General features: G+C 43.6%; 8 protein-coding genes, 2 long non-coding RNA genes and 1 pseudogene across 14 annotated transcripts; 4 read left to right on the forward strand and 7 right to left on the reverse strand.

The window, feature by feature from the left end:
- Positions 1–19,304: 19,304 nt before the first annotated feature.
- Positions 19,305–28,233, forward strand: rogdi (rogdi atypical leucine zipper). Of its 2 annotated transcripts, none has more exons than XM_084927141.1 (11): positions 19,305–19,613; positions 21,037–21,108; positions 21,427–21,509; positions 21,689–21,746; positions 21,830–21,910; positions 23,275–23,370; positions 23,448–23,546; positions 24,370–24,483; positions 24,569–24,618; positions 24,991–25,117; positions 26,462–28,233. In XM_084927141.1, the coding sequence occupies exons 1-11, from the start codon at positions 19,539–19,541 to the stop codon at positions 26,501–26,503; spliced, it is 897 nt and encodes a 298-aa protein (XP_084783267.1). In that variant the 5' UTR covers positions 19,305–19,538; the 3' UTR covers positions 26,504–28,233. The 2 variants fall into 2 exon arrangements, with proteins under 2 accessions (XP_084783267.1, XP_084783268.1); XM_084927142.1 differs by having other exon boundaries at positions 19,311–19,613; positions 21,692–21,746.
- Positions 28,234–34,900: 6,667 nt separating this feature from the next.
- On the forward strand, positions 34,901–57,964 carry cog1 (component of oligomeric golgi complex 1). Of its 2 annotated transcripts, XM_084927143.1 has the most exons (15): positions 34,917–35,375; positions 36,594–36,841; positions 36,947–37,128; positions 37,228–37,404; positions 37,744–37,900; positions 39,786–39,996; positions 40,130–40,487; positions 40,962–41,410; positions 41,846–41,992; positions 42,081–42,239; positions 44,687–44,811; positions 51,091–51,199; positions 52,561–52,670; positions 55,546–55,630; positions 56,889–57,964. In XM_084927143.1, exons 1-15 carry the CDS (start codon positions 35,070–35,072, stop codon positions 57,024–57,026), a joined length of 2,961 nt encoding a protein of 986 aa, XP_084783269.1. In that variant the 5' UTR covers positions 34,917–35,069; the 3' UTR covers positions 57,027–57,964. The 2 variants fall into 2 exon arrangements, with proteins under 2 accessions (XP_084783270.1, XP_084783269.1); XM_084927144.1 differs by lacking the exons at positions 44,687–44,811; positions 51,091–51,199; positions 52,561–52,670; positions 55,546–55,630; positions 56,889–57,964 and adding an exon at positions 42,340–42,681 and having other exon boundaries at positions 34,901–35,375.
- Positions 57,965–60,878: 2,914 nt separating this feature from the next.
- On the reverse strand, positions 60,879–95,332 carry rgs9a (regulator of G protein signaling 9a). The gene is made up of 17 exons (XM_084927145.1): positions 95,124–95,332; positions 90,327–90,423; positions 85,428–85,478; positions 84,822–84,928; positions 79,903–79,954; positions 78,834–78,892; positions 78,243–78,319; positions 77,428–77,509; positions 77,252–77,314; positions 73,673–73,702; positions 73,474–73,535; positions 66,960–67,073; positions 63,951–64,066; positions 63,311–63,398; positions 62,650–62,788; positions 62,470–62,552; positions 60,879–61,494 (listed from the first exon to the last, which is right to left on the reverse strand). Exons 1-17 carry the CDS (start codon positions 95,190–95,192, stop codon positions 61,338–61,340), a joined length of 1,446 nt encoding a protein of 481 aa, XP_084783271.1. The 5' UTR covers positions 95,193–95,332; the 3' UTR covers positions 60,879–61,337.
- A 13,108-nt stretch (positions 95,333–108,440) lies between these two features.
- Positions 108,441–109,070, reverse strand: LOC146389316 (uncharacterized). The gene has a single exon (XM_084924736.1). It carries the CDS (start codon positions 109,068–109,070, stop codon positions 108,441–108,443), a length of 630 nt encoding a protein of 209 aa, XP_084780862.1.
- A 2,435-nt stretch (positions 109,071–111,505) lies between these two features.
- Positions 111,506–113,043, reverse strand: LOC146389317 (uncharacterized; annotated as a pseudogene).
- Positions 113,044–113,389: 346 nt separating this feature from the next.
- On the reverse strand, positions 113,390–115,449 carry LOC146389318 (uncharacterized). Its single transcript, XR_014800146.1, has 2 exons — positions 115,321–115,449; positions 113,390–113,817 (listed from the first exon to the last, which is right to left on the reverse strand). It is a non-coding gene; the product is annotated as an uncharacterized LOC146389318 (long non-coding RNA).
- A 1,339-nt stretch (positions 115,450–116,788) lies between these two features.
- On the forward strand, positions 116,789–134,788 carry gna13b (guanine nucleotide binding protein (G protein), alpha 13b). The gene is made up of 5 exons (XM_084927150.1): positions 116,789–117,107; positions 124,085–124,314; positions 129,748–129,798; positions 131,584–131,784; positions 132,593–134,788. Exons 1-5 carry the CDS (start codon positions 116,825–116,827, stop codon positions 132,980–132,982), a joined length of 1,155 nt encoding a protein of 384 aa, XP_084783276.1. The 5' UTR covers positions 116,789–116,824; the 3' UTR covers positions 132,983–134,788.
- A 5,612-nt stretch (positions 134,789–140,400) lies between these two features.
- Positions 140,401–150,041, reverse strand: slc16a6b (solute carrier family 16 member 6b). Of its 3 annotated transcripts, XM_084927146.1 has the most exons (6): positions 149,772–150,041; positions 147,266–147,513; positions 145,449–145,592; positions 144,568–144,696; positions 143,562–144,479; positions 140,401–143,482 (listed from the first exon to the last, which is right to left on the reverse strand). In XM_084927146.1, exons 2-6 carry the CDS (start codon positions 147,495–147,497, stop codon positions 143,223–143,225), a joined length of 1,683 nt encoding a protein of 560 aa, XP_084783272.1. In that variant the 5' UTR covers positions 147,498–147,513; positions 149,772–150,041; the 3' UTR covers positions 140,401–143,222. The 3 variants fall into 3 exon arrangements, with proteins under 3 accessions (XP_084783272.1, XP_084783274.1, XP_084783273.1); XM_084927148.1 differs by lacking the exons at positions 147,266–147,513; positions 149,772–150,041 and having other exon boundaries at positions 144,568–144,851; positions 145,449–145,557; XM_084927147.1 differs by lacking the exons at positions 147,266–147,513; positions 149,772–150,041 and having other exon boundaries at positions 144,568–144,854; positions 145,449–145,553.
- Positions 150,042–150,268: 227 nt separating this feature from the next.
- LOC146389321 (uncharacterized) lies at positions 150,269–155,788 on the forward strand. Its single transcript, XR_014800147.1, has 3 exons — positions 150,269–150,400; positions 153,878–153,996; positions 154,079–155,788. It is a non-coding gene; the product is annotated as an uncharacterized LOC146389321 (long non-coding RNA).
- Positions 155,789–160,698: 4,910 nt separating this feature from the next.
- Positions 160,699–164,099, reverse strand: LOC146389322 (uncharacterized). Its single transcript, XM_084924737.1, has 5 exons — positions 163,795–164,099; positions 162,730–163,715; positions 161,926–162,672; positions 161,680–161,874; positions 160,699–161,265 (listed from the first exon to the last, which is right to left on the reverse strand). Exons 2-5 carry the CDS (start codon positions 163,459–163,461, stop codon positions 160,699–160,701), a joined length of 2,241 nt encoding a protein of 746 aa, XP_084780863.1. The 5' UTR covers positions 163,462–163,715; positions 163,795–164,099.
- A 15,956-nt stretch (positions 164,100–180,055) lies between these two features.
- LOC146389323 (actin-related protein 2/3 complex subunit 1A-A) lies at positions 180,056–199,907 on the reverse strand. Its single transcript, XM_084927151.1, has 10 exons — positions 199,818–199,907; positions 199,258–199,388; positions 198,622–198,726; positions 186,292–186,514; positions 186,071–186,178; positions 182,176–182,382; positions 181,950–182,025; positions 181,474–181,664; positions 180,732–180,822; positions 180,056–180,215 (listed from the first exon to the last, which is right to left on the reverse strand). The coding sequence occupies exons 2-10, from the start codon at positions 199,319–199,321 to the stop codon at positions 180,210–180,212; spliced, it is 1,071 nt and encodes a 356-aa protein (XP_084783277.1). The 5' UTR covers positions 199,322–199,388; positions 199,818–199,907; the 3' UTR covers positions 180,056–180,209.
- Between the last annotated feature and the right edge of the window lie 12,304 nt (positions 199,908–212,211).

Here is a 212,211-nt window from a genome sequence, read left to right on the forward strand (position 1 = left end):
CAGGCCTTCAAGCTGGCTGTAGTTAAACCTTTACTCAAAAAGCATCTCTAGACCCAGCAGTCTTAGCTAATTATAGGCCAATCTCCAACCTTCCTTTCATATCAAAAATCCTTGAAAGAGTAGTTGTCAAACAGCTAACAGATCATCTGCAGAGGAATGGTTTATTTGAAGAGTTTCAGTCAGGTTTCAGAGCTCATCACAGCACAGAAACAGCTTTAGTGAAGGTTACAAATGATCTTCTTATGGCCTCTGACAGTGGACTCATCTCTGTGCTTGTCCTGCTAGACCTCAGTGCAGCGTTCGATACTGTCGACCATAATATCCTATTAGAGCGATTAGAACATGCTGTAGGTATTACAGGTACTGCACTGCAGTGGTTTGTATCATATCTATCTAACAGACTCCAGTTTGTGCATGTAAATGGAGAGTCCTCTTCACACACTGAGGTTAATTATGGCGTTCCACAGGGTTCAGTGCTAGGACCAATTCTGTTTACATTATACATGCTTCCCTTAGGCAGCATCATTAGAAGACATAGCATACATTTACACTGCTATGCAGATGACACCCAGCTCTATCTGTCCATGAAGCCAGATAACACACACTAATGAGTTAAACTGCAGGAATGTCTTAAAGACATAAAGACCTGGATGGCCGCTAACTTTCTGCTTCTTAATTCAGATAAAACTGAGGTTATTGTACTCGGCCCTGAAAATCTTAGAAATATGGTATCTAACCAGATTCATACTCTGGATGGCATTACCTTGGCCTCCAGTAACGCTGTGAGGAACCTTGGAGTCATTTTTGACCAGGACATGTCCTTCAACGCACATATTAAACAAATATGTAAGACTGCTTTCTTCCATTTGTGCAACATCTCTAAAGTTAGAAATATCCTGTCTCAGAGTGACGCTGAAAAACTAGTTCATGCATTTATTACTTCCAGGCTGGACGACTGTAATTCATTATTATCAGGATGTCCAAAAAACTCCCTGAAAAGCCTTCAGTTAATCCAAAATGCTGCAGCAAGAGTCCTGACAGGGACTAGAAAGAGAGAGCAGGTTTCTCCTGTTTTGGCTTCCCTTCATTGGCTTCCTGTTAAGTCCAGAATTCAAAATCCTGCTCCTCACATACAAGGTCTTAAATAATCAGGCCCCATCTTATCTTAATGACCTTGTAGTACCATATCACCCTATTAGAGCACTTCGCTCTCGCTCTGCAGGCCTACTTGTTGTTCCTAGAGTATTTAAAAGTAGAATGGGAGGCAGAGCCTTCAGTTTTCAGGCCCCTCTTCTGTGGAACCAGCTTCCAGTGTGGATTCGGCAAAATGTTGATTCTTTCCTTTTAAGATTAGGCTTAAATTTTTCTCTTGCAGCTGTATGGTCTTTGGCTCCACTGCAGGGGAGGGGTGGCACAGCAAGTTTGAGGGGCAGTGCCACAAGAAGGCTGCCAGGGCAGCTGCATTCAATCTAGTAATCACAATCTTTATCAGTAAAGCCAGGACCTTAGTGGGGATGTGGAGGCAACTGGAAAGCTGTCTGGCCAGAGTCAAAAACTTGAAAGCAAAACTGTTCACTGTAAATAAAAGTATTCACAAGCAGGCTGAACCTGTGACTGAGGTTTACATTGGTGCCGAAACCCAGGCTCGCCATATCAGACTTGCAACACACACAGCCGCTCCAACTGCTCCCCCAAATGCTTGCAGAGATGGCAGAGAGCAAGCACCAGCTTAGATGGGGACCCGACAAGCATCTACCACCCCAAACTGAAGGGTTGATGGAGCGGCTCAATAAGACTTTAAACTCCATGATTCATAATTTCATTCACGGGGATAAACGTAATTGGGATCACTGGTTAGACCCTCTGTTGTTTGCAGTGCGGGAGGCACTCCGCACTTACAACAGTTTTTCCCCTTTCACTTGCTGTTCGGCAGGAAGTCGCGGGGTTGTTGGACCTGATTAAAGAACACTGATAGGACCGTCCAGGCCCAGCTAAAAACAAGATTCGGTATGTCCTGGACCTGAGCCCAAAGCTGAGCCCAAAGCTGCACACAGATTGTCACAGGAAAACTAGCTCTAGGCCCGGGAACGTCAACAGTGCCTATACAACAGAGGGGCTAGACTCGGGCAATTTTCACCAGGGGCCAAAGTGCCTGTATTACTCCTTTCTTCAAGCTCAAAGTCACTCGCCAAGTGGCATGAACCCTTTGTGGTTCTTTCATGATGGATGGGAGTGACATGGCAGCCAGGATGTTGCAGTCTGCTGCCACACAGAAGGAAGCATGGTTGGTGAACATGGTGGTCCTGGAGGGGTTTTGTTGATCCTGGCAGAGGATCAGCTGGCAGTGGGGCCAGGAACTCCATGAGAACGCTTGCAGCTGGCGGTGGGGAGCCAACCAGTCATGGCCCAGAGGAGGAGACTCTGTGGCATGTCTCCATCCTGGTCAGTGGCAGAGGAGCAAGGCATATTGGCATTGATTTCATTTTCCACTGCGATCTCTCTGCAGGTCCCGGCGGCTACAGGTCCTGCATCCCACTCACCAGGAGCTGCATGAGTGCAGGGGCAGGAGTGCTGGAGGTGCAAGTGGCTAGGGCACCTTCGCCAAAAGTGGAACAGCTGTTGTGTGTGGTTGGCCCTATGATGCTCTCTCCTGTTCTTAGAGAGACATACAGCATATTGGTAAGGTTCCACAGGGGTATCTGCCAGGCTACCAATGCACACAGACCCTGGTCCACAACACTAACTCTGAGAGGAGTGGCTGGTGGGGACCTGAGGCCCTGCTGGCTCCAGTGATTGGGGGGAGATTTCCCACTAAAGTCGTCTTGAGATGATACTCTGCTTTACTACTACTCTACTAGGCTGCCTGCACATAAAAGCCAAATTGTTCAGAAGGAATTGGCTGAGGTACTGAAAATGGGAGTAATAAAAGAGTGACAGCACGTGAAGTAGCCTCATAGTTAAGGCTGGATCTAGTTCTGTGTAGATCACACAAGGAGAACGAGGTTTCACAGATGGATGGTTATTCCGTGTCCTGGGTTGAACCAATTCGTCACACTTCTGTTCGGCTTGTTCAGAGCCCCCACCACTTTCCAGTGCCTCATGGACCGGGTGCTGCAGCCACATGCTGCACATGCTGCCACTTACCTGGATGATGTCATCATCCACGGTGACACTTGGGCAAAGCAGGTGGCCACGGTCCGTGCAGTCCCTGAGGCTGTCAGGACTCACAGCCAACCCAAAAAAGTGTGCAGTTGAACAGAGGGAGGTAGAGTATCTGGATTACCTTGGCAGGTGCGCCCACAGGGAGAGAAAACGACAGCCATTGCATCCTGGCCGCAACCCAGGCCAATCTGTTCCTAAAATGAAGGGGTGTATCAGGCATAAGCTAATCAACGTGTTTTGCCCATTTACTTAATGTCTAATGGCACTACAGGATATTTATGAACATCCCCATGCACACATCTAACCTCCACCCACTCTGCCTGCACCACTGACCCTGGCTGAACCAGGGTTTTTGTTGCAGCCCAAGTCCACAAAAGCCTGGTGCATACCCCCTTGGCACCTTACTGGAACACCTTACATCCCTCCCAGGATAGTATTACGGGGCCGGCGAAATGAAATACCTCCCTGAAGTGCCCCGGTCACCTGCACCTTAAACACGAAAGTCACAGGAAAAGAAGACAGGAAAGAATGGGTTAGTAGGCCTTATCGGAGGGGGTCAGGGGGCCTCCTTGTAGCTGGGACGGGTTGATTTTCTTGGTTTGCTTGATGTGTTCTCTTTATTTACAGTGCAGTTTCTCCCACAGGGCATCTTTCCAGCCACTCTCTGTCGTCTCCACACATGTTACTGCAGCACAGCTTCACTGTCCGTTCTTCCCCTCCAGGTCTCAGCGTCCTAGTGAAATAGGAGGATTAGATGATTGCTGCCAGCTAGGAGAGAACATAGTGGGAGAAGCTGGTGGAGATGGCAGCAATTGCACAGGACAACATAAGGTCAGCCCAAGACCATCAGACGATTTGGTATGACAAGAAGGCAGAGTCTTTAACCTGGGCCAAAAGACACTGTTATTTTATCCCACCAGTGATAATTTGACAGAAAAGTTACAAGATTGTACGATGGGGATCTGTAGTTAGAGGATTACAGATCTTTATTTAAATGCTGTCGCCTAAGAGACAATATTAGATAAAAATGACACCGATTATTTGATTTAGGAAAGTGTGGCTAAGCGCAATTATTGTGTATATGGGTGCTGATTATAGCACAGTCTGGCTCATGAGCTACTTTTTCTTTAATATTACACATCTGTTACTTACCATTTAGTCCCAAAGAGTTTCAATTTAAATTGTAGTCCCAAAAGTTTGAAAAATAAGAGTAAAACATGACAGTTTTGCTTTTCACATTCTTCACAGTTGTGTGTGCAATTTGCCATTGCAAAGAACATGCTGCATTTTTTGGGCCATGTTGGCGCTCTCCATGGTCCTCACAGTACAGAATTCCAGCTTTCAGCACACTGGACAGTGACACTACTGCTAAGCTGTCTTGATGCATGCTCAATCATCCAGACAAGTCAATTCTGTTCATTTTCTCCCACTGAAAACAATATGTCCAGATGAATAGAATCAACTTCTTGGAATTTCCTTACCCGGTGGTTAGGCAAGACATTTCAGTCCATTTTGGCTAGCATGAATAGGAGCAAACGGCGCGTAAGAAGGCTGACTACAACCACCTGAGATTCAGCCTCAGATGCAGACACAACAGGATTACTCCTACAAGTCTGCAAATAAGCTCTTCAGCTAAGGGCCTCTGAGCAACTAAAATGCCCCAGAAGGCACAGCACCAGCTGCTCAATGAGTGGGTGAGACAAACAAATTTTACCACCAATGTGCTAAAATCAAAAGAGAAAAGGACCCAACACAGACTTATTATGGATTTAGTTGAGAATACTGAGAAGGCTCATCTAGCACAGCACGAAACGTCTAAGAACAGGCAACAAAGGAAGTTGGATCTACTTGTTGTGCATCGGAAACCACAGCAAAATACGGAGTGTGTCCTCAGTGGCCAGGAGAGAGAAGGATGCCATATCGAGGATGTGAACAAGTGGGTGAAAAATCTGTCTGAAACTCACCCAAAAACATCCTTGCAAACAGATTGAACTTTGCTGTGATGCAGAGACAAATCCCGCTAGTGAAACTGAATACAGCCACAGGAAGAGCAATTCAAAACAACAACATTGCAGATGTAGATGCGGAGCAACTTCCCCCAGCAAAGTCCCCAGCATCCAACATCAGGAGGAGAGGAAGGCACTCGCATCACTTAGTAATGACAACATCCTTCCGGCAGACAAGAGCAGGTGCACAGTTTTACTAAACCAGAAAGACTATCATAAGTATTTTTGTCACTGCTCAGTGACAAAAATAGTTATGAGCCCCTGAAACGAGACCCAGGAAGTGGTTACAGGAAGAGGGTGATAGACTGTCTGAAGCAGTTAGAACAAGACAAGGCTGTTGACCGGACCTCATACCACAGGCTGTACCCAGGGGAATCTACATAGTCTGTATGGTTTACCGAAGATACATAAACAGGGTGCACCTTCAAGACCGATTGTCTGTATGATCAACTCGGTCACCTATAACATCTCTAAGTTTCTGGCTTTGATCTTCAACCTGTTGGTGGGAGGTTCTGAACACCACATCCAGAACACCTTGGATTTTGGAGGGAGGCAGATGAAACCATGGTCTCGTACGATGTTACATCTCTCTTCACTTGTGTTCCAGTCACTGAGGTAGTTCATAAGAGATGACAGGATGACCCCAACCTCAGCAACAGGACCACTCTCAGCATCGACTAACTGTGTTTGCTTTTGGAACTGTGTCTTCATTCCACCTATTTCACATACAAGGGTCAGTTCTACAGGCAGAAACATGGGTTCCCCAGTTTTTAAAGTTGATGCATACCATAAATGAACGCATACAGATCAGTATTTAAGGTTTGATTCTCATCATCCACTGGAGCACAAACTGGGTGTCATCAGGACGCTACAACACAGAGCGAACACCATCAACACAGACACAGCAGCCAGGGAGGCAGAAGAACATCAAGAAGGCCCTGAGTAAATGTGGTTATCCCAGCTGGACTTTTGTCAAAGCTGGGGAGGCTCCTAAAGAAAGCTCCAGCCGATCCAGGAGAGAAGGACAACCGCTGCCCAAGAGAAAACCTGTAGTGATCCCGTACGTGTCAGGAGTATCGGAGCAGCTGAGACACATTTTTTCTAAACTTGAGTGTTGGAAACTAATCTCACCCACACAATGTTTTCTACCTCTGCTTTCAGTGCCCACACCAGCTTGAATTTTTTGACCAGTTAATTAATAATGAATTAATGTTTATGATTATAATCTTAGTTTTTGTTTAATGTTGTAATGGTTATATGTGCTATATAGTAAATACAGTTCAAAGAAGGACACCTACAGGCAGAAGATGGAAAACCAGCTTCATCAAAACAATGTCAGTGAAGTCTGGAGAGGCCTCTTGGTCCGAGAACCATCTCGGGCCAAGGGGATCAGCACCATTCTTCCCAGTGTCCGGAAGGACAAGCTGGAGAACACAGGAGTGGATCATCACCTCACTACATGGATTCTGGACTACCTCACCGACCGACCACCGTCCAGTATGTGAGAACTCGGGGCTGTGTGTCGGACAGGGTCTTCTGCAGAGCGGAGGCCCCACAGGGACGGTTCTGGCTCCGTTCCTCTTCACAGTAACAGTAGCACTCAGTCTTTTCTGAAGACCAAAACATGGTAGACAGGTGGCACAGAGGAGAGATCAGGCGGATCAGGCATCGAAGGAGACTTAGAAGTAGAAGCAGGGGGAGTTCATGTGGCACTCCTCCCCCCACCCAGACACCCAAATCTTATAAAGTTTATTTTCTTCAATAAAAGTTTCCAAAACTTTGCACGTCACAGTTGCTGGTTGTTATACGACACCGTCAGCTGTCAGCGCAGTGCTAACCTGCGGGGGGCTCTGGAGCCTATCCCAGCTGTCTTAGGACAGAAAAACTATTTTGAATTAATCTAATTATCACAAATGTTCCACATAAACACACAGCTGCTTCAGTGTTTACAAATGACAGTAAATGGTAAAATGTCTGTTGTGTTTTGTGCGCTTTTGCAGCGTTTTTCTTATTGCTGGTGTTTCTTAAGTCACAGTGCATTTGGCCTCACAGGGCCATAGTATTTGTATATGTTATTGCTCTTAACTGGTTCTGTGAAGCACTTTGGCGTACCTCTGGTTTTTAAATGTGCTGTATAAATAAAATTGTATTTTATTGTATTGTCTGTATGTGTTCTAAGTCACCCAGACTGTTTCACCTCTCATCTAATACCAAAGGGTGGAGAGTCCCAGATTTGAAGCCCCAGTGTGTGTCCTCCCGTCGTTGACCCACTATTCATCATGTGCCTCGTTACATGAGCCAAAGTGGGAAAAAAGGCGTGGTCATTGTCAGCAGAGGTTTTGGATGAAACCATTGTGACACCTTGCCTCACCCTATCATGTGACCTGCTGAGATCACCTGATGCAAGATGCAAGTGGGGTATGGGGGGGGATCTCAAAACTGCATTATAGCTTGATAGTTGGTGTCATAAGCCACCCATCTGTTTAAAGATGGCCGTTCACCTTTTTTTCACTGCAGTAGTCACACCCCTTTTGCACGTGCTGAGTCAAACGTCAGTCATATATATTCCACGTCTGTTATATATATATATATATTATAATTGAGTGATTTGTTCATATTAGTGCTATTCATTAAATTTGTAAACTCTGTAACATATTGTATTGTTTAAATAGCCAGCTTAAAATGGCGCCAAGTATGGCAGCCTCGTCGCGACAGGCAACAGCTGGTTTTTGTGTTTAATTTGACTTTTCCTTTATTTTTTCCCAAGTAGATTGTGTTAGGATGCCTGGGTCGTTGGCCCAGAGTTTTGAGTTTATTATATTATTTATTATTTCTAGTCTTTGGTTTCTTTGTTAGAGTTCTGTCTTATGGTTTACGTCTCTGTTCCCTCTGTTGCAGTGCCTGCCTGTGAGTCTGTCTTTAAGTTCAGTCTGTGTTATGTTTCCTGTTTTACTTTGGAGGTGCATGTCTTATATTAATGTATCTGGTTTTGCTTCCCCAGTTTCGTTAGGCCTGATTTGCCCCAGCTGTGTTTCCCTCCTGTTGCCCATCCCCTGATTGCTCCCTCTGTGTATTTAAGCCCTGTGTTTCAGTTTGTCGGTGTTGTGATCTACCCTTGTCTTGCTGTGTGTGCCGTCTGCTTAAGTTTACCTTGGAGGCTCAGTTTTGTTACTTTTTGGAGTTCAGCGTTAAAGCTGTATTCAAGTTCACCTTTTGTCTCCGAGTGTCTGCACTTTGGGTCTTTTTCCTGCCTGCACACAGCCGTCACATAACAGATTGTACATGTATTTATTCTTATAATTCTCAGAGATTCATACATTTTGCTTGTTCTTATGTTTCTTGTATTTTGCACAGCTCTGTTGCTTGTGAAGCTTGCAGACAAGAATTTCACTCGCATGTGCTGTACCAGTGTACCTGTGATGTGACAATAAAAGTGATTTGATTTGAAATAGTTTCATCTTTTACTGTTACTGTCTTGGAGCAACTGTAACCCACATCCTTAGGGATTAATAAAATATTCTGATTCTTATTTTTTTACTCCTTTCAAACCATCTGTCTTCTCTGTCCAAAATGTGTACACTGGCATTCTTGAAAGAGTGACTTTTATCCTCAAAATCCAAATATACAGCTGAGTTTTGTCCTGTCGGTGTTTTGTCCTTGGGATGAACCAGGTTTTGTGTTCAGTGTTGAGGTTTCCTTTCTCCTCATTGTGCACAGCACAGTCCACAAATGGCAAATTATTATTCTTTGTTCCTTCCCTGGTTCATATCAACTCAATGGTTCAAAGTTCTCTTTGAACTTTGAACTCCGTAACAATTTCAGAAACCCTTTTAAATTTTGTAAGATAATAAAATCTTTATTTGGTGATAACACTGGGATAGTTTCCCTATGCACTGACATGGACTCACATCAAATTGATTCCAATAAGGAGAGACCATTAGAAGGAGCTGAACATGATTTATTGGTATGCAGGACTTAATTAAGCTATCTGCCGATAACACGCCGATGGCTCATCACAATGTAATGGACTGGATCCCAGAGGTGAAAAGAATTAGGACAGGACCCCCAAAGAAAAGAAAAGCAATCTTGCGGTGGCAGAAAGTTCTGTCCTATAGAGTATGAAACACATGAGCGTTAGCAGCATTGCAAAGGCACACAGTAAGGCATAACATGAGTGAAAATGCATCCTGGTGAGGAAGAAAGCTGAGGGAAGTGTCCATGACAAACTGCCACCGTCAGGGCAGCGCTGTGTGGGAGGCACAGGTAGGACCCAAATGCAGACTCAAACAAAAAGACAGCCTGAAAGAGGCTGCTTTTATTGCTGTAGGAAACTCAAACACAACAAACAACAAAACAAAAAAATAAACTGGAAACTAGGAGCAGGAAGTACCAAGAAAAACAAGGTGCACATGGAAGAAAACAAGCAAGGTGGGACAATGCACGATACACAGTCCTCTGTCGGGATGAGAAACAGGAGGGAAACACAGCTGGAACAGATCTGTGATAATGAGACGGGGAGGAAGCAAAAAATACACTGAACACAGGACAAGCGACTTTCAAAATAAAACAGGAAACAGATTTGTACACAATGAAAAGGCTGGTAATGGACAGATGCAAGGTTATTGATGGTTACACTCTCATGTGTGTATGTTGTGATCAGTTTGTTTTATCAAGTAGAGGGTCTTCAAATAACTGCTATCTGCACATTTTGTCTTTTTTCTCAAAACAGAATTATGACTTTACTCTTGAAATTTCAACTCTAAGAAAAAGTGAATATTATATGTGGCCCTAATATGACTTTGTAATATAAATAATTTTAGAAAAAACACACAAAAGGAATATATACTAACTAGCTACAGATACAGTTATAGAACACCAGTAGCACTTTCCATTAAAGCTCGGTAATAAAGTGGTAATAGTAGGGTAACAAGGCAGAAACAAGAACATAATAATGTGATCATCTCTAAGTTATTACCACTTAAGTACCTTTGGTAGTTTCTGTGTAACAAGCAGGAAACAGAGCTGCAACTGCAAACTAGGTTAGTCTAGTTGTCTTGAAATAAACTGACCATTATGTTAGGAGCTGGGATGTTGGGTGTTCTGTTTCGTGTCTTGGAGCAGGTGGGCGTGGCCGTGATCCTCAGAGTTCCCCTAACACACCTGTGGTGTATCAGGCGCCATCAGCCCGGCTACTTAAGGAGCGGCGTGGCAGATTTCTGCTGTCAGATTATTGACTTAACCTCAAGTAGTAATGAGTCGGGCGTATTTCGTGTACGACTACGATAATTGAAGTTCGCTTTGCTCAGAAAAGGAAAAAATTAATTAATGATTATATCTTTTTCTGACAAAGTTGTATTTTTACTCAGTTGTATATAGCATTTGTATTCTATTTTATCCTATTGTATATTTTATTCTATTTCTTCTACTGTATACAGTATTTTATTTTATTCTATTCTGTACAGTTGTGTACAGTATTTTATTCTTATTGTATTCTAATTTTTGCTATATAACTTTTGCACTGTCCACTTCCTGCTGTGACAAAACAAATTTCCCACGTGTGGGACTAATAAAGGTTATCTTATCTTATCTTATCTTATCTTATCTTTGTACACAAATTATAATAGTGCATTTTTTAATAGGACAGCTTTGTTGCTCAACAAACTGCCAATCACATGCTTGTTGTTTGTGTTTTTTTTTTTTCAAAACTTTAAATCATTCAGTATGCAAGTGTTCAGCTTGGTGCTACTTGCTGCAGGAGAGGCTGGATCTTTGGATGGTTAGGGGTCAATCATTAAGGCGGCGCAGGGTGGTGGTGTTGTGCCCCCACCAACCCTGAACTGGACAAGCGAGAGAACATGGGTGGCATCTTATTTTTATGTGCTGGACTTTGGAAACATGTGTTCCACTTTCTTTCCTACCTGAAATATTTTTACCATATTATGTATCCAGATATAACTCATGCTGCTATAGAGGGTCCTTGTCAGGGTTTCCTGTGTTTTGCATTTGGGACTTCCACATGTGCAACTAAACAGTGACTGTTTCCTGCTTTATTGTATTAGTCGTGTGTCTGTATGCATTATGTTCAGTTTTACTTCCTGTGTCATTAGTCGGATTTAGTTCAGCCGTGCTCTCAGCTGTTTTCATCAATCATCATTGTCCAGTGTACTTAAAGTGATGAGGGTGGGAAGTCGCAATAATGCCCCCCAGTACCCAGAGGCACATGGAGATGGATCCAGGAGAAGGAGGTCCAGTGGGGAGCTGTATGGAGAGTGAACCCCTCCCTCCATGATCATGTCCCACAGGATCCAAGGCTCATCAAGACCCACACCCAGGCCCAGACACACACACACACCATAGGCTCACTCACACACACAAACCCACCCACCCACTAATGACACTAACCACATGCAAGCAGGGACCCAGCCAGAGAACAGGTGACCAGGGCCTGCACCTGGAGCCACCCAGAAAAGGCCAGCCACCAGGGGTCAGGATCTTCCACCACAAGCCCACCAGGCCTCACACCCCAAGACACCCACCCCAGTCCCCCATCATCACCAACTGAGGCAGAGACATGAGCACGCCAAAATGGCAACCGCAGATCTCAGCCCACAAGGAGCCATCAGATCCCGAGAGACTGCCTTGAAAGGCAGATAAAAGTGTTTATTATTAAAGCCAAACCTACATGACCCTGTGTGAAAAAGTGATTACCCCCCATTATAACATAAATTAACTGTGGTATATCACTCTTTCAAAAGCCGAGTCTCTAGCCACACCCAGGCCTGATAACTGCTACACCTGTTCTCAATCAAGAAATCACTTAAACAGGCCCTGCCAGCCGCAATCTAAGTCAGTGAGATCTCACAGTGTGGAAACAGTTATGAAGCCTTTTATAAAGCAGCAGCGAACCACAGTGAGAGCGTTATCCACAAATGATGGTGAAAACTTGGAACTGCGGTGAACATGGTTGTAACATGTGTCGATATGTTAGCACACAGTGCTGGAAGACAAGCCAGCTGACTTTTTTCTGGGAAAACAGGAACTAAAGCAGGCTATGGGTGTAGCACAAAGCTGAACTTGTGCTACACCCATAGCCAATGCACAAGAAGCCTCAGTGCCAGTCTCCTCATAGCAACAGCAGGTAAGCTACACACACTTGGTGAACAGCTGTGCCTGTTAGCCAAAGAGTTCACAGGCATCACGTGTGAGGAGAAGGCTGCCAAACAGCTTGGTGCCGCTTACCAACGACACAGGTTAGCGATGAACAGGATCCATGACAGATGATAAAAACGCACACTGAGACTACAGATGTTGCAGATATGGCCAATTTGCTTGTTTATATTGGATATGAACATCAAAGTGCAGCTCGAGGGGACTTTCTGCTCTGTAAGTCACTTCAGACAAGAACTACAGCTGAACACGTTTCCCAGCTCCTGAATGCATTCGTTCAAGAGAATTGGCTGGATTGGAAAAGGTGCACTAGAGTCTACATGGATGGTGCTAAAGCACACAGCGGAGTAAGCTGAATTTGGCACCAGAAATGCAGTGGACTCACTGCAGTATCCATCGTGAGGCCCTCGCAGTGAAAAAGACACCTGGAGAACTTAAGGCTGTATTAGACTCAGCTGTGGAAACTGTCAGCTTCATAAAGAGCAGGCCGATGCACTGTTTCACGTGCTCTGAGATGGGCATGTCCAGCTTCTGCTCCATGCAGAAGAGGGAAGGCCTTTTCTAGGCTTTTTTGAATTGCACAGAGATGTTCTTACAGCACACAAACTTCCCCTTATCAGATGTTTTTGAAGACACTGTGTGGCTCAGTCAGCTTACATACTTGTCGGACGTTTCTCTCGTTTAAACGAGCGGTCATAAGGGTGGTATTTGAAGAGCCATGTGTTTTCTGACGTGGACTCACTGTGAAAAGTTTGAGAAGCACTGCCTTAAGGAACTGGTCTCATTTAATGAGTTTACAGATAATTCAGGCTTGTGGAATTTCAAACAGGCGCTCCTAATACAGGAAGGTCTGGAATGGGCTCTCTGTTTAAAACATCTTGATCTCAGATTCTGTGAGTATTACCTGTACTCAGTGCAGAGCTTAGATGAAGCTGGGGAGGAGCTCTAACCGTCCACGCTGCTCCCTCTGAAGGCGTGCTTGCCAAGACGGCCCTGTGGCCAAACGCTCACCTGTTATCAGTAACTAAATGTGTGCACTTGTAACTGATTGGGTTAGAATTGACTGGCCTGGACAGGTAGGCCTCAAAGACTAGAGTAAAAACCTGTTTGAGTGATGTTATAAAAATATGCAGGTTTTTACTGTTTACAAAAGGTTTAAACGTCCACAATTTAGACTTTTTAATTGCAGGACTGAAGTGATGTAGCAGGAGCAAAAGCCAAATCCAATATTAATTATGACCAAATCAAATTACTGTAATTATTAGGTTACTTTATCACTGTATGTTCCTCTTTTGTGTTGTCCTCTTACATTGACTCCATCACATAAGAACATTCAGTCACGAGTTTACTTTCCTCGATGCTTCGTTCACTTTATGCTGTTTAACAGGATTTATCATTAGACTCTTTGTGGTTCCACCATCATCTCTTTTTAATTCAAAGAAATACTTCATAACTCTGTTTGTTCATCACAATATAACTACATGTTAAAGTCAGATTGTCTGAGGTTAGTCCAGCCTCAGTGTCTCCTGCTCTTCCCACACAGCACAAACACTGAGGCCTGTTACAATCATTTCATACGTTTTCTGATTTATGTTTGTTACATTTATTCCATTCAGCAGAATTAACTGTTAGCAAAAATCACATAAATTCTGATTCTCAGTTATGAATTACAACCTACTTAATCCATTCATCCATTTGCGTTTTTTTTGTTTTGTTTTGTTTTTTTTCAGGGTTGCGGGGGGGCGGAGCCTATCCCAGCTGTCTCCGGAGTACCCGGAGGGAACCCACACAAACATGGGGAGAACATGCCAACTCCACACACAGATCCCAGCCTGATGGTGGACTTGAACTCAGGACATTCTAGCTGTGAGGCGACAGTGCTAACCGCTGTGCAGCAAAAATACTACTATTATTTCTCTTATTTAAATCATCAGCACACTCTTGAAAAAGAGATTAATCTCAAGAGTTTTTCCTTAATAAAGGTTAAATTTGGAAAAAACGTTATGACAGATTGAGCTGTTTCATCTTTAAACCACAAAGTATTTGATTATATGTCATTATAGCGCAGTTAAACGTATTATCAGTGTGTCAGTGTAGTTGGATAGAGCTTTTTTCTTTTTTTTTTTTTTTTTTTTTTTAAATAACAATAGAAATAGTAATCTTATTATTTACAGTTACATATATAATTTGGCGTCTGTATGAAAATCAAACCCATCTTGCTCAGCGCCCCTCAGGTGACTGAAATATTAACTTTAATATTTTATGTTGTGTATTTTGACATTTTTCTTCATAGAGCTTAGTGTCCAATAAGGCAACTGTGTGCAAATATTTCTCAAACTGTATCAAGAGCCTGTAGATTCTTACAGGGTATTTTTCTGGAGCACTCAGTGCTTTATGAAACATGCCTAAAAGCTTTCTGCCTAACATCCACACTCAGAGCGTGGTGAACAGAGCATGAGCACATTTAAACACAGTCACTCAGTTAATTAGGTTAGCTCACTGAGTAGCACTTCTCATAGTATGGAAATTACAGAGGATGATATATGTGCACACTTACTCTACATGTACACATGCAAAGTATGTGTGTGGACAGGATCCTTGGATGAGGCATGCATGTGTGTATTAATCTGTTGTGAGGATGTGTAGATACATAAAACTGCCCCTCAGCAGCTGACAGTTGCTGGGAGTTCCTCCTCTACTGCTTTCCCCTGTAAACAGGCCTCTTTCATTCAATTACAGAGTGTCACCAGCAGATGGCGCTTTCTTCACAAAAATCTTCCTCGGTATTATTGTGTCTTGTAAAATAAAGACGACTGCTGATTTAGCACTATAGGAGTGAAACAGAATTTACTTGAATGTCACATTATTTTGACAGCTCTTGTTCTTAAACCTCTGTTAAAACATAAAAAAAAGATAAAGGTTTACAGTTTGACCATTTAGACATTTTGTACCACAAACCACCAAAACTGTTTCCAGTAAACAGTTCTTCATTCATTTCAATCTAATGTAATAAACACATTCAACGTTACTTGTTCTTTGTGAATTATGAGCACGTCCTTCATTTTTTCTGTTAGGTTACAATATTTGTATTTATCTGTGGAACTTCTTTAACCTCTGCTATTGTGCAGAGGTTAAAGTTTGAAGCCAGGAATCTCCCAGCAGTGTGATCTGGACCAGCAGCTTTCCATGTGTTAACTCTGCAAAGAGTTTTCCTCACATCAGCAGAGGTCAGACACAGAACCCGGACGTTGTGAGGGGGTTGGACTTCCTCATCACCACGTCATTCTGAGCTTCAAACCGTGCGTAGAAGTTGTTCAGTGCGTCTGGTAGGGAGGTGTCACCATGGCAGGCAGGTGTTGATGGCCTGGATGCCCTGCCACATGCACCACATGTCGCCGCTGCTCTGATGGCTCGAGACAGTTTGTATATAAACCAATAAATTTAGTCCCTGTCAGCGCGCACACACACACACACACACACACACACACCAGAAATTGGTTTGTTGCCTCAGGACAAAGTGTTTTAAGTGTAACAAAATGTCAGTAAATTTATGAGAAAACAACTAATTGGTTCAAAATTTTTATTTGAACAAACAAGCTGATTTTCATATAAGTGTTTAGTAACAATGAAATAATAGACTGCTTTTTATAGCACTTTCTACATTCACACTCCAGTGAAGCAAACTGGGTTCAGGAATACTTTGGCACACAGACCACCAACCACTAACTTTCCAATCAGCAGATGATTTGTTTATGAATGACTTGGCTGTGGCTCAGGTCTGTGCCTGGGCTAATGCATGGCCTCTGTGTGACACCACGCATGATGCATACATCTGTATCTGCAGTTGTAGAAGTTTCTGTGTGTCTGACTGTGTCTAACGGCTCTGCGTGGAACTACATCCTGGCTCCTTACATCACAAAGTGTCCTCTAAAGACACACACAGACACACACGATCTCCTAACTGTTCTTTAGACATCATTCTGGGATCTTCTCTTACTCGCTGTCACTCTCATCCATTTGACATTCCTCACCAAGGGAGTGACCCGAACTATACAATCAAACTCTTTCCTCCCTTAAACTGTTCTTGTGCCCATTTTCTGTTTCCACATGAAGTCAACAAACAGCATTCTTGCTTATGTATTCTTGTTGTCCAGGTGTGAGAGTACACTGAGAGTACGCTGTGGGTACAGCATCCTCTGCACTCCTATTGATTCGACAGGCAAATTGGTGAGGATCCAGTGTAGGGGAAGTATGTCTTGAGGCTTCTCGGATGAGAGGTGAAACGTCTTCAAGCAACTTAAAGAAGTCCAGACGCATTTTTCTTTCCAAGCTCCTTAGACTACGATGACCTGGATGACTGAGAACCTTCACAGACATATTAGTTCACTAAGCCACTAAGTTAAGCTTAGTGAACAGAAAGTTCAGCACAAAGGCAGAGAACAGGATTGGTCCCAGTAGAAACTAGAAACAACCACAGCCACAAACCACCTCAAAATTATTCTTCTGTAGGGGAAGCCAATCTAAAGTCAGCTTGGCCATTGTAGCTGTGAGAGAAAGATGGCAGATATGTCTTAACATACATGTTTGAAAAAGGATAACTAAGGATAAAAATGTATGCATATACAAAATGTATGCATCAGTTGATTTGAATACCTTTTAGTTTTATATAGATGATCATTTCTATGGGAATATTAACCCAGGAAGCACTCTCAGTCAGTCATCCTTTCAGCTCTGAAATGTCAGTTACAAATGACAAACACATTTGTTTGAAAAAACAAAAACACTAATCTTTCCCGATTAGTCCTGACGTCACCAGCCTGCTCACTGAGACAGGCTCCACACATGAGGAACTGCTTTACCTTTAAATCAAAGTATTATTATAATAATGTAAATGAGTAAAACTAATGTCTAACCTGTCAGAAATGTATCCTGGTTTTCTACATTTAAACTAAACTCAGATATGAAAGATTTGAATAAATGTGCAAGCTTCTGTTTCCACCACCACTCACTGTGCTTGGTGACTAAGTTCTGACTCCAGCTCTATACTTCCCCGATACAGAGCTCTGTATTTTTCTTCTTCCTGTTCTCCCAGAAACAAAACATGAAAGCCACCCTTTAACTACACAGGAGAAAGAAAGCAGGGAGGGAGGAAGTAGGAAGAGAAAGAGGAATATGCAGAGAAGAGGATGGATGCTCCTGATTACCTCTCCATCTGTCCCACACTTTCCCTGTGTGCAGCACAGCGGCTGTATCTGAGCTTTTACTGCAGTGTGGGGAAATCTGCCTGCAGGGGAGTAAAACATGGGAGCGTCCCTTCCCTCCACTTCTCCTTTAACACCTGTAAGTTGTCTCTGTGCCCCCACCAGTCTCCACTGTTAGAGGCTTCAAGTAATAAGAAAAATACAAACAGTGGTGAAACATCCAAAATGTTGTTTCCTTGCTGTTTCCAAAGTCGGTACATGGATATCTGTCATTTCTCCAGTTTACCAAAAGAATCCAGGTCTCAACCCCCCAGTCATAAGTTCACTGAACTCGAGAAGATGCACCTCTCGTTTGTACACGAGTGTAGACCGTTGTTATGGTGACACTTATGCAGACTTTGAAATTCATTACAGTTGTAACACACCTTACTCACTCTTTGTTTTACCATGATGGTCTTTATGTCTCTGTGTGTGATTATGGATTAAACACACCTTGTATTTTAGAGGTGGTCCGTCTCCTGCTCCCAGCTCTTGCAGATGATTAACTCACCTGTGAATAACTGTGTGATCAGCAGCTTCCTACTTAAGCTGGAGGACGACACCTAATAAATACCTAATTGGGTCTTCAACACATGCACCGTGGCAGTAATGTCTGTTCTGTGCAGGAAACTGGACCCTGTGAGTAAGACAATGGCTCAACGTTAAGTGCTCAGCATGAGTAGTAGTGCTAAAAGTGCCTGTCTGTTTACAGGTTTCTGTAGACAAACAGGTTTGCAGTTTATACGAGGATGTTGAAGCTAGTTGAAGACTAACATCTAACCGTTAGTAGAGCTTGACTGTTAGAAAAGCACTTTCTGCTAAACGATCGTTGTTCTCACTCGGATTCATTCATTCATTTGTCTTGAAAAGGTGTTTTATTTTTTTCCTGTTTCTCGGTCTCTAATTCGAGAATAAATGCTTTACTCGCCTTTGACTTAAACACTGTGAATGACCTTCACAAAGCCTGACTAACTATTGCTCACTTAAATGGCACAGTCTGGCATCTTTGGATCCTCGTTGGAGCGATTCACGACTGTATTTTCTATGGAAACTTGTTTGTCCTCAAGCTAGTTTATTAAATCCGCGACCATCAGTCGCTTAGTCTGCTCTCTCTGAAAATAACCTTGAAACAAATGTGCCATCAAGATCACAGCGAGGTGTATGAATGTGTATGCAAGACATGTGAAGGAGGCAGGTGATGCTAATCCTCCAAGAAGAGTGAATGCAAAGCAAACGTCCCCTCGCTCTTACAGAAAATCTCAGTGCACTCCACAGGAACTGTCCACTCATTCCAATCGCGCGGGTCACATGACCCACACAATTCATTGTGACCTCCTCCCGACTCAACTCTCAGGACTAGGAATGTCGCCGCATTGACGCTACGTCACGTCCAGTTTGACCAACTGTCAGGCGTGGGTTGCGTAACGGCGTGGAAAACGCCAAGCGGACGTTCTTAAGCCAGATATGGATTGGTGGGTGGCGCCACTACGCCAGAGCCGTTGGATGGGAGGGCTCCGCAGTAAGCACGTGACTAATTTGATGCTGCATTCAGGTGGTTGTCATAAAACAATACAAATGTAGCTTCATTTTCTCGTGGCGTAACTAATCAAACTAAATGCAGCAGGCGGAAACTAAAGAGAAGAAGCATCATCTGTGTGTAACGACAGCACACAGGTAGTTCGGTGGAATACAGACTCTATGAACTGCAGTAGTGAACGTGGAGAATATAACGTCTGACTCACATGATTACAGGCCGGATAATAAACTACTGCCGTGACGAACATCGTGCCGTGGTCGCTTTTGTTTGGTTTTTTATTTCAACTTGTCGCCGTTTCTTTGGGTGCTCAACTTAACTTGACTTGTATCCGACGTCAGTGAAGGCAACAGAGCTTCCAAAGGCCACCGTGAGACGGCTTCACCCCGAGCGAGAGAGGCCGGTGTTTGTTTTTGGTGCCTGGACAAAATGCTGAATCCGCAGAGGTCTCTGTCGGAGCTACCGAAGACGTCGACGGCCAGTCAGGTGGAGCGCGTTGTGCTGGTAAGCTGCTCAGCCGTCACGTATATCGCACCATTAGACTAGCAAACACAGCGCGGTGTGACTGAAAGGCTGGTGGTGCTTCGCACTGACTCGTCTGTTATTGCACAGAGCTGCCCACGGTAGCCGTTAGCCCCGAGCCTGCCCGCGCGCTGTCACGTTACTGTGACATTGTGGTTGACGGTCAGTGGGCCCATGGCAACGGCTCACTGACCGTCACCGTGACACCGTTACCGACAGGTGAGCCCGAGCCTTCTGTTTGCCGCTGACTACCGATGACAAACTGGACCTAAGCGTTTTCCCTGGTCTCCCTCACTGCAGGGCGGGGGTCATACTGTTAAACATGGCATCAACACGCGTGTAAATGTCACAGAGTGTGTCTCTACGACAGCAGGAGGGAATGATCTAATATGGCTGTGAACAGATTCAGCCATGTACTGGTAAAACCGTCGGCTTGCCAGTAACAACCAATCACAAGTAATCTCGCTGGAGCTCCCAGTGTCACAGCTGGCTGATGGTCCACAGCTGGCTGATGGTCCACAGCTGGTTTTGAGGCTCAGACCTGGCCTGTCCTTCAGTAATGAGACGCACACAGGAACAAAGTCTGAGCTGGACACACGGGGCAGTAACATCACAGCTCATAATGTCAACACTTTGCATTTTTGTGAAAGAACATTAGCAGTGTGGTTTTTATGCTTTCATACAAACCAGTATGGTGTAAGGTCTAAGTGTAGAGCCTCTGCACTGAGCCCCCACTGTGGACACGCGGCACATTACCACTGCTGCTTAGTTCCACGTCACAGCCTGTTGGTATCATTAGTGTCCAGGATCAGACCGTTTTAAGTGGCTGAATCTGGACCATGAAACAATGGTCTGTGTGGGGACGTTAAAGAAACAACGGCTCGTTGGCAGAACGGGTTGTCCCCTTGTAGACCGGTGCTCCCCCCAGTGTGGCACACCCCATAGTTTGTTCTAGGGTTCCCTGTGTTCATGTGGATGTTACACCGACATTAATGACACTGCTAGCCAGTTAGCTTTTTAAAACGGGCGTAAATATTCCATTCAAACCCTTGACGTGCTCAATTTCAGTCTCACATTAGTTGAATTATTTGAAAGAGGCGAGACTACCAAAAGGTCAAATAATAGACCTGACCTGACGACTGCCTGTGTTGCAGCAGAAATCTTCCATAGAGTCAATCAGTCTAATCATATGAAGTCAAAATACAAGTTTATGGATATTGGACACAATGTTGCAAATTATTGGGTAATCATGTAAATTACTGACATATGAGTAATTTGAAGTCTCGTATAGTTATCGATATGTATTATTGATCAATAATAGTAATTCTGTACGCGTGCAGGGCGAGCTGCTGGTCTGTTATCTTCGTCTCTCACTAACAGTAAACTGGTTTACTGTGTTTGGCAGGAGGAGGAGTTCAACTGGCTGCTTAAAGAAGAAGTGCACGCTGTCTTAAAGCAGCTCCAAGATGTTCTCAAGGTAAACGATGAGCTTTCATGTGTTAGAAATGCATAATTACGTGGCTGAAATGATACACGAGCTTTACCCATGGAGCTCTTTGCTGGTCACAGTAAGTCTTTGCCAGGCTGTTCGAGTGACAACATCTGGCAGGTCACTATGACAGAGCGCTGTTGTTTTAACTGAAAGGCTGGTCAAACACAAGTGTCCTCAGCACCATAAATACACACAGTCCTGTCAGTGAACATCTCTAACAGGAGAGCAGAGCAGGAAGAAGCTCTCAGGTCGTTTCAGCACATGTTCTGACTGAAGAAGTCTCTGCTGTGTTCTTGTCACCAGGAGGCATCCAGACGTTTCTCCATGCCGACACCAGGCTTTGAAAATCAGCTGAAGCAGGAGAACTTCATCCTTGGCAGCTCAACGTAAATGCAGCTCACACTGCCGTACTGTTACCGTGGTAATCATTTGTGACATGAGCGGGCTGCACGTTACATGTACCGCTGTCGCCATTATACGTGATAGGGTCACCTTTCACATCCACTTCCTTCTGTATTTGTTGTCCTGTGATGATTCCAAAGGTAAAAATGTGACTTTTTTTCAGCAGCATGGATCAGGTGAAGGGCGTGCTGACTCTGCAGGGGGAAGTGCTGACTCAGGCTGTGAGTTTATGACTTTCTCACAAAGGCTTTCAACGACACTGCTTTAGGCTGAGCATCTTTAATGTTTGACTCTGTCTCAACAGGATATCAACCTGAAGGTTGCAAAGAGCAGCCAAGTGTTGCACTTCCAGTTTAGAGAAGACAAACAGTGGAAACTGCAACAGGTATAGAAAACAGAGCTGCACTTAATACAACACGTAGCTGCTTCTCTGACTTTACAGCTACAGAAGTTTGAGGATGAAACCTTAGAAAACAATGAGAAAGAAGGCAACTCCTCAGCTCCCCGGTATAACGCTCACCATGAAGCAGCTAACGTGCAGGCTGCAGAGGCCGTGCACGACGTGGTTCACACAGAGCAAAGCAGCAATCTCTTACTGTTTGTCAGGGTCCTTGTCAGGAGTGCAGCCAGGCTGAGGCAGAGCGATGTTAAGTCAAATATTAACTACCAATGAAACCAGTCTCACGGTGTTAACACGGTCACTGTAACATTTGTGTGGGCCCTCTGCTAGCACACGTGTAGTGTGACATCACAGAAGTATTACCTGATGCATCCATGTAACTATAAGACTGTCAGCATGTGTCAGTGTTCAGAGTTTAATGACAAACATGTGAGCAGGACTGTGGTCAGAGGGGCGGGGCCTCTAACCAGGTAGGCCTGACCACATCACAACCAGCGAGCTTCTAACATGACTTTGAATTGAATCAACACTTTGCATTAATTATACCAAACACAGTTTGACATTCAGAGTATTATGAAAAATATTACTGAGCCCAAAGCAGCCGAGCACTGTTAATGCTGTGAGCCATCACTGCCAGGTGTGGGTGGAGGCAGACGCAGCAGCACTTGTTCACGCCTCTGTCTACTTCGGAAATGTGACACTGGTCACAGATATTTGTTGTTCTCATGTTAGGGACATGTGATGCCACGAGCTGAAAATAAAGCAGCAGATTCTTTCACATGTCTGATGTTTGGTAACATCCAGGAGTGGACAACAAACGGTGGATCCAGTTCTCTTCTCTACAGTGGAAGATGTTTGTCCCACAGCCAAAGCGTCCGTGAGCGGCTGTAAACACTGAGTTTGTCTTAATATCTGAGCTCTGCAGTGATGGAAGGACCACAAGCAGCAGCACATTTGTTTGTAGTTAGGAAAAATAGCTTTGTCATTGTGAGGCCGTGTTTATTTATTGAAGTTCTCTGTACACAGTTTACCAGTTATTCAAGTCCTGTTTTCATTTGCATGATGATGTTGTCAAACAGAAGATTGCTCCTCTCTGTAGTAGCTCATGGAAAAACCAAACTGTTAAACATGTTCACAGTGTAAAGCTTTACTTATTATCCGTATGAGTAGCTGCACCTGATGACTTGCAGGTGAAGATCTGTAAGTCATCAGCTAGTCTGGTCCAGACCACCTAGCTTTTAAAGTGAATGCAATGAACCCGAGAGGTGATACTGGACAGTTTTATTCATGAACTTGTGTTAACATATGACCCCCACCCTTCACTGGTCCTCGTTTCTGTGGCCCATCAGATCCAAGATGCCAGGAACCACGTGAACCAGGCTCTGCAGCTGCTGAGCAGCCGTGACGAGAGCTACCACTTCAAGTCTGGGGCTGAGGTCAACAAGGTGTGTCCCTGTTAGCACACAGCTGCCACTCTCCTGGTGCTGCTGATACTAACATCACATTTGTGTTCATGCTGCAGCTCATGGATGGAGTGATGCTGCAGCTTACACGAGCTCGAAACCGCCTCACTACCCCAGCCTCCATGACGCTGCCTGAGCTGGCTGCCAGCGGTTTGATGGTATACACGCTGCACTCAGTGATCTTGCTGAAGAATAACTGTCTTTGTAAAGATGCAGGTTTTAAAGAAAACATGACAGCAAGTTTAGTCAAATCAGGTTCCTGGTGAGAGCAGGGTTTCTCAGGAAGCTGTCCTCCTGTAGGTCAGTGCAGTGTAAACTGTTCCAGTGCAGGCCCTCTGACTCTGGTGGGAGGCTCCCGCTGACAGACGAGGGTGATCTATGGCATCAAAAGCAGTGCTGAAGTGGAACAGTCGCAGTCAGTAATAGTTAGGAGGTCCTGTTAAAAGCCCAGTCTCAGTGCTGGGCTCTGAATCCACAACTGTTCTGTGAAACCAGCGCCTGCAGTCTGGGTTGGCGTTGACTAACCTCAGCCGACACTCACAGGATCAGAGATTAACTTCAGGTAACCTGTAGGAGCTATTTATACCTTTGCTGTCCACACTTTAGACTTGTGTAATGCAGGATATGTTATTAAAGCCATTTGGCAGTAGCCACATCAAATATTACTCGTTAGATTGTTACCCAATGAACCTGCTCGGAGCCCATGCTGCTCTGATGTTAGAGCAGAAAGGTTGGAGAAGCACTCATCGAGGTGGTGTGGGTGGAAATAAACTCCACCAGGGCAGAAATACACCAAAGCAATCTGCAGGTTGTTCCTGGCTCTTGATGATGAATTTTAAAGCAGGACTTGATGAACTCTGAGTGTGCTAGCTCAGTCAAGTTACTGCAGAGAAACCCAGCAGAGTAATACTGATGAAGGTTAAACCTTCCTGTGATGTTTCAGCCTGACTGTCTCACACCAGCCTCTTGTTTGATCACCAGAAAATGTTCTCTCCTCCCATACCCGGGGACGTCATGGTCAACTTTTACATCAACTTAAGCAAACTGTGTCTGACTGTGTACCAGCTCCACGTGCTGCCTGCTAACACCACCAAGGTTAGACACTGCGACACCGTGCACCCGTCTGTGGAGCCACCCTCTGTCATGTGACCAGTGTTTGTGATCCTTCTCATATCTGCAGAATTTCAAGCCTGCTGGAAGCTCAGTGTTGCACAGCCCTGGAGCAATGTTGTAAGTCCTTCAGTCCTCTGATGAAGCTTAAACATGTTGTAGGAAGGTGAAACGTTTACACAAAGAGCCATCAGTGTCATTGGAACTATTCATATACATGCTTATTATTAGAAAACGACATATTTTCATTACCAGATGATGCAGCCTTATTCTGTTGTGTAATATTACTGAAACCTGGCTCTATGAGTAATACTTAAATATGACTGTGGCCAAATGGCCTCTTACTCAACAGCTGGGCTCCTGCCCCCATGATGCTGGCTTGGATGGTGGATGGAAATTGTGATTTACTATCTAGTTACTGGTAACACACAGTAGTGCTAAAGTGTACATGGTGGACAGTATTTAAGTTCTCTTTACATTTTGCTAACACAGTGAGCTCAACAACAACCGGTTTGAGGTGAGCCATGTTCACAAAGTGGAGTGTGTGGTGCCTTGGCTGAGTGACACGCTGGTGTTCTTCACCATATCCCTGCAGCTCTGTCAGCAGCTGAAGGACAAGGTCAGTCCCTCCAAACACTCACACATTATTAATCATGAGAGACGTGGAGGAGATTTTGCAGCATTCATTCTGGGAGTACATGCTGTCTGTTCGGCAGTGTTGGGAAGGTTACTTTTAAAATGTATTCCACGACAGCACTACATGAATGTACTCTGTGATTTATTACTGAAGGTTCCTCTCCACACCAACACCAGCTAGACGTTTAAATCTTCATATGAATGAGTAACAGTAGGTGGACATTAGGTAAGGCTGCACTTTTTGCAGTGATCTCGTATAGAAACTATTCCGCGCGTATATAAAACAGGTCCGCGGCTCCGAGCCGTAGTAAAGGGACCTCTGGCTAATACGTCGGGTTCGTGTCGGCCTCGTAGCTGAAAACTAGCTTTACTTTGTCTGGGTCGACTTTGCTAGCGAGAGACAGAGAGAGGCGTTGAAAGGCTGCTCCAACGGAGCTTATTGTTTCGGAGGAAAACAGGAACACAGCGTACAGTCGAGTCTTAACAGCTTACTTACAGCTGGGCTCGTCAGGCTCTCTGTTTGGCTGCAGTGGTTATTATTATATTTACATGCTTCCAGCTCCCGTTTCTGCTCCGTGACAGCTCGTTCTGTAACACCTGTACTGATTTTTCTGTGCCAACATGAGACAAATGTGACTAAAAATGTTCAAACATGAAAATGAAATATGAATATTTACTCTGAAAACTGAATTAAAAGCTAAAAGTGAAATAAAAAGAAACTAATTAGAAAATATGAACTTTTAATAACACCACCATTCAGTGTAACGAGGGTTACCCCAACCCCTGATGCTGATGGTTCTGGAGCTTTCATGGGGGGTGGGGGGTCTTTTTGTCACGCTTAAATGTTTCGGATCAAACATACAAAAAGTCAGTTATACAGAATCTAAAATGATGAAGGCACGAACACGTCTCCACACCACTGTAACTAACCTGGGGTGAACCGAGACGTTAGCCAGGGTCATGTGACAGCTGTATGATTGCAGTTAGGTTTGGCAACGTTGGATAACAAAGACTTTGGGTTTGTTTCATTTACTTTGTGTCTTTACTGTGGGAACAGATTAGGATCAAAGACCTCTGGGATGACTGCTCTGGGTTAAATGATCTCCCTCCTGAAGGCCGTAAACACAGCACAGTTTGCCTAAACGTGTTTCTACAGTGGCTTGAAGTATTTGGACCGTTTGGCAGTTTGTTTCATAAAGTGATCTTTCCTTTTGGTCTAGACAGTTCTTTGTTTTTCAACATTTAATCTGTTACAGTGAGTAGAAAGTGAAAGGAAGTGAAAACTGTTTCATCTTTGACTAAATCCCAGCTGCTTCCTTCCCTGCAGATATCGGTTTTCTCCAGTTTCTGGAACTACAGACCTTTTTAATCCTGCAGCCCGTCATCCTCCAGGCTCCGCTCGGACTCACACTTAGCACTCTGTTGTAAAGGAAGTGTTCATTATTTTAGGTATTTGAAATGCAGTGTGATGTCAGAGCGCTAAAGCTCCGCCCCCAGTGATGTTAGCCCAGATAGCTGACAGTCCCGTCAGTGCGTCTCAGTACTGACGTGTGGATTCATGTCATTTGGTTCACTTTAATAGAATTATTTATTACCCACACTCACATTCCTGATTGTATTTGAGTTGTTTTGTAGAACACTAATTTTGTACTAAAAGTACTTTTCTTGTACTTGTTCTTACATGGTGATCGCTTTGAAAGCTTCCTCATAGTAAAGTCCTGCCCTACTACTGTGGTACTGTAGTACTGGTACTGTGGTACTGTAGTACTGGTACACAGGTGGACACCACAAGCCTGTGACTGTGCTGTAAAATGCTCAGAGTAAAACAGTCTGCTGCCACTAACAGCATCATATATTCACTCTGCTGCATAACAGTAACCTCACATGCAGCAGTAATGCTGCGTGACATTGCCTGTGCGTTACTGTTATGATGCACATGGAAAAGGCAGTTTTAGTGGCTGCCAAGCGCATCATGTTGGAGTGGGAACATGAGGAGGAGGAATCTGTGATGAAGGTAACAACAGTTTTCTGTATTTTTGATGGAACTAAGAACGTAAACAAAGGAGGAAGGTCTTTGAAGAAGCTCCTGTTCTGTTTCTCCTGCCGTAGCACCTTTTTAATCTTCCCACAGGAAACAAACCACTCCACAGTTCATACCAACAAACCTGCTCCACAGTACGTCGAGGACAGGGCTCTGCTGGAGGCTGTCATCACTGTACCAGGACCAGGTCGTTTGGGGTGTAATGAGTGGCAGTTTGGACACAGATGTCCGCTGCTCAGCTCATTTTACCTGTCACTAGCTGATTGGCTGATCTGTGTATGTAGATACTGAAATGCTTCTTCACAGATCTGAGCTCTAATTTATCCTGTTTCCAGTCTTATAAGGTGCACAATCAATAGAGGAAGTGTTGCTCTAGCTCTAGTACAGCTTCTTCCTCCGAATTATTTCCCCCATTCAGTATGTGGGTGTGTGGGACACAGGAAGAATCAAACATTGTTGTAATGGGTAAAATATCTGTTGGAGTGATATCAAGAACATGCCACAGTCTCCCCCTGTGGTCTGCTTTACAGAGAACCATGCACGGCGTATATTTACACGTGTCATGGCTCCTCCAGTCTGCTTTTGTTCAGATAGTCGTGCACAGTCCTGAGCTGCTGTGTTTGTCTGCTTCTGCACACCGTCCTGAGCTCAGTACAGATGGCAGCACGGTTGTTTCAGAACAGCAGAAGCTGTAAGAAAAGAACCCGACGAGCAGGATAAGCAGAAACATTTGTTGTGCAAACTGATGAACACAAACATGGCTGGAGCAGGGCCCTTCATCCCCTCGATCTCACATTCCCTGTTTGTTACTACATGGATTTATTTAAATAAGCTACATGTGACATCATCTGTTGCTGTTTGTATTCGTTTCGTCTCGTGTTGATTTTCTTTCAACCAAATACTATTGTAGACCTGAACAAATGACTTCATTCCACTAAGTATTAATGTATTTAAAGATGCCTGTCATGTAAAATGTGGAATGTGTGCAATTAAACTTTCGTCCTGTTGAACTCTCTTTGGTGATCTGAAGATGCATGTAATAAAAAAGTCATCACTGAGCTTCACATTTGTGTTATTGGAAATGCAGTGCCACATTGTGTATTTGTCACATACATTTTAATATTAGACAAAGACTCACGCAAAATTCATTTTTGTAATGATGTCATACATTAGGGCGGAAAGAGATCCAAACCTACCCGACCCGGTCTTTGTTTGTGGTAACACCAGCTGCACCTGATTTGCAATCAGAATTCTGAAACACATCCATCAGTTTGTTCCATGAAGCTCACGTTCACGTACTTGGTTATACAGCAGCACAGTGAGATGAAACACCAGGACCTTTACTTCTGAAAGGCTCAAAACAGACGAAATGATATTAGAGTTGCGTAGTCAAAGTCCAGTTGTGATGCCTTGTCATTCCCAAGAGTAAATGCTGAGGGAAGCAACAATGGTTGCTGACTGAAGTAGTCACACTCGAACGTCAAGGAAGGTGGAAGGAAAGCAGACTACGCAGACATCTCAGGTTTCCAAAGGTGAGCAATTTATTTACAGTGAGCTTAATTTAATGTGTAACTTAACAAAACTTCCCCCCAAATCAACTCTATTAACAAAACTCAACAGACCATGGATCTGGTAACTCAGCTCACCTCTGCTCTCTGCTGCATCTGGTAGAGACTGGCTTTAAATAGGGCCATCAATTTCCCTCCAATTGCCCAGCCAGTACCACTCACTCAACTGAGGGATCTAAAACTCTACACAGATGATCTAAAAACACAAAACCTCTACACACTTCTAACATGCACATTTACACAACTAAATGGCAGTATTAACGAAAGGAAAAACATTCAACAAATCCCTTTAAACCTTAACACAAACAAAAGGAAGCATCTCTATGGAAAAAGAAACCCCTCCACTTGGTTTGACCTGCTGATGTCATGTGTGACATCATCAGCACTTTAAAATGAGCTTATGCCAGACGGGCGTTTCCCCACACCTGACCCTCATGAAGACTGAAAAGACAAAGTATGAACGAATTACTTAATGTGTAACATAATAAAATATAAAGAAACATGTAACTTAGTATTTGTCTTAATTTGCAGAATGTTTGATTTGCCGGCAACAGAACGCTTCCACAAACAAACCCGGGATAGTGAGTGAAGCAATGTTACTTGACAAATAGCAAATCATAGCAAATACATAGAAACAGAATAATGTGTACAAGGTGCAAAAAAAAAAAAAAAAAAAGGTAAACACATGTGGGACAAATGGAGAGCATTGCAACTGCTCCTCCACTTTGTCACACTGACCAGGAAAAAACAAAACAAACTGAGCAACTTGTGTAAATCAAGGTAAACAAAACAGTTTCCCCTCCTCGTCAACACTGACAAACAATCAAGGTTTGCAGAATGATTTGACCAATGGCTCAGACAGTTCAGAGTCTCTGAGGTCATAGTGCTGCCAGGACTGCCCTTGACCATCAGCACTGTCAGTGTCAGCACTGGAACACGACCATGAGGAAGACCTTGATATAGTTTGGGGCACCATCTTTCTCACTAGAAGAAACAAGACTTCTCATCACTAGGGATGGGTACCGGTATTCTGACATAAACGGTAGTAACCAGACCGAAAAGCAGCGCACATTTCGGTGCTTTATGTCGGTGCTTTATTTTCCTGAGCTGTGATACACTTTAGATTCTAGCCAATCATTTTACGTTTCCGAGGATAGTAGGCGGGTCCAGGTACGTACGTTCTTTTAGAGCAGAGCTACAGATTAAAAATGCCCAAGGAGGAGCGGTCAAAAGTCTGGCTGTACTTCACAGCAAAATATGCAAACTCAGCAGCCTGCAACAAGTGCTTTAAGCTGATACTGTGATACTGTCAAAGGAGGTAACACCTCAAATCCGATGAAACACCTGGCGACGCATAGCGTTTTTTTTAAAAGCCGAGAAATGCGCCGTATTTGATAGCTTGCTGCGAGACCTCACACCGAGCACATCTACTGCGGGTGGGTTGCCAGTTATCGGACCCGGAGTTAGCAACATCCCCCAAAAACCCGAAGAGGAGAGTCCTGGCCCCTAGCCCTGCCAGTGTAGCAGAAATGATGAGGATGATGATGCAGCAGCAGCCGTTCTTCTCTGCGTGAGTAGCTTAATGTTGTCCGTGTGTAATTTACGTTGAGTAGGCTAACCACGTTATTACATTAATGCATGTAAGGTGAACTAGCAAACACCGTCGTAGCTACATGCGGCTGTCTTCTTGTTTGATGGCAGATGCTCCCTTCACCCTGGCCAAAAAGGCTAAAATGACCAAAGAAAAAGTGGAAAACAGTTAAACATGAGAGGTTTTTGGATAAAGTTTGTGTTTTTTCCATTGATTAAGCACTGCTTCCAGCCAAGAGTGATGCCATATATGCCCCATAGCTGCAGAAAAGGCTAACATTGTTATCTTTTTACAAAAAAAACAGCTGAACATGAGAGGTTTTTGGACAAAGTTGGTGTTCTCCATTCTTTAAGCACCGGTTCGAGCACCGTTTAAGCACCGGCACCGTTTCAAAAGTACCGGTTTGGCACCGGTATCGGATAAAACCTAAACGATACCCATCCCTAGTCATCACTGTAGTCTCAATACTGAGAGATATTGAGATGAGATACTGCAAACACTGGCACTCCCATATTTCCATATTCTGAGACCGAACTCTATAGTGCTCGTTCCCATAGAGCAGGATTTATCAGAGCTTACCTCCAAAATATGGGAATGGACAGGATGGCCTGTCTGCAGTCCTCACACTTGCTTTAGATGTTATCAGTCCATTCATTGGACATTATTGGTTGTAATCAGCCCCACAGATAGGAGCCAGGAGAGGCCCTCTACCCCTGCTAATCGCTCAGGTTTGTTATCCATTCACACGACAGCAGTGATTTTAATAAATGAGTGAGTTAATGTGGTGTTGATATACCAGCTTTGACATGTAGACGTTATGTTTTCCACTGTCTTTGTGATGCTAGCTTAAAGTTACTGTGAAAGGTTAATGTATACTGTACTAAAGTGGTTCCCATTTAAACTATGTTATGACAGAAGTGTGGCCTTTCAATGCCCTGGTTGTCTTTCTAACTACAAATGCTTATTTCTTGAGTTGGTACGTCTTCCTCTTGGCTGTAACATTCTATTGTTTCTATTTCTGTTTTCTCTAACTGTTATTACTATAATGAGGGTCTAACAAACAATTGATCTAATTGATCTCATTATCATTTATTTATTTACAATTAAGTGCTTCCAACTTGTGTTACAGTTTATAGGTTGCTCATAGTTTTTTAGCTTCTACTCGTGCTTATTATGGCTTCATTTTGTGCTTATGTCATTGCCTAATTTACACAGTTAAATGGTTCTGTATAAGAAATATTCTTGACAAATCCAGAAAACAAACAAAAGGCTTGGTGATGTCAGACATGACATCATCAGCACTTTAAAGGTCAGGAAATGCTGGATGTTTCCTACACCTGACCTACGTGTAGTAGGACGAAGGACGCGCTCAGAGCAAAGTAATAATAGTAAGCTTAACCCTCATGTGTTCCTTAAACAAGAAGCAAACATTTAAACCTGAAACATAATAAAACACTAGATACAACAAGATATGACTGTGTACTGCTTTAATCTGCTGTTTTTTATTTAACTGCAACATAACACTAAAACATCCCATGTCCCAATTGCCAGTCTTGGTAGCCGGGGTTCGGTCCACGTGGGTGGCTGGCCTCTCCCTTAGAGATAGGGTGAGAAGTTCGGCCATTCGGGAGGGGCTCAGAGTAGAGCCGCTGCTCCTCCACATCGAAAGGAGCCAGTTGAGGTGGTTCGGGCATCGGCCCCGGGGCAGACCCAGGACACGCTGGAGAGATTATATATCTCGGTTGGCCTGGGAACGCCTTGGTGCGCCCCCCCCCCCCCCCCCCCCCCCCCCCGGACAAGCTGGGAGAGGGAGGTCTGGGCTCCTCTGCTTGGGCTGCTGCCCCCGCGACCCGGCACCAGATAAGCGGAAAAAAATGGATGGATGGATAACGCTAAAACAAACCCAGGATAGTAAGTGATGATAGAAAATAGACAAATGTAGAGAACGATGAGTGGCTTTAGCTCAGGAGGTAGAGCAGCTCACCCACTGATTGGAAGGTTGGTGGTTCGATCCCTGGCTCCTCCAATCTGCATGTCAAGTATCCTTGGGCAAGATACTGACCCCAAGTTGCTCTTCGATGCATCCATTGGAGTGTGAATGTAGTTAGAAAGCACTATGTATAGAGAAAGTGCTTGTGAGAATGGGTGTGATTGTTGTATGGAGAGTAGAAAAGCGCTATATAAGAATCAGAGTATATAACTGCTCACAGACTGGCTGTCAGGAAGCCGTTTGAGCGTAAGGAAAACAGAGACACAATGCAGAGCTATGCACAAGACGTAGACTGGAAATTTATTTATTGAGCACTGTTCATAGATTAAAATCACAAAGTGTTTCACAATAAAACCAAAATTATTAATAAAATATTGACATGAAACAATGAAAACATTAATTAAAGCTTGTTTGTATAGAAATGGTGCCTGAGAGACCAATCCCCACGGGGGCCCAACAGTAGCCTCGGACATGAAGACCTGAGTGCTCGGGATGAAGCATGAGGTTTCAGGGATAAACTGACCAGAGCTTCACCATGTAGAGCTCAACAAGTTCAAACTGAAATTTTAAAATGAAAATTTACTGGCAACCAATGAAGAGAAGCCAAAACTGGAGTAATATGTGGCCTCCTATTGGTGCTGCAGTGTTCTGTCTGAAGGCTCCAACGCTGATTTGCAGAAACCAGTAAAAAGACGACTGGAGTAATCCAAACGAGAAGAAATAACAGCATGAAGAATCATCTCCGGCTCAGCCTTTGACACCAGCAGTCTGACTTTAGAAATGTTCCTCATGTGATAAAAACACTTCTGAACCAGTTTGGAGACATTGAACTGTCGCTATGACGCCCAAATTTCTGAGACTCGATTGAACGGACGAATTTAAAACACTGATGCGCTGCTTGATAACTCCAAATGATCATCATCATGTATGGAGGTGATTATGACAGTGAGTATCTTCAACCATCTTTAAAAATGGTAGAGGGATGGTTTGGGCTGCGTGTCAGGCAGTGCTGTTGGGAATCTTGTCGAAACTGATGGAATTGTGAAAGAAAGATGCCATCTAAAAGCATGCAGTGGAAACTATGGAAGAAATTACAAGAAAGCTTGATTAGGAGAGTTCAGGCTGCACTGAACTCTGGTGATATCAGCTACTGACTTTCAAGCTTGTTAGAACTGTAAAAACTCAGCTTTCATACTGTATGTCTCTGTGTCAGAGATGTCAATAAATCACTGCACCTATTTCCATGTTTCCTGTCAAAACATAAAGAAAAGAAGACTTTTGCTCTGTACTCTGCTTTATTTGAAATGAACGGAAGAACAAAACAAAATGCTTCCAGTGGAAGGATGGCTTTGACACTGGGAAAATATTTATGGTCTGTATCTGGCTTGTCTGTCCATATGGAGCAAAAACAGCTCTGCATCATACACTCAAGGCTCCTGACATCTTTCTGCATTAGGAAACCTAATCACAGTTTATATACCAGACAAGTCAGTGTCATTTTAGTGACAGTAACAGGTTGTTTCACAGCAAACAGCAAAGCAGTTTCTACAGTGAAGTCAGCCATGTTTAGGGAAGGTCTCGTCCTTCAGACCTCCACATTTTTATTTTCAGTACATCCAAATAAATGCAGTAGGACAGTAGTTTATCACTGAAGTCAATCAAAAGCCAACAGATAGTTGGCCTGCTCAAGGAAACCTTACTTTCTGGATTACGTTTCATGCTGGTACTGTGGAGATCTGACTGTGGACCTATTTCACATATGCAGCCCTTGGACAGTGTCCAGGTACGTTTAAAAAGAGAGTAACAGTAAGACGAAACCAAAGAAAGTAAACATAACAACCCACAAATAGTGTTTAGGTTGTTATATCTTTACAGAACTATTTTTTACTGAAGAAGTACCCCGTCCCTACAAATTCCTAACCCCCACATACATTTATTCCACTATCGCTGGAAATCTAGTCAGCATGTAGAGGAACCTGTTTGTTTTCTATCAGACTAAATGTGTCTCTGTGTTTATGATACACTGGACGCTTTCTTATGATAAATAATGGATTTCTGTGTCCAACTAAAGAGAGACCCTTCACTGATGACGTATACAGACAACGTTGGAAGCTGTGTGCAGACAGACGTCCACAGCGCTATATACTGCCCGCTCATGGTCATCTTACAAGCAGCGTGTACTATGGTTTTATATCTTTACAAATATTTTATATTTTTTTATTAAGATTTGTATGTTGTGTTGTTTTTTGAAACTATGGACGTAAAGTCTGTCAATAAAGATTGATTGATTGATTGATTGCTGACAGCAGCATCTTCAAACATCACCACATCATACTGAAGTCATTCATGCAGTTTGTAGAAAACAGGCCGCTGTGTTCATTTCACAGGTGGAGGTCACGTGTTTACCTGGAGTCGCCGTTGTTGTTGTTTATTTGTTTGCTTTTTCTACGACGGTGTGCGCACGCTGCTGCACGCTGCCTGTCATGAGTGTGTTTTAAACGTCACACAGTGATATCTGATTATGTATAAATGGCTGGTTAGTGTGTGTTAAATTCATAATGCGCACACACACATAAGATGAGCGAACTCGGGAACGTTTCGCTTGGTTCACGGGACAACGACAGCGACGCCCACGGAAATGACAGCAGCGTGACCAGTTCCGTTGTTGTCGCTTACGTGGAGACAGGAAGTGTCTTCCCTTGGTTTCCGGATTGGAGTCTCGGTTGATGTTGTTGTGTGTCTACGATGGCCCAGGACTCCGCGCTTTCTCTCCGGGTGTCGGAGATCAGCGACCCGGCGCTTCTCTTTGAGTGCTATAATACTGAGGAGATCCGCGGAATCGAGCGCAAAGTCCGCGGGGAGATCGAGCAGAAGAGGGAGGAGCTGAGGCAGATGGTGGGCGAGCGGTACCGGGACCTGATCGACGCCGCCGACACGATCGGGGAGATGAAGCAGTGCTCGGAGAGCGTCGTGCAGTCCATCCAGGACATGCAGCAGTACTGCCACAGGCTGAAGCAGGGCAGAGCCAGCGTGGCCAGCTGCAGAGTGGAGGTGAGCCAAACACCGCGTGTCGACGCATGCGCCTTAGTACTACTTTACAACGTCATGAAGATCTACCGTAACCTCACCAAACGCGGCAGACGTTAGTCGGATGTTCCCAAATATGCGACGTTACAGACTCGTAGCTGCTCAGTGAGGCTCGGAGCTGCTGAGCCAGACCTGAACACAGCTTCGTCGCACAGAGCAGTGTGTGGTTCTTAGGTGTCACGTGGCTTTATTGTCATTCCAGCCTGTTCAGTGAGTCCACACAGCTCCAACACTGCTGCTACATGCAGCAGACAAGCAACATCAGGCAGAACAGAAGGATGCAGACACACAACAGTGCAGAAGTGACCTGCTGTGTGTGTGTGTGTGTGTGTGTGTCAGCCCAGTCACTGAGTGTTCAGGAGTCTGATGGCCTGGGGGAAGAAACTATTCTGTAGTCTGGCAGTGAGGGCAGCAGGGTGAAGAGTGTGTGTCTGTGGGGTGTGTGGGCTCCTCCACGATGCTGGTGGCTTTGCGGTGCGATAAGTGTCTGTGATGGAGGGAAGAGCGGCTGCAATGATCTTCCCAGCTGTTCTCACTGTCCACTGTACTGCGATGCGGTGCAGTTACCATACAGACAGTGACGCAGCTGCTCAGGAGAAAAGGCTTTAGAGACGTCGAGCTTTTTATTGTCATTGTGCAGTTTCTGGACCACAAAGGTGCTAAAGTAAGAAGAAGAGAAACCAATACACAACGAAGGTGGAAAAAATAAATATATAATTAAATAAATAGAATAAAATAAAAAGCAGTGTATATGTATACATATGTGAGTGGAACTATATACATGGTGTATGTGTAGGAAACAGTGAAACAGACTGGGACCAGAATAATTGCACAGAACATGGAGAGACTGAGATATTGCACATAGATGATCAACAGCAGTGTCAGGGTGGATGTGTTGGGGAAGTCCTTACACACTCTTAGTTTGCATTAAGAGTTCTGACAGCCCGGGAAGAAGCTGTTCTTTAGTCTGTCTTTACTACAACAGATTTTAAATATTTAACACTGGAAATCATCAGTCAAAGTTCAACACTTGGTTGAAATGACGTCTAAACTGCATCTGTTTCCTTCTAAAGCTTCTCCTTAAGAGAACGAACACGTTTACATGTGCACAAACTGCTTTTGCAGCAACTGTTTGAAGCTGATGACGTTGTGACGGAGACGCATCTGTGTGTCCTGTTGCAGAGCCAGACACCGTGGCAGCTAAAGTTCTACACCATGGCCTCCCAGATCAAGCTGCTTTTGGAGATCCCGGAGCGGATTTGGAGTGCCATGGAGGCATCTCACTACCTCCAAGCCACGCAGCTGTACCTGATGTGCTGCCACCTGCACCATCTGCTGCAGCTGGAGGCCACTACAGCAGGCCTCTACAGCTCCGTCCTTGTCCGATTTCCCATCCTAATCCGACAGGTTGCCACCACCGAACACTTCAGGTTTGTGTCACAATTCCTGCTTAACGGAAACTTGAAATCGAAACTCCGTGGCTCGAAACTAAAATAGTCCACTTGTAGTAGCTGAGAGTAAGCGTCTTCTTGCAGGGCAGCCATTCTGCTGGACAGCAGGGCTCTGCTGAGGGGCCGTGCAGTGTCGGACCAGGCCATCGCTGAAGCCTTGGTGTCCATCATGCTGCTTGAAGACAGCTCTCCTCGGCAGGCTCTGGCTGACTTCTTGTTGGCCCGGAAATCATCCATACATCAGCTGCTGAACCAGCCGCAGCATGGTATTGTCTATAGTTTCCTTCTGTTGTAAAGCGTGACAAATGTTTGATTTGATAAAGAAAAAGCCTTCTGTTAGTCCATAAACCGGTGCTTTTCTGCAGGTGCAGGGATCAAGTCCCAGGTGTGCAGCCTTGTGGAGCTGCTGGTCACCACTCTGTTTCAGGCCTATGCCATCTTCTACCTCCCCCCAGAGGGCAGCCCCAGGCCAGGGGATGAAGCTTTGAGCTGTGGCATGCTCTTCTCTGTCCTGGACAACGTCACATCTACGAGTCCTGCAGGTAAACAGCTGAGACAGGACACGTCAGGGTCTTTGTGTTTAGGTTAATAAGAATAAGCTTTGCTTCAGAGCAAGAACTTTGCTGGCTTTAATCTCCTGGTTGAGCATGGCCATTGTGTGGATGTCTCCCCGTGCCTCACAGGAACAGCTGACTCTAAACTGTCTGTGGATGTGATGCAGATGCTGAATGACTGTATGACTGTATTGTGCGTGTAGTCTGAGCTGCTGTAAGTGTGCAGTAAGAGCACCGCGCCTGTCCGCTCTGAAACACTCAGTCTGATGAGCTCACTGAGAAACTAACAGCCCCCCTTTTTCCAATGTTCCCCATCTTTGTCCTCAGCTAAGGACAGAAGGGTGTTGCAGGAAGATGTGAGTACAGGCAGCTGGTTAAAGTATCTGCCTGCGTCCATCTCAGAGTTTCAACCTGTCCTTCGCACCCTGGCTCAGCCAATCCAGAGGGAGCACCTGCAAGACACTCTTCAACAGTGGATCGATACGTAAGGCCACTGAATATCTTCTTCATACCTGCTGTTTCCTTTCTTTCAGTTTCAGTGTTGTTTGCATAGAAAAATGTGCTGATAGTAGCATTCCAGCTCTGCCTCTGTGCTGTCAGGAGTGACTTGGTGATCACTTTGAGCTGATTGAAGGGAGCGATCACCCCGAGGCGGAGTCCAGCTCACAGAAGTGGCGGCAGGAGTCCTCGGGGTAGCATACGTGATCCAGCACAGCCTTGCAGACTTCCTTAAAGCTGCCTCCCTGAGCAGCAGAGGGAGCCGACGCGCTGCATTTTATCCTCGGTCACTTACACACCGCTGCAGTGGCCTTAAACAAGTCCGGAGATGACTGTGGGTCCTCCACCTGGGGACCAGTGAGGGTGGAGCCATGAACACCGTCATGATCGTTGGCTCAAGGACAAAGGTTTAGGTTTAGACACGAGGAGCAGGAGGGTTAGTGTTTAACGTGGTTCATGATACAGGATCATTATCTGCTGATCTTCATTTTAGTTTCATTTAGTTTGTGGGACGACGAGTGGAAGACCAGATGAAGTTTACTGGTTTGGAGTCGTCGGCGTGAAAACTGGATGTATCTGTGACGGTGTGATGACTGGTGTCCAGGCAGCAGTGAAAGACCAGTGAGGGGTTGGGCAGGTGGTGCTCAGCAGCCGTGTAGGAGAGTTTAAGAACTGCTCACTTACATTCGATCCACTGCAGATGTGTGCACCTCGACTGCTGTGGGACACAATGAAGACCAGCGTCTGTGGTCCAATCATGTCGTATACTGCAGGACAACAAAGAGGAACGCATGAAGCTCGAGCTGGGAGTGCATGAAGTTCAGACCAGAGACGGAACAAACAACACAAAGAGGATTTAGAGGGAGCGCCTCATCCCACCACCTGTCACATGTGCTCACCACTCGCACATCTATTTATTCACTACTCCTTCTTATTGTTATCATTATTATTCACATGTCATGGTCCAGTGTAATTAAATTACTTTTCCACTGAAAAAGTAGAGTAACTGATTACTGTTCATTTTTAGGTATTTTAATTGCAGTTACTTACAATGTACTTGCGTTACATTGTAAAATAATTAAACTGGCTGAATATCATTATTTCATTTCAATCACTTATCTTCTAAACGTAGAAGTAAACTCTGCTCTTTAACGTCGCTGTAGCGCAGCTGCGCGTCATTTCACACCAGTTTGCTGCACGGTCGTTTTCTACAGCAGAAGCTGTCGGACTGAAGCGAGTGGCTGTTTCATGACGTGGACATACTCCCGTCTCTTCACCTTTCTGAAACAAGCAGACAAGAACATTACAGTGATATGTAAAAACTATGGGCTGCTGTTAATAGCAGCAGTAATCCACTGAAGCGCCTGACACGGAGCACAGACGAACACTTCTGAGTGATCCTTGTTCATCATCCATGGATAACACCGCAGCAACTCCTGCTGAGCAGCAAAACCTGGTTTTACTTCAGCAGCACAGACGGTGCTTAAAAACGACTGCAGGCGACACTGTGGAAGAGATGCTGCCGCTGCTGTAGAGTCTCCGTCTTTAAAAAATGTATTTATTATTTGAAGAGTTTAATTTCTATTGTTTGTCCACTCGAGGTTTTATTGGGATTTTAAGAAGTATTTAGTTAAATTACTTATTGAGTAATTAAGTTACTTTTCAGACACAGTAATTAGATAAGTATTTTAAATACACTGTTGATTAAGTAATTAGTAATTAATTGCTTAAAGTAACTTACCAACACTGGTTATTTCTAGCCTGTTTGCAAAGCTCACCTTGATGTTATCGAGTGCAGGGCCTGATGTGTGTTTCATAAAGGCTACAGGGCCATGATCATTTCCAGTCTCTCCAAATGTGTTGTTTCCTAGCTGTAAGGAGGACATCTGCCATGGTGTTGGAAGCCTTTTGGTCTACGTCAAGAGCCTGAAGGGGCTGGCAGCCATCAGAGATGCTGTTTGGGACCTTCTGTCAGCAGACTCCATCAGTCAGCACTGGAGCACCGTCTGTCAGCGTCTGCTGGAGCACCCCCTCACCGTCTGGGAGGACATCTTGCAGCAGCTTTTCCTCCAGCGGCTGCAGGTTGCTGTTCTTCTATCTTCAAGCAGCTTTATAGGTTCATTTTCAGGGCCCACTTAGTCTGTATACTTTCTAATGATGGGGGATAAACATGTAGTTATTGTAGCATTTTTATTGTTTCTTTCGACTCTTCAAGGTCATCACTAAAGAAGAAACTGAAGCCATCTCAGTGCTATCTATCCAGCTCCTTACATCGGCTGTCAGGGATCTGCAGACCCAGAGCGTCCATTCGTCTTCAGGTACCCACAGCAGCCATGGGGCCCAGTATGAGGTAGATGTCTCCTCCTTCTTGTGGTTGGAGTCTCCAGGGGACCTGCTGAATGACGCAGGCTGGTTCAGTGTGAGCCAGCGGGGCCAGCAGCAGCACAGGAGTGGCCTGGCCATGAAGACGCAGGCGCTCACACCTTGTGTTCAGAACTTCTGCTCTTCCATTGATGCAAAGCTGAAAGCCAGACTGGATGATCTCCAGCACTACCTCCCCTCCCAGGACGTGGGTAGGTCCACTGGGAGTGTTGTGGGGTTTTCGTGTTTCCTTGTATTTCAGCTGATAGATTGATGGTGGTGTATTTATTCCAAACTGCACATCCTGATTTAATGTAATATTGAGAAACACCAAAGTTCAGGCTTTTATCTTTGTTGAAGTTTTGTCTTTTGGAACCAACTCTAGATTCTTTCATTTCTCATGGAATAACAGGAAGTGACATCACCTGACCATGAAACTGGGTGATGTCAGCTATCCGATTCCTTTTGAATGTCTGAAACTGTACTTGGCAGGACTGATGGAGCACGTTTGTCTGCACTTCAGTCACATCTTCTTTGATCTGATGCAGTGCTGAAAATCACAGAAGCGTTTGGAGCTAAATCTGAGGGTTTTATACTCTTTGGATTGTATAAACATACGAATGGCCACTATTGGACCACTGAAATATTGAAAGTACTGACAGTTGTTAATGTGTCGTGCTTTGCAGGCTCTGACTCCACTTTGGCCACTGTCCCTTCCTCTGCTGATAAGCCATCATCATCCTCATTTAACCGCTTCATCGACTCCGCAGCAGTGGAGGAGGCGCTGCGTGACGGCTGTTTGGCCTGTGTTCACCACATTCTGTCCTTCATCCGATCACAGCTGGCTGCAGTCTCGCCAGACTCCAGGCCCATCTGCCTCAGTTCAGTTCTATTCATGGCCAGGCTGAGCCAGTCTATGGGCAAACTGTGCCCCAACCTGAAGCATTGCATCCTGGGAAAGCAGTGTGGTTTTGACAGCACAGCCAAAGGGACCCCCAGGCAAGGCAAGAAGCTGGGCAAAGCCACGGCCGCTGCAGAGGTCAGGCCTTCCCAGGACAAGTGGGAGGCGCTGAAGGAGGAGCTTCTTGGCTGCAGTATGGAGGCCTACCGCATCTGGAGCGCCGCTCTTTCTAAAGTCAGACACAGTCACAAGTGTACATGTAAACTTGACATGTGGGTTAGTGTCGGTTTATGGTGAGGTTAGTAAAAATCTGATAGAGAGCAGTAGAATCACAGCTTTGCTCTTTATGCAAACAGTAATGATCATCTCTGTAGCTTCTGCTTTGAGTCAGCAGGTCACATAGCGTCCAGCTGTGGACACATTCAGCTGTGGTTAAACTGGTTTATAAAGGTTGAGTGAAAGTGTATTATCTGACTGAACTGTTGAGAAGACGGGTGGAGGGAGACTGACTAAACCAGTGATCATGCTGCTGTTGGCTGTGGAAACCTGTCTGTTTGCTAATGTTTTAGCTTGAACAGACGTACGTGTGAGGGTCAAAAGTCTACAGCTATGACTTGTGTTTGGATTCCTCTGGTGTTGTCTGAAGACCTGCTCGGCTCTGTGTTGCAGGGGCTGTTGGAGAAGTTTGGCATGGTGCTTCATGCTGAGTCTGCAGGCACCATCTTAGCTACAGCAACTAACTGGGAGGATCTGGAAATCCAGGAGGAGGCTGAGTCTGGAAGCAGCGTCACATCCAAAATCCGTCTTCCAGTACAGGTCAGAAGGACATCTGATACAAACTGGAAGGACCCAGAAACCATCCTGAGGTCTGATGGCAACCTTTTGTTTCTGGTGTCTTCTGTAGCCAACGTGGTTTGTGCAGTCCCTGCTGTTCCAGCTGTGTGTGGAAATAAACAGGGTGGGAGGCCACGCCCTTCCTCGCTCCACCCTCCAGGAGTTTCTGCAGACCTGTTTGACTGAAGTCCTGCACCATTACCACAGCCTGACCCAGACCAGCAGCACGGTAACTGGGACCTGTCTGGTAGATAGTTGGATTATTCCTCGACCTGATGATTTCCTGTGTTCTGACAAAAGTCTGAGAATAATCTTCATGATGATCACAGACGAGCAGAGCGTCGCGGCTCTGTAGAAGGAAAAGAAGGGAATCATCCTAACAGGACCTGGTGTATGGCTACAGGCAGCCAGAAATATTCAATGAGAGACTAATGAAGAGCTAAGTACACACATGCTGTACTTAAGTAGAAGTACAGATACTAGTGTTCAGAAATACTCCAGTAAAAACTGAAGCACTGATTCTACTTCTTTACTCGATTAAAAGTGAAAAGTACAGGTTGTGAAATGTGCTCACAGTAAGAAAGTAAAAGGTTTTCTATTTTTGTACAAAGCTGACTGAGCCCTGTGCTGCATCAGTTCAACAACAGTGGAATAAAGTAGATTGGAAACAAGCTTTTAGTCAACAGTTCAAATGTAATAAATGTACTCAGCTTGGTTAAGTAGAGTCTGAGTGGGGAAAGGACAAACGCTGAGAGGGTGACTTTCCCCCACATCAGGGAAATGAGTAGGGAAGGCGTGGAGTGGGATCAGCACATGAACCCTGAGATTCGCTGTAAGGACTCAGCGTGGGGAAAGAGAGCTCACACAGGTTTCTGCTGTGGGCTCTATTTTCTTAGTGGTCAGGCTGTGGTCAGCTGGTCTGAAGTTTACGGCTCTTTGTGGATTTACAGAAGCAGCTGTTTCATCAGCTGGATGGACGTGTGCTGCTCATGCTGTCTTTATACTGGCTGGTGTCAAGTTGGAGTGAATCCAGTGAGTGGATCTCAGCATCATGAGCTTAACTCTGACCGTGATCATCAGTCACACACTGTTCTTTACTTTAAATCCATCACAGCAAACTAACCTGTTTATCCTGCTTTGAACTGCACCTTCCTTCATGCAGTACCACAGTCGGCCTACCTTAGTTTGTTTTGCAGCATGGACATGAATGAACCTACCATCACGTGTACAGAATGATGTCTGATTAACAACGTGAGGAGTTTCATGGCTCTGCTCGTGTTCAGGGCGTCAGTGCAAACTACCATTATAATGTCTTTAATGTTGTTAATACAAAAAAAGGAAGTAGGAAGTTTGACGACAGAAAGAAACTAGTGCCGTCAGCGTTACCGGGTTAACGCGTCATAACTGGCAAATCCCTGTTAACGAGTTAACACAGATTAGTCCGGGTTACTTGGTGTCAACGCCGCATTAACGCCGCAATAACGCCGCAATAACGCCGCATTAACGCGTTAATGCACTAAAAGAAACCTTATTTGAACTGAAGAGATCAGAGGTCCAATGTGATATTAGAATCATACCCTATAGGCCTGTTCACCAGTCAGGCATAACTCATGACCACTGACAGGTGAAGTGAATGTCACTGACCATCTCTTCAGCATGGCGTCTTTTACTGGGTGTGACATGTTAGGGAGCAAGTCGACGTTTGGGCCTCGAAGTTGGTGTTTTAGCAGGAAAATGGGCAGACATAGAGTCCAGATAGTGATGGCTAGATAACTGAGTCAGAGCATCCTGTGGGGGCTCCAGTCTGCAGTGGTCAGAACAATGGTGGACAGGCTCACTGACACACATGCAGAGCGTGGTCTGATCAAATAGACAAGCGCTGTAGGTCACATTGCCAAAGGTGTAATGCTTGCCCTGATAGGAACTGTGTTTTTAATGGGGCTGCAGATCTGTCAGGGTGCCCATGCTGGAGCACGGTGCAGTGGAGGAAGATCGCCTGGTCTGATCAGTCGTGTTTTCTCTTACATGACGTGGGTGGTCGGTGTTTGCGTGGCAAGCTTGCAGATGCAGTATAATCCTTTAGGTCAGTGGTTCCCAAACTTCTTTTGCTGGGCCCCCCTTTGTTTTACAAGCAAAATGACCCCCCCCCCCCCCCCGCACCCGCACCCATATTTTCCTCCATTGTGGTTTATTTCACACCTCAAACATTTAGTAAACAATTAAGCAAATACAAGTAATCTGCAATAAATTACAGGTAGTAAGAAAATAAACTACAAACTCTATACCATGATTGCTGTGGCCTCTTTCAGCAGGAAAATGCAACATCACACAAAGCAGGAATGGTTCAGGAATGGTTTGAGGAAAACAATATAACTTTGAGGTGTTGACTGGACCTCCAGATTCCTTAGATCTCAGTCCAGCCTCTGTGAGAGAGAATCTCTTGGTTCCAAAGCACACCTTCAGGGGTCTACTGGAGCACAATGCAGCAAAAAAAGGGAACTACACAATATTAGGCAGGTGGTCATAAGGTTATGACTGATTAGTGTATTTTGTCAATGCAACTGTCAAAACGATGGCAGTAAGAAACTGATCTGATGGCAAAGGATCACAGAAACATAAGGGCGTGGTTAGCACTTTAAATGTATTTTCTTTGGTTGTGCCTCCCTTCTCCTTCAGGATGCCGTATTCCCCATGACGCAGAACAGAGCCCTGCAGTTCCTGTTTGACCTTCGTTACCTGAGCGCTACACTGGGGAGCAGACTGGAAGAACTGAAGAACTCCCGACCACAGCAAGACCCAAGGTATCAATTCACATCCAAAATATGTGTCATGGGCTGTTTGTGCATAGTCTGCAAACACCCGAGGAAGCTTGGAAACTGTAATCCTGTAATACTGTAGTGCAGCACGTGTCAGAGGTGTTCACGGGTTCATATGGTTGTGTCCAGAATCAGGGACTGAATCCTGCGACGTGAGTGGCTGTTCAATTGGTAGGTCTAGCCCAGGGGTGTCAAACTCAAGGCACACTTTAGGTCGCGGGCCAAACAAGATAAACATTTATTGAACAAACTAAAACAATGTTTTTTTAAACATAAATATGAAGAAAAACAGACAGGAATATTATTCCAGATTAAATAAACTTAAAAAAATAAACTTTAACTTTAAATATTTTGCTCTTCATAAAAATATATCCTGTCAAAATTATGCAAGTTAGAAATATGAACATGCTGCCAAAACCCCGGAAAAAATAAATGAAAGCAAACACAAGGTTGGAGCCGCATGTAGACGGAGCTGGGCGTTGCTTCAGGGGTGGAGCTAATAAACTGTGCGGGACATTCAGTGTCGTACTTTGCCTGAGTGCATCATTACACTGCAGCTCCATCTGAATCTGCACAGGTGCAGCTCAGCAAAGTGCGCTGACTTGGTTCAACATTACTTGGCAACAGAGAAAGTGAGGCAGGTTGCACTGGTGCATTTGTGACAGCTTGAAATGCCTTCACCGCATCATACATGTCCATGAACTGACAGGTTTCCTTGCTGAGCTCAAAAACTCTGTTGAGAACTTTTATCCCAACTCAGCCAACAGACCTCTGTATGAAGGAATGTCTGCAAACTCTGAATCTATTTCCCACATAAAAGACTGAAACTGACAGTGATTTAAACTTTTAGCTCAGATAAAATTTACGGTCTGCATTACGGTGATCATTACATGCTCCATTTTTAGGACTTTACCACACAGCCTTTCCTGGTGTGTGATGCAGTGATATGCTGTTAACTCACCGGTACAGTTCTCCTGCATCTTTACTCGCATCCTGCTGACTAGTCCGCTTTTTTCACCGCACAGCACCGGCGCTCCATCTGTTGTAAGTCCAACAAGTTTGTCCCAGGACAGTTTCATGTCGGTTACACTTTGACATAAAAATTAAAAAATGTCTTTTCCTGTCGTCGTCCCGTGCATCGATTTAATGTTCAATATTTCCTCTCCACGGATGAAGATGGTCAGCTGTGCAATGTCCATCATGTCTGTACTTTCATCCACAGCCGAGTATGCAATAAAGTTTTTGCTTCTTTCACACAACTGTGTTCTTAAATCAGTGGCCATCTCACAAACCCGATCAGCAATCGTATTTCTGCTCAGGCTCACATTTGCCAAAATCTGTGTTTTGTCTGGACACAAGACGTCCACAGCTTCATCCTGCAGCTCTTCAGAGCGGTACCGGGCTGATTTGGCTCCTCTGCTACAATAAAACTTGCTTTCACAACAGCTTCACTTTGTGATTTACCAGTTTACCAGCAATGTAAACTGCTGGTAAACAGTTTACCAGCATGTCTGTAAACATATATTCAGCCTCCCACCGGTGCTGAAAGGCTCTGTTTTCAGAATCAACTTCTCTCTTCGCCATTGTGAGCGGCGAGCTTCGCAATAACAGAAGTTTGACTTGATTGACGCGGGAATGTTCCCAGGTAGCCTAGCGTTCAGCAAGGAGGCTGCAGCGCTGCATTATGGGATCTGTTGTCTGTGTGTTATTAGCGCCTCATATCGCTGGGCCAGTAATAAAAATAATAAAAAATAATACAAAATATATATAAAATGATCTCGCAGCCGGATATAAATGTACGCCGGGCCGGACGTGGCCCGCGGGCCTTGAGTTTGACACATGTGGTCTAGCCTATGACATACTACTGCTGTTGCCTAGTAACAATGACAGCTACAGACATGATGAACAGCGTGTTAAACTCTCTGTTTTAAAATAGAGAAAATTGTTCTTCTGTTTTACTTTTTCTGGAGAAAATTGAGATGTTTCATTGGTGTGTTATGTATCCTACGCTGAGCCATGGGCTGAGTCCCTTTAGACAACACGAATGTTAACTTTAGTTAGTAAACAAGTTTGCTAATGTAGCTCATCTGATGACCGGCTGGCCGTAAGTGTTGATTGCCCAGGACTTGTTTTTCCCATTCAGCTGACTTCTCAGCACTTGCCAGACCCCCTTCAGGTATTCTGTGGTAGTGCAATTCCCTCAGTTCTGTGTACCAATATGATCTGGCTGAGGGGGTTCAGGCCTGTGCAGAACAGCAGTGGGGACAGAGCATCTCCTTGGTAAATCCCACAGTTGATAGTGTCTTGTACTGTTGGCTTGAAGTTGGCCTCTAGTGTTGTTCGCCACATCCCCATCAACTTCCCGATGAAGGTTCTTGGGGACCTGTTGATCCGGGTACAGAGCTAGATATTCCAGGATATTCCAGAATCCATATGTGAGCCAATCTGGGTGTGGCTCATTTGTGCTGCTGGATGGTGTCACTACTTCTGTCGTGTATGGGACGGCATTTTCTCCTTTTGTTGTGTATCCTGTGTATGCTATGTGGAAGAAAGCAATGAAGAAGCACTGAAGCTCTATCCTTAGTATTTGCAGAACTGGAACAGTGTTGCTATGTCCACCACACTGATACCTCCGGATCACGCCTCTCTAAACCTTCCTAAGGAAAATAGACTATTGGAATGTACACATCCTTTTGCGCCTCACTGTGACGTAATCAGCCTTCAAATGCAGCCGCCTGACTTTGCACACAGCCCCCTGACTTTGGACACAGCCCCCTGACTTTGGACACAGCCCCCTGACTTTGGACACAGCCGCCTGACTTTGGACACAGCCGCCTGACTTTGGACACAGCCCCCTGATGTTGGACACAGCCCCCTGTATTTAGACACAGCCCCCTGACGAACACAACCCCCTGACTTTGGACACAGGCTCCTGCAGCCCCCTGACTTTAGACAAAGCCCCCTGACGGTGAACACAGCCCCCTGACTAGACACAGCCCCCTGACTTTAGACACAACCCCCTGACTTTGGACACAGCCCCCTGACTAGACACAGCCCCCTGACTTTAGACACAACCCCCTGACTTTGGACACAGCCCCCTGACTGGACACAGCCCCCTGACTTTGGACACAGCCCCCTGACTTTGGACACAGCCCCCTGACTGGACACAGCCCCCTGACTTTGGACACAGCCCCCTGACTTTGGACACAGCCCCCTGACTGGACACAGCCCCCTGACTGGACACAGCCCCCTGACTTTGGACACAACCCCCTGACTAGACACAGCCCCCTGACTTTGGACACAGCCCCCTGACTTTGGACACAGCCCCCTGACTTTGGACACAGCCCCCTGACTAGACACAACCCCCTGACGTTGGACACAACCCCCTGACTTTGGACACAGCCCCCTGACTTTGGACACAGCCCCCTGACTTTGGACACAACCCCCTGACTTTGGACACAGCCCCCTGACTTTGGACACAACCCCCTGACGTTGGACACAATCCCCTGACTTTGGACACAGCCCCCTGACTAGACACAGCCCCCTGACTTTGGACACAGCCCCCTGACTAGACACAGCCCCCTGACTTTGGACACAGCCCCCTGACGGTGAACACAGCCCCCTGACTAGACACAACCCCCTGACTTTAGACACAACCCCCTGACTAGACACAGCTCCCTGACTAGACACAGCTCCCTGACTAGACACAGCCCCCTGACTTTGGACACAGCCCCCTGAATTTGGACACAGCCCCCTGACGTTGGACACAGCCCCCTGACTGGACACAGCCCCCTGACTTTAGACACAACCCCCTGACTTTGGACACAGCCCCCTGACTGGACACAGCCCCCTGACTGGACACAGCCCCCTGACTTTGGACACAGCCCCCTGACTTTGGACACAGCCCCCTGACTGGACACAGCCCCCTGACTGGACACAGCCCCCTGACTTTGGACACAACCCCCTGACTTTGGACACAGCCCCCTGACTGGACACAGCCCCCTGACTGGACACAGCCCCCTGACTTTGGACACAGCCCCCTGACTTTGGACACAGCCCCCTGACTGGACACAGCCCCCTGACTTTGGACACAACCCCCTGACTTTGGACACAACCCCCTGACTAGACACAGCCCCCTGACTTTGGACACAACCCCCCTTACTAGACACAGCCCCATGACTTTGGACACAGCCCCCTGACTAGACACAGCCCCCTGACTAGACACAGCCCCCTGACTTTGGACACAGCCCCCTGACTAGACACAGCCCCCTGACTTTGACACAGCCCCCTGACTAGACACAGCCCCCTGACTAGACACAGCCCCCTGACTTTGGACACAGCCCCCTGACTTTGGACACAACCCCCTGACTTTGGACACAGCCCCCTGACTTTGGACACAACCCCCTGACGTTGGACACAATCCCCTGACTTTGGACACAGCCCCCTGACTAGACACAGCCCCCTGACTTTGGACACAGCCCCCTGACTAGACACAGCCCCCTGACTTTGGACACAGCCCCCTGACGGTGAACACAGCCCCCTGACTAGACACAACCCCCTGACTTTAGACACAACCCCCTGACTAGACACAGCTCCCTGACTAGACACAGCTCCCTGACTAGACACAGCCCCCTGACTTTGGACACAGCCCCCTGAATTTGGACACAGCCCCCTGACGTTGGACACAGCCCCCTGACTGGACACAGCCCCCTGACTTTAGACACAACCCCCTGACTTTGGACACAGCCCCCTGACTGGACACAGCCCCCTGACTGGACACAGCCCCCTGACTTTGGACACAGCCCCCTGACTTTGGACACAGCCCCCTGACTGGACACAGCCCCCTGACTGGACACAGCCCCCTGACTTTGGACACAACCCCCTGACTTTGGACACAGCCCCCTGACTGGACACAGCCCCCTGACTGGACACAGCCCCCTGACTTTGGACACAGCCCCCTGACTTTGGACACAGCCCCCTGACTGGACACAGCCCCCTGACTGGACACAGCCCCCTGACTTTGGACACAACCCCCTGACTTTGGACACAACCCCCTGACTAGACACAACCCCCTGACTAGACACAGCCCCCTGACTTTGGACACAACCCCCCTTACTAGACACAGCCCCATGACTTTGGACACAGCCCCCTGACTAGACACAGCCCCCTGACTTTGGACACAGCCCCCTGACTAGACACAGCCCCCTGACTTTGACACAGCCCCCTGACTAGACACAGCCCCCTGACTTTAGACACAGCCCCCTGACTAGACACAGCCCCCTGACTTTGGACACAGCCCCCTGACTTTGGACACAGCCCCCTGACGTTGGACACAGCCCCCTGACGTTGGACACAGCCCCCTGACGTTGGACACAGCCCCCTGACGGTGGACACAACCCCCTGACTTTGGACACAACCCCTTGACTTTGGACACTACCCCCTGACTTTGGACACACACCCCTGACGTTGGACACAATCCCCTGACTAGACATAGCCCCCTGACTTTGAACACAGCCCCCTGACTAGACACAACCCCCCTGACTAGACACAACCCCCCTGACTTTGGACACAGCCCCCTGACGTTGGACACAGCCCCCTGACTAGACACAACCCCCTGACTAAATGGCCTGTATTTGTATAGCGCCTTACTAGTCCCTAAGGACCCCAAAGCGCTTTACACATCCAGTCACCCACCCATTCACACACACATTCACACACTGGTGATGGCAAGCTACATTGTAGCCACAGCCTCCCTGGGGCGCACTGACAGAGGCGAGGCTGCCGGACACTGGCGCCACCAGGCCCTCTGGCCACCACCAGTAGGCAACGGGTCAAGTGTCTTGCCCAAGGACACAACGATCGAGACTGTCGGAGCCGGGGCTCGAACCAGCCCCCTGACTTTGGACACAGCCCCCTGACGTTGGACACAACCCCCTGACTTTGGACACAGCCCCTTGACTAGACATAACCCCCTGACTTTGAACACAACCCCCTGACTAGACACAACCACCTGACTTTGGCCACAGCCCCTGGAGCTGTAATTGCAACCTGCTATTGCAAATCTAGAAACACCATCTATCAATATATTGGCACAGCAGCAGACCCACAGATATGGTTTGAGCCTACAGTCATGTGCTATCTGAATCAGTAAAGCACTTTGTACTGTGAAGCCTTCGGTGGTCAGTAAGATTAGAAAGAGTCCATTTCCATTTATCGACAGTGGAGTGTGAAATAACTGCAAACACTGTGCTGTATGTCTTACAGATTCCATGAAACCTGTGATTGGCTGGAGAGCTTCATTGACCCCTTTGACCTGGACGTGTTTACACCTCACCTGAACGCCAGCCTCAACCGCCTGTCTCAAAGGACCTTGGTACTTCCAGCTATGCTTAAATGAGTCAAAGATAAACAATGCTATTTTTGTAACAGGCAGTTCATTTGGACAACACATTTATATGGGACACATACATTAAAAGACACACATTCTCATTTAATGGTTTTTCTACTATTTCCATTGTAGATTCTCACTGAAGCCATCAAAACTCTGAATAAACACAACATGAAATTATGTATTAAACAAAAAAGTGTGAAATAACTCAGATTCTTCCAAACAGCCCCTTTGCTTTGATTCCTGCTTTGCTCACTCCTGGCGTCTCAATGAGCTTCATGAGGTCGTCTCCTGAAATGGTTTCCAACAGTCTTGAAGGAGTTGACTGACCTTCAGTTCATAAAGTAATGATGGACTGTTGTTTCTCTTTACTTAGATGATTGCTTCTTTCCATAATATGAATTCTGACAGTTGTCTTCAAAGGCTGATTCTGTTCATCTGGACGTTTTCAGTGGGAGAAACGTTTCGTCATCATCCAGGTGACTTCTTCAGTTCAGCTGACTGCAGGTTGACTTCAGCTGACCTGCCAGCCCATTGTTCCTTCAGTGGGCTGGTTTTAGTCATTATATGTACTGTTTATAAGATTGGGGAAACCTGCAGTCAGCTGAGACTGAAGAAGTCACCTGGATGATGACGAAACGTTTCTCCCACTGAAAACGTCCAGATGAACAGAATCAGCCTTTGGAGATTTACTTACCTGGATTATTGAGCATCAAGAGGTTTAACAGTTGTCAAACAGAGCTGTCAGCTGTGCACCAACCTGACTTCTGAACAACACAACTGATGGTCCCAACCCCATCAAGAAGGCAACAAATTCCCCCAATGAACCCTGACAGGCACACCTGTGAGGTGAAACCATGTCACGTGACTACATCATGAAGCTCACTGAGAGCAGGCCGAGGGTTTGCAGAGCTGTCAACAAAGTAAAAATAAAGACAAACCATTAAATGAGAAGGTGTGTCCACACTTTCACTGGTAGCGTATACAAAGACAACACTTAGTCTGAGTCACTGCAAGTACACAAGTGCATGGAAGACTCTGCAAAGGAACCGAGTGACATGAACACATCCATCGTCACATCCAAACAGAAAAGCTTCACGCAAGTCAAGTTGCTTGAGATGATAAATGTCTTATATCGGGATATGAGAGTTTGGTCATATTGCACAGCCCTACTATACAGTGTCATGATATCTCCTGATGTACTTCTGAAGATTATTGTCCAAAGTCAGTGAACATGTCTTCTATGTTGTGTTTGCTGTCTGAATGGATCCTATGAGCCACTCATCTAATGCTGTCCTAATTATTTCCTTGTCAGTTTATAAGGAGTCTTTTTGTTTTTCCTCCAGGTCCTGCTGGGGCTCCTGACAGGCTCAGAGAAGCAGTTTGCTTTGCGAAGCAGCAGTTTGAACTCCCAGGATCCTTACAACATACTGCCGCTAGCCAGCAGCCAGATCAGGTCAGAATTTAGTTACTAATAGTTACTAATAGTTACTAAATGAAAAAGAAAGTAATGGGTAAGTAAAATCTGATGGTATAGTTTCACTTTCATCTCTTTAATGATCAATAAGATGGGATCGTCACGCGACATAGGCGTGAGAATAAACATGGCCGAAGGCTCTGTTGTAAGCTGTGTCAAGCAGAGGCCAGGGCAGCCTGATCCTCAGCTATTGATGCTGCATATCAGGACATGGAAGCTCTCTGGTGAGGAAAGAGCCTGAGCCAGTGCGTGAGGTTGAGCGATACCAGTTAGACTTCATTGTGCTCACCCTAATGCACAGCTTGGGCTCTGCAACCAGTCTCCTGCAGAGGAGCTGGAATCTGTTCCAGTTTGAATTGCCAGGACGGTATTCCTGTATCCGCCGGTTTGCTGCCTGTACATTTGGGTTTTTACCTTTGGACAGGAAGGCTGCTTCCCTGCCTCCAGGTTGGGGAGTGGGTCTTAAGTGTTGTTTGTGTTTGTGCGGTTAATAATTCAGTTCAGAACACTTAGCCTTCTTGAATGCACTGGATGGAGTGTTGGAGGGTACTACGTCTGGTGTCTCCATCGTCCCACTACAAGACCTCAGTGCACATGTGGGCAATGACAGTCAGGGGTGTGACTGGGAGGAGTGGCCGGCCTGATCTGAAGCCAAGTGGTCATCAATTGTTCCACACTGAACACCATGTTCAAGAATAAAGATGTCCATCAGCGCATGTGGCACCAACACACCCTAGGCTACAGTTCAGTGATCAGTTTTGTAGTTGTGTCATCATGTCTGTGGCTGTGAACATGTGAAGACAGGAGTTGATCCGTCAGCTTCTCACCAGCTGGCGGTGGACAGGCCTGGCACTAGGGATGGGTACCGGTATCCGGTGCCATGATGGCACCAGTTCTGACATAAACAGTAGTAACCAGACCGAAAAACAGCGCACATTTCGGTGCTTTATTTCGGTGCTTTTTTTCCTGAGCTGTGATACACTTTGAATTCTAGCCAATCATTTTACGTTTCCGAGGATAGTAGGCGGGTCCAGGTACGTACATTCTTTTAGAGCAGAGCTACAGATTAAAAACGCCCAAAGCGAAGTGGTCAAAAGTCTGGCTGTACTTCACAGCAAAATATGCAAACTCAGCAGCCTGCAACAAGTGCTTTAAGCTGATACTGTGATACTGTCAAAGGAGGTAACACCTCAAATCCGATGAAACACCTGGCGACGCTTAGCGTTTTTTTTAAAAGCCGAGAAATGCACCGTATTTGATAGCTTGCTGCGAGACCTCACACCGTGCACATCTACTGCGGGTGTGGTGCCTGTTATCGGACCCGGAGTTAGCAACATCCCCCAAGAACCCGAAGAGGAGAGTCCTGGCCCCTAGCCCTGCCAGTGTAGCAGAAATGATGAGGATGATGATGCAGCAGCAGCCGTTCTTCTCTGCGTGAGTAGCTAAATGTTGTTCGTGTGAAATTTACGTTGAGAAGGCTAACCACGTTATTACATTAATGCATGTAAGGTGAACTAGCAAACACAGTCGTAGTTACATGCGGCTGTCTTCTTGTTTGATGGCAGATACTCCCTTCACCCTGGCCAAAAAGGCTAAAATGACCAAAGAAAAAGTGGAAAACAGTTAAACATGAGAGGTTTTTGGACAAAGTTTGTGTTTTTTCCATTGATTAAGCACTGCTTCCAGCCAAGAGTGATGCCATATATGCCCCATAGCTGCAGAAAAGGCTAACATTGTTATCTTTTTACAAAAAAAACAGCTGAACATGAGAGGTTTTTGGATCAATTTTGTGTTCTCCATTCTTTAGGCACCGGTTTGAGCACCGTTTAAGCACCGGCACCGTTTCAAAAGTACCGGTTTGACACCGGTATCGGATAAAACCTAAACGATACCCATCCCTACCTGGCACACCTGAAAGTATAGTGAGGATGCAGTGGGAGCACCTGGCAGAGGCCCTGGTCCACAAAACCTTCAACTCCTGTGTGCAGAAGTACTTTGGCAGCTTTCCGAGGGAGGCTGGGGACACTGAATCTGAGTGGAGTATGTTCTGATGAAGCTGCTGGACGGTGCTGAGGCTACAACATCATCGGTGACTGTTGTGCTGGTAATCCCTGTGAAGGGAGCCAAAAAGAATGATTCCTATCAGGCTTGGTTAGCCTAGAGTTGGGTGGCAGCTGAGGGGTGCTAACAGGCCGAGCAGAACACAGCCTGAGTAGTAACTGAAGCAAAGACTCACTCGTAGGAGTTCAGTGAGTCCTTGGAAACAAAAATCAGTCTGCCTCAGAGTGATTCTGGGAAAGCTTCAGCTGACTCAGGGAAGCAGTGTTGACTCATACATGTAGTGAGTGTGGCCCTAGCTGCTGAATTTACCTAAGGGTATAGTTGGGGGATGGAAGGAATATTTTGAAGACCTCCTTAATCCCATGGTATCTGACCAGGAGCAGGTCAGTCTCTGTACAGCCGTTGGGAGTGTTTGGTGCAGTATGTGACTGATACTGTTGATAACCGTTATGGACAGAAGTTAGGTGTGGTGCAGGGGAGGCCTCAGAAGCTTATCTCTAATGTCTGTGGGTCTGTTGGCTTGGCAGGTGGTGCTGACATTCAGATAGTGGGCTGCAGAGAGCCAGCAACACCACCAGGATGATGAACACAGAGAGGAAAAGAAACAGATGTTGACAAAAGCAGCTTTTCAACTGGTCTGCTGGTTTTACACAATTATGACTTCAGCGGTTCAACTGTTAGTTTAGATTTCCGTGTTTTCCCCAATAGCAGAAAAATGTGGTGCTGGTGACCAATGTACCACTGCACTGTTCAACTGGCCAAACTGGAAATACTCTGTTTGTGTGTCTGACAGGTTCGGGCTGCTGCCTCTCAGCGTGTCAAATGTGCAGAAATCCAAGGCAGCTTCCAGAAGCTCTGAAGCTCCTCAGCAGCTGGTGGTGAGTTCAGAGTCTGTCAGAGTTCTTGTTTGGGACATTTCCCCTCTGTGATGTTATTTACTGGCAGCCACACGAGGACTTCACGTCTCAGTTTTACTGTGCTTATCTAAATGTCCTGTGTCACACCCTTTGCCTTCCCAGCATTTCTAAGTTCAAGCAAACCAGTGTCAAACCAGTGTGTTCATCACTGTGTGTTTGGATTCTGCTGGTGAACAGCCACGTTACAACAGAATACTGCCACCAACAACCTAAAGTAAAGTTAAAGTACAAGCGCTACATGTGAAATAACAGCCAGTTTGTTAAATAGAGTAAAACATCACCCAAAACGTCTGTGAAGGTTCTCAGTCATCCAGGTCATGGTAGTCAAAGGAGCTTGGAAAGAAAAGCGTCTGGACTTCTATAAGTTGCTTGAAGACGTTTCACCTCTCATCCGAGAAGCTTCTTCAGTTCTAGGGTCAAATGGTGGGGAGTCCCAGATTTAAACCCAGTGGGAGTTTCCCCCCAAAGAGGGACAAAGGACCCCCAATGATCCTCTGCCTAATCACATGAGCCGAGGTGTGAAACTGGGTGTGGGTCCCAATCAGCCAGGGTTTCGGGTGAGCTCATTGTGAAACCTGGCCCCACCCTATCATGCGAATTCCTGAGGTCAGATGGCCCAGGATGTGAGTGGGTGTTAAGGCCTCAGGAATTCGCATGATAAGGTGGGGCCAGGTTTCACAATGAGCTCACCTGAAACTCTGGCTGATTGTGAACCACACCCGTTTTCACACCTCGGCTCATGTGATTAGGTAGAGGTTCATCAGGGGGTCTTTTGTCCCTCTGTGGGGGGAAACTCCCACAGGGCTTAAATCTGGGACTCTCCACCATTTGACCCTAGAACTGAAGAAGCTTCTCGGATGAGAGGTGAAACGTCTTCAAGCAACTTAAAGAAGTCCAGACGCTTTTCTTTCCAAGCTCCTTAGACTACGATGACCTGGATGACTGAGAACCTTCACAGACGTTTCATATGACTGTATTATCTTTAACATTTCCAGTGTTGGAATCATTCATGGCCAGAAATAATTCCAGGTCTGGACTCTCTTTCATTCTCCTCATTCATAAAGTTGCTTCGTGGTAAAACGTTAGGAGCTTTCAGATGGCAGCCCTTCTCTGACTCTGCTGAAGGTCTGAGCAGAGTCGGGCTCCTGTTTCAGAGCAGCTCTTTTGCCAGGTGCTTGTCTTCAGATGTCCCGTGACCTGTTTCTCCTTCCTCCTCCAGGCTCCTCAGTCCTTCACAGCAGGCAGTGATGACAGCTTCCGGCCAGGCAGCCTTTTCAGGCAGCTCGCTGATCAGGATGAAGACACAGCAGCGACTTCTTTATTTAAGCTTAACTGGCTCTCTGGGATGGGCAAATAATTCTCAGCTGGCTGCTTTGTTACAGTGACATGTACAGTAAATGCTCCTTTTGTGTGTTGACAAAATGCCTCCTGTGTGATGTGTAAATGTTGTGTAAGCACTGACGTGTGTTGGCTGACTGGTGATCAGAGCAGCGATACTTTAGTTGAATGTGTGCATACACAAGCAGCATCGTTCAGGCACTCTGTGTTCCTGAAAGGAAACTGTATGTGACAGGGTGGATGCTTCCTCTGTAGTGCTTTTCTACTCTGAACTCGCCTCATTCACACTTTCTTTATGCTCCTTCTACCAAAGTGCTTTTCACATTCACACACACTCATACTCTGATGGATGCATCGGAGAGCAGCTTAGGCTGTGGCTGGTTGGTGGGGTAGGCTGTCCTTTTCACTCTGGACTGAAACATGTTTAACACACTGTGGTTTGTGACATACAGACTGATGCAGTCAGCTTCTATCACAGGATGTCTCCACAGCTACATTTGTATGAGTGAGTATGTGAACATGCTGACACGAACATTGTCCCTGCAAACACTCCAGCGATCAGCTGACACATTCTGTACTGGGTTCTACATTTTCTCTGGGTGTTAATATGTCAGGTTGTATTTTATGTATTTGTTAAGTTCAGATAGAGATGTATGGCTGGCTGCCATGATGGCAGAAAGCAGGTTGACTTTATCATTATTGCCTCAGAGTAATCACCAGTGTGTCACCAGTAATCACCAGTGTGAAACACATTCTGGTGTTTGTGCAGCACTGTGGTGATTAGTGCTGTCACCTCACATCAAACAGGTTGTGGGTTTGAATCCGTGCCTGCATGGACTCTTAACATATGTTAATCACAAGTTCTTATTGGTTGTTGGGTAAGTATTGTAATGCTAAATGTGTCTTGTGTTTAAATGTTGCTGGTCTCTCACCAAAATAAACTCAGCCAAACCTTCATCTCTGTGTCACTGACGGTGACGTTGTTGATTGGCTAGTTTCTAGTTTGCAAAGCTGCTGGATGACGTTGGGACCACACTGTAAAAGTAGCACATGTAGCAAAACCCTCAGACAGGTCCGTGTTGCAGGAACAGCGTGGTGCAGATACTTGGTGTCAAAGAAAGTGTCACCAACACCGGCCCCCACCGTTCAGTTAATAGTTTTTTCATCGATCCTTTTCACAGTTATAAGATGGATCTGTGCTGCTCACCTTTGGCTGGATAACAAGGAGGGGGCTGAACACACTGCAGGCTGTGATTCGGTGCATCTGCAGGGTATTCACAGCACCTCACTCATGTTTACAACCTTATTTCAAATACATTAACTCCACATTGTACACTCAGTACCTCGTAATGATGACTTGAAAAAAGTTGCATGAAATAAAAAGAACAGTGAGTAGTATTTGAGTATTCATAGCCTTTACCATGACACGAGCTCAGGTGTGTCGGTCAGGGCTGGTGCCAGGGGAGTGCTAGCTGCCACAGATGATACCTGTCTGATTGTTCTGCCCCTGTTTCAGTGGTGTGCTGGGACGTGGCAGCTAGCTGTGTGTTACACACACTCCTGTCTAAGATCTCAGACAGTGCATGTCAGAGCACAAACCACTCCAGGGAGTATAAGGATCTGTCTCCAGGCCGAAGAGGAAGGATTGTTTCGAGGGACATATCTGGGGAAGGGTCCAGAAAATGTTCTTGAAGGTCTCGGTGACCACAGTGTCCACTATCATTCCTAAATGGGAGCACCAGGACTCTTCCCAGAGCTGAACCAATCTGGACAACTGAAGGTCCTTAGTTAGTGAGCAGACCCAACTGAAGCTAGAAGGCAGCCAAAGTCTGGTCTGATGAAGCTAATGTTGAACCTTTGGCCCGAAAGCCAAAGTTCACGTCTGCAGTAAACGGGCAACACTCAGCACCTGACCAGTACCGTCACTGCAGTGAAGTGTGGTGGGGGCAGTATCAGCTGTGGGGATGTTTGACAGCAGGAACTGGGAGACTAGTCGGGGTTAAGGGAAAGATGAATGCAGTGTGCAGGACCTGCTCCAGAGGGCTCTGCTCAGACAAAGGTTCATGTTGGCATTTGAGTTTACCTTGATTCACAACAGGGAGGCTGCGACCTCCCTTCTCACTGTGATAGACCTCAGCGACCAGGCAGATGCACTGCTTCCAAAGGTTACAAGAGGGGATGCAAAACCCAAGGTGATGAAGCTGGGGGTGGGGGGTGACCTTTTACTAGTTCTGAAAAGCTAAAACTATTGCAGCAAGTACACTCTGGACACCAGGGAGGGCGGTGCTTGGCAAAAGTAGTTCATCCTGGCTTCTAACATGAGTTAGTTTCAGCATAGCTGCTTAAGTGTGCCCCGGTGGTGTTGACAGCGTGGCAGGTCGATAACTTCTAACTTATTCTTCTGGTCCTCCTGTTATTCAGTACATACCTGCTGTTTACTGTCACACTGTGGGTTCTGCTAACCAGGGATTTGATCACCTTTATTTATTTATTTAGTACATTTGGACCTTTGGTTTAAAAAGATGCTGAAAGTGTTGATTGATATGAAGTGTTTCTCAGGTTAGCGACTTATCATGAAAATACTTGTTGACTACAGCTGTGCACTTTTTAAGCATAAACAGAGCTGACACATATAGAGCCTTTTCTTACCTAAAACTCAAACATTAATACACGTTTAGCACACATCACTTCTTTGTACTTCATCTCGCTCACACTCATCCACCCACAGATGGCTCAGGATTATCACTGCAGCACACAGAGCACTGGAAGGTCGGTCTCCACAATTCTCATCCAATCTATTTGTATCTCATGTAAAACTGAAGACTAAGATGGACAGTCTTTCCGTCTTTGGCTCCAAGGCTTTAAAACAGTTCACACTTAAGCTCTGTGGAGTCTTTAAAAACCTTTTAAGAAAAAATCAGCAGATTAAACCATTCTCCTTTTGTTTGAACATGGTTCTCTTTGGTCTTTATTGTGCTTTAATTGTTGTAAATAAACTTATTTATAAACGTACCCAGTGTTACAACCTACTGTAGCCTCTGAGCGACAGATACCTACGGTGCTGAGAGACGACGAGGTTTAAGCTGCTGTAGCAGACACCATTAATAAATGATCACAAGCGTGTTTTTGCACAGCTCTGTTAAAATAAACTCTTTTTGATTTGAATGCAAACACAGTATATATGCCAATATTGATGTATCCTTGATATATCAGTAGGGACTGTTGGCTGTTTAAAAGAAACATCAGTGAAAGTTAAAAAAATCAGCCATGACATTCAAAGTCTTCTACATGTTGAGCTTATTTATTACATTTCATTTCTTTGTATTCTTGGGACATGGTCCACACTTGGATGCTACACAGATACTCTTTCATTGACATGCACTGAAATACTATTTTGCACGATTGTGACACATTTAATCTAATAAGACCAAAACAAAACCCTGTAATGACAGCAGTGCATATGTGCAACTGCAGTTCTACAGGGTGGGCCATTTCTATGGATACACCATAATAAAATGGGAATGGTTGGTGATATTAAAGTCCTGTTTGTGGCACATTAGTATATGTGAGGGGGCAAACTCCTCAAGATGGGTGGTGACCATGGTGGCCATTTAGAAGTCGGCCATCTTGGATACGACTTTTGTTTTTTCAATAGGAAGAGGGCCATGTGACACATCAAACTTATTGGTAATGTCACAAGAAAAACAATGGTGTGCTTGGTTTCAACATAACTTTACAGTAGCTTTTCAACAACAACTTCCTATTGAAAAAACAAAAGTTGTATCCAAGATGGCCGACTTCTAAATGGCCACCATGGTCACCACCCATCTTGAGGAGTTTGCCCCCTCACATATACTAATGTGCCACAAACAGGGCTTTAATATCACCAACCATTCCCATGTTATTACGGTATTTCCATATAAATGGCCCACCCTGTATATTCACAACAGTAAGAGTAACAAACTGTGCTAACACAATATACATGAAATATGATCTGCTGACTAGTAGAAACTGTAGAAACAGCTTTAAGTACATCAGAAAATGTGATATGTAAATGATCGTTTGTAACTTGTCTTTAGGATTATTTCAATCAAATAAGCAAATGAAATGTAATCTGTGCACAGACAGAAGAAAAGCTTTTGATGGCTCAGCCCATGTTTCTCCAGATCTTGGCCCTGAAAGCCAATAAAGTTTTTCCTTCCAATTTAAAATAACTCACAGTTACTAAAACAGGAGACCATTAATAAGTAAAGTGAGACCTTTTATGTATCCAGCTACAAAGAGGACTGCTTTGAACGAACCTGCGTGCATACACCTGCACTATATTTTTCTACTTCTTCCTGTCGATCTTGCTCATCATGGCTTTGACATCCACTGGAGCGGAGGCAGCGGCAGCCTTGGCTTTTTCCTCCTCTTCTTGCTGCCAGAGGATGATGGGGTGGATGCCCAGGCTCCGGTTCAGAGCATTCTGCTCCAGATTGGCAGGACTTGGATGAAATACAAACATTAATGACAAAAAAGCCTCTTTCACCAGAGTAAAGTTGTGAAACACACATTGCTTATCAATTGTAGAATCTTGTGCTCTTTACTTGTCCTGTCCCTGGTTTGGGTTCAAATGATTAGACGGTAAACCTGTTTGACCACTATAGGCACAGGAGGAGCAACTGGTGACACACAACGCAGAAAATAATATTTGAATTTGATGCCAATCCAAATGGTGCGAAGGGAGGGCTTCTAAAAATACATCAGATCTCAGTGGGTCTGTCGACCAGACTTAAACATGTAAACATCCCTCATGCTGTCTCATCTTAAATGTTCTTATCTTCAATTTGAAAATGACGCTATCATTACAGGAGCTTCTATCCCATGAATGCTGGAGAAGTTTTATTTACTTTGTTTTCCCATTGCAGTGACGCGGTGCTTCTCCTCTTTCTGTCTTCTTTTTCTTTTAGTCTTCGTCTTTTTCATATAAACTTAAATTCCAAGCATTTTTTACTTGAGCCACAGTGAAGGTCTCAGAGGAACTGATATCTCAGTCTGAGTATCGCTGGTTTTTAACGGTCATCACTCTTGTGGAAACAAGCTACACCTCTTCTGGCTTCCCCTGCGGACTTCAGACACTATTCAGTTTCATACAGTCATCCTTTCTTATTAACTGCAGGCCTCTCTCTTACAACACTGTCACCACTTCCTGTTTCAGCCTGGATTTAAACATGTCTCCTTATATAGAGATCTGTATGGAAAGATGGATGTGTCAATTCCAAAAGTTTGTGATGTAGTCGGATTACTATTATGAAGGATCCAGGCAAAAAGTACTGCCTGTGTGTACGTCAGTACTCGTGGTAATATATCCCAATATAGTAAGAGGTTCCTTCCCTGTTATTCCTGTTTGGATCATTTTAAATTGGAATAAGTGGTACCTGAAATTCAGGTTCTGTGTCTACATTATGTAGAATACTAACCTGAAGTTGTGCGGTTCAGGGTTCAGTGCCTTCTTCTGGATGTCCTTGTATGTAGGTGACTTGAGGTAACGGAAGAACGTGTCCTGTGCCAATCAAAAACACGAGCATGCTAGCAACCTCCACGTTTTGGTATGAACAGATCATTTTTGATCCTCACACCAATCTTGAATCTGGACACACCTTTTTCATGAGCAGGAAGACGTGCGTCTGTGCTGCTTCCAGCACATAGCGGTGAGGATGGTCCAGACCTTTCACTGTCAGACCCATTGTCCTGCCATCAATGTTGATCCAGCGGGGGGCGCCAGGGGCCAGGAAGGTCCTGCATGCACACAGATTCTACATCAATCTCCTCCATGGCTGAAAGTTATAGGAGTGAAGATTTAGAAAACCTGAAATCAATTTAAAATGACCCCGTCTTCCTCCCCTCACCGCAGCAGATGGCCCCGCCCCTCCCTGAGCCTGGTTCTGCCGGAGGTTTCTTCCTGTTAAAAGGGAGTTTTTCCTTCCCACTGTCGCCAAAGTGCTTGCTCACAGGGGGTCATATGATTGTTGGGTTTTCTCTGTAAGTATTAATGAACGACCTACTGTACAATATAAAGCGCCTTGAGGTGACTGTTGTTGTCATTTGGCGCTGTCTAAGTGAATTGAATCAAAAGCTACTGTAAAGTGTGAAAATGAATCTCATGTGAAACAAAGATGTATTGTGTAACCAGGATGGCTGGACGGGTCTCAAGAAAACACAAAATGTGGAATTTAAATGTAAAAATGTGGAATGTAAAAGAAAGTAAAATAATTAATAGAAATCAAAGAAAGAAGAATGAGGTTAGATTATTTGTCTTACTTGAAGATGGTCTCAGCTTTTGTTGACATAGACGATGAGGTTCCCCACTTCAGTTCTTCTGCTGCTTCCCAAAAAGCCAAGTTCTCACCTGATGTGCACACACCATATGCCACATTAGATCCTAATAAGTATGACAGTTTTCTGACTTATGGAGTTGTCATTGTACATGTACAACAAAATCATGTGGGGCTCCACGCCAAATGTGCAGGGATAAAATATAAATAGTAAGACACTATAAGACACTGGTGGTTCCTCTAACCCCACCAGTGGAGCCAAAGTGTAACATTTTTGTCAAATTATGGAAACCTCTCCACAATCGTTGGCACGAAGATCTGACAAAACTAAAATAAACTGTGAAGACTGAATAAATACAAATGAGCTCTATGTTGAATAATAAGGGTCCTGATGTTTATTGTGAAAGAAATATGGCTGACGTGGGTGTTTCACAGTTTAGTTGAAACATCCATGTTCCCTTTGTTTTATCTACCACCCATCACCATGATAAAGTATAAATGTGTCCTAAACTTCACTGCATTTAGCTAAACATGGATAAAACTCCATGCTTGTAGTTGTTTAGTCATGCAGAACTCTCAACTCTACCAAGAAGAGAAACTGTGATGAACGACATTTGTTGACGTACCACTGAACTCCTTCTTAAGGAAGATCTTGAAGTCATCTCGCCCTCGCAGGTCACTCAGCAGCTCGAATAAGCTGAAGGACCAGCGCTCCACACGCATTTTAGTAGGAACTTCAACCCTAAGGATAAACACAGGTTCAGTCACTATTGGGGCATCCATCATCATCCTGCCGTGGTCCCTGGGTTCACCCAGGGTTTGAAGTTTGGTTCTGAACTTTTTATTTGTTCCTTTATAAGATAATCGTCTTCTAGTTCCTGAAAATGTTGTTTTCTAGGGACTCTGTTGTTTTTGCATTTTGGTCATAGCAGTGTCTCTTTTGTGTCCAGCTTCTGTTATCCTTTCAGTCTTGTGCCTGTCTTGTCTCTCTGTGCCTGTCTCTTCTCTCTGTGCCTGTCTCGTCTCTCTGTGCCTGTCTCGTCTCTCTGTGCTGTCTCTTCTCTCTGTGCCTGTCTCATCTCTCTGTGCCTGTCTCGTCTCTCTGTGTCTGTCTCGTCTCTCTGTGCCTGTCTCGTCTCTCTGTGTCTGTCTCGTCTCTCTGTGCCTGTCTCGTCTCTCTGTGTCTGTCTCGTCTCTCTGTGCCTGTCTCGTCTCTCTGTGTCTGTCTCGTCTCTCTGTGCCTGTCTCGTCTCTCTGTGTCTGTCTCGTCTCTCTGTGCCTGTCTCGTCTCTCTGTGCCTGTCTCTTCTCTCTGTGCTGTCTCGTCTCTCTGTGCCTGTCTCGTCTCTCTGTGCTGTCTCTTCTCTCTGTGCCTGTCTCGTCTCTCTGTGCTGTCTCGTCTCTCTGTGCCTGTCTCGTCTCTCTGTGCTGTCTCTTCTCTCTGTGCCTGTCTCGTCTCTCTGTGCCTGTCTCGTCTCTCTGTGCTGTCTCGTCTCTCTGTGTCTGTCTCGTCTCTCTGTGCCTGTCTCGTCTCTCTGTGCCTGTCTCGTCTCTCTGTGCTGTCTCGTCTCTCTGTGCCTGTCTCGTCTCTCTGTGTCTGTCTCGTCTCTCTGTGCTGTCTCGTCTCTCTGTGCCTGTCTCGTCTCTCTGTGCTGTCTCTTCTCTCTGTGCCTGTCTCGTCTCTCTGTGCCTGTCTCGTCTCTCTGTGCTGTCTCTTCTCTCTGTGCTGTCTCGTCTCTCTGTGTCTGTCTCGTCTCTCTGTGCCTGTCTCGTCTCTCTGTGCTGTCTCGTCTCTCTGTGCCTGTCTCGTCTCTCTGTGCTGTCTCGTCTCTCTGTGCCTGTCTCGTCTCTCTGTGCCTGTCTCTTCTCTCTGTGCTGTCTCGTCTCTCTGTGCCTGTCTCGTCTCTCTGTGCTGTCTCGTCTCTCTGTGCCTGTCTCGTCTCTCTGTGCTGTCTCTTCTCTCTGTGCCTGTCTCGTCTCTCTGTGCCTGTCTCGTCTCTCTGTGCCTGTCTCTTCTCTCTGTGCTGTCTCGTCTCTCTGTGCCTGTCTCGTCTCTCTGTGCCTGTCTCGTCTCTCTGTGCTGTCTCTTCTCTCTGTGCCTGTCTCGTCTCTCTGTGCTGTCTCGTCTCTCTGTGCCTGTCTCGTCTCTCTGTGCTGTCTCTTCTCTTTGTGCCTGTCTCTTCTCTCTGTGCCTGTCTCGTCTCTCTGTGCCTGTCTCGTCTCTCTGTGCCTGTCTCTTCTCTCTGTGCTGTCTCTTCTCTCTGTGCCTGTCTCGTCTCTCTGTGCCTGTCTCGTCTCTCTGTGCTGTCTCTTCTCTCTGTGCCTGTCTCGTCTCTCTGTGCCTGTCTCTTCTCTCTGTGCCTGTCTCGTCTCTCTGTGCTGTCTCTTCTCTCTGTGCCTGTCTCGTCTCTCTGTGCTGTCTCTTCTCTCTGTGCCTGTCTCGTCTCTCTGTGCCTGTCTCTTCTCTCTGTGCTGTCTCGTCTCTCTGTGCCTGTCTCGTCTCTCTGTGCTGTCTCTTCTCTCTGTGCCTGTCTCGTCTCTCTGTGCCTGTCTCGTCTCTCTGTGCTGTCTCGTCTCTCTGTGCCTGTCTCGTCTCTCTGTGCTGTCTCTTCTCTTTGTGCCTGTCTCTTCTCTCTGTGCCTGTCTCGTCTCTCTGTGCCTGTCTCGTCTCTCTGTGCCTGTCTCTTCTCTCTGTGCCTGTCTCGTCTCTCTGTGCCTGTCTCGTCTCTCTGTGCTGTCTCTTCTCTCTGTGCCTGTCTCGTCTCTCTGTGCCTGTCTCGTCTCTCTGTGCCTGTCTCGTCTCTCTGTGCCTGTCTCGTCTCTCTGTGCTGTCTCGTCTCTCTGTGCCTGTCTCGTCTCTCTGTGTCTGTCTCGTCTCTCTGTGCCTGTCTCTTCTCTCTGTGCTGTCTCGTCTCTCTGTGCCTGTCTCGTCTCTCTGTGCCTGTCTCGTCTCTCTGTGTCTGTCTCGTCTCTCTGTGCCTGTCTCTTCTCTCTGTGCCTGTCTCGTCTCTCTGTGCCTGTCTCGTCTCTCTGTGCCTGTCTCGTCTCTCTGTGCCTGTCTCTTCTCTCTGTGCCTGTCTCGTCTCTCTGTGCCTGTCTCTTCTCTCTGTGCCTGTCTCGTCTCTCTGTGCCTGTCTCGTCTCTCTGTGCCTGTCTCTTCTCTCTGTGCCTGTCTCATTTGTTGTCCTGTGTTCATCGCTCTGTTTTTTGTCCCTGTGTCATGTCTGTCATGTCTCTGTGTCTGTTTGTCCCCACTGCTGCTTCAACACCAGCAGCATTAAAACACATGTTTACAGTGTGTGTAAAACAATAGTTTGGACATATCAGGATGTTTCACTCTTCACATCAGGGTCACAAAGGTGGAACATGTTTCATCACTCATGTTTGGGTAGCAAAGGCTCAGACCTTTATCCATCTTTCATGTACAGAAACTTTTAATAAACACGGGAAACAACACAAACTGAGTGCCCATCCCATTTTATTCCCCAGCTGACTGCATACTGGGGTATGAGGGACTTTTTATAATTCATTCATTTCTTTTAAACGACTTTCCAAATAAACACACTTAAAATGTTAGACTGCAAAGACTCATCGGTGCTGCTGCTGAAATTGGTACACTGTTGTTTTGTTTTTCACCTTCTCATGTTGAGAGTCCAGTATGCATCATGGTCTGTTTGCCAGGGGTTGCTGGGCACACAGGAAGCCAGGAATGGGTCATGATTTTTGTAGGTTGTGATGTATTTGACCAGCCTGCAGAGACAGAACTGTTATTAGCTTCATTTATTTTCTAGTTGAGGATGTCAAAACCAGGCAGCACAGCCGCGACAAAAGGGGATGCATATATATGTTCATTTAAATGTACTTTATTTTAACTAATGATGATAGTACTCTTAGTGCTGTGGGTGAGCACTCGAGTGAAGAGATTTCTCAGAGTTTTTAGTACTGAAAAAACAAAAAGGTGTTTAAAAAAGCGAGTGACAGAGTCACTGAGCTATGAGGGCTTTTTTAGAGCAGTGGCTCACTGGGACCAGCTGTTTTCCAGCTGTGCTGATTAGAAACAAGCCACACCCCCTCTCCAATATCCTGAGAAAAGCCACACAGACAGAATGGAAAGGAGCTGGTAAGGCTCACCACTGGGACCCTCCAAACTGTGACTGAAATGCTCTTTGTTTCTCCTCATTTCACTCAAAATATTACACAAAGTCACCTACAAGTATTGTTTTTATTAGGAGAAGTAATTTTATTGTTACAAGTGTTAGATGCAGTATGGCAAAGCTGCAGTTTTGACATTTGAACTCGTGTTTCTCTGCAAAGTGCGCAACGACCTGAATTTCCCAGTTGTATCTTGGACTTTTGCAACTGTTCCTTCTAATGATTTTTCAAATGTCTCATAGTGATGTCGAGTCATCCATGTAGTGTCCACAGCTTATCTTAGTGAGGGTCTAAGGGGCAGCAGTCCAGGCAGAAGAGCCCAGACCTCTCTCTCATGGGGGGTCATATGATGGTTGGGGTTTCTCTGTCGTATTATTGTAGGGTCTACATTACAACATAAAGCGCCCTGAGGAGACTGAACCTCCTCTGTTTCTGCAGGAGGGCACTCAGAGAAAGTTGGAAGTTGGAAACCCTTCACCTAGGAGGCACCTGGGTGGCGTTCCAAACAGATGCCTCAACTGACTCCTTTAACAACCCTGGACCCCTGCTGTACTGTATGACCAAGCTTGTCTCCACATCTCTGATGGAGAGCCCAGGAACTCTCTGCAGGAAGTGCATTTCCAGCACTTGTATGTAGTGCTGGGCAATAAAATGATGACATCATTTTTATTGAGGGGAAAAATACTGATGATGGCTTTAAAATTCAGACAGTACTCGTGGCCTTAGGGCTGATGTAACATCACCACAGACAGATACTGTATCAACTTCTCAAGAAGAGACAATATCAAAGACACACTGTCAGAAACTCTCTGCGGCATATGTTGCAAACTGGTTTTATCTGTGCTTGGTCTGACTGGAGAAACCTAAATCACTTCCACACTTCTGACAGCATCATGAGACGTCTCTTAACAACCTTCAAAAATACCACGACAGTGGAAAGTCCGCTCAACTGTCTTTCCTAAAGTGAACTATCTTGCTATGGGCTACCTCTGTAACACTGCCACCAGTCCGCTTCAGAAAGGGTTTCAGTACAGCAGGTGATTGGCTGTAGCTCAGGAGGTAGAGCAGGTCCTCTGGTGATTGAAAGGTTGCTGGTTCAATCTCTGGCTCTCACATTGGGCAAGATACGAACCCCAAGTTGCTCTCTGATGCATCCATCAGGGCATAAATGAGTTAGTTAAAAGCATAGACAAAAGTGAATGTGTCATGTTGTATAAAATGCTCTGTGAGCTATATAAGACTCAGTCCATTTACCATTGTTATCTGCAAAAGAGCATCTACTGAAGCTGTGAGCAGGGAAAGGTATTTGTCATTCATGCAATACTGGGGAAAAAACAAATAATTTCAGGTACTATTCTCTTTAAAAAGGATAAAGATTTATGGAGCATTCCTAGTTCTGCATTTCTTCTTAATTTTATGACTAACATATTTGCACTGTTGAGCTGTTTTACTGTTTTGTTGTTGATGATTTGGCAGGATGGTTCATTGGTAGAATTTTATCTATGAATCTATTTGTAGTTTACTTACCTTTTATTTATCAGATGTTCGATAAACAGTTTAGTCACAGACTTCAGTCTCAGGACTTCATACATTCACCGTTCCATTAGCTCGTGTAGAGCTTGGAAAGAAGGAAATCTCACTTCCTGCCCATCTTCATCACAGAAGGACTTTCAAACTTTAAAAGATGTACAAATGACTATTTGAAATCATTTCATCATATTTTATTGTTTCTTTCACTGTTGTAATGTTATTATTACAGTTCTGATTGTTCTGCAAACTGGAAACAAACCTGATTTTTAGGAAATTTCTATTTTATTACTTTTATTGTTAGTGGGGTTGTTGGATTACAGATTTTTAAGAGTTAGAGTAGTTAGAATTCAGGTAGCTAGTTATTGCAGGTATTAATGCACACCTACCTTATATCGTTTTATTTTTCCACCTTAACATTAAACTTGTTTTACACTTTTTTAAACATAAGTTCATTTCCTCGTTACTTTGAAATATCGATGCTTTTATTGAGGAAATGTGTTCGATTTAATTCTGCAGTGATGCGACACTGAAAACTAATTCTGTGGTTTTCAGCCAGTGCATTGTTTTATGTTTGTACTTAAACATATTTGTACTGTCAAACACACCATACACTGTTAATTTGAGTTTACTGTATTTTTAATACCTGTAAACCAGTAATGTGCCATAATTTTTAGGGGAAATTATGTATTTAATTTCTGTTAGTTGTTAATAATAAATCTTTGAACCTGTTCTTTCAATTAGTATCAAAGCAGATGCCTGCTTAGAATATTGATATGAAACTATATCTGATATAATCTCATTCTGTTACTGCCTAGAGCCTTAAACTAGGGTAAACTAGATAAACAAGGTCTCACTATGGTACAGGGACCCCAACACCCTTTAATAATGGGCCTAATAACCCATGCTCCCAACACACCTCTTACAGAAAAGGGGCCACAGTCAGTCACATCACAAAACAGTTGTAGACTGGTTGGACAAACCTCATACACCATATCCTAAATATCCTCAAAAGGACAAAGATCTGTTCCACTGGTCCACAACCAGGACATAAGCCATGTTGTTCCTCCTGATCCTGAGGTTAAACTAAAGGGTGAAATCTGCTCTCCAGTATCCTGGCCGCACACCTTCCAAACAAAGTATAAGCTGGAAGACACCTCCGGCACTCCTTAAAAAGCACCAACTACCACCACAGTTCCCAATCCAAAGGCCACGCCCCGTCTATGTGTGTGTGTGTGTGTGTGTGTGTGTGTGTGTGTGTGTGTGTGTGTGTGTGTATGAGAGAGAGAGAAAGGCCCAGGAGACCCAGGCCATCCATAGCAACCCAAGAGAAGTCCCAAGGCCACATATTCTAATGACAACTGCATGCCCACCTAAGCAGAAGGAGAAAGCCCCGGATGGAGCCCTCATGTCCAAAGGGCAAGAGCCCCAGAGAACCAGAGGCAGGGGGCAGCTGACACTACCAGCAAGCTAAGAACAGGGCCCTATGTTGCTAAAAACTGCTTGGTACCTGGAAGCCTTCTTGGCCACTGGGACAAAACCCAATGTGTATCCAGTGTTGGGAAGGTTACTTTTAAAATGTATTCCACTACAGATTCCGTTACGTTACTCAATGAGAGTAACGTATTCTGAATACTTTGGATTACTTAATATATTATCATGCTTTTTATAACTACATGAATGTACTATTGCTGTGTCATTTATTACTGAAGGTTACTCTCCATACCAACACCAACTAGATGTGTAGGTGGACATTAGGTAAGGCTGCACTTTTTGCAGCGATCTTGTATAGAAAACTATTCCTCGCGTATATGAAACAGGTCCGCGGCTCCGAACCGTAGTAAAGGGACCTCTGGCTAATACGTCGGGTTCGTGTCGGGCTCGTAGCTGAAAACTAGCTTTACTTTGTTGTCTGGGTCAACTTTGCTAGTGAGAGACAGAGAGAGGCGTTGAAAGGCTGCTGCAACAGAACTTATTGTTTCGGAGGAAAACACGAACACGGTGCACAGTCGAGTCTTAATAGTGTACTTACAACTGGGCTTGTCAGGCTCTCTGTTTGGCTGCAGTGGTTATTATTATATTTACATGCTTCCAGCTCCCGTTTCTGCTCGGTGACAGCTCGTACTTTTCCTTTCTCTACCTCCCTCGCTCACAGACACATCACGGGTAATCGCTTTATTTCAACAAAGAAACTGTATTCTGAATACCACCTTTTTTAAACAGTAACTGTAATTCAATACAGTTACTCATATTTTGTATTTTAAATACGTAATGCTGGCACATGTATTCTATTACTCCCCAACACTGTGTGTAGACAGTGAACTGACGGGTCACACCTATCACTGAGGGTGGAATATCTCCTGATACTCATTCCTCAAGCTGTGTGTTGAGGTCAGTCCAACTATATATGGCCAGTATTGCATGTTCCAAGTACAAATTTACTCAACTGAATATCACATAGCATAGCATCAGACCCCTGCAGCTCCCTTTGGTGGATCTACAGAAGTGCAACCACCAACTACAGCAATCAGCATAGAAGTGGCTACCATTTCACTTGTGTATGGACATGGACACAGCGTGAATGGACACAGCGTGTCCTGGGTCTGCCCCGGGGCCTCCTCCCGGTGGGACATGCCCGGAACACCTCACCCAGGAGGTGCCCAGGAGGCATCCTTGTCAGATGCCCGAACCACCTCAGCTGGGTCCTTTCGATGTGGAGGAGCAGCGGCTCTACTCTGAGCCCCTCCCAGATGGCTGAACTTCTCACCTTATCTCTAAGGGAGAGGCCAGCCACCCTTCAGAGGAAGCCCTTTCCTGCGCTTGTATCCACGATCTCGTTCTTTCGGTCACTACCCACAGCTCGTGATCATGGGTGAGGCTAGGGGCGTAGATTTGACCGGTCTGTCGATCTCCCGCTCCCTTCTCCCATCACTCGTGAACAAGACCCCGAGATACTTAAACTCCTCCACTTGGGGCAGAAACTCGTCCATGACCCAGGGTGGGCACTCCACCCTTTTCCGGCTGAGGACCATGGCCTCAGATTTGGAGGTGCTGATCCTCATTCCCACGGCTTCACACTCGGCTACGAACTGTTCCAGTGCAGACTGGGGCCTCTGCGCGGCGTTCCCAGCGCACCCTCATTGTGCGTTTAGGCATGCCACGTCTGTCCAGCGTCCTCCCCCGCCACCTTATCCAACTCACCACCAGGTGGTGATCAGTTGACAGCTCAGCCCCTCTCTTTACCCGAGTGTCCAGAACATATGGCCTTAGTTCTGGTGATCCGATTACAAAATCGATCATTGACCTGCGGCCTAGATCATCCTGGTGCCACGTGCACTTATGGAAACTCTTATGTTCGAACATGGTGTTCGTTATGGCTAAACTGTGGTTTGCACAGAAGTCCAATAACAAAGCACCACTCTGGTTCAGATCCGGGAGGCCGTCCCTCCCAATCACGCCCCTCCAGGTCTCGCTGTCATTGCCCATGTGAGCATTGACATCTCCCAGTGGGAAAACAGAGACCCCAGGAGGAGCTCCGGAACCCCACCCAGAAACAAGAAGGCTGGGTACTCTAAACCACCACTCGGCGCATAAGTGCAGATGGTGGTCAGGACCCGTTCCCCGACCCGAAGGCACAGGGAACAAACCCTCTCATCCACTGGGAGAAACCTCAACATACAGGCAGCAAGCCGAGGGGATACCAGGATACCCAGTCCATCCCGCCGCCTCTCGCCAGGGGCAACTCCAGACTCCAGCCCCTCTCCAGGAGACTGGGTTCAGAGCTCAAGCCGTGCGTTGAGGTTAGCCTGACTATATCTAGCTGATACCTCTCAACCTCATGCACTAACTCAGGTTCCTTCCCCACCAGACAGGTGACATTCCATGTCCCAATTGCCAGTCTTGGTAGCCGGGGATCGGTCCGCCAGGACCTCCACTCCTGGCTGCTGCCCTGCTCACAATGCAACCGACCCCTACGGTGCCTCCTTTTTAGGGCCGTGCCCGGCTGGGCCACATGGACTAAGGCCCAGCCACCAGACGCTCGCCCTTGGGCACCCTCCAGGGCCAGGCCTGGCTCCAGGGCGGGGCCCTGGTAACTCTATCCCGGGCAGAGTGAACTGTTCCCTCGATGGTCTTCTCATAGGGGTTTTCTGAATCACTCTTTGTCGATATATCCCAGTTTTTAAAACCCAACGAACAAGTAGAACCAAAGTTCAGTTCAATTCAGTTCATTTACACAGCGCCAAATCACAACAACAGTCGCCTCAAGGTGCTTTATATTGTAAGGTAAAGATCAGCTGATAGCACAAAGAAACCCCAACAATCAGATGACCCCTATGAGCAAGCACTTTGGTGACAGTGGGAAGGAAAAACTCCCTTTTAACAGGAAGAAACCTCCGGCAGAACCAGGCTCAGGGAGGGGCGGGGCCATCTGCAGGGTTAATCTGTGTCTTGGTACCAGAAAGAAACTTACGCTCCCAGGGAGACGCTAGATTTGACCTTGGACCTCATGATAGCTTGTTGATAGAACATGTTCTAGAAAAAACACACACAGAATTGTTATTTGGATTATTTCCATTTCTAAAGTACCTTTGTACCTATGTACAGCTAAAGCTGTGTATTTATGCATGCATACTTTTAATTTTTCAATAGCAACTCAAATTAAGACTTACCTTGCGTCTATAGATATCAAAAGTGATTTTCTGAAAGAAAAGAATTATAAAATCAAAAGTTTTCATGGAAGCATTTTTTTGGTGCAGTAGTACTCGTTATGTGATAAGCTTAACAAGTATGATTAAATACAGAAAGACGTTTTGATGCTACGGGTCTAGATCTACAGCTCAGGTCTGCTGAAGCAGAAATGGTTCCTCTGGGGTAAATGATTATTTAACTTTGCAAAGCTTTTTGACAATTGCAGCCAAATATCAATATCAGTGCTTTTCCCCAATGCTAGAATTGAATACGTTTTCTAAGACAGAGACAGACAACCACAAACTCTAACATTCACACCTATAAACAATTCAGACTCATTATTTCATCAAACATGCCTTTGGCCAAATTGATGCCCCAGCAAATTTGGAGGTTTGATACCAGAACCCGCATGGTGTGAGGTAACAGTGGAACCCTGTACCATCAAACCATCCTCAAGGTTCAGCAGATAGCCCATTTCCATCCATCCATTTTATTCCATGTATCTAATTCAGGTTCTCTGGAGTGCTGGAGCCCATCCCAGCTGCCATGGGATGAAAGGCAGAGTACAGCCTGGACAGGTCGCCAGTGTGCTGCAGGACAGCCAATTTGGTTTTGCTCATTAGTACAATGACCACTTACCACAACACTATAATGTCACACAGTGGGAATATAAAGTCTTGCTACTTAAGCAAAGTTATTTCTGGTTTGCACATGTCTTTTCTTCATCACCATGGAGTTTGATCCATCGGTTTATTGGTCTCTTTTTTGTAGTTGTCTCGTTACCCTCCTGCTTCTGTGCCCATTACAAGGTTTCACTACTATGAAGCCTTGTTTGGACTTCTGTGAAGTACTCTTGTGTTCTTCATTTACTAAATTCTGGATCTGTGTTTATTTTCTTTCTGAGAACAAAACTGCCCTTTGTGTTTGCTCGTGTTATCTTTGTTTAATATTCAGATTTGTTTGATGATCTGACACATTGAAATGTGACAAACATGCAAAAAAGACATAAAGATTATGTCTCCACAGGTGGAGAACTTTCTCGACAGTTACCAGCCTTTCTAGGAATGAGTGTGGCAGTAAATCCACCCCAGAAATGACCCTGTGAAAACTTTTTCACCCCACTGTGTAGACACACATAAACCTTTCTGCATTACTCTTTCATGTTCATGTGAGAAAAGAGATCTGTGTTAGAGGAAAACAGAAGAAAGGGAAATGCAATAAATAAGTTTTCTGAATATCTTCATCCTGTAAAATACAGTATTTCCTTTGATATTTAAAATAAATACAGATATAGAAGGTTGAGCATCCAATCAAAACTCCAACTGAAGCTCTACTGCCATCACAAAATTACCAATGTAAACATGTAAACAGAAAAATGTAGCTTTTTGTAAATTTGGAAATATAATTAAAATCTGAAAACTGATGTGGAAATGGGTATTTACAGTATTTAGAGTATTTACAGTATCATAGTATTTAAATGGTATTTACAGTATTTAGAGTATTTACAGTATCATGGTATTTAAATGGTATTTACAGTATTTAGAGTATTTACAGTATCATGGTATTTAAATGGGTATTTACAGTATTTAGAGTATTTACAGTATCATGGTATTTAAATGGTATTTACAGTATTTAGAGTATTTACAGTATCATGGTATTTAAATGGGTATTTACAGTATTTAGAGTATTTACAGTATCATGGTATTTAAATGGTATTTACAGTATTTAGAGTATTTACAGTATCATGGTATTTAAATGGGTATTTACAGTATTTAGAGTATTTACAGTATCATGGTATTTAAATGGTATTTACAGTATTTAGAGTATTTACAGTATCATGTATTTAAATGGTATTTACAGTATTTAGAGTATTTACAGTATCATGGTATTTAAATGGTATTTACAGTATTTAGAGTATTTACAGTATCATGGTATTTAAATGGTATTTACAGTATTTAGAGTATTTACAGTATCATGTATTTAAATGGTATTTACAGTATTTAGAATATTTACAGTATCATGGTATTGAAATGGGTATTTAGAGTATTTAGAGTATTTACAGTATCATGGTATTTAAATGGTATTTACAGTATTTAGAGTATTTACAGTATCATGGTATTTAAATGGGTATTTACAGTATTTAGAGTATTTACAGTATCATGGTATTTAAATGGTATTTACAGTATTTAGAGTATTTACAGTATCATGGTATTTAAATGGGTATTTACAGTATTTAGAGTATTTACAGTATCATGGTATTTAAATGGTATTTACAGTATTTAGAGTATTTACAGTATCATGGTATTTAAATGGTATTTACAGTATTTAGAGTATTTACAGTATCATGGTATTTAAATGGTATTTACAGTATTTAGAGTATTTACAGTATCATGTATTTAAATGGTATTTACAGTATTTAGAGTATTTACAGTATCATGGTATTTAAATGGTATTTACAGTATTTAGAGTATTTACAGTATCATGGTATTTAAATGGTATTTACAGTATTTAGAGTATTTACAGTATCATGGTATTTAAATGGTATTTACAGTATTTAGAGTATTTACAGTATCATGTATTTAAATGGTATTTACAGTATTTAGAGTATTTACAGTATCATGGTATTTAAATGGTATTTACAGTATTTAGAGTATTTACAGTATCATGGTATTTAAATGGTATTTACAGTATTTAGAGTATTTACAGTATCATGTATTTAAATGGTATTTACAGTATTTAGAATATTTACAGTATCATGGTATTGAAATGGGTATTTAGAGTATTTAGAGTATTTACAGTATCATGGTATTTAAATGGTATTTACAGTATTTAGAATATTTACAGTATCATGGTATTTAAATGGTATTTACAGCATTTAGAATATTTACAGTATCATGGTATTTAAATGGTATTTACAGTATTTAGAGTATTTACAGTATCATGGTATTTAAATGGTATTTACAGTATTTAGAGTATTTACAGTATCATGGTATTTAAATGGTATTTACAGTATTTAGAATATTTACAGTATCATGGTATTTAAATGGGTATTTACAGTATTTAGAGTATTTACAGTATCATGGTATTTAAATGGTATTTACAGTATTTAGAATATTTACAGTATCATGGTATTTAAATGGTATTTACAGTATTTAGAATATTTACAGTATCATGGTATTTAAATGGTATTTACAGTATTTAGAGTATTTACAGTATCATGGTATTTAAATGGTATTTACAGTATTTAGAATATTTACAGTATCATGGTATTTAAATGGTATTTACAGTATTTAGAGTATTTACAGTATCATGGTATTTAAATGGTATTTACAGTATTTAGAGTATTTACAGTATCATGGTATTTAAATGGTATTTACAGTATTTAGAGTATTTACAGTATCATGGTATTTAAATGGTATTTACAAACCATTTTTCACTCATACAGTGCTTTATAAGATTAGACTGAGTCTCCAGAAAAAGGATTTTAAGTTCATGTAATCATGTAACACCGTCGTGGCTCCACACCTGTTTGTGGGTTTCTATGTTTACTGACCTTTCACCTCATCTGTGTTTGGGTCAATGAGCCTCTCTGGACCACAGTCCATGGCACTGTGAGCACAACGCTGGACACACAGAACACACATTCAAGATAAATACAGTCTAAATAATACAATTACAGATCATGATTATAAATGAGATTAAAACATGTAGACAGCACAGAGTTTGAAAGACTGACCGGAGGCCTGTTTACCACCCAGTACGCCCTCTCCTGGCAGTCAAACACCACGCGATCTGGCTTCTTCCTCTCTTTGCCAGCCCTGACACATGTACAAGCAGGTAAGTGGGGTATTAAGAGGAAATCATCAGTGAAAACCTAAAACCAAACAACAGAAGTGCCTACAAGACCCGTCACAGCATCAGGACCAATCACTGTACATTAGTGACCACGCTGCAGCAAACTGCACTTTAAGAAATAGTCTCAAAAACCAATCTGTGGTGGCAGCTGGGATTATAGTGCACACGGCATGTGCAGCAATTCTAAGATCTATGCAGGAAGTTGGAAAATACGGTGCCATCAGATGACTGTGGCAAACCAAAGCCCATGTTACTTTGTACTTTGTATCATGGCTGTTGCTTAACCTGACCCCAAAATTGGTTTGTTACACAGAACCATCGATCCAGGTGTGTCCATCCTCCTCTCCCTCCCACTGTCTGTCTCTATCCAACAGTTTAACAGCCAGGTAAGCTGATTCCCTCGTCCCACTGCAGTTTAAGGTCTGGGATTGATTGTGTCAAACTTGCATTTAAAGGAAGAAAATTTAACTTCTTCAGAGATAAAAATCAAAATGATCAAAAATATTTTAAAGAGGAAACGGCTGAAAAGGTGAGATAATAAATACCAAAAGTGTCCAAGAATAAGGGCTTCTGTTTCAGTTTCCTAAATATAACTCACCAATCGTGTCCATTTAAAGCAGTTCCACTGCTTTAGTATAATCCAAAAATCAAACGTTTTTACTCCCATCTATTACAATCTGTGATAGTGTCACTTACTTAAACTGTTCAGTTGCTTGCATCACAATGAAATCCCATTTGTGGTTCAGCCATTCATGGAGGTGATTGTAATGTGCCTGTTTGAAACACAAACACACAGCATGGAGCAGCAAGGTGAGAGTTTAATCAGCACGTGCTGACTGCATTCTTGTTATAACCAGGAGATGAAGAGAGCCTCCGATCGGTGAGACGCCAAAGAAACAGAAAGGTGAAGAGGAGGTGAGCATCAAAAAGACAGAAAGAGGGCCCACAAAGTAAAAGGAGCCACTGTGGCACAATCGAGGCAGAAGCTATGAGGCTGGTGACGTTTGAAAAGTTAAATGTCTTATGAATGAATACTTCATCACCATTTCATTCCTGCTGCTTCAAATAGAAAAACAGTAAAACAAGAAGAACCAAAATTGCACTGTTGGTTTGTGTCAGTATCATTCTGTGACATCAGCCTTCAACTTAAATCTTCCAGCTTAAATCTGAGAAGCCTTATTGAGTTGAAGACCAGCATACATAGACTTAATGTATTCCAGTTAATAATGGAATAATGACTGTGCTACTCATGCACTTACACATCTAGAAGCAGAAACATTGTCATACCTGTTCATATGGTTCCAGCACGCCCTTCTTCCGGATGTTGCGCTTTGCCAGGTAAATGGCTAAAACCACAAACCACAAAACCAAATAAAAACACAGTCAAAACACAAAAAGTAACTTTTATTCATCAGATTATTAGCTACAATAAACAAAACCAGTCTTTTTATGAACAACATTATTTTCTTTATAATTTACTGGTTTAAATGTGTTTGTTTAATATAAATCCTGTTAATTTCATAGTTGTTTCTATGTCCTCCAGGTTACTGCTTTATACTGTTACTATATTAAAGGTTTGGAAGCAAAGTGGTTCATTAGCAGCTTTAACTCACATGAACGATTTCAAATGATTCGATCTGTCCTACGATGTCATAAAATTAGCCCAGTGTTTCCATGCTGCAGACAACAACTGTGCGACCGCTGCAGCACAGTTCTGATATGATGTTGGCACACTGACTCAACACAGGCTTGTTTCTCCTGGGCTGCCTTTGTGGACCAGCTTTCAGGTGTTCCACTTCTTATTTGAGGAAATGTTTAACATTGAAAATATTAACGCTGTTTGCCGAGTGCATCATGGGAGGCTTTTTCAAAGCAGCTCCGTTCCCTTTGAACAAGATCAGGATTTGTTTCTGAGAAGATCAGGCGAGAACGTTTTTACTTATCTTTGTGGCAGAAAAAATTAAAATACAAAACTTTTGTCAATTAATTCAACTTAAATATATTTACCTAAAAACAGACAGTCAAGTTTTATTGTTAGTTTAAGTGAGTTATATCCATGAATACTCCTACCAGTTGTTCTCTGTATTTATTTATTGTTGCACACTTTCTGCAAATCCAATAAACTTAATTTCACTTCTCAAATATCACTGTGTGTGTCTCCTATATGATATATTTAACTGACATTTTTTATTGTAACAACCAACGATTTATACAGGAAAATAATGACTATTAACAAGGCTGCCCAAACCTTTGCATCCCACTGTAAATGTTTAATATATGGTGACTGAGGTATGACACCGCCTGCAGGTTCCTGTAGAAACAAAGTGCAGGTAAGTTCATATCACAGGATACCCACCATAATCAGAGTCGTCTGGGACCCATTTCTGTGTTGGCCAGAAGTAAGGAGTCTGAAAACATTGAAAATGAAACCGGTTATATGTCTGCTGTCAATGTTTAGTTAAAATGTCTCTGGACATTACTGAAACAACTAAATTACAGCAAACAGTCTAAAGAAAGCTCATGTCCTTCCCTGACCTTTAACTGTACGCACATTCTTTGGTTTTGTTTAATGAATAGTTTGCCAACATAGAACAGCCCACACACATAGACATGGCCAGCACAGAATTATTTTATGTCAAAAAACATAGTGCAAGCAAATCATTTCATTTCACAGGAGTTTATTCCCAATCGCACAACAATGTGTGTGTAGAACTCAGCATGGATGAGCACATGAAGTCATCAAACACGTGTCTGCTTTCCACTAACTGTGGATTACTTTAATGCTGGAGGCAAGTCTCTGCACTGCTGTCCCATCAGTCTGTTGTAGAAAAGGATGAAACGTTTTAGGACTTAAAAACAAAAACTCATAACGAGAATCAGTCAACACCTTGACAGTCAGTCAAGGTGTCAGAGAGTCCAGTTTCCTTCACCATCAAAGGCTCAGAAACTGTGACAGGAAGAGGTCTGCAGACCCAAAGACACGAGTGAACCAGAGGACAAGTTTCTGAGAGTTAACAGCTTGTGTGATGGTGGCTCACAGGACATCAGCTTCAAGCAGCTTAATAGTGGTCGTAGTAAGCAAGTCTCAGTTTCAGCTGTGAAGAGAAAACTTCAAGCTGCAGGTTTGACAGACTTCAGAATAGGACAAAGAGGCCTAGCTGGGCCATGAAACACCACCATTGGACTGCTGAAGACTGGAAGAAGGTATTATGGACTCATGGATCAACATTTGAAATCATGCAGGATCTTTGTACGCCGTCGAGTAGGTGAAAGGACGGTTCCACAGTGTGTGGCATCAACTATCAAACATGGAGGGGGAAGTGTGATGGTCTGAGGCTGTTAGCTGAATCCAGGGTCGGTGACTTGTACAGAGCGAGAGGCTCCCTGAACCAAAACAGCTACCACAGCATCCTGCAGCACCATGCAGGACCCTCTGATATGTGTCTAGTTGGTCAAGGGTTCATCCAAAACATAAATCCAAGCTATGCCAGAACTACCTCAGGAAAAAAGAACAAGATGGTGAGCTTGAAAACCTGGAGTGTCCAACACAGTCTCTTTGCTACCTCAATTCTCAAACGTTCTTGAAAAACTGTTTAAAAACTGACTGGAAAAATTTATAGATAAACATAAACTACTCACCGAGAGTCAGTACGGGTTCAGATCAAGCAGATCAACATCATCGGCACTATTAGATTCAATAGAATACATCACATATACCACAGACAAAAAGCAACATGTGGCTGGGTTATTCAGAGACTTGACAAAGGCATTTGACTCTATAGATCCTGATATATTAATAAGAAAACTGGAACGTTATGGTGTCAGAGGGGTTGCTTTAGATTGGGAAATTAAATGGTGGTTGCTCCTTATGTATGGACAGTGCTTGTGGGTCAGTTTTGGGTCCAAAATTCTTCAACATTAACGACATCTGTAAAGTGTCCAAAGCATTAAAAATGTTTCTCTTTGCTGACGATACAAACATCTTCTGCTCTGGTGATGATCTGCAGAATTTATTGGAGGATATGAAATAAGTAAATGAAGTTCTGGCTTGATAAAAACAAATTATCATTAAATTTGAATAAATCTAAACTTATGTTATTTGGAAATAGCGGTTTAAATACAAATGCAAAGATTCAAATAAATGGTGTTGATATTGAAAGAGTCAGTGAAAATAAATTTCTGGGGGTAATAACAGATGAAAAACTTAACTGAGAGCTCACGTAAGATATATTCATTCCAAAGTATCACGAAGCATTGCAATACTAAACAAGGCAAAGCAGGTATTCGACAAACATCCCTTCATATTCTCTACTGTTCACTGGTTTCACCATACTTAAGCTATTGTGCAGAGGTCTGGGGCAATAACTATAAAACATTACATTCACTTTTTACTCTTCAAAAAAAAACAATTCGAATCATCCACAATGCAGGTTACAGGAACATACAAACTCACTATTTTTGCAGTCGGAAATATTGAAAATTGACAATCTAGTGAAATTCCAAACAGCACAAATTCTATTCAAAGCAAAAAATAAAGAACTGCCAGGTAATATTCAGAGTATGTTTTTTTGAAAGAAGGAAGTTATAATTTAAGGGGTTTTTGTAACTTCAAAACAGGGAAGGTCCGTACTACAAGAAAAAGCTTTTGTGTTTCTGTTCATGGACTGAAACTATGGAACAGTCTGAATATGGAATTAAAGCGACGTCCAAACACAAAACAGTTCAAAAAGAGTTATAAAAATATGATCTTCTCGAACTATAAAGAAAAGGAAAATATTGAAATTAAGTGAATGTCTCTATTTAAAAAAAAAAAAACTCATGATGTGATATTATAGTATATCAGAAATCTGTTCACTATTTTTATTACAAATGATATCAGTAAGGAAGCAACTAAATATTAACTGACAAATTATGGCAAAGGGGTGGGATTAAATAAGTGTTTACTTCTTCCTTATTTTCTTTTCTAAATGTACCTGTATATTGTTCACATGTTGAAATAAAAAATTACCAACCAACCAACCAACAGTCTCCAGACTTAAACCCATCGAGCTGGTTTGAACTGGACAGAAGAGTGAAAGCAAAGCAACTACAAAGTCCACATTTATGGGAACTTCTGCTCCAGATGTGGGAGAAGATTTCTATTGCAGAAAGAATGACACGGCTGTGTTCAGCTGTTATATCTGCCATATGAAGCGCCTTGAGGCGACTTTTGTTGTGATTTGGCGCTATATAAATAAAATTGAATTGAATTGAATTGAATTGAATTGAATTGAATTGAATTGAATTGAATTGAATTGAATTGAAAGGGGGCGACTTTGATGAATCAAAGTTTAAAATACATTTTGGTCTATAAACTGATTCCATGATTTCTTTTTTAACTCTTTATTTGTACTACACTTTCATTTAAGAATGCAAAGAGACATTAAACTGCATAACTTTCAATAACAAACTGGAAAATTGGGGTGTTCTAAAACTTTTGACTAGTAGTGTGTGTGTTTCTTTCCTTTTCCTTCAGGCTCAGAGGGAAAGTTTTCTGCCTGGTATCAGGCTGAAAAACAGTTTCCTTGGAGGAGCCAGAGGACAACCCCTGATCCAAGTACCCTCTCAGGTCTAAACAAGGGCAAAATCTGAAGGCATGAAGACACCAAGGAATTCCAGATGATTCAACATCTTGCTCATCATACAAATCTGTACTCTGATTGGAGGATCCAGTCCACAGGCCTAAAGGGTTTCTTAGCAGTCTATATGGGTATTTTCAGTTTCCCTTTGCTGAAGGACGTGTGGCACCATGAATCACGTTTTCATGCAGTAGCTGATATCAGGTCAAGGAAGTGGTTCCACCTGTTATGTTGTTTGTGTGTATGGTTATAATCATGCACAGCGCACATCTTTCAAAGTTTCCTGTCCAGTTCATATAGTCTGAGGCCTGTACTATGAAGCACGAGTTTACTTACCCAGGAAACGTCGAGGTTAACCCTGGGTTCTGTATCACCAACGTGAGAACCCTGAACCCTTCTTGCCAAAGTACATTGCCATGGTAACTTACGCTGCAAACCTAACCTACTCTGGAGCAGGTTACAGGATCCAGATTAGAGATTAACAGGCATGAAATCATTGCCTGCTGACCAATCAATTCTCCAGAAAATGGTTAAAATAGCAGCCTCGAAGTCTTTGTGTTGGCTTGATGAGCATCAGTAATATACTGTAGCCATGGACTTTATTCATGTTGACTGCAAACTATTTTACATACACTACCAATCAAAGGTTTGTTTTTTCTTTATTTTCACGACTCTTTGCATTGTAGATTCTCACTGAAGCCATCAAAACTATGAATGAACACGTGGAATTATGTGGTAAACAAAAACATGTGAAATAACTCCAAACATGTTTGATATTTCAGATTCTTCCAAACAGCCCCTTTGCTTTGATTCCTGCTTTGCTCTCTCTCAGCGTCTCCATGAGCTTCATGAGGTCGTCTCCTGAAATGGTTTCCAACAGTCTTGAAGGAGTTCCCCGAGATGCTCTGCACTTGTTGGTCCTTTGCCTTCACTCTGTGCTCCATCCACATATATTTGAAGATTAAGCCAGGACATTCTTGGCTAAAACATGTTGACAGTGTATGGGTGACAGACAAACAGGGTGTTTCAAAAGGTTAGGTATCGTTTGGGTCCACACATGTCCAAACGATTGTGGCTGTGTTGGTACCATTACAAGAACAGCAACCAGACCAAAGCAATGATTTTGACTCGATCAGCGTTAACACCACAACCTGACGGCTGACAGATAAAATACATTTATGAACACAGCTGCAGGGCCAGGAGTGCCAGCATGAATTAAATTAATACATCATTAAATGATTAATTAAATACTTAATTATGTAATTAAACCAAAAATTAAACAAATGGGCTTTTAATTAATTATTTTTATGTTTATTTAATTAATTTATAAAACATTTAATTCATTATTTAATGATGTATTTATTTAATTCATTTGTTGATTGACTGCTCCCCCTTTCCAACCTGTATGCGCACAGACACGTCAGCAGGACTGCGTCTGAGTTCTACGCTCACAGGTTGTTGAATTTATGCACAACGAATGTCATTGCTAATAAATACCTGCACCCAGAGAATGAAATGATTTGCTCAGATTATGTTTTTTTCTCACGTGTAACTTCTGACAAATTCCATATAAACTCCTTCACATGCTTTACGATGGGACAGTGTGACTCGGACTCTTATCACATGTAGCAAAGGTGAAGCGAACATTTAGCTTTACCTGGAAACGGTACAGGCTGCTGTCGTTGCACATGACCAGCTTCTTATGGTTCTGCAGCGGGTAGATGTAACCATAAGCTACCAACATGGTGCCAAAGGCCTGAGCGTCTGGAACAAAGGCAGGAAAGAAAGAAAATAAAATCAGTTCAAACAACATTTGGCTGGTGTTCTCTTAAATATAAATTCATAATATAGAGGTAATATCCCAGCTATTATAGGGCGAGAGGCAGGGTGACAGTCTATCGCAGGGCTAACACATAGAGACAGACACCGTTCACACTCACATTCACACCTATGGGTGAGTTACCAATTAACCAAACCCCACTAACTGCATGTCTGAACTGTGGGAGGAAGCCCAGCACCCAGAGGGAACCCACGCAAACACAGGAAGGAAATGCCAACTCCACTTTGTTTGTCAGCTGCTTTCAAAAAGTTCTTTAGTTTTGTTTGTTTTTTTTAAACAAACAAACAAAACTTGTACTGATTTTTCCAAATCCATACATTAATAATTATATAGTAATTCTATAGTAACTCTATAGTAACTCTGGTAAATGGTGTGTGCAGTGATTTAATGTGTCAAAGTGCAGAAAAAGAGCTTTGATCGTACCTTCTGTAGTGGTCTTCATTTTGTTGCTAATCCAAGCAATTGTGTCATTACCTGTGTGGAGACACAAATATACTGATCAGAATTAAGAACACTTAAATCACACGTCTTTGTGTTTATGTTGTGTCATTTGTTGGTCAGTGGAAACCAAAATTAAATCCTTTGAAAAAATGGGTTCAAAATCAAAGAGAGCAAAAAGAAAATAATTTCATCCCAAATAATTTTAATGAAAGCCAGAAACACGAGTACACTGGAGGTTAATTTGGAAATCCTGTTCAGAAAGAAGCAGATGCTGACATGATTCTTGCTTTATCAGCAAAAACCAGAAGATAAAAACAACTTAAGAATAGAAATTCACAAAGAAAGAACCAAATAGCTCAGCTGTTCCAAAGTGTAAAACAGTTAAATGTGGACTATAAACATTAGGTTAAATTCCTTTAATAATGTCTTACAGAGACATGGTTACGGCATGATTAGTATGTTAGTTTAAATGAATCATCACCCCGAGTCATACCAACCACCAGATACAGTTTTATTTTATTTGAGAACCTGGCACACAGCCTTATATAGGCTCAGATATAATAATCACAGTAGGTCATTTTAACATGCATGCAGGTGCTGGAAATGACAGCCTCAGCCGTGCATTTAATCTGGTATGAGACGAGTATCAGGCATTTCTCAAACTATCAGTGAGCCTGCTCAGCACATCATCACATAAAAACAGAACATGTAACAGTAAACTCTGAAACCCTTCTTTAGTCTGATCATTTCTTAATAACATTTACAGTAATAGATTACACAGCGGGGAGCACGGTGGTTAGCACTGCTGCCTCACAACAAGCAGCTTCTGCTTATCTTTACCAGGGTGACTTCAACTATTATTCATTGTTTCAAAGGGTTTGATTCTAATATCTATGGATCATTTAACCCTCGTGTAAGGTAGGTCTTCCTGCTAACTCACTGTGCTGCAGAGCACTGGGTTTGATTCTGGGATTATTTAATTCTGTTTACTGTTGCTGTGGTGGAGACCTTACTTATTGGTATGAGTTAACTTCAGTAATTACTTCCTCCAAACCATCAACGTGTCTTTTAGACCCCATTCCTACAAGACTGCTCAAAGAAGTCCTGCCATTAATTAATTCTTCAATCAGCTATTTACCACGGGCCAGGCTGGACGACTGTAATTCATTATTATCAGGAAGTCCTAAAAACTCCCTGAAAAGCCTTCAGTTAATCCAAAATGCTGCAGCAAGAGTCCTGACAGGGACTAGAAAGAGAGAGCAGATTTCTCCTGTTTTGGCTTCCTGTTAAATCCAGAATTCAAAATCCTGCTCCTCACATACAAGGTCTTAAATAATCAGGCCCCATCTTATCTTAATGACCTTGTAGTACCATATCACCCTATTAGAGCACTTCGCTCTCACACTGCAGGCCTACTTGTTGTTCCTAGAGTATTTAAAAGTAGAATGGGAGGCAGAGCCTTCAGTTTTCAGGCCCCTCTTCTGTGGAACCAGCTTCCAGTTTGGATTCAGGAGACAGACACTATCTCTACTTTCAAGATTAGGCTTCAAACTTTCCTTTTCGCTAAAGCATATAGTTAGGGCTGGACCAGGTGACCCTGAATCCTCCCTTAGTTATGCTGCAATACCCACATAGCAGACATGACATACCCTGCCATGACTAATGGCATGGCAGGGTATGTCAACCAGATGTGGGCCAGGTCTGGCAATACAGCTATGGTAACCAACGTTTCAAATGCAGGTTTGACAGGTTTGTGAGTGTACACTTTATCCAAAACCTAGTGAGGGTTTACTCATGTTTACCACTGGGTGGTTGTAGCTCAGGAGGTAGAGCAGGTCACCTACTGATTGGAAGGTTAGTGGTTTGATCCCTGGCTCCTCCAGTCTGCAAGTCAAGACTATGAATAAAGTTAGGAAGCACTCAGTTTAGATAAAGTGTGTGGTTGGGTGAATGTGGCATTTTGTATAGAGCACTTTGAGTAATCTGGGAGAGTAGAAAAGTGCTATAGAAGAATCAGTCCATTCACTGTCTGAGCAGAGTTTCGTCATGTTACTTTTGCTCTACATGTTGTTATTACATGGCTTGATTAAGGTTCACATCAGGCTGACATCTGGGGCCAGAGCTGAAACTGTTCTGGGCCAGCACAGGGCCAGCAGCTGGACTTGTGCTGGCCCACACATGGGCCAGCACAAGGCCGTCATTCTGTGCGGTATGTGGGCCATGTGTAAGCACAGTGTGTGGGCTGGATCCGGGCCCACACAGCGGGCTGCTGCTGCTGCTGCTATGTGGGCAGCAGCCAGCTACAGCTACCAACACCTACACCCTCCTGATGGAATACCTCTGGTTCTAACACATCATTTATATACTGTAAGTGCTGGCAGAATACTTGGGTCAAATGGATGGCTGCTCAAATTTCCCTTCCAGGCCTTAGTCCAGATTAAAAAGTCACTTTGGTTCTTAGAGCACTGCACAGATATCATCCAATCATGGCTGCTTTATTTAGCTACTAGCCGAGCAGCTTAGGCAGCAAGGCTTTAAATAATCGAGTGAGGCTGTACAGATTAAATACCTGAGAGGTAAACGCACTGTCACCTTGTGGTCTAGCACATCGGACAGGACAAAGTATGAAGGTTCAATAAACAGGAGCATTTAGCTTCAGAAATAACAGGTAGGCTTTAGTGAAAAAACCAAAACTATGAGAATTATTTGTTCTTTTTCTACTTAAAACTTTAATTGTTCTGTATCAGTTTGTGGTATTTTAAATCAATTTGAAACATTTATTTAATGCAATTTACAGAATTATATGTTTTTATTCACTTGGTTGTTTTTTATACATAGCACCAGTTCACAGTAACAGTCAGTTCAAGGTGCACTGTTAGGTGAAGACAACGAGCTCAGACCGACCACATAAAAACAACCCAATGAACAGGACAAAAGATAAACTATGGGCAAGAGTAGAAAGGTCAGTGACATGCAGTTACCTTAGTATAATGTATGTAACCTACCCCATCATCTCCTCAACGAATGGGAAAATCAGAACCAAACTTTGCATGGACATTATAACACATACAGTGATTATTAACATATGTTTGCAAAATATATAAATCTCAATCTTTACTCTGGTATTTTTGGATCAACAGAAGGCTTTCAGGAAGATTTTGGGGAATGCTGATCCAGTCCAGAAGTAAGAAAAGAAATAAATGCATGAATGCAGGTTTTCAACGAGGCAGGATGATTCAAAAAATATATGTCAAAAGTCATCCACGTTCTGTTCATGTTTTCATAGCGTGCACCTGACAAGTTCCCAACACAAATGGGAAGTAGAGCTGGTCCAAATTTTGTTTGTGTCAACTTCCACAAAGGCCTCATAATGATAGCAGTTGCTGTGTTATGTAAAATTAAAGCCTCTGAAAAAACCAGTCCATCACTTGGATTAGTCAGTGTGCATGTAAATGGAAGCATCTTTATCATGGATATCACTTATATTCATTACTGCAATTTCCAAGCGAACGTGCCAATTTCTATACGTGCCCATGTTACCAGGGCACAGCAGATGTCAGGTCATCTGGATTTTGCTAAGAAGGCTGCCAGAATCTTGGATTTGGTCTCAAACTCCAGTCCCTGCAGCAACAGATGACAGCACTCATGTTTTCCTCACATTTCCACTACCGTCTGGGATCATATTAAATTAGTCTGAACAGGAAATAGAAAATAAACAGAACATGCTCATGTATAGAGTTGAAAATACGGATTTCAATGGAAGGTTCTAGATCTCACCGTGGGTCAACACACCTTAATCACATGATTGGTTCATTACCAGGCCTCTGGAGAACTTCAAGACATGTTGAGGAGGTCATTTAGCCGTTTGAATCAGCTGTGTTGGATCAAGAACACATCTAAAACCTACAGGACCCTCAAGGCCTGGAGTTGGACACCCCTGCCTTGGACACCCTATTTTAGGGTCTTTACCTTCCAACATGAAGCACCTTGAACCACATGTTGTTGTGATTTGGCGCTATATAAACAAAATGAATTTTAAATTTAAAAACAAACAGCGTTTGCAGCAGTTGCAGCCGTACAGTCAAGCTGTTACCACAACAGCTCAGTAGGGTTCAGACCATGCTGGCCGTTCCATTACAGTGGGGATTCTGACTGATTATTCTTTCTTTTTGTTTACAGGCCCTTTGGGCCATGCCATAAGCATGCCGTGCTCCTTTCTGGCTTCCTTGTTAGTGCAATGGCTTTCAGCTGTGCAACAGAATTGCAAAAGGGGTTTCTACTAATCAATTAGCCTTATAAAATTATTCATTTGGATAAGCAGCCACACCAGGAAATTGATCCACAGGACTGACAGTTGTTGATAATAGGCCTCTCTGCACAAAGGTAGATCATTCTATAAAAATAATCTGATTAATTTTAATTGTTTGTGAAATGTATCAAATTCTTTGTGAATTGCATGAGAATGTGTTTTTCTTTGTAAAACAAAGATATTTGCAAGTGATCCCAAACTTTTGAGGGGTAGTGTAAGTGACTGGACAGAATGAGTGTCATTAGTAATGAGAGGCTAACAGTAAGAGACTCTCTTATTATTAGCCTCTCTGGGCAACATATCAGAGGGAAGGTATCAGCAGGCATCATACAACATAGTCTTGACTGGTTTTTATATAGTGCTGTACTCTACTCTACTCTACTCTACTCTAAGCACTCTGAGAGGCCAGGGTTTGATCCACCAACCTTCTGATTAGTTGATGACCTGCTCTTCCTCCTGCATCATGTACCAGTTAAAAATGCTAGAAATGTTTGAGTTATTTCTAGTGTGTGCGTGTGCGTGTGTGTGTGTGTGTGTGTGTGTGTGTGTGTGTGTGTGTGTGTCACACTCACCAGCAATGACATGTGGGATGGTAGTGATATTGAGCTTCTGCTCTGTACCTTTAACTCCACTTTTTGTGTCCTGCATTTCTAGCAAAATCGACTCCAGCTGAAAACAGAGGTGAATGAAAAAGATTAATATAAAGAGGACAAAAGAGACACAGCCTTTGGAAGCTGTCGCTGTCGTCGAGATACTTAAACTCTCCCACTTGGGGCAGGAACTCGTCCCTGACACAGAGTGGGCACTCCACCCTTTTCCAGCTGAGAACCATGGCCTCAGATTTGGAGGTGCTGATCCTCATTCCCACCGCTTCACACTCAGCTGCAAACTGTTCCAGTGCGAGCTGGGGGCCATCACCTGATGAAGCCAACAGAGCCACATCATCCAAAAAGCAGAGATGAGATTTTCTGACCACCAAGAGAAAACCTTCTGCTACTTGGCTGCATCTAGAAATTCTGTCCATAAAAATTACGAACAGAATCGGTGACAAAGGGAGAGCCTGGCAGAGCCCATCACCAACCGGAAACAGGTCTGACTTATTGCCGGCAACACCCCATACTTCTGAAGCACCTCACACAGGACACCCCGAAGGACACGGTCAAATGCCTTCTTCAAGTCCACAAAGCACATCTAGAGTGGCTGGGCAAACTCCTATGCACACTCAAGTATCCTCGAGAGGATAAAGAGCTGGTCCAGTGTTCCATGACCAGGACGGAAGGTACTGCCCCTGACCTCCATGCAACCTTGTAGAGGTGTGTCAACCAAGACAGCAATATAACATGCAGAGCCTTCAGGAACTCAGGGGGTGCACCTCACCCTCCACAGGAGCATCTGCCAGGGAGTTGTTTAGCAGCCTCAGAGACCTCACCCCCAAAGATGGACGAGTCGTCCCCCTCATCCCCAGACTCTGCTTCCTCCAGTGGGATTAAGGAGGTCCTCGAAGTATTCCTTCCACTGCCTGACAATGTTCAATGTTCAGCAGTGCTCCACCTGCAATATACATAATGCAGGTACAGCGCCGCTTTCCCCTCTTGAGTCGCCTGATGATTTGCCAGAATCTCTGCAAGGCAGTCCAAAAATCTTTTTCCATGGCCTCCCTGAACTCCTTCCACACCCGAGTTTTTGCTTTAGCCATTGCCGCATGCTGCTTGGCCAGTCGGTACCTATAACTAGGGATGGGTATCGAAAACCGGTTCTTGTTGAGAACCGGTTCCCACTGTTTCACTTCCTTGGAATTGTTTGCCATTTTTGCAAACGATTCCCTTATCGATTCCAGTCGCCCCGAATGACGTCACCACGATGCGGAGCGTCGCTTACCAGGCAGGAAACATGGCGGCTCAAACGCTCAAAAGTTTGGTTATACTTTACGAGAAAAGATGACAACAGGGCAACTTGCAATACTTGCAAAGTAGGTATTTCATTTAAGGGAGGAAACACTACGAATATGCAAAAGCATTTGCTCACAAAACACGCGATGACCTTAAATGAATGTCGTGTTTTTAATTCCGCTCCGGACTCGTGAATCTCAACCCAGCAGCAGCGGTAACGTTTGCACGTCCTCTCCCGTTAATGCGGCAGGTAAATAATCAACTAACAGTGCATATTATGTTAGCGCGATCTGCCTTATTACAAAACCTGCCATTACTGTGCATTTAGGTGACAATGATGAGAGACAGAGTCTGGCTGGCTCAGATGCTGGCAGTTCTCGCTGCAGTCTACCGGTAGCGTCTCCTTTCAGGCCAGGATAGACGAATGTCACCGAGCAGTGACTAAGTTTGTGGTCAAAGGCTGGCACCCATTTGCCACAGCAGAGGATTTTCGGTAAGTGAATGTGTTTAATTGTAGGCAGGGACATTACTGGATATTCTTGTGTAATTGCTACAGAATAATTTATGTTATACTTTGTTATTGCTACAGAAGAATATTTATTTTATTATTTTACATTTACAATTTTTTTTCCTGGGGACCCTGTGACACCCCATTGAAGAGCCGTAGGCTGGATCTCTTAAGATCTCACTGTTGGGTTTGTAAGGCCATGTTACTCCTAAATTTCTATCTTGTTCAAAGAGAAGATATAAAACAAAGTTCTAAGCTAATCGACCTTAGTGTTCTCCTTTTTTAAAAAGAATCGATAAGAGAATCGATAAAGAATCGAATCGTTAAACAGAATCGAAAATGGAATCGGAATTGTGAAAATCTTATCAATACCCATCCCTACCTATAAGCTTTCTCCGAAGTCCCACAAGCTAACCAAGCCCGATAGGCTTCCTTCTTCAGCCTGCTGGCTCCCTTCACCTCTGGTGTCCACCATTTGGTTCGGGGGTTACCACCACAACAGTTACCAACACTCCTGCAGCCGCAGCTCAGTGCAGCAGCTTCAGGCAATGGAGATGCTGAACATGGTCTATAGAGTTCGAAAATGTGACATCATTTCCAGGGTAAAACCACATAGGATTGTAGGTACTAGCTTGCTACAAGAAATCCCTTTCACTGGAAAGAACGGTCACTATCGCTGCCCCCTCTCTCTTCCAGTACTCCAAAGCGAAGAGACAGACACGACGGCCGGGGACGTCGCCAGGTTTTCTTTGTCCCGCTCCGATTTTGGTGGATTTTAATGCTGTGGCTGACGCCAGTGGACTTTTAGTGTTGTTTTGAGTGTGTGTTCTAAGTGGCCAGGGGTGTTTTTAACTGTTTAAAATCTTTTTGTGAAATAAATTATATTTTAGTAATCGAGTTTTATATTGTTCTTTTGGCTTGGCTACTCCACTGCTCTGTCCGTTTTTTGAAGGGTTGCCCTTCACTTAGAATAAAACCTGGTGTCCACCTACATATCTGGCTACTCAGAACATGTCAGTGTCCTGTACCCATCCGTCGGTAAACTGGAACTGGGCTTGTTGCAGGGATCTGAAGTTACCAAACACTTCATGAGTGTGTGCACTCACACTTAGGAACATATAATTATAAATATGAGCGTGATGAAGGTTGGGCAGCACGCTAATGTCTTCAGTCCACTCTGTATGCTCGTGTGGGTCTAACCCTTTCATTACTTTGTTGTTTTTCCTCGTACCTTTTTTTTGCCTTTTTGTCAAGTCTGTCTTTGTACGGACCTGCCGTGTTCTTCTTCATTTTGTACATAACTGTTTTTGGGGCAAATAAAATGCAAGTAGGGATTAAAACAGCAGAATGAATGGTTACCGGTGCTGGAAATGCTAGCGCTTGATGCAGTGTTTTGATTTTGCTGCCACTTGTACCCACAATGCAACGCTCGCAAGTCACGTAGTCTGTCGATCTCTATCCGGTTTTTAAAAAAGACACTAAAAACAGTCAGTGTTCACTGTCGGCTTCTCTCGGCTTTTATTACCACTAATCATTTTAAAGCTCAGTTTTTAAACCCTTCCTATGTAACTACAGCCCAGCCCATGCAGCAGTATATTACTGACTAACCTCGTATTGTGGATGGATTATCTCAGTTGTTCTCCTGACTGAAGTTTGGTCCGTTTACAGCATCCTGCCATGTGATTGCATTTGTCTCTAACCATCGGGAATCCTCACATTAACTTTTATCGAGTGGAAAAAAGTCCTCCGTTCATTAGCGTTCGTCCTCCAGCTTCACTGTTTATGTTATGCTAACATAGCTTTGTCGCGCTAGCGATCACGTAGCACATCATTATATACCAGCTAGCCCAACTTCAGTAACCCTGCAGACGTCACTGCTGTTTAGTTTCCTGTCTTCATTTATGTTGGAAGTGATAGCAGAGCTGTAACTTCCTGCTAACTTCTAACTCCGTTAAATTCATAAATTCTGTCTTCATGGATACCTGGATGTTAAACTTAATTGTGACACCTGGTAGAGCAGAACGCTGATCATTTTATGAAAGATGAAAGAATTTAAAGAGTTTTTCAATTCTCAGTAATGCTGCAATGATCGTTTGACTTTGGGACCTGCAGCGGAGTTTGGGCCCAGACATGGCTAATGACGTTAGACTTAAAGACCGGACTGGGACTCAATGTCCCCAGTCTCCCTCAGAATGCTGTTGAAGCTCTGCCGGAGGTGTGTGTTAAAGATCTCACGGACCACTGTCTCTGCCAGGCATTCCCAGCACACCCTCACTATACGTTTAGGTGTGGCAGGTCTGTCCAGCACCGCCCCCCCACCCCGCCACCTGATCCAACTCACCACCAAGTGTTGATCAGTTGACAGCTCAGCCCCTCTCTTTACGCGAGTTTTTTAAAATTGGAATAGTAGTAAACTGGGTAAGAATAGCTTTCATACTGTAAAACACCAGGCCTACTTCATAAAGAATCTGATTAGTTAGGTTAATACTGGAATACTTCTTTGTTTATCTTATTCCTGTGTCTTTGCCTCATTGTGCCAATGAATTGTTTGAAAGTTAATATCTTTATCTGAAGTGCATAACGATAAGGTTGTTCAGATGCTTTAGACTGCAGTGACACCATGCTGCCAAACAATAACACTAATTAGCTTTTAGGTGGACTAAAAGATTAGCTTCAGCAAGCTTCTTATGCTGGCAAACCAATCATGTTTAAATCTCATGCAAATGCATAGGTATCCATTAGATACTGCATGCAACAGAAAAATCTTTATATAATCTTAAGAACAGGGAGTAGGGAAACCAGGTTACTGCAGCTCGCGTGCTTTGTATTTTTCTTTTTTCACAAAAGCAGTTTATATAGAAATCTAGAACCTAACGTGAAAAAGTCTTTAATTATTGAAGAATGATGGATAATCAAAATATATTACAAAAGGAATACATAATAATGCTATAACAGAAATGCTACTGACCCACCTTTTTGAGGCAATACAAACGGGGCTGGAAATGTTGTGCCCGGTTTGGGCGCGCTGTTCTGATAGTCATTTTTGCAGATGAATGAAGAGCGAATCAGATGTAAAGCAATCAAATCAAATCCTGGTATGAAATGTCCCAGTTAGAACAGGTTTAGTTGCTGACAGGCAAATGCATGCCTGCAGTGAACAGAGGTAGCGTCTGTGAGGAGACTGTAAGACCGGAGGCTAAGGATGGATTAATCCTCCAGTCAGCTGTAAGCTTTTTCTCTCACCCAAGGCAATTACAGAGAAAGGCCTGGCTCTGACTGACAAGAGTCAAGATCGATGCTGTGTCTCAGTGTACAGTTGTAATGGCTGTAAGTAAGTAAAATGTATTTATATAGTGCTTTTCACAAAGTGCTTCACAAAGCAAAGAATGAAAATACAACATATACAATGTAAAACAGCAAAATACAACATAAAAACAACAAATTAGTTGAAAGCTTGTCTATATAAAATGTCTTCAGCTGTTTTTTAAAAGAATCAATGGAGTCAGTGTAAAAACAGTGGCAGAGAATCCACAGCCACGGTGCTGCTGTCTGAAAGGCCCGATCACCACGAGTTTAAATAGAGTGTGTGGGGCCACCAGCAGACTCTGACCTGATGACCTCAGAGCTCGGGAAGATGAATGCAGTTTCAGCAGGTCAGATATGTACTTGACCATGTAGGGCCATGAAGGTTAGAACTAGAAATTTAAAATGAAACCAAAAACTTACAGGCAACCAGTGAAGGGAGGCTAAAACTGGAGTGATATGAGATCTTGTGTTGGTGCCTGTTAAAAGTCGTGCTGCAGAGTCTGAAGACAATTTAAAGCTGATTTGTTAAAACAAATAAAAAGACCATTGCAATAATCCAGACGGGAAGAAATAAAAGCATGAATAATCATCTCCACTTCAGGCTTTGACACCATTAGTCCCAGTTTTGAAATATTCCTTAGATGATAAAAAAAAGTGTCGGACCAGCTGCTTAGAATCGAGCCACATCGAGCTGTCAAAGATGACACCGAGGTTTCTGAGGCTCGATTTAACAGAAGGCTCTAAGAAGCTGATATGCTGCCTGATTTCTGAGACCATGTGGTCTGGAGCAACAATTAGAGTTTCTGTTTTATCAGAGTTTAGCTGGAGGAAGCTCTCATTTAACAATTGCTTAATTTCTGTCAGGCAATTACTTAAACTAAACAATTTATGAAACTCAGAGACTTTAAAGAACAGTATAACTGAATGTCATCAGCATAGAGCTGGTAGGAGATATCATTGTAGCGCCTAATAATTTGGCCTAGGGGGAATATATAAAGCATAAAGAGAACTGGACCCAGGACAGATCCCTGAGGTACCTCACAAGGCAAAACTGTTGATCATCACTTGATTCATGTGAACAGTAAAAGATCGTTCAGATAAATATGGCATGAACCATTTAAAACAACACCAGTAATCCCAAACAGGTTCTTGAGTCTGGTTATCATGATCCTGTGACCCACAGTATCAACGGCAGATCCAACAGGACCAGATCTGTGTACTCTCCAGAGTCTGCTGCCATCAAGATGTCACTAAACTTAAAGCAAAGCCGCTTCTGTAGAGTGCAATTTACAAAAACCTGGAAAACGTCCATAACAGCATTTTCCTCCAGGAAATAGTTAAGTTGTTGTCCTCCAGTTTTTTTCCAAAACCTTTGGTACAAAAGACAATGTGGACATTGGCCTGTAACTGTTAGGGAGGGATGGATCTGGGTAAAGCTTCTTTAATATTGGCTCAACCACAGCTTTTTTAAGCTGGGAACTGAGCCAGTATGAAGAGAAATATTTATCATTTCCACAATACACAGGCCAACAGAGTCAAAGACACTAACGAAAATTGAGGCAGGAAGGACATCAAGGAGGCTTGAAGTCTGTTTCATATGACCAACAAAGCTCTGATGTCCTGTAAGGTAACAGGAGTAAAGGAGGACCAAGTGCACATTGTAAGCTAGATATTGAGAAGACGATGGAGAGATGTTTGCCCTGATGGCAGTGACCTTATTTGTGAAATAATTCAAAAAGTCATTACAATCTGTGCTGGTGTAGTTCTTCTTCCCACCAGCAGGAGTCACTACATTTCTTTCATGCCAAGATTTGTTTGTTATTAGCTGTAGAGTTAGTAATGCAGCACACTTTGAGAAAAGGCTGACTCAGCATGTTGTTCTGATAACATCTGCATCCATCCTCTTCGTTGTTTTACAGAAAGCATCGCTTGTGAGTATTTATGTTGAACAAGAGTTAAGGCAACTATATTTGTTATTATTTATACACATTTATAGTTAAAGGTGTACTGTATTCAGATTTAGTTTCTTTCCAATGTTAGCTAGTTTAGTCAACTGATTTCAATTATTGTGTGAATATATAAACTGAATATTATTTTCTTCTGTTTTTAGTTTCACTCTGTTGAAGGCAGCATCAATAAAAGGGACGATGCACCTGTCAGTGTTCGAGGAGTTTATCTATCTGCATAACTGTATCCAGTGTAGCAGTGAGGGCAAAATACAAACAGATGTTGAGTAAACTGGTGCACGAGGAGCATCAGGAGAAACAATAGTCTTAATCGTATTTAACAAGAATTTAGGATTTTTCTTTTTTGAAGCTATGAGGTGTGCAAAATACTCTGTTCTGACATTTTCCACATGTCATTTAGTAAGAAAATAAGTAAGAAAATAGATTCTTTAAAATGTAACCTGTGAACCGCGAGCTTGGAACCCTTCCACAAAAGTTCCAGCTTGTGACAGCATCTCCTAAAACTATGAATATTTCATATATCCAAGGAAGAGATTTCAAACATAGGACAGTACTTTTTTCAGAGGTGCCACTATGTCTAAAATAGAGTTAAACCGTGAGGAAAACAAGTGAGTCCACATCACTGCAAGTCCTGTCAGCATCAAACATGGCAGAGAACCTCCAGCCTGGTTTCTAACATCTTTGATCAAAGATGGGCAGTAACGCGTAATCCGATTACTTTTTTCAAGTAACGAGTAAAGTAAGGGATTACTATTGCAAAAACGGTAATTAGATTACCGTTACTTTCCCGTAGGAACGCTGCATTACTGCGTTACTAAAACCGTGATTTTTTTGCGAGAATGTCTCATGACAGTGACGTAAGCAAGTGCGACGTTTGTGACAACAGCTGTGTGCAGATCAACAATGGATCATATATCGAGTGCGGAGAGAGTATGAGCGTGCAGCGTTTAAAGCGTGGAAGTACTGACCTTACTTTGAGTTTGATTCCATAAAAAGTGACAAAAACATTAGCGTCCGTTGTGCGTGGGAAGAAAACTTCTTTTTACAGCGAAACCCCCCCCCCCCCCCCCCCAAACTTCCAAGCAAGCACCGAGTGCGCAACGACGTAATGGGAAACTCACAGAGAAACTCGCGGATTCTTCCACTGACCGCTGCGGCACACCTGCACCAGGGTAAACCTCCGCCTACCCCACTCCTGCTTTACAGGTGAAAATAGAGCAACAGGACCGCTAGTCTTTGATTTTATTTATTTTCTGCTGTGTTTTACTTGCATCTATTTGAAAGAGTGATTGTAAACACAAAAAAATAACAATTATGTGCTGGAATGTGCAGAAAATAGGTTTAAATATTAAACAAATTTCTTCCAGTCAGAGAATGGTGCATATAATTAAATTTTTGCTTGATGCATAAAGTTAAAAGATTAAAACTAATAAAACAAGTTTTAAAAAGGGACTTTTCCATTTGATTACATTTTGTTTTGTTTACATTTTGATGGATTATGTAGAAAAAGTAGAATTGGGCTGAAAGATCTATCGCTTTATCACCTATTCAGGTTGTAAATCGTGTTTTTAAAAAGTAACTAAGTAATTAATTACTTTTGAAAATAAGTAATCAGTAAAGTAACGGGATTACTTTTTTTGGGGAAGTAATCAGTAATTAGTTACTGATTACTTTTTTCAAGTAACTTGACCAACACTGCCTTTGATTCATCAGTTTCGGAGCATACAGAGAATACAGAATTCAGAGAATAGGAACTAAATCAGGAACATCATCTGGCACATGTTGATGAAGCATCACAGTGCTGCAGTTTCTTTTCCAGCTGTTTCACATGCTGGATAAGGAAAGCTGTCTCACCAGGCTGGTCTGTGTCAGTGATGGCGTGCTGCTGATGGAGGTGCTCGGCGACAGTTTTCCTGCTCCAGGATGGGATTCTCTCAGCTGCTCCAGTCTTCTTCTCTTTTAGGACTCCTTGAAATGTCATCTTCTTCAACACTGAGGGGAACAAAAAGAAACTAGTGTTAAGTCACGTTACCACATGGTTATGTTACTACGAGAGTATCTCAGCCTGTACTGTGGTACACCTGAGCAAACAGTCTGAAAGTTATATCATGCTTCAATTTTGAGGTCCATTTCCCTTTTATTCCATTTCTCCATACCTGCTCACAACATCAGGCAACACAATCACAGAAAATGCAAAGCACAAACTCTGACACAAACTGCACAACATGTGCCTGTATGAAGAACGTTAAGTTCTACAACTATTTCTTCTTTAGCTGGGATGGTTTACCTGCCTCTCACGAGAGATCAGGACAGATCACATCAGCACTGTAATTTTCTCTGCTTTGTTTAGCCTCTGCAGAGCCTCTGCCAAGAAACAGGCTCTGCAGCCCTTTGTGACTCTGGTAGTTCTTCAGAGAAAACCCCTCCGACTCTCCACGCCATCACCATCTTGGAGCACAAACTGCTGTTCTGCCAGCATGTGGACAACATAACAGGAAATCCCAACAAGTTCCTTCTGTTCATCTGGATGTTTTCAGTGGGAGAAATGTTTTATCTAAGTGACTTCTTTAGGCTCATCCACAGAGAGTTGGGGAATGCCTGCATAAAGTGAACCAACTCATTTAGTTAACGACAACAGGCCCACATAGCATGCAGGTATGGCCCGGATCTGGTATCAAGCCGGCACTGCTGGCTGACTTCTGGCATGTAAACACATATGTCATCCAGATATGGGCCAGGCCTGGCAATGATGGCACTGTCTATGTGATGGCATGCCACATCTGGCTTGATTGTGGTTTGGTTTATGTGGCCCAGGCTCATAGAGAACAGGTCTGGCCCGGATCCGGCATCAAGCTGGCACGTCTGACTGACTGGTGTCATGGCAGGGTGTATGTCAACCAGATGAGGGCCAGGTCTGGCAAAGATGGCGCTATTTATGTTCCTATTTTCCTATTTTAGTTAGAAGATCCAAATGCCATGTTGTAATACTATACTGCTATGGTAGCTAATGTTTCAAATGCAGGTTTGACAGGTTTGTGAGTGTACACTTTATCCAAAACCTAGTGAGGGTTTACTCAGGTTCACCACTAGGTGGCTGTAGCTCAGGAGGTAGAGCAGGTCACCTACTGATTGGAAGATTAGTGGTTCAATCCCCGACTTTTGCATGTCAAGAGTTTGAATGTAGTTAGGAAGCACTCAGTTTAAAGAAAGTGTGCCATTAGGTAAATGTGGCATTTTATATAGAGCACTGTGAGTAATCTGGGAGAGTAGAAAAGCGCTATGAAAGAATCAGTCCGTTCACTGTCTGAGCAGAGGCTTGTTATGTTATTTTTGCACTGTTTTGCATGTTATGGCACATGTTGTTATTACATGGCTTGATTAAGGTACACATTAGGCTGACATATGACATCCATTGGATCAGGCTGGTCTGCTTCTACCCGGCCAGTCACCAGGTTAATCTTGGCTTTGGCCTCTCAGTACTCTTCTATCCCCATCTATCTATTATTGTACGATCTACTGTACACTATAAAGTGCCGTGAGGCGACTGTTGTTGTAAATTTGGCGCTATATAAATAAAATTGAATTGAATTGAACTGTCCTTAGCTTTGAGACAGTTTCTTTGCTCTGCCTGCAGGAGTTGGTTTCTCACCTGAAGCCCTCAGCTTCCCCTCATGATGCTCTCCCTCCTCGATTTTTCAAAGAGGTTTTCCTCACTATAGCACCATTTGTACAATCCATTGTAAATAGTAGTCTGTCCTCTGGTGTTGTACCTGTGAATCTTAAACATGCAGTGATTCAGCCTCTACTCAAGAAACCTGCTCTTGATCCTGATATTATTGCAAATTACAGACCTATTTCCAAACTGCTTTTTATCTCAAAAATTCTTGAAAAGATAGTTTACAAGCAATTAATGTCCTTTTTAGAAGAACACGGTATTTTAGAAGTTTTCCGATCTGGTTTTAAAGCTTTACATAGTACCCAATCTGCCCTTTTAAGAGTTTTTAATGATGTGTTTTTAGCAACTGACTCAGGTGTGTTATTATCGTGCTGTTAGATTTAACTGCTGCCTTTGATACAGCGGATCATAACATTTTAATCTCCCGTTTAGAGCAGTTGGTGGGTGTTAGCAGTACCGCACTGCAGTGGTTTAGATCCTGTTTGGCAGAGCGAACTTTCTCTGTGAAACTTGGTGAGTTTGTATCCTCTGCTGCTTCTCTTCAATGTGGGGTCCCACAGGGTTCGGTTTTAGGCCCACTTCTTTTCTCCCTATATCTCCTACCCCTTGGCTCTATTTTTCAGGAAACATGGGATTTCTTTCCACTGTTATGCTGATGACTCCCAGATTTATTTCCCACTTAAAAACATAAATTGTGTCTCAGTAGACCCTATGCCTTGATGAAATAAGGGCCTGGATGGCTTTGAACTTTTTACATTTTATTGAGCAGAAAACAGAAGTGATGATTTTTGGTGGCACTTCTGAGGCCACTACTATAGATCTTGGTTCGCTGGCACAGTATGTTAAACCAGTCATCACTGATCTGGGAGTTAAAATGGAGGCAGATCTTAAACTTGAAAGCCAGGTCAGAGCTGTTGTAAGATCTCGCTTTTTTCATTTGAGGCAATTAACCACATTAAAGCCCATCTCATCGAAACAGCTTTTTGAGACAGTAATTGTTGGGTTTATATTTTATTACTGTCATTTGTATTAAGAAACATGTAATCATTTGTGTTTAGAAGTATATAGTTGATGGCATATTGAAAGAATGTCTCATCCTAGGAGGTCTGTAACAACTCTGTGTAGCATGAAGAGGGGAGTGCGTTCACTCTTCAGAGTGTTCTGGCATAGATCACACACCTCCTAGGAGAGGTCGTATCTTCTCTTGCTGATATATGGTATAGCAAACACACGTATATCTGTTTGAGTGTAAGGGCCTTTTGTTCAGATGTACCTCTAGACTACTGGCACCAGCTTTGGGGAGTCTTCACGAGGTCACATCTTGACCCCCCCACACACACACACACACACACTTAGAATTCTACGTATTCAGTAGAATAATGCAAACTAAAACTACATAATAATTTCACAATCTTTAATTAGGGGAATAACATGGCATAAGATAATATTATAATCCCACACACGACACACACAGACAAGGTATTCTTTGTCCACATGTGTACCTATATGAAACGTCATATATTAATGAACCTATGCATATTCATGTAACCACAATAAAATGAGTGCTATGGGGAACCTGGCTGAGAGTCTGACGGAGGTCAAGTGGGTGGAACGACACTTGGCTCCAGGCAGGTCTCCCTCATACATGAGTAACACAAAGAACTTTGCCTACTTGTGTCTTGCTTTTTGCTGTGTAGTAAATTGTCTTGAACGTTCCAGCGAATAGGTTTATGCTACAAACCTATCAGTAATCCATGCCTTTGTTACATCTAGGCTGGATTATTGTAATGCACTGTATTGTGGGGTTAGTGATGCGTCTATTAGGTGTCTGCAGGTTGTGCAAAATGCCGCAGCATGTCTTTTAACTGGAACAAAAAAGTTTGACCACATTACCCCATTTTAATTTCACTCCACTGGCTACCTGTTCATTTTAGGATTGTTTGTTAAATCTCTTAATGGCACCATAGAGGCTAAGATGAACAGGCACATGGTTCTCAATACATGAGCGGGGCATAGAAAGAGATAGGCAGAAACACCAGAGGGGCCAAACATGAGCTGCTGGTAGACCGAGCAGTCGTCCTAGACTACAATACCACACTGATGTGTTCTGTGTGTCGAAGCTTCGATGCCCGTGTCAGATAATCTCGGGGGAGTTTTTGTGAAGCGCGTATCGAGGCTTGCTTTGATTACGTATGCAGTGACGTTTGAGGCCTCGCAGGCAGTCCGTACCATGTGACTGATTCAGGAAGTGGCTCGCCGGTTCGCGCCAGATTTGAAATAAAATGGGCAGCAAAACACAGCTGATTCCCCCCATCACACTGTGTTGTGGAATTGGATTACGTACGTCCTACATAGTTTCTTGAGCATTTCTTCTTCGATGGAACCAACAAGGAAGAGATTTTTTTTAATCTCCTCTCTTCTAATAAAGTATGCACACAGTAATAAATATCACGAATGATAAGCACCGTAATATAAAAAAACAACACTACAGATCCTATAATCTGATTTCTGTCTTTTAGTTTATTAAAAAGTGAAGCGCCACACACTAGTTTGTGTCATTATCCAGATGTACATAAGCATGATTACACAGTTACTAGAGGCGGGTTTTCATTATCGATTAAAATCGATTCTAGCTTGGATAACATGATATCGATTCATTAAAATCCTGAATTCAATTCAATTCAATTCAATTTTATTTATATAGCGCCAAATCACAACAAAAGTCGCCTCAAGGCGCTTCATAGATACAGAGAAAAACCCAACAATCATATGACCCCCTATGAGCAAGCACTTTGGCGACAGTGGGAAGGAAAAACTCCCTTTTAACAGGAAGAAACCTCCGGCAGAACCAGGCTCAGGGAGGGGCGGGGCCATCTGCTGCGACCGGTTGGGGTGAGAGAAGGAAGACAGGATAAAGACATGCTGTGGAAGAGAGACAGAGGTTAATAACAGATATGATTCAATGCAGAGAGGTCTGTTAATACATAGTGAGTGAGAAAGGTGACTGGAAAGGAAAAACTCAATGCATCATGGGAATCCCCCGGCAGCCTACGTCTATTGCAGCATAACTAAGGGAGGATTCAGGGTCACCTGGTCCAGCCCTAACTATATGCTTTAGCAAAAAGGAAAGTTTGAAGCCTAATCTTGAAAGTAGAGATAGTGTCTGTCTCCCGAATCCAAACTGGAAGCTGGTTCAACAGAAGAGGGGCCTGAAAACTGAAGGCTCTGCCTCCCATTCTACTTTTAAATACTCTAGGAACAACAAGTAGGCCTGCAGAGCGAGAGCGAAGTGCTCTAATAGGGTGATATGGTACTACAAGGTCATTAAGATAAGATGGGGCCTGATTATTTAAGACCTTGTATGTGAGGAGCAGGATTTTGAATTCAATTCTGGATTTAACAGGAGGCCAATGAAGGGAAGCCAAAACAGGAGAAATATGCTCTCTCTTTCTAGTCCCTGTCAGGACTCTTGCTGCAGCATTTTGGATTAGCTGAAGGCTTTTCAGTGAGTTTTTTGGACATCCTGATAATAATGAATTACAGTAGTCCAGCCTGGAAGTAATAAATGCATGAACTAGTTTTTCAGCATCACTCTGAGACAGGATATTTCTAACTTTAGAGATGTTGCACAAATGGAAGAAAGCAGTCTTACATATTTGTTTAATATGTGCGTTGAAGGACATGTCCTGGTCAAAAATGACTCCAAGGTTCCTCACAGCGTTACTGGAGGCCAAGGTAATGCCATCCAGAGTAAGAATCTGGTTAGATACCATATTTCTAAGATTTTCAGGGCCGAGTACAATAACCTCAGTTTGATCTGAATTAAGAAGCAGAAAGTTAGCGGCCATCCAGGTCTTTATGTCTTTAAGACATTCCTGCAGTTTAACTAATTGGTGTGTGTTATCTGGCTTCATGGACAGATAGAGCTGGGTGTCATCTGCATAGCAGTGAAAATGTATGCTATGTCTTCTAATGATGCTGCCTAAGGGAAGCATGTATAATGTAAACAGAATTGGTCCTAGCACTGAACCCTGTGGAACTCCATAATTAACCTCAGTGTGTGAAGAGGACTCTCCATTTACATGCACAAACTGGAGTCTATTAGATAGATATGATACAAACCACTGCAGCACAGTACCTGTAATACCTACAGCATGTTCTAATCGCTCTAATAGGATATTATGGTCGACAGTATCGAACGCTGCACTGAGGTCTAGCAGGACAAGCACAGAGATGAGTCCACTGTCAGAGGCCATAAGAAGATCATTTGTAACCTTCACTAAAGCTGTTTCTGTGCTGTGATGAGCTCTGAAACCTGACTGAAACTCTTCAAATAAACCATTCCTCTGCAGATGATCTGTTAGCTGTTTGACAACTACTCTTTCAAGGATTTTTGATATGAAAGGAAGGTTGGAGATTGGCCTATAATTAGCTAAGACTGCTGGGTCTAGAGATGCTTTTTGAGTAAAGGTTTAACTACAGCCAGCTTGAAGGCCTGTGGTACATAGCCGATTATTAGAGATAGGTTGATCATATTTAAGATCGAAGCATTAATTAATGGCAGGACTTCTTTGAGCAGTTTTGTAGGAATGGGGTCTAAAAGACACGTTGATGGTTTGGAGGAAGTAATTATTGAAGTTAACTCAGAAAGATCAATTGGAGAAAAAGAGTCTAACTTAACATCAATGGTACTAAGAGTAGCTGTAGATAATATTACATCTGTGGGATGATTACTGGTAATTTTTTCTCTAATGATAAAAATTTTATTTGTGAAGAAGTTCATGAAGTCATTACTAGTTAACGTTAAAGGGATGGTTGGCTCAACAGAGCTCTGACTCTTTGTCAGCCTGGCTACAGTGCTGAAGAGAAACCTGGGGTTGTTCTTATTTTCTTCAATCAGTGATGAATAGTAAGATGTTCTGGCTTTGCGGAGGGCTTTCTTATAAAGCAGCAAACTATTTCTCCAGGCTAAATGATGATCCTCTAAATTTGTGACACGCCATTTCCTCTCCAGATTACGAGTCATGTGCTTTAGGGTACGTGTTTGAGAATTATACCACGGAGTCAGGTACTTCTGATTAGAGACCTTAGTTTTCACAGGAGCTACAGTATCCAGAGTCGTACGTAGTGAGGAGGTGAAATTATTAACAAGATAATCGACCTCTGTTGGGGTAGCGTTCAGATAGCTGCTCTGCTCTGTGTTGGTACAGGGCATTGAAGATGATAACAGTGGGTGGATTATATTCTTAAACTTAGTTACAGCGCTTTCAGAAAGACATCTACTTTGATAAAATCTACTCTCCACCGCTGTGTAATCAATTATTGTAAATGTAAATGTTATCAGGAAATGATCAGACAGGAGAGGGTTTTCAGGAAACACTGTTAAATGTTCAGTTTCTATGCCATATGTTAAAACAAGATCTAGAGTGTGATTAAAGTGGTGGGTGGGTTCTTTTACATTTTGAGAGAAGCCGATTGAGTCTAATAACAGACTAAATGCCATGTTGAGGCTGTCATTTTTAGCATCTACATGGATGTTAAAATCACCCACAATAATTATTTTATTTGAGCTCAGAACTAAATTAGATATAAAGTCTGAGAAATCAGACAGAAACTCTGTGTAAGGCCCAGGTGGACGATAGATGATAACAAGTAAGACTGGTTTCTGAGTTTCACAGCTGGGGTGGACAATGTTAAGCATCAGGCTTTCAAATGAATTAAAAGTCTGTCTTGGTCTTTCATTAATTAATAGGCTGGTGTGAATCGATTATAAATTTATTTTGCCCGAAATGCCAGAATCTCACGTTAAACCTCACTAAATTTCAACAACCACCAAACAGCTAGAACAGTAAATGAGAGCATGAACGTGGATTCTGCACAAAGACGTAAACACAAAGCACGGACCCGCCGACGGATCAGAATCAGTGAGATCAGGTTCCCCAGGGCGGCATCACGGGCATTGCCAAAAAAAAAAAATGCTCGTACTCATGCTGCCCCGACATCAGCCAGCGCATATTGGGAATGGTACAGGCACCGATCGGTTTTCTATCGCCCATTTGCTGGGAGTAAGGGCGCCCTCCGTTTGCGAGGTGCGCCTGCTGCTTGCGGCGCAGGGAGGAGAGGGCGGGGCGGCGGGGGATTCACTGGTGGCTGGAGCAGCGTCTAATAACCAACTCGCAAAATAAAACAAAATAAAAACAAATCAACAAACACGAAAACACCAGACATCATGATACAGACTTATAATTTGCACCGATGTTTCTTCGAAATTCTGTATGCAAAAAGTGAGCGCGAGAGCCCTCGTTGCGCGTGCTCGCTGCTGAAGTCAAAGTAAACTTTATTGTCATCTCCGCTACATACAGTCCAGTATATAGAGAGACGAGACGACGAGGCTCCAGTTACAGCAGTGCAAGTAAACAAACAATAAATATAAGAAGAGTAAGAAAATAAATACACACTTTAGGACTAGAGGTAAAGGGATCAATAACAATTTATAATTTATAGTTTGATGATTTAAAGTCTCACACACAACCTGTCAAAAGGGGAGGGGGGCCGGCTGCTTCCAAATAGAGCACATTTCATTCATATTGTTGTAAATCCAAGCCCATCATGTATTCTTGATTTCAAGTTCAAGTTCAAATTTTATTCGCCACATACAGTGGCAGGTTGCCCTGCAGTGGAATGAACCCACCCCCCGACCTTACACACACAACACAGACATCACATAGGGATACAAGTCAGAGAATGGTTGCATTACAGAAAAACCACTGAAATATACACTACAATGGGAAAGTACAAAAGAAAAAAAAGAGACCTCTGCTCATGCTGGGCTATAGAGGACAGCATGAGAACAGGAAACAAAAAACTCCTCTGCACAGAAAGCACATAAATGTCCACAGTATAACATTATGGAACACGTGACCAGCAACAGGGTTGGGTGGGGGATGAGGAGTAATCCCAGGCAACACAGCAGCCATCCTGCCACTGCGCCGTGTCTCCAGCAGGGGCCCAGACCCGCCTCGTGTTCCCAGGAGGCAACAAGCATCGAAGGCATTGGAAGGGGACGGGGGATGAGTGAGTGCTTATCAGTGTAAATGTATGTGTGTGCGTGTCCAGAGTTCAGCTGAGACAGTGTCCTTCGCCCTATCAGGCTAAGTAAACAGTCTACCAGCCAACCCAGGTGGCCTTGCATGGAATGGGAAGGAACAGACTCAACACAGTCGTTATCAGGGAGTTTTTGTTCGGCTCCAGCCTTGAGCCCACAGCTGGCGCCGAAGGGGTATCCGCATTATGATGGTGATTTTTCTTTTGCAAAGACTCATGAGAATTTCAAGCTGTTTTTAACACTCCGACACTGGTCTCTCAATCTCCCGTTGGATAGCTGCGAGTTTCTCCATGATGTTATTAACTTTCAATTCCGTGGTCTTTTCACTCTTTTGCTCACAGAGCAGATTCTGAGACCTCACGACCGCAGCCAACTGATCCGCGATGTAATCCAGCTTCCGCCCAGAGGTGTTGTTCCGAGTGGATTCTTCCCTGATGTAATCCAATATACGCTCAGAGGTGTTATTCTGAGTATTCACTGCAGCTGTAAGCTCATCCAAGCTCTTAACCATGCTGCACTCAGTGAGCCCTTTCTGAGAAGCCGCACCTCGTCCCATCATTTCAATCCCAGCGGGCAGCCTTGGGGGGGTTTGAACAGCCGGTTCCGCTCTCTCAATTCTCCGATAAGCCAGGGCCAAGCCAGCTCCGACCAGCAAGAACCCTGTTATCATGGTTCCGAATAGGTAGATATCTTCAGCGTCCTCGATCCACAGTCCCGCCAGGCACACGATCCTCGATTTCTGCCACCCGTCCATCGTGTATCCGGCAGGGAAAGTCCCTCCAGGACACTCGGGCTCTCCCGAGCCCAGACTTCTCGTTGAGAAAAGGGTGCCAATAACATTCAGAGACCAGTTGATCAAATCCATAATTCTCTTTTAGGTTTTAGAGAACAGACTGTGAGAGAGTGTTCCAGGCAAGTGAAATACACACAAGACAAGACAAGGACACAAGAGGCTAAGCAGGGAAGATAATGGGAAGGAGGAGAAAAGTGCGACTGCCTCGCCGAGAGCCAAACAACCCAGGATTTGAATCCTGGGTTGTGTGAAATCCCAGAAATACACCTTAGACAAAGTGAACTAAGGTGTAGGTGTGTTAGATCATGTTGTGGTGATCCTCGAGTTGGGGGATTTGTGTTCATACTGGAGTGCAAAATTAAAACCAATGGAAGATGGACAAGAAAAGTTCAAAGCCATCAGGTACTTTATTAATCCCTAAGGAAATTATGTGGGTTACAGTTGCTCCAAGAAGAAATGGTAAAAATAGTAACAGTAACAGACTAAACTCCAAATAATACATTATGTTACAGATTTTAATATTAATTAGTCATTGTCAGTTGTTGATTTGTCCTGTTCTCATTGTATGACGAATGGCTGTTTGGTAGCCGTTTACATACAATAGATACTCTCTCTCTCTCTTCATATGTGTGTGTGTGTTTCTCTGGCGAAATTCAGTGTGGTTCCGACAACAGTTTTATGTTAATGTATAATCCTTAATTAATATGTTTTGTGTGTGTGTGTGTGTGTGTGGGGGGGGGCGCAGAGGGAGTGTTTGCCCGGGGCACCAAACAGGCTAGGACCGCCACTGAGTGAGATGTCGCCTTTCTCACCCGACGGCACGGACACGGTCCGGGCTGAAAGCCGACAGCTCGCTGATGTTTCGGCGGGTCCGCGCTTTGTGTTCACGCCCTTTTTGCGCTGATTCTGAAGCTGTTAGTTTTATCTCTCTTCAAACAATACTGAGTAAACCAGCAGCAAAAGAAGATCCAAACTACGCTTCACAAAAACATCGTCATGAATTTTCTCTGACTTTTGCTGTTTTGCTTCCACCAGGATAAAATCACACTTCATGCACATCTCTCTCTTTCTCTCTTTCTCTCTCTCTCTCTCTCTGTACTTCAAGAACAGTTTCCCGTCTAAAAATCTGTTTTCTTCATTATTCGCTTGCTTGTTACGCACAAGTCTACCGTTGTTTACAGCGCTGTCGGCCGCTGTTTTTGTCCTTTTACTTACTTCTGAAAAGAAAGCCTCATTTCTGCTGTTCAATACTGAACAAATTTGAACTTTTTAAAATTATGCAAAATTGCAAAACGCTGTGTCTCTAATAAAAACCTCTGTAACTTTGCTCTGCTTCACTTCAGCAGCATCAGGTAATGTTCATCTGTTGATTAATGGTTTTCTTTTGTTTTTGATCTACTGCAGAATATTTTTATAAAATCCCAGGCCAGGAAAATCACCTTCATGTTTTTCTGTGTTTTATCCTCAGCTACTTTGACACAAAGGCATCTGCTGTGATGCTTACACCTCTGATAAAGTCTGGAAAGTGTCAGCTTTCTTTTTATAGATATAAAAATATAGAAATGTACTGATGCGTGATCTAATTATAATATTTCTGACTGTCTGAGGCAAAATTTCCCCGAATTGAATCGAATCGTGGATCAAATTGATTCTAGAAATCAGTGACGACACACAGCCCTAACAGTAACACAATCATACCAAAACTCTGTCCTGATAGTTTCCACTTTCTCTTTTGTATCAAACATACTGAGACAATATTCGGGATAAATAACCACGAAAACAATTTATTTATTCAGTTTAGAGGTTTACACATCACATCATTATAATCACAGAGCCTGTTTCACTTGAATCGTCCACTTGATGGCGCAGTAGAGCAAATGAATCATCACAGTCCTTCGAACCATGAGTCGAGCAGTTGGATGGAAGCTTCAGTTCATCACGAGGCTTCATCTCACCATCACTAACTCAGTCATTCCACGAGAATGGTTAAAATTGGACTTGGATGTTTTCACATTTTTTACCAAAATGTATTATTTATATGTATATCCCACATCATTAAGGATATATTTAACTATCAGAAAAATGCATTTTCCCATCTCAGGCATTAGTTTTCTTTTATTATTGATCATATTTTCAAGATGTAGTGACTGTAATTCTTCAACCCCGTTATGGACACTTTGCAGGCTCTCTGAATATTATCATAAAATGTATTTCTAAAGACATCAATATGTTTACATTAATTAGATGTCCCCCATACTAATTCAATAATTTTACATAGAAAAATTACATAAAATCACAAATTTTTACTCTCTTAAATCCTGAAATGTAACTAATGAGTGAAAGCAATCTTGTCATTTTTCATCAAAAATTTAGTTTAACTAAGAATTGTAATCAAAATCAATGATCATATGATAGCGCTCAATATTTTAGACTGAAATCCCCAAACATTAAATTATTTTTTCAACATTTTAAGAAAATTATATATGAAAATGTAGGTGTGACGGGGTTGAGACTAGCATAACAGGGTTGAAGAGACAAATACAGCTTTACATATAAACAGTTGTTTACTCCTAAATTCAATGTACAGGGTTTTCCATTAGCATTATATCTCACTTTGTAACCATAGGAAGGACACCACATACAAACTGCAGTAGAATTAGGTTTTATTAATCTCAAGTAAAAACAACCACAACAGCACATTAACAACTAACAAACATTGTAAAGTGAATTGCTCAAATGTAACATAATGTGTGTGTGTGTGTGTGTGTGTGTGTGTGTGTGTGCGTGTGTGTGTGTGCACGTCTAGGCATAAGTGCTGATGAGGTGCTAAAAGTCACCTCATCCTTGCTCCGATAACATACAATTAAACTTGATGAACTGGTTGAAGTAATAACAATAATAATCAGTTAACGATTTCAGTGTGTCTGTCTGTATCAGTGCCTGTGTCTGTGTCAGAGTGTTTTTGCATCTGTGTGCCTGCATCAGTGTGTGTGTCTGTATATATGCATGAATGTGCCGGTTGTGTCATGAATTCATCTTGTGAGTCGGTTCCACACCTCTTTCAAGACTTCCACATGGCGCCTTGTCACAGCCTGTGGGGGTGGAATGAGTTCAAGGACATCATCAAACAGGTACTAGAGGATATCATCCTGATGCAGCCAGAAGAATCGGTTTGAGCCAACACGATGCATGCATTTGACCTGGACTTGTGTTGTTTGTATGTTTAGAATGATGCCTGGATACAAATGATCGTCATATCTGAGAATACACCATTTACCAACCAGCTCTGGACTTTCCCACTGGATTTCTTTTTCTGGATTCTGTCTGTGATACAGCCGTTTCTATCTTCTGGCCAAAGGTGAAACACTGGGTGTTGAAGCACTTGCAGTTAAACTGCTTCCGTGTTGTGCACATGCAGCTTACATCACGAACCATCGGTTCTCCTGGAGCTACAGTAATGACCTGGTGAATTCTCATGGTTCCAGGAACAGCTGGTATCTGCTTCGGCATTTTCTCCATAGCTTCCTCAACATCTTCACTTTTCACAAAGAACAGTTTCACACTTGTGTTTGTTTCAGAAAAGGCCCTGAATAACTCTTCTGCATCTGGGATGTCATGCCCCTTTGCTACCATCATGTCAGCTGCTCTTTTTAAGGGTCCCCCGACACCATCTGGTGCTCCTTTTCCATGACTGGCCTCGAAAAATTCCAAGAACCAGCCTTGAATCCTCTTCTGTCCAGTTCTGTAGTGAAAAGGTAGAAGTTTCCTCGTTGTTTGTATCGCGTACAGGCTTAAAAAGTGCAGCACAGACACTTGTGGATGTTGGCCTTGAAGGTAATCTAGCACAGGATTTAGCTGCTGCCATATTGCTGGAGGGCCTTTATGTCTACTGGGGGAGATGGTGCTAAAGCACACAGGCTCTGGCTGTGTCCCAATTCAGGGTCCGCACGCTTGAAGTACGCGTACTACGTACGGTGCGTAGTACTATAAGTACGAGAAGTGCGGAAGTGAGAGGCGTGTGAAATGGGTCATAAATTTTTGTCATGACATCACTTTGAGTAGTTGAGTATCTGAGGCTGAGACCACAGGACTGTAATATATATATATATATATATATATATATATATATATATATATATATATATATATATATATATATATATATATATATATATATATATATATATATATATATATATATACACACACACATACATACATACATACATACATACATACATACACACACACACACACACACACATACATACATATATACACATATAGTCATCATATTGCTGTACAATACAGCAATATGATGACTATATGTGTATATATACATATAGCAACAAACACAGCAGTGCTACTGATCCAAAATACTCAAAGCTTCATAGAACTGAAACAAACATTTATTTTTAGCTCCATTCTGCTGCTGATACATACTTTAGGTTTCTGAACATTAAACTTGTTGCTGCCTTTCATAGTGTGTAACTTGAAGGCCCTGAGTACTTTCTCCCACACTGAAAACACTGGATGATCACATTATTTGAACATTACCTAATAAGACTGATTCAGGACAGACAGTTATGTTAAACTTTCCTAGCAGTCCTTCACAAACAGGGAACAGTCTGTCTATTCTCTCCATCTGTCAGCTGCTGCTGGCTCTTCCTCCTCCTCTCCCTCACACACTGCTGAGTTTGTCCTGGTGGATCATCAGGGGTGCAAAGCCTCACAGATGATGTGCAGCAGTGGGTCCCTCAGTCTGTCCTCACTCTGGACACTTGCAGTCGTCACACATGGACATCAAATGTGTGATAAGCTGCAGGATTCAAACACAAGTGTAACTTATAAACACATGTTCATACTTTTATTCCACAATCAGAGAGAAAGAAACAGAGAGAGAGTGCAGGACAGACAGACAGGTGACAGTCTCAGGTGTACACACTGCTACACAACAGCACCAGAGAAGGAGGATTTAGTGTTTGTGTTATTACGAGTGCTGAACAAGAAGAGTTCCCAGATGGTACAGTGGACACATGTGTGACTGCTGTGATTAAAGCATCTTTCTTTCAGCTTAACGAGTGAACCGTCAGCTCGTTCAAACACACGTTAAAGTCCGTTTGGCTCGACACCACCGAACAGAGGCAGCAATATAACATAGCTAACATTAACAGTGCAGTGAATCCTGCTTGTGCCGTGATATTCAGGACTGCAAACCGAGCAGCATCACTGACTTTCAGCTTGTTGTGTTTGTGGATATATGACTGACTTTAATTATCCACAAAATCATCACATTCTCTGTAAGGTTAAGGTCGACTATATATATAAGTAGAGGCTTTAAAACCAAGTTAACGCTGAGAGTGCAAAAATCACTAATGTCACATAACTTTGCCGACATGTGGCCAACAGTAATGTTTTAATGTTCTACATTATTAAACATTCGCACATAAATAAGTGACATAACATTCAGTACTTACTTTTGAGAGTTCACTCTTTGGCCGCTCCCTTCTGCCGTATTTTGCAGCAAAATTATCCACACCCACCGCCGCGCATGAATTGTGGGATATAATAATAATAATGGATTGGATTTATATAGTGCACCTAAAGCGCTTTACAATGCCACTATTCATTCACACACTGGTGGAAGCAGCTACAGTTGTAGCCACAGCTGCCCTGGGACAGACTGACAGACTGGGACAGGCTGCCGTATCGCGCCATCGGCCCCTCTGGCCAACACCAGTAGGCAGTAGGGTAAAGTGTCTTGCCCAAGGACACAACGACCAGGACAGAGAGCCCGGGGATCGAACCGGCAATCTTCCGGTTACAGATGCGCTTCCCAACCCCCTGAGCCACGGTCGCCATATATGGGACCACGAAGCGTGCACCGGACCACGCTTGATATTTGGGAAAATCGACGGCACATTTGGAGTATGCATTTGAAGTACACTTCGAATTGGGACAGCCGTCGTCGCGTGGCGGTGACGTAATCGCACTTAAAATGTGTACTTCAAGCGTGCAGACCCTGAATTGGGACACAGCCTGAGAGTCCACCAACATACAACACACCAGTATGAAGGGTGGCCTGCTGATGTGAAGCCCCAAAGTGGACCACCTGAACTTGACAACTTTATTTACAGCTGTAGTTTTCTGAGAAGTCAACATGTATCAAAGCCTCCTCCCCTGACATGTTGTTCTTCAGCTCACGGCAGAAGGCATACTGCTGCTTGATATTAAAGTGATGCATTTGAAATTTCTTTACAAAGCTCTGGAAGAGCTCAATGAGGTCCTCTTGTGTGCCCTCCACAGATTTCTTGACTGTCACCTTGACAGTTGCCTCCATCTCTCACGCTCACTCTGCAGGTTTCTCTCCCTTCTTTCAGGATCAGCTTTAAGGCGTTCCCGATACTTCCTTTGCCTTTCTGCTGCTGTTGTTGGTGCCATCTTACTCGCATCCTTAACATGGAACATAAATCACATTCAGCATGCATGCAGTATAAGAACGGTGATTGAATATAATAATAATTGATTTAAATAATTGGATAACTTAACAACCAAAGTATTAAACTCTCAACCCCATCACAATCTCACAACCCCGTTACAATCAAAAACATAACAGGGTTGAGATTTTTGCACAAACTGGCCGCTGCTCAATATAGTGACTACCAGACAGAGAACACATGGCATGCATGAAATTCAAAATCACCATATATTCATGAACTAACAAAAAGTTTTCATAAGTAATAGTTTTCTATCTTTTTTTCATGTTACGGTGTTGAGTCATTGAGGTTGACGACCACAATATCACAAGATAAATGACTAAAATAAAGGAAAAGAATGGAGCAACTTGCCTGTCTCTGTGGTCCTGTTGTCCAAAAGACTTCAGTGATGTCACTTCCTGATGTATACGAATTCTGGATCACACCATTGTATTTATGGGGGTGGGATCATTCATGTAACGGGGTTGAAGGGTTAGTCAGGTACAGGAATAATTGTGATTTTATTGAATAATTAACAATTAAATTGGAAAAAAAGAAATATTATCAGCAAAAGAGCACAAATAGATGTTTAGGTTGATACCAAAATTTATTGACTTTTTTAAAAAGTGTTATTTGGTATTTTCAAAGTAAACTTTCATCAAGGCCATGAGGGACATGACAAAATAAGTGGCGTCAAATGAAAAAACTGTATTATTTCCCATAAAAAGATAAAAATTAGTTCAGTTTTTTTACACTGTATTGAAGGGTACATTTCAATATATATGTAAAGCTGTTTAAATAGAAAGTTTGGTGACCCAATAGATGAAATACACCATAAGAGGTGAGAGGGACTCAAATTGTGCCATTTTCATGGAATGACTCAACTACAAGACAACCTGTGACTCAATGGCCCACACGTGAATCAACTTTATTTAGTTATTTATTTAATTTTGTACTTTTTTGATATTATTAGGATGATTTAAGTTTAACGAGTTAGTTCTGAGTTCATTCTTGCCACGTCTCTGCGTTTGCTTACAGCTGCAAGGCTCTTAAATACAGTAACAAAGTATTTGTATTTCTTTACCACCCACCTCTGGAAATTATATTACAATATTGTTCAAGATTTTTGCGCTGTGTTGTAAATTAGTCTCCATGAAAAATGTGCCAATAAGGGCATCATTTGCAGAAAACGTCCATTTTAAATCAAAACTGAGTGTCACGATATGGACTGTGTTGTGACAGCTGAAACACACAAGCGAAACGTCGTTCGGAGGATTCCTACGGACCGTGAACGCAGCACTGGACTCAGCCCTCCCATCCACCCTCTGTATCGATGTAGTTGTTTCAAAGATGGCGGATTTCCTGCCATCCCGCTCCGTTTTATCTGCATTTTTCCCCAACTGCCTCCTTACAAGCGGCGAGGCAGAGCAGCTGCGGAAATCCAAAGAGATAGATAAGTGTATTCATCGAGACAAGACTTATGTTAAAAGGCTAGTAAAGATCTTATTGCTCGGGGCGGGAGAAAGCGGCAAGTCCACTTTCCTCAAGCAAATGCGTATTATTCATGGGCAGGACTTCGATCAGAAGGCCAAAGAAGAATTCAGGGCTACGATTTTTAGTAATGTTATTAAAGGTAAGCCGACATTATACCGACTGCTTTTCACATATTGAAACAGGTTTGTTCCGACGTGTGTAGTGATGGGGCTGCAGGAGCAGCCAGTGGGAAGTTGCTAGCTTCTGTTCAGCCGATTTTCTGTGTTCGACCAAGCTAGTCTGGTTAGCTTGTTGAGTAACCAAGAAACGCCTCTGCTGTTTGTGTGTGCATGGTGGATCTGAATGCAGCACTTTATCGTCTGTGATTAGTAAAAGCTTCGCCGATATTTACGTATGATTTCTGCTCTCTTGTTCAGTCAAAAACATGCAGACTGGTTCGTCTTTATGGACAAAGTTGAGGAAAAGAGAACCAGTTTATGTAGAGTGCACTGGGTGTGTTGTTTATTACTTTTAAGCCCCTAAGTGTTACATAATCGCTCTGTAGCGATGTCTTTTTGCGAACCAGTCCAGTTTCTCATTGCTTTGCGATAAAAGAGCAGACGCGAGCTGTATTATGGGAAGTGTTGCCTTGTGTGGTTTGTCATGAAAGTTTTTGTAAGAAGTGCAGGACCACCCATGCGAGAGCTGCCGTTTTGTTCCAGCTTAACTGGTTTTCATGCTTTCTGGGGATGTTTGCCAACATTTCAACTGGTCTTAACAGATATTTCTAGTCGCAGAATAATTATATTTATGACATTTTATAAGTGAAAATGGACGTTTGTTTTTGTTGTTGAATTTGAATATAAATATTAAGTCATTTTTTGTAATCAAATATTGAAGTAAACCTATGTCCAGATTCTAATTGTTGGCCAAAATAGTCAGCAGTTTACAGATGCAAAAGTTATTCATTGGGACTTTCTATAGATAATTGATGAATAAATTAAAACATATTAGATTAGATAAAACTAATCTATGCTATAAAGGACCATTCATGTCTCTTTAAACATTGTTGAATAACTGAAATCTCACAACCTGCAACCTAACAGGAAAGGAAAAACCAGCTGTTTGTGGAGAAGCACAGCAAACTGTGACCGACAGTTACAGAGCAAACAATAGTCAAAGGCATCTGGTAGAGTGAGGCACATCTCTGCTGTGGCGCTATGCTCATCACAGCACCATACTTTAAATCATCTAATAGGTTACTGTTAGCTGAGCTGACATAATTACGCCCCGTACACGAGGAGGTTTTATTCAGTGACGTCTTTAAACTTGTCAAACTTCAGACACAGTTGCAGGCACTGGAGCTCCGAGTGCTCCAAACCTGTGGTTTCACACGTGTTTCACGTTGGTACAGATCATACGTTGATTTCAGGGTTTTTCCAGAAAAAAACAGCATTAACTAACTAACTAAGCCTACTTTAAAGAATGATACCGTCCTACTTCCTTAACGTTTCATCAAGATTGAGGGATTCTTATGACCTGCAGCACATTTCCTCTTTCTACCAGGCGTCACTCTAACAATTGCTGACAGATGGCATATAAATCTTTTCAGGGTGGGACTCTCACCATGAAGTTTGGGAGTGATTCCTTTAGCTTTCTTATAGCAACTTTCTTATAACAGAGATGAGCAATTTCATCCTGGATGGCGAAATATCGAAATTTGTCAATCCCACCATGATTACACGATTTCACGAAAACTCGCTTTGCAATTTAACGTCACCACTGTCTTTACACAGTACGAAGATAACTGATTGACCAAATCCCTCAGAGGAGTTCCTAAAAATACAAGATCTGAAAATATCACCAAAATTATACATCGAGTTAAAAATGGCTGACTTCATGTTGTTGGTTCTTTTTGTTGAGACTTTTTACGCCTTGTTGTCTTACAGGCTGCCAAATGTCAGACTCTTAGATGAAACGTAGTGCAGCGGCTGCTTTTTGAAATTTTGTAGGTGGTGCTTGGAGACAGTGTGCAATAGGGCTGCCACGATTAGTCGACTAGTCACGATTACGTCGACTATCAAAATCGTCGACGACTGATTTAATAGTCGACGCGTCGTTTGAAGCTTTGTAAGATCCCAAAAGACGCAGGAATAAGTAGTAGGATTTAAGAGTGTAATAACAGACTGAAACAGAAGATGGCAGCACTGCATGTACAAGGATGCCAGCTGCCGTTAAACCCCGAAGAAGAAGAAGCTGTGTCCCAGAATTCATAGCGCAGCTCAGTTTCCAACAATGGCGGCAGCTAGTTAGTTTTAATATTACTCTTATTATTCTTTCTGGGTCACAAAATAAACGTTTAACATATTTTCAGGCGAGAAAGCAGCCTTCTAAACTTCAAATATCGTTCGGTTTATCAAGACACCACATATTTTCAAAAGCGCCCCGACGTTTTCGGAGACGTCTGTTACCCACTAGCTCGATAGCTAGCCGGGGGCAAGGGTCACTAGAGCCGTGAGAACACCGGACTCCCAGCAAATCGTTCCTGAGTAAATCGGTTTGGCTGAGATTAAAGTTATAGTTTTTACACAGCTGAATAAACGTCAAGCAGACAGCTGATTATCAGAAGTGTGAGATTCTCCAGAATTTACTCCGGTGTCCTGTTATATTTTAGATAGCAAGGAGTTTATTAAACTTCAGCGAAACAATCTGCAAACTTCATTAAAGTTTAATAAACTATCATCTTGCCTTTATTTTTAGTTAGCACAGACCTTACACACTTAAAGCTGTAAGCTAATGATAGTTATATAAGAGCAGATGCTGCTGGTGCAATAAGCTGTACGTTTTACGTCCAATGGATGATGATCTGATTAGTCGACTAATCACAAAAATAATCGGTGACTAGTCGACTATCAAAATAATCGTTTGTGGCAGCGCTAGTGTGCAGTATTCCACGACAGCAACTATAAAACATAAATGGCTTCATCACATAGGTGTGTGCCAGGCATAATCAGGTTTTGTAAGCCCCTCAAATCCCCTTTTGATTCTATGCTGCCAGGGTCATGGCCTCGGATGAAAAGTCAGCTTTGAATGTGACCTAAGACCAGCTCTGAAGGCTTTCCTGGATAAAGTTGAGGTTGCTGACATCACCCGTCTTCAAACTGTAGCCCAAAGTGTAAAACATGACATTTCCTGTTCCCACTGGGTGGTGCTGTGACCACTGTCAAATATGGCAGTTGAAATGTGTTCAGGGGTGTCGACTCATCACACGTGAGAAGGTTGGTCAGGATTGGACAGTCTATGTGTGAATGATGGCAAATTAAAATTTCCTGGCGAATGACCAACGTTTGCTGTGGTGCTGCTCTAGAGCCCTTTTTAAATCACCAATGTTCAAAGCCAGTAAAATACTTACATTTTCAACGGGTCTCACCCATGTTAAAGTCCCAAAAACCTGAATAATAATAAACTGAGTAGATAGACTTGGGCTGCTTGGGTCCTACGTTGGCCTTTGTTAGTAATAGATGAGGAGAATTAAAAAGTTCAGTAACAATCCTTTTAAAAACAAACTGCATGCTTGATTTTGGTGTGCCCTCTGTCTGCAGTGCTACTGCTTTCAGATGGTTCCCGTTCTGACCACCACGTGTCAGATTTCATCTTTGTATGGACCGGAGCACCCAGAGCATTGTGCTAAATGGACTTTACTCACAGGGCTTCACACAGCCTGTTTCATTCACACAGCCTGTTTCATTCACACAGCCTGTTTCATTCACACAGTGCTTTCTGTCTGACATTGTCACATCTCCACTGTCCAGCTGATGCATCGGACAACAACTTGGTGTTAGTATCTCACCAAGGAAATCTGGCCCGCAGAGGGGAACAGGTAGCATTAGCACAACGTCACAATGACGCTCAGGTCAGTGTGCCATACAGTTCATTAGAGTGAGTTTATGGCACCCCTTAACTTAATGCACATGTGAGTGTTTACTGGTCCAGAGATGTTCAGTCTGCTAATAATGGTTCAGTATGCACATGTGACCTACATGCTTCTGAATGTGGCCTCTGTCACGTACATAAAGTGTAACATTCAAAGATTTTAGGTGCAGCAGCTCATTTTCTGTCTTTTCACAGTACCCGTGGTGGACTTGGACCACGGGCAGAGTTCAGGCAGCGTCAGCACACAAAGACAGGAAGCAAAATGACTGTTTATTGATTGATTGATTGTACTTTATTGATCCTTTTGGATCAATAAAGCGTTAAAGCTGCTGGCCTAACCAGCGCCAATTTAACCTTCCGATCATACATGACACAAATATCACATGGCTAAGACAGGTCGGAGAGGAGAGACGAGGAGGAAAGAGAACTCCACCCAGGTGCTGAAATGATCTCCAGCAGCCCACTGGTGTGACTGGAGCCCGACTGGTATTTGCCATAGAATAATGAAGGTGGCAGCTGCACCACTGGTGCCTGGTGCTTTTCACATAATAACAACAGCAGGTTCAGCCTGAGCGCATGTGACAGATGTGGAAATGTCTGAAACATCATTAAGCGTGACTGGTCTGGTGTTGGGTCAGTGATGTTGTAGGGAGGCACATCCATTGAAGCTCTGCAGCCCAGGCAACGACAGCCTGACTGGCATTAGGTATCGGGATGGCATCATGGGAGCCTTTGTCGGTTAGCTACGCTGGTACAGTGGGTCCTCCTTGTGTGCAGCAGTAGCCAGTTTCACGTGGCAGGAGTATCAGGCAGTTCCTGGAGAATGGTGCGGTTGATACCACTGACTACCCCCTCGCTCACCTAGATCTTATAGAAATATGTTTCAGGCCGTTTAACGGCACCAGGATGGACCTGAGTGATGCCCCGATCGTGTCATTTGTAGCACACGGAGGCCATGTTTGGGTGTCTTTGAATTTAGTCCTCTATAGGTCGATCATTTTCAAATCATTTCATTTGTAGCACATACCCAGTCCATAGAAGAATAGATATCCACCCTGATTGTTCATCCAGTTTAGTTTTCTACCATTGTTACCACATGAAGTGTTGGCCCTAGTCATCATATCCTACCTAGAAATGTTCCTGCCCTTGTGCTTATGCAGAATCACAGTCAGATATATGAAACGTGTGCACTTGCTGATCTTGTTGTTACCGCCTTACGTATTGTGAACCGCGGGCTCGTGCATGCTGCCTGCATGTGACTGTGGCTCGCTGTCACAAAAAGTCTGGACGTTAAAGTTCAAAATGTAAATGAGATCAGAAAAAGAGAAAGCAACAAAAAGCCTGATCTGTCAGCCTGAGATCAGAAACTCAGGGAAGTGAAAAACTCCTCATTATTGACATGAGGTAGTGACGCCTGTTACTATAAAACCGCCAGAATACAGAATAAGACAAAAATATTGCTGCATGTCAAAGTTGATCTGGAAACACACAGTTCATCGTGAAAGGGTTTCTGATCGGTGGCAGTTCGTAAACACCCCTCTGACACACACGTGCACCTCTGCTTCTATGCCAGGCGAGCAGTCTGAATCAGTGTCTCTCTTTCATACGCTCATTGGGCTGAAGGTGCTGAATTTGAATCGACCAATCAGCAGCAGCCTGTGTGTGATCCCTGGGCAGGAAATCCCTGCTGAGATACAAACAAACACACTGTGGGTCCCACTGAGAAACCTGTGACAGTGTGAGCACGACGACACGTGTCTGAGTCTGCAGCACTGAAACAATGGCCCGGGAGCAGAGAGCAGCTGACGTTGTTGTGGATGCAGATGTTGACAGTGTCCTCGTTTAAATCGTGTGGTTCACTGTGTTTGTGTAAAGGTCGTTTTCTTAGTGAGGGCAGCCACAGCTGCATGTATATTACACATGTATGTTTGGCTGTGAAAGAGAGAGAGGTGTTTTTGTCAGATTATCGTCCACCCTCAGTTTTTAGAGCAGGTGATGTCATCACGCAAAATTCTTCATTAAACTATCACTGTTTGAAAACATTAAAGATATTATATTAAGGTAACACCTTAATAGTTCGAGGAGCGGTTTTAAGTTCTCCTCTTGCTCCAAGTCTTTGGAGGCTTTGAAGAGGAGTTTCTCTCCTCGTTTGAAGAAAAACCATCCAAAGTTACAAAAATGAAAGTAAGAGCACAGTCCTGATTTGCAGAAGTAGTTAAGCACACAAAACGTACGGAAGAATAAAACAGAACAATGACAATAATAAAGACGTGGAGCTCAGTAATGCAGAAGCTTAAACGGTGTAACTTCCTCTAATCTTATTCATCTCTCTCCTATGTTGTTTTCCCAAATACAGAAATGTGCTTCATTGTCAGGGCAGCTTCTGAAACCACGGTTACCAAAGTATCACAGTTCATTAGTAATAATCAGCCTGGCTCAGCGATGGTCAGAGCGCTGATAGCTGCACCAATCAAGTTTATCATCATCATTGTCTGATTCCAAATAGACGGAGTCGGCCTCGCTGTACTTTCATGTTGCACACTGGCAGCACAGACATGTGTGGGCCTGCACAGGGAGTGGTGTTCCTGACTCATCATCATCAAATGAGGAAACACAGGAGGATATTTAGGACTGCTGCTGTGTTGTTGTTGTTGTTGTGTAACTTTGTAAGTGCAGACACACATGTTAGTAGCGTCTCAATTCCCCCCTCTGGTGTTTTGGTCTTGTTTTTCAAACAAAGGTCTAAGAGTTGATCTTATGTCAGTAATCTGGGGTTATTACACAGAGCTGCTGGTTTGGTTTCCTCCCCAGCACCTGTGTCATGGTTGGTTCCAGATGCTTTTCTCATACAATCACTGGCAGCTGTGAGCTCCCTGATTTTAGTGTAACTTTGCAGATGTTGCTCGTTGTAATCTCACAGACCATGAGATGTTATAAAGAGACAGTGACGTCCTGTCTTTATGACTCCCTGTGTTCCTGTGTCATGAAGTATACAAATACATTTACATGTTTGTCATACACGTATGTCTTTGTGATATAGGTGCGGTATTTTTCACTATTTGCACTGTTTAGTGATCTTATAAGTCAAATTGTAAAGTGATATGCAGATGAGTCAGTTATGAAGCTGTAACTTAGAGCCCCCAAAGAGATGTTTGATGTGGCCCAGCACACAGATCGCTCATGTGTTTTTGTCACTGTCTGCAGGCATTCGAGTGTTAGTGGATGCTAGAGAGAAACTGCACATCCCATGGGGTAACCCGTCCAACCAGCGGCATGGAAACACTATGATGGCATTTGACACTCGGTCGGCGATGGCTCACGGTCACGGCATGGTGGAGCCCAAAGTTTTTCAGCACTACCTGCCGTCAATCAAGGCCCTGTGGGCGGACCAGGGCATCCAGAATGCCTACGATCGGCGCAGGGAGTTCCAGCTGGTGAGTGAACCTGCTCAAGTCCAGTCGGCTGTCAGGTGACACCTAAAAATCCTTAACTGGTATTCTCACCAAACACTCAGATGAAATCATTATTTAACCCTGTCAAGCAGGAATTCTGACAACCTCAGTCTGGATTTTATTCTTTAGTATTTTTATCCATCTTCAGTCATGAAAAGATGAATAAAAATCCTGATTGAGGTCGTCATAACTCATGCATGAAAGGGTTAAATAACAATAATTACAATGATACAGGTCATACATCTGTAGTAACATTAAAGGACCAGTGGGTGGCAGAGTGTGGGGCGACACATCAGAGTATAATGGTTTATGTGCAGGTACACCATCAACACTGACACAAACACAACAAACAGCCTTTCAATAGCTGTCCACTGTAGTGACCACTATGGTGAAAGGGTGACAGCAGGGGGCCAAACGAGATAAACATTTATTGAACAAACTAAAACAATGTTTTTTAAACATAAATATGAAGAAAAACAGACAGGAATATTATTCCAGATTAAATAAACTTAAAAAAATAAACTTTAACTTTAAATATTTTGCTCTTCATAAAAATATATCCTGTCAAAATTATGCAAGTTAGAAATATGAACATGCTGCCAAAACCCCGGAAAAAATAAATGAAAGCAAACACAAGGTTGGAGCCGCATGTAGACGGAGCTGGGCGTTGCTTCAGGGGTGGAGCTAATAAACTGTGCGGGACATTCAGTGTCGTACTTTGCCTGAGTGCATCATTACACTGCAGCTCCATCTGAATCTGCACAGGTGCAGCTCAGCAAAGTCCACTGACTTGGTTCAACATTACTTGGCAACAGGGAAAGTGAGGCAGGTTGCACTGGTGCATTTGTGACAGCTTGAAATGCCTTCACCGCATCATACATGTCCATGAACTGACAGGTTTCCTTGCTGAGCTCAAAAACTCTGTTGAGAACTTTTATCCCAACTCAGCCAACAGACCTCTGTATGAAGGAATGTCTGCAAACTCTGAATCTATTTCCCACATAAAAGACTGAAACTGACAGTGATTTAAACTTTTAGCTCAGATAAAATTTACGGTCTGCATTACGGTGATCATTACATGCTCCATTTTTAGGACTTTACCACACAGCCTTTCCTGGTGTGTGATGCAGTGATCTGCTGTTAACTCACCGGTACAGTTCTCCTGCATCTTTACTCGCATCCTGCTGACTAGTCCGCTTTTTTCACCGCACAGCACCGGCGCTCCATCTGTTGTAAGTCCAACAAGTTTGTCCCAGGACAGTTTCATGTCGGTTACACTTTGACATAAAAATTAAAAAATGTCTTTTCCTGTCGTTGTGCATCGATTTAATGTTCAATATTTCCTCTCCACGGATGAAGATGGTCAGCTGTGCAATGTCCATCATGTCTGTACTTTCATCCACAGCCGAGTATGCAATAAAGTTTTTGCTTCTTTCACACAGCTGTGTTCTTAAATCAGTGGCCATCTCACAAACCCGATCAGCAATCGTATTTCTGCTCAGGCTCACATTTGCTAAAATCTGCGTTTTGTCTGGACACAAGACGTCGCACAGCTTCATCCTGCAGCTCTTCAGAGCGGTACCGGGCTGATTTGGCTCCTCTGCTACAATAAAACTTGCTTTCACAACAGCTTCACTTTGTGGTTTTGCTCTGGTGACAAACGTCTGCTGAAATGTCAGATTCTTCTTTAGCTCTTCTACTTTCTGTAGTTTCTGCATTTAGGTTTTTCAGCTTATCCTGACGTTTCGTCTCGTAGTGCCGTCTTAAATTAAATTCCTTCATTACAGCCACATTAGCTCCACTAATAAGACACACGGGTTTACCAGCATGTCTGTAAACATATATTCAGCCTCCCACTGGCGCTGAAAGGCTCTGCTTTCAGAATCAACTTTTCTCTCCACCATTGTGAGCGGCGAGCTTCACAATAACAGAAGTTCGACTAGATTGACGCGGGAATGTTCCCAGGTAGCCTAGCGTTCAGCAAGGAGGCTGCAGCGCTGCATTATGGGATCTGTTGTCTGTGTGTTATTAGCGCCTCATATCGCTGGGCCATGATTAACAATAATAATACATCTATATAAAATGATCTCGCAGGCCGGAAGTGGCCTTGACTTTGACACATGTGGGTTAGAAGATGTTTGCATTCACTGAATCAAACAACCCATTAGGGCTGCCACGATTAGTCGACTAGTCACGATTACGTCGACTATCAAAATCGTCGACGACTGATTTAATAGTCGACGCGTCGTTTGAAGCTTTGTAAGATCCCAAAAGACGCAGGAATAAGTAGTAGGATTTAAGAGTGTAATAACGGACTGAAACAGAAGATGGCAGCACTGCATGTACAAGGATGCCAGCTGCTGTTAAACCCCGAAGAAGAAGAAGAAGCTGTGTCCCAGAATTCATAGCGCAGCCCAGCTCAGTTTCCAACAATGGCGGCAGCTAGTTAGTTTTAATGTTACTCTTATTATTCTTTCTGGGTCACAAAATAAAGTTTAACATATGTTCAGGTGAGAATGTAGCTGTGTAAACCTCAAATATCTGCTCAGTTTATCAAGACACCACATACTTTCAAAAGCGCTCCGACGTTTTCGGAGACGTCTGTTACCCACTAGCTCGATAGTTAGCCGGGGGCAAGGCTCACTAGAGCCGTGAGAACACCGGACTCCCGGCAAATCGTTTTCAAACCCACCGCCGTCTTTCGCTACTCAGGTTAAACATATATAAGTCACTTAGATAACTTAAAAATGTTATTGTTTGGCTTTTTTCAGCATTGTATTTGTTCCTGAGTAAATTGGTTTGGCTGAGATTAAAGTTATAGTTTTTACACAGCTGAATAAACGTCAAGCAGACAGCTGATCATCAGAAGTGTGAGATGCTCGAGAATTTACTCCGGTGTCCTGTTATATTTTAGATAGCAAGGAGTTTATTAAACTTCAGCGAAACAATCTGCAAACTTCATTAAAATTTAATAAACTATCATCTTGTCTTTATTTTTAGTTAGCACAGACCTTACACACTTAAAGCTGTAAGCTAATGATAGTTATATAAGAGCAGATGCTGCTGGTGCAATAAGCTGTACGTTTTATGTCCAATGGATGATGATCTGATTAGTCGACTATCAAAATAATCGTTTGTGGCAGCCCTACAACCCACCAAACCCACGATACAGTTGGAAGAAACAGGTAGTTCCAGTTTTTCAGGTTTCCACATGCCACGGTCTCTGCAGAGAGGCTGACTGTTGCATATCTACCCTGGATGACACAAACACAGCTGAATCCTTATTCATGGGAGTTTCAATAGAAATCAAAAGCCACCATCTTCTTCTGATGCCACCCACAACCTCAGATGAAACCACTGCCTGCTGTCTGAATATGCTCTATGGTTCATCTTTGCTTTTAGATAAAGACGGGGAGAATAGATGAAGGAGACCTGAGTGTGCCCCCGCCCAGGGTCAGAGGGGATGGGCTCCAGTGTAGAGTAGGGCGATATGGCCAAAAATATTTATCACAATATATATTTGAAAATTTGTGATAACGATATAACTGACAATATAATTGATGCAAGACAAAATACAACTCCACATCTTTACTAGCGCAAAAAAACCCCATCCATTTATTTTTACTTAAACAAGCAGCTGTTTTTTATGTGCATTAAAGCTATATAAACATTTAACAGTGCAAATGCAAATTCCTTGCTGAAAGTTTAACCAAAAGGCATTTCCAGTAGAAATGTGCTGACATATCCTGAGCATAACCATGTGTAATATCCACTGAAGTTAAAAGAGGTGCTTTGCTACATTAAACTGCAGTGTGCCAAATAAAAAAGTCAAATATGTATTTCTCGGACCATAAGCTGCACGGGATTATAAGGCACATTAAGCGAAACAAAGCAGTCAGATAAATCAAACTTAACTCATTCTTCTTGCTTCCTCCACGTCTGTACCATTGATTCATTAGTGCTGTATTCTATCACAGCGGCTCTATTCCCACGTTGTTGCAGTATATTAATGACTAACCTCGTATTGTGGATGGATTATCTCAGTTGTTCTCCTGACTGAAGTTTGGTCCGTTTACAGCATCCTGCCATGCGATTGCATTTGTCTCTAACCATCAGGAACCTTCACGTTAACTTTTATCGAGGGGAAAAGTGTTAGCGTTCATCCTCCAGCTTCACTGTTTATGCTAACACAGCTGTGTCGCTAGCGATCACGTAGCACATCAATATCTACCAACTAGACCAACTTCAGTAACCCTACAAACGTCACTGCTGTTTAGTTTCCTGTCTTCATTTATGTTGGAAATGACAGCAGAGCTGTACGTTTGAATTTTTCAGAAATCTCTGTCAGAACATGCTATATCATGTTTAGGTGGAAACTAGCGAGCTAACTTCCGCTAACTTCCTGCTAACTTCTAACTCTGTTAAATGTAATGAATTCTGCTTTCATGGATGCCTGGATGTTAAACTTCATAGTTACACCTGGTAAAGCAGCAACGCTGATGATTTTATTAAAGATGAAAGAATTTAGACAGTTTTTAACTCTCAGTGATGCCGCAGTGTTTGTTTGACTTTGGGACCTGAAGCGGACGGAGTTTAGGACCCAGATTACTCCCAGATTTACGAGCACCTTAGTCCGACAAATACAGCAATAACGACGCCCGCTTGCATGGTCTACAAAAAAATGTGCTTTGTTGTGTATCTGACGGACAAACACCAAACCAGTTCCACACCACTGAAGTTGCAGCATTTTTACAAACCAATTCTGGTTCATCCGTTTCACTCAACGATCCGCTTTCTCCCCTTGTTATTCTCTGTCGCCACCATGCTTTTTCCGCCATGTGCGTATGAAAACAAAGCCACTGCGCATGCACGTTTTACCCATATTCTATCGTGATATTTTGTTTTCTTATTGTTGCCCAAAATTATACCGGTATTACCGTGAACGGTATAATATGGCCCAGCCCTACTCCAGTGCTTAGTAATATGGATCCATGGCTTGAGACAGTAATGAGAGAGGAAACCTACAAAGATGCAGTCTGAGTGCTGCGTACCTGCAGGTTACAACAGGGCTTGGTAGACACCAACAAAACTGTGATGGTTTGGGTGTAGCATCACTGGCTGAACTGGGTCATACAGGTACTGTTTTATTTTTTGGCTCTGACTCCCAGGCAGTCCCATTACATGGACAGTTTCTACTGTTCAGCTGCTCAAGCTAATCCATGAGCTTGGCTCTAAAAACCTTGTAGGATTGTGTTGTGGATGCATCAGAGTCTCAAAGCAGCTAAATGTATTTTTCTAAAAGAAAAAGGATGGGTGGTATCCCATTAAGTAAATGACATTAATGCGACTACCTCCCATGCAGAGGAGGGTCTCATGTGTCACGTCTGACATGGATCTCCACTCTTTCTCTTTCAGGGGGAGTCGGTCAAGTATTTCCTGGACAATTTGGAAAAGCTCGGACAGTCGGTAAGTCCCAAACACACACACTGACAGAATAAAAGTGTAGTAACACAACTTTAACTGAAAAAGCACTGTCACTGGTACAACAAGTGTGTTATTTTACACATTTAGGGACAAAGTCTCAGACATGTGGACGATTGTAGCCAAAAACTGAAAACTGCTGAGAGCTTAACTCAGCAGTTTCAAACTATCCAGCTGTGACGAAGAGACGAATGAGTTTGTTTTTCAGCTGTTTCACTGGACCGTGAGTTACTCTTTGAGATGTTTTAGCTCAGTTCATGAGGCCTGGCACTGAAACTGAACTGGGGTTCCCAGAAACTAGATCATCCATCCATCCATCCACCCAAACATCCACCCATCCCTCCATCCCTCCCTTCACCCATCCCTCCATCCCTCCCTTCACCCATCCATCCCTCATCCATCAATCCAGCCATCTAGCCACCCATCCCTCCACCCACCCATCCCTCCATCCCTCCACCCACCCATCCAGCCATCGATCTACCCATCCCTCCATCCCTCATCCATCCACCCATCCATCTAGCCATCCACCCATCTAGCCACCCATCCATCCATCCCTCCATCCATCCCTCCACCCACCCATGCATCCACTCATCCATCGATCCAGCCACCCATCCATCATTACAGTCTATTCATGATTTAATAAGGGAGTGGATTGTTTTTTGGATTTTGTTTCCCACACGTGGCGAGGTCGGTTTGATAGTTTTTCCCTGTAAAAAATGAAATCATTATTTAAAAACTGCGTTTTGTGTCATCTCTGTCCAAGAGCCGAACATGCACACATAAATCATAAGGAGGGGCCAAGAGTTTTTCATGCACTGTAATTCTGCATCGAATATGCTGATATCAGTAAACCTGTAAATGAAATGCAGAACATCAGATTATACTTCCAAAGTTTTGATGTGCCATAATTGGATTTTTATGTTCATGTTTTCAAATGTGGAAAAACAAACACTGACAACATCTAAGGACATCAGAAGGCAGTGGGATTTTTCCGCACTATGAAAACACGTCTGGTCTCATCTGGGAGGTTATTGGTGATATTTTCTTTGCGTTAGCTTTCAGAGATTAACTGTGAATCCCAGAACGTTGTGTTTTCCAGGTCTGGTTCGGTGTGTGGCATTAGTTAGTGTGTTTATTTAGCCACTTTCTTTGGATATTCCTGCAATTCAGAGCTGTGTAAAGATCAAAAGTACTTTTAGTTTTATTTATGCTCTTTATCTAAAAGACTACAAAGTTCTTTAAGGACCACAGAGCAGCCTTTTGTGTCTGACAGCGAAACGTCAGACGACTTTGAAGGGAGACGCTGAGTGCTGAGGGTGTGGACAGTGGTGCGAGTACTTTGAGGAGCTCCTCAGTCCTATTGGCATGTCACAGGGCAACAACAGTGGGGATGGGGGGTGATTTGTCCATCAGTAGGGATTGAGTTCACTATAATCAAACCTCACTGCTGGGCAGGCTCTGCATGGCTCTGCATGGCTCTGCATGGCTCTGCATGCTGTGGGTTGTCCTGGTTGATGCGCCTCTACAGCAATGCATGGAATTTAAAGCCAGTGCCTTAGGACTGTAGGATTGGCACATTGGGATGGAGGTCATCTTTTCTTTTGGTAGCTGATCTCTGTGAGTTTCTTTTAAAAACAGTTGTTTGTTTTGTTTGTTGTGTTTTTTTTAAGTAACTCTTAAGTAGATCAGTGCAACTTAACAGTGAATTTAAACGTTTTGGTGTAAATCTTGACAAAAGTGTATAACACTGCAACACTTATCTGCTTGCAGGACTACCTTCCCAGCCAGCAGGACATCCTTCTGGCCAGAAAACCCACCAAGGGCATCCACGAGTATGATTTTGAGATTAAGAATGTGCCTTTCAAAATGGTGGACGTGGGTGGGCAGCGCTCTGAGAGACGGCGCTGGTTTGAATGTTTTGAGTCGGTCACATCCATCCTCTTCCTTGTGTCCTCCTCTGAGTATGACCAGGTGAGTTATGTGGAAGCAGAGTGTTGCTCAGTATGCTAACCTGGCTAAAAACTCTGCATGTAAGAAGACAAAGATTCAGCTAACAGCAGTTAGTTGAATCTTTGTCTTCTTACTGAATTCAGATTGATTGGAAAGCCTGTCTTGAACCCTCTAATGTTCTGTCTACTGGTGTTTTTCATGGAAAACTTCACTAAGTATCCTGCTTTGTTTACTTTGGTTAATGTCATTTAGGGATGTTTTTGTTCAGTGGTGAAGCAGCTTTGAGTCTAACAGTGGTGTGCAGTGATGCTGATTACATAACGAGTATGTAATGGAGGCGTTTGGGAGAGGGGGGGTTGCAAAGCAGCTTGCAGGGCAGCAGCAGCTCCATGCAGGGTGATGCAGTTAAATAGCATGCCCCAGTAGGATATGCATGAAGGAACCGATTGAGCCAACAGCTGGACAAACGTAGAGACTGATTCATCTGTAGATCTCAGCTAGCCTGCAGCGCTCTGGCTGGACTCCACAGTCTGCCTTAACCTCACTCTGTGCTCAGATTTGGTGGGTGTGCTTACCATCATTAAATGTTTGAGAACAGGACATCATATTTTAGACTTCAACTTTCCAAAACCACATCAAAGTTGATTTTCCTAGAAGTTTTAGAGGCTTAGTGATCGATGCCCATGATACCATCATTCAGCATGGCTCCGTCACAGTGCACGCTGCTGCGATGGTGAAAGCTACTAGAAATCCTGCTATTTTACTTCTGCTCCACATGGTTGAGTCGAGCTGCTTTTCATACCACATGTCTGCATTCTAACACATCCAGGTGCTCATGGAAGACCGGCAGACTAACCGACTGAGCGAGTCACTAAACATCTTTGAGACCATAGTCAACAACCGGGTCTTCAGCAATGTCTCCATCATCCTGTTCCTCAACAAGACGGACCTGCTGGGGGAGAAGGTGAAGCAAGTGTCCATCAAAGACTACTTCCCCGTGTTCTCTGGTGACCCCATGAGTTTGGCGGATGTCCAGTGCTTCCTGGTGGAATGCTTTCGCAAAAAGCGTCGCGAGCAGCAACAGAAGCCTCCGCAGCAACTGAAGCCTCTGTACCACCACTTCACCACAGCCATCAACACTGAAAACATCCGGCTGGTGTTCCGTGATGTCAAGGACACCATCCTGCACGACAACCTCAAGCAGCTGATGCTGCAGTGAGGGAGCGCGGCAGGGAGGAGGCAAAGGGAACATGGCTTGCAGTGTCTCTTTCTAACAGCAGCCATAGGAGGAGCGGACAGCGTCACTGCTTTCTCCCACCCAGGATTTGGCTCTGCCCCTCACTGTTGAACTTGACTGTGTATTAAAGCAACCACTACTATGGCCACTCCCCCCTGTGCTTCTTTGCTTAACAAGCGTGTTCACTGTAACTTATAACAGCCCACTGTGGCTGAGTTCTTCCTGCCCTTAGACCCATGTAACTGACCTGTAGTCCTCACTCTCTCAGGCCACGCCCACACTCCTGAGCATCCTTTATAGTGTCCCTGTATCCTGCTCCCACACTGGAGAGGAGGGGGTGATGCAGCCCGCTATCAGTGACTGTTACCAAGGTGTTGTTGTAAATGTGCTCTTCACTGTGCCTTGGTGTGGATTTATACTTTTCTAATCATTTTGTTTTCTATTGTATGAACATACTGTTTTAACCTATGCATTTTTCTATCTCATAGGGGTTTACACTTTGACATTTGGACTGTTACAGTTATTCAAAGATGTCGGGGTGCTGCAGACACAAACACGCCGCTTGTTGAAAGCTGGTCGGGGTTTGGGGTGACCCACAGTACTGGTGCTGTTTCTCAGGGCACCATTTCTAAACCACTACTGTGATTTGATACAGTGCAGAGCATGTGTACCTTACCCTTGCACCAGTCAAACGGGTTTCCCCTTTATTTGCCACAAAACTGGCCGGAGTTGTACTTCAGAAGCAAAACTCTGGCCGTCGACCTCAGCCTTATTTTACTGCGGGTGATTTGACCCGTGTGCTTGCACATATGCTAACATGTGATTTGTGGATGCTGCCTCATTGACAGTGGTTAAAGATAACACTAAGGGAAAAATGTAAAGCGGCTTTTCTCAAACGGATGGCAGATGTTGCAGCGCGGGTTGAGCCCCTGGGTTTTCTTCAGTGGTACAGAGAGAGGAATTTTTCTCCTCGATAGAATTATCACCTTAAATGTTGCGTATTGTACTGCAGGCGATGAGGTGGCCATGTTGCCTTTTGTCTTAATCAGATCTTCATGTTGCAGGCCGCCCCTCACCACAGGGACATATTCCTACTGCAGTCTGTGCAGCTGGTTTATGCTGGCTGCTGTCGTTTTGTATAAAGTTCACGTGTCCATTCTAACCCATGTGTCCCTCACATCGACCTAAAGCTTGTTGCAACTGCTCTAACTTTCCACACAGTATAATGGTAAGTGTTATTTTGCTACGTGTTGTTTTTGGTTTGGGGTTTTTAAGCAGAAGCAGGCATCTATTGGACTGTCTTATGTTGTTTAAGGGGCTTCCTGTTTCCCAGCTTCCTGTGTCTTTACAACACGAATGCCACAATCCTGTACGTGTCCCTGCAAATAACTGGCTCCACTGGTCCATGCTAACCAGTTGTAAAAGTAGTCATGTTGTCTTTTTGGGGGTGAGCAGTTCCACACTGTAGACTTTTGAACAATGGGAACATTCTGTGTGCGTCAGCATGGGTATTTTTTTGTACTTTCTAATTGTGATAATTGCTAATGTTGAATAAGTAAAGAATACTTAATGTTAATCACTGTTAATAAGTGTTGTGCACAGACTTGTGTAACTGTGAGCTGCAAAGCTTCAAAGGGACACGAGGCAACTGAGAAACTGGCTGAAAAAGGTTTGGCTGATGTGATCACAGAACTGTGCATTTACAAATACTATCATTAACTGTCTTTGTCTTATCAGATCTGCACCTGCAGTGTTGACTCAACTCAAATAAAGTTTCCTCAAATACAACAGGTGACAAAAACCTGTGTGGGCTGCCAGAACGATTTCACACTGTGCAGGGGGCGGGGCTTGGAAGAGACCACTCCCATCAGGATGATAGATAATCACTGTCAATGACTGAGTGACCCATCACTAAACGAGGCGTTGTCAGAGTTTGATTTGTGGGCGTGTCATGTTCAGCTCACTGATGGTGCTCCATTGAAGTGATTGTCAGTAGTGCGCGGTGACTGCGCTGTTTGCAGCGTTACTCAGCGTCTGCTTCACACTGACAGGTGGAACCAACTGCCAGAACACTTGCTGCATATGTGGGACTCGTTCCTCTTAGGGGGAAACGAGTGAAACAGCTGGCATCTAAGTGTGTGTGACACAGTTACTCTTTGCATCAGTAACACAGGAGGCCACATGAGAGTGTATATCATGATACATGCAAGTCTTTTAAATCAGAGCTCATTACAGGTATGAAACTATTACTGTTTGACCTCAGCTCCTCTGTCACAGACACACAAACAGTGACTGGCAGCAGATTTCTTGTGTCAGTGTTGGCAAGGAGCAGTGAAGTCACATGACTTATTCTCTGTGTGTTTTCCAACACGGTTAAAAAAGACAAAGCTGAAAAACAGGACCGTGTGTGTGTGTGTGTGTGTGTGTGTGTGTGTGTGTGTCGTCTCTGAGCGTCTCATGTCACTGAAGCTTGTTGTTGAAGTGTTATCAGGACAGGCCTGCACCCTGACACCACCCTGATTGTGATTGTTGTCACACAGAAGCACGAGTGTGTTTGAGGTCACAGTCTGACGACACTTTTCATTAGACAGTTGTGCTCCATCAGAATACGTGCCATGTGTACAAAGACACATTAACATTAAGCCAAGCAAACTGAGCTCTCTCCATCATTTATCGCTTTGTGCCTGTTTGCATCCATTCTTTACTTCACTGCCATCTTGCTCTCTGCAGCTTCTCTCCTCCTGCTACCCCCCCAAAAACCCATCTCCATAGAGACTGTGTCAGCTCCCAAACAGACAAAAAACAAACTAAAAACCAGCAACAAACAACTTAAACATAAACAATCACAAAGAAAGAACAATACAGTATCCACATCTGAACCAAAGAGTAAAACAGTGAAATGTGGATTATTAAATATTAGGTCTCTCTCCTCCAAGTCTCTGTTAGTACATGACTTAATAACTGATCAACAAATCGATTTACTCTGCCTTACGTCTTGATGCATGCTCAATCATCCAGGTAAGGAAATCTCAAAAAGTTGAACGTTTTGTCGTCATCCAGGTGACTTCTTCAGTCTCAGCTGACTGCAGGTTTCCAATCTTATAAACAGGACATTGCATAATGACTGAAACCAGCCCAGTGAAGGAACAATGGGCTGGGAGGTGACAGAATGATGCACCAACAATGACCAACTGAGGCTACAAGATGGCAGCGTGAAGGCTGGATGCACACTGACAGGCCAGGAGCTTTGGCTGCTTTACTTTAGACATAATTGAAACGTACCATTGTTATATTTGACAAGGCAAGCAGTGCTCGTCCTGATCACTGTCTTTATGGCAAGATCTAAAGACACAAAATATGTTTACAACCAAACAGGTAAGTTACAGTAAAAAAGGAGAAAAGCAGGCTGACGAGCAGCCGCATGGTTTACAGCTGTCCCCTGATGTTCATTTGTTTAATTTGGCCTAAACGACAGAGACACGAGACGGAGTGCAGTGAAACTGTGGCTCAGTGTGTCACAGGTGGCAGCTCTAACCTGGAACTGGAAACACTTTCTAAGCACTGACCTGAGTTTGGGTCTGAGCTCCACCTGCTGCAGCCGCAACACAAGGAGCTGCTGTTGGTCGTACCAATCAGCATGGATGCTGGCCTACACATTCAAAACTGATCAAACACAAGGATTAGAAGTGAAGATTCAGATTTATTTGTATAGCGCCAAATCACACCAACAGTTGCCTCGAGGCCCCACAATGATTGGTTTCCAGGACATAGACCAAGCTTAGTCGATTTCACTTTGAGTTTACTGAAATTGAAGTCCTCGGCTAAAAAAGGAAGTTCAGTGAGGATCTGAATTTTCTAAAGGTTTCTAGACCAGGTTGATGTGTGGCAGATGGGGTCTCTGTAGAAGTCTGTAGGCTCCCATGTGTTTATCAGTGCTTTGGATTCATTCAGATACCACCTGCTGACTCCTGAGCAAAGAACATCTCACAAAGTGTTCACTCTAGGTTAACTCTGGCCTGAAAGAAATCCTCATTTTTAAACCATTTTTGAAATGTTTTTGTTTAGTTCTGGTTTATTTTTAATGAATTCATTTATTTTTGTTTCCGACTGTCTCCTGTTGTTGTCGCTGTTAACATGTTAAAGTCAGTGTGCTTTAAAGAAGAAGGATGTGGTGCTTGTGATGGTTTAAAAGAGGGTTCCAGCCACAACCTAAAATTTCTCTTTGTGCTCAGGGCCTCATAGTTTGTGACTGGTGAGTAGTGATGGGTGATAACTAGGGCTGCCACAAACGGTTATTTTGATAGTCGACTAGTCACCGATTATTTTTGCGATTAGTCGACTAATCAGATCATCATCCATTGGACGTAAAACGTACAGCTTATTGCACCAGCAGCATCTGCTCTTATATAACTATCATTAGCTTACAGCTTTAAGTGTTTAAGGTCTGTGCTAACTAAAAATAAAGACAAGATGATAGTTTATTACATTTTAATGAAATTTGCAGATTGTTTAGGTGAAGTTTAATAAACTCCTTGCTATCTAAAATATAACAGGACACCGGAGAGCATCTCACACTTCTGATAATCAGTTGTCTGCTTGATGTTTATTCAGCTGTGTAAAAACTATAACTTTGATCTCAGCCAAACCGATTTACTCAGGAACAAATAAAATACTAAAAAAAAGACAAACAATAACATTTTTAAGTTATCTAAGTGACTTATATATGCTTAACCTGAGTAGCGAAAGACGGTGGTGGGTTTGAAAACGATTTGCCGGGAGTCCGGTGTTCTCACGGGCTCTAGTGAGCCTTGCCCCCGGCTAGCTATCGAGCTAGTGGGTAACAGATGTCTCCGAAAACGTCGGCACGCTTTTGAAAATATGCGATGTCTTGATAAACTGAGCAGATATTTGAGGTTTACACAGCTACATTCTCGCCTGAAAATATGATAAACGTTTATTTTGTGACCCAGAAAGAATAATAAGAGTAATATTAAAACTAACTAGCTGCCGCCATTGTTGGAAACTGAGCTGGGCCGCGCTATGAATTCTGGGATAGGTTGGGCCACGAAGTATACACCCGACTCATCCTTCAAATCTGGTGAAATGAAGGGCGCATTTGTCGGAGTCTTTGAATTTGGACAGTCTTCGTCATGTCGCTGTAACGTAATTGGCCTACAAATGCGGGCACAGGAGGATGCAGTTCCTGAATTTGGACACAGCTACGATACCGGACACAGCTTCTTCTTCTTCGGGGTTTAACGGCAGCTGGCATCCTTGAACATGCAGTGCTGCCATCTTCTGTTTCAGTCCGTTATTACACTCTTAAATCCTACTACTTATTCCTGCGTCTTTTGGGATCTTACAAAGCTTCAAACGACGCGTCGACTATTAAATTAGTCGTCGACGTAATCGTGACTAGTCGACTAATCATGGCAGCCCTAGTGATAACATGATTAAAGCATTTTATTGAGGGGAAAAATGTCAACATTCACACGTATTCACACTCCAATCGATGCAACATGGGGTCAGTATCATGCCTCCACCTCCTGAGCTACAGCTACCCCGTAGCCCAGAAGGTAAAACTGTTACCTGCTAAAAAAAACCCTGAAGCCATGAACAAACTCAGCTTAGCCAAAAACACCTGCAGGCTGTAACAGTAAAGCTGAGCTTCATTCATGTAACAGAATAGAATAGAATTCAACTTTATTGTCATTGCACATGCACAGGTACAGGGCAACGAAATGCAGTTTGCATCCATCCAGAAGTGCTTTAGTGATATAGATATATTACAATATATATTAGCAATAATATAGATATGTAAGTATATTACAGAAATGGGTCTATTATGGTATGTTATAATGTACACGGTATGAGGTATATTGTGAATATTCTATAACTATAAGTATGTACAGGCTGTAGTGAGTACAAGCTATGTACAGGCTATGAACAGGATATAAATATGAAAAACTATACAGAATATGAAATAAATAACTTTACAGAAATCTGAGATATACAGTTATACAGAAATGATCCAGGAATCGTTGAGGAAATTTAGAGCATTAAATAAAAGAAGTCAACTGATGGTTATCTTTTGAGAGTTTTATTTTTGCAAGAAGGAATTCAGTCACACACGTGTGCACAACCAAACAGTTTGCCATGTTTTTTTTGTTAGTTTTTTTAAGCAATGTAGGGATGGACACAGGAGACAGGTCGAACCAAGCACACATAAGAATGATGTGTTTTGTTATTGTTGTCAGAGGACTGATGTCAGACAAGCCTGCCAGTCATGTCATCTCTGGTGTGGATGTGGCTCATGCACGTGTATTCTCAGGGACCTGTGGTTCACCAGTACCTGAGCAGCATACTCAAAGGTATCAGGTGCTGTTCTGTAGGGAACAGCTGGTGCTGATGGGATTCTCCTGCAGGAGCTGCCATGGATCCAGTTGGCCCTCTCACCAATTCTGACCGTGGTATTCATGATGAGTAGCCCTTAGGAGGGTCGCTGCCAGCGTTTGCCAGTGCTTCCTCCTGAGCTGTTTAGCCCCATCACACAGGTGGTGGGAGACGGCGGCATCTCTGACCATCAGGGAAACTCAGAAGCGTCGAGTTCAGTGAAGTCCATCATGACATGGCCAAAGGGTTTTCAGGTTGTGTTTCCTGGGTTAGTAACACAAATCATGCAAGAACAACAACACTTATCTTCATGGGTAGATGATCCTATAGCCAGCATTCCTCCTTCTGATGGATGGTGCAGTGCAACAGTAGAAGAACATTTCCAACAATGACACAAGTTGTTTGTTGGTAAGTGGTTTTGGTGTGCACTGTTTAGCTTCAGTGTGTTTGGGAGACAGAACTGTAGCCATAGCTGAAATCTGACGCCTCAGGAAATCTACTAAATGTAGAACAGAATTAAACTCACGGCTTATTGCTGAGCTTGTGTGTAAACTAAGGAGGAACTAGAGCATAAGGAACTGATCAAACACACAACACTGAGGGATCGCAACAAGTGATGGAATAAAACAGGCTTAAATACACACCAGGGTCCACAGGTGAGCAGAGCTAAGACGCAAATCTAAACATATCTCCAACTCACCATTAGAAACATTACTTCTGTTTAGAAGGGTGAGCAAACAAACTCTTAAATGTACATGGAGATATTTATGGACTTTATCAGGAGTATGGACTTCTCTGATGAGGACGTGGCCAAAAACGAGGCAGCTGATGAAGATGCTACTGGAGAAATGAGGAAGAAAATATTAACCTGGAAATGACGTGTAATTGATTTTGCTGTTTTTAGTGTGTGTTATGATCACAACTATCAGTTTCTGTTAATTGTTCTTTTTGATCAATGAAAAGATGATTAACATATAATTATTTAAAAAATGCAAACCCTACACACAGATGTTTCAGGCTTTATTTGGAAAATATATCATGAGAGCGATACAGCACTGAATAGGCAGGACCCTGCTTTGTACTCAGATTAAAAAAATGACCTAAACAGAAGAAAGGTAAAAAATAGATTCAATCAACATCCAAAACGCTTTAAATAAAAAGGATACAGTGATTAAAGGATTCAAGTCAGGCTGTGATGGGTGTAGAGACAATGTGAGCCTGCAGAAGGAAGGAAGAGGCGCTTCAACGAACGTCTCTCTCCAATCAAATCTGTCAGTCACAGCTTTGCATACATAGACGACCATTATACACTGTGCACTTTGCATTTCATCAACCGTGACACTGGCCAAAAACAAACAAACAAAAAACACTGTAAACCTTCACTTCTGCTGTGTCACCACTGGCCTCATGTGTACAAGGTAATTCTACAGTACATCAATAGGCTCATATCATGATAATATAAGGACAACACGTTTACACAAAGCACAATTAGGGATGTGAATTGGTGCTGATTCTCATCATAACTTAATCCCACAGTCTGCAGCTTTTCCATCATTCAAGGCTCCAGATGCACAGACCAGCTGGTGCTTCAGTTCAGCCAGCCTATCAGGGAACACTGCTGCTGTACTTGCAGTGTTGCTATGGATAACATCATGTGAGAAAGCAGTCGATTAAAAATAAGTTAAATGAATGTGCATAAAACCATCAGAGAGGAGCCGGGCGTTGTGCTGAGACTGCAGAACTGCATTTCTGGAAATCGTCCTTCATACAGACACATCAGTGATGTTTAAAGCCACGAGGAGCAAGTTCTAACTTTCTGAAGTGACCCTATCATGTGGGCATCAAGAATGGGTACAAAAACCTGCGCTCAGCAGGAATGATCATGAGAACAGTTTGTGTGAACATGGGAAAGTTAACAACGCAGCTCCTTTCCTGAGACAGGCACATCGAGCCAGCGTTAGCAGAAACGAATGCCCCCATTATCCTCGCTGTGTCACGCACCAATTATGACATCACGTGTCACGTGACAGAATCTTTGCAGCACTTTGGCCAGCCGTGCACCTCTTGCTTTTTGTAACTTTGTGCATTGCGCCTGCTGCAGCTGGGATCGGGTCGCTTTGTACCGCCATTTGAATCATATTCCAGTACAGAAGCTGAGATGTTGGAACAGGTAGAAAAAAAACAAGTGTGGAAAAAAACTTTGCAATAAAACACTCGATGAAGTCTTGGCTTCTGGTTTTGAAATGCAACTGACTGTGAGACAAGGCTGTGGCGGCGAGTGAAGCGACCACTGCGGCGGATGTACTGGGCCTTAATACAGAGCTCAAGTAAGAAGGAGAACGTTTGGTCTGGTTCCAAACACTTCTAAGCATGCTTTGGAACAACCACTGGTCACGTGGCTTGGAAAAAAAATTTAAGTAGTAATTATTAAATGTAAGCTAATCTAGTGAGGTTTCGAAACACAGACAAAACCAATGATATGAGCTGTGTCCCAATTCCTAGGCTGCATCCTTCAAAGGACCCGTCCTTTGCAGTCTACGTGGGCCGGGTCCTCCAAAGACCGAGAAGGCCGGAAGTGCGAGGCTGTGAAATTGGACGGTCTAGCCTTCAGTTTTGCGTCACCGCTGTCTCGGTGGAGTTTAATAAACTCGGCCGTCTGCTCCTTGCTATCTAAAATATAACAGGACACTGGCGTAAACTCTCGACTGTATCACACTTTGTCGTTTGACGTTTATTCAGCTGTGTGAAAACTATAACTTTAATCTCAGCCAAACCGATTTACTCAGGAACAAATAAAACACAAAGCCAAACAATAACATGTTTAAGTTATCTAAGTGACGTATATATCATGTTTAACCTGAGTAGCCAAAGACGGCGGGGTGTTTGTAAACGATGTGCCGGGACTCCGGTGTTCTCGCTGGCTCTAGTGACCCTTGACCTCCCGGTCAGCTATCGAGCTGGTGGGTAACAGACATCTCTGAAAACGTCGGAGCGCTTTTGCAAATATGTGGTGTCTTGATAAACCGAACTGATATTTGAAGTTTACAAGGCTGCTTTCTCGCCTGAAAATATGTTAAAAGTTTATTTTGTGACCCAGAAAGAGTAATAACAGTAATATTACTGTTATTACCCAGAAAGAGTACTAAGAGTAATATTAAAACTTAGTAGCGGCTGCCATTGTTGAAAACTGGAATTGGCTGGGCCACGCTATGAATTCTGGGATAGGTTGGGGCATGGAGGACACACCCTTCAAATCCGGGGAAATGAAGGACCCATTTCTCGGCTGCATTTGGACAGCCTTCGTCACGTCGCTGTGACATAATCAGCCTTCAAATGCAGCCTCCGAAGGATGCGACATGGGTTTTGGGACACAGCTATAAAGATGTACCCAGGCTGGTTTTACCAGATGGAACCTGTAGTTTTTACTATATTCACAAAGTGATCAACATGAAGGTTTCTTGAAGTGTTAAGAGTCGATGCGCTCTCTTTTCATGAAACGTTGCTGAATGGTTGCATTGAGTTGCTAAAGCTCACAGAACAGAGGCTAAACCCGGAGTTACACCATGATAGCAGTTCTCTATACAATTGACACATTGCGAAAGAAAGGTTTTACCCTGAACAGACAGAAAAATGTGGACATGTGCTCACGGATGTTTCATTGGTCTCATATAAGATTGTTTTCTTCAATGGAGGAAGTGAATTTCAAGTTTGCTGAAAAGTGGAAATGCGACACCTGAGATTTTCCAGCCATCACTGGTGTTTGTGGCAATGACGCCTCCTGCAGTACATCTGCACTTCTGTCCATTGTGATGCCACGCTGTGGTTGGGCTCAAATAACGCAGCTGTCCTGATCCTCACCCTGTCCAACTGGGCTGTCTTCTGGGGCCAAGTCCACCTCCAAAAAGTCGGATTGGTCACTATTCTGAGATATTTTCACCTCTTCTGCATTCTCTTGGACTCTGCTCACTGTTTGGCACGTTCTAGACTTGGCAGGGCCAACCAGAGCCAGACAGATGGCACTAAGACCTGTGCCTGCTGCACAGGAGTAGAAAGCAGCACCATAGTTGTCAGTGATGTCCACCAGCATACCTGGGGAAAAATGAGACAGCTGTTAAGACTTTATACCCAGAGATGTGTTAAATCAAACCGAAGAAGTAGGCACTCATACCTCCCAGCGGTGGTCCACCAAGTGCAGCAAAGCTCTGAATGAAAACATAAACTCCCACAGCTGACGGCATCTTCTCGATGCCCACGACATCTTCTTCAGCCAGCATGGGAATGTGCGTGGAGCCCACAGTGCCCATGATGAAGCCAAAGAAGCCGGAGCAGATTGCCAAACCCCAGAACTCCCACACGATAGTGAAGGCCACCAGAACCAAGCTCATCAGAACCACACACCCCAACAACACCAAGGTCTTTCTGAATCGGACTTTGTTTAGCACCACTCCGATGAACAAGCGGCCGAAGATATCAGCCACAGCCATCACAGACAGCATATAGGAGGCCATGGTGGATTCCACACCCCTGCTTTTGCTCAGTTCAATGATGTAGAGCTGTGGCGCAAAGAAGCCAAGAGTGGCGAATAGACCAAAAAGGGAGTAACAGATGAAGCCAGGGTCTTTAAGGACAGAGAAGTCCAGAAGTTTGGAACCTGTGGAACTTACAGGGCCCCCATCTAGCTCTGCCAGTTCCCCCTTGTCCTCACTGACTTGAGCAGAAGGCATGGACAGTGATATGTCCTCACCGTCTTTGTCCGGCACTTTGTCCTTCCACTCCATCAGAGCTTTGGTTTCTCCTTCTGCATTTCTCAGGTCTACATTTGAGGCAGACAGGGAGGTGACACCAGAGTCCTGTGAACCTTGGGAGATGTCCGAACTGATGGAGGTTCTGGTTTGTTCATTTTCCAGCTCATAAACAGCCTGCATCTCTTTCACGGAGAGCGTCTCGTCATCATTTTTCTTTAAAGGTTCTTCCTCGATGACGATTGGACGAAGGAGAACCCCACAGCCAATCACAGATGCTTGAATTATACCTAGAATAACTAGACAGAAGCGCCAGCCAATATGTTCCTTGAGTGTAGTGAAAGCTGTGGAAAAATGGGAGGTACGAGGAGAAGAACAATCAGATTATAGGTCACAAGCCATTTCTGATGTAAATGCTCTTTTATCACTTACCTGGGGCAAATACAAACATAGCAACAGATTCTCCTGAAGAAGCCATCGAGGTGACGAGCGCTCGCCGTCCAGAAAAGTACTGGGCTAGGATGGTGATAGTGGGGAGGAAGCTGAGGCAGTAGCCAAGGCCTGTAAAAACAGGAGAAGAGAAAAAGGGGACATGACAGCCACTGGTCCGCATGGTAGAACACTGCTAGGGGGGTGGGTCAAAAATTCAAGGTCTCAGGCCACTCCTTTGTCAAAGATGGTAGGCTGCTTGTGATGACTCGGGTTTGCTACAGCTGCTGCTGAAAGACAAAAGGCATGTAAAGACAAAAAAAGAGAGACGGGGGAGAGAGAAGGAGTTGCCAAGTTAGCTGTAGTCCACTTCACAGGCCGACATGGTCATTAGGGTGGGAGAGCTAGCAGTGCTTTCTGTCCAAGAAAAAAGCAAGTTAATGTGCCTTGATGACATTTCACTCCACCAACTGGTTCGTCATTCAATCTTTCACTTTGGTTAAGTCAATTTACTGCTCTGTCTTCAGCTGCTTCAGTTTTATTACACCTGATCCCAAAGTAAAATTTGTGTTTTGGGAACTATTTTACTTTCCTGTTCTGCTCTGTTCTGTCAGTCCTGGACAGCTAAGACATCAGAGTAGACCTGACTGGATGGTGTTTGGGAGAGGCCGTTCACCTCTCACTCATTGGACAGTTGTGGAAGAAATACATTGTAGCAGATTTTGTTGCTCACACTGCTAGGAGTCCCTTTAGATCAAGTCAAAGAATTCACAGGGTGTTAAATAAGACAAACACATCTGCAAAAGTAAAGCTCTGTAAACGGCACACTATGGTGACAAAAACAGACACACAGAGGTGTGGAAAAGCTTGTGTCTTTTTAGTACCTGCTACAATCCCAGTGGTAATGTACATCTCAGTGACGGAGCTGGTAAAGGCAGAGGTGATAGTTCCCAGGCTAATAAGGAAGCCTCCCGTCATGACCACAGGTCGATAGCCAAAGCGGTTGCTCAGCATTGTCGACAGAGGAGCTGAGGATGAAAATCACAACAGCAATGTATTGCTATGTATTGTGATACGCATCATAGGCAAAGTCTAATACCAGGAGGGGGCCAAGAATTGATCCTTCCTGATATGGAGTCCATACAGGGCTGGACTGGGACAAAAAATCAGCACGGGCATTTTGACTAATGACCGGCCCATAAAGCCTTTATAATAAACTTAAACCTACACCATCCTCCCTATTCTGGTATTCTAAACAGTACTTAGCAAAAATATGAAACAACCTAATTTATAATTACATATACCTCACTAATAGGGTTGCTAACTCCCAGCAAAAAAAGAAAAGAAAAAAAATAGGGAACCACTCCCCCACACTCTGCCTCAAGATGCTTAATTGACAAAACCGATTTTAATTTAATGCACTTATAAAGAAAATGCACAGAAACCTATCATTTTTCTCCAGTAATTAAATAGATTAAACTTTCTTCAACAGAATTGCAAACTGCACAGATGGTACCTTCCCAAAGGAAAGAATACTATAACTTACTAGGGTATATACTACTAAATATTTACTGAATACAATAATGGATTTCTAAACATTTTACATCAGATTAAAACTTTGGTTGTAAGATTCAGATAATTATTTATTAAAAGCGAGACATTTTGTATGAGAATAAGAAAGAAAAGTATTTCTTTGTGCCCCCCTCTCCCTGTTAATGCCCTACCTGCCCCCCTGGAAAAACTGTGCTAGACCCGCCCCTGCACAGTTACCAGCTGTCAGCTACTTAGAAAAGGATCCTGGTGTTATTTGTCTCTCAGAAACAGCTCATAACTTCCCTTCAACTCATTCATGTCACCTAAAAGGTAAACCTGTTTCTCCATCACCTGTTCAGCTCTGATGATTCAGTAAGGACATCTCCTGGTTTCATCTTCATGTTTCCCTCTCACCACATATCCAAACCGACATCACGACCAGCAGCTTTACAGCTGTGGCTCCAGCAAACATCAGCTGATACTAGAAATTAATATTAAATAAATTCTAACAACAGCTGATCAAGCTTAAACGTGCTGCTGTTGTTTAACGCGACCTCCGCTGGTTTCCTCTTTCTGGCGCAGAGAGAAAAGCCGATCAGCTGATCATTGATCAGTTTCATGATTGAATTAGCAACTTTCTAGCTGAAGTAGTACGGGACAAATCGCGTTCCTTTTCACCTCAACTTTAGTTCGACCTCCTCGGCTGTAATTGGTCCAGCCCAGAGTTGATCATGACCAACTGGCCAATACACCACCATTCATTTATACCATAAAAAAAGAGAAAAAGAAATAAAACCCCATCGGCCCATAAAAACGAAAAATCAAGCGCGGCCCACCGGGCAAATGCCCGGTATGCCCGATGGCCAGTCCAGCCCTGAGTCCATATCTCCTTCATCTACAATCTGAACAACACAAGGGCCATTTTTCCGATCTATCTAGATATTATTTGTATAATAGTATTAAAGCATTCGTTAGTTCTGCAACAGGCTGGCCAGGGTGTGCCCTGCCTCTTGCCCTGTGTTTGCTGGGACACGCTTTGTAAAGGTTTAAGAAATAGGAAGGTTAGGACATGGGCCCTGACATTACCTCCTGGCTTTGTCTTACATTCATTTTTTCTGCATGCACAAAGTCTCTTAAAAACTTAAAGAGTACAGGAGAAGAGACTGACCAGAGAAGGCGAAAACGAAGACACAGATGGAAATGACCCACGACACACGGCTGTTGCTCTCCCCAAACTCTTCCATCAGATCCTGGAGGAAGACACCCAGGCTCTTGATGACCCCATAGGTGGAGACCTCCACTAGGAAAAAAGCCAGAGCCACAACCCAGCCCCAACCACCATCGGGCACCTCTGGGTAAATGTTTGGACCCAGACAACTTTGGACATTGGGTATCTTCATTGCTAAACCAAGTCACCTGCAGGACGAGATGGAAAAAACAGTTATAATTGGAGGTCAAAGGTGAATTTGCTGATTTTGGGCCATTTGGCAGCAGCAGAACTGCAGCAGAAGCAGAGATGTTTTAAATAAAAACAGCCCTTTGCTGCTGCTGAGCACCAAGTCGGGCACATTTAACAGAAATAGCACTGGTTAATAAAGAAGAACCAATACTTTGACCGTAAAGTAAATATTAAAGCACTATATGACAACTAGTCCATTTAACATAAGCCCACTCCATATACCTCAGATGGCTCAAACCACTTCCTTTGTCAGATGCACTACACAAAGAGAATAAGAGATAACAAATTGAATTACTCACTACACACAAATCCAACCAATCTTACTGTACCCGCTTGATTTCACTGGAATAAAGAAATTTAAATATTAAACTACAATTTTGTAAAAATGCTGAATCTCTGCTTTTGCATTGTTTATGGCTAAGAAGACAAACTAAGGTGGTCACTTATTTTTAAATTGGCTCTTTACTGTAAAAGCCAGGGTAAGACTCGAGTGGGTTGAGTTTAGAACAGCCTGTGCGATGCATGTCTTTAATGTTCCATTCTTTGCACACTTAAAAATCAAACCAGGAGTGTTTTCAGGCAGTATTTTGTCTGCACAAGGTCTTTTACCTTGAAAGTTAACTCCCTCATCTGCTTTGCGCAACTCTGATGCACATCTAACAAACTCACACTGAAATCACAAGTTAAAAAGTTAAAATAAACATTTTTAACTAATAAGACAGATTTTTAATGTCACAAATTTAATACACCATTTTCTTATACAACTACAGATATTTTGGTTCACGGGTATTAAAAATATAGTTATCTCTAATTAACTGCCAATTTAACAATGTTTGGTCTGTTTAACAGTGTGAATATATTTAAGTCCTAGCATGAAAATTGCAACTCAAGTCTACACTACTCGATGCAGAAACTATCTGCATTTATTCTTTAACCTGAAAATCTTCAAGCAAAAAACTTTGATTTAAAGTAAAGTCAACTTTTCCTTAAAAACACGAAGCTTTCCAGGTTTGAGAACAACTACACTTGTAATACCATTAACAATGTAAAAAACAAACAAATGTGTCAGTCATGAAATTAATCCTTAGATGAGCCTGAAAATCCTAACTCTTAATACCTTTGCCAAAACTGATGTAAAGATATTATTTATTAATATTCTTTCCCACAGCCTGAAATATACATAGCTAAAATGAATTATGATTCTTTATATTTGAACCCTTTCCAGTATATCTATGTAACGCCACTGGTTTTTATGGAGAACAAAACTAAAAAGTTTTCTAAAAGTTCTAAAAACTACATTCAAACAAGTGGCTGATTATTATTTGTACTGGGCCCTCGGTCGATGATCGGTAGCAACATTGATTTTCAGGTATTATTATTTTTTCTGTAACGTCAGATTTAAAAAGAAAAAAGTCACACTTGATGTCCTAAAAACAAAAATGGCAGCTTAGAAAATCATTCTGGTTCAACACTACTATGCTTAAGTACAACACTGAGCTGCATACACATCACAGATCTGTTGGAAACTGACAACAATGTAACATATTGTTTGTTTAAATAGTTTAACCTGTTACTGTGTTGGAGCAACTGTAACCCACATCATTTCCTTAGGGATTAATAAAGTATTGTGATGATATGGTAGCACTGTGGGAGCATGTGATCAGAATTTCTCCCCATCTTTGAATCATTAATAAAATAATCAGAACACCGAGAATGACAGGATGGTTCCGACCTTAAACAAGTATTAGTGTACAGATTATTAGACACACACTAAATATGGACAGTAGAATAATGAAAGCTGCCTCTGCCAACTTTAAAAGTAAAATGTTACACAGTATGAAAAAGATACGGCCTAAATACTGACGCGGTATGCGTTAGGGCTGCCTGTGTTAGACACATCCGCAGTGCAGAGGAAGGATGATGTCAATATATCGCGTCCGTGGGCTTTCTTGCCCACTAAAACACAGCGCAGAAGTTATTTCTTGACTCCCTGCTGCTATTAACTGTGAAATGTTTCTAAAAATGTCGCTTCATTCGAGTCTTGAAGTGATTTCTGTGCGCCTTTGATAAAATCATAAATACGTCAGTAAAGTATAGTTCAGATAATAAACCTTGGAAAATGTTAACATTAGGCGCTACCGCTGTACCGCACCTCTCAGCACCCGAGGCTCGACAGCATCCTACCGCCGGACGGACAAACGTAGGTCGGACTTACCTCCAGAGCAGAGCAGTGAGGGAGGACAGCCGTGTGATGGAGCAAAGTTCTCCTATCTCATGGTCATTATAGTGGATCTGTGCGGTTCAGGGCTATCTGGACGAATACTGGACGGAACCTGTCTCAGACTGTAATATCTACGTATTGCAAACAATATGTGAAGAATGAAAGTGGTCCGGCTTAGACACAAAGGCGTCCAGTCTCCGGGAGCTGCATCTTTTGTCTTCAGCGGATGATTTCCTGCCTGCTTTGGCAGCTCTTTACCGGCTCAAGCCGGTATTCAAACGCGGGCGCGCAGGTCTGGACTTCGTGAACGCGCAAGGTTCCTCGTGCAACATAACTGACGACACAGAACGTCGCGTAGTGCCTGCAGACCGGCGCCGCGCCATAAATAAATCACCACGACGCACGAGCCCACGGTCAGTGTTTATCGGTTTAACACTCCAGATCCAGCAAGTCATCAACAGCGCTTCACATGAATGGCTTTTAAATGGTAGACCTTCGCGTACTCTCACATAAAGCTTCCCTCATGTGACACACACGCTTTTTATCACACATCGCTGCAAATCCTGGCGCGCGCTACAAGCCCACGAAGCTGCCACAAACAGGTTTATTCCAGTTGGGAGGAGGTTTGTACCAGTCGGGTTGGAGGTGTGTGTGTGTGTGTGTGTGTGTGTTGGTTTTCCGAATAAGACAGTCGTGTTATAATGTATATGGTCAACAAACAGAGGCAACTAGAAGAAATACGAGCATCAGAGGACCGAAAGGCTTCTTCCCACACGTGTTTGTTTCTTCACCATTAACTCAGCACCACAAGCTTAGAACATTTATAGATTACTATAATAACTACAAACCTGTTCGACTCTTAATCAGTAGAAGGGATGCAGCTTTCTAGTTCAGCAGATATTTGATAAATAGTCCTTATTTAGTTAGTAATGCATAAATGTTGCACGCCTCTGACCAACCCACAAACTGTGTGGTTGGTACTGGTGGAAGCATAAAAGACAAAGAGAACATCCTGATATTTTTTAATCATTCGGTTTTTTCCACTACTCAAGTAAAACTTGAATAATGAAAAAGTAAAACTGCTGTGAAAAAACTGCCAAGCAGTTCCAAGATACACTAGATATTTTAGTTATGATTTAACCACTCACATTTCAGGATGGTTGATGAGTATCAGCATTATTTTTGCCGGGTTTTTGTTATAAATAATGAACAACTCACCTTTCTTTTAGCTGTGACAAATCCTTTGACTTATTTGAAAGAGGTGCCCTGACCTGAAATACTTTTATGTGTGATACAGAGGTGTGGAAAGACAAGGTCCAGCCCTAAAATCTGATAGGACACCCCAGACAAAGCCAACCCTGCTCCAAGAAAAATAGATTCCCACAGAAGGATTTGAAGGAAACGTGTTGTCACCCAAAACTCTGTTACCACAAAGAGGACATTTGGAAAGATGCAGATAATATTTGTCTTCACTGATAATGTATGTTACAGTGATAATGTTACAAATAATCATCTTTACTGGGGGAAAAACTGGGAAAAAAATTAAAAAATGGGAAAATGACAGCTAAAGAAACCAACAACATGCGCTTACAAAACTAAATAGAACAAATATCATTAGGAAATGTTTTTGTCTATGTCCGTTTGGTTGAATTTGTCAAAACAGCCTACCTGATGAGGCCTTGGTTGAGTATCTAGATGTCTACATGAGCAGGAGTTAACTGCCTTTTATTTTACCTCATATTGTTGCGTTGTCCTTATTAAACATTTATCGAGGGCAACTACCGCTCACCATCAACAAAGCACCAAACAGAATGTTGGTGGCTTGATTGATCATTGATTTTCAGTAAATTCAGTTCTATTCAGCAACACAGTTGCTTAAAGGCGCTTTATACTGTAAGGTAAAGCCCTTACAATAATACAGAAATGTCCTAGGACAATATACTGAAACCCAAAATGCACCTACTGTAGTGTGATTGTGACAGAAAGTGCTCAAAGGCACAGTGTATTTAGTCTGTTTTTCTCCAAAACCCCATCGTTGCCTTATTTCCTCTCTTGATTTCCACATCACTTACTGGCTCCTGAGTTTCTTTGTCCCTCCACTGTAAAATTTGTCCCTCATAAATACCCCGCCACAATAAAAGGATCTTCATGGAAGCAGTTCATTGCAAGATGACAATGTTCCATACATGAAGCACAAGCACTCAATGGATATTTTGATCAGGAGCCATGTGAATGAAATGATATGGACTTCAGTCACTTACAGGTTAGACAACTACTATCATTAAAACAGCAAAAATGGGGATATCTTTTAGAAGAATGGTGGTCAAACTCAAGACCTGGGACACTGATGCCAGGACATACTGAAGCTGCTCTTATGGCATTTTTTCCCCACACTCCTTACACTGAACATTGATTTTACGGTCTATCACCTGTGGTGTGCAATGTGTAGTTTGTCACTACTGTAATTCTAATGTCACGTTGGAATTACTTTTCATGTCTATGCAGCAGTCCTGTGTGTGGTGTTCACTGTAGGTCTGTTAAAACGTCTAATTAGCTTAATAAACCAGTCAAATGTTAAATATCCTTCCAGGTATACAGGACTAGCTCTGCCTCCTTTGGTATTTTTCTACATTTATGTCTTTTTCTTTCTTCCACATGAACTGTCAAGACTAAACAGGGAATAATCTTTAATTCAAAGTTACGTTCTTTTTCCAAACTGAGGATCATCTATACTGAAAACAACTGAAAGCTCTTAGTGCCCTCTGTATTTGTGACTTTATATTCAAAAAGGATTGTGCTGGTGTGCGTTTCACTTCCAAACGGGGCAATCACGTAACATAAGCCTGAAGTCCAACGTGATTATGTTTCTGATTAGAGAAGTTGCATAACTGTTCATGCGTCACTGATGTCAGTGATTAGAGATCATTTTATATTAGTATATTTCAAAGTGTGACTTTGAGTATTTTCTAATATTTTTTTTTTTTAAGATTCAAGTCAACTTGATTCATCCTCAGAAAATGTAATTTGGGTTGTACAGTTTCTACACACTGGGTCTAAAATATCAGCTAAAACCAAAATGAAACAGTTTAGAAAGAAGGCAACTGGACTTTAAGTTCATGTCAACAAGCTTGAAGAAGTCCAGTCGCCTGGACATTACTTGGACTTGCCCACTGGTAACGGGTAGTTCGAATGGTTATCCTAAAGCTAGAGTTGCTTAAGGTGGAATAACTTCAAGGCTGTACTGAGAAAAATATGTAGACTTGCTGTAGAACAATCCACACGGATGGACTGGAAATCATCTGGCATAGCTGGCGAGGGCTGATGGGGCAATACAACTCTTTTTTTTTCAATATAATTGCACGGGCTGTGGGCCAGGTTGACTGGAAGCTGCAGCACTGGCAGCAGTCCTTATTTTCATTACTGACACTCAAACACAACCAGCCCTTCCCCTCCCTTCACTGTGTGCTCATGCAGTTTACTGTCGAAGAAGTGGTTGATAAAGATGGATAAACAACGAAAAGCTGACTAGAAGCTAGAAAGACATGCAGCAAAATGTGTCAAATTAACCAACACATTAGCTGTCGGCTGCTGCACCAGCACCAAGTAGTAAAATTAGGAGCATTATTCCTTCTACAGCATCTTTTCTAAAGAGAAAATAATGTGATTATCTGATTAACTATTTTACTTCCTGTTTTTTGAACTGGACCATCTGCACTGTGTTGACTGATCACAGTGTGCTGTACAAAAAATGCAGAGGCTGATTTATTTTTTTGTCCCAGTCCAGACCTTTGCGTACAGAAATGTGAACAGGACAGTACACCTCTAATGTTATCAGGACATGATAAAAAAATCCAGATATTAAAATTCAGACAAAACTAGAACATGGATAACCAAACTCACAAGTGCTAAGAAACAATACTATACTCAAAGGATGAAACACTATAGAACTAGAATGTAAATCACTTCATAAACCCAAAATAAATCATGAACCCACAAAACTCAGAACATTGGGTAATCAATCCAGAAACTATAACATTGTCACGGCCTGGAGGTTCAGCTGGTCGCTGATCAGCTGTTTCTCTCTCTCTCTCTCTCGCCAGGGCAGAACTCATTACGGGTTCGCGCCCTCGGAGGAGGAAACACCTGTGCCTCATCAGTGTGGATGGCATTTAAGCCAGGAAGCAACGGCTGTTCTTCGCAGGATCGTTGTGAGAATCGCGTCAGTGAAAGTCGAGCGTCCAGCAAGTGTTTTTCCATGTAGTTGTGTGTTTGGAATCTAACGAGCGTTTCTTTGTATGCAGACCCTCTGGACTGTTTTCCCTGAGTGACGAATGTTCGAGTGGATTCGTGTTTGGATTGTTTGGAGAGAGACGAGAGTGTTCACCTGGATTTCCCCCGGAGCCCTGCCCCTCTCACCTTTGTATATAGCACCGCCCCGCACCTTTTGTATATACACTCATTGGACATTGTTCATTAATAAATTCTCTTGTGTGCATCAATCCCCGGAGTGCAGCGCGTGAGTCCACCTTGTACACCGTGACAAACATGCTGCTATATGCTAAATAATTAAGCACAAATGTGTGTTAGGTTTTGTTTTATACATGCATGGATCACTGCATAGTTCATTTATCCCTGCAGTGTGGCAAAGAACTTGTGGCACTGTGGGAGTGTTATTGATATTGATTACAGCCTTTGAGTTGTCTGTATATTGGCATTTGTGCTTCCCATCTTCCTCTTCACAATACCTCATAGATCTTTGATGGGATTGAGGCCAGGTGAGTTGGCAGAACATTCATAAATACTTTTGGCACCATGGGCAGGTGCTAATCCTGCTGGCATCTCCATAAATCCTGTCAGCAGATGGAAGTGCTGACCAATCACTACCAACACAAGCAAATGACATAGGACTCCAAATCATCAGAAACGTCTCACTGGACTTCAAAGATCTTGGATTCCACTCTTTGTCCAGACTCTAAGGCCTTGATTTAAAAATGCACAGTAGCACAAAGTCTTGCTTATCTGCTTTTTCTGTTTCCTTTCATGTTCAGCTCTCTTCAAAACCCTGAGTCCCATCGTGGCACCAATTAATCCACATAATACCATGTGAATACACATGGTAGTTTTCTAAACAAGACCTGTCCACCTTCACTAAAAATGTGCTCCCAAAAAGCAAACAGGCATTGGTTAATTCTCCACAGAGTAGCTCCACTGAGCTAATGACTTTACCTTAGTGGGATAAGCCAGCTGTCAGATAAGCTTATCTGCTGATGCTTTATGAAGTGTGTTTTTAAATGTGTGTTTGATTTGACCCAGTCAGTTTTTGTGGTTTACTTTATACTGTATATTCTATATTTTCATTGTGTTCTTCATAAAAGGATAATTTATTGCATGATCTTTGGATTACACTGCTGCTGTTATCTAGAATAAAACTGACAAAGTGAGTTTTATTGCTATCATTCATCATCCTCAGATGACAGTTAAGGCAAGTCTGAAGTCCATGACTTGTCATCTAAAGAACATTTCAAGCTAATGGTGATTCTAGGGAAAGTGTCAGTCATTACATGCTCACACAGTCATTTTCAGAGGAGGCAACAACTCACAGGAGAAAACTTTTTCTAGTCGTCCAAACTAACAACAGGCCCTGTGGCAAACTCATGGTCTGGAATAACTGTCTTTCCTCGTTTGTTGACTGTGATCATAAAGGTACCTGTTTCTTTATAATCTCTCTCTGTTTGCTGTCTTCATACAGCTCTCTCCATTTCTCTCACTCTCTATTGTCCCCTCTCAGTCTTTGTGCTGTCGAATTAAGTATGTCAAGACTGTAATTTCAGACACAAATGTGTCCTCAATCTGCAAACACATTTTAAGATGAAATCTTTAGAGCACAGACTGTCTGCAGGCTGGATTTAAAACATTACTAATACATACATACATACATACATGCATACATACATACATACATACATACATACATACATACATACATACACACATGCATACATACACACATGCATACATACATGCATACATACATACATACATACATACATACATACATACATACATACATACATACATACATACGTGCATGCATGCATACATACATACATACATAAATACATAAATACATGCATGCATACATACATACATACATACATACATACATACATGCATACACACATGCATACATACATGCATACATACATACATGCATACATACATACATACATACATACATACATACATACGTGCATGCATGCATACATACATACATAAATACATAAATACATACATACATACATACATACATACATACATAAATACATGCATACATACATACATGCATGCATGCATACATACATACATACATACATGCATACTGCTCCTCACATACAAGGTCTTAAATAATCAGGCCCCATCTTATCTTAATGACCTTGTAGTACCATATCACCCTATTAGAGCACTTCGCTCTCGCTCTGCAGGCCTACTTGTTGTTCCTAGAGTATTTAAAAGTAGAATGGGAGGCAGAGCCTTCAGTTTTCAGGCCCCTCTTCTGTGGAACCAGCTTCCAGTTTGGATTCGGGAGACAGAAACTATCTCTACTTTTAAGATTAGGCTTAAAACTTTCCTTTTTGCTAAAGCATATAGTTAGGGCTGGACCAGGTGACCCTGAATCCTCCCTTAGTTATGCTGCAATAGACGTAGGCTGCCGTGGGATTCCCATGATGCATTGAGTTTTTCCTTTCCAGTCACCTTTCTCACTCACTATGTATTAACAGACCTCTCTGCATTGAATCATATCTGTTATTAATCTCTGTCTCTCTTCCACAGCATGTCTTTTATCCTGTCTTCCTTCTCTCACCCCAACCGGTCACAGCAGATAGCCCCGCCCCTCCCTGAGCCTGGTTCTGCCGGAGGTTTCTTCCTGTTAAAAGGGAGTTTTTCCTTCCCACTGTCGCCAAAGTGCTTGCTCACAGGGGGTCATATGATTGTTGGGTTTTTCTCTGTATCTATGAAGCGCCTTGAGGCGACTTTTGTTGTGATTTGGCGCTATATAAATAAAATTGAATTGAATTGAATTGAATGCATACATACATACATACATACATACATACATACATGCATACATACATACATGCATACATACATACATGCATGCATGCATACATACATACATGCATACATGCATACATGCATACATACATACATACATACATACATGCATACATACATACATACATACATACATACATGCATACATACATACATACATACATACATGCATGCATGCATGCATGCATACATACATACATACATACATACATGCATGCATGCATGCATGCATACATACATACATACATACATGCATACATACATACATACATACATACATACATACATACATACATACATACATACATGCATACATACATACATACATACATACATACATGCATGCATGCATGCATGCATGCATGCATGCATACATACATACATACATACATACATACATACATGCATGCATGCATGCATACATACATACATGCATACATACATACATACATACATACATACATGCATGCATGCATGCATACATACATACATACATGCATACATACATACATACATTTAATTCAGTGTTAGAATCTTCTAAAAATCATTTCTGTCTCATCTTCAATCACATGTTCATGTCATCTCCATTTTCGGTCAGTGTGACTTCATATAATAAGACAATTGATTGATCAGTGTGTAGCATACAGTAAGTCTGCAGTACTAGTTGACTGGTTCAGGTGCAGCAGGAGAAGAGGAGTTAGAGAGAAACTCAGTTTGTTGAAGAAAACCTGTCAGCAAGCAGATTCGTTCACAGCTCTGAGTCAAAGTTAACTCTCCCACATCTCAGGGTCAACAAATTTGGCGTTGTTAGCTAAACCTGCCTTCTGGATTACCCCCCAGTGTTCACAAGTCCTTCTTTATTTTGTTGATGTGTACTTTGCACTTTGCTCTTAGTTTTGCTTCACTCGTCTCATCTGCTGTGACTTGGTTCACCTGTGTCTTGTTCTCCACAGCTATCTCCACTTCGCCTAAATACCCTTTCTATCTATCTACCCTGTGTATAAATTGTGTCACTATCTCATCATGTCCTTTTTTCAGTTCATCTGTTTAAGTTCCTGTGCATGTTCCTCTAGTCCTCGTGTTATATTATTAGGAGCTGGGGTGTGTATGTGTGCTGTTTTGTGTTTGTTTTCCTTTTTCGGCACAGTCCGGTGGGGTGGTGATTCGCAGGATCCCGGCACACCTGCGGTGAATCAGGCGTCATCAGCAGGAGTGTTTAAGGAGCTGCGTGGCTGACGTCTGGCGTCGGAGTATTGTCACTTCCACGAGTGGTTAAGTGTTTGTAAACTCTCAAGCTTGGAGCCAATGACCTGCCCATTATTCATGATTCATTTCCTTGCCTGTTTTCCTTTCCATCAACCTGCCATGCTGCCCGCCCCCCTGTCTGAGCCCCTGGAGATTGTCTCCCTCCTCGGTCAGAACGGAGATCTGTCTCACCCACCTGTGCCGCACTCCGCCTTCGCGTTACGTGCCTCCACCTCCGGTTACGGGAAACCTCCACCCGTATTTCAGTTTATGCCAAGTAAGCTTTCCAACTCTCATTTATGCAAATGTTTTCACTCTCGGTTTTCGTATTCACTCCTTAACTGTTCTGTCCTCCTCAGATTGATCAAGTTCGCTGCCAGTCTTTCCAGCATGCCTCGGATCTGTAAATACACTTCACTGCAACTCCCGTGCAGTGGTGCGTCTGTGTGTTCTGCTATCTGAGTCCACCTTTTTTAGTTACCTAACATTTATTTGCTCAGTGTATTTCTTGAGGGGGGGTAGAGGCCCTGACATGCCGAGCCACAGTTTCCAAAACTGTCTGTCAACTAATCACCTTCTGGTGGTGACTTGGTTTAGATGGTAGGAGAAGATGTTGGGCAGACCTGGTGTACCCAAATGTATAATGTTTCCCTGTTGGTTTCAAGGGTGTGCTCCAACTATAGGGGGATCACACTTCCCAGCCTCCCCAGAAAAGTCTATGCCAGAATACTAGAGAGGAGAGAGAGTCCTTTAGTCGAACCTCAGATTTATGAGGAACATTGTGGTTTTCCAGCGTGGATTTGGAGAAGGCATTTAACTGTGTCCTGTGGGGAGGTGCTTAAGAAGTATGGGGTTCTTGCCCATTGTTATAGGCCATTCAGTCCCCACCCGTAGTACTGCCGGCAGTAACTCAGACTCGTTTTATTTTTGGTTTGTAGCTAAGTGTGAAGTGTCAGGAAGTCTCCACGTCAGAGACCACAGTTCTCAGCCAGAAAAGGGAGGGGTGCCCACTCCAGGTCAGAGATGAGTAACCACTCCAAGCCTGGGACTTCAAGTGTCTCTGGGTCTTGTTCATGAGTGGGGGTAGAGTGAAATGTGAGATTGACTGATGGTGTGAAAAATGTAAGAAACACCTAAATCCACAGTGATGTGGATCCTGTACCTAATTTTTGTGAGAGAGTGCTGAATATGGAAGTGGATTTACTCGTTCCTACGATCACCTACCATCACCTGTGGTTATGAGCTCTGGGTAGTTACTAGTAGAACAGGCTGCCTCCATTTCCTCCCAAAAGAGGAAGTGGAGATAGCAGGAAGTGCATTAGTGTTTCTAAGAAAATAAAAAGAAGAAGAATAAATTAAATATTCCTTTTATGAAGTGAGAAAATATTGTCAGAACTGTCTTAAGTCAGATGTAGCAGTAATTTTAATCCAAAACACACCATGTTTCTGCAGAAAACAAATACTGACATTTATTTCATTTATTTACATTCTGGATCTGACACGTACACACCGCCCTTCATACTTTTTACTATAAAGATCTGAGTACTTTCTCCAACATTGAAAATGTCCCACTTTGCTGATCAAGTTGTTTTAGATGGAAAGGGAGATCAGCCCATTCTCCCCCTGTTCTCCTCTCCATCTCTCAGCTGCTGCTTGCTGTCTCTTTTTAGTCCTGTTCCTGTCCCATCAGCCCTCCCACAGATTTACAGCAGTGGGTTTATCAGTCTGTCCTGGACACTTGCAGTTCTCAGACAAAGGAAATCAAATATGTGACGAGTTGCGGGCAAACACAATCAATTAACTTATAATTACATGTATGTACTTTGTATTAATTATTCATAAAATCGTAACAGGAAGGACTCATGCAGGCCGGAGAAACTAATCAGGAAGGCGGGCTCTGTGGTCGCCCTGAAGTTGGACACTCTGGTGACAGTGGCAGAGAAAAGGACATTAAAGAAACTGCTGGACATTATGGACAATGCTGTGCATCCTCTGCACACGGTCGTAAACAATCAGAGGAGCCTGTTCAGCGACAGGTTGCTTCTCCCAAAGTCAAAAACCAACAGACTTAAAACTCCTTTGTCCCACACGCCATCAGACTGTTTAACTCCTCACTGGAGGGGAGAGGGAGGAGAGACAGGGGGACAAGGGAGGGCGGGAACAACTGAGCTGTAGGTGCTTCTCTACACTGTGCAAGATTAGTTTTTTCTTATATTAGACTGCAATAATCACTGTGCAATATACTCACTCGAATGTGCAATCCTATTTATCCATATTATATATTCTGTTTTTATATGTGTGTATATGTGTATATATGGTGTATTTGTGCTCATATCCTTACTCTCATTCCCCTTATTGTATCTGTAACATGCAACTTCTGTCGGTGCTACTGGAAACTGAATTTCCTGGAGGAAATTCAGTTTCCTCCAGGAAATCCCACAATGTAGTGGGCCGGGTCCTCCGAAAGCCAGAAGTGAGCGACTGTGAAATTGGGCGGTCTAGCCTTAGGAATTACGTCACGAGCTGTCTTTGGAGTGAAACTCTGCCATCTGCTCCTGGCTATCTAAAATATGACCAGTTTATTCAGCTGTGTGAAAACCCCGGAGGAACCCTCCCTCTCCGCTAAACAGCCACCACAAAGCAACAAAAGAAAAACACAGTTCAACAGTCCAATCCCCCGGTCCGGTGGCAGCAAACACAGTTCTGCCGACCGACCCGCAGGACGGCAAAACAAGCGGGACCTGCTGTGGGTCAGGCAGTGGCGGCAAAACAGTTCAGGTGGCCTACCTCTACCCCCTTGATGGAAACGCAGCAGCTCCGGCGGGCGGCCACGGGTCCGGCAGCAGCGGCGGAACGGTTCTGGTGGCCTGCCACGGGTCCAGTGGCGGCGGCGGCGCTGCTCCTCCGGCGGCTTGCCCCGGGTCCGGTGGCGGCGGCGCTGCAGCTCCGACGGCCTGCCACGGGACCGGTGGCGGCGGCGCTGCACCTCCGGCGGCTTGCCACGGGTCCGACGGCAACGCCACTGCTTCGGTGAGCAACAGCGAGGAGTGGCACATGGCCTATGAAGCACTGGTCGCTGACGTGGACGCGCTAGACGTGGGCAGCGTGGAGGGCGCCCTGACTCACTGACCTCCAGTTCTGGCTGAGCGAGTCCCTCCAGACCTCCGAGCTCCTCCGGTGTCAGCGCGGGCTCCACAGGCTCGCTGAGCTCCTCCCGCTCGCCGATCTCCAGCTCCGGCTCGCTGAGCTCCTCCGGCAGCGGCGCTGGCTCCACCTGCTCCGGCTCGCTGAGCTCCTCCGGCAGCGGCGCTGGCTCCACCCGCTCCGGCTCGCTGAGCTCCTCCGGCAGCGGCGCTGGCTCCACCCGCTCCGGCTCGCTGAGCTCCTCCGGCAGCGGCGCTGGCTCCACCCGCTCCGGCTCGCTGAGCTCCTCCGGCAGCGGCGCTGGCTCCACCCGCTCCGGCTCGCTGAGCTCCTCCGGCAGCGGCGCTGGCTCCACCCGCTCCGGCTCGCTGAGCTCCTCCGGCAGCGGCGCTGGCTCCACCTGCTCCGGCTCGCTGAGCTGCTCCGGCTCGCCGGGCTCCTGCTCCTCGGCTGGCGCGAGCTCCTGCTCCTCGGCTGGCGCGAGCTCCTGCTCCTCGGCTGGCGCGAGCTCCTGCTCCTCGGCTGGCGCGAGCTCCTCCGGCTGGCCTGGCTCCACCTGCTCCGGCTCGCTGAGCTCCTCCGGCAGCGGCGCTGGCTCCACCTGCTCCGGCTCGCTGAGCTCCTTCGGCAGCGGCGCTGGCTCCACCTGCTCCGGCTCGCTGAGCTCCTCCGGCAGCGGCGCTGGCTCCACCGGCTCTCTGAGCTCCTCCGGCTTCTGCTCGCTGAGCTGCTCCTCAGCAGGCAGCGCGAGCTCCTCCGGCTCTCTGAGCTGCTCCTGCTCCGGCTCCGGCTCGCTGAGCTGCTCCTCGGCAGGCAGCGCGAGCTCCTCCGGCTCGCTGAGCTGCTCCGGCACGCTGAGCTCCTCCGGCACGCTGAGCTCCTCCGGCACGCTGAGCTCCTCCGGCAGCGGCGCTGGCTCCACCGGCTCTCTGAGCTCCTCCGGCTTCTGCTCGCTGAGCTGCTCCTCAGCAGGCAGCGCGAGCTCCTCCGGCTCTCTGAGCTGCTCCTGCTCCGGCTCCGGCTCGCTGAGCTGCTCCTCGGCAGGCAGCGCGAGCTCCTCCGGCTCGCTGAGCTGCTCCGGCTCGCTGAGCTCCTCCGGCAGCGGCGCTGGCTCCACCGGCTCTCTGAGCTCCTCCGGCTTCTGCTCGCTGAGCTGCTCCTCAGCAGGCAGCGCGAGCTCCTCCGGCTCTCTGAGCTGCTCCTGCTCCGGCTCCGGCTCGCTGAGCTGCTCCTCGGCTGGCGGCGCGAGCTCCTCCGGCTCCGGCTCGCTGAGCTCCTCCGGCTCGCTGAGCTCCTCCGGCACGCTGAGCTCCTCCGGCACGCTGAGCTCCTCCGGCACGCTGAGCTCCTCCGGCACACTGAGCTCCTCCGGCAGCGGCGCTGGCTCCACCAGCTCGCTGAGCTCCTCCGGCTCCTGCTCGCTGAGCTGCTCCTCGGCTGGCGCGAGCACCTCCGGCTCGCCGGGCTCCTGCTCGGGCAGCGCGAGCTCCTCTGGCTTGCTGGGCTCCTGCTCGGGCAGCGCGAGCTCCTCTGGCTTGCTGGGCTCCTGCTCGGGCAGCGCGAGCTCCTCCGGCTCGGGCTGGGCAGGTCCGGGTGGCGACATAGCAGCCGGTGAAAAAGATGGCAGAATGGCGGCTGCAGGCAGATGAGACGACGGCGGTGCTACAGCTGCCGATGGTGAAGCAGCGAGTGGTGTGGAGACCGCTGAATGAGGCGACGCTAGCAGTACTGTTGGCCGGCTTGCAGCAGCGTCAGCGGTGTCACCACCCACTGTAAACAAAAAAGCAGATGGGGTGAGAAATGAGAAAGTGTCCTTATTACTCACCACAGCCGTCTCTTGAGATGTCCGGGAGGTTGGCTGCGGTGAGGAATGCCGGCGGCGCGAACGCCGTTTCCGGGTAGACGACGGGGCCGGCGTGTCAGGCTGAAGAACTTCAGGCTGGCCGAGTGGGGGGGCAGCCTGGATCGGAGAGTGGAGGTGAAGGGTGTTGAGCAGGAATTCCGCCACAATCGGAAAAAGATTGTCCAACACCCAGGGAAAACAAGTCAGTGTTTCCTGCAACCGCTTCTCCACAGCGCAACGTAAAACCTCCGCGTGCGCTTCCAGCCACAGGTCACACAGACGATTTACTTTGTCTGTCACCTCCCTCCTGAACCTCTCCGAAAAGTCCGCTGGGTCCATCTGGCAGGATCGTTCTGTCACGGTTTGCCAGGGCAAGCCGTGGGGGATGTTGGAGAAAGGACCCAAACGCTGGACTTAGTGCAATGAACAGTGCATTTATTTACAGTGGGGGGTAAATGTACACCACGCAATAGGTCTCCAGAGTGCTCCCTCAACTCCTGTGTTGTGCCTTCTCTCAAGTGCTGGTATTCCGTGCTCTCTGCTCCCGTGCCTACGCACACCCTGTGCGTCCTGCAGTCCCGTGTTCCGCTCTCCTGAGGAAAAAACAACAGACACCGCCGTTATGGCACCAACTCAAGCAGGCATACCCTGACCAGTACTTTAAACACTGACATGGAGTCTAACTCAACGATCCTGCGCCGGAGGAAGCTCCATCGCTCTGTTAAGTAGCTCCCCCGACGAGCCTGATCAGAAGCAGGTGTGTGAGAACCTAGGCGTGACCGGCAGCCGGCAGGGCCACACCCCTCAGGCCTGCAGGTGGCTGTCCTCCATCCTTCAGCCACACCCGCAGACACCCACACGTACACACACACCAGCAAGGAACACAAGAGCACAGTGCAGCAAACATACATCCAATACAATAACAATAATAATGGTCCACACTGCTCACGGACCCCGAGTCCCCGGAACCGGGTCCGTGACACTCCCGAGGGATTAATAAAGTTTTATTTAATCTAATCTAATAACTTTAATCTGAGCCAAACCGATTTATTCACGAACAAATAAAACACTGAAAAAAGCTAAAAAAAACAAAACATTTTTATCTAAATGACTTATCATGTTTAACCTTGGGGGGTTTGAAAACGATGTGCCAGGAGTTGGCTGTTCTCGCCGGCTCAGATATTTGAAGTTTACACAGCTACATTCTCGCCTGAAAATATGTTAAAAGTTTATTTTGCGACCCAGAAAGAGAAATAAGACTAATGTTAAAACTAAGTAGCTGACGCCATTGTTGGAAACTGGAATTGGCTGAGCCGTGCTATGAATTCTGGGATATGGTGTTTCAATTTTGTTGTCCGGGTGGAAAATCGGGAGAAATTCAGGAGAATGGTGGCGCCGGGAGATTTTTGGGAGGGGCACTGAAATTGGGAGGGTTGGCATGTATGATCCTAACAGTCTCTGTTGGTGTACTCTTCCAGCCCTGTGCAGTCCCAGGTGTCAGAGCAGACCATACATGCCAACCCTCCCGATTTTTTCCGGGAGAATTCCGAATTTCAGTGCCCTGCCGAAAATCCCCTGTCTTGTTAATCCTGATTCGTCCCTGCTGTGTTCCCAGCTCTCTCATTATCTCAGTCTCCCTTTGTCACAGCGTTACGTCACTTCTCCTGGTCCAGTGTTTCATACCCCTAGTTTATACACTATTGTTCTGGTTTTCAGTAAGTTGTGTTTTTCCTTTGCTTAAGCTTTTGTATTCTGCTCTTCAGCCTAAATAAAAGACACTTTTCTTCCTGCTGTTTCCAAGCTTGGAATTATTTCTACAGAGACTGTTTATACCACGTTTAATGACATTATAGACTGTTTTCATCCTGCTCCTTCTTCTTTCTCTTTTCTTTTTCTTTTCCTGCCTGTCCCATTTGGTTCTTTTGCCATCAGAATTATTCTCTAAAGGCGAAGAGAGATGCCCAACGGATTTACTTTACCAAATGGACCATCCCAGCCTTACCGTATTGGTCCATTTGATTGACCTTTGCTTTTATTGTTAATTTGATTTTATTTCCACTTGCTACACACGGGACAGACATGACTGGGGGAAAGAAAAAGGAGAAAGAAAGAGGGAAAGAAAAACAGCGGGGAAGAGGAACGGTGATAAAGGGCACAAAACAAAAACCAACAACACAAACAGACAAAAAATACATCTATCAATCACCTGGATCACCTGTTGAGAAAGAAAAAAGAGAAAAAAGCAAAAAATGAGAGCAATACAATAAACAACATCATCGCGATGATCCATGTGAATATAACATTAAATACTAAATATTAAACATTATTGTGCAGCACATAAGATCGACAGCGCACAGTGTGCTTTGAGGTAGGAGCCAAAAAGGGTGTAGTTTGTGTGTGTGAGCACCCGTGTGTACACCTGTGAGCATGGACGCGCTTGTTTTTAAAAGGTTCCTTCATGTAATGATCTGCTAGAGGGTGTGGGGGGGCCACAGCCCCGTCCTCCAGGGTATGAAGCAGGTATGGAGGAGATCAAGGCTCCAGACATCCAGAGGCCCTCAGAGCACAAGAGACCAAGGAAGACCAACGGAGGGGCAATCATCCTGCTCCTTCTGAGCGAGTTATCACTACAGGGACTGATTAGTCCAGCTCGGACGGTGTAAACACTGTTTCAGAGAAGCAGCCTACCCAGAGGCTGAACCTGGGGCCTCAGCCACCTCTGGACCCCCGCAGGTTTTGCAGCCTATGCAGCCTGTCCAGTCATCATCTGCCACTGCTGAGAGCTCAGCAGAGCCGTCCCAGCCACCTGCCTCCACTGGGAGCTCAGGTGAGCCAACCTAGCCTCCTGCATCATCTGCTGGGAGCTCGGGCGAGCTTATCCAGCCAGCTACAGACTCCTCATTACTGTCAGTGCCTGAGAAGTATCCTGAGCCGGCTGTGTGTCCTGCACAGCTACAGCTAGCTCTGTCTGTGCCAGAGGTGTCCACATCATGTGGTCCAGCTCCATCTCCACCAGAAGTCAGCGCACCCTGCTAGGTTCTTAGTTTGCCAGTTTCTAGCTTTTTAGGTTTTCTTTTCTTTTCCCCTGTTTGTATTATTTGAGTTTTGATATAGCATTAAAGCTGCCTCCCTGAGTTCATCCCTTTGTTGCTCGTGAGTCCTGTATTTGGGTCCTACTCCTGCCTGCCACAGCGTTATACGACAGCGAGAGCTGCCAGAGGACTGTCAGGAGCTGGGATCACTGTTACAGACATTTGAAATGACACAATGAATATTCGATAAAAGTACTGAATCTACATATTGACAACAGAAGATCATCCATGTTTCAAAGACCCCTTAAAAATATCTGCACTTTTTTTGTACATGAAAATCGGAGTCATGAAATGCTGTTTAAATGAGTTTTGCTGGAACTGGCTGTACTGTAAGAAAATCCAGAGAAAGAGACGTTCTTTGTTTGAGTCCACATAATAGTGATCTCAGCTGACATAGTATAGTTTCAACGAAACCAGAGGCAGAGTTATAGCTACCAGAGGAAACCATAGAGTTCACTTCTGTGAGTGCACAGTGTACTCTGCAACAGTGGATTATTATCACAGTATCATGTGGCTTATCTTACAGTATCACAACTGCTTAGTCGTACTGTACCTAAGTTACAACACAATCTTTATTTTTATTAACAGTTCACCCTAGACCCATTAACAATGGCCTGTAATAGTATACTGTTATAATATATTTCAGGACACTCTGAGACCTCAGTCAGTATTATTTCTGAAAAGTGTCACAAAAACAAACACAGAAAGAAGAAGGAGCAAATTCTCAGAACTTAGAGATTATTATAGAAAACAATACTGATGCCTTTGCTCAAGTGGCCTTTGTTCTGGAAGCAAGTTCAGTTTAGGTGAATGTCCTACAATTTTAAAATGCAGACAAGGAACACAGTATCACAGCATCCCCATATGACTCATTCTCTTACACTTAAGGACGTTGCATGAACGACATGTAATCTTTTTAAATTTAGAAATGTCAGGATTGTTTTTTACAATGTATCCACATCAAAATAAAAACATATAATAGGACATTCTCTGTGAATTAAAAACAAACGTTCCACTTTATATTTATGGGACAGTCTGGGTAATGAGCTACCAGAATTATCAGTGATTTTATATATTCATTTCTTATATTTTAAGTCCAAAGAGCAAACAGATTTCTTTCATTAACCACAGCAGCATTTCTTTATCATGCAGAAAACTGAGACATATAGTGTTGTCATTGCATTTCTTATTCTCATATTGAGCTATCTAGGGATTAAATGTGCAGTTAAGCTACTTTACTGGTGCTGGCTCATCAATAGAGGGCGCTACAGCACCACTCCATTAAAAATGTGAGAGAAAAAAATCTGTTACAATCAATTAATTATGAAAATACAACATACATAACAAATAAGTACATTTTGCTTATACAGCATGTGTGGTTGCCTGATTTGTGTAGATTATTAATTTGCAAGAGTGTAAGAAATACTTAAGCATTTGTTTCAATGTGTGTGTTTTTTCCTGACCTTTGAGATGCTTTACATTGTTTGACCTGTCAGCCTGAAGAGTAGACATGGTCCCGCCCTTCTGTAGGCCCACATCCCGCAGCAGGTGCAGTAGGGGTTGGCTGCAGTGTCTGGTGGCCGCCAAGGGTGGAGTCCCTGGCAGACCGATCCCCACACTTCTCTACATTTCCGGACATATCCCACTGAAAGGAGGCCCTGGGGTAGACCCAGGACATACTGGAGAGGTTATATCTCTCAGCTCATCTGTAAACGCCTTGTGTTCTCCCAGATAAGCTGGAGGAGATATCTAGGATGGAAGTTGGTTCATAGACCTAGGTTCTCTGGTTGGAGTGCAGGGTTGCAAAAGTTCAGTAAAGTAAGGTGGAGCCTAAATTCAATTCAATTTAATTCAATTCAATTTTATTTATACAGCGCCAAATCACAACAACAGTCGCCTCAAGGCGCTTTATACTGTACAGTAGATCCTACAATAATAGATACAGAGCAAAACCCAACAGTCTTATGACCCCCTGTGAGCAAGCACTTTGGTGACAGTGGGAAGGAAAAACTCCCTTTTAACAGGAAGAAACCTCCGGCAGAACCAGGCTCAGGGAGGGGCGGGGCCATCTGCTGTGATTGGTTGGGGTGAGAGAAGGAAGACAGGATAAAGACATGCTGTGGAAGAGAGACAGAGATTAATAACAAGTATGATTCAATGCAGAGAGATCTGTTAAACCTCCTAAGCCTAAACCTCTCAGATTCTTAAAAACAAGGAATAAAATGTTAAACTGTATCTTATAATGAACTGGAAGCCAGTGTAAAAAGTCAAATTTACACGTGATGTGAACACAGTGTTTCTTTCCTGTGAAAAGTTGAGCTGCTTCTCTTTGTATGTCCTGCATTCAACAAAGTAATGACTGAACAGAGCCAACATATAAAGAATTACAATAGTCTCTGCGAGGGGTAACAAAAGAATGAATTACCCCAATTACAACAAAGTTTCCTTGCAACCGGGTGACAGTAAGTAACTGAAGACCAATGGTCACTGAAGAAAGAAAGAAGGAAAATAAATGTTTGAATTCAGTTCAGTTTTATTTATATACCACCAAATCACATCAAGAGGCTGTAAGGGAAAGGTGTAGAGTGGAGAGAAATAGGACCCAAGTGCAGACACTGACAACAAACTTAACTGTGAATGAGCTTTCATCTGCGGCGGCGACAGAAAACAAAAACAGAACATGGCAAAAACTAAACTAAACCTAAACTGGGAGCACCTACAAATAGACACAGAGGGATAATGGGGGAATGGGAAACAATAGGGAAACATAGCAGGGAGTAATCAAACATGACGAGACCAAGACTGAAACTCTTCAAATAAGCCATTCCTCTGCAGATGATCTGTTAGCTGTTTGACAACTAATACCGCGGAAGCACTAGAATAGAATAGAATAGAATAGAATAGAATAGAATAGAAAACTTTATTTGTCAATTCCTTCAAATGTACTTGCCATACAAAGGAATTGAAATTACGTTTCACACTGTCCCATGCGTATACATTGACAACAATAAAGTGCAGATGCACAACAAAAAACAGCCCTAACAATAAGGTAATATTGAATAGGGACCTAAAAATAAATAAAATAAAGTGTTCCAACAGTGTTCTCTGGAAAATAGTATACTAGTCTACTATATAATAATATAAATAATGCTAAAAGAAATACTAAAAATATGTAGCAGCAGGTGTGTGCACTAGCTGGTAGTCGGGCCGTACGCGTGTCTTAGCGCAGTTGAACATAATCCACCAAGTCCGCTTGTAGTCGAAAAACAAACAGGCAAACATTTATTTCCACAGTTTTGAAATACAGTGATCCGTTTGAATGTTCCTGTACACTGCAAACACGGTAAGAAACTGTTTTTCTCCACAGCTAGTTAAAGCCCCCGTTGCTCCACACTGCCCGTCGTGAACGCTCCCCCCGTGCACAGTACCGTGTGTTAAAGGAACAGTACGTAAAAATTAAATAAGGAAAGAAAATACAATTTAACTGTAAATCTTACGCTAAACAAATTATAAAGTAAAAACTGAAATTCCCCATTATCTTACACTTATCCTTATACAAAATGATTCAAATTATTAACAAATATACACTCTGTGCAATCTGAGTAAACTAAGAGATGATTAGACCTTTATCCTATAAACAACTACTCTTTCAAGGATGTTTGATATGAAAGGAAGGTTGGAGATTGGCCTATAATTAGCTAAGACTGCTGGGTCTAGAGATGGCTTTTTGAGTAAAGGTTTAACTACAGCCACCTTGAAGGCCTGTGGTACATAGCCGATTATTAGAGATAGGTTGATCATATTTAAGATCGAAGAATTAATTAATGGCAGGACTTCTTTGAGCAGTTTTGTAGGAATGGGGTCTAAAAGACACGTTGATGGTTTGGAGGAAGTAATTATTGAAGTTAACTCAGAAAGATCACTTGGAGAAAAAGAGTAACTTAACATCAATGGTACTAAGAGTAGCTGTAGATAATATTACATCTGTGGGATGATTATTGGTAATTTTTTCTCTAATGATTAAAATGTTATTTGTGAAGAAGTTCATGAAGTCATTACTAGTTAACGTTAAAGGGATGGTTGGCTCAACAGAGCTCTGACTGTTTGTCAGCCTGGCTACAGAGCTGAAGAGAAACCTGGGGTTGTTCTTATTTTCTTCAATCAGTGATGAATAGTAAGATGTTCTGGCTTTGTGGAGGGCTTTCTTATAAAGCTCTTCTGAGCCCAGACTTCTTGTTGAGAAAAGGGTGTCAATAGCACTCAGAGACCAGTTGATCAAATCCATAATTCTCTTTAGGTTTTAGAGAACAGACTGTGAGAGAGTGTTCCAGGGAAAGTAAAAACACAAGACAAGACAAGGACACAAGAGGCTAAGCAGGGAAGACAAGGGAGAGGAGAAAAGTGCGACCGCCTTCGCCGAGAGCCAAACGTGGTTCAGGGCTATTGCTGTTGCATCATCCACTGATCGATGGGGACAGTATGCAAACTGGAGGGGGTGTATAGTGTCTGGGACCATGTGATTGATGTGACGACTGGTGTGAGTGCCACTGGCCTGAAGTCATTCAGAGTGGAGGTGTCTGGTCTTTTGGGAACTGGTATGATAATAGAGGATTTAAAAATACCTGGGAAAGTGACAGGTTGAAGATGTCAGAGTACACACCAGCTAGTTGTTCCCCACAGGCCTTCAGTACTCTGGGAGGAACTCCCAGGGTCCCACAGCCTTGCAGGGATTCACCTTATTCAGAGCTTTCATGACCTGTGTGTGTGTCACCTGAAAGACGCCATCTGTGGGGTCACAGGAGGTCTTTGATGGAGTGTCTGTGTTCACTCTGTCAAACCTGGCATAGAAGGTGTTGAGGCTGTCTGGAAGAGTGGTGTCTCAGGGGTCTGTGGTTGTTGTGGTTCCCCTGTAGGTTGTGACAGCTTGAATTCCCTGCCACATGCTGTGTATGTTGTTGTTGAGGTATTAGCCTTTAAGCTTTTCTGAGTAGGCCTCTTTGCTGCTCTGATGGTTTTTGCAGTTAGTAGCAGGCTCTCTTTTACTCCACCTGATCTCCTGCCTTGAAGCCCTCCCTCCTCTCCCTGATTTTCAGTTTAATGTCTCCATTAAACCAGGGATTTGGTTGGGGAACCTACGCACAGTCCTGGGAGGGGCACAAACAGACGCTCACAGTCTCTGTGTACTCGTGGATGTCGTTAGCTGTTCCTTTGAAGATGCTCCAGTCTGTAGCCTCTAAGCAGCCCTGCAGGCTGGCTTTTGCACTGTCAGTCCAGTTGTTAATAGTCCTGACTGTGACGGGCTTTGTCTTGAGCTTTTCATTGTAGATGTGTTTTAGCTGGATTGCCAGGTGGTCAGACTTTCTGAAATGAGGTTTTGGTTCAGCTGAGAAGGCATTTCTGATGTTGCTGTAACAGTGATGCAGTGTTTTATTTCCCCTGGTGGGAAGGTTACAAACTGATGCAGTTTAGGCATATTTTTCTGGAAATGACATCGATAAAAGTCTCCCAGAACAATTCAGCCAGGGCCAAGTCAACATGTTAATTTTCATGCTCATTTATCATGTCGTGCAGCCCCCTCATCTCAGCCTCCTCCTTATATCCAACACTCACAATGATGCACTCCAGTTCTCCAGGCAAGTAAAAAGGCCTTAACCTCACAGTCAGAAATTCCACATTTTCAGAGCAGGATTTTGAAGTTATCTTACAGTCAGTACACCATGATTGCTTGACGAGGGCGGCAATTCCTCCGCTGCGGCTCTTGCCGGTGCCCGTACAGCTTTGGTCCGCTCTGAACACCATATAGCCATCTGGTGATATTGCCGTATCAGGTGTCCTCTCCCCCGGCCAGGTTTCACAGAAACACAGTATGGAGCACTCCTGAATGTCTTTTAGCGTGGAAATCCGAGCATGGAGTTTGTTCATTTTCAAGACTTAATTTTTGCAAGCAGCATGATTGATTGATTGATTAAACCCTTTATTTGTCACTTGCAGTTGCCTGCCACAGTGAGATGATCATGGTGGTCATGTTGTTTAGGACGAACAGAATATCCATCACTGGTCCGCAGGTGTATCAATTTCCTGTTGAAGAGCCGTGAGCTACGCCAGGATCTTTCCCACATTGCGTTCCATAAGAACAGTGTTAGTACTCACAGCTCGTCCCAGCCCTTCGATCATTGCAGCTAGCCTTGTGGGGTTTTGAACAGCTGTAACTGCTTTCTTCAATTTCCGATTAGCCAGGGCCAAGCCAGTTCCAATCAGCAAGAACCCAGTTATCATGGTTCAGAATAGGTAGATGTCTTTGATGTCCTCAATAGACAGTCCCGCTAGGGACACTTCTGCCACCATCCATCTGGTTAAGACATTTAATTTTTTGATCTACACTTATGCTTTTTGATTTCCTCACCATTTTCATAAATTCACACCTGTTGCATTTGATTTGATTTCAAGAACGGCTAACATGTATGATTCAATAGAAGAAAATGGATTCGGTATATTGTAAATGACAAAACACAGAGTGTTGAACAAAACTGTGAGATGAAGTATTTCACTGTTTTAAAAAGAGGTTATGCTGAAATGGTCATGTGAGCTAATAATAAATCTAATTGAAGTGAAGTTGCATAAACTGAATGAAACATACGATATACTCATATGTACTGGAATTATTGACATGTCATTGTAACAAACCACGGCAGACATTTTTATGCTCACACAGTTGCTGTTCACACCACAGCTGCAGCTAACCCCCTGCCAGCTCAACATACCAACAACAACCACGACAGACAAAAAGCAAAACTTTTTATGCCGGTGAGGCGTGACTGTAGATGCCATGCAGCAGTGCCGCAGACCACGCCCTGCCACAGTCATATTTAAGTACAGCATAGAAAAGATGGAAATGGAATGATATGTTTAAGAATATAATCCACCCACTGTTATCATCTTCAATGCCCTGTACCAACACAGAGCAGAGCAGCTATCTGAACGCTACCCCAACAGAGGTTGATTATCTTGTTAATAATTTCACCTCCTCACTACGTACGACTCTGGATACTGTAGCTCCAGTGAAAACTAAGGTCTCTAATCAGAAGTACCTGACTCCGTGGTATAATTCTCAAACACGTACCCTAAAGCAGATGACTCGTAATCTGGAGAGGAAATGGCGTGTCACAAATTTAGAGGATCATCATTTAGCCTGGAGAAATAGTTTGCTGCTTTATAAGAAAGCCCTCCGCAAAGCCAGAACATCTTACTATTCATCACTGATTGAAGAAAATAAGAACAACCCCAGGTTTCTCTTCAGCTCTGTAGCCAGGCTGACAAAGAGTCAGAGCTCTGTTGAGCCAACCATCCCTTTAACGTTAACTAGTAATGACTTCATGAACTTCTTCACAAATAAAATTTTTATCATTAGAGAAAAAATTACCAGTAATCATCCCACAGATGTAATATTATCTACAGCTACTCTTAGTACCATTGATGTTAAGTTAGACTCTTTTTCTCCAATTGATCTTTCTGAGTTAACTTCAATAATTACTTCCTCCAAACCATCAACGTGTCTTTTAGACCCCATTCCTACAAAACTGCTCAAAGAAGTCCTGCCATTGATTAATTCTTCGATCTTAAATATGATCAACCTATCTCTAATAATCGGCTATGTACCACAGGCCTTCAAGCTGGCTGTGGTTAAACCTTTACTCAAAAAGCCATCTCTAGACCCAGCAGTCTTAGCTAATTATAGGCCAATCTCCAACCTTCCTTTCATATCAAAAATCCTTGAAAGAGTAGTTGTCAAACAGCTAACAGATCATCTGCAGAGGAATGGTTTATTTGAAGAGTTTCAGTCAGGTTTCAGAGCTCATCACAGCACAGAAACAGCTTTAGTGAAGGTTACAAATGATCTTCTTATGGCCTCTGACAGTGGACTCATCTCTGTGCTTGTCCTGCTAGACCTCAGTGCAGCGTTCGATACTGTCGACCATAATATCCTATTAGAGCGATTAGAACATGCTGTAGGTATTACAGGTACTGTGCTGCAGTGGTTTGTATCATATCTATCTAATAGACTCCAGTTTGTGCTTGTAAATGGAGAGTCCTCTTCACACACTGAGGTTAATTATGGAGTTCCACAGGGTTCAGTGCTAGGACCAATTCTGTTTACATTATACATGCTTCCCTTAGGCAGCATCATTAGAAGACATAGCATACATTTTCACTGCTATGCAGATGACACCCAGCTCTATCTGTCCATGAAGCCAGATAACACACACCAATTAGTTAAACTGCAGGAATGTCTTAAAGACATAAAGACCTGGATGGCCGCTAACTTTCTGCTTCTTAATTCAGATCAAACTGAGGTTATTGTACTCGGCCCTGAAAATCTTAGAAATATGGTATCTAACCAGATTCATACTCTGGATGGCATTACCTTGGCCTCCAGTAACGCTGTGAGGAACCTTGGAGTCATTTTTGACCAGGACATGTCCTTCAACGCACATATTAAACAAATATGTAAGACTGCTTTCTTCCATTTGCGCAACATCTCTAAAATTAGAAATATCCTGTCTCAGAGTGACGCTGAAAAACTAGTTCATGCATTTATTACTTCCAGGCTGGACTACTGTAATTCATTATTATTAGGATGTCCAAAAAACTCACTGAAAAGCCTTCAGCTAATCCAAAATGCTGCAGCAAGAGTACTGACAGGGACTAGAAGGAGAGAGCATATTTCTCCTGTTTTGGCTTCCCTTCATTGGCTTCCTGTTAAATCCAGAATTGAATTCAAAATCCTGCTCCTCACATACAAGGTCTTAAATAATCAGGCCCCATCTTATCTTAATGACCTTGTAGTACCATATCACCCTATTAGAGCACTTCGCTCTCGCTCTGCAGGCCTACTTGTTGTTCCTAGAGTATTTAAAAGTAGAATGGGAGGCAGAGCCTTCAGTTTTCAGGCCCCTCTTCTGTGGAACCAGCTTCCAGTTTGGATTCGGGAGACAGAAACTATCTCTACTTTTAAGATTAGGCTTAAAACTTTCCTTTTTGCTAAAGCATATAGTTAGGGCTGGACCAGGTGACCCTGAATCCTCCCTTAGTTATGCTGCAATAGACGTAGGCTGCCGGGGGATTCCCAAGATGCATTGAGTTTTTCCTTTCCAGTCACCTTTCTCACTCACTATGTATTAATAGACCTCTCTGCATTGAATCATATCTGTTATTAACCTCTGTCTCTCTTCCACAGCATGTCTTTTATCCTGTCTTCCTTCTCTCACCCCAACCGGTCGCAGCAGATGGCCCCGCCCCTCCCTGAGCCTGGTTCTGCCGGAGGTTTCTTCCTGTTAAAAGGGAGTTTTTCCTTCCCACTGTCGCCAAAGTGCTTGCTCATAGGGGGTCATATGATTGTTGGGTTTTTCTCTGTATCTATGAAGCGCCTTGAGGCGACTTTTGTTGTGATTTGGCGCTATATAAATAAAATTGAATTGAATTGAATTGAATTGAATTAAAACTTTTCTTAAAGTGTTTATGTGAAAAAGTGGGAGAAGAAGAAGGTGACAAGGTGTGGCTGGACATCAAGTGATTCTATGTCCAGAGAGGAGGAGCGAGGGGGGAAAAAAAGAACATTCTTGTTTTTGCGATGAAGCAGAAGATTTGGCTCTGTGGTGACTGTAGCTCAGATGGTAGAGCAGGTGGTTCGATTTGCCTGCGTGCACCAGTCTCAGTGGGCAAGATACTAACCCCAACATGCTCTCTGATGCTTCTATCGGAGTATGCATGTGTGCGAATGGTACATAGAAGCACCTACATAGAAAGAGCATAGAAAAAAAGTGGGAATAGGCGACTGAGGCATTGTGTAAAATGTAAAGCTCAGAGTAGAAAAGAGTTCTATAAGAACCAGTCCATTTAGCATGGACACACTTTCCTGTAGCGTCCTCTCTTGCTGCAGTTATAGCATGTCACCTCATTACTTGGACACTGTGATTTCCAATAGTTGGGGAAGCTGGCACATCTGTAGCATGCCGTCATTCAGCAGGTGTTTGATGTAGGGTTTTGTGTGGTGATTGCTTTTACATCTTCTGCTTAATGGTCACTGGATCAGTGTCCCAGTTATTATCCACCGTGAGGTCAGTTTGCTGACTTTTAATGGCTTCAGACTGCCTTGCTGTGTTGACTGCTTTGGACTGCAGAGTTAAGTCTTTATCCAGCAGCTCAGATAGGCAGGTTTACTTCAGTCCTACCACTGTATGATGTCTGATAAATTTGTCATGGAAAGCACTATAGTTGCTGTTTTCAGCCAAGGCATACAGTCCAATAATAAAGGTGTCTAATGTCTCCATAGCTTGTTGAACTCTGTTGAATTTAGTTCTCTCATACATCACATTATTTCAAGATACAAATTACAACTCATATGTCTCTTTTACTGCGTTGTACTGTTGTTATTCTGCCTCTTAGAGAACTTGACCACCTAACATCATAAAATACAACAAGGTGACCTGTTTAACATTACATTACAATGACTCGGCAAGAATGTCTCATTTCTTTTAAATACCTGTTGCATTAACTCCTCTCACCTGGAGTGTCCTCATGCTTCTCCTCACACCACTGCAGGGAAGGACTAAGACTCTAAGACAGTGCATGGAAAAGACTTCTGTCTTTTTAATGCACTGTAAATGGTCCTCAAAGTGTGACTCAGTGGAACACAGCCTTATGACATGTTAAGAAGTGTTGGAAAAGCTGGTTTGTCCTTTGGTTATAAGAATTTGAAGAATTCCAGGGGAACAGTGGTCTCCATCCTGATGTCCAGAGGCCTCCTTCTCTTCCTTGGACTTGGACTGGAGGCCTGGTCATTTGTCACCAGATGTTGGTAGGGTAGAAGAATGCTCCAATTTGGAAGAAATATGGAGCTGTTAATGTGTGGATGAGTACCCAAATCAAAGGCGATGGCTTTCTCCATTAGAAATAAGTTTAATTTCAGTTTTATTGCAGGTATTTCAGAGGTCAGTCATCCAGACCATGGAGAAGAAAAAAACCCCACAAAGACGTAAAATAAGAACAGCTCGGGGCTAAGGTCAAAGGTTTATCTGCCTCTTACTATTGGCTGATAGTGAGACTAAGACCATTGTTTGTTTTTTGACCAAGTGGACATCTAAACCAATGAAATCAACCATATACAGGGAGTGCAGAATTATTAGGCAAATGAGTATTTTGTCCACATCATCCTCTTCATGCATGTTGTCTTACTCCAAGCTGTATAGGCTCAAAAGCCTACTACCAATTAAGCATATTAGGTGATGTGCATCTCTGTAATGAGAAGGGGTGTGGTCTAATGACATCAACACCGTATATCAGGTGTGCATAATTATTAGGCAACGTCCTTTCCTTTGGCAAAATGGGTCAAAAGAAGGACTTGACAGGCTCAGAAAAGTCAAAAATAGTGAGAAATCTTGCAGAGGGATGCAGCAGTCTCAAAGTTGCAAAGTTTCTGAAGCGTGATGATCGAACAATCAAGCGTTTCATTCAAAATAGTCAACAGGGTCGCAAGAAGCGTGTGGAAAAACCAAGGCGCAAAATAACTGCCCATGAACTGAGAAAAGTCAAGCGTGCAGCTGCCAAGATGCCACTTGCCACCAGTTTGGCCATATTTCAGAGCTGCAACATCACTGGAGTGCCCAAAAGCACAAGGTGTGCAATACTCAGAGACATGGCCAAGGTAAGAAAGGCTGAAAGACGACCACCACTGAACAAGACACACAAGCTGAAACGTCAAGACTGGGCCAAGAAATATCTCAAGACTGGTTTTTCTAAGGTTTTATGGACTGATGAAATGAGAGTGAGTCTTGATGGGCCAGATGGATGGGCCCGTGGCTGGATTGGTAAAGGGCAGAGAGCTCCAGTCCGACTCAGACGCCAGCAAGGTGGAGGTGGAGTACTGGTTTGGGCTGGTATCATCAAAGATGAGCTTGTGGGGCCTTTTCGGGTTGAGGATGGAGTCAAGCTCAACTCCCAGTCCTACTGCCAGTTTCTGGAAGACACCTTCTTCAAGCACTGGTACAGGAAGAAGTCTGCATCCTTCAAGAAAAACATGATTTTCATGCAGGACAATGCTCCATCACACGCGTCCAAGTACTCCACAGCGTGGCTGGCAAGAAAGGGTATAAAAGAAGAAAAACTAATGACATGGCCTCCTTGTTCACCTGATCTGAACCCCATTGAGAACCTGTGGTCCATCATCAAATGTGAGATTTACAAGGAGGGAAAACAGTACACCTCTCTGAACAGTGTCTGGGAGGCTGTGGTTGCTGCTGCACGCAATGTTGATGGTGAACAGATCAAAACACTGACAGAATCCATGGATGGCAGGCTTTTGAGTGTCCTTGCAAAGAAAGGTGGCTATATTGGGCGCTGATTTGTTTTTGTTTTGTTTTTGAATGTCAGAAATGTATATTTGTGAATGTGGAGATGTTATATTGGTTTCACTGGTAAAAATAAATAATTGAAATGGGTATATATTTGTTTTTTGTTAAGTTGCCTAATAATTATGCACAGTAATAGTCACCTGCACACACAGATATCCCCCTAAAATAGCTAAAACTAAAAACAAACTAAAAACTACTTCCAAAAACATTCAGCTTTGATATTAATGAGTTTTTTGGGTTCATTGAGAACATGGTTGTTGTTCAATAATAAAATTATTCCTCAAAAATACAACTTGCCTAATAATTCTGCACTCCCTGTATAGATAAGACCCGGAAGGGGCATGTTTGGAGGCGTGGTCCCACTCCTGAAATTAAGATAATTTATCTCCAATTAAACAGTTCTCAAATTTAACTTAATATCTGAGTGTCTCTTACTTATAGACCTGGGCGATCGTGGCTCAAGAGTTGGGAGTTCGCCTTGTAATCGGAAGATTGCCGGTTTGAGCCCCGGCTCGGACAGTCTCGGTCGTTGTGTCCTTGGGCAAGACACTTCACCCGTTGCCTACTGGTGGTGGTCAGAGGGCCCGGTGGCGCCAGTGTCCGGCAGCCTCGCCTCTGTCAATGCGCCCCAGGGTGGCTGTGGCTACAACGTAGCTGCCATCACCAGTGTGTGAATGTGTGAGTGAATGGGAATGACTGGATGTGTAAAGTGCTTTGGGGTCCTTAGGGACTAGTAAAGCGCTATACAAATACAGGCCATTTACCATAGACATTCATTTAGTCTCATTCTTTTCCATGGTTAGAAATTAGTCACCAGAACATCCCTACTTGAAGGTATCCAACTAGAGTGAAGGTAATTTTCTAATCACGCGACACATGATGTGATGTCAACATTGGTGTGAGACACCCGCAACACAGCAAGCTTGATGGTCCCATGCAACGAGAGTCCAGCCAGTATTATGGGGCCTTAATAACCGTATTACCTATAACTCAACAGCTTATTCACTCTCCCTGTCTGGAAACCTGTGTGCTCTCCTCAGATCCCTCCGAAGTTTCTGTTCTGGAACTCCCTCGAGTGAGATAACCAGATGTACCCAAAACAGTTTAGCAAGTCTTCCACACTTTTCCCAGTCCCAGCTACCATTGTTTCTCCTCACTCAAATGAGCTTCTGCTTTAGTTCCCACAGTCAGTTTTGCCATACCAGTCTCCTGTTTGTTCTCAGTAAGTTACACTTAGTCTATAAATAAAGCTTTTAAACTTGCTTCTGGTGTGCTGGGTCTGAATTTAAAGTCCAGTTTGCGCCAAATACATGACTGCAGGTCTAAAACCCCAAAGTCAAGTAAACCAGCCGTAACACAGGATTAGCTACACTGGCCTCCATATGTACTGGCAGAGTAAGTTATGTAAAGCACAGTGGATCCACAACAGGCAATACATTACCCATTTATTTTAGTAAACAATTAGTTTTTTGTCAAATATCACAAATCACATGTGCTAACAGCATTTCCCAGTTACTGGAAAACACAGATGAATGAATGAACCAAGGATGTGTTTGATCTCTGACTCAGCTCAAGGACAAATGTGGAGTCAGGGCTGCAAAGGAGAGCAAAAACAAAAGCATATTAGAACATATGAGCCTTTAAGATCTGAATGACACACAAGGATCATCAAATTATGTGTTTCTTGTTCCATTATAGCTGATGGCTAACACTGAGCACAGAGATCCAATACACCTGAGTGTATTATCAGTGTGGATCTCCATTAATACTCTCAGGCATGAAATTCATATTTCCCAGCCTTCTAAGGTTTATATAACTCAACAACAAATTTAACAATTCAAATTTACATTCAAGTGCAGTGACAAATCACTTTGAATGTTTTGGAGATCTGAAATCAGAAAATTGGTCTGAGCCTGTAATGTGAGATATTTAAGAAACATTGGTAAATTTGCACTAAATGTGTGCATCCTACTTTTACTTTATCGAGAAGCCCGACTTCAGTAAGCTGCGCTTGCTCAGTTTCTCATCATCAGAGCGATTCAAAAAAGATTGTTTCAAAAATAATTACTACATCCACTTCATCTTTTTGTATTTTTACTGAAGACAGTACCTTAAAATCCCAGATCACCATAGCTCCATCCAGACCCACGCTGCTGTACTGCACAACTTTGGCTTTGTCCAGTGATACAATACGCAGCTGCCTGCAGAGCACAAAGTACAAAGTAACAGCTAAGAAAGGAAATGACAACAAAGGTGAAAATATTTGGACAGACAAATTGTCTGACACGTACTAACAGATGCTCTTCTGTGAGCAAAGTGAGATGAACGGGTATTACATAAATGATGGTTTTAAAATCAGTTTACATTTTAATTTGTCAGTTCACTTGAATTGTATTTACATAGCACCAAATCACAACAACAGTCACCTCAGCACACTTTACTTTGTAAATAATAGAGAGAAACCACAACAATCATATGACCCCCTATGAGCAAGCCCTTTGGCGACAGTGGGAAGGAAAAACTCCCTTTTAACAGGAAGAAACCTGTTAAACCCTGTTAAACCCCTCCCTGAGCCTGAACCAGGCTCAGGGGCCATCTGCTGCGATTGGTTTGGGAGCCAGAGATTAATAATAAATAATGATTAAACGGAGAGAGGTCTATCAACACATAGTGAGCGAAGAAGAAACACTCAGCTTTGGAAATGTTGGCAGAAAATAAAGTGGGTGAGAGCTGTAGGATGACAAATAGTATAAAATATTTAAAACATGCTTCCTTCACTCAGTTGTTTAAGAACAGAACCTCCTCAGCAAAGGTTATTGTGCCTTTTCAAATTAAAAAGCAGTATTCCTCACGTGATGCTGTTTTGATGAAGTGCGTCCAGGTCACTGGTTTCCTCGTCAGTGGCCTTTTTGTCCAGGTTGCGAAAGTGTTGCATTGCTGACATATTCCCTTTGGAGGTCTGCTTTGGGACATCAAGCTTCTTCACAAACTCCAGAGAGCGTGGACCCTTATACGTGTACTGGTAGGGGCAACAGTCATGTCCCTGGGTGCAGAAAAAGCACAAAAGAATATCTGATCATTTTGGATATTCTGTTTTTCAGTGTGATATTGTGTGACCAATGGCCATGGAGCAGCAAAGGTCAGACACAATTTAGTATAATTTTTTTCTTTTATTTATCAAGGCTTCACTTTTGTCTTTCTGTCTTGAACATGCCTTTCACATGACTCAGAGTCATTTAATCTATTGATAATATGGAGATTTTACATCTTTACACAGTTGAATAGTTTTGATTTACACAGACAAACACATGGAGCGGGGCATAGTTACCGCAGCAATAATCTCAGTAGGGCTGATATAGAGGACGCTCAGCAGTGGCAGGCTGTCACTGGTCAGCTGGATTACCCTAACAGACGAACAGGTGAAATGATATAAGGTCATGCACCTGTGGCACTCCTATATACAAGGAAAGGTTTACAGTAATGGCTATATGTTTAAGTGAATAAAATAATACTCCTCATATTAATGAAGTAAGTGGTTCGGTAGCAATACTTACTCCTTCCCCTGTGTGGCATCAGCGACACTGATGCTGCTGTTGTGGGCCACCCAGGCCAACTGGTCTCCATTGGGAGAGAAAGAAACACTGTGTACCCACCCACCACAGTCTTTATGCTCCAGCATCATCTCCCCAAAAGGCATCTTGGCCCCCCAGGCAGTGGGCCCGGGCTTTTCCTCAATGTCCTTGATGTAGGTTGAGAAAATCCTGGGAAACACAAATATCTCTTTGTTAGTTCTTAAATAGTGAATCAGTGTGTTTTGTCTACTTTTTCATTACCCATAAAGCCTGTATGGCCCATAACCAAAATGAATAATTATTTAAACATTTTTACACCAAACAATATTAGGTTAAAGCAAATATAGTATAAAATTAAACTTAGCACAAAAAGCAGATTGATGCTTGATGGCAGTTGTTTATTTCTCCTTACATATCACCGCCTTTACCCAGGGGATGCCATACCCTGCATCTACGGACTTCCTAAAATCCACAAGGAAGCTGTCCCACTCAGACCCATAGTCAGTAGCATAAACTCAGCCACTTATAACATTGCTAAACACCTTGCTACCATCCTTGCTCCTCTTGTGGGGAACACCCCACACCACATCAAGAACTCCACCGACTTCACCGACAAGGTCCAGAAACTTACCCTGGATCCAGATGAAACCATGGTGTCCTTTGATGTAGTCTCTCTCTTCACTTGCATACCCACCACGGAGGCCGTGGAGACTGTCAGAAAACGACTACAAGAAGACAGCTCCTTGGAGGACAGGACCAACTTCACACCCGATCAGATTTGCACACTGTTAGACCTCTGCCTCACCACTACATATTTCAAATACAACGAAGGCTTTTACAGACAAAAACATGGCTGTGCCATGGGCTCCCCCGTGTCACCTATTGTAGCCAACCTTTACATGGAGGAAGTGGAAAGGAAGGCTCTTGGCTCTTTCAAAGGAAGAGTACCCAGCCACTGGTACAGATATGTGGACGACACCTGGGTCAAAATCAAGACACAAGAAGTGGATTCCTTCACTGCGCACATTAACGCTGTGGATAAAAACATCAAGTTCACCAGGGAAGACACAAAGGACAACTGTTTGCCTTTCCTGGACTGCGCTGTGCACATTGAAGAGAACGGCAAACTCAACATCGAAGTTTACCGGAAGCCCACACACACGGACCAGTACCTCCTCTTTGACTCCCATCACCCTTTGGAACACAAACTTGGAGTAATTAGGACCCTACACCACCGGGCAGAACATGTTCCCTCTAAGCCTGAAGGAAAAAAAAGGGAACACACACATGTAAAGGAAGCACTCAAAAAGTGCGGCTATCCTAAATGGGCGTTCTTAAAGTCAGCAAAGAGGCACAGAAAAGAAGACCAGACACCAACGAGGGAGGATAAGAAGGACAGACGCAACAACATTGTCATCCCCTATGTAGCCGGTGTATCAGAAAAACTTAGGAGAGTTTTCTCCAAGCATGACATCCCGGTGCATTTCAGACCCAGCAACACGCTCAGACAAAAACTGGTTCACCCGAAAGACAAAACGCCAAAACACAGACTTAACAATGTGGTGTATGCTGTACAGTGCAGCGAGGAATGCCCAGACCTCTACATTGGAGAGACCAAACAGCCACTTCACAAGCGCATGGCACAACACAGAAGAGCCACCTCCACAGGACAAGACTCAGCAGTCCATCTGCATCTTAAGGATAAAGGACACTCTTTCGAGGATGCCAATGTTCACATTTTGGACAGAGAGGACAGATGGTTTGAAAGAGGAGTGAAAGAAGCCATCTATGTCCACTGTGAGCGACCATCTTTGAACAGAGGCGGGGGTTTACGACACCAACTCTCTGCCATCTATAATCCAGTTTTGAGATCCCTTCCCAGACGCCTTAACGCCCACTCACATCCTGGGCCATCTGACCTCAGGAATTCGCATGATAAGGTGGGGCCAGGTTTCACAATGAACACACCCGAAACTCTGGCTGATTGGGACCCACACCCAGTTTCACACCTTGGCTCAGGCGATTAGAGGATCATCAGGGGGTCCTTTTGTCCCTCTGTGGGGGGATACTCCCACTAGGTTTATATCTGGGACTCTCCACCATTTGACCTTAGAACTGAAGAAGCTTCTCGGATGAGAGGTGAAACGTCTTCAAGTAAACTTAAAGAAGTCCAGACGCTTTTCTTTGCAAGCTCCTTTGACTTCTCCTTAAATGGTGCTACATCTTTAAGGAGAATGTGTGAATTATGCAGCAGAGTTGAGTATTTGGGCTGTGCCCTTGAAAACTTATTCTGCTACTGACTTTTGTTTTGAGCTTCTGGTGACAATAAGGTGATTAATCGACACCAGACTAGCAACACCGGCTACAACAGTCAGTTTGCTTCTCATCCAAGTATGCCATGTTTGACTGATCAGGCAAATTCAAGCTGGTGTTCTGCAAAACCGAGCTGCAACATTATTTCGCGTGAGCCCTAGTACCATCTATAAACTGATGGTCAAGCTCCATGTAATGCAGGATGTCGAAGATAGGCTGTGAAGTGGGCATGCCAAGAAGATGACACGACAAGAAGACCATTTCCTCACCCTGTCAGCCAGGCGAGCCAGGAGGTCTGCTATGGCTGCCCTTCACTGTCAGGACCAGTTGCGGTGGTGCTGGCGACACATGCACTGGACTTGAACATGTGGAGGAACATTAGCAATGAGTCCAGATTCTGCCTACAGCAGTTGGATTGTTGGGTAGTGTGAAGACGCAAAGAACACTGAGCTGATTTCTTCACCAGCCAGAGATTTTGGTTGAGGCAGTGCGATGGTGGTGGCGAGGCTTCTCCTCACTGGAGGCAGTTTCAATGCTGAGAGATATCGAGATGAGGTTGTGCAACCAGGCAATCCCATGTCTCCACAGTCCGGGACCAAACTCTATTCTCCAAGATGACAGTGCTCGTCCCCACAGAGCGCAGTTTACCAGAAACCTCCAGAACTTGGGAGGAGAGTGGGTCGATTGGCCTACCTGCAGTCCTGACCACAACCACATTGAACATTTGCGGGATCAGTTTGGATGCGATGTTTGCGCAAGAGTGACAAATGCTGGTTGAAGAATGGGACGCCGATCCACAGCAGTGTGTGACCAAGCCAGTGACCAGCATTAGGAGGAGGTAACAGGCTGTTGTGGCTATGTATGGTAATTCAGACTTCAATGATCCAGTCCAATGAATGACACCAAACAACAGTCAAACTGGCACTGCCAGAGATGATTTGGCACACTTTCCTATGAAAGCAATGTGTCTTCTTTATCCTGATCATGGCTTTAAACTGAAATTCCCAACACCTGCTAACTCTAGACTTAGTCAAACTTTGTGTAAATGGTAAATGGTATATAGCGCTTTTCTACTGTCCTGGAGTACTCAAAGCGCTCTATACAACACATCGCATTCACCCATACTCACCCATTCACACAAGTACTCTATGCCTCTCATACTCATGCACATTCATACTCCAACGGTTGCATGGGGGTTAGTATCTTGCCCAAGGATATTTGGCATGCAGACTGGGGGAGCCAGGAATTGACCCACCAACCTTCCGATTGGCAGATGACGTGCACTACCTCCTGAGCTACAGCCACCCCTTAGGATTTACACAAAGTAAATCCTAACCCTCATTGATGAGGGCAACAGAAGACTGTAAGTGTGATTAAGTCAAAATAAATTCCACTGTATTAGTTCGTGTTAATCAAGGAGCAAGATCCAGTGCAACAGTGTGGCTTGAAGATTTGTCTAAAACAAATTTATACTGAAATAAGAAGTGCAAATATGTGAGAAAGATGCAGTCATTGTGTGTCTTCATCATGCAAAGATCGACCACAGGTTTCGTTGTAGTTTCACCTGCAGTGAAGGTCTGCAGACCCTGCTGCCAGGAGAATGTTGTTGGGATGCCAGTCCAGACTCAGCACTGTAGAGCAAATTGACTTCTTGATGTGCTTACTCAGCCACCTAAAGTGGAGGAGGAATGTTAGAACCATTCCTATAATACTAACAAAAAATCAACATCATCACATCTTATGTACCAAACACAAGTCTTTTAAATGAGATCTTATATTGCTCACCAGTCATTTTCCTGCTCGAAGTAGCAGATAGAGATAAGACGGGCTCCACTGCCCAGGGCAAACTTGTTCTCCAGTGGGGACCACTTCACACATGTGGCTGCACGGTTGATGCGTACCAAGACTAAGGTAGGTTTCCAGACACCATCCTTCAGGGTCCACACATAGGCATTGCGGTCGGAGGCACATGTCACTATGCGATTAGACTGCGGGGCCCAGTCTATGCCTATGGACGACAGATATGGACACTATATATCTGAGAAACAGCTGCAAGAAGGTATAACACAGAACACCACACACCAAACAGTTTTATTGAATCGATTTATAGATAATGGTAGAAATAATTTCCTGAAGCATTCTTTATGGCAGAGGAGTTCAGTAAGTCTCTACTATGTCAGTAGTGTGGAATGGATCAGGTGAGATGGGCTGTACATGATAGGAAGCAGTTTGTCCATCACTGACTAAAATGATTCTGGCCAGTGATGGTTCCAGCATTGTGAATTGATCAGAAAAGTAAATGGCATTTGCAACAGACTGCTAAAAGATCTCCAAGATGTTGCTGCACGCATTAAAGGATCTGAGCTTCCTGAGAAAATAAAATGAGGTGTACTTCAGGTACCTGTAGCTGTACCTCAGGTACCTGTAGCTATCCACCTCCTCACCTATGATTCTAATGGGCCTAGTCACATTCTTTTCCCCTCTCTTTACCATCTCTTTTATGTTGTTGACATTCAGAAGGAGGTGATTTCTGACTGATCGCTTCACAGACCTCCTCACCAGCTCCCTTGGCTCCATCTCCTTACTCCTCGCTTAATACTCCACCTTCATTTTTTGCAACTCCCCTTTGTTCCCTGACCTAATGACCCTCTTCTTATCATTCAGTACGCCTTCAGGTCATTGCTTGATATGATGGTATACTTGCAGATATTTATATAGTCAGTGACTCATGTGTTGGAATTTATGGTCTAGCAGAGGTACCGGATACTTGAACTTAGCTACCCACTGACAGTCAGTTATACTTGGCCAAAATACAGACATTTAAACCTCCCAAAAGGTGCTACATCTGTTGCAAACACATGAAACTAACATACCATGACTGGATAAGAGCTTTAAAATGTGCATTAGAATTTATCCAATTACTTTCATAAGGATTTTTTGATTTATTTAAAAACACAAATTATACCTTTGCAGTCAACTCCATTTAAAGCTCTAATATAAAAAATAAATCATACATCTCATGAAGCACATACTTTTGGTGTAATTCATCTGCAGTCAATTAGATTTTGTTTCATTGGTCTATAAACCCTTCTTGTGGACTTATTAGAGGTCTTATAGGTCTTCTTTAGTCCATTGGCCTTGGTTCATGGCCCAAACAATCCCCCTTTCTGACATCTTAGCAATTCAATGTGTCAGACCTACATGTTGCAGTCTTCTCTGTATAACTGAAGCGAAGACTTGCACCCTTTAACTACTATTGAGCTGCAATCTCCAGCTATCACACCTGCTGTTGACTCTCACAAACCTGTATTCTGATTCTGTTGTGGCTTTGGGTCTGCCAGACAACTTCCTGTGTGAGTTTCCCCAGTTTCTGAGTGCGTATTGGTGGAGACTGTACTCACTGACACTTTGATTTTCAGTAAACACACTTAGAATTCTAACAAAATGTTTCAGCTTTAATTTGGTAAATAAATGTTGTCTTCAACTTTATGTCCTACACAAAGAAGTTCACTGCTGTTAAAGGGTCTATGTACTGAGAGAAGTATGTCATCTGGGGAAGAAGGATTTCTTTTCTAGTGTTGCATGCTTTGTTGTGTTTTAATGTTGAGTGTATTCTAGTGTTGCATGCTTTTATTGTATTAATTGGATCTTCTTTTGGAGAGACTCCGCCCCCTGCTTTCCCTAATTAGACACACCTGGAGGGCACAGGGGACAGAAATCAACCAGGCCTCCCTTGTTGGCAGCAGCCAATAAGAGGGCCTGGCAGGTCAGAGAAGAGAGGTGTGGCCGGACGCAGAGGAGAAGGAGAGAGCCACGGAGGAGCGTGGCGGCAGGCGCAGCCACAGGAGGTGACTGTGCGAAAGGACGCAGCCGTAGGCAGCACGAGCCGTGGAACAGTAACTGGCGGCAGGGCAGGGCCGCAGTCGCAGGAGAAGGAGAGAGGGCCTTCGGTTCATGGATGGCAGACTTTGTCCAGGTGGCAGCAAGACGCCAGCTAAAACGCTTTAGGCACCGAGCAGCGGCGGGCGGGGTTTAGAGCTCTTCCCTTGTGGGGTAAGTCCCGTTGTAAAAATGTATAGAGACATCCCTGGTACGTTAGGATGGGTGCTCCTGCTTCACTGTGTTTAGCGGAAGCGGAGCGGAGTGGCGGAGGACACTACTGGAGGACGCTGACGGCCTGGCCCCATTGGTGGAGTTCAGTGGACTGTTGCCAGCCTTAAGTGTGGCGGAGACTGATTGGGACCCTTAGGGGGGCTTCAGCTCCCAGACTGCAGATCTTTGTTGTCTTTAGTTTTATGTTCTTTTAATGATTCTTTCCAACTCCGCCATTGCCTGGTGTCAAGTCCAGGATGAGAAAGGAGGAGGGTTGGGCGTGGGTCTAGCAACCCCATCCTCTTAAAAAAAAAGTCATGCTACAGAAACTGCAACAACAAATACATCCCAACAGCTGCCTGGACAGGTAGACTCCTCTTCAGTGGGGCCCATGACGCGTGCCAGTGAAAGCCATCGGGAAGCCAGCTCGCTGGCAAGTCTCCAAGGGCAGTTGAACCCACTATCATCCAATGTTATGCATCCACTAATGCAGCGCGTTAGTGGGTGCATCATCATGGGGGACTTGAACGCCAAGGTGGGAGGCGACAACACAGACAGAGAACTCATCATGGGTAGACACGGCATAGGCACCTGCAACGAGAATGGAGAGCTGTTCACGGACTTCTGTTCCTTTAATGACCTAGTCATGGGTGGCACCATCTACCCACACAGGAAGATCCACAAGACCACTCCGACTTCACCAAATGGGAAGACTGACAACCAGATCGACCACTTCACCATCGACCGTAAGTGGAGACGAAGTATGCTGGACGTCAGAGCAAGGCGCGGTGCTGATGCAGCCTCAGACCATCAGTTGCTAGTGGCAACACTGAAGACCAAATTGAGATCCTTATGCAACTCTTCAGGAAGACCACCCCACAAATTATATATATAATATAAATAAAATTGAATTGAATTGAATTGAAATTCAACATACAGTTTTTGAAAGACGGCAAGCAAGAAAAAGAGTTCATCTGTGAAGTCAGGAACAGGTTTGAGGCCCTTGGGGATCTGGTCGAAGAGACAATAGAGAACTCCTGGACAGAAATACAGAAGACCTGGAAGGCCGTTTGCACCAAAGTCCTGGGGAAGAAGGAGAGGGAGCAGAAAGAGTGGATGACAAAAGAGACATGGGAGAAGGTAGGGAAGAGGAAGGAGGTGAGGCAGAAAATTAACAGATGTCAGGCTCAACATGAGAAAACAGACCTCAGAGCACAATATTGGGAGGTGAACCGAGAAGTGAAGAAGAGTGCCAGACGGGACAAAGGACAATTTGTGCACAGTATGACAGAAGAGGCAGAAACAGCAGCCAAGCAGAACAACATGAAGAGAGTGTGTGAGATCACCCGGACCTTGTCAGGAAAGATAGGTGGAACATTTTGAAGAGATCCTGAATCCACCACCACCGCAAACAGTTCCCGACACAGGGCCTGATGGCATCCCTCCAGAAGCTCTCGAGACAGACGCGGCAGCAGCAGGGGAGATGCTACATCCTCTCCTAGTGAAGATATGTGAACAGGAGCAAGTGCCTGCGAACTGGAAGCATGGGTACCTGATGAAGCTCCCCAAGAAAGGCGACCTATCCCAGTGCAGCAACTGGCGAGGAATTATGCTGCTGTCATTCCCCAGCAAGGTGTTGACCAGAATCATCTTGCAGAGACTGACAAAGGCACTGGACAAGAGACTGAGATCAGAGCAGGCAGGATTTAGACAAGACAGATCATGTACAGACCACATCATCAAGCAGTCTATCGAATGGCAGTCTCCCTTGTACACAATCTTCGTTGACTTTGAAAAAGCCTTCGACAGCGTTGACAGGGAGACCATGTGGAAACTGATGCAGCACTACGGAATCCCGCAGAAGCTCATCAACATCATCCAACAGCTATACGAAGACTCATCCTGCCAGATCATCCTGACTCTTGGTGGCGCTGTCACTTGGTGTTCACTCACTCTGTGGTAGAGTATCACTTCCTGTTCCTGCTCAAACACATTGGTGTTTCTGAGTAGCTTATCTGCTTAGCAATTTAATTAAAAACTTTAAATACATTCTTTTTTCATAGTATAATCTTCACATGCTTCATCCGAAGCACAATTTCTGTGTACTCACTACCTAATTTATAGCCAAAGTATTCACTCACTGTCTCTGTACTGTTTCGCTAGCTTAGCTTAGCTCGTAGCCGACTCGTTAGCACCATGGCTACTTCAGTTGTCCCTCCTGCACTTTCCTGCTCATTGTGTCAGATGTTTAGTTACTCCTCGGCCTCCTTTAGCAGTAATGATATCTGTAACAAATGTAGCATATTTGCAGCTCTGGAGGCCAGGATTACTGAATTGGAGACTCGGCTTCGCACCCTTCATTCACCCGTAGCTAGCCAGGCCACTGTAGCTGGTGCAGCCGAAGATAGCGTAGGCCCCGCTAGCTGTTCACCGGCAAACCCCAAGCAGCTGGGGAAAGAGGGCGGCTTGGTGACGGTGAGGAGGAAGCATAGTCCTAAACAGAAGCACCAGGTACACCACCAACCTGTTCATGTGTCTAAACGTTTTTCCCACTCGGTGACACACCCGCCGGGGGTCAAACTCTGGTAATTGGTGATTCTGTTCTCAGACATGTGAAGCTAGGGACACCGGCAACCATAGTCAATTGTCTTCCAGGGGCCAGAGCAGGCGACATTGAGGGAAATTTAAAACTGCTGGCTAAGGGTAAACGTAAATTCAGTAAAATCATAATTCACGTCGGCAGTAATGACACCCGGTTACGCCAATCGGAGGTCACTAAAATCAATATTGAATCGGTGTGTAACTTTGCCAAAACAATGTGGGACTCTGTAGTTTTCTCTGGTCCCCTCCCCAATCAGACCAGGAGTGACATGTTTAGCCACATGTTCTCCTTAAATTGCTGGCTGTCTGAGTGGTGTCCCAGAAACGATGTGGGCTTCATAGGTAATTGGCAAACCTTCTGGAGGAAACCTGGTCTTGTTAGGAGAGACGGCATCCATCCCACTTTGGATGGAGCAGCTCTCATTTCTAGAAATATGGACAAATTTATTAAACCCCCCCAAAATATGACTATCCAGAGTTGGGACCAGGAAGCAGAGTTGCAGTCTTACACGCCTCTCTGCAGCTTCTCTCCTCCTGCTACCCCCCAAAAAACCCATCTCCACAAAGACTGTGTCAGCTCCCAAACAGACAAAAAACAAACTAAAAACCAGCAACAAACAACTTAAACATAAACAATCACAAAGAAAGAACAATACAGTATCCACATCTGAACCAAAGAGTAAAACAGTGAAATGTGGATTATTAAATATTAGGTCTCTCTCCTCCAAGTCTCTGTTAGTACATGACATAATAATTGATCAACAAATCGATTTACTCTGCCTTACAGAAACCTGGTTGCAGCAGGATGATTATGTTAGTTTAAATGAATCAACACCCCTGAGTCATAAAACCTCAAAGCACAGGCCGAGGGGGAGGTGTGGCAGCAATTTTTCACACCAGCCTATTAATCAACCAACCAGCTCAGATAAAATAATTATTGTGGGTGATTTTAACATCCATGTAGATGCTAAAAATGACAGCCTCAACATGGCATTTAATCTGTTATTAGACTAAAATGGCTTCTTTCAAAATGTAAAAGAACCCACCCACCACTTTAATCACACTCTAGATCTTGTTTTAACATATGGCATAGAAACTGAACATTTAACAGTGTTTCCTGAAAACCCTCTCCTGTCTGATCATTTCCTGATAACATTTACATTTACAATAATTGATTACACAGCAGTGGAGAGTAGACTTTATCACAGTAGATGTCTTTCTGAAAGCGCTGTAACTCAGTTTAAGAATATAATCCACCCACTGTTATCATCTTCAATGCCCTGTACCAACACAGAGCAGAGCAGCTATCTGAACGCTACTCCAACAGAGGTCGATCATCTTGTTAATAATTTTATCTCCTCACTACGTACGACTCTGGATACTGTAGCTCCAGTGAAAACTAAGGTCTCTAATCAGAAGTACCTGACTCCGTGGTATAATTCTCAAACACGTAGCCTAAAGCAGATGACTCGTAATCTGGAGAGGAAATGGCGTGTCACAAATTTAGAGGATCATCATTTAGCCTGGAGAAATAGTTTGTTGCTTTATAAGAAAGCCCTCCGCAAAGCCAGAACATCTTACTATTCATCACTGATTGAAGAAAATAAGAACAACCCCAGGTTTCTCTTCAGCACTGTAGCCAGGCTGACAAACAGTCAGAGCTCTGTTGAGCCAACCATCCCTTTAAAGTTAACTAGTAATGACTTCATGAACTTCTTCACAAATAACATTTTAATCATTAGAGAAAAAATGACCAATAATCATTCCACAGATGTAATATTATCTACAGCTACTCTTAGTACCATTGATGTCCTGCTCCTCACATACGAGGTCTTAAATAATCAGGCCCCATCTTATCTTAATGACCTTGTAGTACCATATCACCCTATTAGAGCACTTCGCTCTCGCTCTGCAGGCCTACTTGTTGTTCCTAGAGTATTTAAAAGTAGAATGGGAGGCAGAGCCTTCAGTTTTCAGGCCCCTCTTCTGTGGAACCAGCTTCCAGTTTGGATTCGGGAGACAGACACAATCTCTACTTTTAAGATTAGGCTTAAAACTTTCCTTTTTGCTAAAGCATATAGTTAGGGCTGGACCAGGTGACCCTGAATCCTCCCTTAGTTATGCTGCAATAGACGTAGGCTGCCGTGGGATTCCCATGATGCATTGAGTTTTTCCTTTCCAGTCACCTTTCTCACTCACTATGTATTAATAGACCTCTCTGCATTGAATCATATCTGTTATTAACCTCTGTCTCTCTTCCACAGCATGTCTTTTATCCTGTCTTCCTTCTCTCGCCCCAACCGGTCGCAGCAGATGGCCGCCCCTCCCTGAGCCTGGTTCTGCCGGAGGTTTCTTCCTGTTAAAAGGGAGTTTTTCCTTCCCACTGTCGCCAAAGTGCTTGCTCATAGGGGGTCATATGATTGTTGGGTTTTTCTCTGTATCTATGAAGCGCCTTGAGGCGACTTTTGTTGTGATTTGGCGCTATATAAATAAAATTGAATTGAATTGAATTGAATTGAATTGAATGTTAAGTTAGACTCTTTTTCTCCGATTGATCTTTCTGAGTTAACTTCAATAATTACTTCCTCCAAACCATCAACGTGTCTTTTAGACCCCATTCCTACAAAACTGCTCAAAGAAGTCCTGCCATTAATTAATTCTTCGATCTTAAATATGATCAACCTATCTCTAATAATCAGCTATGTACCACAGGCCTTCAAGCTGGCTGTAGTTAAACCTTTACTCAAAAAGCATCTCTAGACCCAGCAGTCTTAGCTAATTACAGGCCAATCTCCAACCTTCCTTTCATATCAAACATCCTTGAAAGAGTAGTTGTCAAACAGCTAACAGATCATCTGCAGAGGAACGGCTTATTTGAAGAGTTTCCGTCAGGTTTCAGAGCTCATCACAGCACAGAAACAGCTTTAGTGAAGGTTACAAATGATCTTCTTATGGCCTCTGATAGTGGACTCATCTCTGTGCTTGTCCTGCTAGACCTCAGTGCAGCGTTCGATACTGTCGACCATAATATCCTATTAGAGCGATTAGAACATGCTGTAGGTATTACAGGTACTGTGCTGCAGTGGTTTGTATCATATCTATCTAATAGACTCCAATTTGTGCATGTAAATGGAGAGTCCTCTTCACACACTGAGGTTAATTATGGAGTTCCACAGGGTTCAGTGCTAGGACCAATTCTGTTTACATTATACATGCTTCCCTTAGGCAGCATCATTAGAAGACATAGCATACATTTACACTGCTATGCAGATGACACCCAGCTCTATCTGCCCATGAAGCCAGGTAACACACACCAATTAGTTAAACTGCAGGAATGTCTTAAAGACATAAAGACCTGGATGGCCGCTAACTTTCTGCTTCTTAATTCAGATCAAACTGAGGTTATTGTACTCGGCCCTGAAAATCTTAGAAATATGGTATCTAAGCAGATTCTTACTCTGGATGGCATTACCTTGGCCTCCAGTAACACTGTGAGGAACCTTGGAGTCATTTTTGACCAGGACATGTCCTTCAACGCACATATTAAACAAATATGTAAGACTGCTTTCTTCCATTTGTGCAACATCTCTAAAGTTAGAAATATCCTGTCTCAGAGTGACGCTGAAAAACTAGTTCATGCACTTATTACTTCCAGGCTGGACGACTGTAATTCATTATTATCAGGAAGTCCTAAAAACTCCCTGAAAAGCCTTCAGTTAATCCAAAATGCTGCAGCAAGAGTCCTGACAGGGACTAGAAAGAGAGAGCAGATTTCTCCTGTATTGGCTTCCCTTCATTGGCTTCCTGTTAAATCCAGAATTCAAAATCCTGCTCCTCACATACAAGGTCTTAAATAATCAGGCCCCATCTTATCTTAATGACCTTGTAGTACCATATCACCCTATTAGAGCACTTCGCTCTCACACTGCAGGCCTACTTGTTGTTCCTAGAGTATTTAAAAGTAGAATGGGAGGCAGAGCCTTCAGTTTTCAGGCCCCTCTTCTGTGGAACCAGCTTCCAGTTTGGATTCAGGAGACAGACACTATCTCTACTTTCAAGATTAGGCTTCAAACTTTCCTTTTTGCTAAAGCATATAGTTAGGGCTGGACCAGGTGACCCTGAATCCTCCCTTAGTTATGCTGTAATAGACGTAGGCTGCCGGGGGATTCCCATGATGCATTGAGTTTTTCCTTTCCAGTCACCTTTCTCACTCACTGTGTTAATAGACCTCTCTGCATTGAATCATATCTGTTATTAACCTCTGTCTCTCTTCCACAGCATGTCTTTATCCTGTCTTCCTTCTCTCACCCCAACTGGTCACAGCAGATGGCCCCGCCCCTCCCTGAGCCTGGTTCTGCTGGAGGTTTCTTCCTGTTAAAAGGGAGTTTTTCCTTCCCACTGTCGCCAAAGTGCTTGCTCATAGGGGGTCATATGATTGTTGGGTTTTTCTCTGTATCTATGAAGCGCCTTGAGGCGACTTTTGTTGTGATTTGGCGCTATATAAATAAAATTGAATTGAATAAAATTGAATTGAATTGATTTGAACAATGGATCTCGAACACAGACCTGTGGAAGACAACCAGCCAGAACCCGGTTGGTCAAGACATCAAGAGGAGAAAATCAGGCTGGATAGGCCACACACTCCGAAAACCATCCAACAATGTCACAAGGCAAGCACTGAACTGGAACCCACAAGGAAAAAGGAAAGTGGGGAGACCCAAACAGATATGGAGAAGATCTGTCGAGAGCGAAGTGAAGGCCGCCGGAATGACGTGGACCCAGCTGAAGAGAACAGACCAGAACAGAGTCCGTTGGCGTGGTGATGTTGCGGACCTATGCTCCACCGGGAGTCTACAGGAAAATTGATTGATCGAATGATTCTTTCCGGATACATTTTTATGCTGTAAATAAAGTATATATTTTACCAGATTTTACATTTCTTTCTGTTCCCGTGATCATCCCCTGCTGCTGTTGCCGTTTTAGAAGGGGTTCCCTTCTAACTTACACACGTGACAAGTACATGACCAGTGTTGGGAAGGTTACTTTTAAAATGTATTCCATTACAGATTACAGAATACATGCCCCAAAATGTATTCACTGCGCTAGAGCTGTTGGTGGCTGTAGCTCAGGTGGTAGAGCAGATCTACTGATTGGAAGGTTGGTGGTTCGATTCCTGGCTTCCCCTAGACTGCATGACAAATATCCTTGGGCACGATACTAACCCCAAATTGCTCTCCGATGCATCCATCGGAGTATGAATGTGTGTGAATGTTAGTTAGAAAGCACTTAGAATATGTGCTTAAAGAAAGAAGCGCAATCCTCCATTGTTTTGGCATGTGGGATATCGCAGTGGTAGTTTTGGTGAAGCCAAAGACGGACAACAAAATATTCCTCTGTTGCAACTGGAGGAGCTGGGGAGGAAGCTCTGGGTTGTTTCCCCTGTACATGTTTTCATCTGAGGAGTTCCTCTGCCAAGGTGACCGAAGGAAAGACGTTGTCCTCGGAGCTCCTCTGTCAGTTGGAGTCTGAACCCCTTTCCCTTTTTTACTTCCTGAGAACTTCCAGTGTTGTCATCCAACATGCTATGTATTGCTTTATTCTGGTTTAGGCTCACATTTCCACTTCATCTATAATCCTCCAATCCTCACACCTTCGCCTCCCGTGCAGGTTTGTAAGGGTGCACAGCAGCTAAAAGATCTCCTTTGTTATAAAGAAGTCAAAAGTAGATCTCAGGCTGCTAATGCAGGGAACTGCATACAGGCTGAGCCCTGGTTTGATACCAGTGGGTACTGGATTGTAGAGCAGTCTCTCTTCAGTGGTGGGACCCACATGGTTTTCCTTTCATGAGGGATCCACTCAGTCACCGGCTCCTCGGTCTCAGAAAATGGTCCTATGTTCTTTTCCATCAGCTGCTCGGCCTCCACCTCCATGCCCCCCAACCCCAATCCTCCCCCAAAGAAGAGGATTCAGGCACTGGCTAGTACTCTTCATCAGTGGTGATGCAGTCAGCCTCTTTGGAGATGGTCCCCTCATCTTCTGGAGAGGAAGTTTCTTCATCTTGGGCAGATGTCTTTTCTTCAAGGACAGAGGACTGCTGCTGTCCTTGCTCTCTGACCAGATCATATAGGCAGTGCTTGAAGCAGTGATGACCTTCTTGCCATATAGCCAGAATAAATGATCTGGAAGCTGTTAGGCTTACTTACAGCAGTAGCTCTGTCTGCACCTGCATAAACTCCAGGACACGTTTACAAACAGTGTTTGTTGTTGTTTGCGCTGCAGCTGCAGGTTTGAACTCTGCAAAATGTCCTGTGATTGGGTTTTTTTGTTTTTGTTTCTAGAGTTAATATTTTGGGTATGGTCTCTTTTTATGAAAAATACAAGAGTAAAAGTGCTTTTAACATGTGCTTCAAAGCTAAGTTTGACTGGGAAGCTCAAAGCTCAATAACCTGCATCCACAGAAATTCACTGCAGCCTATGTAATGTTTGATGCGTCATAATTTATTCCAGTCTATCTTGCAAATACATGTTTGTGCTGCAATGTCATGCACAAACACAAACTATTAGATCCTTAAGATCAAACCTATGTCAAAATTGTGTCATTATTTTGGTCCATTGGAGTGTGGTAAGCCATCAAAGGCCGCTACTAGAAACTAGGAACGTTACATGAAATTGCTTGTTTGGCCAAAAATGGATAAATGATGTAATTTGGTAAAAAACATTAAAAACTACAATTTTCATGTGTTGAGTTTAGAATGAAAGCAATTTTACCTAAATCGCACGATATAGTACTGTCAATAACAAGGAATCAAAAAAGGTGGTTATAATGGGTTTCAATTGGCCAAAAATGGCCATGATAGAGTCAAGAGGAACAATTTGGTGTATAGTGAATATTATTGACAGTATTAAGGAGCTGATGTTGAAAATTAAAAAAAATATAGACCTTTGGGAAGTTTCATTCCATTTGCATTAACAGAACGAAAATGGTTGAAAAAAGAAAAGTGAACAAATAGCCAGGATAGAGCCCAGAGGGTTAAAGCTAACACAATGAACATCTTTTTAATTGGGAAAAAAATAACAACATTATGGAATAAAAATAACAAAAATAAAACTCATTAACTAAGAACACAAAAAAGGGATAGAAATATTAGCACATATCAAATATTTATGAAAGGCTATCAAGGATGATCATTTTATAAGAAGATATTTTAAAAATGATCTAATTTCAATGGGCACTCTTTTCCACTTTTGTTTGCTAACCTTGAAATAAAGAGCAAAGCAAATGCTTAGGCACACGAGGGGTTAGGCATTAATAATTAACTGATGTACTTCTGAGCCAGCCTCTTTAATACTTTGAAAATGGGAACGTTTTGAAAGTCATAATGGATTTTAACAGATTAAATCTTTCCATTACAGATATGGTACCTGTGATTCGTCCGCTGTGCTCAGTCAGCTCATGGATCTTGACCCAGTCTTTGCCATTTTTTTCATAGATGTTCACCGCATTGTTGTTAGGACTCACAGCAATCTCTGGAAGCAAATATGTCATCACTTTGTTTCAGTAGTCAAACAATAATGAAGAAATATGAACCACAGAAAGGCATTTATGTAAGAAACATCTAAGAGAGATATAAATTATATATAAATTATATATAAATTCCTCTCTCTTGCTTCACATACATACATTGTCATATATATATATATATATATATATATATATATATATATATATATATATATATATATATATATATATATATAACATGCCTCATTCACCTGTTCACACCCATTCATACAAGCAATTTCTTCTACACCTAAGTGCTTTCTATATAACATTAAAAAAAGGTAGTGAAGTGCAATGTTATTCAAAGGCCCAGATCACCTCCAGGTGTATACATACATGTATGCATTAAAGCTCTCTGAGTCAATTTCCTGTACTGATAATAAGATTGCCAGTGTTTCTCTGAACCACATTAATGCAATCCATATATGTGCATTTATGTGTGAGCTACTCTATATATGGAAATGGAGCATGATTATTTTTTCTGGTATTTCACCTACGGGTCCTATCTTTGTTCCAGGTATGGCAGGACAGCGGCTCCAGTCCAAAACTGTACAGCGACATGTCTGAACAGAGGGAAGACAGACTGCTGGAATGCTGCTGCTGTCACAGTTGTTGTAAAGATGGGCTGCTGCATGTTCCAGGATGAAAGGAAGAGAAAAAAACAGGGTACACTTTGTTTGAGAGAACAGTTTTCTTAAATAAAGCAGAAATGGTTTGTTGTTTATACTTTTCTCTGTTTGAGGGTTTTATTAGAAATCAGGTTTCAAGAAGGGACTCTGGAATAGCTTTAGTGTAATTAATAGTTAGTTGAATGAATAACGACTGGGAGATAACAACTTTATCAGATCTAATGCAGACAAATCTTGAGGTGAACGACAGACTTGTCAGCGTTTGTTTGTTTCTGAAAACACAACAACAGACTACATTGAAAAGGTTTTAAGCCCAATAACATATCACCTAAATTCCAGGTTCTACTTTTGTTTTGTTTAAACAATCTGAAACTTAACAAGTTGCTTAGATTTGATACAAAATAATTAGGGCTGATATTATTACTTACCCTGTGTCTGTGTGGTCAGGTAGTAGAAGAGGGTTCAGAGTTGTACTCGTGAGACTGTCTGCACAACAGGAGCTGTGCACTGTGTCCTGGTGAAGAATATGACTGTGTTATTGTTGAAGGGAGTGAAAGAACAGTAGGTGTGTCTACTGATAGCTGTTGTGCAAGCTTGCCTGCTCAGAAGTTTGCTGGGAGCAAATGTCTCCAATTCGCTCTCAGCACAGGCTGGTGATCAGCAGTTTGACTAAATGCTTCATACAAAAACATCTACTTCATTCATTCTTTGGGACTTACTTTGATTTTTGGGGGATGAAACTGAATGAAAAACTTTCACTGTTATTTTTATATCCTGCCATTATTATAAATCTGACCACGAGTAAAGCTATTTTAAATCCATATGTCCAATTATGAATAAATAGGCATCATTTACGTACACATTCATCAATTTCAGCTTTAAAAGCTCCCCTCAGCTCTTAGACCATAACCTTGTGTTTTGGCTGCAGGTCCATATGGGACGGCTTGTGGGTCTGGATCCAGACCGCAGTCCGCCTGTTAGTGACCTCTGGTGTATCAAATAACTGTAACTTTTTATCCCCTGTTTTGTTTGGACTTTTGATTAAGGTAAATATGTTTAACAAATAAATGAGCTAAAGTGTAAACCTCTTTGTTAGGTCCTTTGTGGTCTTTACATGTAATGCTTTATTGAGCACTTCTAAATTTGTTTATATAGTACAGAATGAATGGATGAATTACAAATATGTGCATTGACCCTCTGGGGTCCAGGGTTTCATTGACTGTTTTTCACTACTTTATATTTCACCTTTATATTTAGATATATTTCACCCGATTTATCTGACTCCTGAATAAGATTCATCTTCAAAGTGAAAGAAAGAAAAGTGCTCCAGAGTCATACTTCAATGAACATACCTAAGTATACTTGGGCATGCAACCCGGACACTGGAGCAGCCAGGGATTGAATCTCCAACCTCCTGATTAGTAGATGACTTACTCTACCTCCTGAGTAAGGCATTGCAGGAATGCCAGGCAGTACAATAAGTGAGCTGCTAACAGCAGATACTCATCCAGACTGGCTAACACAGGTAAGAGCAATCCAGATGATGGAGGACGCCAAAATGGCTCTCCACAACAAGAGCAGCTGGCTGCAGCCAGACCCTTCTCCTCCACAGCATGGAGGTGTAACAGCTGAATGCAGGGTTGTATCCTCAAACGGAGACTTAAATAAGATGAGATAACAAAAAGAAGTTAGTTATATACATCACTATACACAAAGAAGCGATAAAACTGGAACACAAGATAAGCACAAAATAAAACAAAAAGTAACATAACAGGAACACTTAACATAGGGAGGTTAGAGTAGACACAAGGGACAAAGACTAAACTGAGAGAAAAACCAAGGAATCCATTATAAGAGAAATTAAAGCAGCAATGAAAGAGCCTGCTTACCCTGGAACATGTCTGGGCTGTGGGGGAGGCTGAGGGCGAGCTCAAGCATGCTGTGAGTAAGCAGTGACACAGTCGTTTTATCTTATTTATCAGGAACTCAAAGGGACTGTGGATTACAACAATGGAGGCCAACTCCAAGCCAATCACACAAGTCACCATCAAGTATGTACCAAGGTGATGCACTGTGTCCATTGCTGCTCTGTATAGGCCCCTAAGCCAGCTCATAACTAAGACTGGGACCACATCTTCATTTTAGGTTTGACGGCATTTCTAGTAAATAATGTCAGGTGGCTTGAGCATGAATTGAGACTGCGGTGTGGGGAAGGCTTCAGAGGGGACTGGTGGCAACAAAGAAGGCACCCCTTAGAAGCAGTAATAACTTAAAGATTGTTGTAAATATATAACCGGTAGGCAGGTGTGCAATGATGCGATCACTTTGAATTGTCTTTGTGCTGGTTTTCATCTTTGTTTTGTGCAGTTGGCTTCATGTTCATACTTAAATACTAAGAGAAAAATCATGTGTAATGTGAGTAATTAAGAAATACACTGCATTACTTTTAATAAAAGTGTTCTGTGTAATATGTAACAGTACTTTTTTGGCCCAACACTGATCACAACAAAGAGAGGAAATATTTCCAATTTACAGTGGCTTGCAAAAGTATTCGGCCCCCTTGAACTTTCCCACATTTTGTCACATTACAGCCACAAACATGAATCAATGTTATTGGAATTCCACGTGAAAGGCCAACACAAAGTGGTGCACACGTGAGAAGTGGAACGAAAATCATACAGGATTCCAAACATTTTTTACAAATAAATAACTGAACAGTGGACAACCACATTTTTGTCCAAATCCTTTACCACGCTAAACCCGTCACAGTAATTACCTCTGGTAATCATCAACGTCTTGTTTTTTACGCCCTTCACTCTCCAGATACACCATTAACTTTTGGTTATTCCTGGCTAAGACTCCATAATCCCCGGCTAGATTGGGAGGGCCAAAGTGTACTTAGCTGGAGTTTGTTTTGCCACTCTAACTGCCTCACTTCCGCCCCTGCTCCTGGCCCCGAAACATCAGAGAGCCAGGAGGAGTCTTCTCCAGACCTTACTGGGGTCCCGGCCGAGTATCATGACCTCTGGGAGGTGTTTAGAAAGGATAGAGCCTGTTCATTACCTCCCTATAGACCCTATGACTGTAGTGTTGATCTGCTTCCTTGAGCTCCCCTCCCTAAAAACCGTCTTCATAACCTCTCCAAACCTGAACGTGAATCCATGGAGAGGTACATACAAGAATCTCTCACAGCAGGCATAATACGTCCTTCGTCGTCACCTGTGGGGGCTGGGTTTTTCTTTGTGGGGAAAAAGGACGGGGGGCTCCGACCCTGCATTGTTTTTCATGGTTTAAATTAAATAACGGTCAAAAACAAATATCCCTTGCCCCTAATCAGCTCGGCTTTTGAATGTCTCCAGGGTGCCACAGTCTTTTCTAAATTAGACTTACGTAATGCCTATCACTTGGTGTGCATTAAGGAAGGGAATGAATGGAAGACCGCCTTTAACACGCCTTTAGGGCACTTTGAATATTTGGTAATGCCTTTTGGGTTGAAAAATGCACCCACGGTCTTCCAGGCTCTTGTAAATGATGACCTAAGAGACTGTAGGATGGTTTTGTTTTTGTTTATTTAGATGACATTTTGGTTTATTCTAAGGACATTCGTGAACATGTGCCACAAGTGCGAGCAGTGCTCCAGAGACTATTGGAAAACCAGTTATATGTCAAAGCTGAGAAATGTGAGCTTCACGTGTCCTCTATTTCCTTCTTGGGATATGTGCTGGCAGGGGGGCAGGTGAAGACGGACCCGGCAAAGGTAAAGGCAGTTACCAAGTGGTTTCTCGACAGCTTGAGATAGAGGAGGAATCATCCGCTAAACCCGCCATCCTGCCGGCTTCCTGCAAGGTTGGAGCAGTCACCTGGGAGGTACAAAACATCATCGAGCGGGCTCTTCGGACGGAGCCTGACTCGGGCACTGGGCCGGCAGGTTGTCGCTTTATGCCTAGCACAGAAACTGCTTTAGTGAAGGTTACAAATGATCTTCTTATGGCCTCTGACAGTGGACTCATCTCTGTGCTTGTCCTGCTAGACCTTAGTGCAGCATTCGATACTGTTGACCATAATATCCTGCTCTTCACATACAAGGTCTTCAATAATCAGGCCCCATCTTATCTTAATGACCTTGTAGCACCATATCACCTTATTAGAGCACTTCGCTCTCACACTGCAGGCCTACTTGTTGTTCCTAGAGTATTTAAAAGTAGAATGGGAGGCAGAGCCTTCAGGTTTCAGGCCCCTCTTCTGTGGAACCAGCTTCCAGTTTCGATTCGGGAGACAGACACTATCTCTACTTTCAAGATTAGGCTTCAAACTTTCCTTTTTGCTAAAGCATATAGTTAGGGCTGGACCAGGTGACCCTGAATCCTCCCTTAGTTATGCTGCAATAGACGTAAGCTGCCGGGGATTCCCATGATGCATTGAGTTTTTCCTTTCCAGTCACCTTTCTCACTCACTATGTGTTAACAGACCTCTCTGCATTGAATCATATCTGTTATTAATCTCTGTCTCTCTTCCACAGCATGTCTTTATCCTGTCTTCCTTCTCTCACCCCAACCAATCACAGCAGATGGCCCCGCCCCTCCCTGAGCCTGGTTCTGCCGGAGGTTTCTTCCTGTTAAAAGGGAGTTTTTCCTTCCCACTGTCGCCAAAGTGCTTGCTCATAGGGGGTCATATGATTGTTGGGTTTTTCTCTGTATCTATGAAGCGCCTTGAGGTGACTTTTGTTGTGATTAGGCGCTATATAAATAAAATTGAATTGAATTTAATTGAATCTGCCCGGGCGAAGGTTTTAGAGTGGGTCCATACAGCAAGATTCACTTGCCAACCGGGTCAAGGTAGGACAGCTGCTTTCCTTAAGAGACATTTTTGGTGGGACACTTTAGAAAGGAATGTGAGGGAGTATATGGCGGCCTGCATGGTTTGTGCACGAAAAAAACCCTGCAATCAGCGACCTTCAGGGTATCTACATCCTTTACCAACACCTCACAGTCCATAGTCCCACATCGCCTTGGACTTTGTCACTGGGCTCCCTGATTCCTCTGGGAACACGGTAATTCTCACTATTGTAGACAGATTCTCTAAGATAGCCCATTTTGTGGCACTGAAAAAGCTTCCCACAGTGTCAGAGACCTTTAAACTTTTGGTGGAACATGTTTTTAGACTTCACGGAATTCCCACGGATATAGTGTCAGACAGAGGTCCTCAGTTTACTTCACAAGTTTGGAGGGCTTTTTGTACTGCCCTAGGGGCTAAACCATCATTGAGTTCAGGCTACCACCCTCAATCTGATGGACAGACTGAGTGTTTAAACCAAGAGTTAGAATCCACACTTCGCTGCGTTACCTCCCACATTCCATCCACCTGGGCCTCCTACTTACCTTGGTTTGAGTACGCACATAACACCTTGACTTCCTCTGCCACTGGTTTGTCTCCATCTGAAGCCTCACTGGGATATCAGCCTCCGTTGTTCCCTGAGCAGGAGGCAGAGCTGGCGGTGCCTTCGGTGCAACACCATCTCCAACGTTGCCGGCGGACTTGGAGTAGGACTCGGGAGGCGTTGACGAGGACGTCTGTTCGCCAGCAGTACTACGCCAATCAGCGACGGACTCCGGCCCCGGTGTACACCGCAGGTCAGGAGGCCGTCGCCAGCAGTACTACGCCAATCAGCGACGGACTCTGGCCCCGGTGTACACCGCGGGTCAGGAGGCTTGGCTTACCGCCAAGGACATTCCCCTTCAGGCGGTTTCTCATAAGCTATCTCCTCGTTACATCGGGCCATTCAAGATCGCAGAGGTACTCAGTTCTACTGCTCTCAAACTTTCATTGCCGCCTGCCTTACGTGTCCATCCGGTGTCCCACGTGTCTCAGGTGAAGCCGGTTTGGCTCGGCTCTCTGGCAGGATTTGTTCTCTGAGGACCTTTTGGATTATTAGGCTGGATCGCTTCCCTCTCGGACCCCTTCCAGTACTCAGTAAAACTGGTTGTTTCACTTGTTTCAAACTGTTAAGTTTTAGTGTGTTTTGCTCGCAACGCGCAGGATCTTGTCCTCGTAGTGTGGTTCACCCTATTCGTGTTCATTACCCTCATCATAGTAACGTTTTCTTGTGTTTATTGTGCTCAGGGAGAGTTGTTATTTCAAATTGTGTTTGTGTTTTAAGGCTATGCCGGAGAGTTAACAGAAAACTTCTGAAGATGGAGGTCTCTGTGCGGTGGCTGAAGTCTGTGGTGTAGACAGTGAAGAGGAAGGGGGAGAGGACAGTCCCTTGTGGTGCCCCTGTGTTGCTGATTACCTTTTCAGACACACACTGTGGAAGATGCACATATTGTGGTCTTCCTGTCAGGTAATCAACAATCCAGGACACCAGAGACGCATCCACCTGCATCACTGTTAGCTTATCACCCAGGAAGGTCGGCCTGATGGTGTTTAATACAGTGGAAAAGTAAGAGAACATGACCCTCACAGTGCTCGCCGGCTGGTCCAGATGGGTGTAGACACTATTGAGCAGGTGGCATCCTCAGCTCCGAGGCAGAGCTGGTAAGCAAACTGAAGGAGAACCTGATGTGGTCTAACTATGGGTTGGAGCTAGTCCAGGATGAGTCTTTCCAGAGTCTTCATGACGTGGGATATCAGTCCCACAGGCCTGTAATCTAGGGGGCCGTGGGACGTGGCGTCTTTGGTACAGGAATGACGCATGACGTCTTCCACAGCACTGGGACCCTCTGCAGACTCAGACTAAACATCTGACCAAGTAGTGCAGCAACAAGTAGTGCAGCAACAACCACCTGTCCCTGAATGTAGAGAAGACTAAGGAGATCATCACAGACTTCAGGAGAACTCACACCCTGCAAACCCCACTAAGCATCAACAGTGCTGCTGTGGAGAGGGTAAGCAGCACCAAGTTCCTGGGTGTGCACATCTCAGAACATCTCTCCTGCTCAAAAAAACACAGCATCACTGGTCAGTAAAGCCCAACAGCGATTCTACCTCCTCTGCAAACTGAGAAAGAGCAAGAGCCTCAACCCCCATTATGAAAAAGTTACAACTGGTAGTGAGAGCAGCAGAGAGGATTGTGGGTACTTCTCTTCTCTGCCTCCAGGACAACTACTGCACCCCCCTCACCCAAAAAGCCCTCTGCATTACAGGTGACTCCACTCATCCGTCCAACAGCTTCTTCAGTTTGCTGCTATCAGGAAGGAGACTGACGAGCCCCCAGTCATACAAAACTCTGAACCGCCACCATTGCCTTTTCACTGACTGCCCCAACCCCACTAGCACATGAACTGTATTGTGTTGTACAACCAGTGGGGAGTAGCAGGGAGAAGAATCCCCCTTAATAACAATGTCCCAGAGGGATCAAGGCCCGGTAAGCCCCAGACCCAGGCCTAGCCACACACACACACACACACACACACACACACTCACTCACACACACACACACACACACACACACATACACACCTTCTGTGGGGTGAAGGCAGGTTTCTTATTATGTTGCCCTGAGTGAGGCTCTGCTACCTGGTGCTGGTGGGTGTGTGGACCTCCAAGGTAGGCAGTAGCTTTGCTGTTTCAGGTGCTATCTTTGCTTCTGCACGATGTTTGAATATGTGAGTTTTAAGAAGCTAAATACAGTTAGAATAGCTGTGAAATAAAATGACTCTCTTTTGCGTGCCCCTTTGTAGAAGGGCTACAGTCCAATCTGAATCCTTAACGGAAAAAATATTTAAAGAAGTCCTGACTGAACAGATGAGAACAAACAGACTATAGAGACGGGATGGACAGAGAACTTGAAGGGGTGTGTATGAAGGTGTGGTCTCCTTCCTGAAATTCAGATATTATCTCCAGTTTTGGACTGGAAAATGCAGCCAATTGGTTGCAAAGTGAGAGAAGGTGATCCAGGAGGTGATCTGGTGCCACTCAGAATAGCTACAATTACCTGGGTATTCTCATAGGCCATAAGCATTAGCCACAGCCACATAACCAGAAGGCAAGACAGGTGCTGAGAACTCAGCTCAACAGTAGGAATGAGCTATCAATACATCTGCCCTCCTGGTCATATACAGATACAGATAATAAAATGGCCACAGAAGGACATAAACTACCGGTCAAAAGTTTTAGAACACCCCAATTTTCCAGTTTTTTATTGAAAACTATGCAGTTTAATGTCTTATTGCACTCTGAAATGAAAGCATAGTACAAATAACAAACTCGAGTTAAAAAAGAATTAATGGAATCATGGACCAAAATGTATTCTAAACTTTGACCCATCAAAGTCGCCCCCTTTGGCAGATATAACAGCTGAACACAGCCGCGGCATTCTTTCTAAAATAGAAATCAAATATTCTCCCATATCTGTAGCAGAAGTTCCCATAAATGTGGACCTTGTAGGTTGCTTTTCTTTCACTCTTCTGTCTAGTTCATCCCAAACCAGCTCGATGGGGTTTAAGTCTGGAGACTGTGCTGGACACTCCATGTTTTCAAGCTCACCATTTGTTCTTTTTTCCCGAGGTAGTTCTGGCATAACTCTGACTTATGTTTGGGGTCATTATCTTGCTGTAGGATGAACCCCTGACCAAGCAGAGGGTACTGCATGGTGCTGCAGAATGCTGTCATAGTTGTTTTGGTTCAGGTTACCTCTCTGTGTACGAGTCATCGACCCTGGATCCAGCAAACAGCCCAAGACCATCACACTTCCTCCTCCATGTTTGACAGTTGATGCCAAACACTTTCGCAAAATTCAGAATTCTGAAATTTGTATAATTCTAAAATGTGCCTTATTTTTCCTTACTTTTGGACCATTTCCAGCTATTCATTGGACTTGACTGGGGTGTTCTAAACTTTTAAGTGGTAGTGTAGATGCCAGTGATGCAACAACGTGAAAACTGCTCACAGAGCACAGAGCCTTACATCCAAAGTTTCTGTGTGCGGACTCGTCATTATCCGTGGATCAGACCAATGACTGTGATGTCATCTGCAAACTTCAGGAGGTCTACAGATGGTTCCCCTGACGTGGGGAGGAAGTGTAGAGGAAAAAGAGCAGTGGGGAGAGAACACATCCCTGTGGTAGGCTGATGCTGATGGTCTGTGTGAGGGGGAGAGCGAAGTACCAAGGCAGCCATTTGGGGCCCCATCTAGGAGGAAACAAGTAGTACCCATGAAAACATCAGGAAGATGGCATCTCAGAGATGATCTCCTCCAAGAGGGCCTCAAGAAGTGGAAGACAGATGATGATGAGGAAGAGGAAACGTCATGGAAGGCCAAGCTGTTGCATGGGCTATTTAGTTTATGCCTAAGTTCAGTAAGGAAGATCTGTAATCACTCATCTGCCTGCTTTCTTTGGTGTTCATCTGCTTTTTTGTTTAACATGTCTACCACATGTCTACCCACGCTGTAAGTCTCAGTACTGACTTCATTACTCTTGTCCAGTCATCTTTTTGCTTGGCTTCTTCTAGCCAATCACCTCAGCTTTGCATGGTCTAAATCTGTGCTCTCCGTCCTTCATGTAACCTACCTCCTCCCCATCTCCACCTCAGGCACCTTAGCTAGAGCTCTGTTCAAGGTTCAGGCTTCATCTTCACCACCACCACCTGTCATGGGCTGGGTGAGTGGGTGACCTTAAATACCGCTGGTAATCAACCAGCAGTATTTAAGGCCAGGGTTGTCAACTATTCTTCACCAGTTCGTCCAATAACCTCTGTTAGTATAGGCCGCCTTAACTCTCCATGCTTTGTTTCTTTTTCCTCACCTTGTTTTCCTTGTGCTCCTAGTATCTCTTCGGATTCATCATACTCAACGTTTGCAGTTTGCCTTTTGCTCACCTGAATGCTGGCCGCACTGGAGATTACATTTGGGAGTCTCTCGTGGCAGGAATCATTTGGCTATCTTCTTCTCCAGTTGAGGCTGAATTCTTCTTCTTAGGGAAGAAGGATGTATTGATTATCTAGGCCTAAACGACATCACTGTAAAAACATATATATCCTTTGACACTAATAAACTCAGCTTTTGAACCCATCCATTACACCACCATGTTCACAAACTTGATCTTCACATTGCTTACCACCTCGTCCACATTCACGAAGAGGACGAGTGTTAAACTGCATACAACACGCCTCTTGGTCACTTCAAGTACTTGGTAGCACCTTTTGGGTTAACGAGCAGCCCTGCTGTTTTACAAGCCATAGTGAATGATGTGTTAAGGGATTTTTTAAGACTTGCACATTAAATAAAGATTTAGCATTAGGTCTACACTTAGCTAGCTAAGGAGAAACTTTTAAACATGTAGCACGTGACTGAAAATATTGCTTTCAGTATCAAAACACATTGAGTAATTTGAGATGAGACCCACTTTAAAACAAATACAACAATGAGGTGTTTATTTAATGAATTCTGAAGCATTTGAAGTAACATTCAATAAAAAGCACACGGCATATTCTCCGGCGAGAAAACGACATTGTGCCTCCAAGAATGAAAATGGAAATGTTTCTGTGCACAAATGCAAAACAGAAACCTCAACACGTTCTCAATCCCAAAGCGTAACATTTTTAGCTAGGTGACAAATCATCATTATATTACGCCTCGGGAGTGAGAACGGGCTGGAAACGTATGTAGTTTACACTGGGGTCGTCATCGTCTGCTTTGTGCTCTCTCTTTTCTCTCTGTGTAGATGTGTAACTTTAAACTACACATGGCTTAAACAAAGAATGAACTCAGCAAAACTAAACAAAATATCATGTCAGGGAGGAACCTGGCTTCACAGATTTGTCGTAGCAGGTGGTCTCATCTAAGACGTTTTTTACCTTTGAGAAGAAAATGTCTCAGCCAGTCTCTGAGGATAGCAGTCTATAAAAATCACATTTCTCCAGACGTATTCACTCCTTTAATCAATGCTCATTTTTTGACAGTTGCACAGTTGCAGGGAAGTGTCCTATGCTGGTCTTCAGATACACGCATTATATACCAGTTGCTTCAAAAATATCACTTTTTTCCTATTTTCCTTCTATTGGTCAAGAATTATAAAGATGATTGGCAAAAATGTAATCTATCAATGAATAAATGATGACACTGATACGTCATTTCAATGCGAGGATCCATAATTACTCCCTCTCCAAAACATTTTAATGTTCTGTCAATTAATTTCACAGTTCAGGCTTTAAAGTCTTAAGTTGAATATTTTAGCTTTCGCTCGTACACCCACATACACATGCACCACTCCCCTTAAGTAACTGTATCATGGAAACCGATTTCCTTCTTTAGACAGTCCTTACATGGAAAGAGCTTGGGATGAATTTGGCACTGGACTAAATTCATAGAGGAAAATCAATCCAGCTGGGGAATGTCATATCTAGGTGATTAATGAGCAGATGAAGTGTATTAACTGTCACCTCTCTAATTCACTGCTATTCCCTGCCCAATACCTCCAATAACACCTTTTTTTTTCTTTACCAAGACCTGTTGGATCGTTATGTGCTCCCTGCCTCATTCTGTGGAAGAAGTGTCCAACGCGTGTTTTCCAGTCTTATAACTGAAACGCATCGAGGCAGCTGTTGTTGTGATTCGGTGCAATATAAATAAAACTGAACTGAGTTGAGGGTTTTTTTCATTACAATACGGGAATAAGAAAATTAACAGTTGAGGTATAAATGGGTCACTGCGGGGACAACCACGGGCCAAACTAAGATAGAAGAAATGTCTCTGGTATGTCTGAGCTCATCTCCACTTTCAACCACTTTGCACTCCTCATTTCAGTTTGGTCTCTTCGCTCATTCTGTCCTTAACTCTTTGCAGCTCAGCTGTTTCTCACTGCCACAATCTAATCAGTATTCAGAACTTAATGGGAACTTGTTCTCAAACTTTGCTGATTACTGTACATTTGATTCTCTACAAGGCTTTAAGGTTAATTCTCCTTTTTATTGAGTGTGCAGGGCTGGGATTTGTTGCCAACATTTGTTTGCCAACATCATGCATGCTATGACTTCCATCTATAAATTACATGTTGATATTAAAAACACTGACACGCTGCAGAGACTGACCTTTGCTCATTCAGTCTTCAGTAATCTGCCCTGGTTTTCTAATTACACACACACGTATAAAGACCTTCCCAAAAATGCAACCAGCTTTTGTGTTGTCTGCGTCACCGGCATCACAACAGTGACCAAAAAGAGTATAATAATATTAAATAGTATAATAGTATAATAATATTTATAGTAGTATAATATTTATTCACTATAATCAAGTCTTTAAGCTTAGTTTAGGAGGTATATCAGAGGTTCCTGTCACCAACCTCTTTCTTGATGCATGTAGAGGTGAGAATTGACAGAGGATGTGGGAAACTGTTTTGGTACCACTAACAGAGCCAGGAAGGCTCACATTACACTGACTCTTACAGTGTGTGTTTTAAAATAGAACGGCTGTCAACTCCTCCCTGCAGAAATCCATCTATTCTGGGGACAGCATGTAGGGGGAGGGACAGGCAAATCGATGAGCTAAGAGTTTAGTGTCAGTTGTGTATATCTGGAGGTATAACACATAATTTTCAACAAACCACATGCTTTGATCCTGGCTCAATAACACACAATATTAATTAAAAACAATTAGTGTGAGTTTTTGTGTGCAGCACCTACACAATTAAATGTTTTGATGTGATGATTCAGCTATTCTCAGAGCTAAATATATTTCCTGAGGGCAGTGTAAGGGTATAGAGTCATTAAAAACCAATGGATTTATTTACACAAGATCAAACACACGATTATGGCAATCATCATGAAGCCGTTTGCTCTAAGAATGATATTTCTTCTATTTTACAGAACAACAATAGTGTTCTGTAGC

Source organism: Perissodus microlepis, chromosome 4, assembly GCF_051167445.1.
Source record: "Perissodus microlepis isolate ML-2025 ecotype Zambia chromosome 4, ASM5116744v1, whole genome shotgun sequence".
Taxonomy (NCBI): Eukaryota; Metazoa; Chordata; class Actinopteri; order Cichliformes; family Cichlidae; genus Perissodus; species Perissodus microlepis.

What these genes read in the sequence shown, in the direction of transcription:
- rogdi (XM_084927141.1), top strand. Translation starts at nt 19,539, where the DNA reads ATGCTGAATCCGCAGAGGTCTCTGTCGGAGCTACCGAAGACGTCGACG. An exon ending in AGGTGGAGCGCGTTGTGCTG is followed by an intron (nt 19,614 to 21,036) that starts GTAAGCTGCTCA and finishes TGTGTTTGGCAG; the next exon opens with GAGGAGGAGTTCAACTGGCT. An exon ending in AACAGTGGAAACTGCAACAG is followed by an intron (nt 21,911 to 23,274) that starts GTATAGAAAACA and finishes GTGGCCCATCAG; the next exon opens with ATCCAAGATGCCAGGAACCA.
- cog1 (XM_084927143.1), top strand. Translation starts at nt 35,070, where the DNA reads ATGGCCCAGGACTCCGCGCTTTCTCTCCGGGTGTCGGAGATCAGCGAC. An exon ending in CTTCAACAGTGGATCGATAC is followed by an intron (nt 37,901 to 39,785) that starts GTAAGGCCACTG and finishes GTTGTTTCCTAG; the next exon opens with CTGTAAGGAGGACATCTGCC. An exon ending in CGACCACAGCAAGACCCAAG is followed by an intron (nt 44,812 to 51,090) that starts GTATCAATTCAC and finishes TATGTCTTACAG; the next exon opens with ATTCCATGAAACCTGTGATT.
- rgs9a (XM_084927145.1), bottom strand. Translation starts at nt 95,192, where the DNA reads ATGACTATCAGAACAGCGCGCCCAAACCGGGCACAACATTTCCAGCCC. An exon ending in CATCCCACATGTCATTGCTG is followed by an intron (nt 85,479 to 90,326) that starts GTGAGTGTGACA and finishes GTCTCCACACAG; the next exon opens with GTAATGACACAATTGCTTGG. An exon ending in CCTTAAGAAGGAGTTCAGTG is followed by an intron (nt 63,399 to 63,950) that starts GTACGTCAACAA and finishes TGTGCACATCAG; the next exon opens with GTGAGAACTTGGCTTTTTGG.
- LOC146389316 (XM_084924736.1), bottom strand. Translation starts at nt 109,070, where the DNA reads ATGGATTTGATCAACTGGTCTCTGAATGTTATTGGCACCCTTTTCTCA.
- gna13b (XM_084927150.1), top strand. Translation starts at nt 116,825, where the DNA reads ATGGCGGATTTCCTGCCATCCCGCTCCGTTTTATCTGCATTTTTCCCC. An exon ending in TTTTAGTAATGTTATTAAAG is followed by an intron (nt 117,108 to 124,084) that starts GTAAGCCGACAT and finishes CACTGTCTGCAG; the next exon opens with GCATTCGAGTGTTAGTGGAT. An exon ending in GGCGCAGGGAGTTCCAGCTG is followed by an intron (nt 124,315 to 129,747) that starts GTGAGTGAACCT and finishes TTTCTCTTTCAG; the next exon opens with GGGGAGTCGGTCAAGTATTT.
- slc16a6b (XM_084927146.1), bottom strand. Translation starts at nt 147,497, where the DNA reads ATGAAGATACCCAATGTCCAAAGTTGTCTGGGTCCAAACATTTACCCA. An exon ending in CTTCGTTTTCGCCTTCTCTG is followed by an intron (nt 145,593 to 147,265) that starts GTCAGTCTCTTC and finishes TTTCATCCTCAG; the next exon opens with CTCCTCTGTCGACAATGCTG. An exon ending in TATGTTTGTATTTGCCCCAG is followed by an intron (nt 144,480 to 144,567) that starts GTAAGTGATAAA and finishes ATTTTTCCACAG; the next exon opens with CTTTCACTACACTCAAGGAA.
- LOC146389322 (XM_084924737.1), bottom strand. Translation starts at nt 163,461, where the DNA reads ATGGACCCAGCGGACTTTTCGGAGAGGTTCAGGAGGGAGGTGACAGAC. An exon ending in AGCTCAGCGAGCCGGAGCAG is followed by an intron (nt 161,875 to 161,925) that starts GTGGAGCCAGCG and finishes GAGCAGGTGGAG; the next exon opens with CCAGCGCCGCTGCCGGAGGA. An exon ending in AGCTCAGCGAGCCGGAGCAG is followed by an intron (nt 161,266 to 161,679) that starts GTGGAGCCAGCG and finishes CCAGAACTGGAG; the next exon opens with GTCAGTGAGTCAGGGCGCCC.
- LOC146389323 (XM_084927151.1), bottom strand. Translation starts at nt 199,321, where the DNA reads ATGTCGCTGTACAGTTTTGGACTGGAGCCGCTGTCCTGCCATACCTGG. An exon ending in TTCGAGCAGGAAAATGACTG is followed by an intron (nt 186,179 to 186,291) that starts GTGAGCAATATA and finishes CCTCCACTTTAG; the next exon opens with GTGGCTGAGTAAGCACATCA. An exon ending in CTACTGAGATTATTGCTGCG is followed by an intron (nt 181,665 to 181,949) that starts GTAACTATGCCC and finishes TTCTGCACCCAG; the next exon opens with GGACATGACTGTTGCCCCTA.